The following is a 284,671-nucleotide window of genomic DNA, read 5'->3' as shown; positions in this document are numbered from 1 at the left end:
GCCCACCCGCCCCCCTCCCCCCCCCCCCCCCCCCCCCCCGTGGGGCTTTCGCTGGGCCGACGGGGAGCCGGTCTGTGGATCAGACACCCTGCGGCGGCCGGGCCACAGGGAGGGGCGGGTGCCCACCGTCCCAGCGTGGGGGCCTCCCGTCCCCCCGCGTGAGGAGCGGGGCTCCGCACACGGCCCTCTGGCACCTCCCGCAGGAGCCTGGCTGCGTCCCTGTGTTGGGCACATATCTGTCAAGAAGATTAGTTTCAATTTGCCATGAATGTTTTCAAACTCCTTCCTTATACATGAAAGTGTCACCACCTCATCTCAGCCTCTGCCAAGTTGAATGGCAAGTGTGTAAGAGTGAGTTTTCTGTTTTCTGGGAAAATAAATAAATAACACTCACTTTACATAATCCCTTGGCCCACGCCAGCGAGCTGGTTCCTTGCAGGGAGATCCCCTGGTGCACACGGGTCCTCCTGGCTGCGGCGTGTGCGTTCTAGTCTGAATCGTCCTTCAAGAAATCCAGGCCGAAGCAAAGACCTAACGTTTTGACTGAAATTTTATATTACATTCACAGAAGCTGGGCTCACAGGACAGGCTTGGATCAATGCTTCGTCACTTTATAAAAAGTAAATCCCATCAAAACCTGTCCTTCCAGAGGGCAGAGAATAAAGGGACAAGAGCCTGCAAGTCCTACCCACCAAGCACACTGGCTGCGTGCGTGGCAGGGCGCCTAGGGTCTCACGTGTGTGCCGCACGCCTTCCCGACAGAATGGGAGACTTTCGAGAGCCGGGGACACCGCCACGCTTCCCAGATTCGCTCTGGGACAGAGCTGAGCGTGGCCACGCTTCTCCGGTGCGCTCAGGCCCGTCCCTGACTCTACAGCTGCTTCTTTAGCAAGCAACCTTTAAACCATCGAAGAAGCTCTCTCCTTCGCCGCCCTGCTCCTGTGCCCAGCCATCCTCACCCCTGGAACATGCTGGAACCGGGCTTGAGCGGTTCTTGCCTGGTTTACTCACTCCCCAAGCTTCCTCTGGATGCACGGCCTCCAAACTGGATCTGCTGGCTTGCGGCCACCGTGGCCTCCCCATCCACTCTCGGTACCCTGCTTTCTGGCCTCCCGCTGCACGGCACTCGGCCCCATGTACACGTGAAGCCCTTTTAAGATGCATCCAGGAGTGGCAGCCGTGGAGAATCAGCCTTCAGACAAGCCCTGGAAGACCAGAAAACAGGGCTTGATTCCACATTGTTGCTGGACTGACGAGTTTTGTTACTGTTGTTAGTGATGGCTTGTGCTTTTTGGGACATGGCCGCGTCAAAGCTTTGAAACTCATGCATCATAAGAAATCACTGACAGGGCGCCTGGGTGGCTCTGTGGGTTGAGCGTCCGACTTCGGCTCAGGTCATGATCTCATGGTCCGTGAGCTCAAGCCCCGTGTTGGCTTCTGTGCTGACAGCTCAGAGCCCGGAGCCTGCTTCGGATTCTGTCTCCCTCACTCTCTGCCCCTCCCCTGCTCACACGGTCGGTCTCTCTCTCTCTCTCTCTCTCTCTCTCTCTCTCTCTCTCAAAAATAAATAAATAAATAAACGTTAACAAAATTCTAGAATATTGTTTAAATTTCCTTTGGAAGACAACAGAGAGAGCCATACCCCATGCTGAAATATGCTTCTAGGGGCACCTGCATGGCTCAGTCCAACTTCGGCTCAGGTCATGATCTCGCAGTCGGTGAGTGCGAGTGCTGACAGCTCGGAGCCTGGAGCCTGCTTCCGATTCTGTGTCTCCCTTGTTCTCTGCCCCTCCCCGGCTCACGCTCTGTCTCTGTCTTTTGAAAATAAGTAAACATTAAACAAAAAAAAATTAAAAAAAAAAACACGGATTAGTTTAAACAACCACGAATCTGGAGTGTGAGCAGACCCCATGCTGGAAGACCCCGCGTTACGCAGTCACCCTGTGGAACCCCTCACCCACCCGGAGTCACCACTGACCAGGGAGGCAATCCCTATGGCAGGCGGCTCAGGGGAAAGAAAGCACGCCCCAAGTTAATAGCTCTCGATTCCACAGTTCTTGATCACCTCCCCCAGCTTCGAGGTGATATACTTATTTCCAGCTTCACTGCAGAGGAGACAAATAAATAACCCACGTGTCTGTGTTGTAGACCATTTAAAGACACCTCCGTGACACACATACCATCAAACACTGGATACTGGGTGTGATGCTAGAGATTTATGAGTCCAGACCCAGTGCTCAGTCTCCCCGCGTCCTTACTCAATTCCCAGGAGATCGACATCATTTAAAAGCCTGAAGATTGCTTCCTTTTAATGGCACATGCCCACTCTACGTTGGAGGTAGAAATGTTTTTCCACTCTTGATTCCCAGTCAGCACAAAGCCATAATGTGATCCTGCAGAATTGAGAGGTTGACAAACAAGGTCAGGACACAAAGGTGTTTCAGAGACTGCGGCATCCCCTTGGCCCCCCGCCCCTCCCTCCACGGTTGCCAAGGAGACCAGGGCTCAGGCCCGTCCATCTTACCAGCAGGCATCTGTGGACTCAAATTTCCTTGTTTTCTTGCTTATTTTTTATTTGATTTTTAAAAAGGGCTTAAAAAGTGTGCATCATGTCAACTTAAAATTACCGACTTGATTTTTACATCGCCTACTTACCAACATACCAACCTCTGCCTACCCACCCATACATGCCTGCTTTGTTCAAGAAAGAATTTAAGATGCCATACTGAACATCACTTTATTCATCTAAATAAATATGTGTATGTTATATGCATAGATTCTGTTTCAAACTCAGAGGAAAAATGTAAACTTTCAATACTGGCACAATTGCACTAGCTCTGAGTTTTTTCTGTTACAGTATTTTCTTAAATTAACCCAAGACGCCGATGAACTCCAGGTGTGCAAGAAAACGGCATGTCTTTATGGAGAATGGGGTTTGCATGATACGTGCCACAGGCTGCAGCCATACATAATTACATGTCAAAATAAGATTCAAAACCTTGGTTTCAAAAGCTGCTTATGGGAACTTTATCTTGCAATAGATCCAAGGTATTTTAAAAATGGGATCATCTTCATTGAAGCTGGAAAAGTATTTAATAAAATTCAGCAGTAAAAACTTTAATAAAATAGAATTAGATGTTTTCTTAACATGTTAAGATACATCTATCTAAACCCAAAAGACAATAGCAAGTGAAAACCAAGTAATAAGAAAATTTAGTAAGATATCAGAGTATAAAATTAATATCAAGAAACCAACAACTTTATAAGATACAATGGAAAAAATACCCCTATTTAATAAGCCAAGGAAGATAAAGTATCAGGAATAAATTTAACAAAGTTAAGATCTACATGAGAAACATTTTATTTGAACAAGTGGAGAGGAAGACTCGATATCACAGAATGTCACTCTTCCCCCACTAATTTTATAAATCAGCGTATTAATAAACATGCAATTAATGAAAAAATAAAGATGCAACAAGGTTTTTCTGGATCTTTGTGGGTTTGTTTGTTTGTTTGTTTGTTTTTTGGTTTTGGTTTGTTTTTTTGCAGAGAGAAGAGTGGACAATCTTATCCTAATGTTTAAATAGAAAAAAAAACCAACAAGAATAAGCGGGAAAATCCTAAAAGAAAGGGTTAAGAAAAATACATAGCCCTACTACCTCTTAAATCATATAATAGTCTTAATAATTAAAACATTGCTGTGCTGGCTCACAACAGACATACAGAACAACATAAAACCATAGAAAGTATAGGTAAATGCAAAACTACGTGAGAAATTAGCATAAAGCACACATGACATTTCAGATTAGTGTTGAAAAACATGACTGATGAATGGCATTAGGGACGACTGAGTCGCTATCCAGCAAATAAATAAAAGATAAAAGCCACCCCCATATCTCATATTACACATCAAATTCCAAAAACATCAAATACTTAAATGTTAAAAAATAAAATCGTAAAAGTAATCATTGAAATTATGGCAAATATCTTTATCACTTTGCAGCAAGGGAAGACTCTGCTAATTTAAGCCAAAAAGCCAAATGCAGTAAAAGAAAGATTTATAAATTCAACCACATAAAAACAAAACTTCTGCATGAAAAACTTGCCATCGGAAGTCAAGATGGACAAAAAAAAAAAATATATATATATATATATGTATATATATATATATATATATGTCATCTCCTATCACAATCTATATCCTTAATATATAAAGAGCTCCTAGAAACCAATATGAAAGACAAAGATTAGCAACCCAACAGATAAATGGGAAATTACTTTAACTAAACAGTCCAGTGAAAACACAGGAAGATGCTCAACCTTATGAATAATAGAAAACCTATTCAGTTGGCAAAATACTCAGTTACTTAGACTGTGGAAGTAGAGGTGCTTTCATACATTAAGAGGGTAAATTTTATAAACCATATGGACAATAGTTTGGAAACAGCTATAAAATTTCAAAGAAGTCATATATCCTTTGAGTTATTTTTCTAGTAGGAACTGATTCTAACGATATGTGCAAAATGACATATATCCAAGGCTTTTAGTCCAGCATTATTTAACGAAAGATTCGCAACAACTTAAGTACACACCAACAGGAAACATCCACACAATGGAATACCATGCAGCTTTTAAAAATGGAGACGTTCTCCATGTACTAATATGGCAGATGCTCCAACATATACTGTTAAGCAAAAAAGCAAAGTGTAGAACAGTAAGTATGCTACTGCTTGTATAAAAAAGCACAGGGAGAGTGGAAGTGAGCATACATATTCATCCTTGTTTGTACCTGCATTAGGAAACTAGGTGTACATAATAATCACAACTCATATCCTCAACATATAAAGAGCTCCAATCCAAGAAATCAGTAAGAAAGATTTTTTTAAGTTTTTGTTTATGTTGAGACAGAGCAGGGGAGGGGCAGAGAGAGAGAGAGAAAGAGATTCCCAAGCAAGCTCTGAGCAGTCAGTGCAGAGCCCAACACAGGGCTCAGTCTAACAAACTGAGAGACCATGACCTGGGGTAAAATCAAGACGGACACTTAACCGACTGAGTGACCCAGGCGCCCCAATAAGAAAGAATTTTTTACACAGGAGAATGTAGAGAAACTGGGCAGAGGGGAACAGAGATGAAAAGCAGACATTACACTGAATACATTTTCATGTTTTTTATTTCTAAACCATGTGAATTATTACCCATTCAAAAATTTAAATTTAACAAATAGATTTTAGGGGGTAAACTTATCTTTTTTATTTAAAGAACACTTTTATGTTTGAGCTTCACATAATGTATATTACTATTTCCCAACTGGACAGACTGCCACCGACCTCATGGACCAATTATTTTAGCATGATAGACAACAAAAAATTTAACTTAAATGTTATATGGTTTGTGTTTACTCACAAGTTCAGTCAACACTAATATCTTTTCCTACAATATGATTTTCTGTTTTGTCTTTTGGTCTCTACGAAATATGGACTCTGCAAAACCCCTTGATCAGCTAGCTCCCTGGAACTGTGTTTGGTCACATCCTGCAGAACCAGAACAACTCTGTCACCAGTCCCCACAGCACCACAGGCCAGCTTCTGCGTGGGACAGGTGGAGTCAGGCATTTCCGGTTACTGGAATCACAGCCACGTGGTTCGCTGGGATGTATAGTCAGAGAGGAGACCCCTGGGCGTGTCGAAACCCGGCGTCTGAGGAAATCGACCCTCCAGCCCCGGGAAGGGTTGGGACTCTGCAGACTTCGGTGGGGGGCACCGTCTCTCTCCTGCCACTGTTCCTCTCTGTCCTGTATCCCAGCGGCGCTGTTTCACCCCAGACATCTGCAGTCTGCCAGTCCTTTCCCGGAACTAGTCAGTGGCCAGCCAGGGAAAAGACGGGAACCATCGATCAGACGCAGGGGAGTCTGGAAATTTGTGACGTTCCCGTGGAGGCTGAGGCTCCAAGTCCCGCGTTGCTGACAAGGCCACAGCCCAGTGGCCTGCCCACGCACAGCCTGTGTCCCCCTGGCATTCGAGTTCCTCTACCCTCTTGTTGACCTGCAGGCCTCGGCCCAGTTCAGGGGCCCTGCTGACCACCCGGCCTGCCCACCTTGTCTCTTGGCCCGGGCTCGGCCCCTGGCCCACTCGGTCGCTCTGTGACTTGGGTAGGTGCCGATCCCCGTGAAGAGCGGCCACCGCCTCGCTGGGTGATCTCGAGGTTGATGATGACCGTGGATATAAAGGCAGGCGGCGTCTAGAGGGGTCAGTGTCCCCACAGTCACACCCCTTGGGCTCTGTTTCTGTCTCACCCACCTCTACCCTGGGCAGGCCCCGCGGACCCCTGTCCTTTCTTGTGAGGTGTGCTCGGCCGGGCCCTGGGCTGACGGCCACCGGCCCTGTCTCTGCTCCTGCGCCCGCTGGCTCTGCCACGCGGGGTTCTGGAGGCCACAGCAAAGGAGTCCCGTGGCCGAGCCACCGCGTGTTCTGGAAGAGGTGATGGGGGGGGGATTGGGATCTGGGCGATGTGGCAGAAACCATGAGATCGGGCAGGAGCGCCCCAGGACTAGCTGAGCCGCTGGAGGACAGCATTTCTCCGAGGTGCTGGGCTCGCGGTCTGGGGCTCTCAGCCGCGGGGTGTCTCGGGATTGCTCATTAGGCACAGGCAGAAGGCAGGGGGAATGCCGTCGGGATTCGTGCCAAGCAGAACCTGGCACACGGGGGCCCTCGGCAGCAAGACGTGTGTGCAGAACCACGGGCGGGGGAGGGATGCAGGGGCGCGGCTGGACGTTCCGACGCCATCTGGACGCGTCCCCACCATTTGTCTGCCGGCTGGATGTCGCACCTCCTGGGTCCCTGTGGGGCATCTGCAGCCATCGCACCTTCTTGTTGTGTGTTCCTGATCTGCGCAAACACAAGGCAAACGGGCCCCCTGCTGACTCATCAGGTGCCTGACCATTCCCAGGCCACACTCGGCGGGCGTTACAAGGTACTCAGGGCTGACCCGCTACCCGCCTCCCCGGGAGAGAACAGGAGCCTGGAGCTGCCCGCTCCTCCCTCCTCCCAGAGGTGTGAACGCAGGGCTGGGCCGGACCTGGTGTGCTCCCTAACTGCACCCCTCCCCTCACCCCAGCTGCCAGCCCCACTCAGACCCCTTCTCAGCCTCGGAAGCCACTCTCCGGTTCTGTAATTTAACGGTCTCACGGACCGATCCTCAAATCCCTGCTTCCTGCTGCGCTCAGCCACATCCTCCCCACTGCTGTCCTCCGCCGTGCCTGCCCGTGCCCGCTCAGGGCAGGCTGACACTTTCCCGAGGCCCAGGGCCGCCCCCGGCTCTCCTGGCCCCGACCCGCCCTCCTCAGCGCCCGGCCTCCGGGCCGAGCACCACGGGGCCACGCGTGCTCCCTCCGCTCACCCTCCGCCACCGCCGGGTCCTCCAGGCTGCTCACACGGCCACCCAGGCGCCAAAAACACGAGGCTTCCCGGGCCTCACCCCCGGTCACATCTCCAGGGCATCGCTCTCTTCCCCCGACTCCCTCCCGCCCCAGCTAGGTCCTTCTCCTGCTTTCGGTCCGCTTTTCTGGTTCTCGCCAGCGTCCTGCCCTCCTCTCCCTCCTCACACCACAGACCCCACGTCCAAGCAGACGAGGCTACGACCCCGAGACCCACTCACAGTTGGCTCCACGAACAGAGAGAAGAGGAAGCCAAGAGGGCCCTGGTGACCCCGATCTCCGCCCGCGCCTCCCTGCTGCCCGGACAGACTGAGGACGACGAGCTGAGCCTCCGGGCGCCCACGGCACGGCACCGCTCTCCGTCCCCGGCCCTCCGCCACCGGACCTCTCTCCCGCTGCCCTCGGCCCCCCTCTGCGCTAGGCCGGGGGTCACATCTCAAATGCCGGAGGGTCCTTGAGCCTCCCCGCAGCACGTCTCCCCCACAGTGACTGACTGGGTCTATTTTTATGTAACTTGCATCCAAGCCACAGAATCTGAATAATCGGCTGCCAAAGGGAAGGGAAAGAAAGAACCTGGAATCCAATCCAACCCAGTCCCTAGAAAGAACCGAGAAGCAGGAACTCAGGCCCTCGAGGCACTGAAACCAAGGGGAGGCCGAGATTTCTCAGCCACCTTAGGTCTCCCAAGGTGGGTAGTGAGGGCGGGAGGACAGCTCCGGGCCTGGGGCTGGCGGGCTGGAGCAGAGTCGGCCTTCTGCCTGTAGGGCCTCACCTCTCAGACCCTCCCCTCCTCACCTCTGAGACCCTCCTCCCTCTCAGACCCTCCCCTCCTCACCTCTCAGACCCTCCTCCCCTCTCAGACCCTCCCCTCCTCCCCTCTGAGACCCTCCCCTCCTCCCCTCTGAGACCCTCCTCCCTCTCAGACCCTCCCCTCCTCACCTCTCAGACCCTGCTCTCACCTCTCAGACCCTCCCCTCCTCACCCCCTCAGGGTTGCCGTGGGGATCTGTTTCTGGACGATGTGCATCAGGATGACCATCTGCAAAGGTCCCACGGAGGGATCCAGAGGCCGTTTGCAGGGAGCCACAGGAGGGGCACACGGCCACCCGCTGGGATGTGCTGTGGGGGGGTGGGGGGGCGAACGTGGCCCAGGGCGGCCTCCCTGACAGGAGAGGCCGCCTGGAAAGGGCCAGCTACCGTTCTCCTTTCCCCTCACACGCTCTCTGAGCCTTAGTTGCCTCGCTCTGAACTGGAGTTAATAACACCATCTGGCTCGGGGCTCCGCACAGACGTGAGCCGTTAATGATGGCCACGCACTGTGTGTGGAAGCGAACGGCTCGCTCGGCTGGGCGGTATTTGATATCTATGGTGACGGGCTGTGCCTGTGGGCTTCACAAACTGAATTTATGACTGGATTTTGAAGCTAACGTTAAACGCTCTTCCTTTAAGGCAACTAAATGATGTGTCAGAAGAGCTTCCTGCCTTCACGCAGGGACTTGCGCAGATGAACTTAAGATCTGATCTTAGATCCTCCGTAAATCCTCCCGAAGTCATTCGTGTTGCCCCTTCCCACGACCCCAGGGCACCCGGCGGGAGGAGGCTGGTCCGGGTCTTCTAGAAAGCAGCCCGCAGGCCATAGCCGCTCAGACGGCCGGAGCCCTGGCAGCCGCGTGGGCAGCTTGCGGTAACAGCCAGGTGGGAACTGGTGTCTACACTGACAATAACCAGTTGTCAGAAGACACTCCCCACGGCACACCCACACCCGCACGCCCTCCCCAGTGGGAAATCCAGCCCGCCCTCAAACAAAGAGCTCCCCCTGCCCCAGACGGCGCCCGCAGTCCCTCTGGACCACCGCCCTCTCTCCCACGCGGGAAGGGCCGCGCTGCCGTCCTCGCCCCTCATAAGTGGACGAATCAGTCAGTGAACCCATGGTGAGCCCCGCACTGACCAGGCGTGGGTCCTGCGGGCCCTGTCCCCCATTCCGGCCCAGTGGCTGGCATGACGCCTTCCCCCCGTGTGTGAGCAGCGCTGGGGACAGAGGCACACGTCCCCCCGTGTGTGAGCAGTGACAGAGGGACGTGTCCCCAGTGTGTGAGCAGTGACAGAGGCATACATCCGATATGTGAGCAGTGACGGGGGGACACGTCCCCCTGAGTGTGAGCAGTGACAGAGGCACACGTCCCCCTGGGTGTGAGCAGTGACAGAGGGACGTGTCCCCCCGTGTGTGAGCAGTGACAGAGGGACACATCCAATGTGTGAGCAGTGACGGGGGGACACGTCCCCCCATGTGTGAGCAGTGACAGAGGGACACATCCGATGTGTGAGCAGTGACGGGGGGACACGTCCTCCTGGATGTGAGCAGTGACAGAGGCACACGTCCCCCGTGTGTGAGCAGTGACAGAGGGACGTGTCCCCCCATGTGTGAGCAGTGACAGAGGGACACATCTGATGTGTGAGCAGTGACAGGGGGACACGTCCCCCTGGATGTGAGCAGTGACAGAGGCACACGTTCCCCCATGTGTGAGCAGTGACAGGGGACACACCCCCCTGTGTGTGAGCAGTGACAGAGGCACACATCCGATGTGTGAGCAGTGATGGGGGGACGTGTCCCCCCCGTGTGTGAGCAGTGACAGAGGCACACGTCCCCTTGTGTGTGAGCAGTGACAGAGGCACACGTCCCCCATGTGTGAGCAGTGACAGGGGGACACGTCCCCCCGTGTGTGAGCAGTGACAGAGGGACATGTCCCCCTGTGTGTGAGCAGTGACAGAGGGACACATCCGATGTGTGAGCAGTGTTGGGGGGACGTGTCCCCCCGTGTGTGAGCAGTGACAGAGAGACGTGTCCCCCCCGTGTGTGAGCAGTGACAGAGGCACACATCCGATGTGTGAGCAGTGTTGGGGGGACGTGTCCCCCCGTGTGAGCAGTGACAGAGGCACACGTTCCCCCGTGTGTGAGCAGTGACAGAGGCACACGTCCCCGTGTGTGAGCAGTGTTGGGGGGACATGTCCCCCCGTGTGTGAGCAGTGACAGAGGCACACGTCCCCCCATGTGTGAGCAGTGACAGAGGCACATGTCTGATGTGTGAGCAGTGTTGGGGGGACGTGTCCCCCCGTGTGTGAGCAGTGACAGAGGCACACGTCCCCCATGTGTGAGCAGTGACGGGGGGACACGTCCCCCCATGTGTGAGCAGTGACAGAGGCACACATCCCCCTGCCCCCCCCCATGTGTGAGCAGTCCTGGGGGCGGGGGGACACATGTCACCTGACCCAAGGTCACAGAGGCTCACCTCCAGGGTGGCCATCATCAGCTACAGCAAGGAGGTGTCAGTGCGAAGTTCCTTTGCTAAACGGCGCCACCACGCGTGTCCTGGAGAAAATGCACACGCCCTGTGTCACTATGGCCTCCTCACGCTGCTCTGGGAAACCCCAAGTCTGTTCCCAGGAGCGGCTTGCCAATCAAATCTCTAAAACGCAAAACAAATGTCACCAAGACATGACCAACCATGTTTGCGCAGACAGCCCCCTCTGGATAGGATCTTGGGCACCAGGGCCCCTGCCCTGAGCCTGGAGCGGGCAGCACACTGTGAGCAGTCGGGGGAGGGGGCCGCCTGCTCTGAGCTGGGGGGGGAGGGGGAGGGGATGCCCCTGCCCTGAAGCAGTGGTGGGGCTGGTTGGGGCGGGGGGGGGGGGGAGGGGGGGCTGCCTGTCCTGAACTGTGCAGGCATCCCGTGAGCAGTGGTGGGGAGACGCCCCTGCCGTGATACAGCGGGGGATGGAGTGCCTCTGCCCTGAGCCAGGGGGGCTGTCTTGAACGGTGGGGACATCCCCATGCGGGGTGGGGGAGACGATGAACCGAGGTGGGGGCACCCCGTGAGGGGGGACGGAGGGAGGGGAGAGGACGCTCCTGCCGTGAGCCAAGGTAGGGAAGGAGAGGATGCCCCTGCGGTTAGCACGTGGCGGCGGGTGGGCGGGGGGGGGCCCTGCCGTCAGCCCAGGGGACAGACAGGCCTCTCTGTGCACAGGCCACGAGTCACTCCAAGTCACAGCCCAAAGGGTATTCCTCGGGTCGACCCCAAGTCACTGCTCACCTCTAACCTGAGGCAGAGGACCCGTTGACCTGACACAGCAGCTGGGGAAGGCGAGCCACGCTGAGGGTATTGGGTACGTGCCGTGGGTCAAGTCCCCCGCTGCAGGGCAGAAGTCCACGTGAGGACGGGGACTCTGGCTGGCAAGCTGGCTGCGTGGCGGCACCCTTCAGCAAGTCAAAGCGAGAGGGCGTCTGCCCCTTGCTGGTGAGGTCTACATGACTTCGGCTGGGATGGGACCAGCACAGAGACAGGTGACATCCGTGGCTGAGTCTGCAGGAAGGCAGTGGCGCCTCGGTGTAGGTGAGTGTGCACCGGAGGGTCAGCAGGGCCTCCCGGAGGCAGGAAGACAGCCCCGGCCACTGCGCCCATCACCTGCCCCCCCAAAGTCCCCACGCTACTCTGTACAGGAGGCACACACTGGGTCTCAGGGCTCCCGGGACCTTGTGGAGGACATCCTCACGGAGGCTGGCTTTTTGCTGCATATTCCCAAGGGGAGACACTTGTCCCACCGCTGAGCTCGGACCATGCAAGCTGAGTGTCCGGGGCTGGCTGCGCCACTCTTGAGGCCCGGCACAAAATGAATCTCCAGGTGCTCCGCTGGAAAGCTGTTCTTTCCTCCACAGTTTCCGTTAGGGCCTGGGTCGCGTCCCCAAAGTGCGTATGTTGAAGTCTGAACTCCCAGACCTCGGAACGTGCCTGTATGTGGAAGTAGGGCTTTTAACAAGGTGATTACGTTAAGACGAGGTCTTCATGTTGAAGACGAGATCGACACCTACAGCCAGTGGCTCTCGGTAAGCAGATGGCCCTCCACAGTGTGTGGGCGCCCCGGCCACCAGCTAAAGGCCTGAACAGCTGCGACAGAGCTTCCGCACAGGGGAAAGCCTTCTCCCCGTGGCTGGAACACGAGGTCTTGCTCCAGTGTCCAGCCTGCCCTGCAGACTCCAGCCTTGCCAGCCTCCAAACCCAGTGAGCCCATCTCCAATTTCTCACCAGAGGCCAGACCCACACAGGGTTCTGTTGGTCCCGTTTCTCTGGAGAACCCTGCCTGATGCTCCCCGTGCCAAGGCCTGGGGCTCAATAACGTCCACATGCTCCCTCTCACCACAGAAGGTGCCCTGCTTGCGGGTTCTGGGGATGAAGACACGGAGGTCTTGGTGAGGTTGGTGGCAGCCCCCGGCCTCCTGCAGCCGCAGGAATGAAGAAGGCCTGTTCTAGCTTCCTCATCTGTGTCTCTACAAACACTAGTTTTTTTTTCCTTTCTCTCTCTTCGTATTTGAAGCAAATGCTGGTTCAGACTGCAAGCGTGGCTCCCCAGAGCCGTCAGCGCCCTCCCCTGCCCAGCCCGTCACAGGAAACGTGCCTGCCTTGATCCGCTTATGCAGGCTGTGCCTTTCCAGGAGCCCTTCCATTTCTTCAAGGTCGTCCAATTTGTTCACAGCAGTCTCCTACGACCCCCTGCAGTTCAGTGGTGGCAGCTGTAATGTCTCCTCTTCCATTCAGGATTTATTTGGGTCCTCCCTCCTTCCTTGGTAAGTCTAGCTAAAGTTGTGTCAATTTTGTTTAGATTTTCAAAAAAAAAAAAAAAAAACCCACTTTTGTTTCTATGTCATCTCAGTCTCCATTTATCTGATTTACCCTTCATTCTGCTAAGTTTAGATTTAGTCTGTTCTTGTTCTTATCTGGTTTCTTGGGATGTAAAGTGAGGTTGTTTCTGGGAGATCTTGTTTCATAATGTAGGCATTTATCACTATAAACTTCCCTTCGGAACTGCTTTTACAAGTTGGGGTATGATGTGTTTCTGTGTTAGTTTGTCTCAAGATTTTGAGACAACTTTTTGATTCCCTTTTTGAGGTCTTCTTTATCGATGGTTCAGGAGTGTATCAATTTCCACAGATTTTTTTAGTTTTCCAGTTTCCCTCCTGTTGTTGATCTTTAGTTCCACAACATTCCGATTGGAAAAGGGACTTGATGTGATCTCACTCTTCTTAAATGTGTTGACACTTGCTCTGATGCCCATATGTGCTCTGCTGGAGAGCGCCACATGGACACTCGACAAGGATGTGCGTTCTGCTGTTGTTGGACAAAATGTTCCCTGTTAGGTCGATTTGGTCTGTTACTCAGTTTCCTTATTGATTTTGTCTGGATGACGTACCCACTGCTGAAGTGGCACTAAAGTCTCCTGACACCATTGTATTGCTTTTCTTCCTTTCGTTCTCTTAATATTTGCTTTATGTATTTAGACGTTCCAATGTTGGGTGCGTATGTATTCACAGTGATCAAACCCTCTTGATGAATTGCCCCCTTTATCACTATGTGATGATCTTCTCTGACCCCTGTGACAGATTTTATCTGAAAGTCTATCTTGTCTGATGAGTCCAGCCACCCCGGCCCTGCTCTGGTTCCACGTGCAGGAAAACCTCACTCCATTCCCTCACTTTCAGCCTGTGCGTGTCCTTAAAGCTAACGCGAGTCTCTTGTAGGCAACATATTGTTGGATCTTGGTGTCTGCTTTTTTTTTTTATCCAGTCGGTCATTCTGTGTCTTCTGGTTAGAAAATTTAACCCACTTCCGTTAAAAGTAACTAATGGTAGGTAAGGACTCACTATTGCCATTTTGTTCATTGTTTTCTGATGGTTCTGCACTACTTTCACTCCTTTCTTCCCTTCTCAGTCTTCCTTTGTGACTTGTTGGGCTTTTTTGTGGTAGCCTATTTTGATTCCTTTTTCTGTAACTTTTGTGTGTCTACTAGAGAGGATTTCTTTGTGGTAACCCTAAGACTTACCTAAAGTGGCTGATAGTTACAACAGTCTTTCAAGCTGATAATAACCTCATTCAATCATACACACGCTCTACACTTTCATCCCCATCAGATGCTACTGATGTCACATTTGACATCTTGTAAATCGTGTGTCCATTAACAAATTATTGTAGCTAGTTATTTTTATTATTTTGCCTTTTAACTTTTATACCAAAGCTACGTGACTTATGCCCCAACGTTACCTATTACAGGAATCTGAATTCACTACGTATTTACCACTACCACTGAGTTTTAGAAGTTGTGGCTTTACCAGTTTCCAGTTGAAGAACTCCCTTCAGTATTTCTTGTAAGGTAGGGCCAGTGATAATGGACCCCTTCAGCTTTCGTCTGTCTGGGTAGATCCTTATTTATTCTTCATTTCCAAGCAGAGCATTCTTGGTTCGCGGTTTTTACTTTCAGCACTTTGGGACAAGGACCTACTTCGGAATCTGCGGTTGGGTCTGCTGACGGCGGCCTGTTACCAGGTGTGCAGACCAGTGTGGTTCCCACGCAGTCCCTGGGCCGGCAGGACTGGCCCCAGATAGCAGCTGAGACGGGCTGGCGCCAAGCGGCAGGGCTAATCCGGGCCCACGGCCAGGACTGAGGTCTGCGGGATCGCCTCTGGGGGCACACACAGGTATGCTTCCTGTTGGGTCCCTGGGCAGGTGGGTCCACTCCCAGACCACAGCTGAGAGGGGCTTCAGGCTCCACAGTCCGACGGAGCTCAGTGGGCCTGCCTCCGGGGACACAGAGGAGCAGTGACACACCCACCTTGTGCCCACTCTGAGTCTCACCGAACCCCCGCACATCACGGGTCCACTGGCATATTTTGTTCATGTGGCATCAAGAACACTGTTACGTGGACGAGGCAGCAAGGGATGGCAGACAGGTACCTCCTCTGTTCACACAGAGCCCACGGTCCACCAGACTTCACTTACAAAATTCAAGTTCAAAGATAAAGAAGCGTCAGAAGATGACACCACAGAGCAGCAAGCCCAGTCAGTCCTCTTGAGCACAGGGTCCCTCCCATGTGACCATGCGGTCTCACTGCCATGAGGCCAGCCCCGTGTGTCCTTTGTCACACAGCCTTATCAGAGGCCACCCACGAAGGAACTAAGGACACAACTCCCCAGAGGTCCCATCTCCCCACCAGGGGTGGCCTGAAACCTCCTCTCCGATCCTCCAGACAGCCTTCCACACACAAGCCTCTTAGCGAGATCAGCAACACTCTCTTAGGGCTCCGGATTCTCGCTCTCTCCATTTTGTCCCACACAGACTCTTTGGCCCCTCAGCTTTGCCATGCAGAGTATGTGCCCAGGGGTTTTCAGCTGGAACTGTTTTCCAAAATAGTTCCTTCCCCTCATTGCCAGAAGCAGATATCCAAAGAAAACTTCCTTAACTAACAGAATATATCTACAAGAAATCACTAAGGGACACATGGCTCAGTGATGGAACATTAGAAGGAACAAGAAGTTGTTCCTTACTTTCCATGGTGCCAACTCCTGTTCTCACTTGCAGAAACGCCCGTGCACAAGGAAGTGACCTGGGAGATACGTTCCCACATGTGGTGGCAACGTGGAGAGCCTGGGACACCATGCAAAGGAACCAAGATATTTTGCACAGAAGGTATTTATTAGAGGAAGAACGTGACCTGACCAGTGGCTGGGGAACATAGTTCTCTGGCCCAGAGAATGGGCTGGAGAAGTGAGAGAAGCTAGGGTCTCGAGCGAGCCGTCAGATGGTAAGGACAGGCAGGGGCGGTACCAGAGGTGGCAGGATGGAGGGGAAATTGTGAGGTGAATGCAGGCACGTGCTCCTGACGTTTCTAGCACTGATGTTGGGATCCTGCTGGTGACTTTGGTCAAGACGGAGCACACTCAGGAAGGACTCAGGGAGGAGGAGGCTACATGAAGGAACGCGGTCGTGGGTGCTGGTGCTAAGCGGTCCAGGAGGCAGAAGATTGCCTTAAGGTCAGGGCTTGAGATAGTTGGGAGTCATCGGTATAAAAGTGGGGAAAATAACTTGCAATTTAGAACAAAATCCTATCACACCTTTTTGTGCCTCCTGAGTGCTGGGCCATTCATCTGGGAGAGAACTCTTGGGTTTAGAAAAGCAATCTGGTTGGACATCTTGTTTGAGAAAAGTAAGACTCCCCCTTGTAATAGCTTTATGGGAGGTAAGAGCAGAGAAAAATTAATTTCTTGGTAATATGAAGTGAGAGAGACTGAATCCCCTTGGACAGCTCTAGATAGAGGAGGTGAGAACCCAAACAAGTGGGAGAAAATGGGGATGTAAGGAGCACTAGGGAAACAGGGGGTCGGGGTCCCTGGGACAGACAGACACGGTCAATGAGGAACCCCAATGACGGGCTGTTTTGGGGGAGACTGAGGACTGATACTCAAGTGGAAGCGGCTTCCTTTTCTGTATGACTGCGGGGGCTTCCACAGAAGGTGGCCCCACAGCCAGCCCTTTGCTGGGGTGCTTGATGGGCACGGGGGGGGGGGGCAGACCTGGGGCAGCCACCAGCACATGCAACCCCTCCTTGACCCAGTGTCAGCGTCTTCTTTCTTTCACACTTTTTATTTCCAGTCCGCATGAATCTGCTGAAAGCCTCAGTTTTCCCAAACCAACCCAAGTGCCACCTCGTGGAGCACCCCAAGTCCGCCCCGGGGGGAATGCGCGCTTCATCCACGCACACCATCTATTTCAACAAACGCTCACTCCACTTGCTCTCGCTCTGACATCACTTCCGCCACTGACTCACCCGGAGAGGAACGTGCTCATTTACAGCCTTTGGTGCCGCTAGCCCCTCACAACAGGGACAGAATCTGTGTTCGTGCAAACTTCAGCCATCTGGTTTTGTGAACAACATTTCTAACTGCAAACCCACAAATCGGCATTGTTGGTATTAGTGTTGTGAACTCGAACTTGGTTAACGGGAAGGATGACTCTGCCTTGGGTGTGCTGACAACAACCAAATTTCTGTGCCTGCACAACAAAGGCCATACACTTGGCAAAACCCAAAGAGCGGGACGAACCTGATGTGCAGGGGCTCATTCTGCTGCTAAGAAACTGACCTCTTCCTGCTGCTTTCCAGAAAACATCCAGGAACGTGTCCTCCGAGTGGTCTGCCCAGGTCCTCACACCTGAACAGTGGACAGGCACACGGCCAGGGTCTAGGTACCAGTCTGGGAGGAAGAGAGGTCGTGTGGGCGTCCAGGACACTTCCGGTTGGAGAGGGGGGTGCCCCCACACGTGTGGGCAGAGCACAAGGCTGGGGAAGCTCGCAGGGGCCGTGGGAGCAGGCGCCCGGACGGATCACACACAGAGCCGCTCTAGTGGGTGCACAAGGTAGGGTCTGGTGGCCTCCAACCCCAAGTTCCAGAGAGCCCCCGGCCGCAGGAACGTCCTCCCACAGTGCCTGAGGCTGGCCGCTCCTGAGGCTGCTGCCAGGAACCCTCACAGATCGTCACCTCTGCCTCTTCCTGCTCCCACACAGGTAAGTGCGTCAACCCCAGCAGGCACAGTGAAAAGTACACAAAGTTCCACCCAAAAAAAAAACTGTTGAATTTTCCCAGATTGTATCGGCAGAGTACTGGGGAGCACACGCGGGGATCAGTAACGCCTAGGTGCTGGGTGATAAAGAGACAATACTGACCCAGGCACAAGGCCCTGAGTTCTAGACTTCACGACGGCCGCACCAAACACACGCACTTGGCCTAGCTTCCCTGACGCACTTCAGAGGAAGAGGCCCCAAAGCTCAGGGAGGCAGGAATATTTGAGTTTTGTTGGTTGTTAATGAGGGGACTACATTGCCAAGAGCATCTACAAGCAGCGTCCAGACACTGAGAAAACACACTGGCAAGGGGACCCTGGCATCCCGGGCAGGTCCGCAGCACTGTCCCCTTCAGGCGAGGACGACAGAAGAACTGCCACAATCTGCATTACTCAGTTTTATCGGGAAGGACCTAGAGCGCCAGGTCCTGGAAGGACTGAAAAATAAGAGTGTGCATGGGCGCGGTTCTGGCCACGGCGGTTCCGGCCATGGCCGCGGGGTCCCAGCACTAAGCTGGCGATCAGACCCGCAGAGACCTGTGGTGGCAGCCAGCTCACCATGGGGCTCCACGGGCAGGAACATGTGGGCAGTCCTGACGTCACCCTCGGTCTGGTGGACGGAGATGCCACTAAGGTCATGCAACAGAGAACCCCTCCCCCCCCCCCCCACACACACACACACCCAGCAAATTCCCAGGACTGAGCCAGTTCGCAGGCCCAGAACCTCTTTCTCAGAGGGATGGCTGGGTCCCCTGGCCCTCAAGGTCTAGTGGAAAAGGGAAGCTTACAGCATGGCCTCTTACCTCCAAGATGGTGAAACCAAAAGCCATATTGCTTTGATGGGAATTTCTAAGGTGATCCCCATGTGACCTGTGCCCGTCTGGCCTACGAGAAGGCAGCCAGATGTCGGTGAGCGGGCACGGGTTGAGCGGCCAGCTCGGCTGCAGACGCTGCCCCGGATGTGGCTTCTTCAGATCAATACGGCCCGGCCTCTGGCCTGCAGCCTGCCGCGGCCCCTCCCTGTCCGCCTGCTACCAAACCTACCGGCAGCAGGCCAGACAGCACACCTCCACAGGCTTGTGTGCGGGCTGGGCCACCTCCCCGGTTCTTCAGCACATGCCGGAGCCCAAGGCTGTCCCGCAGGCCAGTCCACCCGTGGATAATGTGTGCACCCAGGAAATGAGAGATACTCCAGATGTCTGGATGAAAGACATGAAGGCCAAAGGGTGGGGCACAAACCCACAAGAACGCAGGGGGTCACAGTCCGGAAGGTTCCAGGGACCCAGGGATCAGGGAATGTTCCAGTATATCCTGCAAAGGGAAGAGCTGTTTCTGTGTCTTACACCCACTGCCACTGGAATGAAGCAAGTTACCAGAGAGCCTCTTTTGGGTTCTGGGAGTAACACTTGGCCTTGCTGTTCTGACATTAAATGAACCTATAAAACCGCCAGCTTCGCAGGAGGTCCAGAATAAGAAAATGCTCCACAACAGGTTGATGTGAAAGCTGCTGTCCCCCTCAGACCGTGGTGCCGACAGGATCCCGCAGCAGGACGGACCGCGGTGATCATTCTGCAGTTCTTCTGGAGCCCAAGACAGACTAAGACTGCACTTCGCCATGGAGCCGGTCAGAGCGTAGCTGACCCTTTGTATCATTAGGCTGGGCAGCTGCTGGGGCACTTCAGCACTAGACAGAAGTCTCTCTCTCTCTCTCTCACACACACACACACACACACACACACACACGGGCTCGAGCATGTCCCGAGGGCACAGGCTGCACACGCAAATGGTTCAGATCCCAAAGCACCTACCCTGCTACACCGGCCCTTCGTCGGGTACCCACGGTCTCCCAGAGTTTCCACCGATCAGACGCCCGATGTGAGAAGGTCCTACTTGATTTCTGTACAAGACCACTGACACCAACTAAAGACGAAAGTTGTAGCATCACAGCCTCAAGGGTGACCCCAAGGGAGGATCGCCAGGTGTCCCGTGGCAAAGCGCAGCCTTAGGCGTTATCTGCAGAACAACTACCACGGTTCTGTCCCAGAACGCTAGGGGCCCGTGCCTGGGAGGGGGCCCTACCAGGGCAGGCACCACACGCAGTTGTCCACGTTCCCTGGACACAGCGGAGCCAGGAGGATGGAGCTACAGGAAAACAGGCAACGAGAAAGCACTTGGCTAGACGGTCAGTGACGGAGTAAGACTGGAAAATCAGTGGCAAGTGGTGTCTAAGCTCTGGACAGGGACCGCGAAGAGGGAAGTGCTTAGGCCTCCTGAGAAGAGCTGCGGGCAGAGGCCGTACCCCACACGGGTGCCCACCACCGGCACCCGGGGACGCAGTGGCCTGTCCCTGGACGTGACTGCTCTCGGTCAGCGGGCTCACAAAGCCTCCCTCACTGCCGTCGTTCTGACAGCACTGCTTCCGAGAAGCCCAGCAAGGAGGCCCATGGACCACACCCGCCGCGCACTCCGAAGTGGCCAGCTGGAGGATGTGGCGGGGGACAGACGCACCTACACTGGCTGGCAGCCGTGCCTCGTGGGGCTGCTGTCCCCCCAGATGGGCCTCATGCCCCGAACTGCCACTCGGCTTACAGCGCGTCTCACTGCCAGCACACAGGTGGCGGAAGCACGAGCGATGGGAACGGTTCCTCTCCTTACAGTCCCTGAGCCACTAGCCTGTCTCGTAATTCTGGACTGTGCCGGCTGGAAGGTTCCTGAGAAGCTTCCACAGAGGGACACGGGTGCCCCACTGGCCTGCAGGCTGAGAGGCCGCCCGTCTCCCCGGATGCCTCGTGTCAATAAACAAAAAGGCCAAGAGGGGTTGACCGTGACGGTGTGGGCGACTGCTCCTCACTCGCTTAGGGACAGGCGTGCTGCCAGACAGGGGAGCAGGGACAAGTGTGTCTGGAATCGAGGGGTCATCTGGGGAACCTCCGAGTATTCCCACGTCCAGGGATCAGAGCTGGTGGGAAACTAGTTGGCAAAACCGGAAAGACTTGAGAGAAACCCTTCGGGAAAGCAGCCGGGGCCACCCTACCAGGTAAGTGGCTAAGGGCAGAGGAACACGGAATGTGCTGGAGAAAAGGGGATTTTTAATACCAACTTCTGCAGATCACCAGGTGCACAGGCCCCACCTATTCCTTCGCAGGTTTGGTAAGTATATGGGTTCTCTTGTCTGCCCTTTTCCGGTCCAGCTCCAACATCAGCAGGGTTAAGAGTGGTTACTCCTACAAATCGTCACTTAGAATCTGGCCAAGGGAGGTTGTGACCACCTGCCAAAGAACACGTCCCAGGAACAGAAACGGGGACTTGTGGGATTCGGGGTCTACACTTGCAAACAGCAAGGATGCTTTACAGGGGCAGAAGCTCGGTGCTCTGCCTTCACCCAGGAGTTTAGTTTAAAAAAGGTGTGGCGGGTACGGAGTTGGCAAAGGGATGGACGGAATGTGCCAGAATGTTTGTCATCCCACAGCACCATCCCTCGACACTGTTCTCCGACAGCAAAGAAGCCAGAAACGCACGTGCTGGATGTCCTTCCTTGGAGGGCTGTGGGTTAGAACCTGCCGGCCAGGTTTGCAAAGCAGAGAGGAGGCCACAGTTCACCGTACGTGGCCCAGCGCACATGCAGACCTGGGGTCCGGACAGCCTCACGGGGGCCCTGACGGCTGCTGGCTTTGCGGCTGCCACCTGAGACAGACGGTCAGACAGCTGCAGCGGCACAGGGAGCCCTGGAGAAGCGCAGACCGTGGCTCTCTGGGCTGGACTGAGGTGGCTGCACCCTGTCCCTCACCCCTCCGGCTCTCCCTGCTCCTGCATGGGACTCTCCTTACCCTGACACGTGCCCGGGCTCCTGCTCTCCCAGCCACGTGCTGCCCGGCGCCCACGTCTGCCTGGCGTACCTCCCAGGAGCTGTTCCTCCTGACCCTTCCCATGGGACCTGGATCGTCCAACCTCACTCCCAGCTCCGGGGATGAGGCCAGACTGGCCCAAGCTCGCTCTCTGTGTCCCGGTGGTTGCTCAGGACTGGACACCTACACAGCTTGGCCAGTGAGTACAGACGGTGGCAGGGTCCCGGCCACAGTGACAGTTTTCAAGAGTTCTCTGGGTGACATGGGGTGAAAAGCACCCCTGCCCCTGGACGCTGTGTCATGGCGGGGGGGGGGGGGGGCACCAAACTGCCGTGGCCACTTGATTTCGGGATGGGACCCAGCCTGAGGTTCACACCGACTCAGGAACAGCAAATCAGAAAACCGCAGAGAAACGGAATTGGATCCCTGATCAAACAGACCCTGGAAACCACCCTACCTTTGGATTTTCAATTTCCATGCAGGTAAATAAAGCCTGTGCGGACCGGGTTTCTGGATGTCGCCCAAAGCATCTTGACCTGTAAGTGCTTTCACAGAACCCCTTTACTTGTGGATTTCCTGGCTAAATGTATTAACATCTGTTTCTTCTCACTGAAAGTCCAAATTTTCAACAGAGCTGTACGCGTAAGAACGATCGCTTCATTCCACTTGTTCCTCTCTTGGCTGGTGTAAACCACCAGGTTCTCCGTGTACTGCAAGATCGACTTTAAGAACCTGTTTTAATAAAAAGAAATGAACTCCTTTATTCTATCATAGAATGCCCCAATGATTTAAATGCACTCTCTTCCTTTTGGGATCCAAACTATTGGCCTTAATTTCTGTCTGCAAACTCGAGAGAGAGAAGTACATGCAGAACGGAAACAGGAGCACAGGAGTCAGAGGGAGATGCCAAGACGCCTCCCGATTGGAGAGGGGGCTGGACTCCCGCGAGTTTTACACACCCGGGGGCCTTTTCAAACTTACTCTCAGCTCCAGTGAAATGGTTTTAGGAGACAGAACTGAGTTCCAGAAAGGGTGTTAGAGTCCACATGGATTAAACGCCACGTGATAAACACACACGCACGTAACGGGGAACAGGCGAGCCCCGGGGCCCCGCGTGCGGGCTGCTCTCAGTCCTGGGCTCCTGTGCACCCGGTGCCTGCCCTCGCGACGAGCCCTATAGCTGCACCGCCTCGTGGGACACCTTCTGCCGTGGCAGCACTGCTGACGTGCGTTCACCAAACCGTCCACATCCCTCCTCCCGACTGAGAGGAATCAGTCACGCTTGTATTTTCCAAGTTCTCTCCAGTCTGCCAAGTAGTCTAAGATGTTCTCCAGAGTCTAACTCCAAGTATTTTCAAACTTGGAAGTTAAAAGAATAATGCACTAAAAATCCACAGATGCTTCGTCTAGAGAGTGGTTCTCAGTTGGGGAGGACACCGTATCTGGGGATGTCTACACCACTTATGGCTATCCCGGGGCGCCGCTCCCACCCTGCGTATCCACACAGCCACCGCAGAGGACCCCCCAGCCCAGAGCATCAGCAGTGCTAAAGCCACCAGTCATTAACATTCTGCAAGTTCGCTGCCCTTATTCCCACTTGGGTTCCATGATTCTTTAAGAAAACGTCGGTCATGTTTTCATGATTTTTTTTTTTTTTTATTTTTTAAGTTTAGTTATTTACTCTGAAAGAGACAGAGAGGCAGAACAAGCAGAGGAGAGGCAGACAGAGAGGAGAACAGAAGATCCGAAGCAGGCTCCACGCTGACAGCAGAGCGCCCGACGTGGGGCTCGAACTCACGAACCGTGAGATCATGACCTGGGCCGCGGTCGCACGCTCAACCGAGCCACCCAGGCACCCCTCATATCCGTCGTAAACACGAGGTACGTGTTACCTCCAAACTAGCAGCAATACCCGTCCCTGGGTGGTGTCGCTACACAGAGTGAGGAATTCTGAAAGCACTCACAAGTGCGTCACATAAATTTTCTGAAGTGAGCCTACACGGTGTTAGTTTGAAACGTTCACAAACTTGCCCCAAAGTCCACAGAGAAAAATGGCGGAGAGCCAACCAAGACTGGGGGGTTTCAAAAAAAATTTATCAAGGAAAATAACCAATAGAAGTGAAAATTGCTGACAATTACCAACACATAGTTTCATTTCTCATAGGCAGGACATACTTACTTTAGATACTGTTGATATTCGCAAGTATTTTTTCCACGAACCACATGAATGTTGACCAATTCCAGCGCAATCAGCAGTAAAATCAGGTAAAGCACAGGAGACAGAAGCTTAATACTAAAAACAGACAACAGTTAAAATTTGACAAACGAAAGTATTTTTCACTTTCATGAATGCAAACCCTTTTTCAATATTTTTTTCTTTTCAAGGGAACTGAAATGCAAACTTCTCAAGAGGAGGCTGCCTCTGTGGCAGTTTCCCCGTGTGCCCCCCCCCACCCCTTTGCTGCCGCCACCTGCCCGCCCCGCCCCCCCCTCAGGAGCAGCCTCTCAGGAGGCTGGTCCCCAGCAGGACGGTGCCCAGCTGCCCAGGAGCAGGACTTGCTAGCAGGCTCCACACCCCGTGCTTCCACCGGCCCTGAGTCTCTGTGCCACCAGCCAGCATCTTACTTCTAGTCTGATGTTTGGCAAAGGACTCTCACAAGAATAAATACGCCTATGGCTGTAACGTGAAGACATGTGCAACGTCTCCAGGACTCAAAGATACTACAATCAAAGTAAGATACTATCTCGCCCGTGAGACTGGAAGAGCATTTTCTCAAATACACCACTTGGGGAAGGATGTACATATAACAGCCACCTTACGGACTGCTGCTAAGAGTGTAACTGCGTGTTACCTTTCAGAAGCAGCCGGGGAACACCTGTTAAAAGTGTTCGAGACACAGACGCCACTCAACCCAAAGCTCTAGTAATCTGTCCAAAATTGTAATTTCCTAAGGATGGAACACTTCCTGAAATACACACAGGTGAAGACACCAGAAGGCAGACGCACCCAGGTTGACCTGCTGTTAATATTTAAAATCCGAATATTCTTTCGGGTCGGTAACACCCATATTCTCATATGCCCAAATTGCAATAGTGTTTAAAATCACATGTGCCGGAACTTTCTGAAAAAGCATCAGAACCGCATCCCGAGAGAACTCCTGCCCAACAGGGACCCGGGACGGCGAGCCACACACCTACTCAGCATGTGCAGATACGTCTGTCTCTGCCGGGAGCGCAGCCTCCGTTCCACCCACTGCTGCTGTCTGAGCTCCGCGGAGGCAGCGACCTGGCTGGACACGCGGGCACAGTGTGCTGTGATGTTTCGGAGGACAGTGAGCACTTCCAGAACGGTTCTGGGACAGAACAGAGTTGGCACGGGGGTGCCGCAGAGTTCACGGATCACCTGGGGCCACCTGGGGATTAGAGCGTGAGTTCTCATGGGGCACGTGCGCCGCCCGGGCTCCCTGGAAGGTCAGCTTCCGGAGAGCGTGGCCAGTCGTGCACTGTGCCTAGGCCAACATGACACATGGCAGGCGACACACATGCTGGACTGGGGGGGGACGGGGCACAGGGCCGGCTCGTCAGGCACAGCGCACGCGCACAAGCCCGTCGAGGCTCATCTCCCCGCTCCCCTGGCGGCACAACCACCGTGGGATCTGATGCCGCCACAAGCTCGCCCAGTTGGAGACACACACAACGGCGGAGTCTGTGACCACGATTCAACAACTCCCAGACGCTTACTTCTCAGCAGGAAGGCTGTCCAAGCCCCTAGCGACACGGTGATCCTCAGGCAGGTGGTGACACAGCTCAGACATGATTTCTGTAAGTAAAGAGTTGCAGGCATCGGTCTCAGAATGACCTTCTAATCTGAAAGACAGAATATTTAAAGATACAGGACGACGATTAAATGCCAATCGGTGCCCATGCGCGATGATTATTTCAGTGGTTCACTGAGCAAAGCACTTCATCTGCAACTTAGTTTCCCCAGACATCAAAGAAAACAGGCTCCGTCGAGGCAGTGGTACGAGCACAGGACGACTGCTCACAAAAGGGACAGGTCACCCATGCGTCCTCCAGGAGAACCTGGGACCTGCTACATCCTGACTCCAAGCGACCTCTCCACCCCCGGCTCTCTCCTCAGCTTCAGACCCCGCTTCTCACCACCAAGTCTCGCTAGTGGACACCACCCTCCTCCCTCACCGCCCGGCCCGGCCCCCTCCCCCCACCCCCGTGCAGAGACCGAGGCTCACTCTGACCCGCCCCGCACTCGGTCGTTCCCCCTCCCCCCACGTCACCCCCCCCCCAGCACTCGGTCATCGTCCCCTCCACCCACCCCCGCACTCGGTGATCCCCCGAGCACACACACCCCACCTCCCCACCCCCTCCCCGCACTCGGCCAGCACACCTCTCGAGGCTGGCGTTCGCCGGGGCCCCAGGATGGAACTCACCTGGCAGCCTCCTCGGCTTCTGTGGGCAAAGACAGGAGGGGCCAAGCCCCGAGGCTCTTCTCACAGCTCAGCACCTGCAAGGAAAATACCCTATTGCCCTTAAAGCTTTTATAGAACGGCCTGGAAAACACGTTTGCAAACTGCTACAGACGTAGCAACCAACAGCGTTCCGGAAGATGCATGTTGGTAAAACTGTTACAGATCTTACATTTTAAAACTAGATGGCAGGGCTTGGCTATTCAATAGAATCAGATAAGGGAAGGCCGGTGAAGTCAACAGGGGATTGGAAGGTAGTTAACACCTGGACTAGCTGTAAAACTTATCCCCAAGTCTTTTGGCGCCTCTCGTTTGAGAGCCGAGGTCGACAATTCTCCTCCATCGCCGAGTCAGGACTCGCTGTAGTGGGTGGCCTTCACCCAGACAACACAGCAGAAGTTAGGCTGTGTGACTCTGGACGACAGGTCACAGAGGGCTGGGCCTCTCCTGGGGAAGCCAGCAATCGGGAAGCCCTGCACCAACTTCTCATCCCCTCACACGGAACACCGAGCCAGCGGAGCCCAGACTTCTGATGCATGAAAGTGGGAGCATGTTAAACACTGCTGTTGACACCACTGAATGTGGGTAATTTATGCGGCAATAATAAGCAAGCAATGACCCTACAAGGGACAGGATACAAGACTGCCTAATGAAAAATGGATAAACAACGGACAGCAGGAATAAGAGGCTGCAGGAAAGGGTGATCATCTGAAACACCCACTGTGGGGCACGGAGGGGCCACGGAAGCAGCAGCCAAGGAGCAAGGGGGCCTCGTGGGGCTGGAGATTCAGCCGCGGAGGTCCACGGACAAAGCCTGCCTTCCTGAGGCCTCTCCTCCTTCCGGGACCTCCCTCCCTCCTGTCTCTGCGTGTGGAGTCCTGCAGGCAGCTTCTGGTGGCCTCCCTGCCAGCGACTCTTGTTGGGAAGCTCAGAGCCACGACGGGCAGGCTAAGTGGGCGGTGCGGCTATGTCAGCCCGATGTCTCGCTGCCAAACTAGAACCCACCGGACCCAGCTATTCGGGCTGAATTCTCTCACATGGCCCCAGCATGGTAGAACACCCCTCACGTCGACTGCCAACAACCCCTCGGAAGTGACACTATTTTTCTTGGGACGTCATAAATCGGTGGACAGAGTTCCCTCCAGCTGCCACTGCAAATCTCTCTCTAAACCCCTTACGTGCGGATTTTATAGCTTCCGTTGAGAGGCCAATCTCACCGATGAATTTCTAAGTTAGCAACTGTCACGATCATGATGTTCTCGGAGGCGACCCCGTTCTTGCCCCTCGTGCCACATTCCTATCCCCCTACGTGTGCCTGAAGTAAAGTGCCGAAGCCAGTTTCCACACTGGAACTTCCTGGCAGAACCGCTCTCAGGTTTGTGCTTTGCTTGCTTTAATTTAGGAGCGGACAAAAGCTGGTCTTATGTGGTTAAAGGAACATGGCCATTCTTCGCCACCGACGGACAAAGAGCGTCAGTGGTCCTGAGTCAAAGGCAATAATAATGACAAGAGCCCACCAGGGCCCCACGATGATCCAACCACCACGCATCAGGTACTAAAAACACCTGAAGAAACAAACGCTCCAATGACTTAAACTGCCGGAAGCGGAACAGGAGGTTCAGAGGACGGAGCCACCTGGGGCCCACAAAGGCTCCGCTGCAGGGGCCCGCGCGTGCGCCCCTCCCGGAGGCCTGCGCGCGACTCACCTGTTTTCTCAGCTGAGACACCGGGTGGACGTGAGCACGGTAGTTTTCGGCGAGACCGACCAGTGACCTTATCGCCGCCTTTTCCTGGTTCAGAGAAAACAGACCGCGGTTAGGATGACGTCTGGTCAGGCCTGTACTTTTCTTCTACCGAATGCTAATCACACGGGAGTCCCAATTTCCCATTACCTTCCTTCACAGAATCCCACTCAGCTGTAACAGAGCAAGGCTCTTCATTAAAACAGGTTCGAGGCAGCAAACCATAACCAACACGATTTTTTTAAATGAAGCCAATTAACAATGATAAATAACAAAGGCCATGTCTGCCCTTTGTTCACGATCAAGGACGCTAGAAATAAGTGAGAAAGAAGAAAACGATTCCAGACAAACAACTGGGAACGTAAGAACTTCTCGTAAGAAACCAGAATGAGAATCTAGACATTAAAAATCAGTACAACCAAAAGTTATATCACTATGAATACTTAATTACTAAACACATAAACATTGAAGAAAATAGTAAAATGACATTATTTACGGCTGACGTAACCGTGTAACCTGAAACTCCAAGCTGGCTGGCTAAAAACCATCAGAAACAAGTCAGTGAATCGCCTGCTGACTAATTTAACACACCAATAATCAATGAACAGCTTCCCCGCACAGAAGCTCTAACTACCCAGAATTCTCAACGGCACAAAGCAGGTCGCCAAGTAGCCAGACGTAAGTTACGTGAAGAAATACGCTGACCCTGTCATTCGCTCAAAGACCCAAGTCCTACACGCAGCTGATGGAGTTCTGGGCCACGTGCACAAGACCCACGGACAGCCACGATTCCCACGTGGAAAGATCAGTGATGAGCCACAGAGGCCCTGGGGCCCGGCAGTTGCCAGAGCACACGGCTTCTCCTCAGAGGGGACGCGGCAGCGGGAGGGCGGTGGACGCGAGGAGGGGGCGTGTGGAGGATCGCTCTGGCAGCCGTGCAGACAAGAGAACAGAGGGGCCATCGCGGGGAGGGCAGGTGGAGGGTAGGCGGGGGGTGGGGGAGCAGCTCAGCCCAGCAGGTGCACACGGTGCAGGGAGAAACGCGTCAGGACATACACTAGGGTGGAGGACGGAACACGGCGTGCGGTCATGCAGAGAGAGGACTCTGGCCTTGGGATGGCACTGCCACTCGGGGGAGGCTCGGGGAGGGGAGGCTGAGAACGTGGAGACACCGCGTTGGGGAATAATGTTCACTATTATAAAAAAACATCAAATATCCCTACGTTAACCCATCATCTCATTCCTGTTTGTTGCCTGGTTAGTCTTAGGCTTTGTGTTTATTGTGTAATTACACAAGTTTGGCTGCAATACTAAGTAGAGAGGAGGCAGGGAAACTCTACAAGGTAAGACAGATGGGAAAGTAACCCTACAGATGCTCAGCTCCATCACGAAGGTCAGTACAGATACACCCCGAGCACCCAAGACCAAGGCCACTGCACACAGCACAGAGATGCCGTCTCCTAAATGCTGCTGGGCCACCTTGGAAGTGACTTGTCAAAGAAAAAGGGCCAAGAAAACAAAAAACAAAAATAAGTAAATCTAGATTCTCTCACTCCCAGATGAAGTAAGTTCCAGCTGGATCAAAAGACCTACATGGGGGGGGGGGGGGGCTGTAAAGTTACTAGGGAAATGCGTAAATATGTTTATAATTTTGGAAAGCAAAGGATTTTTTAAGAATAATTCCAAATGCATAAGCCAAAATGAAAAAAACCTCAAAACTGAAGTAGGCAGCAACAGGCACACTGGAGAAGGCGCACACGGCTAATAAACCAGTGGGGAGAAGCACAAAGTGGAAAAAAACATTAACAGTTCACAAAAGAACTACACACTTCCAACAGCCACAAGAAAAGATAGCCAAGTCACCCCCAAAATACAAGAAGATAAAAACAAAGTCTCGCCAGTACCTTCTGCTTCAGAACTTCACTTTCATAAAGTCACTTACACAAGTGTCCAAATGAACAGTCTCCTTCAGACATTATAATTAGGAGCGTTCCCCACGAGGGAAAATTAGAATTCAGCCGTCAGTGAAGGACGACTTACGTAAATAAGGGCATACTGATACAAATGGAATGTCAAGTCGCAGATAAAAATAAGGTAACACACTGTTCGTGAAAATGCTAGCTACGGAACAGAACGTGTCTGCACAACGAGCCACGCTGCTGTGCTCGTGGAAAGACACAGACAGCACGTGCTAACAGTGGTCCCCTCAGGAGAAGGTCTGCCTCAGTGCCTTCTCACGTCAGTCTTTCCATCTTGGTGGAACTTTTCAGACAATTTTTACAGTAACTGTTACATGTATGATTTGAAACAGGATTAAAATAAGAATAACCCAAATTGTTTTAAAATAAGAATTATAGTTTATTGATAGATGCAAATATTCTGCCCCATCGATTTGAGTCGTTTGTAAAATTTTCTGATTTAGTTAATCCCATTTACACTTGTCTGGTTTGTAGTATCTGTGAAGCATACATTTTTTTTTAACGTGCATCCAAGTTAGTTAGCATACAGTGCAATAATGATTTCGGGAGTAAATCCCAGTGATTCATCCCCTATGTGTAACACCCCGTGCTCATCCCAAGTGCCCTCCTTAATGCCCATCCCCCATCTAGCCCATCCCCCCCACCCACTCCCAGCAATCCTGTTTGTTCCCTATATTTAAGAGTCTCTTCTGTTTTGTCCCCCTTCCTGTTTTTATATTATTTTTGTTTCCCTTTCCTCGTGTTCGTCTGTTCTGTGTCTTAAAGCCCTCATGAGTGAAGTCGTATGATATTTGTCTTTCTCTGACTGATTTCGCTTAGCATAATACCCTCCGGTTCCATCCACGTAGTTGCAAATGGCTAGACTTCATTCTTTTTGGTGGCTGAGTAATTTTCCATTGTACATACACACTCCACATTTATCCGTTGAAAATACGTTTTTAAGAACTAGGTTAAATTACTTTAGATGACATGATGCTCACCTACTTGTTGCGGCAAACGCATGCGCAACTGTAATCAGGTCACAAGTGTCGGTTCTGCTGGAGGCATACTGTAACTCAGACGCGTTTCCACAAAAGATGATTAAGGCCGAATGACGTGTGAGAACAAAGTACTCTTTCACAGCCGAGTAACCGCGAATCTCCCGGTTTTCTCCCTGTACGTTACCTTAAGCACTGACAACAGGCCTTCGTCGACGAATCGGAGTAAAAGCACAGTGGAAAATGCAAGCAATTGGTTCGCCGCTTCTTTTGGAAATTCGGGGAAGTTGATCTCCCCGTGGCTCAGATGGTCTCTTACACGAGGACCCTCCTGATGGTTCAGGAAATCCCAAAGAAACTCCTTCGGGAAAATGAACAGAAGAGACTTTGTCGGCTTTCTCAACCAAGGGAAGGAAAGCGCCGAGGCCCTGGACGGACCATCCTGACGGTCACGGAGCAGCAGCGCTGGCTTGCAGAGACAAGAAAACCGAGCTTCCAGACCGGAGTCCTCGCTAGTGGTGCCCAGGTACGTGCGGGCCTCCGGCTGGGGGCCCCCAGGCCTCTAACTCTGCCCGCGGCCCGGCTGCCTGGCCATAGCGACAAGAGGCCAGCTCCAGCGCCGTAGGCCCTCCCCCCCACCCCGCGTCTCACTCCTGTCGGCCCTGAGCCAAGGGGCTGAGGCGTCCACACCTGGAAGCGAATTTGCCTTCCACAGAGCAAGCACCACTGTCCCCCCGTGAATACAGCCCCCACTGCCCCCCTGCCTGGGGCCGCTCCCTCCCAGCACCCTCTCTCCCATCATGGCCTCCTCCTCCATGAAGCCTGATTAAGACAGCAGCTTCTTTCTCAATAGCACCGGCGGGGGCGGGGACACAGAAAGACAAAAAACTGCCAGTGGACGGAAGAGTCACAAAGATTGAGGATGGAAACAAATGGCGGATAAACTAGCTCAATCATCCTAATGTCCTGACGGCAGAAATGACGCCCCGAGAGCACACAGAGTCTCACTAATGTCCCACAGGGACTAGAATCCAGGCTGCAAAACTCTCAGTTAAAGGAACAAATACAGGGGCGCCCAGTGGCTCAGTCGGTTAAGCGTCCGACTTCAGCTCAGATCAGGATCTCACAGTTCGTGGGTTCGAGCCCCACGCTGGGCTCTGCGCTGGCAGCAGAGTGGGTCCTCTGTCTCCCACTCTCTCTGCCTCTCCCTTGCTTGCACTCTCTCTTTCTCAAACATAAACAAACATTTTTTAAGTTAAAAAAAGGAATAAAAAATTCTACTTACAGTCCAAAGTAGCTACTATAGTATCTTCATAAAGAAAAAAAAAAAAAAAAGAAATTGGTAACAGGAAATGGCTCTACATAATTCTCTGTCCTCTTCCAACATGCACACTCGCACACTCACTAGTCACACCTGACTTCTGCCGCTGTTCACAAGGCAAACCTGGCTCCCCCAGCAGCCCACACCACACAACAGACCCAAATATACTTTGGAAAGCGGGTCTTAGATAACCAGCCAGAAGCCAGGCCCCGGAGCTGCAGTCACAGCCTAGCAAGTGTCTGTGACACGTGTCAAGTTGACACAGCGCGGGAGTGGCTCAGAAGCACTTTGGGGAGCACGTCACAGGTCAAAATTAACTTCACTTTGGAGAAGTGCTAATCACACCCATAAATATAAGAATATTGGATCAGAAAAGGCCTAGAATTTTACCATTGCAGGCTCTCCAAGGAAAAGAGGAAGTTGATTGAGTTTACCATCATTCAAGTGCTTTGCCAATATCTAAAAGACCAAAAATAAATATATGGATTAATTAGTACACACACACACACACAGTACCTTCAGCATCCAAGGAGATGTATCGTTGGTACGACATGCTACGTAAGCACAAAGCAAGTTAAATGTAACAAGGACAGTCTTAAAAACATGGCAGCCACCCGTTAAAGAAAGCTTTTCTTAACCAGTATAATGACTTTAGGAATAGATATGAATGTATATATATCTTAACTGTGTGAGTACATGCGTGTTTACGTGTATTTATATGCATATGTGTGATAACATATATATGTGATGCATGTATTTATACATGTGTGTACATCTATGTGTATTTGTATGTATGGGTACATGTGTATGTGTTTTGTACGTACATGTGTTGATATGTATTTACATGTACATGCGTATGTCTACATGTGTGTTTATGTATTTGTGTATATATGAGCACATGTGTTTGCATTTATCTGTATATGTTCATACAGATCTATGTACATACGTATATGCACGTGTGTACCTGTGTTTATAAATGTGTCTGTGTGTATGTGTATACTTCTATGTGTGTGTGTGTTTATGTATATTTATGTGTGTTCACGTTGCATTCATATGCATAAGTGTGCGTACATGTGGATGTGTACAGAAGCATCCATCAGAATTACTTCAAAGGCCACTTCTTAATTCACCAGACTTTGGAACCCAGCCACCCAATCCGCTCCTATATAGGACCTAATCCTATACAGATAGGACTACACTATCTATTTCAATCTTCACAGTATCAAATGCATCATATATTTAAACCACAGCAAATTATTTACCTAATGGAATAAAGTTTGCAGGTAAACTGGCACACAGTTTAATCCCACCCACCCATTCACTTAAGGAATCTAAGAGTTCTCTTAAAGGCGAAGTAATCTGAACACTCAAATCTCTCCACACTCTCCCTTTGTTTCCTCCTGTAGGCTAACTCTGAATCATACTTCTAGCTAGATAACAATCATTTGCTACCCACACAAAACCCTCTATACTATAAAGTGATAAAAGGTATTTTCAATGGTAATTTTTACTATTCCAGATTTTCACATTCAGAATCACACATCCAAGTCACAGAATAAATGCCTAAGTGTATATTGTACACACACAGAGGTAGTTCACTTATATTTCATTTGCAAAATAAGCAAGTGTCAATCTTAAATCTAAAGTGTAACCTCCAGGGGCACCTGGGTGACTCAGTCGGTTGAGCGACTGACTTGGCTCAGGTCATGATCTCGTGGTTTGTGCATTCAAGCCCCGCGTCGGGCTCTGTGCTTACAACAGCTCAGAGTCTGAAGCCTGCTTTGCATTCTGGGTCTCCCTCTCTATCTCTCTCTCTGCCCCTCCCCTGCTCACGTTCTCTCTTTCAAAAATAAACATAATAAATAAACAAGTAAATCAATAAATGAATAAATAAGTAAATAAATAAAACCTCCAAATAATTACAGAATATAATATTAATATCTCTTGACATTTTCCAATATGTGTCCTTCTATAACTCGAGAAACAAGGTTAATGATACTGGATCTCAAAATCAGTCTGGAAGACTATACTTAACTCTATAATAAGGGTGATGTGGCTTTTTTTTTTTGGCATATATGACTACCAACATTTTCCTGTGTAACAGACAATAATGTTTTATTTGTTTCAAGATATCCTGTAAGTTTACTTACTTCATCGAAGGTGGTATAAAGAGCTGTTGACTTGAGAAAAGGAAAGAAAAGAAATAATTAAAGCAAAATGTGAGTACAGTAACGTTATTCAAAGCAGGAAAAAAATTCCAGTACATGGCCACAAACACGAAAACTTCTTCCAAAAATTATCTGGCAACGCTCTGGGTAGAATGTCCTATGCAACGTAACAGCACGAAAGGCTGTCCTGTATGACGTAACAGCTTGAGAGGCACGACGTAACAGCTTGAGAGGCACGGGGCCACGTGAAGACACCACTCCCACAGCACTCTGGGTCAGAAACCTCCCGTCGCCTCACAAAGCACGACTCACACACACGATCTCGGCCGGTGGCTCGTCTTCGCGGGCAGGAGAGCACAACTCAACGTGCCCTCCAACGAGCAGCCGTGTTTTGCGTGCTTCCTGGTGTAACCACTACTGTTTACACGCACAGGCTCCGGAGCCGCTGCCCCAACACATAAGCCCAGCTTCCACCCTCCCCGGAAGGGAAGCCCAGGGCACCTCCACACGTGGGCTTCTCTGCAAATCGGGACATGAGCAACTCCTGTCTCAAAAGGCTGCTGGGGAATTCGGGAAGATTTTACACACGCTGTGATGCAATCGGTATCTTGTGGGAACCAGCTCTCAAGAAAAGTGTCTCATCTCTTAACGCTTATTAATGTATTTCCAATCTAACATTATGAAATTACCTCCGACGTTTATGATATAGAGGATTACGAAGTCTGTATCCTTCACTCCCAAACCTATACCACTGACCCTAAAATTTCTCTAAGCGCTCTTCTAAACATCCGACTGCCTACTCAAGACCCCCCAACCACTTCCTCATAAAAGCTGAACTGCTCATTTATCCCCATAAACTGCACACATTAACTTCTACCTTGTTTTACAGAATTGGTACAAATGGCTTACCTGTCACCCCTAAACACGTAAGCTTCTTAGAAGACACAAAGTCTCACTCATTTTCTTCCTATCTGCCACCACTCTCAGAGACCTTATGCTATAAGTATTCAGTAAATAATAGCGTGTGCACAGCACTTTATGGCTTTATAGAGTCTTTTCACGTGTGCATTGCCTTATGAACAAACTGATGCTATGTTTATTCTGAACAAGAGCCTGGGCGACAATTTAAGATATTCTTTGATCAATTACTTCCTCCATGGAAACAGTCTTCTTTTTATTTGTGTGGTCAAATAACAATAGCCGGACGTGTTTAAACCGCATAGCGGTGAGCACACTGCCATGAAGAAAGCCCAGCGGTGCTCAAGTGAGAGCTCTGACAAACGGGGGTTCTAGCTCTTTCTTCCAGAAGGCAGATGCCCCACAACAGTGCCCGGCACTGCCCTGGGCAGAGCCAACGTGAAAGGCACCGGGCATGGGCACCAGGAGCACAAATGTGAACCTTCCGCTCCTGAGGAACCTGCACCAGAAACTGTACACAAATGCACAGAAGGCAAAGCAGAACAGCCTCGAGATAAAACAGAAACAGGACGCAGAGGAGCGAAGCTGGAGAGTCTGCGTGGATGAGGCTCTGGGGGTCACTGATGCGGCCTGAAGTGGTCAGGCAGGGGACAGTGGGCACAGCCCTAGGAGAGACACACATGTTCCGGAACCGGGGAGAGGCCTCGATTAAGCCGGAAGAACTGGGACAGGAGACAAGCCACGGGAACGCTGGGCCGCACGGAGGCCCCAGCACGCCACACAGGAGGACGACACTCGCTGCAGGCACCGGGGTGCCGCTAACAAGTTTTATGCAGATGAGACCATAAAAGACAGAAGAATATTCATCAGTGTGTAAAACAACTTGCGGTAGGGTGAGAGAAGGATCAGAGTCGTAAAGAGCACTGGGAGGGGAGCCAGACGAGGCCTCAGCACTGGAAAGGAGGGACCCAGGAGGAATCAGGGGCAGGACAGACGGGCAGGGCTGGGAACTGAGTGGCCGGGGTGGTGCGGAAGGCCACTGCGAAGTGACCAAGCGAAGGAGGACAACAGGGAATACCAGAGAACAAATCTGTGGGAGAGAAAACAAGCTTTTCAGAAGTATGGTAGTTTGAGACGCTGGGGAAAACCCCTACAAAAGCGTTTGGTGAACACGTGTACACCTGACCCGGGAAGTAGGGCAGAGCGCTTCCTTGGGGGGCACTGCGGCCCATGCTAGAAACTTCCGTCCTGGCACTGCTCTGGCTACATCCACAATGCTGTGTATGCTGGCTTTCATTTTCATTAGATCCAAAGTATTCTCTAATCGTTCTTCCCGCAGAGGTAAGGCAGCTGAAGACGTGGCAGTAAGATCTCCCAGGGGGCAAATGCGGGAGCACTACGCTGAGAACAGAATTTTGACAGATGTTTCTAGAAAGGGGCAAAATGGAGGAAGCTGAGCTGGTCAAAGAAAGAAGAGGCCAGGTCCAGCGGCCCCTGCCGCTGGCCCCCAATACAGACCCCTCCTTTCCTCTACCCTCCGCATCCTCTGACGGTCAACGGGGCATGTGGCCACCCAGAAACCTCTCCAAGCCACCGCCCAGAGGAAGCGGTGTCCTTGAACGGCCACGCTGTAGGCCACGGACCACCTCATGGGGTTACAATGGTACACCAATAATAACGGCTATGGGGACAAGGTAAGTGGTTTCTACTTCTCTGACACCGAGTTTAAAATACTTGGGAATACTACTATCAAAAACGATCACAGATAATCCTAAGTCCTCTAAAATCGTTATAACAGGAAGCCACAAAAAATGGCACTCAAGCCTTCCAAAGAGAATTCTTAGCTAAAAAATTCGTTTCATGGTGAACAAAAAGAAGAGATTCAAAACGTCAACAAGTCCAGAAAACGGGCAAAACAGCAGCAACCACCCCCATGGATCACCGAAGCACAGGTACCTCAGCCGTCAGAAGTCTCTGTGGACACTTGTTAACGACAGCAAACACTCTCCTGAGTCCCATCTCCAGCTGCGGCAGTAACAGCACGGCACAGTCAGCAAACCTGCAGACAGAAGTAACCAAGCAAATCCCGGAGCTTTAAAAGCAAACACGGGCGCCAACCCCAAGTGACGCCGCTTTATTCCAGAGGTCACCCTCGTGTGCTCAAAGCCTGGAGGGCAGAGGACACGCTAAAGCGAGCAATAAAACCGAAACGCAGTCTCATTTGCCTGGTGATTTTAAACTCATTTCCGCTGTTTTTGTGTATCAGAGGAAACACGTTTAGAAGCTTCAGGAGAATGACATGTCATCACGGGTCGGCCTGATTCTTCCCATCACTGGTAAGAAACACTCAAGTACCAGGATTTCAGGGGTTCTCGGGGTACAAGTACCAGGATTTTGGGGGGTTCTCGGGGTACATATGAACACACAATGACAGAACCGGAGGGAAGCAGAGGTCATGCCTCCGGAGCGCTTCTGCCCCGCCTTCAGGAAACAGCCTGGCTTCTCCCCTCCCTTGTCTCCAGCAGGGGACCCACAAGAGGCCCTCCCAGAGTGAGAACTCCGTCGACTCTGAACAAGAACTGTCTTTGTCGACTGTTCCAAAAGGACAACACGAGGCGTTTAACACCCAATCACAGCTACCTTTTCGCTCACTGTGAGAGGATATCTTGTGCTCGACCCTCCTGGAGGAAGCCCCACCTCTCTTCCATTCCAGCAGCAGAAAACATGGACAGTAAAGGGTTTTAAGAGGGACCAGCCTCCTGACTATCAAGAACCTCTGAGTCCGCACCCTCAGTTAGTTACCTGTGTTTCTCGAACCTGATTAACGCCTCTTCCCAGTACGGCAACATGATTTTTAATATAAAAGTGGATTTCTTCATCACTTCTTCTAACACTGGAAGTACCTCAGAAGTCATATCTGCAAAATAACAAACATGTATTTTTACATGTTTATTTAGAGAGACCTGGAAAGAGAACATGCACACAGGAGGGGCAGAAGGAGAGACGGAGGGAGAGAGGGAGAGGCGGAGAGGGGGAGTGGGGGAGTGGGGGAGTGGGGGAGTGGGGGAGAGGGGGAGAGGGGGAGAGGGGGAGAGGGAACCCCTAGCAGGCTCCACACTGTCAGCACAGAGCCCAACAGGAGGCCCGATCCCAAGACCGTGAGATCCCGACTTAAGCCAAGATAGAGCCAGTCGTTTGACCGACTGAGCCACCCAGGCCCTAAGAGAAAAGTATTTTTAAGTACTGTCACACTCATCAACTGAAGAGACACAGAACCAGACCGTGGAAGGATGCCCATGACCGACCTGTCCGGGCTGATAAAGCAGGCCTGGGGCAGCGGCACACGCCGTCCAAGAGTGAGACCGGCAGACTGGAGCCCGGCTGTGGGTGGCCGCGGACACCCTGGGGCAAGGGCACAGGGACAAGGGTCCCCTTGGCGTTTCAGGCTACGACGACTTTTGAGCAGAAGAGTTCAGGGCGGACCAGCTGACCACGCTTGACCGAGAAAAGTGAAATACATTTTCGGAAGACAGAAGAACAGGAGTGGACTATGCATGACGAGGACACGTAGGCTCGTCCTTGGGAACAAATGTGCCCTCTGGTGGGATGCTGATGGGGGGGAGGGGGTGTCTGCACCTCCCCATCTATTTTGTTCTAAACTCAAAACCGTTCCACAACTAAAGTCTCAAGAAGTACACGCGATCGGCAGTCAGCAGAGGACCCAGCAGTCCACGGCACCAAAGGCGCGGACCGGACCCCCGGACCCAGGACTGCAGAGATCGGGGCTGCGCCCCGTGACGCGCGTCAGAGACCCCGCTGCCACACCCCTACAGCCCCGGGGAGGGGGGAGGAACGGGCTTGGAGCAAACACATGTTTAACTGTGCTTTCCAGGTTTTGTGTCCCCTGCCCCCATTAATTTGGTAAACGGCTCTGCCACAGAAAAAAGAAGACGGAGGAGGCCATCTATGCTGTTGGCCTTTTTGGCATAATGAGCACGCGCACACAGGCACAAGAGCTAAAAGGAGAAGGGAATGCACGTTTCAAAACGGTCCTGAGCCACCTGTGCATCAACACGCCCGGAGGATAAACTCATAATTGACTCACGCAGCCACGACTCTCACAGCCTCCCCACCACAACCCATGGAAAGAGGGAAGGTTTCTTGTTTGTTTTTGAATTAGACATCCATTTCATGGTTCCATTGGCACATTTTTTTTTTTTTTAGTGTTTATTTATTCATTTACTTATTTTGAGAGAGACAGAGAACGAGCAGGGGAGGGGCAGAGAGAGAAGGGAGAGAATCCCAAGCAGGTTCCGCACTGTCAGCGCGGAGCTAATGCAGGGCTCCGTCGCTAACTGTGATTCATGACCTGAGCTGAAATCAAGAGTCGGATCCCGACTGAGTCCCCAGGTACCCAGGGAAGGTTTTACGTAGCAAATTTAAGAGGTTCTTCATGCAACTTTTGAAGGCATCTCGCCTCTGGAGCATAACAGTCCACCTACAGGGTTCAAGTCCCAGTGCTACTTAATGACCTTATACATATCTGTACGAAGAAGACACATCCAGGACAAATGGGGAGCGTAGTACTTGCCTGGGAAAACGGCCAAATCCTCAAGGTCTGGAAGAGCTCTGAAAGGTCGGTGCACCAATGCGAATTTAGTTTGTCGCAAGTAACTCTTTAGCAGCTGACCCAAGCCCGCTGTCAACAGCGTCATCATCGAACAGTATCTAGTGTGCAACACCATAGCATGTTAGAAAATGAACCGCCATCCACATAAAGAGCTCTACTGTCAAAGAACAAGCTTAAAATTAAGAAAGCAAGCCATCATTAAATCGCAGGGAGGTCCCCCTCGCGGGAGGGATTAACCTAATGCAATGGCGGGAGGCGGGGTGGGGGGGGGAGCTAAAGCCTGGCAGACTCGGGAGCCACCCTCCAGGAGGCCGAGCACCCCACCGCTTCCGTCAGGCCCACCCTCAGAACTGCCCTTGGGGTGGATGGCAGCGGAGTCCCAACCCCGTCACCACCCCAGGTGTTCATCCGCCCCGTTTTATCTTCAAATTCCCGCTTCAAAACTCTCATCTTTTCCAAAATACACTCACGGGAAATTCAAGACAAACAAACTCTTAGTGCACTAAAGGAGCGAGAAAATGACTTCATCAGCAACGTACTTCGGAGGGACTTCGTGAGGGGACGCAAACCCATGCCACAGGATGTTACGCAGATTGAGCCCGCGTGGAGATCCAAGGAAGACTTTCAGTACATCCATCTGACCAGGTTAGGAACAGCAGATTACTGAATGGTTGCATAACTACTGGACAAACCAATATAACATACAGTGGGAAGAGGTTTGCTTTCTTCTTGAGAACAGACCCAGGGCTTTGGCTAAACAGAAGTAGCAGTAACAGTAGTAACACGCAAACATTTACTGGGCGTGTAAGACATCAGACACATTTTGTGCGTATTTATTGCTCATTCACACTCCCAACAACCTCTGGGAAGGCACGACTGTTATTCCCACTCTGCAAATGAGAAGTACAGCATAGAGAGGTGAAACCAAGGCCTCGGGGAACCCAGAACTATAAAGGGGGATGGGATCTGTCCCAGGCTCCGCAGCTTTCCTACTGGACATCGAGCCTGCCTCCTATCTAGACCAAATAAAACCACCCGGTGAACAGAAACCTCACAGAAAGTAGCGTGTGTTCGCGCGGTAAACTCCAGGAAGCAGACCCCGTGAGGGGGCCAGACGACTGAGGCTCCCATCCCAGGCCTCCCCGACTTCACTGTCTGACCTGAAGCCTCACCTGCCTCTGTCCCTCCGCGCATACGGTCAAGATGCCCCTGACGGGGTTCCTGCTCATCAGAATGCAAGAGCCACACACGTCTGTGGGCTGCCTCTGGGCTTGGAACGCCACGCTTGGGAACAGAGTCAGGAAAAAGGGAAGATATGCAGACACTCAACTCAAAAGCGGGCCACGCGAGAAAGAAGAGTGAGCATCCAGAAGACTCGGGAAAGGACTGAAAGCCTCCTGGCGGAGGAGGAAACAGACCCACCGTCACGTTCTCTCAAAGGCAGGGTGAGCCGGAGAGTTATAAAGAGGGGTTCGCCCGCAAACTGGCTCTTCCGTGCAACTCCAGACACCTCCTGCTCACATTGGTCCTTACTCCTTTAATATTCGTATCTAATATCGGTAATCACGATGATATGCATTTCACTACATTCGTTTTTAACTTAATACTGACTTTAGTGAATTGTTCACACCACCTGGGCCATCAGAAACACACAAGCCAACGAGCCGGTGGACCCTCAAGGCGCTGGGCGTGGCTGCAGGCAGGAAAGGCCACCGGCACCCAGGCAGACAAGGACACAGCCCCAGACCATGGGATCTGTTTCAGAACTCAGTGTAACAACAAGACTTTTATACTTTTCTTTACCTCACATTCTCCACTAAAGAAAATGATCTTTCAGCGACAAGGAACCACTGTAAAGTGGGAGAGCTTTACTGAAAAGATTTCTTACCCCCAAAATAATGTATTAGAGCTTGTAACATGTTACAGGATCACTTTAAACACCTTCCAGGCTTGGCGGGCTCCACTTTCTGCGGGACGCTACCCTGCCTCTCCCCTTCACCCTGACCCTGCCTCATCAGTTGCCTAACGGTTACTCATTAGTCTTAAACGACTTGGGTCACATGGCCTGCAGAAGATTCTGAAAAAGTAAATAGCTCTGCATGTTTTTCAGTTGGCACCTAATTTTTTTTCACCCTGAAGTCTGAGCAGTTGCAAAGGGTCCAAATTCCCACACATTAAAAATACTGAGATTTTAGGATAAGAGTATATCACTCTTTAAATGGTTACAATTGTATTCTAGAATAAGTTACTGTAATTCTTAATATAAAATGAATGAAAGCAATAGAGTTCCAGCTGTCCACCTGGTGGCCCCACGGCTCACGACACCAGAGGCACCACACTGCAGGTTGTCAGCCCGAGGACAATACCGCCCAGCTCAGCAACTATGGCTCATCGACCAGAGGCTATTCTACCGCACTGAGACTCAGGCTGAGAGAGAGGTGGAAAAGTGGCCGGAAAAGTGGCAATTTTGAAAGGGGCGGTGGGAAAGGAACGTACGATTTAATCATTGACGTAATTTTTTCCTAATGCAGCATCAATTTTTAAGGCACAAAACTGTAGCTAACACGAACTGTTTTGTGTTGTGCCTACTCTCCCAGTTTTAGAAGAACAAACTTACCGCAGACTGCCCAAAGACCTGAGCAAGCTCCTTAGATGCAAGCAGATCTCTTAAAAGAAAAGGACATTCCTTCCCATTCAGTAAAAATACCTAAAAATCAAACAAGGATTGTATTACAGTCCCACTAGGAGACAAAAAATGTGAAGAAAAAACTCACCCAAAAGTCACTGATTGTGCAAATGAGGGGAGAAAAGCACTGAAGACATCAATGTTTGATTCCATAATCATTCAAAAAGAAAAGTATTAAAACTCTGTGTCATGGGGCACCTGGGGCTCAGTCGGTTAGGCATCCGACCTCAGCTCAGGTCACGGTCTCAAGGTTTGTGAGTTCGAGCCCCACGTGGGGCTCTGTGTTGACAGCCTGGAGCCTAGAGCCTGCTTTGGATTCTGCGTCTCCCTCTGTCTGCCCCTCCCCCAGTCATGTTCGTGCTCACTCTCTCTCTCTCTCTCTCTCTCACTCTCAAAATAAATAAATAAACATCTGTGTTAAATGATTACATTTAATAGAAAACCAGTAATTAAAGTCAAGAAATCTAAATACAGCTGTAAAAGTTTTATGTTCATTCAGATACTTTACTAAACCAACAAAGAAAGACTTCTCACACTTACATCACCCAAAGCCCGTTCTAGACACGCTGTCAGTTTCATTAAGCTAAGAGAAATAGCAGGAGACTGAAGGCTTTCCAAAGCATCAAGTATTTCAGGAAATAACTGTTGAGAGTAGGACGTGCATTAGAATTAGTGCTCAACAAGAAATATTACTCAAAGTAACAATGGTATTAATGAAATTCAAACTTCTAAAGGTTTCACCTGGTATATTTTTATGACTTTTTTGGTATAGGTACACATTTTCTACATATACAGTTGAACCCTGAACACGGGGTTTGAACTCCACAGGTCCACTTAGATGTGGATTTTTTTTTTCCATAAATATAGTACAGTATTGTAAGTGTGTTTTTTTCTTCATGATTTTCTTGGTAACTTTTCTCTAACTTACTTTGTTGTAAGAATACAGTATATAAATCATAAAACATACAAAACATGTGGTAATTGACTGCTTATGTTACCAGCAAGGCTTCTGGTCAAGAGTAGGCTGTTAGTAGTTAAGTTTTGAGGGAGTCAAAAGTTACATGCAGATTTTCAACTGGACAGGGGGTGACCACCCCTACGCCCGTGGTGTTCAAGACTCAACTACAATAATATCTAAAAGATCAAAAAAATGTTTAATACGTTAGAAGTTTTTCAAAAGTTTTTTCTTCAATGTTTATCGAAAGCAATAAATCTGTCACAAAAAGTCAAATATCTTGACCTAAACCTTACTTCCTATTTTGATTAGTTCTTAAAAAAAACCCAAAAACAAAACGTGTCCCTTAAGAGCCAAGAAAAGGGGAGAAGCAGTGACCCATCTACTCCACATCAGAAAACTCTAAGTATTTTAGAACTAGACCTTGTAGACCTACTGCTCTGTTGTGGACATTTCATGTGCCAGCTGGAATGGCTGGTTTGAACCAACCAAGAAACCAACCCAAACTGCGTGGCCCCAAACTACCCCTCCCCTCTTTGATTCAGCCTCAACAAACCAAGCATCCCCACCCCATTTCCTTGTCCCACTGTCTCAACACCACCTTACTGTCTGTCCACAAGGTCTTTTGTTCTGGAGCGGTCCATTCTCGTCTGTCCCAGGACCAGCACCCATGTGCCTAACTACCTCCCCAGCCCCAACACGGATAATGCATCCAAAAACTTCCTTTGTTCACAGGATGTGCTTCTCAGCTCAGGCCAAGTTTTCCCTTTTCACAGGTGGAGGCTAGAGGATGAGGGGACCCCTTTAAAGTTAGCAGGTAATGAGGGCCTCTAAGTAGACTCTGTGAAGTCTTCTATTTCTAACGACTGTTTGTAAGCCAAACCTCTGGAAAAGCTGTCCACTGCAGCCACGGTGTATAACAGATTTCAAACTGCTCCTTGGTCAGAGATAACAAATGTGAGTGGACGGCCTCACACACAGGGCCCAGCAGCCTCACACTTCCTGGGTAATCCAGACTCTGGGCTTCAAGGAGAAGGAAACAAGTGTTAGTATCACAGCTTCACATTCTGTGATGAAAATGCCTAAATTATCGGGGCGCCTGGGTGGCTCCGTTGGTTAAGTGTCCGACTCTTGATTTCAGCTCAGGCCACGATCTCACAATACAGGCGTTCGAGCCCCACCTCGGGCTCAATGCTCATGGCGTGGAACCTACTTGGGATTCTCTCTCCCCCCTCTCTCTGCCCCTACTCTTTTCTCTCTCAAAACAAATAAATAACCTTAAAAAATTAAAAAAGAAAATGCCTAAATCATCAAAGAAAAAACGTTTTTATTATGAAGTTTCCACAAAATCAACAACCAGTTTATAATTAAACTTACAATAAAGATACTCAGTTGTTGCTGGAAATAAGTTACATAGCACTTATCTGATAATAAAAGAAAAATACACTGTCAGTAGGGTTTAGGGAAATTTTACAGGCAAGACACATTCAATGGAACAGTACGGACAGATGCCTGGGGCACAGAGAACATACAGACCTGATTCTGTATAAATCACGCAGTCTGTGATTGTCTTCCAGCATACTTCACCCCTCTGAGTTACAATGCTATTGATATCACAAGTTTCTCTGACTTCAAACCCAAATTTACAGATCATATCATAGACTGAGGGAGAAAGACAAGTGGCAATAGGATCTTCTAATAGCATCTGAAATACAAAGAAGACACTATTTAACAAGTAAAAATGGAGTATCAATTATATATTCAAGTCACGAGGAAATCCTATTCTCTATCCAGGTATAGCTACTGTTAACATACTTTCTGGCTATGGTGAGAGCTGTATCATTAAACATGATTAAATATTTTTTTAATGTTTATTTATTCTTTCAGAGAGAGAGAGCGAGCGAGCACACGCACGTGAGCAAGGGAGGGGCAGAAAGAGAGGGAGACACAGAATCCGAAGCAGGCTCCAGGCTCGGAGCTGTCAGCGCAGAGCCCGACGTGTGGTTCGAAGTCACAGACCATGCCATCATGACCTGAGCCTGAGCTGAAGCCAAAGCTGAAGCCGGACACTTAACCAACCGAGCCACCCAAGCACCCCAAAATGTGATAAAATATTAATTAAAGATAGTTTACATACATGTTTTCAAATAAATGTTGAAGGTTTGAAATTATTAATAATATTTAAGACATGAGTTTACAAAGCTCAGCACATCTGCCTTCCTATACTATCTCACAGCTATCAAAATGAGCAATTTTTTTCAATGGGGAATGGAAAGGCAGAAAATCAAGCATAATGAACTAAATCACAAGTAAAAAGCTTGCCTCTGACTCTTTATATGGTGTAAAAAGCAGCAAACCACACTGGTTTTCCATGAGGGAGCAAATAAAATCAAAATCCTCAGCATTATCCCCACATTACACTAACATCATTCTATAAACCTGCAAAGGAGTCACACTCTGCGGCTAAAATTATTCTGGGGTCTTTATTTGATGCATCAAGTTAAGGGGTGTCTGTCCTAACATCGGGGATTAAGCCCTGGCACTCCCTAGACTGGACGCCGGCCCCTATCCAGTGTCGCCCGTTCGCCCCACCTGCTCCCCAGTTTCACCTCCCACTCTCAGCCCCACCTGTCAACCCATCTTCCACAGGCCCTAGCAATTCGGGTATCGCCCAAGAAACGTGCACCAAATAACCAGTGATGCCATGACCCTACACACCACACTCTACTCAGCCAATGAGGGATGACAGGCACCGCAAGACAGGACCAAGAGGGGACCTGCTCCCACAGCCTGGGCCTTCCTGTCCACTTTCTGTTCCTTTGAGCTTCTCCGAGGCAGTGGCAGCGCCTCCTGCTCCAGCAGCTGGATCCGGTCTGAGGTTCTCCCGGCGCCTGTGGGCCCAGCTGCATCACCGTTCCCCCAGCAGACCACCACCACCTGTCCAGTATCTGCTCGTCAAAGGTCCGCTTCCCAGAATTGCCAGACCCTCCAAGTAGCTGAGAGGCACCCCCTCTTCCTTAGAGATCCAAGCTTCACTAGGTGGGACCTTCCTCCCAGCTCCCAAGTTTTAAAATTCCAACACTTCCCTTAGTTCTCAGAGTGCAACAGGTAGTGACTGCTTCCCGTGGTTACCACCTCCACAATTCTTTTAGAGATCTCTCTTTATTCTTTTTATAACAATTCTATACCTTGTTAACTCTTTATTAAATACTCTTAGTTCAAAAACTAGTGTGGTTTGTCACCTAAATGATACGGAAATAAAACCCTAAAGAATTACTTTCGTATGAAAAAGGACTCCTTGCATTTTTAAAAAGCATTTGAAATCTAAAGGAATGAGCTATAAAGTTCTGGAGTGACAAGTAGCAGACAAATATTTTGCACAAGAGCCCATCTACTCCACCGCTGCAGGCCCTGGATGGCAACAGAAGTCTTAAGAAATATCTTCTCTTCTGGCTGTAGTCACCCGATCAACGTACCTGCCCCAGACTGTCGTATCCTACAGCACCAAGGTCAGGTCTTCTACGAGTCGTACCCCCAGGACACAGCATGGCCCCTGGGCACCGCAAACGTACACAAACAGTTAACTGAACGAGGGCTCATCCTACGTGGAGTCTACCTGGGCTCATCTTCAAGTTCCTACAACCTTCAGCTTTTGGGAATAACAATATCCTACCCCCTACCAAGACACAATTATAGAAGTTGGCTTTTATGTTAACTTTCAAGCACATACTCTCTTGTACAATTAAGGACCTCACGTTAATTAAGAAACAAAAATCCCACTTCAAATCAAAGAAATATTACATACTGCCATATTTTGTCACTTGTGACAATTAAATACATTTTCCTGTATATTACAGTTACAAACAAGCCTGTCCTCCCATTAGAAGCCAGAAACCCTGCATGTGTGCGTGTGCGTGCACCCATACCATTACTCTTGGAAACATCAGTGTCTTGTCCAGAGCAAGTATGGGGTAGCGCAAATGGCCTATGCTCAGGGGCTAGAAAGACTTAAATTTGGATTCCTCCTTACTCGTCCCTCTTGCCTTGAAAACGTTAGTATTCTGGGCCTCCGTTCTAACTGTAAATGGTGCAGGGTATTATCATCTTCCGCGCTGCAGTAATTAGAGATAATACTTGAAAAGTGTCTAGCACATTGTACTCAAAAAGTAGCTATCGCTAAAAGTGATGATAGATGTTTTATATTTCACTGCAGGAGGGCAGAAAACAAAACCCTGTGGGGCAACCCCATACAATCCGTGCTACAGCCATTGAGACCTTTGTGATTTATTTAATGTCACCAAAACGGCCTAAAAACGTGGAATTTCAATTTCAAGTATCCACTGCAAGGGTAATTACTACACAGCGCTTCCCATATTACTTCGTGCACTACACAAACCTCCTTTAGGGCATGGAGACCAGTCTGAACACACACAAGTTATGGGCGTGTGCTGCTTGCACGACCCTGGCTCCAGGCATCCATAAAATGGTGGCTGTTGCTGACTCGGAGCCTGTGAGTCCCCGCGCGCGAGAATACTACATTATTTCTTACACTATCTACTCGCGAATTTCAGCCTGGGACCTGCAAGGTGCGCCCCTGGAACAACTGGGGGTCGAGGCGGCGCTCAGAAGAACGAGGGCAAGGGGTGCGTCTTCGGGGTCAGAGTCGGGTGCCCATCTTCTGTCTGGTCGCGGACGAGGGGCGGGCAAGGCCGACCTGCTTCCGCGGCGGCGCGCGCGCAGACCCGCCGGAGCCCCGGGGACGCCGGCCGAGGGCGCGCCCCGCCACGGCCCACTCAGCCAGATGGGTACCGCCGACGCTGTACCTCCTCCTGCCCGCACCGCGGCGGGCACAGGGCACGCCCACAGCGCGCTCGGGGGCGCACCTGCACCTCACCTCTCCCCGCCCCGCTCCTCCTCCAGGACTTCCGGCTCCTGTCGGCCGGCGCCGCCAGATGACGCTTGCCTCTCCCCGCCCCTCCCTCCCGGCCGCACTTCCGGCTGGCGCGACGCAAGCGCGCGACTTGAGCTCTCGCGGGACGCGGCCTAGGCGCTTGGGTAGGGCGGAGGCGGGTCGCTGGGTGTGGTGGCGAGCGGGCGGCATGGAGAAAGGCGGTCACGGCGGGAAATCGGCGGCCGTCCCGGCCCCTCACTTGCAGCCGCCGCCGCAGCCTCGGAAGGAGAGGAGGCCCAGCATGTTCGAGAAGGAGGCAGTGAGTGCGGGGACGGCGGGGCTGCGCCGACCCCCGCTGGGGCTCGGAGTGCGGTGGCCGGCGGCGCGGCGCGGCTGTCGGGAGCGGCCGTCTCCCTCCACGCTCCGCTGGACGCCTGATGCCGGGGTGATTAGTGCCACGCTCAGACCAGGGCCGTTGTCCGGCCGGGCACGTGTGTGTGCTCGCGGCCTGGAAGGAAGGAAACGTGGCGCGTGTGCCAAGCACACGACGAGATGTTTTGAGTTTTAAGAAACACCAGCGGGCTCAGTATTTGAGGGACATACGGGAGGAAAAAAAGTTAAATTGAAAATATTCTGCCCATTAATTTCTAGTCTGGAATTAATGGAAGATGCCATTCAAGTGTATTGGTGGAATAACACCGGGATTTCTGGAAGACCGTAGTCCGAATACCATCACTGTAATCGAGACTCCCATCTTGTATTGAGACCTAAAGTGAAAAGAACATTTACAGTACAAAACTGTAATGACCGAGCCGAGACTGGAACCTATGCCCTGGGACTGCTGGTCTACTTGTCTAACGGTTTCTTCTACTTCGTCGGAGCCGAAATGGACAGGATGCAGGAGAGACGTGATTGCAAAGATTCTTCCTTAGTGAAGGGATAAGATGATAGAAGGAAAACCGAATCAGAAGACCCATGTTATATATAAGGAAGAAATGGTAGAGGTGTGAGTTTTCACGTTAGAATCTGTCATTTTCAAACCACACACGCATGCTGTATCCCCAAGGGGATCGTTGCAGTTGGAAGCCACTGTGAAGGATGCAGTGTAGTTGTACCCCTTGAGTATATTGTGGGGGGAAAGAAGGCAGTTACTCTAGAGAAGCATTCTCTTAATAGAAAAGAACAAAATGCAGATTTTGTTTTGGGGAGGTGTAGGGAGCTAATAATACCTCTTTTTTCCAACTGACATGTAACACAGGCTGCAAATAAAACAGATTTCTGATGAAGGACTACTACTTGCAGCCAACATGGAATTACTCCTACCAGAAACTACTGATAATAGCACAAGATGTATGAAACAGTGGTTTTACCATTGATGGGATGTAAAACAAGACAGGATCCTGATCTCTGGGGGGGAGAAACAGGAACAGTGAACCCCAAGATTACCCCTGACTGCTTGATGAGAGATTGCAGCCCACACCTGTGGAGAAGTCTTGCTTAGCTGAAAAGGATTTGGGAGCCAGGGTAGATAAAGCTGGTATGAGTGCAGAGCAGAGTATTGAAGAGGAATGAGCTGTACAAACAGCCCCAAGGATCTGCAAAGGATTTTCCTCAAGTCTTCAGCTTAGTGCATCAGTGCATCTGGTAAGGAAGCCACCAAAGGGAGCAGAAAAAAAATCCTTGCACTCCCACAAAATCATTTGTTTTCCCCCCAGTAAGTGTGGAAAACCACAGGGCATTGGTTAGAGTGCCGAGAAGTGTATTGTCTCAGTACTGGGGGAAGAAATAGCACTAGACTCCCAAGATTTTTCTAGGCTGGTCTATCAGAGCTCAAAAGCAAACCTCCAGAGAATTAAACTGTTTCTGTTACTACATGCTAGAAAAAAGCTCAAGAGAACTCAAAGGAATGCAGAAGTACACACCAAAAATGAGGGTGAAATTTACAGGATCTTGTGTCCAATACAATATTTGCAGACTCTCAAAGAAACAGGAAAATACAACCTAAAGTGAGAGGAAACAGTAAGAGCACTCAGAAATGACAAACGGCAAAGACAGAGTTAATATAAAAGATCTCTAGTTACTGTGAAAAAATTACTGTGTTAGTTTTTGTCAAATTAAAACAGTTATATAATATTCATGTTATAAAACAGTTAATGCATTCTGTATGTGCAAAAATGTACAGAAAAAATTGACTATGTGAAATCCAAATGAAACCCTACAGTTGAAAAATAACAATGTCAGAGATGTAGAATACACTGAATGGAAATAGATTGGACACTGCAGAAGAGAGGATTGGTGAACCTAAAGACAGCAATAGAAAGAAGGCCTGAAGAAAATATATTAGGAGACAGAATGAGCTGTGGGGAAATTTCTGATACAAAATATATATATATAGAATATCAGAAATTGACAAACAATGAAAACTATAAACCCACAAATCCAAGAAACTCCGTGAACTTCAAGCACAAGAAACATGGAAGAAAATTATGCTGAGACATGTAGTAGTCAAACTGCTTAAAATCAATGATTTTAAGCAATGGAGAAAATCAGAAAACTAAGTACTGAAGAATGATGAAATGAAAATAGGTTTTTCACCAGAAACAATGCAAGCCAGAACACTGAAGCATCTTTCATTACTTTAAAGTATCTTTAAAGTTGAAAGAACCATCAACCTTGAATTCTATACCCAGTGAAAATATTTTTCAAAAACAGAGGCAAAATAATGGGTTTTTCAGATATATGAAAATGAAAATTCACCAACAGACCTATGCTATCTGATATGTGAAAGGAAATCCTTCAGGCAAAAGGAATATGATAAGAGATGTAAATATCTAGATGAAAGAATAGAAAACATTGAGAGTGGTAAATATGTAGGTAAATATATTTTTTTTCAGTATTACTGTGGGGAGCCTGGGTGGTTCAGTTGGCCAAGAGTCAGACTTTGGCTCAGGCTGTGATCTCACAGTTCATGAATCTGAGTCCCATGTCAGACTCTGCTGTCAGCACAGAGCCCACTTCAGATCCTCTGTCCTCCTCTCTGCCGCTCCCCTGCTTGCATGTGCTCATGCACTCTCTCTCTCTCCAAAAATAAAGTTTTTTTAAAAAAGATTATTGGCTGATTAAATCCAGAATAACATATTTTGGGGCTTGTGCCCCCAAAACATTTTATTTATAGAAGTGAAATACATGACAATTCTAGCACAAAGACCAGAGAGTTGGCAGGAGGGGGCATATTCCATTGTAGGACTCTTGCTGTATGTGAAGTGGCATAATATGACTTGAAAGTAGACTGATAGGGGCACCTGGGTGGCTCAGTCGGTTGGGCGTCCAACTTCGGCTCAGGTCATGATCTCACGGTCCGTGAGTTCGAGCCCTGCGTTGGGCTCTGTGCTGACAGCTCAGAGCCTGGAGCCTGCTTCAGATTCTGTGTCTCCCTCTCTCTCTGACCCTCCCCCGTTCATGTTCTGTCTCTCTCTGTCTCAAAAATAAACATTAAAAAAAAAATTAAAAAAAAAAAAAGAAAGTAGACTGATAAAGATACATACTATCAAGCCTAAAACTACCACTGGGAAACAATAAAGTTACTAGGCCAACAGATAACAGGTGAATCATGAAAGATACTTAAAGGAAAGCCTAAAAAATAAAAAGAACAGGGGCACCTGGCTAGCTCAGTTGGTAGAGCATGTGACTCTTGATCTTGAGGTTGTAAGTTTGAGCCCCATGTTGGGTGTAGAGATTACTTAAAATCTTTACAAAAATAAAAGCAAAGCAAGGATTAAACATAACCATGATAATTACATTAAGTGTAAATGTTATAAATACCCCAATTAGAATTCAGATTACTTATGAAATCTGAGTACAAGATTGTACTCAGTACAAAATACAAGATGAAACTATATATTGTCTACAAGAAACACTAAAGAAAGGATGGGAAAAGATATACCATGTGAAGACTAATAGAATACTGGAGTACATATATTAGTATCAAACAAAATACATTTCTAACAATATTATAAGAGATAAAGGGAATCATTTCATAATGTTGAAAAGTCAATTCATCAGAAAGGCCTAACAGTCTTAAGGTTTTTTTGCACCTAAAGTCAAAGCTTTGAAATACAGGAAACAAGAATTTCATGTATCCTTACAGAAATTGACATCCATAATTACAGATGGAAATTTCAATATAAGTATCTCTATCAATAATTGATGGAACAAATAGACAAAAACTAGTAAAGATATAAAAGAATATAAAGGAACAATAATAACTTGTATTAGTGCACTTTAATCACATACTCCATGCAACCTCAGCTGAGTAAATGTTCTTTAGAAGTGCACATGAGGGGCACCTGGTTAGCTCAGTGAGCTCAGCAACCGACTTCAGCTCAGGTCATGACCTCATGGTTCCTGAGTTTGAACCCCACATGGGGCTCCACACCGGGAGTGTGGAGTCTGCTTGGGGTTCTTCCTCTCTCCTCTCTCTGCCCCTTTTCCACTCAAACTTTCTCTCAAAATAAATAAACTTAAAAGGTGTGCATGAAACATCACTAAGAATATCTCCTGGGACAGGAAACAAGTCCCAATAACTTTAAAAGGATTCAGGTAACACAAAGTATTTTGACCAAGATACCAAAGTATCTTTGACCATAATGGAATAAATCAGAAATCGTTAACAGAAAGGTATATTGAAAAATGTAAATTGTCTGAAAATTAAATGACACACATCTGAATAACCCAGGGTAAAAGAAAACGAAAGAAGATATTTTCAACTGAGTGAAAATACAACATTTCAAAAACTGTAGGGTGTACCTATAGCAGTACTTGGGGAAATTTGTAGCCCTAAATACCTATATTAGAAAACTTTCAAGTCTAAACTCAAAGTAAACAAAAGTCAGGAGGTAATAAAAAGTGAAAGTCAATGAAATAGCAAACTAAAAACAAGAAGATTAGTGAAACCAAAAATATTTTGGAAAGATCAATAAACTTGATAAACCTCCAGCCTAAAAGTTGACAAACAACAGCCTATAGGACAAATCTAGCTTGCTACCTATTTTTGTACAGCCTATGAGCTAAGAATGGCTTGTATGTTTTTAAAAGGTAATTTTAAAAGGATAGATGGAGACGGGGGATGCAGAGGAGGAAAGGGGACAGTTGGAAGAAGAGAAACAGTGGCAACTACCACAGCTGGCCCGCAATGCATAAATATTCACTAGCTGGCGAGAGAGAGAAAGTTTGCCAACCCTTGCTGAAGCCAGACTAATCAGGAAAAGAAAATAAAAAGACCAATTCTCAATACCAGGAATGAAAAAGAAGAATCACTACAGACCCGATAAACATTTTAAAAAGATCATAAATACCAAAAACATCTATGATCCTAATTTCAACAACTTGGATAAAATGCACAAATTCCTTGGAAAACACAAATATGAGTTGAACCGTGTTCCCCTAGGATTCATATGTTAAAGCCCTAATCCCCAGTACCTCAGGATGTGAGGGTATATGGAGACGGGGCCTTTAAAGAGCTAACTAAGTTAAATTGAGACTGTTAGGGTATGCCCTAATCCAGTCTCACTTGTGTCCTTTTGAGAAAAGGAGATTAGGGCACAGATACATAGGGCAAAGCATGCACAACAGAATAACTGTGTGAGGAGGCAGCAAGACAGCAGCCATCTGCAAGAGAGAGGCCTTAGGAGAAACCAATCCTGCTGGCAATTTGATCTTGCATTTCCAGCCTCCAGAATTGTGCGCCAATAAATTTCTGTTGTTTAAGCTACCTGGTCTGTGGTATTTTGTTATGGCAGGTCTAGCAAACTGATACATAGACAAACTACTGCTCACTCTAGAAATAATAGATACCCTGAATGGTCCCTGTAGCTATTAAAGAAAGTGACTATGTTGTTTAAAACCTTTCCATAAAGAAAACTCCAGGCCCACATGGCTTTTATGGTGAGTTTTGCCAAATATTCTAGTGTTCTGGACAAATGAAGAGAAGGGAATTCTTCCCAATTCATCCTATGAGGCCAGCATTTACCTTGCTGTCAAAACCAGAATAATAACAAGAAAACAAACCAATATTCCTCATGAACATAGATGCAAAAATTCTTAACAAAACTCTGGCAAATTAAATACAACAACATAGAAGAAAGACAAAATATATATCTTGTACCTAATACAGGAGCCCCTAAGTACATAAAGCAAATACTAACAGACATAAAGGGAGAAATAGCAATACAATAGCATTAGGAGACTTTAGCACCCCACTTACATCAATGGGTAGATTATTCAGACAAAAAGTAAGAAAACATCAGCCTTAAATGACATATTAGACCAGATGGACTTAACAGATATGTACAGAACATTCCATCCAGAAACAGAATACACATTCTTCTCAAGTACATATGGAACATTCTCCAGGACCTATCACATGTTAGGCCATAAAATAAGTCTTCATAAATTTAAGGAGACTAAAATATGAAGCATTGTTACCAACCACAATGGTATGGAACTAGAAGTCAATTATAAGAAGAAAACAAAAACTCACAATACGTGAGGATTAAAAATATTCTAGGGAACAACGAATGTGTCAATGTAAAAATCAAAAAAGTTTAAAAATTCCATGTGACAAATGAAAATGGAAATACAACATACCAAAATTTATAGACTGCAACAAAAGCATTTCCAAGAGGGAGTTTCATAACAAATGCCTATATCAAAAAACAAAGATCTCAAATAAGCAATCTAGCTTTATACTTCAAGGACTGGAAAAAGACCCAAAGTTAGTAGAAATGAGGAAATATTTGAGCAGAAGTAAATGGAGACTAAAAGGACAACAGAAAAGATCAGTGAAATTAAGAAGTTGTTCTTTGAAAAGATAAAATTGACAAACGTTTATCTAGATTCACCAAGAAATAAAGGGAGAGGGCTCAAAATCAGAATGAAAGAGGAGACATTTCAACTGTTACCACAGAAATACAAAGGATCATAAGAGATTACTAGCAGTATTACTACCAGATATGCCAACAACTTGACAACCCAGGAAAAAATGGATAAATTCCTAAAATTGAAAAATCCAAACAGAGCAATTACTAGTAAGGAGATTGAATCAGTAAACCAAAGCCTCCCAACAAACAAAAGTCCAGGGCCAGATGGCTTCACTAATGAATTCTAAACATTCAAAGAAGAATGAATAGCAATATCCTCAAATTCTTCAAAAGAATAAAAGAGGAGGAACACATCCAAACTAATTTCATGAGACCACATTACCCTGATACCAAAACTATACAAGGATACCACAGAAGACTACAGGCCAATAAACATGATGAATGTTAGATGCAAAAATCCTCAACAAAATATTAGCAAACTAAATTTTACAATATATTAAAAGGATCATACACCATGATCAAGTGGGATTTGTTCCAGAGATGCAAAGGTGGTTCAAAACCTCCAACGGTACAAGATAGTGCGTTAGCAAAATGAAGGATAAAAATCTTAACATCTCAATAGATAACAGTAAAAGCAGTGAGTAAAACTCAATCTCCACTTATCATAAAAACACTCAACAAAGTGGTTATGGAGGGAACATACCTCATCATAACAAAGGTCATATCTGACAATCTCACAGTGAACATGATGCTCAATGGTGAAAACCTAAAAGCTTTTCCTCTAAGTCCAGGAATAAAATAAGGACACCCACTCTCACCACTTTTCTTCAACATTGTATTGGAAATCCTAGCCAGAGAAATTAGGAGAAAGAAGGAAAAGGCAACCAAATTAGGAAAGGAAAAAGTAAAACTGTCACTATTTGTGTATGACATATTATAAACCCTAAAGACTCCCTCAAACAACTGTTATAACTAATAAACAAATTTAGTAAAATTGCAGGATACAAAATCAATGTACAAAAAATCGATTGCATTTCTATACACAAACTATCAGAAAGAAATTAAGAACACAATCCCATTTCACAACTGCATAAAAGACAATAAAATATCTAGGGCTAGATTTAACCAAGGAGGTGAAAGTCCTCTACAGTGAAAACTATAGGACACTGATGAAAGGAATTGAAGAAGACACAAATAAATGGAAAGATATTCAATGCTCATGAGTTGAAAGAATTAATATTAAATTGTACATACTACCCAAAGCAATCTACAGATTCAGTGCAATCCCTAATAAAATTCCAATGGCATTTTTCATAGAATAAGTAATCCCAAATTTTATATGGAATCACAAAAAACCTTAAATATCCAAAGCAATATGGAGAAAGAAGAACAAAGCTGGAAGCATCTCACTTTCTGATTTCAAACTGTGTTATGAAGCTATAACAATCAAAACAGTATGGCACTGGCGTAAACAGACACATAAGCCAATAGAACGGAATAGAGTCCAGAAATAAACACACACATTTATGGTGAATTAATTTATAACAAAGGAGGGGCACCTGGGTGGCTCAGTCAGTTAAGTGTCTGACTTCGGCTCAGGCCATGATCTCACAGTTTGTGGGTTCGAGCCCCGCATCAAGCTCTGTGCTGACAGCTAAGAGGCCTGCTTCGGATTCTGTGTCTCCCTCTCTCTCTGCCCCTCCCCCATTCACACTCTGTCTCTCAAAAATAAATAAACATTAAAAAAGTAATAATTATAACAAAGGAGCCAAGAATATATAATGGGGAAAGGACAGTCTTTTCAATAGTTGGTGTTGGGATAACTGGACCACTATCCTACATGTACACAAAAATAAACTCAAAATAGATTAAGGCCTGAAACCATAAAACTACAAAAAGAAAACATAGGCAGTAAACTCCTTGACATCAGTCTTGGTGATGATTTTTTGATCTAACTCCGAAAGCAAAAACAACAAAGCAAAAATAAAAAGGTGGGGCTACAGCAAACTAAAAAGTTTATGCACAGCAAAGGAAATCAAGAAAATGAAAAAGCAACCTACTGAATGGGAGAGATTATTTGCAAATCATATATCTGATAAGGTTTAGTATCCAAAATATATAAAGAATTCATTAAACTGAACAGCAAATAAATCTAGCAATTGAATTAAAAAATGGCCAGAAGATCTGCATAGGTATTGTCCAAAGAAGACATCTAGATGGCCAACAAGTACATGAAACAATGCTCAAAATCCCTAATTATCAGGAAAATGCACATCACAAGCACAGTGAGATGTTACCTCACCCCTTAGATTGACTATTGTCAAAAAGACAAGAGATAACAAGTGTTGGCAAGGATGTGGAGAAAAGGGTTCCAACAAGGGTTGGCAAGGATGTGGAGAAAAGAAGAGGGCTCTCTTGCACTGTTGGTAAGAATGTAAATTGGTACTGCCACTATGCAAAACAGTGTTGAGTTTCCTCAAAAAATTAAAAGTAGAACTACCATACAATTCAGCAATTCCATTTCTGGGTATTTGTCCAAAGAAAATGAAAACACTAATTTTAAAAGATATATGTATTCCTATATTTATTGCAGCATTATTTACAATAGTCAACATATAAAAACAACCTAAATATATATATCAGCCATAAAAAAAGAATGAGATCTTGCCATTTGCAATAATGCGTGTGGACGTTGAGAGCATTAGGCTAAGTGAAATAAGTCAGACAAATACTGAATGATCTCACTATATGTGAAATCTAAAAATAAAAATGGGTGAAGGGCGTCAAAGGTACAAACATCCTATAAAAGATGATGATGATGATGATGATAATGATGATAATGATGATGGTATATTAAGTTTAAGTGAGGTTTTTTCCAGGAATTCAAGGTTGGTTAAATATTCAAAAATCATATAACCATATTAACAAACTATTAATGATGAAAAATAGGCCGGCAAATGGTAACCTTTCTACTCAAATCAGCTGACCCAAGTAGTCACGGCACAGCTGGACAATGACATATGTCTAAGATGATGGCCTATCTCTACGAAATATATGTGGTGGTGAGACAGGTGATATGTACTTGTTATAATCAGATGTGAAGAGAAGAGCTGGAAGACTACACTAAACTGAAAAAGAAAAGGTTCTTTCTCTCGCCAACTGCCCAGTCAGATAAACCCCCTCAGAGGGGCGCAGAAAGGGAAGTGTTGCTCCAGTGCCAGTTTCAGCCACATATAGAAGCATCAGTGGTAGAGAATAAATACTCTCTCACAATACTTGTAGGATTGTGATTTTTAATATATACATTTTAAACTATTGGCCTCTGCAGTAAGATATGAAAAGGAGGAGGGAGGATAGAAATATGTAGACCTGTATTATATATTTAGAAAAATCTAGAAGTAATAAACATTAAAATAAATAAAAGGTTAATAGCTGGGTGCAGCAGTAATTCTACATTAAAACAATTCCTAAAACCATAAAATGTGTTTTTAAATCACCTTAAAGGCTCGTCAAAAGAACACCAAAATAATAAATGCTTCAGAATAAATTGAAAGATTTGTGTTAACATAAAAAAAATTCGGGAAATAAAAATTCTTTTTTTAAAAAAGTTAATTTATTTTGAGAGACAGGAAGAGAGAGAGCAAGATCAGGGGAGGGGCAGAAAGAGAGGGAGAAAGAGAGAACCCCAGGCAGGTTCCATGCTGTCAGCACAGAGCCCCACGTTGGGCTTAATCTCACGAACTGTGAGATCATGACTTGAGCAGAAACCAAGTCAGGAGCTTAACCGACTGAGCCCCTCGGGTGCCCAGGAAATACAGATTCTTACACAAATGTCAAAGCAAACCATGTGCCTGGTTAGAAAAGTGATTATAAATCTATGGAGTTGTTTGGTTAACATTATTTGTTAAAAACATTGTAAAGTGTAAAGTTATTACCTTCATCCAGGCCCTGATCTCCCTGTAATCCACTCACCACACCACCAGAATGACCTTTTAAAACTGTAATTTAGAACATATCACTTGCTCACTTAAGTTTTTCCAGCGGCTTCTCACTGTTCTGAGAATAAGATCCAAAGCCCTTACCACATTCTATTCAGTGCTGCACAACTTACTCCTTGGTTGCCTTCCTAGCTTCGTTGTGTCACCACTCTGCCTCGTTCAGAACACTTGAGATACACCGAGCACAAACCTGCTCTTAGAGCACACTAAGTTTTTGCCTTGAAGCCTCTGCCCTTTCTATTTCCTGTTCTTTTGGGGCTGAGGGGCCTTCTCTGATCATTCAGTCTAAATAGACCTTCACAGGAGTTTCTACCAAGTCATGGGATTTTATAGCAATTGCCACTATTTAAGTTAGCTTGTTTTCCTAAATACTTTTTTTAAATTATTTTTTATTTATTATTATTTATTTTTTTTTAATGTTTATTTATTTTTGAGACAGAGAGAGACAGAGCATGAATGGGGGAATCAGAGGATCAGAGAGAGAGGGAGACACAGAATCCGAAGCAGCTCCAGGCTCTGAGCTGTCAGCACAGAGCCTGACGCGGGGCTCGAATTCACAGACCATGAGATCTTGACCTGAGCTGAAGTCGGAAGCTCAACCGACTGAGCCACCCAGGCGCCCCTCCTAAATACTTCTTAGTTGTCGATCAGCCCTCCTCTCCACTAGCCGGATAACTCCATAAATGCAGATGCCTTGACTATGAATTAACACAAGCAGAACAATTAATTCCTAGCTATTTCAATAAGGCTCACCCCTGTAACTTCAGAGCCTTGGACATTTCTCTGGACCATATTAGGCACCAAATAAATATTTCTTTAAGGAGTGCTGAATGTCACAGAATGAATGTTGAAAAAGCATAGAATAACGTATGTACCAAATCAGTACATTCTTTTCAACTTAAGATTTATGTAATGTTATGTTATGTAAATATGCAAATGACTTATGTAAATAATAGTATTAATTAGTCAAAGATGACTAAATAAAATTAAAATAATTAAAATTATAAGGAGACAATAAAGGATAATATTTTCATAACTTCGGGGTAGAAAACTTGAGTTTTCTTTACATGACTGTCTCCTAGCCACCCAGTTGCCCTCTCTGCAGCCTGTCTTCTTTCCAGGTCTTTGTATCTTCCATGGATATTTTAAATATATGTATGCAAATTTGTGTTCGTATGTGTTTGTGTTTATAGATAAATAGAGGGATGACAGCTAGCTAGCTAGATTCTTTTTTCTCTCTCCCTTTTACCAAATCGATAGCCAGGAGTGAATTAGTAAATGTACGATTTAACAACCTCTTAATCACGGAAGTCAGAATGGATTTCCAAAGTCTGTGTCAGCTTTGTCCCATTGCACTAGGGTTCTTAAATCTAAAATTTCATTTTACAATTTAAGAAATAATCTTTCTCTCTTCTTCTCCCCCCCCCCCCCCTCTTTTCAGTATGCGCAAATTTTGAGAGAAAGACTGAGAGAATCATTTCATGATGTTCAGTATGTAGAGCCTCCATTTGATGATTCAATTGCTGATTTAGGTAAAGAATGGAAGAGTGCCCTGGCAAAATTAAAGTTTGCTAATTCATATAGAATGGAGCCATTGAAAAAATTCCAAGCTCATTCCGTGGAAACTAAAGTCCAGCAGATATTAAAGGTAGGTTGATGAGTACATATGATAGCAATATCTAAGCTTCGGAGGTTTGATAAACTGTGTTAAGCTTTATGACCGTATATTTACCCTCACTGACTTTTTGTAGCATTTATCTCTGAAAATATGAAAGTACTTTGTATTCATACTCAAGAATCTTCACATCGATGCTATGAGCTAGATTTAAAGGAAATATTCTTTTGTTATTTCATTCAACTCCTAATTATCCATAAATTATTTATCCCTTACATTCCACGTTTGCCCGTATTTGGAGGAATGAGTTAAATAAAACACACTGTGTATGTGTGGAAAGTTGGTTCCTGTGTACTAACACGTCTAAGGACAGGCAGCCGCCAATGATGCATAGGTTTTCTTCTTTAAACTTGCTGGAATCTAAAGTTCTTTTAAGACAGTTGTTTGAAACTCAGGCACTTGTTCCCAGACTAGTCCAAAATAGCTGCTTCAATGTAACGAACTGAATACTGTATTACTAACATGAAGACCAATGTTATTTATACTAGTATTGGTATCTGAAGGCTCCATTGTTCAGATGAAGATAATTCCTTCATCACTTTTCTTAACCTCCAGTTTACAAGGTACATTCCTTCAGTAACAACTGATGTGAGCTAGCTGTTGGGAAGAAAGCATCTAATTTATTTTGTATAAATATTTAGTACTCCTTTAATCATAGCAAAATTAATTCTTTAAGTGAAGTAACTTTTATTGATACAGAAGAATATTTAGGAGGCCTACTCTAACCTCCCTCCACTACTATAGACAGGTACATTTCTAACCTAAACTAATAACTGTCGGATGATATTTGGCAATGATATTATGGCTCATGGCTTCGGGAAATAGAGAAATTCAACTCAATTTGATACATTAAAATAATTATTGATTACCTTCTTCTCCTATCTAATTAACAGCAAGCATTTGTGACATGAAAGTATACATTATCACGTGTCCCTTGCTTGGCCTTAGTACATAGACTAAGTTCAGACTTACTAATTTCAAATTGTATTTACATAGGATAATTTGCAGAATTGCACTGAGCATGATGGGGCCTAAAACAGCTGATTGGATATGTAGGTGGATGACTAGGGGTCATAAAGAGGCCAGGGATTTTCCCTTGGGTTCATGGAAAATTCAACCTAGTTCTACATGCAGAAATAATAGTGTTTCCTGATGGAGCTTGCAGGCATCTTCCTATAGCAAGCACTCATTACAGCCATTGCTTGTTAAATAACAGCATCTGGGGAGGCGAAGCCTGAGGTCTGTTGGGCAGATTCAGAAGAGAGAATGGATGTTGCGAAGCGTTTGAAAGATGGAGCCACAGCCAAATGCCTAAGGGAAATGAATGCTTCTACACCCAGTTTTAGGTCCAGCAGCATTCTAGAAGGGACTCAAAACTCTTTGTTTTTACTTGCCTATACAACTAGCTGGTAGGAGTTCGTCTGTTATGGCGGGACCCAGAACTGTGGTTAATTCATTGGTCTGAATCAGTCGGTCAAAGTCAGTCAAAGACGCCTGCAGTCTGCTCACTAGGTGGTCCAGTCTGCTTCCGGTTTGTAGGAACGCCTCGCGCTTCATGGCTCACATCTGTCTCCCCAGCTGTGATTAATCCACAGCAGACATGGCCAGAAGCTTTCCATCTCCTCAGTGCTCGCCGGGAGTCCACAGAGAAGCCATGGGGAAAGGGTTGGAGAGGTGGCTTCGATTCAGGAAGACTGCGAAGGACAGGATCACAGAGAACAGGCCGTGGAGGATGGAGATCACAGCAAATGGGCCACGGAGGATGGGATCACAGGGTACAGGCTCTGGTCCAGGAAACCCAAGCCTTAGGAAAACTAAAGTCTGAATTTTCACAAACATGTAAATTATAGAAAGATTTCCTTTGTCTACCCTAAGAATTCCCAGAAGCATTCTTTTAAAATTCCCCTGTGTCTCCCTGCTGTCTGATGGGGTGATCCAGTGAAGGAAAACTTACAGCCCGAGGGTTGGTGATGGAGAGCAATTGAATGTAATTAAAAACCAAAATAAATTTTATTCAACATTGTTATTGAAATAAACTGGTAAGCACAACATTCATTTCATATCATTTGGTTAGGAATGCATGTATTTTTTTTAAAGTTATATGTATTTTTTAGATACATGTTTTCTTGAATTTTTATGTAGAAGATATTTGGTTTGAAGATTAAAATATTTTTTCTATTTTTTTGAAGGAAAGTCTTAAAGATGTCCAATATGATGATAAAGTCTTCTCTCATTTGTCACTTGAATTAGCAGACCGCATATTGTCAGCAGTGAAAGAATTTGGGTACCACCGTTACAAGTTCATTATAAAAGTATTATTTATTCAAAAGACCGGTCAGGCAATAAATGTAAGTACTATAGTGATCCAGCATCTATCAGTTAGAGCTCTAAGGTCTCCTCAGTGGTGATGTGATAATTACCGTGATGCCTGTCTCCAAGGCACTTTAAGACCCCGAGGTGCCTCTCTAAGAAGGATAATTGTGTTAACTATGTCTTCCTTCACTGCATATTATTTGAAAAGTACTAACCCAGAAATGGCAATTTTCTACTGATAATTTACAAAATTGTATGGCTATCCTGTTCCTTGATCATTCCCAATTTGACCATTTAATGTCATTTGATAATTAGCCAGTAAGTTTATTTTGAGCACTAATGGGTGTGAGGTACTGAGAAAAAGACAGAGAATGAGACATGGTCCATGATTATGATTCTCCGGGAGTTTTCACTGCACTCAAGGAAAGAAAGCAATGCAGATGGGAGTTTAAGAAATGGAATAGTGTACGGGGCGCCTGGGGGGCTCAGTCGTTTGAGCGTCCGACTTCGGCTCAGGTCATGATCTCTTGGTTCGTGGGTTCAAGCTCCAGGTCGGGCCCTGTGCCGACGGCTCGGAGCCCGGAGCCCGCTTTGGATTCTGTGTCTCCTTCTCTCTCTGCCCCTCCCCCACTTGTGCTCTGTCTCTCTCTGTCTCTCAAAAATAAATAAATGTAAAAAAAATGTTAAAAAATTAAAAAAAGGAAATGAAAGAGTGTGGACGGGGGAGCACATAGGTGCCAGCGTCCAGCTGGCCTAGGTATGAACACTGGCAGCGACAGTCACAGCCCGTGATTGAAGAGCCTGGGCTCTTCATCTATAAAATGGGGGTGATACACCTGCTGGCTGGAGCTGTTACACGAGACGGGCCATGTTACGGTCCTCAACCCGGTCTCCAGCGCAGAGCCCTCGGTAATCAGCAAGGCTGTTGTGCTCAGTTACGAGTGCAAACACACACCTCTAGGCCACGTGAGAGTGAATGTGTGGCAGCTGGGCATATGACGTGCACCGCGGGCTGGGGGGAAGTGTATCCGGAAGCAGGGCAGGGGGCTTCTGGCCACGCAAGAGTCAGCAAGACAGACGTGGTCCTGGCTCCCGCCGAGAAGAGAACGCCACCACGTACTCCTAGATGGTGATAGGTGCTCCCGAGAGAAAATTAAGGTAGGACACTTTGATAGAATGGCAGAGCGGCCGCCGGGGTTGTCTGGAGACGGGGAAGTCCCCCTAAAATCTGAATGACAAGAGAAAACCGGCTGTGCCAGAGACCCGGAAGAAGAACTTGCAAGCGGAGAAAATGTGAGTGTGAAGACGCTAAGGCAGGGGGACCTCCGTGTGCTTGGTTAATAACCTGTGTGCTCGCGGTACGTTTCGGTGGTGGGGTCCGGTGTGACGTGTATCAGCACCACACAACACACCGCCCCCCAGGTTTAGCCTAACACGGCAGCTGTTTGTTTGCTCGTCATTCTGCGGAGCAGCCCCGCTGCCGTACCGGGTTTTCCTGCTGGTCTCCCCGACGCCCTGGCAGCTCCCTGGCGACTCTGCTGGTCTCCCGACACCCTGCCCCCGGTCCCTTTGCTGGGCCGTGGGTACAAGCTCATCCTCGCGTCTGCCGGCCGGCGCTGGCTATTGGTTGGAGCACCTGGGATCTCCTGCACGGGAGCCACCGTCGTCCAGTGGACTGGGCGGGTTTCCTTACGTGGACGTCTCCTCACAGGGCTCTGAGAAGGCTGGAGCAGAAGACCTCTGGAGACTGGGCTGCCAAGTCACCCATCACATTCTTTTGCTCGGGGCAGGTCCCAAGGCGCACTCGTACTCAAGGGGTGGGGAAATAGACTCACCCTCTGGGAGAAGACACAAAAGGTTTGTGGCCGTTTAGAGCCGCCATGGAAAAGCAGGCTGTAGTCAAATTGTGTGTGGCTTTGTAAGCGAAGCAAAGGATTTAGAATTGTCTCCAGCAGCCAGCTGGTGTAAGCAACGCCATTTCTTTATTTCAAAACAAGGTTCTGACAGACTTTCACTGGAAGATCTTGTAAGGATGGAAAGGAACATTCTGTATCACGGGCTATGACACAGCAGAGAAGTAGTGTATGCAGAAGTCTTAGACCCGGTTTTCAGGGGCTCCCGCTCTTGCCCCGGACACTCAGACGCTCGCTGCTGAGGTCGAGTCTCTGTGTCAGATAGGACTGGCTCCAGGAAGAAGAGGGGGCCCAGGAAGCATCACTATGAAGTCTTCAGGAAAGGGGAGATTGGACACACTACTTTTTAAATATCACTTTCTAAGATACTTACGCATCTTAAAAAAATATATCAAACTTGTATAGACTTAAAAATCGTTTCTTAACGTGTTCAGTCTAAGGTTGGTCTTTTGCAATTGGTCTGTCCCAGGTTGCCAGCAGATGGATCTGGGATGTGGCATGGGACAGCTGGGTTGCTGCGAAACATGAAACGGAAACGTACGTGGCCTTGGCCCTGGTGTTTGCTCTTTATTGTGAGTAGGGAGTGTTTACTCCTCAACTTTGCAGAGACACAGGACATCTGTAGATCTGTGAACCTCACAGTAGACGTTGATTCCCTGCACTTTGGCCTCCAGTTGAAGCTTCATTGTATCATTTTAACAGCAAACAAGTAAAAGCTGGATTGTTTTTACCTTTATAATTTACTAGTTATCATATTTATTAATGCTCTGTTACCCCCAAAGTAGGAAAGTATGAGTGAGTGACACATAGAGATAGATAGATATGAATATATAAGTGCTTAGAGTGGATTCTAAGATAGGGAAATTATCATTCTTGTTAGATTTAAGACAATCAGAATTTGCTAGAGGAAATTATGACACAACTTAGTAAAGCGTCAATTAAATGTTAAAATCGATTTTGGAAAACTTCTAAAGGCAGATGTACTTTTGAATGGTATTTTAATATGTTGTGTGCGTTCTTTTGAAAGGAATTACCGAGTTTGAAAGAAAGACACTTTCTATAATGTAATTATATACTTTCTAATAACGTAGTTAGCACATCCCTAGCCAATCAAAATGCTTAAAATGTGTGGGTGTTCTATTTGTTAGTCTGTTAATTAAGCACTTTTTAGATGCGGGAAGTGAAACACCTAACCCAATTGTTTATTTTAAAAAGAGAGAGAGAGAGAGGCACCAGGGTGGCTCAGTTGGTTGAGCACTTGACTCCTAATTTTGGCTCAGGTCATGATCTCAACGGTCCGTGAGTTCGAGCCCCGCGTCAGGCTCTGGGCTGATGGCTCGGAGCCTGGAGCCTGTTTCCGATTCTGTGTCTCCCTCTCTCTCTGCCCCTCCCCTGTTCATGCTCTGTCTCTCTCTGTCCCAAAAATAAATAAACGTTGAAAAAACAAATTTTTTAAAAAAAAAAAAAGAGAGAGAGAGAGGCACCAGGGTGGCTCAGTTGGTTGAGCACTTGACTGTCAATTTTGGCTCAGGTCATGATCTCACAGTCAGGAGACTGAGCCCCATGTCGGGCTCCGCACTGAGCGTGGAGCCTGCTTGGGATTCTCCCTCTCTCCCCCTCTGCCCCTCCTCTGGTTCTCTCTCTCTCTCTGTCTAAAAGATGAAAATTTTCTTTTCCAGGCACTGGACCAGGGATCCAGTTTCTTCTTTCTCCTCTCCCCCTAGACTTTTCTGTACATTTGTTTAACTGGGTATAATTTTTTTTTTAATTTTTTTTAACGTTTATTTATTTTTCAGACAGAGAGAGACACAGCATGAACGGGAGGGTCAGAGAGAGAGGGAAACACAGAATCGGAAGCAGGCTCCAGGCTCTGAGCCATCAGCCCAGAGCTTGACGCGGGGCTCGAACTCGCGAGATCGTGACCTGAGCTGAAGTCGGACGCTTAACCGACTGAGCCACCCAGGCACCTGTTTAACTGGGTATAATTTAATCATGTTCTTATCTATGACCAGATGAGTCAAATTCACTCCTCGGGACGGGGGCTGTATCCGCCTTTGCTGAAGCACCCAGCTACATGAAAAGAGTGGATACAACTATAAATCAGGGCTCGTCCAGCAGGAAGCAGGGGTGGGCTTGGAGCAGGCAACCGATAATGTCTGTGATCATACGAGTTTACGAGTGATAACCAGAACATGAAAAACGGTGTCAAACTTAACGGATGGTGAAAATACCCAGTAGTTAGTTTGAATAATCCAAAGGCTGGAAGATAGAAAGGTAGAGGAGAGTTTTCTTTTCACTTATGATGACCCAGGACTAAGAGTTCCATGCTACGCAGCATAAACATGATAGTTGTCACCCAAAGAATCTTCAGGACAGGAGTTCTGAGTTGTGAACCTTGGACACAGAAGAAGTTAGTAATAAGAAGCCTATGTAACCGCTCATGTTATGCAATGTACCTTCCTGATGAACTTGCAGGATAAATTCATTGTAAAATAAACTGCCTCATCACACTGTTTGTAAAATGAGGATTATAGCTTCCTCCTAAGGTCAGTGTGTGAATTAAGTGAGGTAATAAATAACCAAGAGCCTATGCCCAGCACTTGACAGCTCTGGAGACCATTACCTGCTTTCGCCATCTGGTTTGACATCTCAGAATCACCTGCAGCTTTTCTCATTCTCTTCCCTTCTCCCAACCCCCGTACGTATTCAATCGTTAAATTCCACCGACTCTAATTTTTTGAAGTGACTCAGAGTCAGCGCCGTGGCTCGTCCGGGCCCCCACTTCTCCCGCATCTATCCCAGCGCCCCTTTCTTCCCACGCACTCACTTGTCAGAGGTTCTGTTCCACCACACCCCGCGTCCACCGTGTCCCGGCACCGTGTGAGGTGCGGGGTGTGGAGCAGGGCCCTCACCAGACCCCATGGCACGGGCGGCCTGTGAGAAATGAGTGTGCCTCCGGGAAAGCAGCGGGCGTCCCCCAGGGCGGACCCGGGAGCACACGCTTCGCCTCACGCACGAGACTGGTGATGTCGCCATCTGGATGTCACCCCCTGGGCCAGGTCCCCTCAGTTCCCTGAGGTTTAGTGGAGTCCGGGTGCCTGTAAACCTCTCTGACCCCGGAGTGCTCCTCACTGCTGCCCCCACTTGACCTCCCCTGTCATCAGGCTGCCTCACACGCCCTCCTGTCTCTCGCCCTCCTGTCTTTTCCGTTAGAGCCTCCCTCCCACCACAAAGACCTCTTCCCATCTCTCCTCCCCCAAGCCGGATGGAGGCCTCTAGCCACCTCTGCGTGAGCCGGCAGAAGGGGGCAGTCACCCTGGGGCCGCTGGACCGTCCCGCCACATAGTGAGGACCGTAACTTCTGAACCAGTTTCCCACTGTCCTTAGCGAGCCCTAAGGATGAGTCGCAAGAGATGTGACGCGGACGTTTGCTTCAGCCACGAGAGAGATCTGCACCTCACTGATCTGACTTCCTGCCTCTCCAAGCTTCTCACGGCGGGCTAGCGACCTCCCTTTGCGCCTTCACAGAACATCATCCTCTCCTCCAGATGTATTTTGAGTTCCTTTTGCTTAACAAGGCCTGGCTTGTCCCCACGGAAGAGGCCCTGTGCTGTGGAAGGGAGATATATGCAAAGCAACCTCCAAGACTGAAGGAGCCATCAGACCCAAAGGAAAAGGCCATGCCCGGCTTGACAAGAAGTGGTTTGTGGTTCCGTACAGATGGAAGCCTGTCTCTGGGGGGCAGGGGACAAGGAGATCTCCACGACCCTACCTTCCTTGAGACCTGCTTTTCTAGCCCTGGGGGCTGTGTGGACGTGGGGGACCAGCCAGGGGGAGATGGTTGAGAATCTGTGTGTCTCCTAGTCCCCCCCACCCCCAGCCCCGCCCCAGACCCGAGCAGGCAGGTGGGCCCGAGAGTGTGTCCAAGAGTGTGCCAAAGGGTGTGGTTGAACAGGGGGAAGAGCCTGGTCGGGCAGGGAGGGGGGGCTGCGTTCCAGAAGGCCGCAGGTGGCAAAGCGGTCCTCATGGCTGGTGGGGCTCGTCCAAGATGACGTCAGTCTGACTCACACTCCCCACCCCAGTCCCTCAGCGAAAGCTGCCGGGAGGTACCGCGAGCGGCCCCTCTGACCTTGAACCACTCCAGCTCCTGGCAAAGTGTGCCGTGTGGGTTCACAACTCTTCACGTGTGTGCACCGCTACTGCCCACGGCCCCTGGCTTGCTCCTTCTCGTTAGCTACTTGGAGACGTGAGCCAAGGGACCCCAATCCCCATCTCCACTCGACTCCTGCTGCCCGTTCTTTGTGACTTCGATATCACGCAGATAACTGTCCACTAAGGCAGTCCTCACTGGGGCATGTTCTAGTATGCACAAATTTTAATCGCCACAGTTTAGTTAAACAGCACCGGTCCCCCAATAACGGGGGTCAGATTTCAGTTACCACGCTATGTTGCTATGTTAACTGCGTGACTGCATCGGCTACAAACTTCACAGCCAGTTGTCAGGCCACAGGTCGCTGTGTTAATGACTGACCTGCATCATCAACCTCCCTGCAAAGCCTGTCGGTGACTTGTCACCGCACTTCAGTTATCCAGCGGCTCAGGTCACAACACAGCAACAAAGCAGGTTCTCGCATTGCCTCCTTATCTCCCGGTGACAGACCCACATGATGTTTTACAACAATGAGCTGTCAAAGGAAAACTGTTTTACGTTAAAATTTCATTTTATACAATTTACCAAAAAAGTTGAAAGTGTTAAAGAAATAAGAAATGAGGATGTTGAAAACAAAATTGGATGTGATTAGGAAATTTGAAATTGACAAGAGCAAAGTGAGCTACGATGAAATCTAAGCCCGCACGAGGTCCTTTAGGAACCACAGGGAGAAAGCCTGGTGAGTGAAGAAACATGGTAACGTTGGAACCACATCCTTTAGTTTAAATTGCTTGAGGAACAGAAAGACCTTCTTCTACTCTGGATGGAGGACCAATAACAACAATGATAATGATAATGATAGTAATAAATCCTAATCAGTTTGGCCAGCATTCAGGTCAAGTGTTGATGGTAGTCGCCATGTTGAAAGAAAACTGTGACTACACAGAGAGACTGGTAGACAAGCTCTTACCGCAGTAAAGTCCGGTTTCATCATCTTGGAAGTGCACAAGACTCGATTAGCGCTGAGCTCGCTGGTTAAGCTGCGGGCCCAGGCCAGGGCACTGCTGGGAAGCCTGCACCCAGATTCCACGGGTCAGGTAGGGCAGGTGGTCCAGACAAAGGATGCAAATATCTCAAGGAGGTGACATTGGTAAACGACTTCACATTAAAGACACTTAGAGATACTATACAACATTGAAAATGCAAAACAAAACGTTGGGAGGAGCAGGGAAACTTATCAAGGCTCAGAAAAGGGAAGTGATATTATGAGAAGGCAAGCACCATTCAAACCAGTCTTGGTAAAGTCTTTACACAGAAATTAATGACTAATTCCCAGTGTTTCTCATTTTAAAATACAGGGTACTAAATAAATATTAGTTTTACAATTAATAAAATTCTCTATATGTTTACAGGTGGCAGTAAGGGAGTTTTAAATGTTTCACCAAGAGTTTTTTTAAGTCATCAGACAATTGTGGTTTTTCTCTTTGATTATTACGATCACTTTGCACGGTTTCAGTTTCTGTGCTCGTTTTTATGGTCCTGTGCTCTCATGAAAACTAGGATGTCTGTTTTCTGGCTTCTTAATTCCTTGACCCACTCACCGAGTGGCCTTTTCCTGCCGCCCACCTCGGTCACCTACTCCTTGGTTCATCCTGCAGACTTTGTCATTATCAGTGATGTGGGAAAACAAAGGCAGAAAGAAATGTAGACAAAATTAAATTTCCTCATAACCTGCAGCCCATTGACAGATTCTCGAGGCAGGCAGAGTAAAACGTTCCTCCAGGAACAACCTACGTCTTAATGTTAATGCTTTGCTAGAGGGAAAAACAACCTTAGCCGGACCACAGCTAGGCCTCTGGTATCTCAGGTGTCCTCTTTAGCATATGAAAGTCCTTCTGGAGGCCTCCCTTTGATTTCCCTCCCCCAACTCCAAGGTGTGTAACCAGTCACTCCTCAGGACCCCCACGCAGCTCTTTCGGCCCACAAGTCCTGTCCCTGTGCTTTAATAAAATCACCCTGTTGCACCAAAAACATCTCAAGAGTTCTTTCTTGGTCATTGGCTCTGAACCCCCGCCATCCCTCCAAACCTCACCAATCAATATCAGTATGACCTCTGGAACCTCACGTTCTAGCTGGCTATTCTCGCAGTCAGTTCCTGTCCTTAGAGCTCAGCACCTATAGACCCTTACTGAAATCTGTACACCGTTTACTAGCCCATCGTTACAATCACTCGCTCACAAACACAAGTTCCTTTGCCCCTCTTACTCATCTGGTAAAACCCTCGTGAACGAAAAGCATATCCACTTTGGACTAGCCTGAATTCAAGCAGCCACATTTGCCAGAGAACATGGAAAAACCAGACCGACTGGTTTCACTCCTGAGTTCTCCAACCACGAAATTCCGGGGGGCGAATCACTTGGCCTCCTAGGAACTTGGCCTCCTTGCTCTCCGCACCTTTCCCCCTACTTCCTATATTCCTCTCCTCTCCTCACTCTCAGGTGACGGCTTCACCTCGTATTTCATTCGGGAAAGGAAAAGTATCAGAGGTTCTTTACCACCCAGTCTCAGAAACCATGTACGTCTGCAGCCACATTCCGTTTTCTAAGTTGTCACAATGTATGCATTGAGCGTCTTGCTGTCAGGGGCTTACCCGCACCTGTACTGGCTTCTGGCCTTCCCAGAGCTGCCTCCCAGCCTCCCTCCTTCCCTTGCTCTCTGGCCCCGCGACTCCTCCCCTGCTCCTCCTCCTCCTCAGTGTGCAAACTCGCTCAGGTCCCACCTTGAAGACAACACCCCAGCTCCCCAGCTGCCTCCTTTCTCCAGTACTTGTTATGGCCCAACTTCTCATACTAGTCACCTGCTCCCTCCTCAAGGGGCTTCCCACTAGTTTCTGAAGCTGCCGCTCCTTTGAGACACCTCAAAATAATTAAGTGTGCTAACTCCCCCCAGATTGCTAAACGCACTGGACATTTTTCTCTCATCTTATACAACCTCTCATTTGACATAGTTGACCAGTCCTTCTTTTCGAAACACGCTATCCTCTCAATTTATAATACCTGTCACTTAGTTTCCTGCTCCTTTTTTTTTTTTTAATTTTTTTTTTTTTTTTACATTTATTTTTGAGAAACAGTGAGACAAAGCATGAACGGGGGAGGGGCAGAGAGAGTAGGAGACACAAAATCTGAAGCAGGCTTCAGGCTCTGAGCAAGCGGTCAGCACAGAGCCTGATGCGGGGCTCGAACCCACGAACTGTGAGATCATGACCTGAGCCGAAGTCGGACACTCAACCGATTGAGCCACCCAGGTGCCCCTCCTGCTCCTTTTTTTTTTGTTAATGTTTATTTATTTATTTTGAGAGAGAGAGAGAGAGAGAGAGAGAGAGAGAGTGTGTGTGTGTGTGTGTGTGTGTGTAGCAAGTGGGGGAGGGGCAGAGAGAGGGAGAGAGTCCCAGGGGCTGGGTCCCACGACCCGGAGATCAGAGATCGTGACCTGAGCCGAAATCAAGAGTCAAGGGCTTAACCCACTGAGCCACCCAGGCGCCCCTCTGCTCCTTTTCTGCCTTTTTTAAGCCTAGTACATATTAAGATAGTATTTGGTGAGCAAATGAATAATTCTTTATATTTCTATCACCTAACGTAATTCTTAGTTCATAGTTGCTTTCTGTAAAATATTTGTGAAATAATTGAGTGGACATTATTGTTTTAATCCTACAAATGAGGAAACGGAGGGTCAGAGAGACTAAAAATTTACCCATTATTGATGGCTGTGTGGCCATTAAGTGACACAGTTGGTATTGAAACCAAAAACCTCACTTGTACCCCAATGTCTATAGTGGCACTCTCAACAATAGCCAAAGAAAGAGCCTAAATGTCCATCAACTGACGAATGCATAAAGAAATTGTGGTTTATATACACAATGGAATACTACGTGGCAATGAAAACGAATTAAATATGGCCCTTTGTAGCAACATGGATGCAACCGGAGAGTGTTATGCTAAGTGAAATAAGCCATACAGAGAAAGACAGATACCGTATGTTTTCACTCTTACGTGGATCCTGAGAAACTTAACAGAAACCCATGGGGGAGGGGAAGGAAAAAAAAGGGAGGTTAGAGTGGGAGAGAGCCAAAGCGTAAGAGACTCTTAAAAACTGAGAAGTGGGGCGCCTGGGTGGCTCAGTCGGTTAAGCGTCTGACTTCAGCTCAGGTCATGATCTCATGGTGCGTGAGTTCGAGCCCCGCGTCGGGCTCTGTGCTGACAGCTCAGATTCCCGTTTCAGATTCTGTGTCTCCCTCTCTCTCTGCCCCTCCCCCGTTCATGCTCTGTCTCTCTCTGTCTCAAAAATAAATAAACATTTAAAAAAAAATTTAAAAAAAACCTGAGAACTGAGGGTTGATGGGGGGTGGGAGGGAGGGGAGGGTGGGTGATGGGTATGGAGGAGGGCACCTTTTGGGATGAGCACTGGGTATTGTATGGAAACCAATTTGACAATAAATTTCATATATTGGAAAAAAAAAAAAAAAGAAACCAAAATCCTCATCCTAACTCCTAATCTTTGTTTTTACCATGGCATCATACCGGCGCCCTGTGTATTTCACTCCTGGAATTTGCCTTTACATACCCCATTCTCAAGCCACATTGGAATGGTTGATGTTCCTAAATATGCTTCCTATTTCCCTCCCCCCCCTCCCCCGTCAGTCTTTTTCAGGCTTGAAACCCTGTTTCCATTTCCAGTTGTGTATTTCCCTGTAATTGCCCTACCAGTCTCTTAAGATACTTTTCAAATTCTGTGTCAACCTTAAAATCTTAACTTTTGTACTTGCAAGTAAATTATCTGCTGCCTAAACTGCCTTTAATAATATTTATATATTTGTATAATATTTGGCATTGAAACTGCCCACGGACAGGGACTGTAATCCACGGAGTGCACCTTAATACTCTGCCTTACCTTTCATGCTGAAAGGCTGAATCCGTATTTAAAAAAAATTTTTTTTAACATTTATTCATTTTTGAGAATGAGAGAGACCGAGCATGAGTGGGGGAGGGGCAGAGAGAGAGGGAGGCACAGAATCTGAAGCAGGCTCCAGGCCCCTTCGGAGCTGTCAGCACAGGGCCCGAACTCATGGACTGCGAGATCATGACCTGAGCTGAAGTTGGATGCTTAACTGACTGAGCCACCCAGGCGCCCCTGAATCAGTATTTTTTGGCTTGGAATGAAGAGTTTTAAATTTGTGTCTGATCTAGAGACAGAATACCCAAGGGAAAAGAGTAGACTTGAATAACTGAATGTATAGATATATACATTCAGTTATATTCTGAATATATATATGTATATATGTGGCTATATATATTTATTGAATTCTATAAGGAGAATCTGAGTGAGGGCCTTGATCAGTTAAGAGAATTTGGGAGAAGTTGATTGTCTTTCCCAGTGGACTCAGGCAGGCTGTTTCCTTCAGGGGGGTAGGGAAATAGGAAGCTCGTCTGACTGAGGTTGTGAGTGAAAGCAAGGTTTAGCTTAGGAGCCATTTGTGAATCTTTAGCTATTGGTGCCATGTCTTTTCTGATGGGAATGGAAATCAGGAGTGGGTGGGCTGGAGGAGCCATGGGCTAGAAGGAGTGCAAACTTTTGCAAACATAATGAATGAAAGGGAAGCCACATGGTACTCTAAATCCTAGAACCTTTGTCTGTTACCTTGAAAAATCATCCACACTCTCTGCTAATACCGTCTGCTAAGAGGTCAACTTTTCACAAATTTCCGGAACTCTTGTGGTCACAGCTGCCTGCCATGTTCTTTTAAGGTTCAGTTCCAAACGTGTGTGTGAGAAATCCTCGAGGTGACGAGGTGAAGTCTAACAACTAGAATTAATAATAAATTCAGTTCCCATCATGTCGGTGCCTTCTGCGGACGGGCCTCCCACTGTACCCTGCATGCCCTTTGCAAAAACGCTGAAGACCCAGGCCTTCTCCTCACTGTACACAGGAGACAGGGGGACGTGATCGGCCATGTGCAGCGAGCAAGGCTGGGCTGGGAAAGGTCGGGAGGGTCCACAGCCTTTTGGGGGCAGCTGACCAGCCTTAGGGAGCCCCCAAGGCAGCCTTCCAGGCACAGCTTTCCGTGCGTGCCCGGCCCACCTGCCTGTCTGCCTGCCTGCCTAGGGTCTCAGCTGCAGGCTGCTGCACAGAGCACATTCCAACCCAAAATTACACGCACGCAAGTTGAATTTCAGGCACTCTTACACTGTAGGATTTCGACAGGCCCTCGGGTGGCTGCGCGTAAACTTTTCAAAGGAGAGCCGCCCAGGGTGTCATTGGAACGCACGCGCTCCAGGGCAGGTGGCTCAGGAGCTGCGGAGAGCGCGAGGCCGCCGGCAGAGAACAAAGGCAGAGGCGGGCAGGGGCGGTGGCGGAGGACGCAGAGCCAGGAAATGGGCGAGGGCTCCCACAGCCCCCCGAGACACAGCCCACCGGGGCGGTGTCGGGACGAGGGGAGCCCGGGGGGAAGGGGGCGGGGCGCTCGGGATTGAGGGGGAGGGGCGGCCCCCCTGGAGAGAAGGTCCCTCGGGAGAGAGGAGTAGGAGGACGGGGAGCCCCGCGCGGGGAAGGGTGCGGAGGCCGCGGAGGATCCCTTGGGGGGAGGGGAGGGGAGGGGCCCCGGAGGGTCCTTCGGGCGAGGAGGGGGGAGGGGCGGCGGGGACCCCTGTGGGGAGGGGGCGGAGGCCGCGGCGGGTCCCTTGGGGTGGCCGGGGTGGGGGTGGGGTGGGGAGAAGGGGAGGCGGAGACCCCTGAGGGAGGGGGCGGAGGCAGCGTTGGGACCCCCGGGGTGAGCCTTGGGGGAGCGGCGGCGAGGACCCCTGGGGGTTGGGGGCGGAGGGACCCTCGGGCGAGGAGGGGGGAGGGGCGGCGGGGACCCCTCCTCCAGGGGGAGGGGGCGAAGGATTCCCCCCACCCCTCCCCCCCCACCCCGGGAGAGGCGGGGCGGCGGCGGGGACCCCCGGGCGGGGCGGCGCGGGCGCGGTGGGAGGAGAGGGGCTGACGTGTGGCGGGGCCGGGCCGGGCCGGGGGCCGCGGGGAGGGGGCGGCAGCGAGCGCGCCAAGCGGCGGCGGGCCGGGGCGGGGCTGGGGGCTGAGGGGACGGCGGGAGGTGGGGCCGCGGAGCGCGCCGGGCTGCGGCGGGCCGGGCGGTGGGGTGGCGGCGGCGCGGCGGCGGCGGCCGGAGGATCGCGCGGGGCCGCGGCGAGCGGCGGGGCGGGAGCGGCGGAGGGCCGGGGGCCGAGGGGGGCCGCGGCGGGCGGCGGGCGGGGAGCCGGCGGCGGAAGGGCGCGGCGCGCGGGGCCCGGGAGCGCCGGCGCGGCGGGGACGGCCGAGGCCGGCGGCCGGGGCGCCGCGGCGGAGCGGGCCGGCGCGGCGAGCGGCCGGCGGGGCTGAGGCGCGCGGGCCGCCGGCGGCCTCCTTCCGCCCCCTCGGCCGCGGCGGCCCGGCGGCGCGCTGGCGGCGGCCATGGCGGTGGCGGCGGCGCTGGCGGGCCGCGGGGCGCGCGGCGGCAGGGGCCGGCCCCCGGGCGGCGGCGGGCGGGCGGAGGGGGCGGGGCCCGGGCGGCGGGCGGCCCGCGCGGCGGCGGCGGCGGCGGCGGCGGCGGCGGCGGCCGGGACGAGGCGGCGGCGGCGGCGGAGGCGGCGGCGCGGGGCGCTAGGGCTGATGGCGGCGGCGGCCGGCCCCGGGACGGCGCTGTCCCCGCGGCCGTGCGACAGCGACCCGGCCACCCCCGGAGCGCCGTCCCCGAAGGTGAGGAGCGGCGCCGGGCGGGGCGGGGCGGGGACGGGCCGGGGGCGGGGGGGGGGGGGGGAGCCGAGGCGGGCGGCGGGGCCGGGCCGCGCGTTTCCCGCCCGGACGAGCCGCAGGCCGTGGCGCACTCCCCCACCCCCCACCCCCGAGGCCGCCCGGCTGCCCGGTCGGTCCCCGAGGCGGCGGGGGGAGGCCTGGCCCGCGGGTGCCGGGTTCGGAGAGCGCCTCGCGGAAGCGGCCCCGGGGCTGCGGCCGGTCCGGCCTCGTGCGGGGACTCGGGCCCGGTGGAGCCCCCGGGCGCCCCCGCCAGCACCCCCTGGAGTCCGCTAAGTCGCAGGAACTGAGTGGCGGCCGGAGCGCGGCTCCGCCGGCGAACTTAGTTTTTACCGTCCTTGGGGACGCAGCCCCGCCGATGGCTTGTGCGGAACCGCCGGGGTGGGGGGTGGGGGGCGGCGGCTGCGGCCCGGGGGCGGTCGGGGGCGCCGGGGGTCCCCCGGTCCTTCGTGCACCTGCGCGGGCGGGGGCCGCGGCGTCAGAGCACCGTCCGGGAAGCCGTGCCTTCAGCTCTGCGTTTTTAACTTTTCTGGACTGTTTCAACTTTTTAAGCAAGAGGAGTATACTTAAATCGACATACAAGTGCTCAAAATGCCCAGAAGCGAGTAAAACGGCCAAAGAAAACAAAACAACCAAAAACCAAAAAAGCGGCAACAAAACCCCCCTTGAATCAATTTGCCTAGAGGGAGTTATGCCTGAAATGTTGACTCTGAACTGTCTTAATCGTGATGCTTACTGTTAAATGTTATTTTTTTTGGGTACATTTATTTTCTGCTCTCCATCTCTTACCTGGTTGCCTTTCTTAATAGGAATGTACCAGGGCTCTGTAATTGAATGGTGCTTATACGGAAACCCAAACGGACAATGTAGCGTATGTTTATCTGTTTGGGAAAGAATCTGAGTAAATTCCTAGTGGCTGGAGCCGTCTGAGGCTAAGGATCATCACGGTGATATGAACTAACTTTATAGGGCACTCAGTATCTGCTAGGCCTTGATCTAAGCGCTGCCCAGTGTTCAGCTCATTTAACCCTTCCCTTAGGCAAGCCCTGCAGGCTCAGTGATGGTCTCAGAACTGGAGCGCTGGCAGACAGCCCCTGGGCTGGTGAAGGGTAGTGCCCTGTGAGCGCCCCCGTCCAGCTGTGGCATGGCCAGCGACTTTTATAGTTGTCTTCTACTTTTTACAGTTGTCTTTTATATAGCAAGAGGACCATGGTATTGAACAGAATTTTGTCTTACAAATCTATGTTTCGTTGATTACTTTTTTTAAAAGGTATTTTTGTAAGCGTGACAATCATCAAGCTTTAGCTAATATGTGAGTAAGTCAGTTTCCTGACATTTGACGCATCACTCCTTTTTGAGTGGATGGTGCAACTTGGTCTTGATGTTACTGTCTCCTCACGGACAATGTCGCCTAAACATGTTGAAGCCTCCCGTTGGCTGGGGTGTGTACTGTGTGCTGCTGTATAGACGAATGACTCTTATTAGGGCACGTTTTTGCCAAATGTTTGCAATGTAAGAAAAAAATGAACAGGATCGGTAACTTGTCCTTAGTCCTCGTATGCCCTTTTCCCATGGGAATAGAAATATGTAAGAGAGCCCGTTAGCATAGGCCGATCAACCAGCCATACGTTGAGTTAAACACTAAATGATCCACACGTTTGTTTCTTTTCCCCCTACCTGGGATAGGACGCTTTGCTTTAATTTAAGTGTTGTAGTAATTTTACATGTTTGTTTAAACCACAGGGCGTTGTAAAAGGTCGGTTTAGATTTACAGGTTAATTGAGAATTTTCTTATTTTGATTATTGCAGATCACTTTTTAGTTGTTTTTTTGTTTTTTCCAGGTCTCGCCAAGCCAGAATCTTGGCCCCTTTTAATTGCAGTAGAAAGTTAACATTTGTGTAGTAGGTTGTCCTTAAAAAGCCTTTAAGTTGAGCCTTTGAGCAGGTCTGGGATGAGACGTAATCCTGTGTTCCTTATTTTTTATTGTTTCTTATGTTTTGAATGTTTTAAATGTATAGGATGATAATGAAGATAATTCAAACGATGGGACCCAACCATCCAAGAGGAGGCGAATGGGCTCTGGAGATAGCTCTAGGAGCTGTGAGACTCCAAGTCAGGATCTCGGGTACTGTCGTTTCATTGCTCAGTAGCAGTCCTGTGGTGTTTCTCTCTCTGCACCCTCTCCCTCCTCCCTCCTCCCTCCTCCCTCCTCCCCGCCCAGGCCAGGGCAGACACTACCGATGCTTTTGCTACTCCGTGCAATTAAATGTTTTTATTGTGATAAAATACACATAAAATTCGCCATCTTAACTATTTTGATGACATTCACAAGGTCGTAGAGCTGTCACCACCAGCTTTGCCTAAAATGTTTTCACTGCTGCCAACGGAAACTTCGTAATCATCAAGGAATAAAAGTTGCCATTTTTCTCTTTCCCCAGCCCCTGGCAACCGTTGTTCGACTGTCTTAATGAATTTGCCTATGTTAGGGGTACCTCGTATAATATTTAGGGAATCCTACAGTGTTTGTCCTGTTGTGTCTGGCTTGTTTCAGTTAGCATCGTTTCTTGAAAGTTCCTCCGTGTTGCGTGTGTGTTAGGACTTCCTTTCTCTCTAAGCCTGTGTCGTATTCCACTGTGTGGACCGTGCATTTCGTTCACACTTTCCTCTACTGATGAGGTAGGGTTGTTTTCCGCTTTTGGCTGTTGTGAATAACGCTGCTGTGAATGTGGGGGTATGAGTACCTGTCCAGAGTCCCTGTTTTAAAGTAATTTTTTTGTAACGTTTATTTATTTTTGAGAGCGAGAAAGGGTGTGAGCGTGAGTGGGGGAGGGGCAGAGAGAGAGAGGGAGACACAAACCAAAACAGGCTCCAGGCTCTGAGGTGTCAGCACAGAGCCCAACGCGGGGCTCGAACCCATGAACCGTGAGATCGTGACTTGAGCCGAAGTCAGACGCTCAACCGACTGAGCCATCCAGGTGCTCACGGTCCCTGTGTTCAGTTCCTTTGGGTATATCCCGTGGAGAAAAATAGCTGGTTCATACTGTAATTCTGTTTTTAGCTTTTGAGGACCCCCCCAAACTGATTTCCGCAGCAGACTCCCCATTCTCTGTTCCTACTAGCAGTGCACACAGTTGCAGTTTGCTCACGTCCTTCCCGATTTGTTTTTCCCAGTTCTTGTGATTGTGGCCGTCCTAAGAGATACGAGCTGGCACCTCACTGTGGTTTTGGTTTGAATTTCCATAAGGACTAGTGATGTTGACCATCTTGTCATGTGCTTTTGTGTAAATCTTTTGGGGAGATGTCTACTTAAGTGTTTTCGCCCTTTTTAAGTTGGGTTGTTTGTTTTTTTGTTGTTGAGTTGCAGTGTTTTAGGCATTCTGGACGTTCATCCCTTGTGAGGTACGGGACTCGCAGATACTTTCTTCTATTCCATAGTTTGCCTTTTCACTCCATTGGTAGTGTCCTTTGATGCGCACAATTTTTAATTTTGCTGAAGTCCAAATGATTACTTTTCTTTTGTTGCTCATGACTTTGGTGTCAGATCTACGATCCATCGCCAGATCTGAGATCATGAAGAGCGACTCCTGTGTTTTCTTCTAAGAGTTTTCTAGTTTTGGTTCTTGTACTGAGGTCGTTGACCTATTTTTGAATGTGGTAGGAGGTAAGGGTCCAATTTCATGCTTTTGCATTTGGATGTCCAGTTTCCCAGCACTAGTTTTGAAGAAACCTCTTGTTTTTGTTTGCCACTTTTAATTGGGTTCATAAAACCGTCCCATTCTTGCCTCTATTGTCCGTTGATGAGATTTAGAGGTTGCGTTGGCCAGGTCCAGAAACCTGTAGTCAGCTCTTCAGGATTGGGGTCGATGGGCAATACACTGGCACCATCAGACTAGGTCTGTTCTCTTTCTGTTCTCTTCTGGATTTGTGGAGTCTTTGAGAACAAACGACTGGTCTGTAGTTCAGTTCATTGAGTAACGGGTTTTGGAGTGTTGCTTTCTTCGCTGTTTGTGACTCACTGAATAGCAGATGGGAAAAAGGTTGATGACTTGTACCTTGGGTGGACGAAAGAGTGGGCATTGGGTGTGAAGCCTGAGACTGAGAATTCAGAATGGGTATCACCACCGTGTTGTGGCCGTGTAGATCTCTTACGCTACAGAATTCCTTTACTCCTCCTGGTTGTGAGTGGCGTACGAAGTGTCTGGTGTTCCGTGTTTAGTGGCGCACGTGGTTGCTTCCTTTCCCTCTGCCTGTTTTGTATTCTTGGGACACACGTGAGACCTGGGAGCTGGTTTGTATCGCAGAGTCAGAAGACGGAGTGAGCACTTAAATAATTAAAGTAGTTGTACAAAGTTCTTAAAAATAAACATTCTCAAAAATAGATCCCCCCAAAATAGAAATGATTAAAATTTAATAAAAGCCACATTTAAGGCATAATGCGTATTTCTGTGCTTAGCTTTAGCTACTATCCAGCAGAAAATTTGATAGAGTACAAATGGCCACCTGATGAAACAGGAGAATACTATATGCTTCAAGAGCAAGTCAGTGAATATTTGGGTGTGACCTCCTTTAAGCGGAAATATCCAGGTATTAAGTCTTAGTTTATGTAACAGATTAAGTCTAACTTTTAACTAATCGGGATTCTTTCGGATAGGTTGTCAATTTCCGAATACTTGAGTATGGATCATTTGTAACGCACTTTATGTTCTGCTGGCTGCTTTTCATTTGCTGCTGTCACCCAACATCTCTCTCTACTCCCAGTTGACTCTCCTGCCTTATAAACTGACTTAAAAGCGAAATGAGGAAGGTGAATTTCCTGGGGAATGTTGTAGAAAAAGTCATTGTATAGCCATAAGCACCAGGGCTCTGGTCCTTGACCCTTGCTCCCTGACCTTCGCCACAGAGGCAGCTGCACGGGCTGGGTCTGCATTTGAGAAAGGCTGTCTGTGTCAACTAAGTTAGTCTTGCTGTGGGTTAACTTTTATTTCTTAAATTCGTAAGATTGCATGGTCTCTAATAATCTTCGGAAAAGATAACACGCAGTACTTTTAAATCTGTGAAGAGTTTAACTTTTGAAACTTTTTAAGAAGTTTTTTAAGTTTTTAAAAGTTTTACGTATGCATAATGTCACAAATGTAAAAGACTTTTTAATAGTCTTCCGTTTTTGTTTTTTTTTTTTGGAGATTTAGAGCGACGAGATCTGTCTCACAAAGAGAAGCTCTACCTGAGAGAGCTGAATGTCATCACAGAAACTCAGTGCACTCTAGGTAACGCTCTGCATGCGAAGGTTGAGAGCGTGCGTTCACGACGTGGTACTGGATGGGCATCGATCCCCTTTCTTAAAGGATTTTACAAAATTAATAAAATTAGATTGAAGTAATTAAGTGCTAGATTGTTTACTTTTAGTTTTTGTGAAAATAAAGGAAAATGACATTTTAAAGCAATATCATTTTCTATTAGCTTTCACGGAAGCGTCAGAGCATGTGTTACGTGGAAAGTTTTACAGTAGTTTTTAAAAGTGTTGGTCTTTATCTCTTAAAAGGCACATTTTGCTCAGTTTTTAGTTCTGTATCATCTCCATGCTTGCTTTGCAGTTTTTCTTACATAAACATAGTAGTGCAATGTGGGTACTTTTTAACACAAAACCGTGGGTGTTTGTCACAGGGATTGGTTTAATCTGATACTATGAGTCTTGAAAATTACGTGTATGGCTTGTGTGTGTGCTGATGCTTCTGTTGAAATTGTAATGGACTTGTATAGTGTTTCTAGTGTATTGATTTGAAGACCAAGAATTGGGATACATTGAAAAACTTTTTTTTTCTTCTAATATCATTACTTAGTTAAGGATATTGGATTAGGAATAATCCTTGGGGCGCCTGGGTGGCTCAGTTAGTTAATAAGCGTCCATGACTTCGGCTCAGGTCATGATCCCATGGCTTGTGGGTTCGAGTCCTTTGTCAGGCTCTGTGCTGACAGCTCAGAGCCTGGAGCCCGCCTCAGATTCTGTGTCTGTCTGTCTGTCTGTCTCTCTCTTCTCTCTGCCTCTCCCTTGCTCACTCTCTCTCTCAAAATAAACATTAAAAAAAAAAATCCTTAATCTTGAATTGTCTATGGTTAGTGTGCATCATTATTTAGCAATTGTTTTTATTTCTTATTTTTTTATTTAAAAAAAATTTTTTTTTAATGTTTTATTTATTTTTGAGACAGGGAGAGACAGAGCATGAACAGGGGAGGGTCAGAGAGAGGGAGACACAGAATCTGAAACAGGCTCCAGGCTCTGAGCTGTCAGCACAGAGCCCGACACGGGGCTCAAACTCACAGACTGAGGTCATGACCTGAGCCGAAGTCGGCTGCTTAACCGACTGAGCCACCCAGGCGCCCCTTAGCAACTGTTTTTAATAAAGAGATACATGTTTTTAGTACTTTGATCTTAAAAAAGTTTTTGGTTGAAAAATTGATATATTTTCCTTGGACTCTTTGAAAAAAATTTTTTTTAATGTTTATTTTTGAGAGAGAGACAGAGCGTGAGCAGGGGAGGGGCAGAGAGAGGGAGGCACAGAATACGAAGCAGTTCCAGGCTCTGAGCTGTCAGCACACAACCCAACGTGGGGCTTGAACTCATGAACTGCAAGATCGTGACCTGACCCAAAGTCAGACGCTTAACTGACTGAGCCACCCAGGCGCCCCTCCTTTGCATCTTTGATGAGCTTTTATTTATTTTATTTTTTTCAATTTAAGTTTATTTATTTATTTTTGAGAGAAAGAGAGTAAGCAGAGGAGGGGGCAGACAGAGAGGGAGAGAGAGAGAATTCCAAGTAGGCTCCACACTGTCAGCACAGAGCCTGAGGTGGGGCTCGAACTCACAAACCTTGAGATCGTGAACTGAAATCAAGAGTTGGACACTTAACTGACTGGGCCACCCAGGCGCCCCCATGAGCTTTTTAAAAATTGTTTGACTTTATATTATGAATATTGTTTTACTATTTTTGAATATATTACAGTATTTTCCTTGGACTATTGGAAAACCTTTAAGGAGTAGTTTGAAGGAAAAGCAAATTTTGAAAAGTGGTTTTGTTCACTTAACCTTCAAAGCGCTTTTCTACTATCCTTTTTTTGTCTACGATAGGTCTAACAGCATTGCGCAGTGATGAAGTGATTGATTTAATGATAAAAGAGTATCCAGCCAAACATGCTGAGTATTCTGTTATTTTACAAGAAAAAGAACGTCAGCGAATTACAGATCATTATAAAGAGTATTCTGTAAGTATTGAGTGACTGCCATCTTTTAGTCGGTTTAGGGAGAACGACATTTTGTAAGGTCGTATGTGATTTCTGAATGTAATATTTTTATTTCAGCAAATGCAACAACAGAATACTCAGAAAGTTGAAGCCAGCAAAGTGCCCGAGTACATCAAGAAAGCTGCCAAAAAAGCAGCCGAGTTTAACAGCAACTTGAACCGGGAGCGCATGGAAGAGAGAAGAGCGTATTTTGACTTGCAGACACACGTAGGATTGCTTACATTCATTAGTTCCTGAACCTCACTTATTGCTTGTTATGGTAGAGTGCTTAGTACCTCCTTTATTATTGTTATTTTTTGTACCGGCAGTTGTGTCCTTTTCTGCCCCAGAACTTAAGATAGAATTTTTAACGATGTGCCAGTGACGCTCTGTTCGCACGCGCGCGTGTGTGCTGGGGGGAGGGACCTTTTGCTTCGTGGCTGACCTGCCGAACGAGACTAATAGGTATATATCATACTTGTTTGTCCCAAGGGTCATCGTAAGGCATTTCTGCGTTTATTGACTTAACTCTCACAGTTGCCCCGTGAGGTTGAAACTAGTCATTTTCTCATTTCATGGACGAGGACGTTGAGCTGCAGGGGTTTTAGAAGTTGCCCGGGCCCCCTTGTTCTTTGGGGGTGAGAAACACACCGCCTTTCCCCAGACACGATGGCCATGGTGAAGAGCCAGATAAAACTCACCTGTACGGCTAGTAACACCACCTGCCCTTGGCTTCTAGTTCTTAGTGTCTCCGATATTTTAGCTTTTGGGGGGAGGAGCGCAGTGGAGCACAAGAGGGATTTGTTTCCTAAAGCCTTGTTTCCTGGCGTGGAATCAGTTTTGTATTTCTCTTCATGTTACCCTAGGTTATCCAGGTGCCTCAAGGGAAGTACAAAGTGTTACCAACAGAGCGAACCAAGGTCAGTTCTTACCCAGTGGCCCTCATCCCGGGACAGTTCCAGGAATATTACAAAAGGTATTCGTTGGTTTTATCAGCATTTCTATTGGGTGTCGGTGAGGGACATCAGAGTCCTGTGTACTTGCCTCCAGAAAGTTTCTGCTCTGTAAGTCCCGCCCTAACATGCTGTGTGAGGTCTGTCCCTGCTGTCTCCTGTGGCTCTGCGGTGAAGGACACCCTTCGACTGGAATTTGAACGTCTGCTCCTGAAGCCGCCACTGCCCGTCTCCTGCCCACCTCCTGTGTCTCCGTGGACAGGTGCCAGAGCGTCCACAGTGCGCTTCGTGGCCCCGTGGCACCCGTGTCACTGAAAGCTTGCTGGGAATACAGACTCCCAGGCCTGCTGACTGTTGGCCCCGTTTTTACGGCCGCCCGCTGGACAGCACCGGCTCAGTCTGCAGAGCGTGTGGAGCGCGGAGCGCGGCCGCCCTGGCCTGGGCGCTGCTTCCACTCCGCGGAGCAAGAACGTCACTTCTCTCTTTCCCAGGCTGGGGGGCACTGAGAGCGAGGCTAACACAGGACCATCTTGTTTGAGAATCTCAGCTTTTACTTCAGCTTTAAACCTTATGCTGTTTAGGATAGAGATCGTTCTTTATAGGGTTTAAAATGGACGATAGGATCATACTATTTGAAAGTCCAATTTAAATCATAGGTTAGCGGATTTTAGTTTTTTTATTTTGGGGTCAGCAAATTATTATCTTTTGTTTACTTAAAAAATTTTTTTTAATGTTTATTTTTGAGAGACAGCATGAGTGGGGGAGGGGCAGAGAGAGAGAGGGAGACACAGAATCCCAAGCAGGCTCCAGGCTCTGAGCTGTTGGCAGAGCCTGACGCGGGGCTCGAACCCACAAAGTACGAGGTCATGACCTGAGCTGAAGTCGGACGCTTAACCGACTGAGCCCCCGGACACCTCTGTGCCTGCTTCTTAACGCAGGTTTCCAGTGCGGACAGGGTGCGAAGCGGCGGAGGGAGGGCCGCGGATGGGAGCGGCGACAATAAGTCAGCTGCTGCGGGCGCCACCTGACTCTGGGCGAGGGGTTGTGATGTCTAGTTTTGGACAGGATAGATGATGACACTTGTTAGAATACATGCTTCATAAGTTTTTAAGTAACTTGCTGCTCAAAATTTTGTTCCTTAAATCCAAGTGTTTTGTCTGCCTGTGGCGGACCCACAGATCGCGAGGACTTAGGGAGCTGGGAAGGAGGGGGCGTCAGGCGGCCTGGGGTTTGTGCGGGGTTCCGCCTTCCTCTGCTGATATTTTTATTTTTCTCCTTTTTGGGGTTGAGGATAAAGGACGGAGACATTCTCTTTTGACAGAAAGAATCAAAGGCATATTTTATGCTCTTAGCCTGATGAAAAAATGTTTGGGCTTTTTATGTATTACTCTCCAAAATGAAAACTCATTTATTACATGTGTAATCATTTTCCAAAAGTATTTGTGGTTAACTGAGAAAATTAGGGCCATCTTTGTGGCTTGCAGATTTGTTTGTTCACGTTCCTAATAAAAGGGAACTGAAACCCATCTCTCTGAACCTCAGGTACTCAGCAGACGAGCTGCGGTATCTGCCGTTAAACACGGCCCTCTACGAGCCCCCGCTGGACCCTGAGCTGCCGGCCCTGGATAGCGACGGTGACTCGGACGACGCCGAGGACAGTCGAGGCGACGAGAAGCGGAAACATAAAGGCACTTCGGTAGGAACATCTCTCTGTACGAGGAGGCGTCTCCTTTAAGTGCGTGCTGACCGCTTTCCCGGAGCACGTCACCCTCTGTTTCAAGGTCGGCGGCGTGTAATTCCCCGAAAGCTGCCATTAGGAAAATGACTCTGTGCCTAGACACAGACTGTGTGCCTTTGTAAGTGTTGTTAAAGTCGCCCCTTTGTAGTTCTCACAGGCAGGTCAGGGAAGGGTACAGACCTTACTGTGCGATTCTGTATTCGGCTGTCTTGGTTTGGGGAGCACGTTCGCTTGTGTGCCTGTTGCGTAATTAATCATCGTAGGCTTCCTACGGGAAGTGTTCAGAGCACCGATCCGTTACCGGGCAAGGTGGCGGTGTCCGTGGGAGCGAAGGAGAGCAGACGCTGTGACGGCAGAGGATTCTGGTTTGACTCGGCCCGTGTGTCAGGCGGCTCGCCACTCTCAGCCTTCACGGTGTCCCACCTGAGTCTGGGAGCGGGCCACCTTCTGGGGGCGGGCGTGTTTGTCACCAGCAACTTCTGAAACATTTAATGATGCGTGTCGCATAAGATCAGATGCCGTTCTAGTATTAAAGTGACGATACCGCTTTTGTCCTGTCATTTTGGGAAAAGGGGCGCTGTGGTGTGGCCAGGACATGTTGGAGGTGACTTTCCTTCATTCTGCTTGTAGGAGTATAAATGAGTCCAACATTTCAGGAGAGCATATCATGGTATCTACCAAGATTTTTAATTTCCTCAGAATTTGACCTAGCAAATACACTAACAGTTTATCTGAAGGACAAAATTTAAGTAGGAAAAAAATGTCCATTGGAGTGTTAACGGTAGTTTTATAATGAAAATTAAGAATAAACCTCATGTCGGGGTGCCTGGGTGGCTGAGTCGGTTAAGCGTCCAACTTCAGCCCAGGTCACAATCTCACGGTCCGTGAGTTCGAGCCCCGCGTCGGGCTCTGGGCTGATGGCTCAGAACCTGGAGCCTGCTTCCGATTCTGTGTCTCCCTCTCTCTCTGACCGTCCCCCATTCATGCTCTGTCTCTGTCTCAAAAGTAAAATAAACGTTTAAAAAAAAAAAATTAAAAAAAAAAAGAATAAACCTCATGTCAACAGTGGGTGATATATTTACACGATAGTAATGAAGTTCAGAGAAGATTTAGTGATGTAATAGAATGCACACAATACTTAATTGAAAAACGTGTATACACAGTGTAATCCAGTTTTGTGTTTTATTTATTTTTATTTTTTTAAATGTTTATTTTAGAGAGAGTGCTTGTGTGTGCATGCACAGGCAGGGGAGGGGCAGACGGAGGGGGACAGAGGATCCAAAGCAGTCTCTGCGCCGACAGCAGAGCCCCATATGGGGCTTAAACTTGCAACCCTTGAGATCGTGACCTGAGCTGAAGTCAGTCGCTTAACCGACTGAGCCCCCCCAGGGGCCCCTCAAGTTTTGTGTTTTTTGTGTTTTTTTTAAATGAGGGGATATGTGTAGGTGGGGTGTGTGTGTGAGTGTGTGAATCTGGTATCTGTGTGTGTGCAGACACACCTAGAAAAATTAAAAGGAGATGCAGTCATGTTCCCAGGAGTTGTCTCAGAATGCTTACCGGAGTGGTTATGGATAACCCAATTTTTTCATTTATAATTTTCATAATTTATATGAAAGTAACATTTTTATTTTAACTAGAAAATTTTAAGTCAACAAATGAAGCATTAGATGGTCATATACCAAGCTTTTAAACTTTGAACACCTAAAACGTATCCGATGCTGTCGTGAAGGCTCAGTGATCGCTGCACTGGCCTACGAGCGCGTACTTGAAGAACTTCTTAAGTGACGTTTATTACTCGGTAAAAATATCCTCGCTTATTTAAGACAGTTTATTCCTTAAATAGTTTTTTCTACGAAACAAGTAGGCTCCCTTGTGATATGGCAAAATGGTGTAGCGCCGGCTGGAGTAGATCACTGCTGGTGTTGATTAAGGCGGGACACAAAGTTGGTTAAGGTACAGTCAGCTTTCTGCTGTCATGTGTAAGACAGATAAGTGATTTTTAACATGACCTGTTTAGTCTCTACTGGGAAAAGTTTTCTTATAATTATCTTTTTATTTTTAAATTGATGGAACTTTGAAACCTTTTTTTTCTTTTTGAATGTTTGCTGTAGTTTTCAGAATTCGCACTCAAATCTGTGTGAATTCCAAGGAATCTTTGTCTTTGCCTTTGACCTCCAGGACAGTTCCTCCGGCAACGTGTCTGAAGGAGAAGGCCTTCCCGACGGCCAGGAGGAGCCTCTCCCGGGAAGACAGAGATCCAAGGACAAAGCTGCTACTCCAAGAAAAGATGCTTCCAAACGTTCTGTACTGTCCAAGTCAGTCCCTGGGTACAAGGTAGAAGAAAAAAGCCCCTGACTCCGCTTCCTTCCTGAGCAGCCTCTCTCCCCGAGATAGGTTAACTCTGACTCCGAGCGGTGGAGGCCTGCCTGCTGCGTCCACTGCTGTCCTGTGCTGTGTGCCCTCTGTCAGCTTCCTCCTGTTGTGCTTTATTTTCCTGGTGGCTTTTCTGTCACTTCTGCCTATGGTTTAGCTTCTGTTTTCTGTATATGTACAATTTATAAGAAAATCTTTTTTTGTCTTTTGAACAATAACCAGGCAAGTATGGATTTTAAAAAAATTACTTCCTAGCAGAACTTTATACTTTGTTTCTTTGGGGTAAAGATCATAATTATCTGGCATTTGAAATATCCTAGTATTTCGTATAGCTGAGCATGCTAAGCTGTAAAGTCTGGGTGGATAGACTCTTAGAATAAGCTGCCTCTCCTGGAGAAAGATCTGGGTTTAATTTAAGATTACTTGATCCATTTGCCAAATTCAACGAACTCTGTGATAGAAAACAGGAAAACCTGTAATTTACATTGTGGTGATTTTTAGCCTGACCTTGGCAAATAGTCTCTATGCTTCTATGACAAGGATTGAAATGTTATTTAGTGACGTGATCTGGCTTCTGTCTGTATATACTTGTTAACTTCCGGTCTGGCTGTTCTCAGAGGAAGGTATTATGCTATCAGCAATATTATTTTTGTGATTCCTCCTGCTGTCTGTCCCTTCCCCTCCAGAGGCTTAGGTGAGAGGTGAGTGGCCTTATCCCTAGATGGGGGGTTAGGAATGTCCTAAAAAGACTGGAATTAGCCGCACAGTTTTATGTTCTGGGTGGTAATAGTAAAAGTGACCATTCATAGGGTCTGGAATGTGTCAGAATATGCTTTCCATTGTGGTTACGAAAGTGTTTTGAAGGAACGTTTTCCAGTAAGGTGATTGGGTAGTTTTACCGAGTGGGATTGTTAAACAATTGTCGTGTGTCAGATTGGGGTCGCGGTGGATGATCTGGAAGAACAGGGGCGAGCGAGCTGCCAGCCGGCTTCCCTTCCTCAGCCAGAACCTTCTCATGGTTCACTTCCCTTTCTTTTCCTGAAGTGAAAAAAGCAAGTTAACAAATGAGTGTATTCAATCCACATTTAATTAGAAAATGCCTTTATGTGATGATCAATTTTGAAACACACACGTTTTTCCGGCCGATGGCGAGCAAATCCCAAGCTTCATTCGCATCAGATGGCTTGGGGGGGCTGCGGCCGTGTGGTTTTTATACTTGTTTTTACGTATACGGCTTACCTAATTTTTTAAACTAAAGACGTAAATTAATGCTTAATAATCAAAAGCAAATGAACTCCAAAGATTAAATCTTGGAAAGTTAGCCTGGTGTGTGCGTGCTGGTCTGCAAATGGGAGCGGCCGCGCAGAGCACCCTGTCTGCGTTTCGGAGCCCTTTCAGAGTGAGCCTGAATTCATCATGGGTTCAGAGTGCAGAGTGTCGAAGCAGATGTTTAATAGGGGCTGAAAATGAAGAATTATTCCACAGTATCACTGATTTAATATGCAAGAAATCATATAGATTAACTTACATTGATATGACTCAAGGGAGTGTAATCGGCAAAATACACATTTTATGACTTCTGTGAACATTTTTAGTAGTTTAAAGTGTTTCAGGTATTTCAGAGTTTAGAACAACCAGTATCTAGACTTCATACATTAATATGAACATGTTTATTAAAAGTAACCTCTCTATGAAAAATATATTAATAAGCCAAGATGTGCCTAAACATTAGGGTACTTCAAGCTGAAGCTCATATATGCGAATGTGCTGGAGTTAAGGAAAATGATGGCGTAGCTGATGTCTTGCTTAATAAGATTCACTAGTGCTTGCCCTTAATTTGTAGGACAGTATTATTTGGGTTACATTAACCTGAAATTAAAGCATATTGTTAGGAGTCAGGCCTGGGTTGCGAGTATATAATTAAAATCTATACTATGTTTCTGCTGCCGTGAAAGTCTCGCTTATCTTTGGTTATTTTTCAAGCAGGAAAGTAAGGGTATCGTGAGCCTTGTATTTGAGATGCTGAGAGCTGTTCGGATGAGTATTTTAATTTTCTTATCAGCAGTGACACTTTGATGTTGCGGTTTCTAGAACTGTCTCTGTCAGACAGGGGGTTCTGTTCCACCCGTCTTCGCAGGAGTTCTGCACACTGTTCCCTTCCTACTCCATCACAGGAGTCTCCTTCAGACACTGGCTTCCCAGCTGGTGGAACTGGGTGTGAGCAGTGTGGCTGGCTTCTCAGAGAGCTGAGTGCTTGAGCGAACAGAGGATTGCCATAGAAAATGCTGCCGGGCTAGCTAGCTCGCTTGCTCTCTCTCTCTCTGTCTCTGTTTCTCTGTCTGTCTCCTCCCCTGTCACTCCCTCTTTTCATCAAGATGAAGACTATTGGGTAAGAAAAATTCTAAGCGACTTAACGAAATACTATGATTTCAAGCTTAGAAGTAAACCTAGAATTTTCTTGGTGTCCCTTTTTATCATAGGTGTTTAATGTATGTTTTAATGGCTGTAGAACTTGAATTGCTCTAGAATGTGAATGACTAGCCTTGTGTTTTCCTCATTTTTGACTTTTGTAAGGGATCTCCCATGAGGAGTTCTCCTTTTAGAGTTTGATACTGTGTAGTTACTTCCCTGACTTCAGTGAAAGATAATCCAGTACGTGGTATGCCAGTGTCTAACTTCAACTACACGTATTAAAGAAGTAGATCTTTCACATTCAGTGCAGGCGGCATAACCAAAGGAGGTGGTTATTTGGCTGTGCTGAGAGGTAGCTTTCTGCTGTATATTACGGCAGTTCCAGATTTGGTCGTCACTGAATCGGAACTTGGGTCCTAGAAGTGCACTTGTAGCTATTTTTTATTTACTGTAGGAAACACAGTGAGAACCTTATTCTTAGAATGTAGCAGCAACAATGGAAGGGGACTGCTTTGTAAGATGCGCACGGTTGAGCACGTGACACTGCCCTTGTGTTGGGGAGCAGGGTATAGAGATACACATACAGGAGATGTAGAATAGTTAACGGTAAAGTTTTATATGTATGTTTTAACTCCCATGATATTTATTATTTTGTAGAGACGTTTGTGATTGTTTAGAGTTATTGTTTTTATTATATTTATGTATAAGGTTGACTTTTTTTTAAATAAATAAGCCAAAAATTATTTTTGAACGCCTCTGTCATCTTTTGCAAAAGAAAGACAATTAAAAAAAAATAAACTTAAAGAATTAAGAACAAATTGTTTAGGCCTTACAGGTTTTGAAGGTGGCAGTGAGACATTTCAAAGCTGGAATACTATATACAAAGTTAGAGTTTCCTTTAGGCTCCTCTTTGGTTTAATAACTTAGGAGAGGGAAATAGAAGATGCATTTGGCTGGGTTGGGATAAAACAGAAATACAGCAATTTGGTAACTTCCCCCCGGTTCCCGTAGACACATGGTCCTAGCCCATCCATCTTGGCCTCCGCTCGCTCTCCTTTTCTGCCACAGTTACTTACGCATTCATGTAGCATGAGTGAACATCATCTTATTATGGTCAAAACTGGGATGTTTGAATGTTCTCCCTCCCCCGGTAATTGTAGGTGCTGTGAATCTTTTCTTCTTTGTCCTTTTCCATGTGTCGCTAAGTGTGTTTTAAAACCCAAATATACCTTCGTTGGATGGAGCAAATTTTTAATCTGAAAAAAAGAATGGTACTCAAAATATGAGGGTGTCTGTAATTTTTTAAGTTATTACTTTTTTTGCTTGCTTGAAAACTTTTCTCTTTTGTTTTGTATCTCATACGAATGCTTTCCCCTAAGTATAAACTCTTTTATTATTAGATATGCAAAGGGAATAATCACAGCTATTTCCCCGAAACATTTGTGCACGTGACAACGTATGGATGAGACATCTTCCAATTAAAAATATTAAAACATTGATTTTATAACTTAGGTTTTATAGATCTATTTTTACAACTTGGGAAATAATCAGTTTTTAAACAAAATCAGTATATAAGCTGCTTAAGACTGAGTCTTCTGTTTTATAAGAAGCCTTACTTACGTGTAAAGGTCATTTGGTACCTGAATTTCTTCTTCCAATTAATAGTGCAGTTTGACATTGCATTTAGTTTTTTCCCCTTCCAGCTCATTATGCAGATCTTACTGTGCATGTAGGGAATGTAGAATGCTACACTTAATCCGGACGTAGATCATGCTGTTGACAAAATTTTAAAACGAAACCTAAGGCTTTAGTCAGTAGGCCGTTGTATTTTGAAAACCGACTCTCTCAAGTTAGGTCTTTCTAAAAGATTGTTAACAAGTTACTAAAAGTAAAGATAAGGCAGTGACAATTCCTTATGAACCCATAGTGAGTACTTCTGGCATGAATTTATAGCCCTCTTCTACCCTTCCAGCCAAAGGTCATTCCAAATGCTCTATGTGGAATTTGTCTGAAGGGTAAGGAGTCCAACAAGAAAGGGAAGGCTGAATCACTTATACACTGCTCCCAGTGTGATAATAGTGGTAAGTATTGACATGTCTTCTTAACATTTTAACCATCCTATTTGTTGCTTCAGAAACCAGGATTTTTAGTTGTCAGACCTGAATCAAATCTCCAAGTATAGAGGGTAACTTGTAACGCATAGAAAAGAAGCCCATGGGTTTTCATCTCTTTGGTGATTGGACACTGTAGCCATTCTTGAGAAATCCCGATGCAAACTAGCATTTTATTGTGCCATGTTAAGTTCAAAACTCTTTTGTGAAATACTAATACTGGTTTTGGTTTAGGCCACCCTTCTTGCCTGGATATGACCATGGAGCTTGTTTCTATGATTAAGACCTACCCTTGGCAGTGTATGGAGTGTAAAACTTGCATTGTATGTGGACAACCCCACCATGAAGAAGAAATGATGTTCTGTGATGTGTGTGACAGAGGTTATCATACTTTTTGTGTGGGCCTTGGTGCTATTCCATCAGGTAAAGATTACAAAAAGGAGTGAAGGGACTGTCCCGTCATTTTTTTAAAGGCTGCATAAACACCGTAAAGATCCTTGTATTGCCAAGAAGTTACCAAAGCCGTGATTCTCCACATAGTGTCCACGTGCCTTTCATCCCTAGGTACCCCGGCTAAAGGACAAATGGGTGTCAGGGGGCCTTGTCCAAGTTTTGGAATAGGGCTCAATGTATAGAATGAACTCAAGTCTTTCTAGTGAGAGCTAAAGCAAGAGCATCCGTTTGTTTCAAAACCTTGATTTTATTTTTATGTCCTCTATTCAGAAACTTAACAAAAATGACTGCTATGCCTTTATAAATAGTAAACCAGATTTCTAGAAAATGAGGCAGCATGACAATTCCAGATAACTTTGGAACAGAGCTGAAGAATAAATCACAGTAATTGGACTAAAATGTTACATACGATTGTGTAAATTTAGAACTGACTTGCATAGTTAACACTGTATAATACTTTATGAAACACACGCCTAGAACGGTTTCCTGGGAGTCGTTAAGAAGCGGGTGACTTAAAGTTCGGTAGTAAATCAGATGGAGTAAGTGCCTAGGTGGGGTTCACCGCTGTGCGGTCAGATGCTTGAGAAGTTTAAAGTGCTGTGTCTGGTGCACCAGGACTTGAGAGGATGTTTGCACATGCAGCTGCCACTGAGCAGCAGAGAAAAAGGCTGAAGATAAGCCCAAGTCAGTAACGGGGTTTATACAGGATATGTACTTTTGAACTTCTAAAGGATGACAGTGTTTGGGTTTCAGAAAGGATTGTGGTAGTTTTTTAAAGGTCCAGATCATTGTATGGTATTGATCTCCGCCCCTGCCCCACCCCAACTTGCACTGAATTTTACATGGCATTGATTACACTGGTTGTCCTAAGGGAAGTTTCCATTTTTCTCCTTAAATTAAGTAACTTACAGGTGCCTCTCACGTCACACATCCACAAAAAAATATCACTAGTGATAGCTAAGGAAGGAGAGCCAAATAGGTTTACAATTCAGTCCTAAAAAATTAAATTTCATACTAAACTAACAATTTTTCTCCTAGGTCGCTGGATTTGTGACTGTTGTCAGCGAGCCCCCCCAACACCCAGGAAAGTGGGCAGAAGGGGGAAAAACAGCAAAGAGGGATAAAATAGTTTTTGACCCCAATATTGTAATACGGATTTAAATGAACTACTTGGTGCCAATTTATTTACATTCTTGATTTTATGCCAATAAAAGATTTCTGAAATTCATGATGTGCTTAAAATGTTAAGTTGACTTATTTGTTATAAGCTACTATTCCTCTTAAAACCAATTTCAGGTAGAGAAATAGTTCATTTTTCTTTCTTTCTTTTTTTTTTTTTTAAGTCTCTTAGGGCTTTGGCTCTCTCCAGAAATTCAGTGGAAATATATGCAACTTAATTGAAGTACTTAACTTTATTTGTCTTTGGCCTGAAACTTTATTTGCATGAAGTTTTCCTAATCTGTATTGTTTCTGGCCAGTGATGGGTAGCATAACAAAATTACTTAATAATGGACGAATTTTAATTGCTAAGATAGCTGCAGGTGATCAATGCAAATGACCTTAACCGGCAGGGGGCAGGGGGGCAGGGGCACACCTGGGATCCACCTGGGGCGCAGGCGTGGAGCTTTAGGCCACACCCCGGCGAAGAGATAGGAAGCGGTACATTTCGGACCTGTTCAAGGTTTGCACCTCACCTAGAACCGCTAACTGGAGTGAAGGTGCAGCTGCCAACCTGTCCATCTGAGCCGCGCGGCGGCAGGAAAGGTGCTGCATTTTGCCTAAACCTCCTAGTCCCCTGACAAACCGATCAAACCGGAGTTTAAACATTTTATTGTGCGTATTCCTCTTACAGGAACTTTGAGGACTGAAAAAGCAACATCGTTCTTGCCGCTTTCCCTACTTTCGGGGTAAATGAGGTAACGAAATCCTATGGCTTTGTTTGGAACGTGACCTCCCGGCGGATAAACGGAGCCGGGTTCGGAGGCCCGCAGTCCCCGGCACGTCTTATCAGGGTGTCTTCCGAGCACGTCCGAGGGATCAGAAGAGAATCTCAAGTACCAGTTTCAAAACACTAATTAAAACGGTCCAGAGCACGGACTCCTCCTCCGGGGGCGCGTCCTCGGGCGCGGACGCTGGCCGCTGGCTTGGGCCCGTCCCGTCGGCGTAGGCCGCCTCCCCGAACGGGGACTGCTCCACCGCCCGGTCGTAATACACTTTCATCTCGAACTCGCTCTCGTGGTGGGACGGGTGACCGTACACCCCGATGCCCACGGGCCGCCGGAAGTGCGCGGGGATGGACACCGCGTCCGGGCCGCACGTCACCGACTGCAGGTCGTAGTCGTCGAAGCTCGGGTGCAGCGTGCTGTCAGACACGTATAGGTCCGCGTCCCCCCTCACGCTCCGCATCTGGAGGACGATCTTCCCCTCGTGGTTCAACCTCAGGTAGCTGTAGTTCCCCGCGCCTATGTGCCCCTGCACCACGTGCAGGAGGAGCCACTCCTCGGGAACCTCCTCCTCGTCCGGGGGGCTCCCCGACCACGCGAGCTGCGAGGCCAGCAGGAGCAGCAGAGCGCGCCGCCAGGCGGCTGCCATGCCCGACGCCGGGGGCCGTCACCTGCTAGTCCGCGGACGTCCTGCAGGACCAGAGGGGACACTCAGCGCGCCCGCGCCGCCCGGCGCCAGGCCGCCGCTGGGGGCCCGGGGAGGGGGAAGAAGGGGGGAGGGGGAAGAAGGGGGGAGGGGGAAGAGGGAAGGGAGGAGGGAGGCGGGGTGGAGGAGAGGGAGAGGAGGTGAGAAGGGAGGCGCGCGGGAGGGTGGAGGAGGGGAGGGACACAGGGGGCGCGGGGCGGATCGGGGGGAGACGACTCCGCCAGGGGCGGGAAGGGGGGGGGGGCCCGCGGGCGGCGGCGGGGTGGCGGGCCGGCCTCCGGGCCCTGGACTCACCGCCGCTCCCCGCCGGGTGCCGCGTCCGAAGCATCGGGCCCAGCGCCGGGCCGCCGCGCCGGAGCAGCCGGAAGTGGGGCGGCACCCGGAAGTGAGGCGTGCCCGGAAGCGAAGGTCCTTTGGGCTCTCGCGGGAATGACGAGAGTCTCGTGGCCTCTGAGCCGTGGCGGCTGGTAACCAGGGCGACGGCGGGTGGGGCGGGCCGCCGGCTCCCAGCTCTCTAGGTGCTCGCCGTGCCGGAGCATCCGCTTCGCGGGCCGTGCGGGGTCCGAGCCGCCCCCAGGTGAGAGCCCGGTGCGCCCGAAGAGACCCTTGTCGGGGCACCTGTTACCCGTCCTGTGCTCGCCGCGACCGAGCGTCCGCCTCGCGGGCTGTGCGCGGGGTCCGGCCGGGCCCCAGGCGAGAGACCCTTGCGCAGCGCTTGCTATCTGTTCTCCGTTCCTCGTAAGAACATGGTACTTTTTCAAATTCTCCTAAAAGAGACTTCAAAATGTAGTTGTGTTTATTTTCAGGATACTTTGTTAATTTGGAACCTGAGATTAAGGGCAACCTATTGGTCATTTTCGGCTCAGGTCATGTCCTGGTTCATGGGTTCGAGCTCCGTGTCGGCTCTGTGCTGACAGCTCGGAGCCTGGAGCCTGCCTCAGCTTCTGTGTCTCCCTCTCCCTCTCTCTACGCCTCCCCCACTCATGCTCTGTCTGTCTCTGTCTCTCTCAAAAATAAACATTACAAAAAATTTAAATAACAAAAGGAAAGGAGTTTTATCATTTTAAAAAATTTATTCACTTAGAGAAAGCCTGCGTGCGCACGCATGCAGAAGTGGGAGAGGGAAGGGGGGGGTGTGTGTGTAGAGAATCCCAAGCAGGCTCCACGCTGTCAGCACAGAGCCTGATGCGGGCTGGCAATCAAGAACCCTGAGATCATGACCTGAGTTGAGGTCAAGAGTCTGATGCTTAACCAAGTGAGCCACCCGGGCGCCCTGGAAATGAAAACCAGTGTGGTAGCGACAGTCAGGAGTCAGCGATTTGTGCTCACCTAACAAGTGATGGAGGCACAAAAGTGCGCACTGCGCGGTTTGAGAATTGACAGTCTACAGAATCAGCTTCTCCAGTCTGGCTAACAGAAAGAGGGCATAGTCTTTTTTTCTTTTTTTTTTTTTTGATTTTTTTAATGTTTATTTTTGAGAGAGAGAGGAGACAGAGAGAGAGAACATGAGCAGGGGAGGGGCAGAGAGAGAAGGAGACACAGAATCCGAAGCAGACTCCGTGCTCCGAGCTGTCAGCCCAGAGCCCGACGTGGGGCTCGAACTCACCAGTCGCGAGATCATGACCTGAGCTGAAGTCGGCCACTCAACCGACTGAGCCACTAGACGCCCCCATTTTTGTTTTTAATTAAAGCAGCTGTATAGAAAGAGTACTATTATCTTTAAATCGTATTTTAGGGGCTCGTGGCTGGCCCGGTTGAGCGGCTGACTCTTGGTTTGGGCTTGGGCGGTGATCTCCTGGTTTGTGAGTGTGAGCCCTGAGCTGGGCTCTGCATTGGCGCCCAGAGTCTGCTTGTGATTCTCTCTCTCCCCGCCCCCCTCTGCCCCTCCCCCCACTCGCACCCACTCTCTCTGGATAAATAAACTTAAAAACATTTAGGGAAGGACTGATGGACGCAGAAAAGAGTGTGCATGATCTGGCGCCCTTCCCACACCTTTGTCATCAGCCGCTGCTCCGTATTTCAGTAGTTGTAGCCTCAGGCTAGCTGGAGGTCGAACCCCCCTCCTGTTCTGGCTCGGTTGCAGAGTCATCAAGGATACTTTGTCATTTTCTCCGACCAGCTTACCATGAGTCTTTCTGAGGTGGCGAGCACTTTAACGGCCTTTAAGTGCTTGACCTGTGCCCACCGATGTCCCCAGCTTTTTTGGCTTTCAAGACTCCCATTAGCTATTAGCCTTTACTTACTACGAAATGTTATTCACCTGAGGTCTGGTGCTGGACCCAGGCCAGCTTAAACTGGGCCCAGGTTTTTAGGTTGGACCCAGTCTGGTACCACCAGCAGTTCCCAGTGTGGGATCCAGGCAGAGTCAGGAGAGAATTTGGGGAGGGATTCCGACCAAGTGGGGAACCGTGGAAATGGAATTAGGTGAGGAGCTCAGCACGGAGAGAGCAGAGCTCAGAACCCGCAGGAGCGCACCCACGGCCCTCGGGAGCCGGGACAGGCACTCACTGTGGCCGCAGGGTACCACGCCTGTGCGTGTCCTCGTCCCGCCGCTGTCAGAGAGCGCTCCAGACCCAACACGGCTGCCACGTCCGGCACCTAACAGACTCGGCTGAGTAGATTGAAAGACCAGACTGGCTGTTTCATGGTGCTTGAGTCGGGCAGCATCCCATCTTGCAATGGAGAGGAGCTCTGCTGAGCTGGGGGGAAGGGAGGGTGGAAAAGGAAATTATTAGAGAATGCGTTGTTTCCGGCAAGGTCGCCTTCCTCAGGGGAGTGGACGGGGTCTGTGGGGCACATCAAATCTGGTCACTAGAGCTGACCAGGTAATTCTGAGCTGAGTGGTAAGCAGTTACGTTCCTGGGGACGGAGACTGCAGTTAGATTAGGTGTTAAGTCTTGGTCTGCTGATAGGGTTTAGCACACTGACTACATTTAGGTCCTGCTGTCTCCTTTTTAACAATTCAAATATTTATTGAATACCTAACACGTACGAGGTGCTAGGACACGTTTTTTCCCTTTCCCAGAGCTAGACGTTAATCGGTTATATACTCTTACGTGTGTGTGTATATATATATATACACTTGACCTTTGAACAGCGTGGGGGTTAGGGATGCCCACCCCCCATGCAGTTGAAAATCTGTGTATAACTTTTGACTCCCTGAAAACTTTACTAATAGCCTGCTGTTGAGTAGAAGCCTTACCCACAACATAAACAGTTGACACACATTTTGTATGTAGTCTGAACTACGTACCATATTCTTACAACGAAGTCATTAGAGAAAAGAAAATGTTATTAAGGAAATGATAAGGAAAATACGTTTACAGTGCTGTACTGTGTTTGCTGAAAAAAAAATCTGTGTATAAGTGGACCCGTGCAGTTCACACCCGTGTTGTTGAGGGAGGAGCAAATCCGAGGAACGAACGGAGTCACGAGGGGACGATGAACGGCGCTGGGGCGGGCCCAGGAGTTTGCTCTCCCTCTTCAGAAAGAGGGGCAGCTGTGGGCAGCGGCTGAGCTGCCGTTGTCATCATACCCCTGGTTTGGTCATCCCTTGATTGTGGCCCAGAGGGAGCTCCTTAGGGAACTAAATTCCCCTCAGGCTGCCTAGGGACGCGGCATGGGAACAGGTAAGGATGCCTGGCCTGGGAACAGGTGAGTCTCAAGGAGAGGGCGCTGGCTTCCTGTAACCCAGCAGCTGGCACCCTACGGGTAATCGAGCCCAAACAGGGAAGGCGGTGCCCCACATGCAATGCATGTTTATTGCAGGAAATTGCAGGAAAATGCCAGGCTGCCCACGTGGCAGCAGTGCAGGTAGAGACCTCCGTCCGGGCTGGGAATTGGTGCTGAGTGAGAGCAGGCGGTCACCCCGCCGGTGTGGGCCGCGTGCTGTCAGCATCACAGAGCCCTGTGGCCCTGTCGTCATCGCTACCTGCCTGTTTCCCACAGGCGGCCACTCTCCTCCCTAACGTGTGCGTTGAGCTCTTCCAGCCGACTAGCTAAGACCGACCAGTCGCTCTCGCGTCGCGGGACGCTGTGCGGTCACCTAGGGTGCGCATGGGTGCCATCGGGGTGGAGCGGACCGCTGCCGCGAGCGCGCCCCCTTGATCAGGCGCTCTGTGGCGCGGAGGCCCGAGTGCCACCCCGAGGACTCTGCTCTGTGGCCCCTGTTTCTCAGTGCGCGCGCCCAGCAGAGAGAGAGCCGGCCCGGGTCCGTTTTTCTGCGTGGTTCTTCAGCCGACACTCCTCCTCCTGAGGGTTTGGAAGTTTGTCAATACCGTGTCCCTCTCGTAGTCTTTTTGATTTTAGCCATTCTGACGGGTGTACGGTTTTCATTTTTTATTTCGACTGGCATTTCTCTGGCGATTAGCGAGGATGAGCATCTTTTCCGGTTAATTGGCCATTTGGAGATCTTTCATCCAGTGGCTGTTGCACGTTTTTCTACTGGCTTGTCTGGCTGAGGATCTGCACAAGTCCTTTGTAGGTTCTGGATACGCTTAGCTTGAAGAGTTGCTCATCGTTCGTTCCTACTTCGCGGCTTGTCTTTTCGCTCACTGGTGTCTTCTGAAGAATGTAAGTTTTGTGTTTGTGGATTTTATTATTATATTTATTATTGTGGATATATCGTATAGGAGTTCATCCTTCTTGAACATCTGAATGTTAATAGGGACTTAAATGCACGTGCTTTTTTTTTTCTCAGTATCTATTCCTCTTCTGACAGGGGCACTTGAGCCCGCTTCGGTGGCCGCTCTTCCCTGTCCTGGCCGCAGGGGTCACGGTCCGTGCCCCCTCAGGCCGACCGGTCAGCATAGTTTCATCCCTCTGATCACATGATAAAGTCAAGGCCAAGAAGTGGCCCAGACTGGCCCAGACTCACACAGCGTGTACGGGGTTGGATGGGAGAGATGGCCGCTCTTCCCAGTGCACCAGAGCGTGGGAGGGCGGCCGTGGGGGCCGCTGGCCACCGTGTTGCCGGCAAGTGGCAGCAGAAGGTGGAAACTGGAGCCCACACACACACACACACACACACACACACACACGCACAGCTGCAGGCTGAGAGGCCAGGCCGGGCTGGCTCGGGCTGTTGCGTGGAGTCCTGCACAGACCTTCCAGTTAAAGGTCTGTCCCTCCAGAGAGTTCTCTTTCTTCCGGTTGGATTAGGCTGAGCTTTCTGCGGTTTACGCTGAAAAGGCTCTCGCCGATGTGCAGAGTGAACTGTCTTAATGTCATCTTTTTAAATGTCAACACTGTGTTCCGCTGAATGTAAGGACTGTCATTGCATTTTATATTATAATCAATGCTACTTTGGGAAATGTACGATGATTTACTTGTTCTAAATTTATGGAATGGAAATTTTTGAATCAAAGAATATGTACCTTTTAAAACATTTTGATACACGTTGCCGAATGGCCAAAGCTTATGTCCATTTATTGTCTTACCAGCAGTGAATGAGAAAAAGTCTGCATTGATGATATTTTATATTGGGCACTGGCATGAATCCTTTTGTGAACTTATTGTTCCTGTTTAGTTTTTTGAATTACAAAAGTACTTTTATTTATTTATTTTTCCATCGTGATACATGTACTCTTTAATCTCCATCCCCTGTCTCCCCCATCCCACCATCCACCTGCCCTCTGGTAACCACCCATTCGTTCTCTATAGTTAATAGTCTGTTTCTTGCTTTGTCTCTCTTTCTCTCTTTTTTTCCTCTGCTTGTTTGTTTTGTTTCTTAAATTTCACACACAAGTGAAATCATATGGTATTTGTCTTTCTCTGACTTATTTTGCTTAGCATAATACACTCTGGTTCCATCTACATCATTGCAAATGGCAAGATTTTATTCTTTTATGGCGGAGTAATACTCCATTGTGTATATATACACCACATCTTTATCAGTTTATCAATTGATGGAGACTTGGGCTCCTTCCATAATTTGGCTATCCCTTTGAATTAGTGTTTTTATATTCTTTGGGTAAATACCTAGTACCCAGTTTGCATTCCCACCAACAGCGCAAGAGGGTTCCTCTTTCTCTGCATCCTCATCAACACCTGTTGTTTATTGTGCTGTTGAGTTTAGCTATTTTGACAGGTGTGAGGTGGTATCTCATTGTGGTTTTGACTTGTGTTTCCCTGGTAATGAGTGATGTTGAGCATCTTTTCATGAGACTGTTAGCCATCTGGATGCCTTCTTTGGAGAGATACCTCTTCATGTCTTCTGCCCATTTTTTAAAGTGAATTGTTTGTTGTTTTGGGTATTGAGTTTGTCAATTCTTTATATGTTTTGGATAGATGCTAACCCTTTATCAGATATGCCGTTTGCAAATATCTTCTCCTATTCCATAGGCTGTCTTGCAGTTTTGTGATTGTTTTCTTCACTGGGCAGAAGCCTTTTATTTTGATATAGTCCCAGTAGCCTATCGTTGCTTTATTCCCCTTGCCTCCAGAGATGTGTCTAGAAAGAAGTTGCTACAGTTGATGTCAAGGAGGTTATTGCCTGTGTTCTCTAGAATTTTTATGGTTTCAGGTCTCATATTTAGGTATTTAATCCACTTTCAGTATAGTGTAAGAAGGTGGTCCAGTTTCATTATTTTTCACATGGCTGTCCAGTTTTCCCGATACCATTTGTTAAAGAGGTTGTCCTTTTTCCATTGGATAGTCTTTCCTGCTCTATCAAAGATGAGTTGACCATACAGTTTTGGGTCCATTTCTGGGTTTTCTATTCTGTTCTATTGATCTATGTATCTGTTTTTGTGCCAGTACCATACTGTCCTGATTACTATGGCTTTGTGATGTAACGTGGAAGTCCAGAATGGTGATGCCTCCAGTTTTGGTTTTCTTTTTCAAGATTGTTTTGGCTATTTGGAGTCTTTTGTGTTTACATACAAATTTTAGGGTTGTTTGTTCTAATTCTGTGAAAAATGCTGTTTGATATTTTGATAGGGATTGCATAAATGTATAGATTACTTGGGTAGTATAGACATTTTAACAATGTTTGCTCTTTCAGTCCGTGAGCATGGAATGTCTTTCCATTTCTTTGTGTCATCTTGAATTTCTTTCTTCAGTGTTTTATTTATAGTTTTCAGAGTACAGGTCTTTCACCTCTTCAGTTAAGTTTATTCCTAGATATCCTAATTGTTTTTGGTGCAATTATAAGTGGAATTGTTTCCTTAATTTCTCTTTCTCCTGCTTTCATGTAGAGGAATGCAACAGATCTTGTACATTAGTTTTGTGTCCTGTGACTTTAATGAATTCATTTATCTGTCCTACTAGTTTCTTGGGGGAGACTTTAGGGTTTTCTGTATATAGTATCATGTCTTCTGCAAATAGTAAGAGTTTTACTTCTTCCTTACCAGTTTGGATGCCTTTTATTTCTTTTTCTTGTCTGATTGCTGTGGCCACAACTTCTAGTACTATGTTGAATAACAGTGATGAGAGTGGGCATCCTTATCTTATTCCTGACCTTAGGGGAACAGTTGTCAGTTTTCCCCTGCTGAGTATAATGTTTGCTGTAAGGTTTTCATATGATGCCTTTTATTGCTCCTCTGTAGTTTGTATTCTTTTTCTATTGAGGTTTTATTTCTTTATAATAGCTCTCAAATATTAAGGATGTTAATTCTTTCCTTTTATTTTTACAGATTTATCACTAGTTTTTTGTTTTTGAATTTTTGATAGTATTTTATAATGGGCAATCTGTCTGAAATTTAATTGTTTTTGTTATTATTTCCCAAATGGTTATGTAGTTGTCCCTGAACAAATAAAATGATTTGTTTCATGTAGCCGAAGGTAACATTCTTTCATCCTTTATTCCAGTTAAGCTCCAGTTCCATCCAGGGGTTCCTGCCTCAGCAGGGATTTCCAGCAGCCTGTGGGTGGAAAGTTAGGATGGCCGGCAGCCCAAGGCCAAGGGGACTGCAGCTCTGTCCAAGGAAAGACCAGCAGGAGCACACGCATCGCTAGTGACTCTCAAGGCAGCACAGATAGAATGAGTGGGTTCCGGGGTGGCTGATCCCTTCTGAGAGGCTGTCTGGGGGCTGCTCCAAGCCCGGTCACCAGCAGGTGGAGTGGGCGTCGTTACAGACGCCAAGCCATTTAGAGCAGCAGTGAATGGCTGAGCCGGTATCTCCCCTGCAAATCTGTTTGACCGTGAACCCACGCTGCTCCCTGCACAGATTGCCGCTGCTGCTTTCTTAGGTCAGTGGAGCTGTGAAGTCACCTGTGGCCCCTGCTCTGTGTGTGCCATGGCAGAGGTGCCACCAATGAGGAGTCAGAAATGTGAGTTCCCACTGTGGCAATGCCACTAATGAGTTTCAACTAACCCTTACTAACCCTCTGATTTTTTCACCTGTAAGATGGGAAAAAACATTTAACAATTTTAAAGTTCTATTGTAAGTGTCAAATGATATCACATATTTATTGATATACCCAAATCTGCATGTTAATATGTAGAAAAATGATTTTTAAACTGTACATTGGTGTACAGATGCTATGATTTGCTATAATGGTGCTGAATGTTACAGGGATTACAGAAGAGATCAAGACAGTTCTTGGTTTATAAAAGTTTATGTTGAAGAAATAAGACGAGATTTAATCACAGTCTTATTTGGTAGACTCTTTGGTAGAATGGGTAGATTCTTTTCTGTTAAAAAAAATTTTTTTTTTAATGTTTATTTATTTTTGAGAGAGACAGAGACAGAATGTGAGTGGGTTAGGGGCAGAGAGAGAGAGAGAGAGAGAGAGAGAGAGAGAGAGACACAGAATCCCAAGCAGGCCCTAGGCTCCGAGCCGTCAGCACAGAGCCTGACGTGGGGCTCGAACCCACAGACCGCGAGATCATGACCTGAGCCGAAGTTGGACGCACAATCAACTGAGCCCCCCAGGGGCCCCTCTTTTTTGTTTTTTAAAAAATTTTATGTCTTTAATTCTCATGAAAACGTAAATATTTTACTCGAAGTAGTGCTTCTTTCTCTTAAAAGTTTTTTTTTATTCAAGTGTAACTGACATACGTTGCCAAATTAGTTTCGGGTGTGCAATAGAGTGATTCGGCACTTCTGTACTTTTCTCAGTGCTCGTCCCAAGTCTGCCTGTCACACGTCGGCCACCCACCTCCCCTCTGGTGACCAGTGGTTTGTTCTCCGTATTTAGGAGTCTGTTTTTTTGGTCTGTTTTTTCCTTTGTTTTATTTCTCAAATTCCGCATATGAGTGAGATCATACGGTATTTGTCTTTCCCACACTGACTTATCTTACTTAGTATTGTGCTCTCTGGGTCCACCCATGTCATTGCACATGGCAAGATCTCATTCTTTTTTTAATGGCTGAGTAATATTCCTGTGTGTGTGTGTGTGTGTGTGTGTGTGTGTGTGTCTGTCTGTCTCCCACATCTTCTTTATCCAGTCAGTGGGTGAATTCTTAAGATTTTGAAACATTTGTAATGTTTAATATATTCTTTCATCTGTTTCTTAAGATTTCTTTATGCTTTGGGGAAGCAGTGGAAGGAGCTACATGGTAATTTCACTTCATCCACTTGGGACACTTTCTTTCATCACCAACTATATGCCGGCCACTGTGCTAGGGACTGGGTACTTCAAAATGATAAAACCCAAAAAGCAAATTGTGGTAACTTTGAAACATTTTGCTATTTTTTTTATATGAAACTGCCTGCTGTGTCTTGGCAATTGCAAGAATAATAAATAAAGTTTATGAATTGGGGAAGAATGTGCATTAATATATTCAAAATGTTTTTATTTTTTCCAAATACTGCACAATTTTCAAGCCTTTAAAAATCACCTCTTATTTGTTATAAGAAAGAATGTTCGTTATATGGGAGATCGTGGAGTGTGAGTCCTCTGACTGTACTTTGAGAACTTTATCACTTATACTTCCCCCGTAGCCTGGTATCTTGGCCTTATACATGATAGAATAAGGGTTTCTAGTCAGGTCCTGGAAACACCGGTGCATCTGAGCCAGCGTCACACAGCAGGAGGATTGCCGCCCAGGGGCCTGACCCCAGCCCTGCATTCTGCCTCTGCAGGGGTGACCTGGGTCAGGGTTGTGAAACGGTTAAATAGATCCAAGGTGGGCGGTAGGAGATATAGATTCACATTGCACTTTACCACCAATTTGCTTGGAAAATTTGGAAAATGATTTAGTATCTCAGTTATCGATAACAGTAATCAGTCTCAGTGGTAACTTTCTGAATACTCCTCAGTGCTAGCGCTGGGCTCACGCGTCGCAGACCACGCCATCCCAGACCGTCTCTGTGAGGCATAGCTCTGTCCATCTCCGGCGGTGGAAGCAGATTCCGCAAGGCTGAGCGAGGTCTGTCGAGTAGGAAGAGGGGGACTTGCATCAAGGTCTGTTTAATCTGGAAGCCCCTGGGAGGAGGGAGCTGTTGTGTGTACAGAACCTTCAGGACTTTGAGTAATCCCTTCTTTTTCCTGGGGGTGTGGTGTAGGAGGTGAGTAAGCAGCTGTGGCATACTGTGTGTGTGATCACACTCATCATGGTGAGTAAACAGACTGTCGTCTGTGTAACACACCAATACCTTCATTGTCTTCTGCGTCCCTGCGTTTTCAGATTGAGGATGGAAGAGCCACAGGGGTTTTTCTCCACTGGTGACGGCTGCGTCGGTGACACGGTCACAGAAAGGTGCCTGGTCGAATCTAAGGAGCCCGTGTCCCATGTTCAGCTTGCTTGTGGCCTGTGGTTCTGCGCTTTCCCTTTAGATGGGAATGAACTTTGCGTGTGGAGCACCAAGGACCCTTCTTACCAGGTACCTAAAAAGTTTTGTGTGTTGTTTGGTGAGTCCAGGGACTTGAAGAGCCTCGCGGTCACCTGTCCGTCCCTCTGATGCTGTTTGGGTGATGCTACCTTCCGCAGACTCAGCCACCAGCCAGGGGAGGAGAATGTCAACAAAACAAAACCCTGCGTTCGTTTTTGAGTTTTAGAAAATACACTGCCTGGAATCACTTTATTAAAGACGTTTTTTCTTTAATAAGAATATAAGCAAGAAGAGGTTCATCTTAATCAAGATAAGGTGAATTTTTCTAGATTTTAGATATAGCATATTTAAGGAAGTTTGTTGCGTTTATTGCAGAATATTTCACATCAAACTGACAGCTTTAAAGACATGAGTTTTCGTTCAAAGATTACTCCGTGACTAGTGTAATTATCTCAGTGCTCCTAAAAGCCAGTTTCGTTGTACAAAATGCAAAAGTGAATTCTGTCAGCATTTTTGGCATCGGGATAATCCTCATCTTCATTTTGGGCTTCCGGAGTCGGAGGCCGATGATTACCGCACATGCCTCAGTGCTGTGTCTGCCTGAGAAGCCCCTCTAACTTGCCATCTTACTGGCCCTCACTTTACTACGAGAAGTCGTTCATCATCGTTGAAGAGGAATCGATAGTTTGATTTTTTCCTATTGAGTTACGAGAGGTTTTTCTGTGTTTCTTCACCACAACTTATGCTGATGAATTGGGCCTACATTCTGATGTCCAGCTTGATGTTTCTCACTTTTTCAGTGGGGTGTGGAAGACTCAGAAAAACGTGTCCCGGATATTACGTGCCATCGTTGCGATTGTAACAAGGCGAACACCACTGGGTAGCTACCATCCAGGCCTCCTCTCAGCCAGTGCTCCCTTCTCTCCTCCCTCAACTCCTGGGGCCACATGCTGGTTTTGCTCCTGTTGGAACTCTGTGTGAGTGGGGTCGTGCATCATGCTGGACTCCTTGATTCACTGTTAGGTTCGTGGGACCCGTCCACGTTTTCATCACTGCGTAGTATTCCGCTGCATGGATAGACCACACTTAATCCTTTCCCTTATTGGTGGAGATCTGTTTCGTTTCCATGTTTCAACTGCTACAAGCATGTTTGTATATGTTTTTTGGTACACTCGTGTGTACAGTTGCTGAGGCGCATTGAATGTGTATATTTAGTTTAGTAGATAATGCCGAGATTCCCAGAGTGTTGTACCAACCTGCACTCCGTCAAAGGGTGTGTAAGAGTTCTAGTGGATTCACATCCTCGCCTGTACTTGGTCTTTTTACTTTTAGGCCTTTTGGTGAGGGTCAGGGTACTTATTTGTAATTTGCAATTCTTTGATGTTAAAGTATTGGCCATTTGGACTTTCTCTCTTGTGACATGTGTTCAGTTTCATGCTATTTTTCTGGTGGATTATCTGTCATTTTCCTATTGACCTGAAGGATTGCTTTATGTATTCTAAATAAAAACTTCACATTAGTTTGCATTTTGTAGAGTTTTATGCCAGTGGAATCAGACAGTGCATACTCTTTGTGTCTGGCATCTTTCACTTAGAGTGACTATTTTGGAAGTTACCTGCTTCGTTGCATGTATCAGTGGTTCATCCGTTTTCAGTATTGAGAACATTTCCCTTGTGTGAATGTACTATAATTTATTATTCATTCTCCTGGTGGTGGGCATTTAGGATATTGTCAGTTTTGAGTATTACAGATAAAATGCTGTGAATATTTGCCCATCTCTGTTTGTAAATGTCAGGTCACATTGCTTGATCATGTTCTTTGCATCTTCTACTCATGACCTCTGGTTCTGTCACTTACTAAGAGAGGCGTATTGGAGTCTGTGGCTAGACGTAACTTGTCTGTTTTCCTTCCGTCAATTTTGCTCCGTGTATTTTGGAGCTCTGTCATTAAGCACATGTATGTTTAGTATCTTTATAGTCTCTTGGTGAATTGACACTCTTAATGTTATGAAGTGACATTTCTTCATCCCTGGTAATATTTCTTGTTCTGAAAATTTGGCTACACTTTTTCTTTTTAGGGGCTACTTTTTACCTTTTTTTTTTTTTTTTTTAAGGACTTTATTATTTTTTCAAAAGCAGTTTTATTTATTTATTTATTTATTTATTTATTTTTTTCAACGTTTATTTATTTTTGGGACAGAGAGAGACAGAGCATGAACGGGGGAGGGGCAGAGAGAGAGGGAGACACAGAATCGGAAACAGGCTCCAGGCTCTGAGCCATCAGCCCAGAGCCTGACGCGGGGCTCGAACTCACGGACCGCGAGATCGTGACCTGGCTGAAGTCGGACGCTTAACCGACTGCGCCACCCAGGCGCCCCATCAAAAGCAGTTTTAGATTGACAGCAAAATTGAGGGGATGGTACAGAGATTTCCTATATGCCCCCTGTGTCAACCCCACCAAACACACAACCTCCCCCACTATCAGCACCCTGCACCAGAGTCCTGCATTTGTTGCAACTGATGAACCTACATTGACACATCATCATCACCCAGAGTCCACCATTTACCTTAGGGGTCAGTCTTGGTGTTGTACATTCTATAGATTTGGGCAGATATATAATGATGTCTGTCCACCGTTTAATATCTGTCTTCTTCTCTTGGTGTTGTCTTTGATGGAGCAGAAATTTTTAATTTTAATGAAGTCCAGCCTGTCAGTTCTTTCTTTCATGGATCATGCCTTTGGTGGCTTATCTGAAAAGTCATCACCAATTTAAGTCATCTAGATTTTCTCCCGTGTTATTTTTTAGGAGTTTACAGTTTTCTCTATTGTATTGCCTTTTTTCCTTAGTCAGAATTCAGTTGACTGTATTTCTGGCTCTCTCTTCTCTGCCATTGATCTATTTTTCCTTTCTTGTGCCAATACCACTGCTCTTGATTAGAGTAGCTTCATAGTAAGTCTCACAGTCAGATACTGTCAGTCCTCCAATTCTGTTGTTCTTCTTCATTATCATGAGACTATCCTGGTTCTTTGCCTCTATGTAAACTTGAAAATCAGTTTGTTGATTTTGATTGGGTTGCATTAAATCTGTAGATCAAGTTGGGAAGAACTGACATGTTGATAATATTGAGTCTTTCTTTTCTTTTTTAATTTTTTTTTCAACGTTTTTATTTATTTTTGGGACAGAGAGAGACAGAGCATGAATGGGGGAGGGGCAGAGAGAGAGGGAGACACAGAATCGGAAACAGGCTCCGGGCTCCGAGCCATCAGCCCAGAGCCCGACGCGGGGCTCGAACTCACGGACCGCGAGATCGTGACCTGGCTGAAGTCGGATGCTTAACCGACTGCGCCACCCAGGCGCCCCAATATTGAGTCTTTCTATCCATGAACATGGAATATCTCTCCATTCATTTACTTTTTTGATTTCTGTCAACAGAGTTTTATTTTTTCTCATAGAGAACTTACACAGTTTTGCTAGATTTGTCCCTCAGCATTTCATTTGTTTGGGTGCTAATGTAAATGGTATTGTGTTTTTAATTTCAAATTCTACTTATTTATTGCTGGTATATAGGAAACCAGTGGAATTTTGTGTATTAACTTTGTATCCTACAAGCTTGCTATAATTCTTAGTTTCAGTTTTTTGGGTTTTTTTTTTTTTTTCCAGTTCTTTGGATTTTCTACATAGGTGAGCATATCATCCATGAACAAAGTTTTATTTCTTTTTTCTCGGTCACTATACCTTTAAACTTCCTTTTATATTGTTATTGCATTAGCTAAGACCCCCAGTATAATGTTGAAAAGGAGTGGTGAAGGGGACCTACTTGTCTTGTTTCTAATCTTGGTGGGGAAGCTTATAGTTTCTCACCATTTAATACATTAGCTTTTGTTATGTTGTGGATACTCTGTATCAAGTTGAGGAAGTTCCCGTCTATTCCTACTATACTGATAGTTTTTATGATAAATTGCTATTGGATTTTGTCAAATGCTTTTTCTACGTTTTTGATATTTTCATGTGATTTTTTTTCTTTAGCCTGTTGATGTGATGGATTAATTATTTTCAAATGTTGAACCAGCCTTGCATATTTGGAATAAATTTCCAAATCTCACTTGGTCATGGTATATAATTTTTTATACATTATTTGGTTTGATTTGCTAATATTTTGAATATTTGTTGAGTTCTGGATCTATGTTCATGAAATATATTGATTTTTAATTTTCTTTTCTTGTGATGTCTTTGTCTGGTTTTGGAATTAGGGTAATGCTGGCCTGATAGAATGAGTAAGGAAGTATTTACTCTGTTTCCTCTGAAAATAGTGTTTTCTGTTTTCTTTCTTCAGTCTCCTGAAAGAGATTTTGGAGAATTAGTAAAATTTCTTCCTTAAATATTGGGTAGAATTCACCAGTGGATCCATCTTGGTCTGGTGCTTTCTGTTTTGGAAGGTTATTAACTACTGATTGTTTATATCTCTATTTAACCTTTTGAACATATGGAATAGAATTAGGACTGGTTTGATGTCCTTATCTAGCAATTCTGCAATCTGGATTGGTTCTGGTTTTGTTTCAAGGCCATCTGGATGATTTGTCAGTAGGTGTTTTCCATGGGTATGTATTTCTCTTGGTTTTTGACTGAATAATCTTGACTCCTTGAGTACCTGATTATTTTTGATTGACTGCTAGACAGTCAGTATTAAAAAAAATGCACAGCTGGTTTGAGGCTCTGGATGACCTTAACTTCTTGCAGAGATAATTTATGTTTGCTTCTGATAGCTGGCTGGGTGAGGAGGGCACTGGCAATTTCCGGTCACTCTAAGCCAGTCAGGGATTATGAGAATTTGGAGGTGGGCTTGTGAGCACTCTTCTATGGCCCGTTCACCTCTCCTCCTTGGACCTGGTCCTTTGGGTCACTACTCTAGCCCTGGGCGTTTGGCAACATGCCCTTCCCTCCCACTGCAGTGGGCTGTATTCTTTTTTTAAAGCAGTGTTTTAAAATGTGGTGTTTTAGGGGCGCCTGGGTGGCTCAGTCGGTTAAGGGGCCGACTTTGGCTTAGGTCATGATCTCGCGGTCCGTGAGTTCGAGCCCCGCGTCGGGCTCTGTGCTGACAGCTCAGAGCCTGGAGCCTGTTTCAGATTCTGTGTCTCCCTCTCTCTGACCCTTCCCCGCTCATGCTCTGTCTCTCTCTGTCTCAAAAATAAATAAACATTAAAAAAAATTTTTTAAATGTGGTGTTTTAAGAAAAAAAAATGCATGGAGTCCTCACCTTAAGGCTGTCAACTTTATTCTCAGAGGTACTTTGCAGGCAGTGGAATTCTTTGCCCTTATCCCAATAAGATAATTCTGTTTGTACCTGAAAATGATGCATTTAATTACGCCCCGTTTGTGCTTCTAGTCCCGTGAGTATCTCAGCTTTCAATGGCCTCTACCGGAATTGTCAGAAGGCTGCGTTTTGGTAGAAGTCTTCACGGGTGAATGGCCTCCCGTGCTGGATCCCTTCTCTCAGTTTCCTTCTTCTCTGGTCTTAATTCTTTGTTGCTTTCATTGCTCTCTGGTGCCTTATCTTGCTCATCTAGATTTTTTTTTTTTGCAAATTTTGCCAGTTTTTCTTGTCGTTCTCATCAGGAGGTTGGTACAGATGAACTGGCCTGCCATGAGCAGGTCCTCCTGTTTGCGCGATGGCCCTCACGTCAAAGCACCTACTGTGTGCTGGCTGTCAGCTCGAAAGGAGCTCCCTTAGCACAGCCCAGACAACCTCTGATCTTTCCTGATTCCGCGCTGTCTTCCTTATGCCCCCATTCCCCTAGGGATTCAGCCCGAACACTGATTACCTTTGCTCTTGTCCCTCTTCTATCTCGCGATGCCCGTTGGTCACAGAGCCTTTGGTTCATTGTCTGCCCCCGTCTCCATCCCTGTCACCCTAGTTCAGGCCTTTGCTGTGCTGTCTTCGGAGTGTTTGGTCTCACTGTGTCCCCAGTATCGTCCCTCTTCCACCCTTGCAGCAGTGTTACAAGTCTGGTCACAGATTCCTCTGCTTGCACGTTTCTGCCGGCTTCCGGTTTCCTCATGCTTGGTCAGAGCTGTGAACACGCTCGTCACAGTGTCGCGCTTGCCCAGGCTTTCTGTGGCCCCATCACCTTCCTCGCTTGTACCAGCAGCCTCGTAAATGTGCCTCGTCTCCCAGCGGCCGGAACGCTCCCCTCCTCTTGCGGATCCTTCTCATTTCCTCAGTGTCCAGCACAGCAGGACCTCTGTGGCACACTGCAGGGACGCGACACACATTTGCTTAATTCATGACTGATGAGGAAATGGAAGAGTGAGGTGACTTGTATCATTTTACTAGTGCGCGTGATCCACGATGTTGAGTGACGGTAAGATGGTTCACCTGACCGTAATTTAATAGTACATTAACGGGAATTTTAATAAGTGAATATATGAAAGAAACATATTTGAAAAATTCAAGCCATTTGGTTTCTTAGGTTTGAGGTTATGCCATTATGTTCCTTTATTCTTTAAGTGTTCTCTGTAGTTGATGATATTTCTCTTCTTGTTAACTTTGTTAGCCTCTAATCCTAAGAGGGCACCGTCAGCCGATCACTGCTGTGACATTTGGAAATACAGTGAGTCCACTTCTCATCTGTTCCGCATCACAGGATTCTGTTATGTTGTGGAGTCTGGATGAGTGCAGACAGAAAGTGCTTCTAGGTAAATGAACCCTTAAAATACATTTAAAAAAGTGTAAAAGGGAACGACTCACCCTTAAATAGACTTGGTAACATACAGGGGCTTGGGAGCATTTTTGACTCCTTTACCCTTGAAACTGAGTGTCCAAGCTGGATGTTCTGTGTGGGAAGCTTACCAGGCATTCACACGTGCTGACTTTTGCCGTGTGTGGATCTGATATGATAGGCTCATTAGTTTTACTCTTACGTATTTCCTTATTTTGATATCTGTGGTTTTTTTGGACCTCTGAAAACAGGTAGGCAACTGAAGTGTTCTTTCCTTACAGAGACCGTGAGGGGAGGGAAACACATTTCAAATAGGCGAGTAACTGGTTGTTGGTTGTGGGGAGCGCAGCAGAGAAAGGCAAGGTGTCGACAGAGGACGTGGGCAGGACACGTCCACGTGGTGTCATCTCTGGGGAGGTGGCTTTTGAGCTGGGGGATGAGGAGGAGCTGGACGCAAGCGAGGGCCGGTGCCGGACGGTGGCCCCGTGCCACGTGGGAGCGGCGTTGCCGGCAGAGCCGGCCGTGTGCGCACGGGCCCTCTGTGCGCGGAACCTGACCTGTCTGAAGAGCTGAGAGGGAGCCCGCGGGGTGGGAGCATGGGGACATTAGAGCTTGAGCAAACAAAGTTGAGAAGTTAGGTGAGGACCACGGTGAGGAGTGTGAACGTTATGTGATTAGTGACACTGAGAATCCGTAGGACTACTCCAAATAGGTGTCAGGGGACCTTAGGCGACCGTGTACATGATAGTAGTATATGTCCGTGTGTATAAAACGCAGTTAATAGAATGGAAGACCTCACTTCATTTAACTTGTAGCCTGAGCGCAGTATCAGTGTATCACCACAGCACACACACACGTACTTCTGTGATACACACGCATGTGGTACAGACGTAGCCACACACACATACACATAAATAGTATATACACATGCTCATACATATGCAGTACACAAACATACGTAGTGCACGCAAGCACAGTGCATGCATGAATGTACATACGCATGGCACACCCACATAGAGCACGCACACGTATATAAACGTGGCATGCACATGCACGGTACACATCGTACACAAAGCACATACACGTATAACATACACACATGCACATGTAACATACATGCATGTGCAAATAGTGCATACACACCTGCACATATACACACGTAGTATTTGTACGCACATATAGCACGAATATACACACCCACACATATGTGCACATATTCAATATTTATGTAGTACCCACACACGTACATACATATATGGCAATGCACATGTAAACCTACACACATACACCTACACAGATAGTGCACACATACATATGCATGCACACACATAGTACATAATGCATGCATATGTGTAGATACAATAGTACATACACGCAGGGATGTGCATACAGGCATGCATGTATACGTATAGTGCACGTATATACACTTATACGTATACATGCACACAGAGTATCTGCAGACATACACAGATACACACATAGTGCATATACATTCATACACGCAGTGCATGCTACACACTACATGCATACATGAGCACATATGCATATGTGCATGCACACGCATATACGCAGTACATAGACCTGCATACACATACGTAGATGGACACATGTGCATATAGTACACACATAGAGCACACGCACACACATGTACGTATGTATACAGCACACACAGGTATACATGTACACATAACGTACACGTGTGCACAGCACACACATAAGTATATGACCCATGTACATTTGTGTATATGCATACACGTACACACGTGCATACCACACATGTGAATATAGTAATAGCAACACACATGTGCCTATGTGTATAGCATGTGCACACACACGTGCGTCAGCATACAACACGCACACATGTACCTGTGTGTATAGCACACACACGTGTAGTAAGCACACACCACACATGTACCCGTGTGTGCAGCACATGCTCACACATGCATGTAAGCATACAGCACACACATGTACCTGTGTATGTAAGCACACAGCACACACACACACGTACATGTGTATCTACCATGTGCATACATGTACGTAAGTATACACATGTGTACCTGTGTGTATAGCACATACACGCACGTACATAAACACAGAGCACTCACGTACATGTACATGTTGTATAGCACGTGCACACACATGAATGTGTGTACACAGGGCACGCACACACATCTGTGCAGTGAACCCCATGTTAGTGATTTGTTCCCCGTATGGGTCTTTGTCAATAAGTAGCCTTCCATGTTGGAAGGGCTGTGTCCCAAGGTTTATTTTTAAGTTGCCCTTCAGAACTCCTGTACGTTTTGACACACGTGGTCCACTGCATGGACAGGGGGTCGAAGCTGGGCCCTGAGGCACAGCATTCACGCTCACACGGAGCTCAGTCTGGTGGGTGTGCCAGGGCTGCTCTTGTGTCTTCAGCTGTGGCAGTGGGACCGGAACGGGCTCGTTCTGCCCTCACTGCAGGGATGGGGGTGCGGTTCTCAGAAGCCGCAGGCCGCTGCCTGTGCCCCCGTGGCCTGGGCCGGGTGCAACGCAGCCGGGCTTGGTTTCTGCGCCCGTGGAGAAGGCAGGCTCACTTACAGTACCTTCGCGTCCAAGAGCGATTTGTGTTTGCACTTGGACTTGGGAAATGGCACGTGGCCTGGGACCTTGGAGTGCTCCATCATTGGTCACTTGTCCTCAGTCTCCTTTGCTGGCTCGTTGTCACTCTCCCACCTCTTAACGTTGGCACAGGGGCTTTTCCTGTTGCCCCTCAAAAATCACTCCCTTGATGACAGCCAGGCTCTGACAGCTGCCACCTGTGCTCTCGCCGAGCGAGGCCTCGATCCCGACTGCGGCCTCGGGTGTGAACTGCCCTGGACGCGCCCACGTGCACAGCTGATAGCTCTGAAGCTTACCTGTCCTGACCACCTTTCCCACACCTGCCTCCCATAGCCTTCCCTGCGGCTGCTCCGGTCAGAAGTCATGGCATTGTGTCCTGTCTTCCTTCCTCGCCTCCACGTCCTCCCAACCCACGGCTTCCGTCTGCTCTCCCTTCAGAACACATGCGAAGCGTGGATGCTTCTCACACCTGCCTTCACCGTACCCCGCAGATTCGCTCACTGGCGCGTTGTGCTGGCGCCTCCCGCTCCCCCCGTTCTGTCCCAGTCCTGTCCCAGGGCTCTGCTCTCAACTCCACAGCCAGGGCTCCCTGCGAAATTGGAGTCTGAGTGCATCCCACCGCTGCCCAAAGCTCTCCAGGGCCTTGCTGACAAAGCTACACGACCCCTACCTCTACCCCCAGCTTCAGGGAACAGTCCAGGCATAGTGGCCTGCCCCCAGGGCCATCTCAGGATCCCTGCTGATTCTGCCACGTCCAATTCTCCGGTGCCGAGAGCCCTTCTGACCACCACCCTGGACCCCAGTCCCCTTTTGTGCTTTGCTTTTTCTTACAGTGTTCACTTCCTTCTAGCACTGTGTGTAATTCATTGACATATTTTGGTTATTGGTGTCTAAGTGCCCCCACCTCCTACCCCAGAGTAAGCTTTCCACGAAGGCGGGACTTGGTTTTGTTTGTTGGTCTATCCCGAGTGCCTGTAGAGATGCCAGGGGTAGCATCGGTGCCTGCTAAATACTCGTGGAGCGGACCCATGGGATTAGCCTGGCCAGACTAGAACTCCCACGTGGTGTGTGCACGGCTCCCTTTCTGTAGGCTCGGGGTCTTGCTGTTGACATGACCTTGCTGGACAGCAGGCAGCCTCAGTCCCACGGCCCAGCCCTGGTGGTGCTGAGTCCTCACTGCCCGGTGCTGGCTTGGTCGAGGGGCCCTGCTTGAAGCTGAGGGCTGGCTTGTGTCGTTGCCTTGGCCCCACAGGCCTGCCCGGAGACGTCCTCGTGGTGTGGGCAGGTCTCGGAGGCTCGGATGGGCGCCCTGTGCCTTTGCCTGTCTGGAGCGAGCCCGGGCAGCTCGCGCGGCCAGGCCTGGAGCAGGTGTGGTCACGGGGGGAGGGACGAACCGGGACCGTGGGCCATTCTGTGTGACCCCCACACGTTTGCACTTGCAGCCTTCGCAGAGACCTGTTATCTGCAAAGGCACAGAGTCATCTTCCGATGGACGGTTCTTGCGTTCCGCATACTTCCAGAAGAACTGTTTGCACTTGATGGTTTTAGTACCGTCGAGGAGCTAACGTCGCGTCAGAGTCCTTGTCACTCCGCATCACGTAGAGAGAGAGGGCTGCGTGGTCGGTGATTCCCTGTGGCTCGTGGGCCACTCTGACGGCCTGACACTAACAGTGAAACTCCCTCTAGGGCTGACTCCTCGAGGGCTCGTCCTGGGCACTCTTCTGGGGAAGGCGCTGTATTTGAGGCTGAGCCCGGATGACCGAGCAGCTGCGGTGTGTGCCGGGAATAAAATCTTTATGCTGGATACCGAGGTGGGTGCCGCATCTGCCGGCGGGGCCTCCTTGGGGCCCTGCCCGCCTCTCATCGACAGTATTTTCATGTGGGCGTATTTTCGTCAGGGGGTTAGGGAAAGCGAGGGAAAACACGTCTTTGTCCTGCGCTGGGAAAAAGCCCCCTGAACCAGCTACTGCTGTTTCAGGCCAGTTAGGAAACCTGTGCACGGAATCCGGCTATCGGGGTGCTGAGTGAGGGCGCTCAGTCCGATATCGTTTCTCTCATTTGCCCCTCCTCTGCGGACCTCTCCGAGCCCTCACAGAGTGCCGCTTTCGTTGATCTCTTTTACAAAACTTGCTTTCTTCGGGAGCTGGATGTCTCTCACTTATCTCTTCACTGGGATGGGTGTAAGGGACTGTGTCTCCCCTTCCTCTTGGTGACTTCAAGTCTCGCATCTGATTCTGAAATGGGAGCCCTGGAGGGTCAGCCAGGTGTAAGAGAGCAGGGGTGGGGCGGGAGGGGGGGTGTTGAAGGAGGCCTCTTGTTTCCTCAGGGTTACGTCTGCCAGAGACTTTGGGGACAGATCATCCAAGGCCTGGTGTTGTGTCTTGGCTGCTATTTGCCAAATGAGTGCAGTTAACAAAGCTCTTAGCCTACGAAGAGTGTTTTTGCCACACCCACTTAAAAAACGCTAGGTTATGGAGAACGTTAGGCATGAAATCTTGCTCGAGGATTAGCTGATGGCAGGCTTTCTGTGTGCTAGGCAGTTTGGGGCCCAGAGTGTCCATTTCTGCGTTCAAGTGATTTTTGGCCAAATTGTGAAATTGAGGCTCACACAAAGGGCTAGTGTTGTCGGTGAAGTCACAGGTGAGGGGACGTGTCCTAGGGTTCAGAATGGCTTTGGGGGTTGTTCGGCGATGCAGGGCTCACCGCCCTTGTGGGACGAGCCAGGAGGGCAGAGAGCCCTGTCCGTCCCGGAAGCAGAGATGCAGGACCGGAGTCAGGTGTCAACCCTGTGGGCGAGCAGGGAGGTGGCGCCTGTTGGCTCCACCGGCCAGCCCACGCTGCCCTCTCCCTTCCTTAGCGGCCTGTACGAGGTGAGTGCGGGCTGCCCACGAACCTGGGGTGTGGTAGCACCGTTCCCCGAGCACTAGGGAGGGCCCAGTTTGTGAGACTTGCTCCGAGAGACTTTAAATGAGTGTGAGCACTTAAACTAACGTAAGCCACGACCATAAGTACTGAGAGGAAACGGGGTATTCTTTAGGACAGTGTCGTGTTACGGAAGTTGGAGGCAGCAGAAATGTGTATGTCCTCACGTCCAATCTGGAAGTGAGCCTGTTCTTGTGCACATCGCCACCTCGCCTTTTGTTTTGGCCCGTCTGGTGACGAGAGGCAGAAGTGGCCGTGCCGCACAGGGGTCTCTGGTCGCTCTGGGAACGTCTTCTCGGTGTAAGTGCTTACTTGTTGGTCAAGTCGCTGTGTGGATACGGCTGCGTACGTATTCCCCGCATGTGTGTGCGGGGACATGATCTTGTCTGACCGGATGCTGTAGGGGTTGAAGAGCAGTCCTGACCCCAGGTGCCCGGAGTCCCAGGTGAACAGCACCAGCACCTCTCGGCCGCGCTATGTGATTCCGGCTTGTGACGCTGTCTTCTGGGGCTGCCTGGTTGTAACAGGCTTCAGGGACTTAGGAGGAAGGCTAGCTTGGTAGTAGATGAACACGCTGTCCTGTGTTATCTCAAGACGCCGTCCCCACCCCTGCAGGGCTGTTCTGGGAAGTCCTGGCACTGGAGGGTGGCTTCAGGGCAGCACACGGTGTAGATGGGAAGGTGCGAGAGCCCGGCCTTCCTGCTGCCTGGCTCTGTTCTGGATCGGCCTCAGTTAGCCTTGTCTCTAAACTTGCCGTGCACATGGCCCCGGGAGGCCTCTGCTTCCTTCCCTCTCAGCTCAGCCATCTGAGTTTGAACTTGTAGGTTTATATACAAGTACTTTTCACATTTGGAAAAGGGAATTGCGTAGACTTTAACAGAAACCGTTTTCTGTGAGATGTATGTAACTTCTTAACAAGAGTTGCCAGAACATTCAGTTACTGATCTTCCTTCACAAACTCTCCCAGAGCCGGTCTACACTAGCTGTGCTGGAGGGTCACCGGGGCCCCGTGACTGCAGCTGAGTTCTGTCCATGGCAAACACATATCATCATTTCAGTGTCTGAAGACAGAAGCTTTAAGGTAAGGGCATGGGCACCGGGATACTTCAGATGCTTTCTAGAAGGACTTTCTGGTTTGTGGTCCCTGCACATACGCTCTTGTGTCGGCCAGGAGTGTCCCAACGTCCCCAGCTGGGCTTGGGTTACCTGCGGGCCCCTCCTCCTCAAGTCCAGGGCCTTCGGGAGCTAGAACATCAAATTTACTTCCATGTTACTTCCTAAGGGCCCAGAGCAGAAGAAGCATCTTCCGGTAGCAGAGGATTCAGTCAGAACTAAACTGAGGTTGAGAAGGAAAGAACTTAAAAAAATTTTTTTTAACGTTTTATTTATTTTTGAGACAGAGACAGAGCATGGACAGGGGAGGGGCAGAGAGAGAGGGAGACACAGAATCCGAAACGGGCTCCAGGCTCCGAGCTGTCAGCACAGAGCCCGACGCGGGGCTCGAACTCACGAACCGCGAGATCATGACCTGAGCTGAAGTCGGACGCCCAACTGACTGAGCCACACAGGCGCCCCGAGAAGGAAAGAACTTAAAATGCCAGCTAAGCTCCCATCAGGCTCCAAGCCAGCCGGTATTAGGTCTGTTATCTTATTGACCAAGTGAGGACTTCTCCATGGTGACTGGAAGAAAAGTTGAGGGTAATTTAGGCACATCTGCAGAGTGACAGAGGAGAGAGACGGAAAATACTTCTGTTGTCTTCTGGAAGTTTCTGCCCCGTAGAATTGGCCTCACGGGTGCTGTTTCCCGTGCTGTGAGCAGGCCGCCTGGGCTCAGCCCCAGTCCTTCCAGCTGCTGGTGATAGATGAGCGGTGCTGTGCCTCACTTTTCCCGTCTTTAAGATGGACTTTTCCTGTCTTTAAGATGTCTCACGGGGGCTCGGAGAATGGGAGCTGATGTTTGGAGAGCACTGGAGGGTGCCCGAAAAAATAAACATGTACTTTTAGTCAGGGTATCAATTACTGTGGCCTTCACACCTCTTCTTGGCAACGTCTCCAGCCTCGTCTTGGGTCTTCCCAAACCCACAGATTGTTATTTCTGGAAATGCTAGCTTTCCCCCCTGTGATTCTGACACCTTTTATGGTGTTGCTACAGTTTTATTGTTTATGTGCCTGTTTTATTACTATTTTCTCCTTTAGGTAACCGTTCACGTGAATTAATTTGTAATTGAGCAGAAGCATTAGTCCACGCTGTGTCAAATGGCAGAATTGTACCCCCTCTAAAAACCAAGTGTCTTTCCAAAGGTCTGGGACCATCACGCGGGATCACCACTGTACAGCTCAGCAGTGCTAACAGGTGACTGGACCTGCGGACGGATGTTCTGTCGGTGGGCCGCGTGCCGCTCTGTAGGCTGGACGCACCCCATCCAGGGTCTCCGTGCCCCTCACGAGCGGCTGTGTCGCACCCGTCTGCACAGCGTAAGGATTCACTTCACAGGCACATTTCCTGAAGTTTTTAACTTAAAATTGAGCATGTGTGTGCTTTCTGGAAGCGCCATCCAGTGAGGCCTCTGCAGGAGGCATCTGCCCCACGGGCTGAGCGTGTGGTCGGGCAGAGTTTGCACGGTCCTGCGCTGCAGGCCACCCTGTGCCCTCCTCACACTGTCTGTGCACCGGTGAGTCCCCAGCATGCGTCGGCAGGTCCCTGCAGAGCGTGCCGTCCTGGCCTGCGGTGCCCTCTGCCTCCCTCTGCCTCCAGGGCTGCTGTCCCAGCACCCTGAGCGTCTCCTACTTCACATGGGGGCGGGGGCAGAGAACTAACAGAAGACGGTCCCTTTCTTGGGATGAGTCCCGTGAAAACACAGCTTAACCAACGTGCAGGTGCCTTGTGATCTGGTGCAGTTTCTGCTATATTTCCCAAAGGATTCAGCATTCTTCCCGGTGCCACTCATCTGTGTGTGGAACAGAATGTTTTAACAACTTGAATACGTTTGTCAATCACAGGGACAAAGCACATCTCTTAGAATTATGTTGGAATTCTTTTCCTGAAATTAATTATGTGGAATTATTTGTCAAGAAAATAATTACAAACTTGATTTTGCATATCATTTATAGTTTATGTAGGGCATACAATGGTTAAAAATTTTTTTTTAACATTTATTTATTTTTGAGAGAGACACCGAGCACGAGTGGGGGAGGGGCCGAGAGAGAGGGAGACACAGAATCCGAAGCAACTCCAGGCTCCGAGCGGTCAGCCCAGAGCCCGACGTGGGGCTCGAACTCACGGACCGCGAGATCGTGACCTGAGCCGAAGTCGGACACTTAACCGACTGAGCCATCCAGAGGCCCCGGGCATACAATGGTTTTAAATGTCCCATTTATTTTAATTCTCCTTCTGAATTCTTGACAATTTAGATTCAGAATAAGTTTTAAATTAAATGACACATGCTAGGCAACAATTTAAACAGTAGGAATCATTTAATTGCTGTTTTCCTGACTAGACCCACGAGTTTATTCCTGTTGCGAGTTTAATGCCATTTGGGCACTAGTGCTGTTGATGGTGTGGGTGTGGGGCTGCCTGGCATCGGTCGTGCGGGAGAGCTTTGAACGGACCGGTCCGTTGGCTCCGACCTGGACTGGAAGCTTCTCCCCACCCCCGCCACGTCCCCCCCCCCCCCCGCCCGCCCTTTTTCTGGTGGGCGGTGTCGCTACTTCCCTCACACACGTTCTCAGAACGTGTCTGCACTTGAGGTTTTTATTTGCTGGTGAAGAAGTTATTTCAGGATAGTTCAGACTTGACTAAAAATATGTGTAAGTAAAACCTGGATAGCTTTCAGTTTAAATATTTACAGCTCAATTTTTACGTATTCCCACTGTAGCCTCCCCGCTCCTGAGTCTCCTCGTGGATGAAAAGAGCCAGCAGTTGGTGGTGGGATGTGCAGACGGGCAGGTGAGGGGACCGCAGGCTGGAATCTCAGTTCCAAACGTGACGGTGACCGCACGAGCGTCTGCAGAGAGGTCTCTGCTCCGACGCTCGCGTGTGTTCTTTCTGGTTTGAAGACACCGTTGACCCCAGCAGCCGAGCTGTTCCTTCTGGGGTCGCGGCATCCGTGTGGGGCTCACTCGCACGCACCCACAGCCTGTGAAGAGCCAGCTTTATGGAGCTTGAAAAATTGGAAGATACTTGATTTTTTTCAGAATTTAGTTTCTCAGGTGAGCCATTCAGGTGTGCTTCCCCAAGTATGGATTCTGTTCTCTTCTTACACAGTTGCTGTGGAGAAAATTTGGGCAGGATACTGTATTAGGAAATAACCAAACACCCCCATTCAGGCACTTCCGGTCAGCACACGTGTGGGGCTCCCCTCGCCAGGCAGTCCTCCACCACTCTGGCTGGACGGCCTGCAGTTTAACTCCGTTCTGACACTGTCTAGGTGGAGACCCACAGGTTAAGGGCTCAGGCCGTGAGACTCCACCCCCCTTCAGATGCCAGTCACAGGTGGTAGGTCCCCGGCTACTCGAAGTTTCTGCCCAAACTGCCTGCAAATTGGAGGTTCCCATGCCCCCGCTTGGGGTTTGACTAATTTGCTAGAGAGCCTTGCGGAACTCGGGAAGCGTTTATTTACGGGTTCACCCGTCTATTAAAGGGTGTGATGGAGAACACAGACAGCAGCCAGATGGGGGGGGTGTAGATGGCGAGGGGGGGAGGGTCCCGCGTGTAGAGCTGGGGGTGGGGTCAGCCTCCCAGTGTGGACGCGGTCACCAGCCTGGAAGCTGGGTGTAACGGAGGCCTCGTCAAGTAGGTGCGATTGATTAACTCGTTGCCCGCTGGTGATTGAACCCAACCCAACCTCCAGGTCAGGGGCTGGACAGAAAGCTGCCAGCCTCTCATCACCTGTGGCTCCCCTGGCCACCTGCCCCCACCCTTGAGGCTTTCCAACAGGCACTTCGTTCACACAACAAAAGACACCTTTGTCCTTCTCTTCACTTGGGAAATTCCGAGGGTTTTAAAGGAGCTCTGTGTCAGGAACAGGAAATCCACATACATGGATTTCTTAGTTATAAGTCACAGTATCACGGGTGTATTTTTGGAAACGAGGAAATTTTATCTTTCTTTTTTAAAAAAAAATTTTTTTTTTTAATGTTTGTTTATTTTTGAGACAGAGAGAGACAGAGCATGAACAGGGGAGGGTCAGAGAGAGAGGGAGACACAGAATCTGAAACAGGCTCCGGGCTCCAAGCTGTCAGCACAGAGCCCGATGCGGGGCACGAACCCACGGACCGCGAGATCATGACCTGGGCCGAAGTCGGAAGCTCAACCGACTGAGCCACCCAGGTGCCCCTATCTTTCTTTTTGACAAAGGTGACTGCTGTCACCCGTGTCTTTTGGCCGGGTGACACGTGGGTGTATTCGCACCTGTGTGTCCGTGCCCTTGGGCTCCGAGAGACTGGCGTGGACCGTGGGGGTCAGAGCACATCGCCCTCCTGGGCGGAGTGTTGTGAGTCAGAGGGGGCGTCTGCACCCAAGTCGGGGGGCCGAAGAAGCACCCGGAGGCTCCGCTGTGGAGGGAAGGGAGGGGTCCAAGCCGCCTCTGAGGCCACGTGCAGTGTGTCTCCCTCTCCTGACCCGTCTTTCTCCTTGGGCTCGAGCCACGCCCACCTGTGATGACGGGCTTCCGTGTGTGTGTGCGCGCGCGCGCGTGTGTGTGTGTGTGTGTGTGTGCGCGCCTGCTCTGCTTTCTCAGCTCTGGGTGTTCAGTTTGGTTGAAAGACATCATTATCGTTGTGTGACCCGAGTTGACCTAAAGAAGAAGAGAGAGACTTTCTCCAGGAGGGTCGAGTCCAGGTTGTGCAGCCTGCCAGGTAATGCCACTCAGACCCCCGCCCCCCCACCCTGCCCCATGGGGTTCCCGCCCTGGTGCTCTCCAAGCTGATCAGCCTGAGGGTCCTGGGTTAGGGGAGGGGGCCGGAGAGGGGGCGGGGACAAGTGGAGCGTCTGACCTCAGAGCTCCACCAGCACCAGGCGGATCTTGTGAGGGAGGATGGGGTGGGCCAGTCACCCCATCCTGTGTGCAGGGCACTGCGGTCCGGTGACCAGGAGAGCGTGTGTTCCCCGGCCCAAGGCAGCGGCTTCCTGGCTGCTGTGGGTTGTCATGGTGCTGAGGGGTCCAGGGTGGACAGAGCTACCTTCCAGAGCTGTTCCATGCCGAGCTGACTGAGCAGACTGGTGCCCTGCGTGTCCCCATCCCCCACCCTCACCCGGCCTCCCCTGCGTGCCCACACCCCTCCCCCCCTCCCCCACTGCGTGACCCCATCACCTCCTGGGCCTCCCCTGTACTCCCCTGTCCCTCATCCCCTCCCCCCCAGGACGCCCCTGTGCGTCCCCATCCCCTTGGGCTGGCCCAGTCCCTTTGCTCTGCACTATTCTCCCTCTGCCCACAGTTGGTTCTTTTTTTTTTTTTTTTTTTTTTTCAACGTTTTTTATTTATTTTTGGGACAGAGAGAGACAGAGCATGAATGGGGGAGGGGCAGAGAGAAAGGGAGACACAGAATCGGAAACAGGCTCCAGGCTCCGAGCCATCAGCCCAGAGCCCGACGCGGGGCTCGAACTCACGGACCGCGAGATCGTGACCTGGCTGAAGTCGGAAGCTTAACCGACTGCGCCACCCAGGCGCCCCACCACAGTTGGTTCTGATGGGGGAAACAAAGGCAGAAAGACGTGATAAAGTTGAATTTCCTTATACCCTGAAGCCCACTGACAAGATATTTGAGGCCGGCAGAGGAAAATGTTTCTCCGGGAACTCCCTTTGTCTTCATGTTAGTGCTTTGCTAGAGGGAAGAACCACCTTAGCCTGGCAATAGCCAGGCCTCCAGGATCTTAAGTGGCTACTTTAGCAGACGAAAGTCCTTCTGGGGACTCCCCTAGTCTTTACCTCCCCCAGCTCCCAAGTGCATAACCTGTCACTCCTCGGGACCCCAGTGCAGCCCTTCCTGCCCTCGGGTCCCGTCCCCGTGCGTGCTTTAATAAAACCGTCCTGTTGCACGGAAGACGTCTCAAGAATTCTTTCTTGGCTGTTGGCCCTGGACCCCCACCCCCACTCCAAACCTCATCAGCCCCTGCCTGGCCACACCTCCCTTCCTCACCCTCTGCTCTCGTACCTACCACAGTGTCACAACGGGAGTGGATGGTCTGTTGGGAGAGCTGTGGACTTCCCTCCTCAGTCCAGCCTGGGACTCCTGTGGGGCACGGGCAGTGCACTGACTCTCCTGTCACAGCGAGTTCGGCTTTTCCCTGCTGCCCCCAAGTCTCTCACCATTCGTCCTGCTCTTTGGTGTAGCTTGTGTCTCCCCTCCCCTCCCCCGGCCTTCCCGAAGGTCAGAAATGACCTTTATTCAGTGTACCTGCTTTCTTCCTAATGCTTTAAATCTTGGTTTTCGTGACCTCTTGTGCGAAGGCCCATTTATTAGCAGGTAAACCTGATCCTGCCTTAAGAACAGGGTTAAACTCTAGGTGTGCCTGACACTCCACGTTCCTTCTTTCCAGGCCTCACGTATGGGGTCTGCTCTGTATTTGTAACCTTGTTCTTTACCTCGTGTAAGTCTGAGGGCTTTCCTTGACTCGTGACCTGATCACTCTAGCCCACGTGTATTTCCATCAACATCCCGTGGTGCCAACTGTTTGCCTTTAACTCGACTGACCATTTTAATCTCAGCTCAGATTATCAATAGTTCTGTTCCTAGAGAATCGGCGTCCCTGTGCACACGGCCTGGAGAAAGGAGAGGACATGGAAGGAAGCCTGCCTGTCCTGGGCCTGGCTCCCTGTGGCCTTTCGCTCCTGCTCAGTTCTGAGTGTGGATGGTGAGTATGATGAACTTGGCCAGTGCCATGTGAAGAAAACTTTACCAAATTAGGTTCATTTTTGAAGAATGATTAAACTAAAACCAAATTATTTTTGTCTGTTAGAATAATAATAACTGTGAAGTGTTTTTAGGACTGCATGCTTCGAGTCTTAAAGTTGGTAAACTTGGTCAATTATTTCTAAGTCTATTTAATAAAAGAAATATTAATTTTAATTTCACTCACCAAAATCCAGGCAGATCTTAAAAAAAATATTTTTAATGTTTATTCATTTTGGGGAGACAGAGTGGGGGAGGGCAGCGAGAGAGGGAGACACAGAATCTGAAGCGGGCTCCAGGCTCTGAGCTGTCAGCACAGAGCCCGACGCAGGGCTCAAACCTACGAAGCGTGGGATCATGACCTGGGCCAAAGTCGGACGCCCAACCGACTGAGCCCCCTAAGCGTCCTTAGGTAGATCTTGAGTGCATAATAAGGTAAAGGAGGATATAATCGTGACTCCCTCTAAACTTCCCCCATCTGTCTGTATATCAGACACTTAAGAATGTATCATGATGGCTTTTACTGAGTGTGGAAAGGTCTAGGGACGACGGGGCCTCTGGTCTCCCTGGACAAGGGGGTTGCTCCCCTGGACGGGGAGCTGGCCGTGCTGTAGGGCCAAGTGTCCGCACAGGTGCCAGGCTGGGTGGGAACACACATCTGGCCTGTGCTTTGGTCAGGGCCAGGCCTTCCGCCCCTGGGGTGCACATGGGGTGGCAGGGACCCACCTGCCTGGCTGCCTTCTGGACGGCCGCAGGTGTGTGCGGGCCTGAGAATGAGCCCAGAGTGAGAAAGAGACAGTCCTAGAGCCGTGTGAGGCTCCAGGGGACCGAGTGGCAGGCAGGAGAGAGGGCGTGGAGAGTCCTTCAGAGTCCAAGTCTGGCATAGCCAGAGGAGGCCTATTGGCCCTTTGTTAACATTGACCCTGTTTGCACATCGATGGAAGAGGAGGCAGAGCTGTGGTCGGTATCTTCTGAGCTCTGCCACCGTGGTCTGTTCCCTGTTAGCGGGGCTCCTCATCTCCAGACACCACCCGGCAGGACGCAGGTGCCACGTGGCCGCCTCGAAGGGATGGACGTGGCACCGGCTGCCACCTTGAGCTCGGAAGAAGTGATAGCCTTGCAGGTGACAGTCGAGTTGCGGTCAGGTCGTGGCCGTCTCGTCCTCACTGGACAGTGGGTTTCCAGGAAACCCGAGACCGTTGAACACCAGCCTGATCGAGTGCTGTTCTGGGTCATAAATGCCGAGAGCCGGCTGCCTGCTCAGTGGCAGCTGTGGGACGGAAGCCTGAGGGGTGAGACCGCCACGTCATTCTCTCTTTTTCTTTGAAAATTAGCCTGCCTTCTGAGAGTGCCCCGTGCCTGTGGGTTGGCAGCTCCTCTGGCTTACTCATACTTAACTTGGTGAACTTCGAATTGGAAGGCGTTTTACGTTACAAGGGTAAGGTGAAAGTTCAGGTCACCTTTGATCTAAATTTCATGTAACTTCTATTAATGTCTTCCTCTGCCACGGGAGGGTGACACCTTCAGCGTAGAAAGTCTGGTCACCAGAACGTGCAGATGAGGCGTGTTCGCCATGCGTCAGGCCACGGGCAGCTTCTGGGTCCCAAGGCCATGCTGTTAGCTCACTCCGACCTCTGGGTGGGTCTCCCTTCCCTTGGTCCTCGGTGCCCCTGTCTTCTGTGCGCAGGGCTCCGAGGGACACTTCTCCTCAGGGCTGCCGCGCCTGTCCCGAGCTTATACCAAGGGCTTTTGAGTCCACACTGTCCATATTTCCTGCTGACGACTTGACACCTGTGACTGGACAGCCCCCCAGCTTGTCCGACTCCACGGTCTGGACTGACCTGGGGCGGCTCCCGTCTGTTCTCAGATTCTGCGACCTCCACGCCGGGAGTTGCCCTGCCAGTAACGTGGGCGTGATTCCTGACTCCGTCCCTCCTCCCTCCCCGAGCTTGCCCCCCTCAGGAGCCTCCTGCAGGCACAGCCCATGTCACCTGTAAGAGCAGTCTCCCTACTTTCTCCTTTAAGGCCCCTGTGTTTTGGGGACAGAGTCCGAGTTCTTAGCCTGGCCCAGCCCAGCCTCTCTCCTCGTTGGAGGTCACTGCCCGTTTCGACCGTCACTTACTTGCAGACTTTGCTTGAACCCTCCAAACCTCTGCTGACCTGAGTGCCTTCTTCTCCTCCCCCTGCTTGCCCTTGAAGGTTCACCGGAGCTCCTCTTAGATCTGGGTGTGTGTGTGTGTGCCCCTGGAATTGTGTTACCGGGGCTCGCCCTAGCTGCCCTATGCCTTCTCCGCCGGATTGAGCTGCCCCAGGGCAAGGGCTCTCGGGAGCGCACAGGCCCACGTGCGGTGGGCGTGCAGGCACGTGGGGTTCGTTCCCCCGTAAACATTGCTGGTTTGTCTCTCTTTGCTGGAAATTAAGATTTCAGGAGCCTCAGCATTCAGGTTGCCGGATCGTGCGCAATGATGAGCAAGGCTGGCGAGCAAGGTGAGCCCTGAAACGTGCCGTCCTCAGACCCTGCCGAGTGCATCGGTACGCGTCCTTTCCTCCACGTGGTGGAGTGTGACCTCGCGTGTGACGTCTGGCACGCGATAACTGCCCACGTGACAGGAGCAGCCTTACCCTGTGTGGTTAGGGTCACGGGTGTGTGCTCACTGTTGACCGTGTGACAACTGTCCCGTGCAGGCCATCTGCTTACTGACGTCCGTGTTTGGCGGTCAGATCGCCGTGCTGGAAATCCGTCTCGCGGCTCTGGTGCGGTCTCGGCAAGGTCTCGGCGCCGGAAGGAGCCTGTCGGTGCTGCCTCGGTAGGGTCTTCTCCGGTAGGATTTCCGCATGCGGCTTTCCCCGCTCAGGAGCTTACGTTCCTGTCGATTCTAAGAATTAAAAGTAAAGTTTGGGGGCGCCTGGGTGGCGCAGTCGGTTAAGCGTCCGACTTCAGCCAGGTCACGATCTCGCGGTCCGTGAGTTCGAGCCCCGCGTCAGGCTCTGGGCGGATGGCTCAGAGCCTGGAGCCTGTTTCCGATTCTGTGTCTCCCTCTCTCTCTGCCCCTCCCCCGTTCATGCTCTGTCTCTCTCTGTCCCAAAAATAAATAAACGTTGAAAAAAAAAAAAAAATTAAAAATAAAAAAAAAAAAAAAAAAAAAAAAAAAAAGTAAAGTTTGGTGAACTCCCAACTCTCCTGACCTGTTCGAAAGAAATTCTTGCTCATGGCATTGCTTCTGTCTTGTTTAAAAGTAAATGATTCATACTTAATTTTCAATGTAAAAGTATTTTATTTCAGGATAGGATGTAAATTATAAAAGAGCCATTTTGTTAAAAATAGTAAAGATTATTTCTTAGAAGAAGAGGAATAAGCTTGATCGTTTCCAAAGATCGCACATCCGTATCTACGTGAGTTAATCCCTTGTGATGTCCTGACAACGTGCATTTTGTGAGTTTGTTCTCCTGGCGATTTGTCTGCCTAGTGGCTGTGTCCTGTCCACGTCTCCGCTGCACTTCAGAATTGCTGAGGAGCACAGGACCCCACCGGCGCCTCAGCGACGGTCCGGTTAGTACCCCCTGCTCTGGGACGTGGCGCAATGACCTGCTCTGTGGATTCATGTTTGTCCGCGTGAAAATTCAGCATTTCCTCTGTCCGTCGCTGCTTCGTTTCTCTGCCTCTCATGTATTTTTTACATGCTCTTTGTGGTAGGGAATGTGCTAGATATTTTGTTTTCCTGAATCGGGTATCATTCATAGGAATTCAAAAACAAGTGCTCTAGGGGCGCCTGGGGGGCTCAGTCGGTTAAGCGTCTGACTTGGGCTCGGGTCATGATCTCACGGTTCGTGAGTTCGAGCCCCACGTTGGGCTCTGTGCTGACAGCTCGGAGCCTGGAGCCTGCTTCGGATTCTGTCTCCCTCTCTCTCTGCCCCTCCCCTGTTCATGCTCTGTCTCTCTCTCTCTGTCAAAAATAAATAAAAACACTAAAAAAAAAAAAAAAAAAAAAATTAAAAAAACCAAATGCTCTACCGGCCAGAACATACATGTGGATGCCCAATTATTGATCACGGGGCTGATTTTTTTCTTGTCTCTCTTTGCTGAAGATTGTAAAGCCATTGCCAAGCATCACATCGTTTTACCCCTGCAGACTTGAGTATGCGTTTCTAAAACACAGACGTGTGCTTAGTGGCCGTGATGCCATTATCAAAACCAACAGCGATTCTTTCGTGTCCTTTATTAATTAGCCAGCCCAGATAAGTTATTCCTGATTGTCTCAAAAATCTTTCTCATTGTATTATTATAAGCAGAAAACAAATCCGCATGTTGCTTTTTACAAAGAAATAATTTTAAAGTTCTGTTTTAAGATGCCAGACTTCATTACATTTTCCATTTATTTTCATTGTTGAGAATCACTGACAGCGATTCTTTTTTCCCTTTCGTTGACCAACCCGGAGTCCTAATCAGTATGGTTAAGCCTCTTGTTGACCTAATTACAAACCAACAGAGGTGCTCAGTCTGCTTGTATCTCCATCTTTGATGAGGGACCCCAGCTCCTGGAGGGGGCACGACTGCAGGTGCAGGTGCCCTCCTGCTAGGTCGTCCAGGCTCTGGCTCTGGAAGGGCGGGGGGCTGTGCCGTCATCACACCCGTGTCCCGCCGCCCCCTCCCTTGTCCACGAGACCTTCTGAAGGCCTCCACTCTTCTTAACTGTGTTGCTCTGTGGCTCCCCCAGCCCCACCCAGCCGAGTCCCTCTGGGGAAGGCGTGCATGGACTGTCACCCTCATACCTCCCCTCCCGCGTGGTCACTGCAGGCCGGGTCCCCTCCTTCGGGATCTGGGATCCCCTCTGCTGGGTTTCTGAGCCGCGGCCTCCCGTTCTTCCGGCTCTGTTCCTCCCTCAGTCCGAATACCCAGCCCTGTGTCGCTTCGGGAGTAGAAGTCCGTCCATCCTTCAATGGTGGCCTCCTCAGAGAAGTTTAAATTCCTATGTAGTTATGTTAGTGAAAACCGAAAGTCTTTACTAGGCATATGTTACGGCTTTATACTTAATTGGTGTGGTAAAAGTTGTTTTTCATATTCTTTTTAAAAACATGTTCTGTTCATTTATTTCTTCTTTCTTATATTTTTTATTGTGGTAGAATATCTATAATGTAAAATTTAACATTTTAACCATTAACAAATTTTTAAAAATATTTTATTTATTTTTTTGAGAGAGACAGAGCGTGAGCAGGAGAGGGACAGAGAGAGAGGGAGACAGAATCTGAAGCAGGCTCCAGGCTCTGAGCTGTCAGCACAGAATCCGATGCGGGGCTCAAACCCAAGAGCCGTGAGATCTTGACCTGAGCTGAAGTCTCACAATTAACCGACTGAGCCACCCAGGTGCCCCACATTTTAACCATTTTTAAGTGTACAGCTCATTGGCATTAAGTGCCTTCATATTGTTGCATGATGTAAAGTCTTTTAAAATAATTTTATTAATACCAAAAGTTATGTATATGTTTTTATTAAAATTACTTGGAAAAAAGTTGTGACAGATATTAATTAAATTGCTAATTAGTTGGAATATTAGGTTGCTTAGATAATATTCCGAAATTCTAAATACATTTTTACTCAAAGAAAATTACTTAGACTGGATGAACTCTATGTTAAGTGGCCACTGATGCTCTGTTTTTTACCTCTAAGTGTGGCCAGTTATTTTCATCACCACACATGTGACTTGGCATGTCAAAGGCATAATCTTATGGCTCCTCTGTATGGAACTCTGTTTTGAAATGAGACACATAATTTCCTCTTTCTTTTATTACCTCACTCATGTCTTTAGATTTTATTCTTGTTTTATTTAGAGTACCCTTAAAAATGTTTTTTTTTTTTTTTTCATTTTTTGCTAGTATGGATCATCTTATTCGGATGAGTCTATATGATATACCATGCTTCACAGCTAAGTGATGCATAGAACAAAACCTTTGATAAGAACAGTCGTGTAGACAGTAAGGCTTATTACGGAGATTATAATTTCTCTGTAACCAGGGACGGGTGCAATTTCAGACAGTTGATTTTTATGACAGTTTTATGTCTTGTTTAAAAAGTATTCATATGGAGAGTTAATGCAGATGACCGATTTATAGTTGTGCTAGAATCTAAAAATTTGCATCCCTCTAGTTGCAAGAAGCATAGTAGAAATAAACACATGCGATGAACTGATATATTTTAATACTTAAAGCATTTATTAAAGTAATATGCCCTTCCATAAATATGAACTTTATTCTAGTACTTTCAAGACCTTTTCATAACCAAGTACCCAAATGCATCTGTTATTTTATTATCTGATTTGGCAAATATTTTCCGTTTGCTTTGTTTTTCTCGGAGGTTTTTTCTCCTTCACTTGACACTGAGGTGGAGAGAGGTTTTCTGGGTCCCCCCTGGGAGCAGTTGTATTTCCAGGCCTTCCCCGAGGTGCCTCGTTCCCCGGGTGGGGCTCTGCCTTCGGCGAGCCGGATGCTTTTTGGGTTCCTGGTCACGTGGGTGTCATTTTAGTGATTTGCTCACTCGCTTCACTTGGTTTTTGATGGGAATATGGTCCAGGTTATCAGGCTTGAAATAGTGCCAGATACAGAACTGAGTTTCTTTGTTAAAAAACAAAACAAAACAAAACTATTTTCAAAATAATGCAATACTGTGCAAGTATCCGTTTTTTCTAAAGCTACTTTATACTGTTGTACAGAGTATTCATATTGGATACCAAGTATTAAATGTTTGTAAAAATCAATAATTCTCGCAGAATTTTATTTTGCCTGAAAGGATTTGAGATTTGTAAATATTTGTGTTAAGTTCATGCAGCGTCAGAGTTTTTATCAGTTGGCAGTGCTGCGGAAAACTTAGTAGGATAAGAAATTTCGTTGCCACTGAGGTGCACAGGTGTAGTCATGGTTAAGTGCTTTATCTTTCTTACTGCTCTATCATGTGGTAAACGAGTACCTGAGAGAAATGTGAGCTGATTTAAGATCATTGCTGTTCTTGTTTGTAGAAAAGATCTATTTGTCACAGCTTTATAGAGCGAGTTACTCCACGATGGCTGGTTTCTAGTGTGCCACGGACGGGATTTCACATAGACGGGTTCTGTGTGTGGCCTGTTTTATTACGTGAGCTGATGTGTTAGTCTACATGGTGTTTGGAACATGTGCTGTTGAGCACATACTGCAATTCAGTATCATTTGAGGAATGAGAAAACGTTTTTTGTTGTTTTCTTATACTTGTAATACCCTTGATTTAACCTTCTTTGCTGGTATCGGTTGGTTTGGCATTGCGTGTGAAACCTCTTCGGTTTATAGTGAATGGCCTCCTTCCATGCATGTGAACTTTTGTGTTCTCAAGGAACTTTTTTCTTGGCATGTTACACATTTGCTACTTTTTTTCTATAATTTATTTATTTTTTATAATTTAAGTCCAAATTAGCACATGGTGCAACAGTGATTTCAGGAGTAGATTCCTTAAGCCCCTTCCCCATTTAGCCCACCCCTCCATCACACAACCCCTCCAGCACCCCTCTGTTCTCCATATTTTAGAGTCTCTTATGTTTTGCCTCCCTCTCTGTGTTTGTCTTATTTTTGCTTCCCTTCCCTTATGTTCGTTCATCTGTTTTGTATCTTAAAGTCCTCATATGAGTGAAGTCATATGATTTTTGTCTTTCTGTGATTACTTTCGCTTAGCATAATACCCTCTAGTTCCATCCACATTGCTGCAAATGGCAAGATTTCATCCTCTCTCATCACCAAGTAATACTCCATCGTATATATAAACTACATCTTCCTTATCCATTCATCCATTGATGGACATTTGGGCTCTTTCCATACTTTGGCTATTGTTGATACTGCTGCTGTAAACACGGGGGTGCACGTGTTCCTTCGAAACAGCACACCTGTATCCCTTGGATAAATACCTAGTAGTGCAGTTGCTGGGTTGTAGGGTAGTTCTATTTTTAGTTTTTTGAGGAACCTCCACACTGTTTTCCAGAGCGGCTGCACCAGCTGGCATTCCCACCAACAATGCAAAAGAGATCCTCTTTCTCTGCATCCTCGCCAGCATCTGTTGTTGCCTGAGTTGCTAATGTTAGCCATTCTGACAGGTGGTATCTCATGGTGGTTTTGATTTGTGTTTCCCTGATGATGAGTGCCGTTGAGCATTTTTTCATGTGTCGTTTGGCCATCCGGATGTCTTCTTTGGAGAAGTGTCTCTTCATGTCTTTTGCCCATTTCTTCACTGGATTATTTGTTTTCTGGGTGTGGCGTTTGATAAGTTGTTTATAGATTTTAGATACTAACCCTTTACCTGATTAGTCGCTTGCAAATATCTTCTCCCATTCTGTCGGTTGCCTTTTAGTTTTGCTGATTGTTTCCTTAATTTTGATGAGGTCCAATAGTTCATTTCTGCTTTTGTTTCCCTTGCCTCTGGAGACGTGTTGAGTAAGAAGTTCCTGCAGCCAAGATCAGAGAGGTTTCTGTCTGCTTTCTCCTCAAGGATTTTGATGGCTTCCTGTCTTACATTTAGGTCTTTCATCCATTTTGAGTTTATTTTTGTGTCTGGTGTAAGAAAATGGTCCAGGTTCATTCTTCTGCATGTCGCTGTCCGGTTTTCCCAACCCCGTTTGTTGAAGAGACTGTCTTTATTCCATTGGATATTCTTTCCTGCTTTGTCAAAGATTAGTTGGCCTTACATTTGTGGGTCCATTTCTGGTCTATTCTGTGCCATTGATCCGAGTGTCTGTTTTTGTGCCAGTAACATCTACTTTTTAAACACGTTTCACACGGCGGTACGGAGCACCGTTCAGGACCAGCCTCTGGTTTTCCACGGCAAAGTGAGGTCATCTGGGTATGCGACCGCCCCGCAGTGAGTAACTAGGCCTGGAGAGGCGGGAAAGATGTGTGTGGAGGGCCACCCCCGGGTGCAGGGCAGGGACACGTGGACAGCAGTCAACACGAGGCCGCAGCAACCCCTCCTGTGTGCTCGCCATGTGCTCGCCTCTCGGGCGCCCTTTGGTCCTGATTGACGGCAGCGATGGTGCCTGGTGACCTTGTCAGGTGCCAGGACAGGGGTGGACCTGCCTGGGAGAGGGGGACGCAGGGACGGAGACCTGGCCGTCGGGGCTTTCTGGGAGCATTGGATGCAGTGTATTCAGACCTGGTTTGGTGGGTTGGGGAGGGAGGGAGTCAATGATGACGAAATTGGGAACAACGTGGTATCTGGGGAGTTTCAAGTACAGTAGAGCCTTGAAATCCCCTTGTCCTTCTGGAATGCTGCATTTCTTGGAAGCGGACTTTGCTTTTCTGTGTGAAATGCACGTCGGCCTCTGACGTCTTCTCACCCCAAATCTTGATCTGTTCCGTGCTCTTCACATACTGAGCGGAACGGCCCTGGGGGCCCCACTTGGAACGCAGGTCAGGGCTTTGGGAGGCTCTCTGGGGTCACCCGTCCCCTGACCCGCTTATGCCATGCTCTCCTTCCCCCTCGCCCCTGGCCTCCGCGTCCATCCCTCTGCCTCAGGGCTCTCCATCGGCCCTTTCTTCCCCCTCATGCGCTTCCCTGAGGCTCACATGGGTGCTGCTTATGGGGCAGCCAGTCTTGCTTCTATCCAGGCTGCCTGGACACCATGCCCACCTCTGCCGTGATTCCCTCTCAGCCCTTGCCTGCTTTATTCTCTCTGGCACGACTGGCTAACATGACTTCGTGCTTTACTTATTATTTATTCTTTAAACCTCTGGTCCTGGTACAGCACTTGGCACTCAGACCCTCTCACAAAGTACTGATGGATGACGGATGGACGGATGGATGGATGGATGGATGGATGATAGATGGGTGGGTGGATGATGGATGGATGGGTAGGTGGATGGATGGATGGATTCTGGATCCTTGCCTCAACAAAATTGCACACTAGTTCATACACCATGCCTGTGGGTACCAGCTGTAGTGTGATCTGCTGTGTTCAGTGTGGACTTCTGGGGTCCCTTATATTAAGGCACGTCTTGAGTTTTCTTTCCTGTGTGGGTGCCCAGGGGGAGGAAGAGGCCAGACCACGAACAGCCCTGAGCACCAACCTGGGAGTTTGAACTTTACGGGAAAAGTACAGCATGATGTTACAGTATTTTAAATGTCAAGGATCACCTTGTCAGGATATGCGGCACGGTGACCTGTCAGAGGCAGTGGGAGGGGCAGATGGAAGGAGGCGAGCCCAGCCCTGACAGTGTCCGCCTCCCTCCTGGCGTGCTTCCTGTGCTCCGGCAGCATTCTGGCTCCTTCTCACATGTTCCCTGCTGGTCCCCGCTCAGTGGTCTCTTACCCTTTGTTCTCTTTTCTCCCATCCTCAAGTGACTGGCATCCTCCCTCCTCCGGGCCCCAGGGGACTTTCAGATCCTGCGGCAGTGCAGAGCCTCTGGCAGTGGCCCGGGGCCAGGCCACCCCCTCCTGCCCCTTGGTCTGATGGCTCCGGGCACGGCCCGAAGCCGAGCCTGCTACTGACACTGCAAGGCTTGGATGCGGGTGCGGGATGGGGGTGTGGCTGTCCCTCGTCTGTCCCCGGAGCTCAGCACCATGTGCCCCAGCATCTCTGGGAGCTTGTTTCTTCATCTTAAAAACCATCTTGGAAACAGGTGCCTGTTCAGCCACCGCCAGCATTTAATCTAATTCTGTTCAAGAGAGAATTCAGTGTGACTTGCCAGGAATTTCTCTTCTGTCTCTGAGTAGGTTTGCAAAATAATGTTCACAAGTGAAGTTTCGTTTCTGTCATGATTATGTAAATTTATTCTCCAAAAGGAAACAATATCATAAGAATCATGTTTTGTATTCACTTTAAGGGGATTCTGACTTTGGGAGCAGTTTTTTGATTTATACATCTTTCACACACACCTCACAAAATGGGACCAATAGATAATTTGCGGTGTGATCTTTACACAGAAATGGTTATCTTAGTGTTTTTCTAGTAGTCAAAATTTATAAGTGAGTAGCTCAGTATTATCCAGAATTTTTATGTCCAGATATATTTTCAGCAGTGCAATAGCCAGTGTAGATATATAATTGAAACAATAGCTGTTACAATTAGAGTAAGTGAGTGTTCGCTTTATCACTAGTTGGGACACTGAAAGCGTTTATATGTTTATATGTTCTGTATGTTTTGCTGCAAAATACAGGTCTCTTAAGAAGCTTGGAGCTGTCATCTTTGAGATGACGTAAGAGTTTTCTTTCCACAGCGTCACTATGTTTTCACCCAAGACCAACACCAGGAATAACGGTGACAGCCCTTCACGCCGCAGGAGCAGTCACAGGTGGTGCGTCACGAACTTGCCTTTCAAAGTAGACGTAGCATACTTTGGGGAGGCCCTTTGAATACTGTCAGTGAATTTGTTTCAAACAGGTGTCCAACCTTGGGAGTACCAGATGTGTACATGGCCCACGTATACACCGCGTGTGCACGTTATTCGTATATGTATGTCCTTTTACTCAGATTCAGTTCTTCCGTATTCATTTTTCAGACAGGCTGCTATTTTTACCGTCTTGACAACTTGGCAATATTTTTTTCTTTCTTTAAATCCAAGTTAGTTAACATATAGTGTGATAATGGTTTCAGGGGTAGAACCCAGTGATTCACCACCTACACACGACACCCAGTGCGCATCCCGGCAAGTGCCCTCCTCAATGCCCGTCACCCACCTACACCATCTCCCCCCACCTCCCCTCCAGCGACCCTCAGTCTTCAGAGTCTCTCTTGCGGTTTGCCTCCCTCTCTGTATTTATCTTATTTTTCCTTCCCTTCCCCTATGTTCATCTGTTTTGTTTCTTAAATTCCACACGTGAGTGAAATCATATGGTATTTGTCTCTCTCTGACGGACTCATTTTGCTGAACACGATACCCTCTAGTTCCATCCATGTTTGCTGCAAATGGCAACACTTCCTTCTTTTTGATCGCTGAGTCATAACTCATCGTGTGTATACAATCCGCTTCTTTATCCATTTGTCAGTCAGTGGACATTTGGGCTCTTTCCATACTTAGGCTATTGTTGATAGCGCTGCTATAAACGTTGGGGTGCCTGCGCCCCTCAAAACAGCATCCCTGTATTCCTTGGATAAATACCTAGTAGTGCAATTGCTGGGGCATAGGGTAGTTCTATTTTTAGTTTTTTGAGGAACCTCCATACTGTTTTCCAGAGTGGCTGCACCAGTTTGCATTCCCACCAGCAGTGCAAGAGATCCTCTTTCTCCGCATCCTCACCAACCTCTGTTGTTGCCCGAGTTGCTAATGTTAGCCTAGTTAGACAGGTGTCAGGTGGTATCTCCTGGTGGTTACGATTTGTATTTCCCTGATGATGAGTGATGTGGAGCATCTTTTCATGTGTCGCTTGGCCATCTGGATGTCTTCTTTGGAGAAGTGTCTATTCATGTCTCTTGCCCATTTCTTCACTGGATTATTTGTTTTTTGGGTGTTGGGTTTGATTTGTTTATCGTCTTGTGGATACTAACCCTTTACCAAATATGTCATTTGCAAATATCTCCTCCCATTCCATCAGTTGCCTTTTAGTTTTGTTGAGAGATTCCTTCTCTGTGCAGAAGCTTTTTATCTCGATGAGGTCCCAATAGTTCATTTTTGCTTTTGTTTCCCTTGCCTCTAGAGGCAATAGTTAATTTTTGTTAAAATACTGTTTTAAGAAAGTGTTGTAGCCAGCGATGGATCATTCTTGATAAGTCTCTTGCTTAATAATTGGACAGAAAAATTTGATCAGTTTATGGGCTCCAGGCGAATATTGAATGGCCGGCGATGAGCTCACTGACATGGATGCGCTTCTTGTGGGACGCACTGCTGCCCACGATGTGCGGACCGTGGCCAACCTGCCGATCCCCAGGCCCCACGTGCCTAGATGGGAAGGTGTTTGGGGGACCTCTAGGACCTAGATTCCCTCATTTGGATGGAGACTATGGCTGGTGGTATCAAATTATCACCCACTCCAGTCTACAGCCCGTCTACACCCACACGGGGATGGAGACTATGGACGACGGGAGTGAAGTGTCACTGACTCCAGTCTGCAGCCCGTCTGTACTTGAGCAGTCACTTGCCAGATGCTGGTTTTGCCCACGTGTTGTGACGTTTTTCTTAAGCCCCATTGCTCTTCCTGCCCGTCTGTGCTGCTCCTGTATCAGTGGGTCAGCGACGGTGGGGATGTGCCCGCAGCAGGTGCCCTCGGACCCTGGGACAGCTGTCTGTGGTTGAGTATAGAATGCAGCAAGAAAGAGCCCTGCTCAACTCTGATCTTTCTGGTGGCTTTTTCCTATGAGAGCCCAGCTCTCCAGACAGAGTCAGCTGTCTCTGCTGCAATTCCAGCCCCAGGGGCATTGCATTGAGGGGTTTCCGGAGACCCCAAACAACGTCCTGGGCACAGGCAAGTGTTTCTTAGGGAGAGGCTCCTCTGAACACCCACCAAATTTCCCTTTGAAGGGACGGTGCTGCCTGGCTGGGGGCGGGCCTGCAAGCCCGTCTTCCCAGCTTTTACTGCATTAGAGACATGAGTAAATGTGTCTAACTTGTCTTCCGTAACTTTCAGCTTTTACAACAACCTGTCTTCAGATCATAGCTACTTTCCTTTCTGCCCTGTGCAGTGTGCCTGGAACTTTCCACGTCCCCCTAACCTGTGGCAGTGCTGCCTGACAGGTGGTTTTGTGCTCTGTTTACACTGGATTCTGGGACTGCGGTGGGAAGGACGTGGAGGCCACGTGGGTGCCAGTGAGGGGCCTGGGCTCCTGTGCCCTGGCCAGTCCCCAGGCCTCTGGGCCAGCTGCTGCTCAGAGGCTACCAGGCCAGCTGCTGAAAATGAACAACGGGGGGACTTTGCCTAAAGATCTGAATGCCTTCCGTGGGCCGTGCTGCCTTGCCCCCAGGCCCTGCGGGTTCCACGCCACCCAGCCTGCCCCTGCACAGGGCCCTGGCCGTCGGTCCTTTTCCCCAAGTCCATGGTCTCTCACAGACTTCAGGTGTGATTATTTTCTGGGCAGGTAGAAGCCATTTGCAGATTATCTGAGTAATTAGTGGATAGTCACCCACACGGAATCTGAAACTGGGAAGTGAAGTGTGTTTTCTCTTGCTAAGATGCTCTCATCTGGTCATCCCAGGGTCCCCTTCAGTTATGTGAAACAGGAGAAATCCTTGACATTTTGTACTTAAAATATGTGCATTATTTCATGGCTTTGAATGTGTTTCTGTACGTTCAAAGTCGGTAGAATAAAATCGCACATCTGGATAGGTGAACCCTTTCTAGTTTATTTTTTTATTTCTAACCTCACTTGATTTTCATTTTCTCTCATGTTCCTTCAAGTAAGGAGTACCCTCTGGAGAGTTCTCCACCAACCAGACTCCACAAGCAGCGTGTGCTTGCCCACGGGCCAGCCGCCGCGCTCTGTGTCCAGTTCTCGGGTACGCCGAGTCCAGGGGCCGCCATCACCGCGTGTGCGAGGGTCTCTTCCCTGCCGCTGCTTCACTGGAAACGGAGTTCAAAGTCTTGGTTACTTGAAGTTGTCTGGCGTGCCGGGGTCTGGACGAAAGCCAGCGGCACCTGGAATGGGGGCGGTGGCCCTTGTGCCGGCCGCTGATGGGGTGCAGGAGCCTTGGGTAGGGGCTCTGCCCGCTCCCTCTGCCGGCTCCTCTTGGGGGGCAGGGGCGGATGACCTCGGGGTCCCACGTCAGCTCCCTCCCTCCCTCCCCGATGGAGCCTCTCCGAGCCCGCGGGTGCTTGTCTCTCAGGCACAGGCACAGGCAGCGCCCCTTCCAGACTGATCCTCCAGACCCTCAGCGTTTTTCCTGAGCAGGTTTGCAGAAGTGGGGAGCCGCTCTCGCCCGGGCGGCTCTCCTCTTCGAGGCCTTTTTTCAGAAGCACATGTCGTTTCCGGATTTACGTGGAGTCAGTCAGGGTGGGGAGAAGGCTTGTGTCTGGGGGTCAGGACCTGCCCCACCCGTCTCCACGAGTGTCCCACCAGCCGTGCCCCTCAGGACTTTAAGCGCATTCATTCCCACAGCTTATCGTTACTTACAGCTGTTTTTATATAATTCCAGCCAAAGCATATTTTGAATAATTTTGGGAAATTAGGTAACGTACTCTCAGTGGTCAAGTATCTTTGTGATATTCAACGGGCTTGCTTGTGATTATATGATTCTATGAGATGATTAGAAATAAGGTAGGAGCCTCGGGTTTGAAAATTACAGGTGGGGGGGGGGTTCTGTAGTTTAGTTCTGTACTGTTTTAGGGATCTGTTTAAATAAGACTGCTTAGCTGAATAACGTGTGTCTGAAAAAATCTGTTGATGGGAGGCAGGGCGCCCTGGGGATTAGGGTACTTTGGGTTCAGGTCCCAGCGCTGACTCTTGACTAGCCCTGCAGCCTGGGTGTGCCGCCTCAGCTCCTGCCTCTCGGGCTCTCTGAAGGAAGCCGGGGGGACGTCAACTGGTGGGCCCTCAAAGGGTGCTGGTGGCTGTTGAGCAGATGCTGTTTGCTGTAGATTCTCTCACTACCTGGGAAACCCAGCCTCAAGCCAGCTACCAGTTCTGTTCCCCTGTTTTGAGTGCGCCTCCGGTGAGCTGTGACTTTATAGGCATTTCTCTTACTCTTTTTATGCAGGAGATGGGCGGTGGCTGGCCTGTGGCTTAGCCAACCACTTGTCGCTGGTCTTCCATGCTGATCTTACTGGGACACCTGCTGTCTTCTCAGGTACAGTGTGTGGGCTCCTTTGGTCCTGGGTGTCGGTTGCCACGTGCCCTTCCAATCCCTTCAAGATCAGAACAGAATAGAGCTGAGGCCCTTGTGGAGGTTTAGCAAACTGGATCGGCCCCACCACGCTGGGGGGAGGGTGTGGCCGGGGCGGCCGGGGCAGCGGACACTTCTGGCACAGGTGCCCCGAGGTCAGGGAACAAAGCTTTTGCAAAGGTCCAGGGGAGGGGGTACAGTCAGATCTCGCAGACGTGTGACCAAAGCACATTTGGAAGGTCAGGAGGGCTTGTATACAGACATTTTTATAAACATAACGAGGCGAGTAGACTCGAAGTGAGGGCAGTGGTGTGGGAAGTCTCAGTGTTTTAGTTTCCTGATAGGTTCCTGGTCCTGGAGCTCTGAGTGACCCCCCCCCACGCTTGCTTGGGCTCCTGGAGCCGCTCGCTTTAAGACTCACACTCAGTACATGTTTTAGCAACAACAAAAACCCAAAAAGCGAATGCTGTCAGTCCAGGTGTTTCTGTGATATAGGTGGATGGGGTGCAGGCGTGGGGGGGGCACAGGTGTGATGCAGGTGTGATGGGGCAGTGGGGTGCAGGTGTGGTGGTGGGGGGGCGGGGCGTGCAGGCAGGAGTACGGGGGGGCGCAGGTGTGGTGGGGGGACGGGGGGTGCAGGCGGGGAGCAGAGGGGCACAGGTATGGTGCAGGTGTGGTGGTGCAGGTGTGGTGGGGCCGAGGGGGTGCAGGCAGGGGTATGGGGGACACAGGTGTGGTGCAGGTGTGGTGGGGGGATGGGGGCAGTGGCAGGGGGCAGGGCAGCACAGGTATGGTGCAGGTGTGGTGGCGGGGGTGGGGGCAAGGCGCAGGTGTGTGTGGGGGGCACAGGCGCATGCTCCCCAGCATCCTGCGGACTCAGGCTACCTCATCTTGGCAGCAAGGAGTAGGGGGCCCCTGTGGAAGGTGCTCATCATCCCCTGCGCGTCCTGTGGCTGCTTCCTGGCTCAAAACCGTCATCCTGAATGTTCTCGTTAAGGCACCTTCCGTGTTCTGGTCTTTGTGTTGCTCAACAATTGTTATAAGTAGCAATTATGTTGGACGTGGACATTTCTCTGTATTTTATTGCAGGAATAGGGCTTGTGGCTGAGTTAAGATAATGCAGTAGATTTTTTTTTTTTTAATATTTATTTTTGAGACAGGGAGAGATAGCATGAACAGGGGAGGGTCAGAGAGAGAGGGAGACACAGAATCTGAAACCGGCTCCAGGCTCTGAGCTGTCGGCACAGAGCCCGACGCGGGGCTCGAACTCACGGACCGCGAGATCGTGACCTGGGCCGAAGTCGGACGCTTCACCGACTGCGCCACCCGGGCGCCCCAATGCAGTAGATATCTGAACTCGCCTATTTGTGTTTTGGGGAAGAGTCATTCTTACCCACCTGTTCTTACCCTACCTGTTCTAGGACATCGTTCCACCTTATGCAGCTGGTTTCATAGTCCTGTAATTCAGCTTTGACAGTTGGGTGCTTTTTCAACACTTACTGTGGGAAGCAGGAAAATGGGCGCTTTCATCGCCATCGTCGTCGAAGACAGAGACAGGAATCTGGCTACTTTGTTGTGGGTAGAATCGGACGCTGAATTAGAATTCCCTTTGCAGCACTTGGAGTGGATTCTCAGAGGGCACAGCGGGGTGTGCCTCCTGGTCTGAAAGCCAGTGTTCATGATGGCGCTCATTTAATAAGGGTGCCCACGTTTGTGCTGTAGAATTTAGGACACTTTCTGTCCCACCTTGTGCAGCACCAGCCTTGGAACTTCTGCCCCTCGTCAGCAAGTGCTGGGCACAGAGCAGACGGGGTGGGGGGGGGGGGACGTGCCTGAGGCTGAGGGGTGTTAACAGTGAGCGTCTGGGGCCAGCCACTTTAGGAGATTAGGTTTAATTAAGACTTCATTAAATGTTACAGAATTGCATAAAAACGTGTTCTTAAAAAAGGTGGAATGAGGTTTAGAACCTCTCGCCTCCTGGTGTGAAGTTCTCTGTCCACTGGAGCTCAAGCCACGCCATTGGCGTCCACGTTCCTTTTCTGTGGTGTGGGGGTCACACACCCCGGGTGTGGCCATGGCCCCAGGAAAGGAGAGGACTCAAATGTGTTTTGTGCCCTGTTCATTCGATTTCTGAGACTTATGTCCCCAGCACGCACAACACGGGCATCTGCCATCCAGGTCCGCGTGGTCCAGCGAGAGGGCCGTGTGTGCAGCACAGAACTGAGCACAGGTCAGCCTGGGTCCTTCACGGGCACACTGAGCAGCTGGAGCTGGGGTCCCAGCGCCAGGCCTTGAGGTCACAGCTGCTTGTGTGCAGGGTGGAGCTCGGAGGAGAAGGTGCCATGGGGGTTCTGGTTGTTCTCATTCGGAGTCAGAGAGGTCTGTCCCTCCCCTCTGAGCTGACGCCCTGGGTGGGCTCCTAAGGGCCGCAGCGACACTGGAGGACCAGCGGAGGGCGTCCCTTTAGTGTCTGCATCAGGAGTGCTTCTGCCTTCTCTGGTGACTCAGTTGGCCTTGTCTGGGTGCCCAGGCTTGGAACAGCAGTTGGCGGTGGGAGGGGTGGGAGGGACGCAAGGACAGGAGGAGGATGTCCCCATGCTGCAGTGGGTTATCACTTAATTGGGAAGAATGACACCCAGCGAGATGCAACCTGCGGCTTCGGCCTCATTCCCTGGGGGAGGCGGTGGGGGAGGGGGAGGGGCCCTGAGACACTTCAGTGAACCCTCCCGGGCGCCCTCTCCGGTGGCGGTTACAAGCCTCCTTCCCCTGGAGGCCCCAGCCTTGCTCCGCGGCCCAGCAGCGGTGATGATGCCCCTTACGGGGCCTCAGTCCTTCTGCTGAAACTCCCACAAGCCCCCACCAGGGGGCAGCAGCGCCACTGCAGGTGAAATTCTGGTTGGACGGGCCGGTTTCAGAACTGCAGTCCCTGCTCTTTATAAACCTTTCCTGCTTCCCCATCTTTCTCCTGTTGCTTTTCCGGCGAGTGTGATGTGATCCTGCAGTTCATGGTCTCATCTTTGGTGGTCTGGCCGCAGCAGGAACGTCTGCACGGTGCCTGGGGCTCCATCTGCGTTCAGGCAGGTGGGCACCGCGGCAGAGCCAGGTCCCGGATGCGGTGCTCGCCTGGGGTCCCTCCCCACAGTCCTGGCTGGATGTGGGGATGTGGTGCCTGCGCAGGAAGGCAGCCTTGTGTGGCGCGGGGGCCACTGGGCCTGCCACATGGGTCCAGCCTCCCCGGTACTGCCCACCCTCTCCGTTCCCACTTCTGAAAGCCCACGGTTTTCATTTCTGAAACTGCACACGCCCCATGACTGCCTTGTCCCTGCCTTTCCTTGGGCTCCTCCCCCTGTCAGAGAAGCAGGTGGCCGCAGGGTCAGACTGGCTTTAAGATACCTCCCCGGGGTGACGACCTTTCTAAGTGGTCACCCATGGCCTTGCTCTGTGGCCCAGCAGCGGTGGTGACTCCCCCTTACAGGGCCTTAGGCCTTCTGCTGAAACTCCCACAAGCCCCCACTAGGGGGCAGCAGGTGAGCAGCAGCCCGAAGGGAGGAGCAGGGCCGGCGGCCGGGGTGGGGTCCAGGGACCGAGTCCATCCTCTGTGGTCAGCTCAGAGCTGGGGCGCACGGTCGGCCTATCCCACTGACCACGTGTGTGATTGGGGGAGACACCCCGTGGGTGCCCCAGCCCTGCACCGGGGTGCATGTCTGTCAAGGGGAAGGTGCCGCAGAGACCTCCCGATGCATGTAAACGCAGAGGTCTGGCCTTCCCGTTGCCCCACATGAGGATGGGGCCACCAGAGCGCGCGTCTTGGCTGTTTGCCGCCTCCGCGGCGGTGGTGGTGACACAAGTCAAGGGGTCACAGTGGCCCAAAGAACAGACTGCACTTGTCATTTTAGAACTTGTCTCTAGGGGTTTTGGTAAGAAGTGGGAAGCAGGTAACTGCTGTTTCTTGACCACTTTTCTTTCTTTTCAACTGTGTGTGTGGCTCCTCTCTGTGCAGCACATTTGACAAACTGTTGGGGGACGGCCTGTCTACCGACTGGCGGCCAGCAAGGGCCTAACAAATACTCACACTGTACCTGACTGTGGGCAGTAAATCCTCATAACCGTTCTCTTCAGTATTGAAAGACCAACAGTTCCTTGAGATGTGTTATCGTGAAGTCCATGGATTTTTTTTCTTTTTTTTAACATTTTTTTAACGTTTATTTATTTTTGAGAGAGAGAGAGAGACAGAGCATGAGTGGGGGGGGGGGGCAGAGAGAGGGGGAGACAGAGTGGGAAGCAGGCTCCAGGCTCTGAGCTGTCAGCACAGAGCCAGACACGGGGCTCGAACTCGCGAGCTGTGAGATCATGACCTGAGCCGAAGTTGGACGCTTAACTGACTGAGCCTCCCAGGCACCCCTGGAGTCCACAGATTTCTATACATTTTATAAGTTTCTGCATTTTGTTTCTTCTTTAAAGACACAAATGCACACATAATTTGGGGCTTTATGTTTCAAGTATGATTTCTGAAATCGCTCCATCAATAGCCATGTCAAGTCTTTAAAGGAGGCAGAAGTCACCTTCTCCATCTTTGGTTTCACTGGTGTCACCGTGGCTTGGGAAGCCCTCTGGCCTGGCTGGTGGTTCCCAGAAGCTGCACTCGGCTGTGCCGCATGAAGGTTCCAGGCGCCCCCTCTGTCTCCCTCCCATTAGGTCATGATGGGGCAGTGAGCACCGTGTGCTGGAGTCATGACGGCCGGTGGCTGCTGTCCACTTCCCTGGACGGGATGCTGAGGGTGTGGTCGCTGCATAGGGCGGAGCTCGTGCTGTGTGTGGTAAGGGACTTCACAGTGACCACGCGGTGTCACAGGCTCACAGCGCCTTCTCGGGGCCCCAGGTTCTTGCCCTAACTGGGAGGCTGAGGCCAGGGTAAGCCGGAGATGCATCAGAACCGACAGCGGCTGATGATGAAGTGTCTTCTTAAATGTGTGCGTATGTGTATTTACCCACACACCTGACGTGCACACACACAGCTGCGTGTGAGCATTTTAATGTGCTTGGAGGTGACCGTCTGGAGACAGTGGGTGAGGCACGAAGGGAAGGTGGGATCATCTCACGGCCAGGATGGGAAAGGGGGGTAGTCAGAAGAGGAGCCCACAAACTGCAAATTGTCAGAGATGTGGCTCTCTTATTCCCGTGAGTCTTGTTGTCAAGGGGGGTCGAGCCCTAGGAGAATGAGCCGGGAGGGGAGGCGCGTCAGACCTGGGGCCCTGAGTCGAGCAGTTTGGCAGCAGGTTCAAGGGGACGCACTTGCTTGAGGGCCGTGACACTGCTGTCTCGGACGTTCTGAGATACAGGCTGAGAGCAGAGCCCTCAGGCTCCTCGTGGTGAGAATTTTGTCTCTACTAAAATCCTTGCTACTCCACGTGTTCACTGCCAAGTGTCAGTCTTCCTTTAAAGTCTAAGTGGCCAGAATTCCAAATACGTACTACTTGGAACATCTTTTAGGAGTAGTCAGGGAGAGGGAACAAAATTGTAAACCGGTTCTAACACAATCTGTCTGTACATTTAAGGTAGATGTTTGGGGTTAACACGAAGACTGTCCTGTTTCGAGCAGTGGAGTTTCTTGCTAACGTCTGTTGTGTTGGCAGTAACTACCGATCTGCGTTATAGGGCAGAGACCTGTTCCCGAAGCCCATCCAGTCCGCCCAGTTTTACTACCTGGACGCTTTTATATTGTGTTCTCCTGGCCCTGAACTTCAGCTCCTGAAGTGTCACATTGACACGAGCAAGGATGAGATAAGAAGGTACGTAGCCTCCTCTTTTACATTTGCTCTCTGTAGTGGGGGGCGCTGTGTTTCAGGGCTGACGTTATGAAACAAGAGTGTTTCCATTTGAATGTTATGTACAGGGTAGTCACAGCCTGGCCAGCTGCTGCCAGGAGCCGGGTGAGCGGTCTCTCCCTGCCCGGGGCCGCGGTGCGGGGCTTCGGAAGGTGGCGTTCCCGCCTCGATGGACGTTGTGTGGGACGATTACTGCTGTGTTTATGGTGAAGTTAAAGATGAAACGTTTCCTACACACGCACACACACACGTGCTGAATATACTAAATGCCTGTTTAGCTACACCTCCCTTTGGCAAATATTAACACTTTTTTTGTTTGTTTCCAAAGTTTTTAAAGAAATGAAAAATTACAGGGATAAATAGAGGGCTGCCTTTCCAGGCCTTTCCTGCCCCTCTTTCCTCTGCCCCCTTTTTTGTTTTTTTTTCTTAGCAGGGCGAGGGTAGCTGCCATCAGCCCAGTACAAAACTACCGGTACCATTGACCGTATTTCCTTGTGCCGCACTTCCGTCCCTGACCTTGACCTCCCCTCTGCCAGCCTCCAGTTCTGTACGTATGAATCTGTTTGTGTTTCGTCGTTGCTTGTTTTTAGATTCCACTTGTAAGTGCGGTCATACGGGGTCCGTTTTTCTCGGACCTACTTCACTGAGCACAGTACCCTCTGGGCCCATCCTTGCTGCAGATTCAAGACCTCAATCTTTCTTGTGTCTGAGTAATATCCTATTTGTGTGTGTGTGTCTCTGTAGGTCTCTCCCTCTGTGTGTGTGTGTCTCTCCCTGTGTGTGTGTCTTGTATGTGTGTCTGTCTATCTCACTGTGTGTGTGTGTGTGTGTGTGTGTGTGTTGTGTGTGTGCGCACGCACCGCGTCCTCTCCGTCCATCAGTCAGTGGACACTGGGGCTTCTCCCGTGCTGTGGCTGTTGTGACTTCCCTCTTGCTGAGACCCTGGTGTGTTTGCTTCCCATCCGTGGTTCTAGGTTTGCTGTATCTCTAGGTTTCCACGCGGTTTTATTGAGTCTTTAAACGCAGCACGCCTTTCATAATAATCAAAATTACGCCTGTGAGACTCAGCCGCGCTCACGAACGGAACTTTGGTCTGTTTGCGCACCGTCGTGAGATTTTATACGGTAGGAACGTGCCGCACGTCCTCCCCCATCCTCTGGTTGACCGATACCTGCTTCTTCCGACTTGTCATTCTCACCGGTGCCTTAGGGACGGATTGCGGGGTGCCTGCCTGGAAGTGGGGCTGTGGGGGCGCGTAGGGTGTCTTCAGACCCGCCTTCTGGGTGCCCGGCAGCAAGCTGTGTGCGGCACACACGGTGAGGGCAGGCCGTGTTGTCCTCCGGAGGCTGTCCGTCCTGCCCTCCTTCCTGTAACTCAATGCCTGATGATGGCTTTCCTGGCACGTCCCGAGCCACCCGGAGGTGGGAGGTCCACGGGGTGGAGGACCCCCCCGAGAACCGCCCAGTGCCCTCAGTGTGTGCTGGTTGCCTTCTGTCGCTTCTCGCTTTATGCCGTGAAGGTGGCTGCCGTAGCTCCAGGCATCACGTTCATATTTCTTATGTGGCAAGATGAAGGGGGAGACTTTGCTGAAGCCTGCAGGCTGCAGGCCCCTGGGCGCGTGGCAGGGACTGTCAGAATCTGTAAACGAGGTTCCCTTACACAGCACATGTGGGAAGTTGCCCCTGCATCGGCTCACCTGTGCTCTTGCTTTGGAGCATGTGGGTTTGAATGAGCTAGTGTGAGCTCGGGGTCTGGCTTGCGAGTCACTGTGGGATCTGTTTCATCCCCGTTGTGCCCATTGGGAGACCCATGGGTAAGTTTTCAGCTTAGCGGCCTTACTGGATAGCTTTTTAATTGTGGATGGAGGGATCCACATAGCACACGTCCCCAGCTCTCAGCCGGAAGATCGGCCTACTTCTAGGTCAGGCCGGGACACGGGTGCCGAGGCCAGGATGGGTGTGGGTCAGGTGCGATGGATCCATGAGGCCGCTCCTGCGGCTGGACAGACGGCACAGAGTGCCCTGGGCTTCCAGTAGCGTTACCCCTGCGGCCTTCCCCACGCACACTCTGCCTGGCACACACACTCACCCTCAGCCCGTCCCCGGAGACCCCCTGCGGGCCACCCGGCCTCACTGCCCAGGGGCCCCAGCCTGCGGTGCTGGGTTGACGACAGGGCGGGCTGCCGGCCCCTCCCCCAGCCGTGTGCAGTGTTGAAAGGAGGAAGCCGCGACACAGGGAAGTCCCCGTCGGAAGTAGGAAGGCGGGGGACGGGTGAGTCGCGTGTCAAGTGACGTCCGTCGGGACCCAGCAGAGGTCCTGCCTGCCCCGGGTGGATTTCCCGGGAGGACCTCCCTCGTCTGTACGTCCGGCTTCGGGCCCCCCGTCCGTTGCGGGTGCTCATGCTCCATGTGTCCTCTGGGCTGCGGTGCGGCACCGCGCGCCGGCTGGTCTGAGTGACGTGCTCTCCGCCGGTGAGAGTCTGGGGCGAGCTACGAGGATCCGGAGGCTTGCTGGCTGTCGCGAGCCCAGCGTTTCCGTGTCGTCTTGGTCTTGATGATACAGGTCCCGGGAAAGAGGTACTGGGCCGGCTTCCAGTGGCCAGAGCCAGGGTGTGCAGGCGATTCCTCCTTGCACACCCTGGCCTGGCACGCGCTTATGTGGCCCGAGCCTCCGGTGGGTGGTGGTGTGCAGCCAGGGGAAGCCTCCCCCTGCTCTGTCTGGGGAGGGGCCCCCGTGGCAGCTGCTGGAGAAGCGCCTGTCCCGAGGCCTGTCGCTCAGGCTGCAGCGTCTTCCCCACGTGTCCCAGCGTCAGCTGGAGGTGGTGACTCTGAAACGGCCGGGGCTTTGCATGATGGGACTCTGAACCTTGCACAGGCTGCAGGCGTGAGCGCCTCTCAGCAGGACTGTCTGTTGTTCCGGAAGGCTGCGGGCCGGCCCCTCGGTGCACACTTGTTCTTGTCTGGGAGCAGAGACGGAAATGCCGTGCGCCCAGCGGCACGTCCCCCCGCCCCCCTGCCCTTCCTCTCCCTCTGAGCCTGAGGGGGTGTGTGGCCCGCGATGCCACGGGAATGCGGTGCCCAAACGGGGAGTCCCCATGCACCCCCACTCCCCGTGAACACACCCTCTGTTCTTTCTGAACAGCGTCGCCTGGCCTGTGCTGTCCACAGACGGAGCAGCCGCTCTCTGTCCCGTTAACCACCTGCTGTGCGGTCCAGCGATGGTTTTCAGTGGGGATGCACAGTAATTTATGGTATCTGTGTGCTGGCACTGAGCCTTACTGCCGACCTCCTGTGACTCCACTCCATTTGTCCCTCGAGCCCCACAGCCCTGTCCCCAGGACCTGTTCTCTGGGTGCCCGTCTCTGTGCCCACCCTGATGTCATGGCCCCAGGCCCCCCGCCCAGCCTTTACTTCTCTCCAGGAAGGAGCAGGCTGACGGCCTGTTTCACCCTCCACGTCAGCCGCCACCCCATATCTCCCTCCACCCTCCCCACCCCTTTGCCCATCACCCACCTGAACCTGCTTGTGGCAGTTCTTACCCAACTGGGCCGACCCGCCGTCTCCCCTGGGCCCTCCTGGGCCATCCCACCGTCTCCCCAGGGCCAGCCATGCCCTCCCTGGGTTAGGGCCGCATCCTGAGATTGCCAGCGGGTTCCTTTCCTGTACAGAATTATTGTTAGGAATTGTCGAGGCTGTGTGTGTGTGTGTGTGTGTGTGTGTTTTAATGTTTATTTATTTTTGAGACAGAGAGAGACAGAGCATGAGTGGGGGAGGGGCAGAGAGAGAGGGAGACACAGACTCCGAAGCAGGCTCCAGGCTCCGAGCTGTCAGCACAGAGCCCGACGCGGGGCTTGAACTCACGGTCACGTGAGATCATGACCTGAGCCTAAGCCAGACACTCAACCGACTGAGCCACCCAGGCACCCCGAGGCTGTGTGTTTATTAAGCCACTGTTAGCTGCTTATGTTACCCTTTAGAAGATATTAAGAACATATGTGTAAATGGAAACACAGATAATTCATAACTGGCTGGATGTCTCCTTAAGTATATGTAATTATTTTAGAATTAGGAGAAAAGTTTGCTTTTTTGTAGACAGGAATGAATTATTTGGGGCTTTATATAATGATATTTTTTCATGAAGTTTTCCTAAATGAAAAGTTAGGGTTTCCTAAAGGAAAATTAAGGTAGCTGATTTATTCCTTTGATGTTATGAAATATAATTATTAAGTGGTATGAAAACTTTCTTCATTTTCAATTTTTTAAGCAGTTTATATATTTATTTTGAGAGGGAAAGAGAGGGCACAAGCAGGGGAGGGGCAGAGAGAGAAGGAGAGAGAGAATCCCAAGCAGGCTCCGCACTGTCAGCACGGAGCCCGATGCGGGGCTCGAACCCACAAACGTGAGATCATGAGCTGACTGAAATGGAGAGTTGGACGCTTGACCGACTGAGCCCCCCAGGCGCCCTGGATTCAGTTTTTAAAGGTGGGACGCTTCACGGTAGTGGAGGGGAACCTAAAGATCGACCGCGTTTATTTTCTTTCAGGTACAAACAAAGGAGCAGGTGCAGGCCCGTTTTCAGGCTCCCCACAGCTGGCCCAACAGAGATCACCAGCCTGTCCGCCGTGAACGACTTTTATTCCTGTATCCTGCCTCCGCTTTTGGTGTGTTCACATCCTGAGCGCCATCCTCCCGACAGGCGTCTGCTGAGGGTCCCGGCTCCAGCCCGAGGCTCCGGGGGCCCATGGCTTCTGCACTGACTGTGTGTGTAGTGGTTCGTCGGCGTGGCGAAAGGGGCTTCAGAGGAAAATTAGCAGCGGAATAATACGCAGTAGTTTGGCACTTTTTAAAAATGAACCGGTACACCTGCTGTAGACACCCTTTGATTACTTGGGGTTTGCCCCATCTCTGCGGAGGCAGGCGAGAGTTACAGCATTAACTGTCGAATATGAAATTGAGGCCGAAAGTTTATTTTATTTTTTATTGTTTATTCACTTTTGAGAGACAGAGTATGAGTGGGGGAGGGGCAGAGAGAGAGGGAGACACAGAATCCAAAGCAGCTCCAGGCTCTGAGCCGTCAGCACAGAGCCCGACGCGGGGCTCGAACTCACAAACCGCTAGATCGTGACCTGAGCTGAAGTCGTTGCTTAACCGACTGAGCCACCCAGGAACTCCTGTGTTTTGAGTTTTTATAGCTAGCATCATCCCTTTTAATTAAAAAGCATTGATTTTGATTTATTTAGAAGGAGAGCTCTGACCTTTAGGAATTCTTAGAAAATTTTCATTTATTCAAAGGTCTAAGTTACATTCTTCTGAATGTAATGGGCGGTGGGGGGGGGGGAGATGGGGAAGGGGGGCCAGGGCTGTGACCACGTCTCTGTGGAGCTTCCGAAAGTCACAGCCAGTCACCCGCTGTGTCTCCTGGTGTCTCCAGAGGTGGTACCAGAACGAATAGGCCTGTTCACTCCCCGAGGTGGGTTATTGAGAGGAGTTCCCTAACTGTCACGCAGACCTGGTGCTCACCGCGGGCTGGGACAAGACCGTGGAGGTGTTCGACCTCAATGCGGGCCGCAGTGCAGCCGTGATAGCGGAAGCCCATTCACGGCCTGTGCATCAAATCTGTCAGAATAAGGTGAGTTTTGACGGTATGCGTCGTGTGCCGAGTGTTGTGTTCACAGTATTTAACGGGTACAAAGTTTGGTGCAGTTTTGTACCAGTTTGCTGCGAAACTCAATGCTCGTTTTTAATCATTACATTTTCCGAGCCTTGACGTTTGACCTTAGAAGATATTTTACTATCATGTTGAACGTGAATTTTTGTACTTCTGTCTTTATTTTATGGGCCCATTTTTCAACTTTACTGTAATACATTACCTCTTAAAACTTGATGGAGAGTTTGGGTGTTTCAGGCACTCACAGGGTTGAGTGATGGTCACATAGGTCCTGCAGCGACGTGAAGCAGCCTTCAGGGGCCAGTAGTTTCTCTTTTTAGGACGCAGCTACTCTGTGTTAGAGACGTAGCTTAGAACTACCTACAGCTGAGGGCTGCAGACCTGAGATTGGAGGAGGTGCCGTGTTGATGAATTCATTGTCTCATAGTTTAGTTTAAAAGACACTTTGCTACCCAAAAGTACATCTAAGAGATTTATGAGAAAAACTTTTGTTTTTAAGACTCATCTACAATTTTGATTTTTGATATATTTTGAATGAAGTTCCAAATGAAGGGTTTAATTTATAATGCCTTCTGAAATATGCATTATGATTTCAAGAGTATTATTGCTTCAAAAAATTTTTTTTTAGTGTTAGCATTTATTTTTGAGAGAGAGAGAGAGAGAGCAAGTGCACAAGCCGGGGAGGGGCAGAGAGAGAGGGAGACATAGAATCCGAAGCAGGCACCAGGCTCTGGGCCGTCAGCACAGAATCTGACACGGGGCTCGAACCCACAAACCGTGAGATCACGACCTGAGCCGAAGTCGGATGCCTAACTGACTGAACCACCCAGGCGTCTTAAGAGTGTTATTGTCTTTAAGTGAAGTCTTACTGGATTGGTTAAAAAGTCTTTGTTATCTATAATTTCAACACACTATTCCAGGTTTCCTTTAAATTTCTGTTTAATGGGGCAGGTGTGGTCTGATACTCTGCAAAGTTTTGTAGCTGGTTTGCCTGGGAAAGGGCACCAATTCTGGAGCGCGGACTTGCACCCTCCTGAGGCAGACGCTGTCCTTCTGGATGAACGGGTGCGGGAGCTGTTGGGTCCAGAGTCAGACTTTGTCCACGTGTAGGCAGACCTGTGGCTCCTGTGGGTGGTCCCCGAGAGCTGTCAGTCTTCATGGCTCCGTAGGTGTGGCCGAGGGGTGTCAGTGAGCCTGGGTCAAAGTCAGAGCGTTGGGATGGGGACAGGGAGATGCCAGGGGAGGGCAGCAGACCTGAGAGATGTGACATTGTCGCTTGCTCCCATTTTGTGGGCATCCTTGGTCTTGCGGGGAGGCCCTTTGAAGGCTCAGACGGGCATCTCATCTCCAAGGTCTTCGCAACACTGTGCCCTTGGAGGTTAATCATTTTGTACATTTCGCATTTTGGCAGGAGAAGGTTTTTCCCATTTGCGGACACCATGGGTGGAAAACACCAGCCTGAAGAAAGGTGTTGAGGAGAGGAGTAGTGTTTATGTACTTCTTCCTGTGTTTGTACAGACTCTTAGGTAAAAACAGAACAAAGACATTTTAAACCCTGGGCGGTAGGTCTCCCAGACGAATGAAGCAATTCTTTTGAAGAATTTTGTAACATTTTATGAGGTTACTAAAATAGCAGACTTTAAAAACATACGGCATGTGAGTCATAGCAGCTCTGTGTGGGACGATATCCCGTGTCTTCTGGGAAGGCTGCGAGGGAAGGGGGTCAGCTCGTTAATGGCAGGAGTGGGCAGGACCACCTTGTCATTGTGGATCTTCTGTTGCTAATTTCACAGTAAGATCTGTCAAGATTGGGTTTAAGATTGATTATTAAACCTTACGAATTTCTGGACCTTTAAATGAATTTGATAATTGAGCCACATTTAAAATGATTGGTAACCTAATATCTGTCTTATTTTTTAGGCATTATGATATATTTATTTTTATTTTATTTTTTTTAATGTTCATTTTTGAGAGAGAGAGAGACGGAGTACGAGTGGGAGAGGGGCAGAGAGAGAGAGGGAGGGAGGGAGACAGAGAATCGGAAGCAGGATCCAGGCTCTGAGCTGTCAGCACAGAGCCCGATGTGGGGCTCGAACCCACGAATTGTGAGATCATGACCTGAGCCGAAGTCAGATGCTTATCCAACTGAGCCACTCAGACGCCCCAATGATTTCTTTTAAATTCGGGTGCAACTCAGGTGTTGATAGGCGACGTTTTGATGTCAAACTTTGGAGGATAATTGTGACTTGTTGAAGTTGTTGAGTGGAACTTTCCGGCAAAGGCCTTGGACTTTCAGTGCAGACGGTCACCTTTGTGGCACCCAGAAAATCCTCTTGCTTAGAATCTGCTCACTCAGGACTTGCCAATTTGAATCACAGCTGTTAACCAGCAGAAGCAGTTCCTTATTTAGGAAATGACACCCAAATGCAGGGGGCAGTGGGCTTCCTAAACAGACCCACCAGCACATAGGTTTTGGGGTTAAGTTTTGACAAATGGCCTTGAAAAATGTTTAAGGTATTATTCTCTAAATGCAATCTATAAAATTTATCTAGATATAAAAATTTCCAACATTCATGTCTCTCTCTTGAAATGTTATAAAGTTAGATATTTGGTCAGTTTTTCTAGAATTTCTGTGGGTCCTCAGTTAATACAATAGGTGAGAATTGACTAATTTTACCCAATATTTCCATTCTTGAGTTAGAATGTTTCAGTAAGATAAATGTGAATTTCATGTGTGATGTTCTTTTATGTTGTAATTGTTGCATTTCAAATATTTCTCACCATTTCTCACACTTGTTACTTTTTGTCTCTGATATGAATTAATAGAAAAAGATTTTTTCACTTAATTTTTGAGCTTATTCCACATGATTCTTTATTTTTTTATTTTTTTATTTTTTTCAACGTTTATTTGTTTTTGGGACAGAGAGAGACAGAGCATGAACGGGGGAGGGGCAGAGAGAGAGGGAGACACAGAATCGGAAACAGGCTCCAGGCTCTGAGCCATCAGCCCAGAGCCTGACGCGGGGCTCGAACTCACGGACCGCGAGATCGTGACCTGGCTGAAGTCGGACGCTTAACCGACTGCGCCACCCAGGCGCCCCTCCACATGATTCTTTATTAGAGGGAGTCGTTTCAGAGCCAGTCACCTCACCACCAGCACCGTCACCGCCGTCGTCACTGATGGCGTTTTGGGGTGATGGGGGGTTCGTAGCCGATGGCCAGGAAAGAGAGACAGGCCCCGCCGTCACCACTGTCATCATCACTATCACAGTATCATTTTTTGCTTATGGAAAGTGGTTTGTGAACATTTCCCTTGTGAGGCTCTATTTTCTTTTTCTTTTACTTGTTCTGTTCTTTATTTCTTTCTGGGGCTTATCACAGAGCCATGAAGACTTCACCTACATGAAACTTGTGTATCAGAGCTCAGTCTGATATTTTTTTTTTCCATCTGGCTCCAAATTTGTTTTTAAATGGTTTCAGCTGATTAAATTGGAAGTGCAAGATACAATTTTGGGCTTTTAAATACTTTTTACTTATAAAAAATAAAGCCCTAGCTTTAAAATAACGGTAAAGACAGTTTTTTTTAAACTTAACCGATTTTTCTCATAGGAGATGAAAGATGTGACTGCAGTGATGGGGGCAGGTTTTGTGTCCCTGGAGACTGAGAAGGCTGCGTTTGCCTGGGACTGTGTGGTGTCTCATGTTGTCAGGTAGAAGTCGATTCTATGAGGGGTTTGAGGCTACAGAGAATAGAGAGGTTGCCCGCGTCCATGCAGTTGTGAGTCTGGGCTGAAAGCCGGGCTCCTGTAGACGGACTCCTGCACGCGAGCCGTGGACGTGGGCCGATGTGCAGTGTCCCTGCGAGTGTGCCCTGTGCTGTGTGTCGCGGAGGCCGCGCGTGAGGGAGTGACTTCCGGGAGAATCTGTACGCAGACTCCGCTGCTCTCCTGCGTCATCCCATCTGGTGGCCTCAGGTGTTGGCGTGGACCTCCGGTCTCAGGCTGGGCCCAGGCCCTTTCGTTGTTCCGTAGGCGGCTTCTGTGGGACGCCTTGAGGCCCCGTGACTTTTGGCTCTGTAGGGGGCACTCGCCAGGACAGGAGGCAAATCCCAGACGTTTCCCTGTTGCGCACGTAGAGGTGCGCATGCCGTAGCTGGTGTGTGCTGAGCTGCCCCACGTCCGCACGTCACGTTCTTAGCAGGCGTGAACTCAGCCTTTCCGGGACCCTGACTCCTAGGCGTGGAAACAGAGACCCGCAGCCCAGTTCCAGAGACGCACCGGCACCGAGTGTGCCCCCGGCAGGCCGTCTGGCCGCAGAGCTCGTGGCGCAAAGCCCCGCGGGAGGCCGTTGTCTGGGAGCCTTCCTGCTGGCTTCTCTGCATCCAGGCTCGGGGCTCCCCCCACCCCGATGAGGAGCCTCATGAGCACAGTGGTGATGCTGTCACTCCACACGTGCAGCACTTACCACTGCGGGGTCTTGGGGGGTGGCCGAGACCAGACGCCCCGGCACCTGCCTCTTTGTCCCCAGCACGCCTGTGGCCTGGACTGTATGAGGGCTTGCATGCACGCACGTGTATGTGTAGGTGTGTGAGCACCTGTGTGTCTGTGTCCGTGTGTCTGTATGTGTGCGTGTGTGTACGTGTCTGTCTTAACCTATTAACTCATTCATTTAATGTTTATTTGTTAATTTTTGAGGGGGGGAGGGAGGGGCAGAGAGAGAGGGAGACAGAATCCCAAGCGGACTCCACACTGCCAGCACAGAGCCTGATGCGGAGCTTGATCTCGCGAACCCTGGGATCGCGACCTGAGCCCAAATCAAGAGTCAGATGCTCAACTGACGGAGCCACCCAGGCGCCCTCAACTAATTCACGTAAACGTGTCTCTGAGCAAGTCTGCACCTGGCCTGTGCTGAGCGCTGGGACATGTGCGTGAAGGGGAGAGCGGTGGCCTCACACTTGAGGACTTTGTATCCTTACAAAAGAAGTGGGTTCACACGACGTCGGACACCCTGTGCCAAGCCTCCTCTGGGGCTCCTCTCTGAGAAGGTGATGTGGGCAGCGGGCACGTGAGGTGGGTGAGGGGCCAGGTATGCATCGGGAGGGCAGCGTTCAGGGAACGGGCACCACTCATGCTCCAGCCCATGTGGTGGTGAAGCCAAGAGTGGGCGTCGGGCTGCAGAACCTCTGACTGGGGGCAGGCTTGTTGGCCCTGGTAAGAATCTGGGTTTATTTATGTATTTTAATTTTTTTTTTAACTTTCTATAATTTATTTATTTTTTATAATTCACATCCAAGTTGCACATTGTGCAACATGATTTCAGGAGTAGATTCCTTAGGCCCCTTACCCGTTTAGCCCATACCCCCTCCTCGACCCCTCCAGCAACCCTCTGTTTTCTGTATTTAAGAGTCTCTTGTGTTTTGTCCCCCTCCCTGTTTTTATATTATTTTTGCTTCCCTTCCCTTATGTTCATCTGTTCGGATCTTAAAGTCCTCATGTGAGTGAAGTCATATGATACTTGTCTTTCTCTGACTAATTTCACTTAGCATAATACCCTCCAGTTCCATCCATGTAGTTGCAAATGGCAAGATTTCATTTTTTGTTTTGATTGCTGAGTAATACTCCACTGTATATATGAACCACGTCTTCTTTATCCATTCATCCATCAATGGACATTTGGGCTCTCTCCATACTTTGGCTATCGTTGATAGTGCTGCTATAAACACTGGGGTGCATATGCCCCTTCAAAACGGCACACCTGTATCCCGTGGATAAATGCCTAGTAGTGCCATTGCTGGGTTGTAGGGTAGTTCTATTTTTAATTTTTTGAGGCACCTCCACACTGTTTTCCAGAGTGGCTGCACCAGCTTGCATTCCCACCAGCACTGCAAGAGATCCTCTTTTTCCACATCCTCACCAACATTTGTTGTTGCCTGAATTGTTAATGTTAGCCATTCTGACAGGGGTAAGTTGGTATCTCATGGTGGTTTTGATTTGTATTTTCCTAATGATGAGTGATGTTGAGCATTTTTTGTGTTGGTTAGCCATCTGGATATCTTCTTTGGAGAAGTGTCTATTCATGTCTGTTGCCCATTTCTTCACTGGATTATTTGTTTTTTGGGCGTTGAGTTTGGTTAAGTTCTCTATAGATTTTGGGTACTAACCCTTTATCTGATATGTTGTTTGCAAGTATCTTCTCCCCTTCTGTTGGTTGCCTTTTAATTTTGTTGATTGTTCCCTTCAGCGTGCAGAAGCTTTTTCTCTTGATGAGGTCCCAATAGTTCATTTTTGCTTTTGTTTCCCTTGCCTCCAGACATGTGTTGAGTAAGAAGTTGCTATGCCCGAGGTGAAAGAGGTTTTTGCCTGCTTTCTTCTCTAGGATTTTGATGGCTTCCTGTCTTACGTTTAGGTCTTTCATCCATGTTGAGTTTATTTTTGTGTCTGGTGTAAGAAAGTGGTCCAGGTTCATTCTTCTGCATGTCGCTGTCCAGTTTTCCCAGTACCATTTGCTGAAGAGACTGTCTTTATTCCGTTGGATACTCTTTCCTGCTTTTGTCGAAGATTAGTTGGCCATACGTGTGTGGGTCCATTTCTGGGTTCTCTATTCTGTTTCACTGCTCTGAGTGTCTGTTCTTGTGCCAGTACCATACTGTCTTGATGATTACAGCTTTGTAATACAGCTTGGAGTCCAGAATTGTGATGCCTCCAGCTTTGGTTTTCTTTTTCAAGATTGCTTTGGCTATTTGGGGTCTTTTCTGGTTCCATAGACATTTTAGGATTGTTTGTTCTAGCTCTGTGAAGAATGCCAGTGTTTTTTTGATAGGGATTGCCTTGAATATGTAGAGTGCTTTGGGGAATATTGAGATTTTAACAATATTTGTTCTTCCTATCTAGGAGCATGGAATCTTTTTCCATTTTTTTGTGTCTTCTTCAATTTCATTCATAAGCTTTCTATAGTTTTCAGTGTATAGATTTTTCACCTCTTTGGTTAGATTTATTCCTAGATATTTTATGGTTTTTGGTGCAGTTGTAAATGGGATCGATTCCTTGATTTCTCTTTCTGTTGCCTCATTGATGGTGTATGGGAGTGCAACCGATTTCTGTACGTTGATTTTATATCCTGCACCTTTGCTGAATTCGTGGATCAGTTCTAGCAGTTTTTTGGTGGAATCTTGGGTTTTCCATAGAGAGTGTCATGTCATCTATGAAGAGTGAAAGTTTGACCTCCTCCTGGCTGATTTGGATGCCTTTTATTTCTTTGTGTTGTCTGATTGTTGAGGCACAGACTTCCAATACCATGCTGAACAATAGTGGCGAGAGTGGACATCCCTGTTGTGTTCCTGACCTTAGGGGGAAAGCTCTCAGTTTTTCCCCATTGAGGATGATATTAGTGGCGGGGCCTCCGGCTGCGCTCTTTGGCTGGCTCAGCGCTCCCACGTGCGGCCGCCGCTCCCACGGTGGGCTCGGGGGTGGGACCCGGAGAGGCCGGCTACGGCGGTCCTGGTGGGACACGGTGGCCTCCCGCTGGCAGCGCTCCGTGGCTCAGCCTGGCTTCAGGGAGTGGGCTCAGGCTGGCGGCCGTGTCCTGATGGACTCCCGGGTCTCCGTGACAGTGTCTGCGTTTAGGTGGCACCCAGAAGGAGGGCTAGGAATCTTCGCCCCAGAGACATCCGGGAAGACCGTGTGGCCGCCGGCAGCCGGCGCGAAACCTTGTGAAGATCCGGCTTCCCTGCCCCTTGGGTGACAGCGTGACCATTCCGTGTGTTCCTCTCTCATCAAGGCCTCTTTTTGTTACGAGTTACGGTGCACGTGCTTTAGGAAACTGCTGTCAAGTTTCTTCCCCGTTGAGTAGCAGCGTGTGCAGTGACCGAGTGTTCCCCAAACTGACATGGTCTTTCAGTGACTGTGATATTTTGGGGACCATTGTGGTGTGCTCTTGGATGAGAGGTGGGAGGGAAAATAGTCCTGAGGTTTCCAGTGGGAACACAACTGGTTTTACTTCCTGAGAATAACCTTCTGAATGGTGTGTGATGGGAGGGGAGTGGAATGTAAGGCTCCAGAGGCTCCCAGTGTTTTAGTAGCTTGTTTTCTTAAACTTGTGTTGAATTTTTGTTCAGTTACACCACATACATCAAAGTGTTCCAACTAGCTGCAGCCATATGGGAGCTGCTACCCAGGAATTGTCACGGAACAAGTCCCAATTTAGGAGAAGCACAAATGCTAAGTGGCCCAAATGTCGTATTTCCAGGAAAGTGTAAAATAGATCTTTGCTAATTTCTTTTAAGCTTAGGACCCGCAGAGCTACATGCGTCACACATCAGTAATGCCCTTTTGCAAGCATCCCAGTGCACGGTCCCAAGAATTGCCCCTGCGGTCGCTGGACAAGTTTATCACATTAACAAGAGTACCATATGCATCAAAAAGCGAGGGCCACAGTTTCCTCTCTTTAAATTGTGTTATATCATTGAGTAGCTTATTTTTACAATGAAAACACATACATCTTTTATGGCTTATTGATCACTTTAAAAATCACAGCTAGTGCTTTTTTTTCATATATATATTAAACACTTGGCTATTACTTTTGTTTCTGTGCCTGCATTAGATATATGCATTTTTGTGATGTAAATACATAACGCTAGACAGCTAATTTGAATTGGAAAATTAAATATGTAAAGCTTTAACTAGTTTTCTAACGAAAACATATTATCACACAGAAAACTTTAGTTTCTCAGAAATAATGGTCACTAGGGGTGCCTGGGTGGCTCAGTCGGTTAAGTAGCTGACTTCAGCTCAGGTCATGATCTTGTGGCCCTTGAGTTCGAGCCCCGTGTCGGGTTCTGTGCTGTCGTGACAGCTCAGAGCCTGGAGCCTGCTTTGGATTCTGTGTCTCCCTCTTTCTCTGCCCCTCTTCTGTTCACGCTCTCTCTCTGTCTCTCTCTCAAAAAATAAATAAACGTTGAAAAAAATTAAGAAGTAATGGTCACTAAAATCCATATAATTGCCTTAAAATATATTGCTTTATCTTTAGATCTTGTAGTTTTATTTTTTTTAAAGAAATGAAATGGTTATGGATAGACAGTTCTGCTCTTTCTGTCTCCTCCTTTGATAACCACAACTGAATTTGGTGTGGATCTTTCGCAAGTATGTGTTCAGAAATATGTCCTGTGTTGTGTGGTACATTGTTCTCTTACATACTAGCAGCAAAGTACCTATTTCTGCTGCCTGATTTTAATTCCCATTATAGGTATGAATTTCATCCATTTCTGTGAATTTATGGTGTACACATTTAAGCCTACAAATTTCCCCTCAATACTGCGTAAGCTGCAGTTTTCAGGTTTTAGCATGTGGTATTTATTATTTAGCAGTAAATATTTTCTAATGTCCATTATGATTTTTTTAACCTAGGCTTTATTTAGATGTGCTTTTAGATTTCCACATATATAAGCTTGTTTTCAGGAATCTTCTTGTTACTGATTTCTAATTTTATGGCATTGTATTCAGAGCACACACTCTATGTAACAGAGTCTCTTCTGTCTGGTAAGATTTTTGTACTTACTAAGAATCTGACTCTCTGGTTGGTTTTTTTTTTTTTTTTTAATTTTTTTTTTTTTCGACGTTTATTTATTTTTGGGACAGAGAGAGACAGAGCATGAACGGGGGAGGGGCAGAGAGAGAGGGAGACACAGAATCGGAAACAGGCTCCAGGCTCTGAGCCATCAGCCCAGAGCCTGACGCGGGGCTCGAACTCACGGACCGCGAGATCGTGACCTGGCTGAAGTCGGACACTTAACCGACTGCGCCACCCAGGCGCCCCGTTTTTTTCTTTTCTTTTTTTTTTTTTTTTAATTTTTTTTTTTTCAACGTTTATTTATTTTTGGGACAGAGAGAGACAGAGCATGAACGGGGGAGGGGCAGAGAGAGAGGGAGTCTGGTTGGTTTTTATAGGTGTGTGTGTGTGGAACGAATAAGCTCTTGGAACATGTTTGCATAGATATCTATTGGCCCAACATTATTAAGTATATTCAAATTATTCAAGATTTACTAATTTTTTTGTACTCTTGGTTTTTTTTTAAGTAGAGAAATGTAGTTAAGATCTTTGTCTCTCTGACTGTAATCATGTCACTTTCTTCTTATAATTCTATTAATTTTAGCCTTATGTATTTACAGGCTATATTATTGGGTATATTTACGTCAGACTTCTTATATTTTATAGTATTTATAAACTGTTTTTAATTAGGTCTTATTTGCCTTACATCTATTTCTTCTAGTACTTATGCAATCCATCTTGCCTTCTTTTATTTAATACATGCTGTTTTTCTCCTACCTTTCACATTCAGCCTTTAAAAATAATATGTTTTAAGTGTTTTTCTTGAAGTCCAACTAAGAATTTTTTTGTTTACTTGTTTCGTCTGTTTGCGATTACTGTGATTGCTCATACATTTGATCTTATTTTGTGCATTGTCTTCTACGTTAAAGAAAAAAAAAACCTTCTGCACTGTCTGTTTATCATGAATTTTCTTTGCTTCTTCATTTCTTCTTCCTTAGCCTCTATTGGACTGATTGAAAACATTTTTAACTCTCCTTTTATCCCTGTGAAAGCTTTCAGTTTTTTACTGGTTGGCTTCAGGAAACTAGCAATGTTGTAAGGTACTTTAAATATACAATCATCTGCCCGTCTGCCTTTCTGTGAAACTACGTCTGTGTTTTATTCTTCTCATACTCAGTGCCTTGCAAAGTGCCCACTGTTTAGTAGATGATCCCTGAATGTTGCTGGATGTCTGTTGAATTGTCGGGATGTTATGAGTGACCTTGTGCCGGCTCGTGGACTGCTAATCCACATTGAGATCAGGAGCTGGATGGCCGTGAGCGGATTCCTGATTCCTCTGTCTCGTGTTTGTCACCTGAAGTGGTATAAAATAGTTTACGTCTCACAAGTTTGTTAAGAGGATGAAATGTTCAGTGTTTAGAATGCTGTCTGGTACAGAGCTAAGACTCTCTCCCTCTACGTATTAGTTTATTATTGTTATGGATTTATGTAAACCTTCATTTCCTGTTTGTAACTGAAGAATAACTTCTACATATGTAAAGATAAAAGCTTTCAGATATATTTCATTAAATTTTTCTTAATCGTTTGGATATTCTTGACATGGAAGGGAGAGGGAAATTGTTATGAACCATAATATATTTAATGTTTGAGGCTAAAAATTGTTCTGTAGATGGAGTGCGCTCCATTCCACGAGACGTCGTAAGTCGCTAGAGCGTGAGGAGGGGTGACGATCAGATCAGAGGCGGGTCCTCAGAGGGACCCTGCCCAGTGACCTGGGCTGGATTTCACACAAGTCCGTGCACGGACAGCTGCATGGGGGTCTTAGGATTTTATGGTCGGCAGATTAACAACTGACTCCAAACCTCGAATTCCTTAGCAAGGGCATCTTTCAGGTGATTTACTGAAGATGGATTATGTTCTGCACTTTAAAAATAAATTTTGGTGTATTAATGTTATAGTCTTTGGATCTTTTATTGTACCTCTATAACTTTCAGTGGCATTTTGCATTTGGAAATCATACACCAATAATTCCCAAGGTCAAAATGTACCATTAGTAATTATCCAGAAGGAAGTTCTTGGAGCCCAATTCTGAAATTGTTATAAATAAGAAAAGAAGCTTTGTGTTAATTTCTTACTTCGGATCAGTGTAATGTTTATTAATTCAGCCTTTAAAGAACGCATCTTGTTTCTTCCCCTTACAATCACAGGGATCATCATTCACGACCCAACAATATCAGGTTTATAACCTTTTTGCCACCACAGCCATTGGCGATGGGATAAAGCTGTGGGACTTGAGAACCCTGAGGTGAGGCCTTGCAGCTGCGGTATGTGAAAGACGCTTCTTTTAAAGCTCCTGAGGCCCTTTGCCTCAGTATCTGTAAACTCAGTTTGATCTCTTTTTCCCAAATGCGACAAGGTTGTGGTGAATCTGTTCACACTGACCAGTCTAAGAAAAGTCTGATTTCTACACGGAACAGGCCACCTAAGTTTGGAATGTTAAAATAAGAGGTGCTGGTATCTGCTCTGCGGCGCGTGTGACATGTGGCCTCTGAGGGTCAGAGATGCACGGGGAAGTCATCAGATGCTCATAAAGCACAGCATATACATGCATGTTCCTGTTCTCTAAAAATATACGTATTTGACCGTTGTATTATGGAGCATAATAGCTAAATATATAGTGTGTATAACAAAACGTGGCAAGTATTTGTGTGTGTATATGCACACCTGTGGATTCACAAGGACAGAATTAACAGTCTTCGCTCTCCTCTGTAATCGCTAAAAACAATGCAAAAGCCCCTCCGACACGTGGAGGGGACGTTCTGCGAGGCCATCTTGGGCAGGCACTGAAGTTCTGGACCAGGGGCTCTGTGTGACACCGCAGTGCCGCCTGGAGCCCAGCCCCGTGCAGGTGACAAAGGCTTTCTCAGGGCTGCCTGGCGACCCCAGAAAGTGCTGGGAACTAAAACCAGCATTAGTTCCCTGACCCATGTTACAGTAAACAGTTGTGAGTCACACTTCGTGAATAGTTGGTGTGGCCCTTAATCAGCCTTGATAGAATGTTGCGCCTCCCAGAAGTCTTTGAGTCACTGATGCAAATGATTTATGACTTTAAAACGTTTTTATATTTTAAAGACCTAGAATAGCCTGCTTGTCGCACAAGAATTCTCACGCACAAGCGTGCTCTCTCACTGCCGATTTGTGCATTGTTGTGTAGATGAGCCACAAGTCAGTGTCTTTTTCCTCATTTGTGTTAAAATTTAAAAAATCATTTTTTTTCCTGGTATTTCTTCTCTTTCCTGTAGATGTGAGCGCCGTTTTGAAGGACATCCGAACCACGGATACCCACGTGGAATTGCTTTTAGCCCTTGTGGACGCTACATGGCTTCTGGTGCCGAGGACAGACACGTATGTACTGCTATGGTGTGTTTGTTGGTCTTTGGTCGTGAGATCCACTCATTCTTGTGGAAACCGTGTAATGTTGTTGCACATTAGGATAAAAATTGATTTTAAAAAGCTTAATTATCGGCCAGTGTTTGAGACTTTAATAGTATTTTTTTAGGTTTATTTATTTATTTTGAGAGAGGGAAGAGAGAGCACAAGGGAGGGGCAGAGAGAGAGAGGGAGAGAGAGAATCCCAAGCAGGCTCTGTGCTTGAACTCACGTCCCGTGAGATCGTGACCTGAATCGAGATCAAGTCGGACGCTTAACCCATTGAGCCACCTGGTGCCCCATAAGTAACAGTATTTTAATAACAATAATGTAGGAGGTTTGAAAGGTCATCGTGGTATTTTTGGTGAAGCATGATTATTTTACACTCCATTCATTCATTAATTTATTTCTTTATTCATTTATCAATCATTGTACAAATTGCCTTCCACGTGAAAGGCATCGCTATGTGTGTATTTTCTGTGACTCACCAGATAACGCTAATAAATAAAATACCAGATCAAAGTATTTAACCGGGAGTACTCCTTCCGCTATCTTAGGAAACGAGGTACTTATTTCATTTTTATTTTCTCTCACCTCCCAAAGAAGTGTCTTTGTTTGCAGGGCTTAGGAGGGAAACACGCTCCAGGGAAGGGGAATTCCGGAACGGGCCCCGGTGTAGTTAGCATTTGGCAGCGTCCAGGCTGCCGTCTTCTGTGCTTATTGGCCCCCGCCCCCGGGTTGTGAGGACGGTTCCCCTGGTCTCTCCGTCGCCCCCGTTGGGCCCCAGCGACTAGCCCTGAACTACTGAGCTCTAGGTCTGCCCCACCACCTTGCCCAGCTCTTCGTCAACACGAATTTCCTAACTGCCAGCGACTTCCTTTGGGCGTGACTTGTTCTGTGTGTAGTCTGGAATGTGGCATTAGGGACGCAGTATTGAGGGTGTCGTCTGTCAGGTTATACTTAAGGATTTGGTCGTTGGTGGTACTGGATGTGAGAGACGGACGTGTTCCCCTCGGTCAGCCAGGGTGTCAGCCTGTCGTCTGCGGTGGTGTCGCACCCGTGAGACTCACCGTGCCATGTCGTCTGCGGCCAGCGGCTGCACGGTGACCCAGGGCATCTCCCTGAGCAGCTCGCGGGTCGCCCTCGCCTCGGGTGCCCTCCAGGTAGAGCCGCAGGTCACTCGTGGTCCACACGCCCCTGTGGATGTGGCTGTAGTCCTCCCCACGTCCCCAGAGGGCAGCGTTGGGGAGATGAACACCCGTGTTCTCCAACTCACCTGGCGTGTGTTTTACTGTGCAAAAGTGGCAAAGTCCAAGTTTACGTGTGGAACAGCTCAGCAGGACACACGCCTCCTCCCGCTGATTAGTAATGGGTCATTGATGGATAGAGAGGTCATGTAGCTTCTTCAGCGGACAGGGTCACGGCTGTTGGGGATCACTGTTCGATCTGCGAGAGCATGTGGATCAGAAAGATGCCCTTTCCCTGGGCTTTGCCGCCGGGTTTGCCGATCAGGAGCGGGAGGGGCTCTGAACTCCTGAGCGAACTGCTGCAGCCAGTGGGCAGCTGCAGGTGCTGAAACAAAGTTCCGATGGAGGTGTTTTCTGCTTTCAGCTTTTTCTGCTGGAGAACCCTCTTTTTTCTCAAGCTCTTCCTGTAGCTTTTAATGTTCTTCACAGTCACATCTTTCCAGTCACTTCTCAGTGGCTCAGAAAGTGGTTGACCACGTGACTGTCTGAGAACTGATAGCCAGTTGTGACACTCAGAATGTTTCTGTTGGTTTTCACCCTCATCCGGTAAAAATTGTGATGCTCATTTGTCACGTGGACCCACTGACTCCTTTCAAAGTTACTTGTCAGCACTGACTTCTCAGGATCAGTGACCCGTTTCACTTTTCCTGCCACAATCCATAGGTACTTATGGAGCCAACAGGAATGTGCGATTTCTCTCCACTTCGGTTAATCCTGCCCCAGGTTCTTACCTGGTGTCAGATTGTTTCCGGTCACCTCCCTCTGTGGGTACACAGTGTGGAGGAGCACCGAGCAATGTGGAGCAGAGTGCCTGGGCCGCACCCTAGCTGGCCCCCAGCCCCAGCCCGCCCCCCAGCCCGCAGATGCCTTTTCAATATACAGATTTAAGTAATCTGTGAGAAATCTACAATTTTAATGTTCTGTTCAATTATTGTCTGAAAAAATTTTCTTCAGGGACTCCAATTATATGTAGGTTGAATCTCTTTTGCCTGATGTTTGTATCTTTCATCTTGAATGTTTTAATGATTTTCTTTACTCAGTTATGGATGTATTTATTTTTCTCCCTTATATCCTCTTTTTCCCTTATTGTGCTTTCTGGAGTATCAACTTTCTACTACATTCATTCAAATTTGACCTTCATTTCTGAAAATTTTTTTCTAATGCTTTCCTAACACTTACCAGTTTTCATGTAACATAGTCCTGTGTCTAGTAATTTTATTTCTGAGCTCTTCTGTTTCTACTTTAGCAGTTCTGTTACTGTTTATGTGTTTTCTTTTTTTTTTAAATGTTTATTTAGAGGGTGGGAGAACTTAAGTGGGAGAGGAGCAGAGAGAGAGGAGACAGAATTCCAAGTAGGCTCTGTGCTATCAACTTGACACGGGGCACGAACCCACGAACCATGAGATCGTGACCTGAGCTGAAATCAAGAGTCAGTTTTTCGACTGAGCCACCCAGGTATCCCAAATTTATGTGTTTTCTTGATTTCTGTCAGTTTATTTTCAAATACATTGTTAGTTTTCATCTGCATAGAAAACACATTTTTCTGTGTAGTCTCTTGTCTGTGAGAATTTCTTTGGTTCGTGCTCATCTTTTGTAGAAAGGACTGTCATATCCAGAGTTTGTATCATACATGCAATAGAAAACGGGACATCTGGGAGAAATAGAGACAAAGTTTCGACAGGCAATTTGGAGCATATTTTGAAGATTCTTGTATGCCACTAAAGATACTTGGTCTGTATTCTCCATGACATTGGAGCACTAGTAGAATATTTTAAGCAGAAAAGCATCATGATCAGCAATAATTTGTAGCCATTAAAATCAGTTTTTTAAAGTCTTCCATTATAATTGAGGATTTTTTTCTTCCTTCTTAAGGTTATATTACTTTTGCTTTTTCTATTTTGCAAGTACGTTATTAGGTGCATACAGATTTAGAATTGTGATATTTTCTATATAGATTGGCGTTGTTATCATTATTAAAGTCCCTCATCTCTAGTAATGCTTTAAGCCTTAATGTCTACTTGAGACTTACATATTCTCATATCACCTTCATTTCCCATCTTTCTATTTTCAGTGTTTCTGTGACTTTATACTCTTAATTTCAATTATTATATTTTCTAGCTGCACTCAGAAATATGGTGAATAAAAAAATGGTGGTCAAAAATTTCAAGAAAATTCAATGTGTATCTCGAAATCTGGGATGGTATGCTTCCAGTGTTGTTTTTGGTTTTCAGAATTGCTTTGAGCAATCTACACATTCAATACAATTCCTTTACAGAATTAGAACAAATAATCCTAAAATTTATACGGAACCACAGAAGACCTTGAATAGCTGGTTTTTTTAGTGGCAGAGGAAACATCCAAACATGAAATAAAATCATAAAATGAAAGCTCTCTTTGTTTATAAGTACAGCTGACCATTTGAAAACATGGGGGGGTTAGGGGTACCGACCTGCACAGTCAAAAATTCATATATAACTCTTTTTTTAATGTTCATTTGTTTTGGAGAGAGCGTGCATGGGGGAGGGGCAGAGAGAGAGAGGTAGAAGATCTAAAGCCGGCTCTGCCCTGACAGCAGAGAGCCTGATGTGGGGCTTGAACTCTTGAACTGTGAGATCATGACCTGAGCTGAAGTTGACCCTTAACTGACTGAGCCACCCAGGCGCCCCCAAAAATTCACATACAACTTTTGCTTCTCCCCAAACTTAATTATCAGTAACCTACTGTTGAGCAGAAGACTTAACATGACACGAACAGTTGCTTAACACATATTTTCTGTGTTATATGTGTTGTGTAATGTATTTTTTTAATGTGTTTTTTTTTTTTTTTTAATTTTTTTTTTCAACGTTTATTTATTTTTGGGACAGAGAGAGACACAGAGCATGAACGGGGGAGGGGCAGAGAGAGAGGGAGACACAGAATCAGAAACAGGCTCCAGGCTCCGAGCCATCAGCCCAGAGCCCGACGCGGGGCTCGAACTCACGGACCGCGAGATCGTGACCTGGCTGAAGTCGGATGCTTAACCGACTGCGCCACCCAGGCGCCCCTTAATGTGTTTTTATAATAAAGTCAGCTAGAGAAAAGTCACTAAGAAGATCATAAGAGAAAATAGATTTGCAATATTGTAGTTATCAAACCAGTCTGTGTATAAGTGGACCCGCACAGTTTAAACCTATGTTCAAGGATCAACTGTATAATTAAAAATAAAACAATTGGACAGAACTGAGATCAATATATTGATTATATTAGTGAGTTCAAGTAAAATAAATTCAAGTTTTAAAAGAAAGACACTCAGGGGCGCCTGGGTGGCTCAGTCGGTTGAGCGCCAGACTTTGGCCCAGGTCATGATCTCATGGTTCGTGGGTTCGAGCCCTGCATCAGTCTCTGTGCTGACAGCTCAGCGCCTGGAACCTCCTTCAGATTCTGTGTCTCCCTCTCTCTCTGTCCCTTCTCAGCTCACACTCTCTCTCAAAAATAAATAAATGTTAAAAAAAAAAATTAAAAAAAAAATAAAGACACTTAGATTGGATCTTATAGATAAGAAGAAAAATCTGAGTTTATGCTGAATACAGGAAATGTTCTAAGCCAAGCGATTCAGAAAGTATATATATAAAAAAAAGATGAGCAAATGTGTATCAGGCAAGAGAAAATAAAAGTAAAGAAGATTATATGGTCTTGATATTACATATGTCATAATTTAACCCCCCAAAATTAATGAGGCAAAGATACTTTATAATGCCAAAGGATAAAACTCCCAATGAAAATATAACACAATGTCTGTTCATCAATGAAAATAAGCAGAAGAGTAAATTCATAAAGCAGACATATAAGAAATGAAACAATAAATAGCCAGACACCAATAATGAGGACTTTATCATATCCATCTTAGTCGTCAACAGATCGAAGCACTTCCACAAGCACTGGAATGTTACAGAAAACCTATACCACTTAATCAATAATGCATCATCTTATAGACATGCGTGGATGTAGTCGCACGCCAACAAGGAATGGTACTTTCTTTCCACTGCACATCAAATGTGGGAACATTAACCATACATGAAACCATAGAGAAAAGCACAACAAATTAAAATGAGAACAAAAATGTCATTCTCTCACCACAGTGCAGTCAACCCATAAGTTGGTAATGGGATACAAAGAAAAGTTCCTTCTGTATGGATACAGAATTTCTATTAATGAACTCGTGGTTTAATAACGTAAAGAAAAATGGAATTGTAGGATTTCTTAAAAATAATGATATTTATAACATGATGTGTCAGTGTCTCTGGGATGCAACTAAACAAATGCGTGGAGCAGGTTTTAAGAAAGGGAACAATAATGAACTAAATATCCATCTAGAAAGCAAGAGAAGGAACCACAAAATAAATGAGCAAGGAATTGATAGAGATAAAAGCAGACAGAAGAGAGAAAAAATGAAAGTGTTTATTTTTTAAAAACATGAACTACAAAATAACCTTTAACCCAAATTTCTGAGAAAGAGACAAAGCTTAATATATAATTAATAAGAAATGAAGAGGAAAAAGGAAAAGAAACATGGAATAGGGGAACTTTTCAAAACCAAGAAACTGCTTTTCATAGTTTATACAAATAAATATGAAAGCTATATAGAAATGGATAAGTTGCAGGAAATATATTAAAAATTTCCCAAAAAGACAAGTAAATTAATGGGTTAGTTTTTATAGAAGAAATTTTTAAAAAAATTCCAAGAGCTTTTCTACAAAAAATACTAGACCCAGATGATTTCTTAAGGGACTTTACCAAACTTTTTAAAATCCAGTGGTCTCAGATAACTCTAAGATATAAGAAAAGCATCCAGATTATTTTTTTGAAATGAATACAACTTAATGATAACTCAATAAAATTTCAGAAAACTATGTTTTACTTGTAAATATAAATTTAAAAAATCTTGAGTAAGAATAAGCAGAATCTGACCACAAAGTCACAATAACTTATCTATGCTCCTGGAAATCAAGGATGGCCCAATAATCAAGGAAGCCATTAACTAATGTAATGAGATTGTGCTGTCCTCTCCATATAAACAGAAAAGCCATTTTAACACAGTTCCCCATTCATTTCATGTAAAACACCCCTTACAAGATAAATGTATAAATACTTCTTTCAAATGATAAAATACTCATCCCTGCCCAAATGAGACAACAGTAGAAGCAGCCTCTGATCAGGAACAAAGTAAGAACGCCCATTGATTCCATTACTATTTTATAATGTTGGGAGTATTTACCTATAAAATTAGGCAAGATAATGAGAGACATTATAGTTGAAAAGGAACAGTTAAAACTGTCTAGATTCATAGATGATAAGATTGTATATCTGAAAAACCCAAGAGAATTTATTTAAAAAATTTTTTTAATGTTGATTCATTTTTTTTAATATGAAATTTATTGTCAAATTGGTTTCCATACAACACCCAGTGCTCATCCCAACAGGTGCCCTCCTTAGTGCCCATCATCCCCCCTCCCCACCCCCCCCCCTTAAACCCTCAGTTTATTCTCAGCTTTTAAGAGTCTCTTATGGTTTGCCTCCCTCCCTCTCTGTAACTTTTTCCCCCCATCCCCTCCCCCATGGTCTTCTGTTAAGTTTCTCAGGATCCACATAGGAGTGAAAACATATGGAATCTGTCCTTCTCTGTATGACTTATTTCACTTAGCATAACATTCTCCAGTTCCATCCACGTTGCTACAAAAGGCCATATTTCATTCTTTCTCATTGCCACATAGTACTCCATTGTGTATATACCCACAATTTCTTTATCCGTTCGTCAGTTGATGGACATTTAGGCTCTTTTCATAATTTGGCTATTGTTGAAAATGCTGCTATAAACATTGGGGTACAAGTGCCCCTATACATCAGCACTCCTGTATCCCTTGGGTGAATTCCTAGCAGTGCTCTTTCTGGGTCATAGGGTAGGTCCATTTGTAATTTTTTGAGGAACCTCCACACTCTTTTCCAGAGCGGCTGTACCAGTTTACATTCCCACCAATAGTGCAAGAGGGTTCCGTTTCTCCACATCCTCTCCAGCATCTATAGTCTTTTGATTTGTTCATTTTGGCCACTCTGACTGGCGTGAGGTGATATCTGAGTGTGGTTTTGATTTGTATTTCCCTGATGAGGAGTGACGTTGAGCATCTTTTCACGTGCCTGTTGGCCATCTGGATGTCTTCTTTAGAGAAGTGTCTATTCATGTTTTCTGCCCATTTCTTCACTGGATTATTTGTTTTTCGGGTGTGGAGTTTGGTGAGCTCTTTATAGATTTTGGATACTAGTCCTTTGTCCTATATGTCATTTGCAAATATCTTTTCCCATTCCGTTGGTTGCCTTTTAGTTAGTTTTGTTGATTGTTTCCTTTGCAGTGCAGAAGCTTTTTACTTTTATGAGGTCCCAGAAGTTCATTTTTGCTTTTAATTCCCTACCTTTGGGGATGTGTCAAGTAAGAAATTGCTGTGGCTGAGGTCAGAGAGGTTTTTCATTTTTGAAAGAGAGAGAGAGACAGAGACAGAGAGAGGGGAGGGGCAGAGAGAGAGGGAGACACAGAATCCAAAGTAGGCTCTAGGCTCTGAGCCGACAGCACAGAGCCCAACATGGGGCTCGAACTCACAAACCACAAGATCATGACCTGAGCTGAAGTTGGATACTTAACCGACTGAGGCATCCAGGTGCCCCTGGAAAACCCAAGAGAATTAATGGTCGTTATAAACAATAAAATAATTCAAGAAATAGTGGGACTTAAATTAATATATGGAATTTAATGTTTTTTACATATAAAAACAAAAACCTGTGAGATGATATATAAGAAAGAGAATGCATTTAGAAGAGCCTTAAGAAGGATAAAATGTTCAGGCATAAACTTAACAAGAACCCCGCAAAACCTCTATGAAGAAAACTTTATTTTTTTCCAGAAATGTAATCTTGAAAAATGCAATGTCTTAACTTTTCTTGAATGGGAAGATTCTGTCTCATAAAGAAGTCAGTTCTTTGTAGGTAATTTGCAAGCTTAACACTTCCGCAACAAAAATTTCAATAGGTTTTAGGGGCACCTGGGTGGCTCAGTCAGTTGAGCGTCTGACTTCAGCTCAGGTCATGATCTCACAGTCTGTGAGTTTGAGCCCCGCATCGGGCTCTGTGCTGACAGCTCGGAGCCTGGAGCCTGCTGCCGATTCTGTGTCTCCCTCTATTTCCCTGCCTCTCCCTCGCTCAGTCTGCCTCTCTCTCTCTCAAAATTAAATAAAAACATTAAAAAATTTTAAAAAATTCAACAGGTGTTTCTGTAGGTAGACAATCACATTGTAAAATTATTTCAAAGAACAAACAAGTAACAATGGTGAAGACACCCTGGAAAAAAAAAAGAGCATTATAATGGGGCGGGGGGAAACCTTGCTTTAGCAGTTATTCAAACATGTTAGAAAGTCTCTAATTAAAGCAGTGTGGGATTGGTGCACAAATATGAAAACAGGCACATGTTAACTAGCATCAGCCACTGAAAATGTTCAGAAGCACTGACATTCCAGCATTGCCCTTCATGACCTGTGGCCGCCTCTACCTGCTGTCCCCACTGATGGGAACCAGAGTTCTCTGATGAATAGCTCCTTTCAGGTCTGTGGCAAAAAGTTCACAGATGAGCCAGGGACACCTTGTGCTGAAAATGAAGGAAGGAATTGAGGAGCTATGGGGTCATATAATGTGGCTGCGGGAAGCAACATTAAAAGCTATTGACCAAAGAAGGCGTAATGGAGCATCGAAAGAATAATGACTGTAATTGGCTTGAAAACATTATATATCTAAAAATCTCACGATTTTAAATAACAATCCAAAAATGAGATAACTAAAAGCAAGACAAAAACAAACATAAACAAAGCCTTATTTTTCCCCATTTGGAGGTACCTAGGGTACCTTACAGAATCATGTCTTTTTAAGGGAAATAATTCAGCTTTTGTCTTGCCTTTCCTGTTTGGACTATATTTCAAGTTAACCCGATACCCTATTTGAAGAAGAAAAGTTATTTTTGAGAGAAGAATTCCAGACAAGTGGGATGAATGGTAGAATTAGAAAATCACCCTCTTGTGGTCTCAAACAATTGATTTTGGCGAATGTCATCATTAGTGAAACTATCACGTAGAGATTGGTGGTTCCCAGGCAGCCTGACTAGACATTTCTCCAAAGAAGACGCACTGGTGGCCGGCAGGTACAGGAAGTGGTTCTCAGTATCACTCATCGCCGGGAAAATGCAGATCAAAACCAGTGAGATACCATCTCACACCTGTCAGGATGGCCGTCGTCAAAAGACCAGGAGGGAAGGACCAGCGAGCGTGTGGAGAAATTGGAACCCTCGTGCACTGGTGGTGGAATATCAGCCAGTGCAGCCGCCATGAGAACAGTGTGGAGGTTCCTTGGAAAATTAAAAATAGAATTTCCATAGGATAAGGTAATTCCACTCCTGGGAATTTGTCCAACAGAATTGAAATCATGACCTCAAAGAGAGATTTGGTCTCCCACGTCACTGCAACATTAGTCACTGTAGCTACTATGGTTCAAGCCACCTAAATGTTTATGGATGGATGAGTAAATCTACACGATGGGATGTCATTCAGCCTTAAAAAAAGAAGGAAGTCCTGTCATTTGCAATGACATAGATGAGCCAGAGGACGTTATAGTAGGTGAGATAAGCCGATCACAGAAAGAAGGACAAATACGCCTAACTGCACTTAGATGAAGAATCTGAAACAGTCACACTCATGGAAGCAGCGGGTAGGGTGGCGGCTGCCAGCAGGGAGGGCAGCTGGGACACGTTGGCCAGAGGGCACAGAATTTCAGTTGTGCAGGACGAAGTGGTCTAGAGCCCTGCTGGAGAACATTGTGCTTGTGTAAGTGTGCCGTATTGTGCGCTTACACATGTGTTAGGTGGACCTCGTTACAGTCTCCGAGGGACGTCATGTCACAAGCCAAACCTCCCGACCAACATTAGCGTCACTCACTGTGCAACAGTTTAGATACTGTACATTCCTCCTGCCATTTGGAAGTGCACACCCGTTAATATCCACCGTAAAGTATTCTTGTGGAAAAAAGGTAGAGCCTGAACCGAATTGAGTATGCATAATTTCTGGCTCAGGGCCCATCCACAGGATGCTGGAGCAAGTCGAAAGATGTCACACACAGGCAGGCCGACGAGTTCTGGCTGGAATGTTCTTCTGGACTCGGACCCCATTTCGTCAACAAGTCTGTGGCATAGAAGACAGCCAGGGAGAGAAAGCGTTGCTCCAAACAGCGGTGCTGGAAAGACGTGACAGCAACGCACAGATCTGCTCTGGGTCCTGCTTACCCAAAACAACTGTGACCAGTGTGACTGGCCAGGACTTCCTTTATTTTAGGTCAGCGTAAAGTGCCAGTGTAGGTGTGTGTGCAATGTCCGTATTTTTAGAGATACTTACAAAGTACGTGGGACGTTATGTTAGCAGTTGGCTAAAAATACTTCCTACTTATTCAGCCACAAAAACTGAAAGGGAAAAAGCAAAGAACAAAGGTATGGCAGTTGAAGCAAGTAGAGCAAAGTCTTAACGATGTTGTGTTTGGTTCTGTACGAATGGGCTGGTTGTGCAATCCACCGTGCTTTGGTATATATTTGAAACTTTTCGTAATAAAAAGCCAAGCACAGACTTTGGAGATAGAACTAGACACAGAGGACCGGGGTTTTCCATTGTGAGAGCCCCCCTGGTGGAAGGAGGCTGTCAGGTTCTAGAGAGGTGGACTCTGAGGCCCCGTCTCTGACCCTCGGAGTCTCCCCTGTAGCAGTGCACCGTGGTGTCCGCCGTGCGGGTAAACAGACGAGCCTCCTAGCTGCACTCCTGGACACCTGCTTGAATCTTACGACGTGGACAGCTGTGGCTGGACTGCGATGGCTCCCTTCACATGCTGCCAACGCCGAGGGTTGACGTAAGCAGCTCATTTGCCAGATCCCCCCGCCCCGATGTTTCACTATAAGATCACATTTTCAAAGAATGAACTACCAGATACTAAGATGACTGGCCATGTAATTGGTCATAGGGCCAAGGACGCTGAGAGAGACTGGCTTGTTATTAGAGACGAAGTCGATGAAGGTTTGCTCAGGATTGTTGAAGCGGCTGCGGCCGCCAGCCAAAGTGTATGAGTCTGTCAGGTGACCAGCGGTCCATCCGTGGCGGCCAGGGACCCCTCGCGGGACTCCTCGAGGGGAAGGGGCAGGGCCAGGGCGGAGCTCATCACGGCGTCTGCCGGACCTTGATGGAGGTTGCCGAGAGAAGGGGGTCGTGATTCTACCTCCAAACCTGAGGGACAGCCCCGCCATCAACATCCAGTGTTTGTTCACCTGGTGGTGGCCACAGAGCTCCACGTGCCCGAATCAGGGGCTTTTGGACAGTCTTGGTTTCTGCAGGAGGTGGGCGATGTTTCTGTCTTGATGGGATTTTAAGTAGGGCTCTATATTAAATCTTGAACACTTTGGCCTTCTTAGAAAACTTCACAAGTTTTTTGTGAACTAAAAATTCAGTGATCTAAGACAATATGCACAGTCCTGAGAAACATCCTTTCTGGAAATACTTTAAAAAACAAAGTGAATGTCTGTGATGTGATCGTTGATTCCCCCGGGGACGATATCAACACCATTAAGCTTCAGACACAGAGTGAACTTCTGTGTGCGATCCTTTTGTCCGTTTCTTCTGTGGAGAAAATCCAGGCAAAGGGAAATGAAGGACACGTGGTAGGAATAGCGTGAGACAGAAAAACGAAAGCAGCTAACCTTCAAGGATGCGGTTCAGCAGAATTACAAAACATTCATAATGAACTGGTCTAGTTGTGTTTGCAAAACATCATCTTTTTCACTGGTACATTCAGTCCCGGACGGTTTTTGTGAAACATCTTGAACAGCGAAGCGTCTTCCCTGCTCCTGGGTGGGCTGGGCCACACCCTCATCCTTTGTGAGAAGACGCTGCCCGTTCTCAGGGCTCATTAGTTTCAGAGTAAGACTGACTTTGTAGGGTTTTATTTTACGTTTCGTCTTTCTGAGTACGTTTTAGCCACGGCTTATTTCCCTTTGATGGGGACAGGTGGCTTCATGAATCGAGTAACTAGTATTACATCTAATCAAAACACTGTGTTCCGCACACAGGTTGCAGGCCATTCCTGTGTTTTCAGCATCAGACAGGTGCATCTTGTCCGTTTGGGCCGATTGTTGCTGCCGTTTGAAAGGGCAGGTTGTGACGAATGTGAACCTAATAAAATATGTCTGATATTTGTGGCTGCAGACTGTCGTTCTCATGGTTCCGGTTTGCCATGGCCAGAAAGATTCATTTCATTCAAGAACCTTCTGGTTCTTCTGGGAGAAAAGGTAGGTTTCATTTAAAAGCATTTGCATACAGGAAAGGAGAGGCAGTTTCTTAAATAACCGTTACTGATTCTTCTCTCGCGGCCTCACGGCGTCATTTATGGGTGTTGTGAGATGTCACGCAAATGCCAGGCGGCATGCAAGGCGGTGTCCCGTATGTGGCGACAAACCTCAGTGTTACGGTCCCCAGAGTGGGGTCCCTGGGCCCGCAGCAGCAGCCTCCTTTGGGAAGTGTTGGGAGCACACACGTCAGTGGCTGCTTTTCAAATAAGCACGTTTCCAATAAGAACAGCAGAAAAAAAACCAACAAAAACATGCTTTAAATATTTCCGCTTCAAGATGTATACAATATCTGTTTGTAGACTTTATTTCAGGAGCTGCTGTTCAGCCCATGACAGAATCGTTTGGAAGTTGTAAATTTGAAGGGCTCGTCTGTCCATTGAAATAGACTTTTTGTGGAAGAAGGAATCACGTAGATGTCTTGCTTTTTCTGTGACGTGGCATTTCTTTTTTATTACCAGTACAGTCCACAAACCACTTGTTTGCACATTTTGTTACCTAAAAATTAGAATGGGTCTCTCCTCTCTTATATCACATCGGGATGGGGTCCCGATACCATATTTGTGTCCCTAAAATGAAGTATTTGATGGCCTCTCTCTCTCTCTCTCTGTAAATATGCATGCATCTGTCCAGCTCTCTCTATACATATCTTTTATACGCATATGGTAATACCATCAGACAGTATTGTATGTTTTTATTTAAAATTTTAAGAACAGCTGTACTATAGAAAAAATTCCAAGTATTTGAATTGCTCGATTCCAAGCTAATTTAGTAGGAAGCAAGGTGTGCACATGTTTTTGTCTCAAATTTATGGAAAAGGACATAAACATCACTTTTTCACTCCGCTTGGGACTTGCAGGCAGGGCTGAACTGTGGAGGCATCAGGGGCTGTGGGTCCACTGAGACAATAAAGGTCCGAGAGGCAAGGAGGAGAGAGGCTGAGTCACCGAGTCGGATCTCCGGCTCAGGCGGCGCTGGCCTGTCAGGTGACCGGCTGCTGCGGAGTCACCAGGCTGTGGGGTGCGCTTCTGCTGTGCACGACTCACGTGGACCGTTGGCCCTTTCGTCATGGAGCCCCGTCTGTCTGTCTGTCTTGCAGGCGTACGTGTATGAAATGGGCTCGAGCACATTTTCTCACAGACTGGCCGGACACACGGACACCGTCGCTGGCGTGGCCTTCAGCCCGTCAGCCCCCCAGGTACGGCCTGCTCGTGTGGGCGGGGCGCGTCTACTCCGGACGCGGCTTCCGGCGTGTTTCCTGTGTTGGCCTGTGTTTGGTGAAACCCTGGAACGCTGAAGGTGACACGGCAGTGTTCGTCACGTGCAGGGAGACAGACGTGGGAACCAGACCTTTGCTGGGGGAGAAAGGGAAGGCGCAGGGCGTGTTCTTCCGCGTGGCGGCCTGTGTCATCCCGTTCGCCTGCTGGGAGCCGAGCTGCGGGGAACGCGGGCGGGCCGAGTCCCAGGGCAGGTGAGAAAACGGTTTTGGAATTTCTCATAAAAAGAATTGGGAGCAGGAGGAGGACCACAGCATTTAAAGAGATCGGCCTAACTAGGAGGAGACATGAAAACAAAATTACATCAGCCTCACGTCAATCACACGGAAAGAGTGTGTGGTCTTGTATTAAATTGTGGAGGGGTTTGTATGTGAAGACTGGTAACGCTTGGTAACGTGAGCGTACGGGGATGTGGATTCAGAGAATCACGTCGGCGTGCGATTTCGTGGGTCCGGCTGGTGTGTGCGTGCGTGCGTGTGTGTGTGTGTGTGTGTGTGTGTGTGAACGAAGGTGGACCGCCCCCGCCCTCCCCGCGGCACACTGCTGCCTTCAGGGGCAACCTAGACTCTCGGGCACGTCTGGCTCCTGGTGACACTGAATGTCGAGGACCGGACGCGCGAGGCCGGTCACGTCACTGACCACAGAGCCCCCACCCCGTGCCGCTGAGGTCCTCGCGCGCCTCGTCCCAGCGGTAACCCTGATGTGGCCGGTGGCCCCCTGCCGCAGGCGCTCCGGTTGGAACGTTTTCTGCTCATGTGGTCATGATTCGCTCACCCCCTACGTAATCAGGCCACGCTGCAGATACCGTCGGTCCTGGCCTTTCTGGTGGGTAATCCGTGCTGTCGTTACCCATTCTGAATCTCTCCGGTGTGTTTTTCGAAGTCGTTGGATTCCTTTCTGAATCCTTTGACGTTGCGCTGGTGAGACGGCCGGGCGGCCGGGAGGGAAGAGAGCAGAAGACAGAAGCAGGGTTAGAGGCGCGTGGGGCGGGGCGGGCTGGCGTCGGCACCTGTCCACGGGGGGATGCCGGCTGCTTTGAGAATTCGGTATTGGCCCGGAAATGCCTTTTGGCATAACTGAGTGAGGAGCTGCTCCGAGTACCTGCAGAGTTTCAGTTGGACGATGTTGCGTGGGGTCGTATCGTCGTGGGGATGGTTCCGGTGCGCAGAAGCGGCAGGTGTGACCTAGGAGAACGGGATTTCAAAATGTTCCCCGCTGTTCGCGTCCTTACCGGTCCGAATACGAGCGCTTTCATTACCTTTGTTAAGTTCGCTACGAAGACACAGTAGCTCATCATTTTAACTCGCCTTCCTTTGGACACTGTGAGGGTTGTGTGTTGTTCCATATGCTGTTAATTAGTTGAGGGTTTTCTTTCATTTCTAAATGGCTTGTTTATATCCTTCATGTCTTGATCTGTGGGCCCAACGTTTTGCTTCCTGACTGATCCAGCTTTTAATTTAAAATTGCCATATTGCCCTCTGTATTTACAGTGTGTTTTGTAGATTCGGTTTTGCTTTTTACTTTGTTGTTTTCTCTTTCAGGTACGGAACCTGGATTTGTTCTAATTATTCTAGGCCAGAAAATTTTTTCTCTTCAAAGATTTATCTTTCTGATGGAATTACAGTAGGATCTTTAACTTATTATTGTCAGATTTAAGTTCCTGCCTGACTGTGCCAATATCTGGGTCATTTCTGAGTCTAGTTCTGTTGGTCGCTGTGTCTCCTGACAGTTGGTTTGCTTACCTTTCTTTCTGATGTGTTGTCATTTTTTAAGGAATTCTGACTGTTGACTGTGGAAGGACGCCTGGATGAACAGGTCTCTTTTTCTGCCAGGCTGTTAGTTTGGTAGCGTTAGGAGCTGAGCAAGTGCCATTCGCTTTAATTATTAAAACAACGATTATAGTGAGGTCAGTAGGATTAATCAGTGTGGATCATCACACAAATAAAAGTACACAGAAAATACTGTTACTTTTAGGAACTTTAAAATACCTGGTATTCTTCCCAAGTCACCTTTTGTCAAACCTTTCAGAAAATTTTATTTCCTAAGCATATGAGGAAGAAATTTAAATCTGCATGTTTCAAATAGGTCACCTAACTTTAAGTTCTGCTGAGGAAAAATAACCTAAGTGTATCTGGGAAGGGGTTATTTTCCTTGGTTTTTAAATTGACTAAAAGTTTGTGATTGTTTTATCAGTTTGGATTCGTAAGTTCAGAAGTAAGATTACGCTACATCCCTGTAAATCCCCATCTGCGAATAACCTGCCCCTGCGGCTGGTGTGAAGTGACCTTTGCTGAGGGAGGTGAGGGGCGAGCCGTGGGGACCCTGCTCCTGGTGAAAGTATTCTATCTCATGAAGAGCGGTTTCCCAACTTTTTTTTTGTGAACAGCATAGTTTTAATGACTTTAATGTAAATCTATTTCTACTGGCCTCTGCACATAAATTTACAATACCTGTATCTCGGTGGACAAAGATGTTACTGGAAAGACACATCGGATACAGTGTCATTTCAGGGCCTTGAGCACAGCTGCTCACGTATGCTGCCACGGTGATGTTTATGGTCACTTCCATCTAAAAGAAGGGAGACGTTACTTGGAAGACGTTACTTTTTATACGCGGCGTTGTTTCAGTGAGTTAAGCGTTGGCTAATCCCGTATGTGTCTGCACATAACTTTAACACTTGTGTCTTTTTTGTTGATTTCATAACTTTAAGATGAACAAAAGGGATTAGTTGAGAGTGAGTCAAAATATGTTCCATAAGGACAATTTTAAGATTTACTAAACGTATTTCTGGACAAGGAAGTATCAAATATGCACCATGGGCCTTCTTGTGTCCTCACTCAAGACACCACAAAGTGGTTGAGAGGTCGCACTGTCTCTGACCTATGCTTTCTCTCTGCATGTTCGGTGGTCTAGAGCCCTCATCTGGGGTGATATCTCTGCTCTCCTCTTCCGTTTTAGTTCCTGTGTTTGCCCTTGTTCAGTTTTCGACTATCCGGTCAGACTCCTGGCGAAGGCTTTGCTCCTCCCCAGATTCTCTATGAATGGTGCCTGTGGCTTCTTTGTGGTCTTGACTTTGATCACGAAGCCAGAAGGAACCTCAAGAGATACACTGGATCCATGCAGGTGCATCATGGCCCCAACAGACTGGAAAAGTGGATGCGAAGTAAATAGCACTTAATCAGGTGGTGGAGCCGAAGGAGACCACAAGCAATCAGGTGTGAGCGAAAGACACCCAATGGAATGACGTCACACGTTTTCTCAGAGACCTGGGAAGACGGTGACCTGTCTGCGGAGGGCTGAGTGCAAGCAAAATCCAACCAAGATGAGGAAGAAATGAGCTGCTGGCAAACGAGGCAGAAGAAGTAGGAAAAGATATTATTACCTGGACCTCAGAGTCACAAACCCCTGTCAAAGGGACTCCCGGCTCCCCTGGAACGGTAACCCCACTGGTGTCTCCAGTGGTTGGAATTCGTATGGAGATGAGGTGTTTCAAGCTCACGGCGTTAATAGTTTTCCATGAACTTAGGAATATATCTGAGAATAATTAATGTTTTAGGTGTTTGTAGTGTTTTAAGGTTTTGATATATTAAAATATCTGATTCCAATTTGAAATATGAATCGATTTAGATTTGTAACTTTTTAGTGAAGAAAAATGAGAAAATTTTTCTCTTTGTCAGCAGCATTTGAACTTTTTATTTATTACTTCTTTATTTTTTAAAGTTCATTTATTTTATTTTGAGAGAGAGAGAGAGAAAGAGCACAAGAGGGGGAGGGGCAGAGAGGGAGGGAGACGGAATCCCAAGCGGGCTCCGTGTGGTCAGCACAGAGCCTGATGCGGGGCTTGATCTCGTGAACCGTGAGATCATGATCTGGGCTGAAATCAAAGAGTTGGATGCTTAACTGACAGCCACCCAGCCCGGTGTCCTGATGATTCTAAACCATGAGGCTGAGCAGGGGTGGGGGGGGGGGGGGTCTCCTCCCACTGCTCCGCCCTTGCGTGCGGCCCGGCTCCAAGGGGAGCTCGTGAGGACCCAGACTCGCTTCTCAATCTGACTGCTTTAGTCGGTGGTTATTGGGAAATGGGTCTCAGCCCCACTCAGGGCTCCTCCCACGGTTCTGGTTCAACCCGGAAAACTCCATAAGGAGACACATTTAGAGAGAACCCGAGGACATCTCCGGTGATGGTTAATTGAATGGCACACACTTGTGCAGCTGTTCCTGCAGGCACAGACATGGGTGGTGGTGTTACCAAATTCAGCTCCCGTACGTTCTGAATTCTCCAAACGGAAACCCAACTGTCCTTTTTAGAAACCGTTTCTCCAATTTGGCTTCTTAGATAGGAATTTATAGAGAGGAAAGATAAGTGAAGAAGGTTTTAGGGTCAGGACCAGATGGTACACCTAAAATAGTGATGTTCACCAACTTGCGTATGTGGGAGGAACCTGCTTATTAGGTTGATCTGATAGTCACAGTGAAAGTGAGTGGTTGGTTATTATTGTCTCTGCTTCCCGTGGGGGAAAGTCCGCTAGGAGACATTGCCCGGGATGTGCACTGCAACACCTTGTGCTAAGTTACGTGCCGCGTCTAGTAAAAGTCGGGGCCGGGCGCTGGACTCCAGGGATCATGCTGTTTCCTTGACTCACGTTTATCTGAGCAGAGGCTCGAGGCTGAGACGCACAGGTTCCTCTCGGCCTCGCGGTCGGTGCGGTGGCTGATGGAGGAGTGCTACCGCCGCCTGCCGTCCTCTCACCGCCAGCTGCTCAGGAACCTCCCTTTTCCCCGCAGACCTGACCCGTTACCAGCACTCAGCCGTGGGAGGGACGGTCTCTTCCATTTTGCTTTCAAGATGCTTTTGCAGATTGACACAAAGAGGTCTAATTTCGATTTAACTTGAGAGAATATTGAATTTCAGGTGAGTTCAATAATCAGAAAGCCTGGTTTTTTTGCGCAGTTTAGAAATGCTCATTTTTCCTGTTGGTTTTGATGTAGAGAAGAATGAGAACCTGGGCGCCGAGTTATTCCTTCCCGTGGCCTTTAAGGAAAGTCTGCAGTGGTAGGAGGTTTGCTGTGACCAACGGAAGTGACAAGTTTAACTTAATTTTTCTCGCAGGACGTGTCCTAGGCCTGCCTGTACCTCACAGGTGACAGTGGAAGGTGGGGTGCCATGTGCTCCCCTCCAGCCCCACTCTGGGCGCACCCCCACGCCCCCATTTAGCTCAGGACATCTTCCAGCTTCTCCTTTGACTTCCTTGCTGGTCTGCGGGTTCTCTGCGCGTGCTTCTCTGTTTCCAGGTATGTGGGGACTTGCCCCCCATCTTTCTTTATTGGTTTCCACTTTAACAACATGTGGTCAGAGAACATACGTGGTGTGGCCTGAAGCCACCGAACTTGGTTTCACGGTCTGTGTCTGCTGTTGGGGGAAGATTGTGCTGCGGACATCCGCCTGGCCAGGGGACTGCCGTGTGTGTTTCACGTCCTGTGTCCTTGCCGACTGTGTCTTCATCAGCTGGTAAGACTGGTGTGCATGCCTCTGTCTAGAACTTCTTACTCCCTCTGATGCCCACAGATGTTGTTTAGGGTGTTTTGAAGCTCCTTTGTTAGGATTATGTTCTCTTGGTGAACGGACCCCTTCACTTTCAGGAAATGGTCTCTTTCTTTACTTGCTTTGAAATACACTTTGGGGTGAAGATAGCCGCTCCAGTTCTCTTTTGATTAGTGTTAGGATAGTATTTTCTCTATTCTTTTTTTCTAACCTGTGTGGGTCCCTTATTTGAAGTGCAATTTTTTCTTTTTTTTTTTTTTTATAATTTATTTTTTAGTTTACATCCACGTTAGTTAGTTAGTTGTTAGTTAGCAACAATGATTTCAGGAGTAGATTCCTTAATGCTCCTCCCCCATTTAGCCCATCCCCCCCCCACAATCCCTCTGGCACCCTCTGTTCTCTATATTTAAGAGCTCTCTTCTGTTTTGTCCCCCTCCCTGTTTTTATATTATTTTTGCTTCCCTTCCCTTATGTTCATCTATTTTGTATCTTAAAGTCATATCTTCATATCTTCACTCATATGAGTGAAGTCATATGATATTTGTCTCTCTCTTACTAATTTCACTTAGCACAATACCCTCCAATTTCATCCATGTAGCTGCAAATGGCAACATTTCATTCTTTTTGATTGCCGAGTAATACTCCACTGTATACAGATACCACATCTTCTTTATCCATTCATCAGCCAATGGACATTTGGGTTCTTTCATACTTTGGCTATTGTCGATAGTGCTGCTATAAACATTGGGGTGCATATGTCCCTTCGAGTCAGCACTCCTGTATCTTTTGGATAAATACCTAGTAGTGCAGTTGCTTGGTCATAGCATAGTTCTATTTTTAATTTTTTGAGGACCCTCCACACTGTTTTCCAGAGTGGCTGTACCAACTTGCATCGCCACCAACAATGCAAAAGAGAACCTCTTTCTCCGCGTCCTCGCCAACATCTGTTGTTGCCTGAATTGTTGTTAGCCATTCTGACAGGTGTGAGGTGGTATCTCATTGTGGGTTTGATTTGTATTTTCCTGATGATGAGTGATGTTGAGTGTTTTTTCATGTGTTGTTTGGCCATCTAGATGTCTTCTTTGGAGAAGTGTCTATTCATGTCTGTTGCCCATTTCTTCACTGGATTATTTGTTTTTTGGGCATTGAGTTCTCTATAGATTTTGGGTACTAACCCTTTATCTGATATGTTGTTTGCAAATATCTTCTCCCATTGCATCGGTTGCCTTTTAGTTTTGTTGATTGTTCCCTTCAGCGTGCAGAAGCTTTTTATCTTGATGAGGTCCCAATAGTTCATGTTTGCTTTTGTTTCCCTTGCCTCCAGACATGTGTTGAGTAAGAAGTTGCTATGGCCAGGAGAAAGAGGTTTTTGCCTGCTTTCTCCTTGAGGATTTTGATGGCTTCCTGTCTTACATTTACGTCTTTCATCCATTTTGAGTTTATTTTTGTGTCTGGTGTAAGAAGATGGTCAGGTTCATTCTTCTGCATGTTGCTGTCCAGTTTTCCCAGCACCACTTGCTGAAGAGACTGTCTTTATTCCATTGGATATTCTTTCCTGCTTTGTCAAAGATTAGTTGCCCATACGTTTGTGGGTCCATTTCTGGGTTCTCTATTCTATTCCATTGATCTGAGTGTCTGTTCTTGGGCCAGTACCATACTGTCTTGATGATTACAACTTTGTAGTATAGCTTGAGGTCTGGGATTGTGATGCCTCCTGCTTTGGTTTTCTTTTTCAAGATTGCTTTGGCTATTTGGGGTCTTTTCTGGTTCCATAGACATTTTAGGATTGCTTGTTCTAGCTCTGCAAAGAATGCCGGTGTTATTTTGATAAGGATTGCTGAGGTGCATTTCTTATAGGTGGTATTTAGATTGTTTTACTCTCTTAACCAATTTGACTCTCTCTGCCTTTTAATCAGTGTTTAGACTAGTCCATTTGATAAGATTATTGATAAGATCATGTTTAAGCCTCTCATCTTGCTTTACCTTTTTTATATTTGCCCATTTGATACTCAGTTCCTTTTCCCTGCCTCCTTTTGGTTCAGTTAGATACTTTTGTACAGCTACTTCTTCACTTTTTCTGGCTTTTGTAACTCCTTGTTTTGTTCATTTGAGATTGCTGTGCCACTTATATACAGTAAAACTGTGGTTTGCGAGCTTAATTCGTTCCAGAAACATGCTTGTGATGCAAAGCAATTGCATATCAAAGCGAATTTCCCCATAAGAAATGATGGAAACTCAGATGATTTGTTCCACAACCCAAAAATATTTGGATAAAAATGATTATACTGTAATATAATACAAAAGAATAAGAAAATACAAAATATAAAGAAAAACGAATTAACCTGCACTTCCCTTTGAAAACCTTTGTGGCTGGTGCGAGGAAGACAAGAGAGAGGAGGGTTACTGTGTAGGACGACTCTCACTATCACTCACGGAATCACTGCCGTCTGTTGGCTCAACGGAATCTTTTTCTTTTCCCACAACTTTAACAAGGAACCTACCGGGTGACGTTTGCTTTTGCCTCCTTTTGAGGATTTCGCAGAAATGTGACATTGCATCGTCGTTAAACAGATCCATCACTCTCACTGCTACAGCCGTATTCGGGTGGTGCTTTTCTACAATATTTTGCACCGTTTCCCACATTTTACACATCTCCCTAACCTCATTTGAAGTGAGGGACTCCCCCGCCCTTTCCTCCTCCTCCTCTGCAGACGAGACGCAGACGTAGACGTCTTGTAAACTCTTGCAATTTCGGCCGCTCGCGTACCTCGTTCGTACTTCTCGGTGATTTCCGTCTCAACTTCCACAGTAAGCATCTCCTTCCTACCGCCTTTCTTTTCCACGTTTTTCTGCACGGGGGCCACTGTATACACTCACACGGATGTTGACTCAGTACAGTATGAATAAACTCTTGTCATCTACGGTATTTAACGTAAGCGGCAGTAAGGCAGCAGAGGAAAGGGTCTGTGTCTGCGGGAAGCCTGACGCAGAATGAGGCAAAGTGCTCCTAAGCTCACTCTTGTCCGGAAAAGCAAAGGACTCTTCACAGGTGCCTCGAAGTGACAAAAAACACACTAGTGCCAGTTGCGGGCGCCTTCCCACGTTCCGAAAAATCACCGATTTCTGCCAGACCCGGTGGCCTGAGACCGAGCATCCGGGTGTGGGGGACGATCACCCACTGTCCCACAGCGAGAGAAGAGACAGAAGCACCATCAGCTCAGCTGTGATCATGTGATGTTTGGCGTCAGGTACGACTCATATTGCAAGACATCGCTCGTTTATCAGGTTAGATTTATCAGGAACGTTTGCTTGTCTTGTGGAACGCTCGCGGAAGTGTCACTCGCAAGCTGAGGTTTTAGCACGTATCTTTCATTGGGACCGTGGGCCTCCACTGTCACCTGCTGCCACCGCAGTGTGGGAACCTTATGACAGACAGTAAGCGTCTGTTTCTCCCGTCTAGGTCTTCATGCTATCCGTGTGGCACATTTTACTTTCCAACATCATAGACTCCACGTGTTACTATTAATTTTGTTTCCGCAGTTAGTTATCTCCTGAAGAGATTTAAATGATAACGATGAATCCTGTATATTTGACACGTGATTCCACAGGAAACGTTTTGAGCCTTGATTTTATCTGTAAAATTAGGTGGTTGAATTTTACGATCTCTGTGATTGTCAAATCGCTGTCTTCTCCACTGAGAGGATCGGGACGATGTGGGATCTGTGTGCGCGTGTGGTAGTTTTTGGATCTTGGTAGACATGGTCTTTATTTTGTGTTGTATAAAGCGTGCGTTTGTGGAACATGCGCACAGATGTGACACAGTACAGCGTGAAGCAGACTTCGTGACCCTGTGTGCACCGGACGGGTGCCGGAGGGCCCAGGGTGCGCTGGCCAAGGCCGTGTGCGCAGCCAGGGTCCAGCCCGCCTTTTTCTGGATTCAAACCGGGTGTCAAGTCCAGTTTTCCTTTTGTCTCTGGAGCCAGCGCGCTTTGCCGCCAGGTTGCGCGCCAGCCTCCGTGCAGATGGCTGGAGTGGATTTTACTTAGAATTTTCTTTCTTGGCCACGCACCCAAGTCTAATTTCTACCAGGAGCCAAAAAAAAAAAAAAAGGTTTGAGTTCAGTGTAAGCATTTACTTGTACTTGACAGGTATTTACTCTGTGACAGTCAGCATTCCACGTGCTTTATTTAATCACATCCTTAGGAAGCGGACACTTAATCATTCATGGAGCAGGCGGGTAAGGAAACTGCAGCACAGAGAAGCTGGCCTGTGTGAGCTCAGTGGTGAGCGGTAGGATTTGGGCTCCAACAAACGGACTTTAGCTCCTCGGTGCGCCCGGCACGGCGCCCCCACGGCACTGTGTGAGCACAGGCACGGGAGCCACGGTGCCACCAAGGGAGGGCCGGGAAGGGGCCCCGGAGGGAGGCGGGACCAGAGTGCGTGGGACCTTCGTGGGCAGAAGTGAGAGCGGAGCCTATGTCCTCCTCTGCAGGGAGGCCCCGGGCACGAGGAATGTTTTTCACTCTGGATTTGTGCACCAGAAGTGACTTCTAAATCAAGATTTCAAAACAGTTGCTTATTTTTATTCTATGGAAGGCAATATGTATTCTATTTTTATTAATGTGGGAATAACACTTTTTTTTTTTAGCCATTGAGTGCTTTCAAATTTGTTTTCATATACAACGTTCTAGTTCTGAAACATATATCATTCTCAGATGTTTCCTGACCATCTCATCAAGCCCACATCCTGAAAGCTAATTTCATTCTGAAGAACCTAACAGTCCAAGTACCTTCCTTTCAGAAAACGTTCTGCAGATTCTAGCAAAGTCAACAGCCAAGCCATAAATTTAAATGTAACACAGCCTAGAGGAATAGGAAGCCTGCTTTTGTCACATTGCTTATTTTCATATTCAAGTAATTTTCTAGAAAAGCCAAAATATTGTACCAGAAACCGATCCTTCGCGGCAATGCAGGCTTAACCTATGGGAGGAATAAATCAAGAAGAGGAAGCACAAATGTATATAAGGCGTTGGTTTCAAGTTCTGGCTGCTCCCCGGAGTTGTTGGGGGGAAGGGAAGGAGGCGGAGCCACGAGGCGGTCGGCCTGTCGGGGCTCCCCCGGCACAGGGAGGGCGCCTTGGAGTCCGCGTGCTTCACAAATGATGGGCAGAGCGCACCATCCGTGGCAGCATTGACTCCAGGACTCGAGTCGAGGGAGGGCGACTTCCCTCTCGCCAGCGGTGGTCCGGAGGAACAGCCTGCGCGGCTGTGGATTTATGGCTCACATGCTCTGGACGAATACTGCATCCATTTCCACTTGTGCTGGGAAATTGTGGTAAGCAAAATGAGTTTACCTAAAGGTCTAGTAAGTGCTTCTGGAAATCAAGACGTTTTGGCCCCGTCCTAGACCTTCTGTTTCCGCAGATGCGTGGAAGATGCTAGAAGCGTGAACTTCCACAAGATCATCTGAGGTTCGGAGTTTGGGGACGGGCGGGCCTCAGGTCACGCCGGGAGAGATTCTGCATTAAGTTACTGGGAGCTGGTGTCCTGGCCACCCTTCTGAGACCGCTCAGCCTGCAGACATTCGTCTCCTGGGTTGTAGCCTCTGGCTTCCACCCATTTTGCCCAGAAGACCCACGTGTGTCATTCAGTAGCAAGGATTCGGCTGGGACCCAAGGCTTATTTCTGAGTACAGCGGTGCACCTGCCTGCCTCCTGCCCAGCCAGGGACAGACAGCACCCGCGTCCCAGGGTGAACAGCAGTGAGAAAATTCCAAGTTCAGATGTGCTCAAAAATCGCTAGTTACCCTGCCTTAAATGCGGGACTCTTCAGTTGAGTCCTACTCATTTATAGGAGATGGTAAAGTCAAGAGGAAAATTGAATTTAGAGCACTTTCTTTTTTTTATTTTTTTTTATATTTAAAAAAAATTTTTTTTTTCAACGTTTATTTATTTTTGGGACAGAGAGAGACAGAGCATGAACGGGGGAGGGGCAGAGAGAGAGGGAGACACAGAATCGGAAACAGGCTCCAGGCTCTGAGCCATCAGCCCAGAGCCCGACGCGGGGCTCGAACTCCCGGACCGTGAGATCGTGACCTGGCTGAAGTCGGACGCTCAACCGACTGCGCCACCCAGGCGCCCCAATTTAGAGCACTTTCTAATGAAATGAAGGTCACACTTGCTTGAACCCAGAATGTCTCCAATTATGTGGGGAATATGATGACGTGATTTACACAACACCCTCTTACTTTTTACAAATTGTAAGAATATCTTGAAGTGAACAGGGTCTTACAGACATCAGGGCTCCTGGGAACAGTGAAAGAGGCATCTGTCAGATTTTACACGGTCAGTGCATATTCAAGTCTAAAATATCGTGCAGTATAGAACATGGCAATGAAAACAGTCTCCGTTTTATTACTAATCCTCATCCTGACCATTTTTTTTTAAGTATGTGAAGGGGAAGGCAAGATAGAGAAAGCAATTTTCTATACTTCGGTATTTTTTTATAAATAATTTTTTGTTGGGTGCCTGGGGGGCTCAGTCAGTTGAGCATCCGGCTTCAGCTCAGGTTATGATCTCAGGTTCGTGAGTTCGAGCCCCGTGTCTGGCTCTGTGCTGACAGCTGGAAGCCTGGAGCCTGCTTCAGATTCTGTGTCTCCCTCTCTCTGCCCCTCCCCCGCTTGTATTCTGTCTCTCTCAAAAATAAATAAGTATTTAAAAAAATGAAAAAAATAATTTATTCTCAAGTTAGCTAACATACGGTGTATACAGTGTAGTCTTGGCTTCGGGAGTAGATTCCCATGATTCATCACTTACATGCAACACCCAGTGCTCATCCTAACAAGTGCCTTCCTCAATGTCCATCACCCATTTCCGTGCCACCCAACCCCTGCTCCCTTATCGACCCTCAGATTGTTCCCTTTATTTAAGAGTCTCTTATGGTTTGCCTCCTTCTTTGTTTGTAACTATTTTGTCCCCTTCCCATCCCCCATGGTCTTCTGTTAAGTTTCTCAAATTCCACGTATGAGTGAAAACATATGATATCTGTCTTTCTCTGACTGACTGATTTCACTCAGCCTAATACCCTCCAGTTCCATCCATGCTGCTGCAAATGGCCAGATTGCATTCTTTCTCATTGCCAAGTAGTATTCCATTGTATATATAAACCACATCTTCTTTATCCATTCATCCATCGATGGACATTTGGGCTCTTTCCATGCTTAGGCTATTGTTGAAAGTGCTGCTATAAACATTGGGGTGCATGTTCCCCTTTGAGACAGCACACCTGTATCGCTTGGGTGAATTCCTAGTAGCACTGTTGCTGGGTCGTAGGGTAGATCTATTTTTAATTTTTGAGAAACCTCCACACTGTTTCCCAGAGCGGCTGCACCAGTGTGCATTCCCACCAGCAGTGCAAGAGGGTTCCCGTTTCTCCACATCCTCGCCAGCAGCTATAGCCCCCTGATTTGTTCACTTCAGCCACTCTGACCGGTGCGAGGTGGTATCTCAGTGTGGCTTTGAGTTGTATTTCCCTGATGAGGAGTGGCGTTGAGCATCTTTTCATGTGTCGGTTGGTCACCTGGATGTCTTCTTTGGGAGACATTACTTTCATATTTTTAATCAAAACTAAAATATTTTTTGAATAAGAATTAAAAAGGAAAGATTGAAGGTGAACGCAGTCAGTGTTGACGGTTTATCTACAATTGTGTTAAATAAGCATGTGCTCTGAGTCATGTTGGACGGCTGACTCTGTTCCTCCCACAGAGGTACTGTGGTCACACTCACTGAGATCCAGACTGCGGGTCTGTGAGTGTGGACAGGTGCACGCTTGTGTGACCCACGCTGCCTGCAGATGCAGGACTTCCCTTCACTGGGACCTTCCACATGCCTTTCCCAGTCAGTCCCCGCGTCCACACCTGTGAGCAAAGAGCGTCCCGGGGTCAGTCGTTTCCAGAACTCCATGGCCACGGGACCTTTGTCTGTGCCATTACGTGTTGCAGCAGCCACTCCTTTATGTGATGGAGAGCTTTTCTGTTGTGTCAGCCAAGGAGCCTCTGGTGTATCAGTTTGGCGATCGTGAATAAAGCCACTTCTGGAAAGGTCTGGTGGTGATGCGTTCCTGGTTCTCCTGAGCAAGCAGATGGGGGCAGGGCTGCTGGACCAGTGGGGGGATGGAGGGTGGGAGTGGGGCGGCCACGTGCTCAGCCTCAGTACCCGCTCGTGAGCTTTCCAGAGTGGGCGCCGTTCACATTCTTGCCTACTCTGCGGCAGCCTTGTTTTGTGAGTCTATTTAATTTTAGCTATTGTGGTATTTTTTTTAATTAAAATTTTTTGAAACGTTTATTTTCAAGAGACAGAGCACAAGCAGGTGACGGGCAGAGAGAGAGAGAGAGAGAGAGAGAGAGAGAGAGGGAGAGGGAGACACAGAATCTGAGGCAGGCTCCAGGCTCCAAGCTGTCAGCACAGAGCCTGACGCGAGGCTCGAAGTCACGAGCCGTGAGATCATGACCTGAGCCGAAGTCGGATGCTTAACCGACTGAGCCACCCAGGCGCCCCTATTGTGGCATTTTTATTGTGGTTTTAATTTGTATTTTTTTAATAATGAGTGATATTGAACACTACATCATGTGATTATGCCCTTATTTTTAATTGTTTGTTATTACTATTAACAAGTTGTAGAACTTTAAAAACAATGTATTCCAGATACTATCATAGATCAGGTGTACGTGTTGCAAATATTTCCCCAAGTCTGTGGCATGTCTATTTGTGTTATAATATCCTTTAATGACATAAATGCTGAATTTTTACGAAGTGTAACTTTTATTTTGTGGTTGGTGCTTTCTGGCCTGTCTGAAAAATCTTGCCAACTCAAAGCCCGCAGTGATTTTCTGTGTGTTTTCTTCCGGGAAGTTTTTGTTTGTGTTTAGACCTCTGGCCCATTGTGTTTGCTCCCGTTTGTCCCCTAACGGTAGGCGGACCGTCGAACAACGCGGGGTGGGCTGTGCGGCTCCACCTGGACGCGGTCCCCCGGAGCTAGAGCACAGCCCCGTGCTCCTGCTGCCTCTTGGCCAGCTGACCTCACTGTGAATACTTAATATGCAACACGCGTGGCACACAGAATGTGTGTTAACTGACTAGCGGTCAGGCTTCTGGTCCGTGGCGGGCTATTAGCGGTTATGTTTTCGAGGAGCCAAAATTACGCGTGGACTTTCGACCAGCAGGGGCCGGCGCCCCGAACCCCCACGCCGTTCACGGGTCCGCTGTATCAGCAAAAACGTACTGTGCTGAAACACCATACGTCTGTTCTCACGGTTTCTGTGGGTCAGGAGTCTGGGTGTGGCTCACTGGGTTCTCAGCTCAGGGTCTCCCGGCCATGACCGAGGTGTTGCCCAGGGCCCTTGTTCAGCCAAGGGTCTCCTGGGACGGATCTCCTTCCATGCTCGTCGCGTCGTTGGCAGGTTGGGTCCATGTGGTTGTAGGACCAAGAGCCTCAGCTTCTTGCTGGCTACAGACCGGAAGTGGCCATCGGCTGTTAACGGGCCCCTGTTGGCGACCCTTCCTCACGGCTCCCCCCACGACGGTGCCGCAGTCTCGGGTGTAACTGTGCACAGGCTCCGTGCACAGGGCCCCCCACCCTCGGGGAGGGGTCACGCGGGGCAAGAACACCACGTGTCTGGCCTGCACAGCCACCGTGCATTGACGTAGTTTGGGGCACGGAGAAAAGTCTAGTCAAGGTTCTTTTTTTCCCGTGAATATCTGTTTGCTCCAGTAATACGTGCTAAAAATACTTTTTGCACTGAATTTCATTAGTGCCTTCGTTGAAAATCCGCTGACTCTCAGAGTGTGGGTGAAGTCTCCTGTTGAATACTTAATCTTTTACAACTTGAAGAGATGGTTTAGCTTCATTAACTGGGTTTATTCTCCCGAAGGTATGCGTGTCACTGTAATCGTCTGGTGAAGAACCTTATTCTCTCTCCAAGCACCACCCCCGAAGTGTTTTACAGTCTTCCTGTGATCCCATTGTGAAATTGAAGGCTCATTGATTTGTTCTGGAAAATCACCCTGTCTAATCACCGGATTATATTGGAATCAACCTCACGCATCTAGTATGGTCACAGTTTTCTTCTTCTACGTCACAGTTTATATTTTTTCCTCTAGGTTTCTAGGTTTTAGGAAAATGTAAGTGATAATTGTTTTCCTCCTCCCCACTGCCCAGTGGATTTGGTCCAAACGCCTCAGCTCGGCCAGTCAGGTCCATCCGGCTTCGCCGAGCCTGCTCCCACCCCGCCATCCAGGCCTGTGCCCCGGGGCTCCGTGCCCAGCCCGGTGGGGTCCCCGCTCTTCTGTGGACACCATCTCCGGAATGCGTTCTCACCGCCGCTGTCGGCCTTCGGACCCCGTTCAAATGCCGTCCTCTGTGACTTTCCGTGAAGTCGAGCCGGCGTCTGACCCTCAGGTGTGAACCGCCAGCTACAGACCTGTGTGCAGCGTGCAGGGCACTGTGCCCTCAGCCTTCCGGTTCAGATGTCGGCTTCTCCACTAGAATTTGAGTCCCTCAGGGAGGGTGGCGTTGTCTTCAGTCTGATCGCCGGAACAGAACAGACGGGTGCTCGCTGAATTCGGGTAAAGTAAGTCCATCTGTTTTCTGGTGTCTCATGGCAGCACAGTTATTTCTAACATCTTTACTCATTTCCATGTTGCCTAGAAATTACAGTATTGTTCATCTGAGGGCATTTATCTCACGGATGCAAAAACGCACATCACACAGAACTCTAGAAAATTAACCTCTGAAAGCAGTCTGCTTTGCAACCCTTCAAAATAGTAAATCATTAGAAACACAGAGTGTTTTATGTTTAAAACTTAGGCTATAATACAACCTGGGAGGGTTTCATCATGTACCCACTTGGGAAGTATGACTGACCCAGCAGAGGCTGGCCGTGTGGCCACCACCGTGGCGGAAACAGGGACCGGTGACAAAGGAGCTGTGCACGAACGGCATTCATTTTGCGGCTCCAAGAACTTGAGATGTGGGATCCTCTGACATTGACGTTTTCCAAGGATCCACGCTGCTCCGATACTTCCCGTTGGTTGTACCCCCGCTGCATCCCACACTGTTTTCGTGTTTAAAATGGCACGTTCCCAGTAACGATTTGAACCAAGATGCTTGAGTCGCAAGTAGGGCCGTTAAGGAAAGCACGTTGCCGGCAGGTTACGCCTCTTTTTCGCATTTCCTTGGTCAGAGGAATTGCTGGTGTTCGCGGCACACCTCTTATCCTCGCACAGACCGTCAGGTTTCCTTGAGCCGCACACGTCCACGTCCGTCTGCCCGTCTGTCCTGCCGAGCCGCGAAGCTCTTCCAGACCTTGGGGTTGAAGCCGTAAGCCTCAGATGCGTGGACTTCGCTGTCCAGCTTCCGTGGTCACCTCAAGCGGGAAGAGCGTTCCTCTCGGCGACGGCTTCCCTCCTCAGATAATCACGGCCCGTTTGTTCCTCTCTTTGTTGATGTTCAGTCTGAGCTGAACTAGAACGGCAGCATCTTGGAAGGGACACGAGGGGCTGGTTTTTCTGTTCCTGGACCCGAAGTGTGGCGTGGCTCGTGGCACTTTTCCTGCTGCGTGTCCCCTAACCCGCCCCTGTGCTTGCGACCCAGGCACCCCTCCCAGCTCTGTCCCACGTGGCTTCCGGGTTTGCCGGAAGACGAGATGCCAGGACCGTGTGCCTCCGGGGCCCACAGGCTGCCACACCGGCCGTGGGGAGCCGTGATGCCAGTGCAGGTGCTGAGGCTCCAGTTGTGGCCGTGGCTACGGAGAGCTCAGTATGGACAGAGGCTCGGATCACTCAGTGTCTCAGGAGCCTGACTGCCTTCGGTTCAAGCGGGCAAACCATTCACCAGGAGGGGCGCCAGTTACCTGCCATCAAAGATATTTGTGTGTTGAATATCGACGATTCTTTACCACAAGTGGGAGCACAGTAGAGTCTACAGAACTTAAAATTCTACTCAAGTAGAACAACAGGGGAACTTGAGGCGCTCTGCGATAATCTCCGCCTGCCAGTTGTTTTAAAACGTGCTCAGATGACGCGGGTGTGCTTCCTTGGAGTTTCCAGGATGAGCACGTCAGACACAGAAGGGGGCCGTGTGCACGCTCAGTGATGGTTAGTCACGCGCGTTCATTCGGCAGTGTCTTTGCACAGACGCACATCCGCGTGGAGGAGCTGGCGGGCTGTTGGCATTGAATCTGTTAAATGGTGAAGCTCTAAAGAGTCCATGGTGCTTTAAGTTTAAATCCATTTTCACATTCAGAAAACGAAATAAACACAGGATAAATTATAGAAAATTAAAGCAGAATCACAAAGTAATTTCATTAAAACATAAGAATTGGAGACATCTGGACAAGCTATGCAGAGTGGTCCCCAACTCTCCTTTCTCCCAACACCTGAGCACAGAGTCACAGAGTTGTTACTGGGGCTGCGGTGAGTATTCAGACCAGCAAGGCTGTCTGTCCCCAGGACTCAGACACAGTTAGATCTCGTCAGAGGGGGTCTTCTAGTCAGCTCTTGTCCATATGCCTTAGTATCACTGTTAAGGAAAGAGCCATGAAATGAAAAATAAAGTCCCTCCTCCCAATGGAAGGAAAGAAAGAAAAGGAAGGAAGTAGGGAGGGAGGAAGGAAGGAAGGAAGGAAGGGAGAGAGGGAAGGAAGGAGGGAGGGGGGAGGGAGGAAGGAGGGAGAAAGGGAAGGAAGGAGGGAGGGAGGAAGGAAGGAGGGAGGGAAGGAAGGTGGGAGGGAAGGAAGGTGGGAGGGAAGGAGGGAGGGAGGGAAGGAGGGAGGGAAGGAAGGTAGGGAAGGAAGGAAGGAAGAAAAAGGAAGGAAAGAAATGCAGCCACTGCAGTGAACCCAGACACCCAACTTTAGACTACTTTTCCTAAAACCGGGATGGGAAAAGTGAACAAAAGCGGGGCCTCTGCATTTAGATGTCACTTCAACCAGGGGACACTTCTGGCCCCTGTTCACGTGTTACCAGAGGGAATCACATTTGCCAGGTGCATTCTTCTCTGGCCACTCGGACGCTGACTGGAGCCTGTGTCCACAGGTCGCTAGGGGTGGTTCGCGCCACGGTGGGAGGGGGGTGTCGAGGACACGTCCTCCGTGGCACGCACCCCGTCACGCTCTGCGTGCTTCTGTGGCCCTGTGGGGCTTCCACTGGCTGCTGTGCTCTTGCCAACCCACCGTTTGGGTTGAGGCAACCCCAGAGCAGAGAGATGTGCAGGCCTGGAGCAGCTACCCCGCAGAGGCAGTGGGTCCACACGAAGGCGGGACTGTTGCCGGAAACGTCACTCGCGGTTGCGGCCAGATGCTCGTCTGCAAGCGGTCGTTCACGTTCAAGAGTCTCTCTTCAATTTCTTCTCGAGGATTGCTCTGAAATTAACTCCCGGTGCACAGGCTGGACTTGTGAACGAGGCGGCTGTAAGCTGAAGCTCGGACTGGGCTCACCGTCCTGTGACGGGTCCCCCGTGGGACCCGCCTGAGGTCAGTGCACCGAGGTCATCAGGCCGCCTCAGTCCTGGGCGCCATTTTGGATCATGGTGCACTGGAGGTGCTTTCTTGCAGTTTTTAAGCAGTCACCACGACAACAGTGTTTATTCCTGACCAAAACACAGGCTTCTGCTCGCCTCTGGAGCTCAGGTCTCCACTGAGGTGACAGGTTGAGTTTGCAAAACTGCCTCGTAGGCTGGAAATGGTGCTCGGATTACACCTGGAAAGGTGGTCCTTGTGCCTCGGGTGTGCCACGTGACTCCATGGTGCTGTGTGTGCCTACGGTTCACCTCAGGCTAGAACCAAGCTTGGTTCACCTCAGGCTAGAGCCAAGCCACAGCCAGCGACAGGCCACAAGCCTTGATGTTCTAAATAACATCTAAGTACCGATTTTAGCCTGACAGTTGTACGTTACAAACGGCTACTTCAGCCACTTCTGCAATAGATGAACAATTCTGTGTATTTTTTGAAAGTTTATTTTGAGTGAGAGAGTGCGAGAGCGAGCGAGAGCACGTTCATGAGCGAGAAAGGGGCTCATGAGAGAGCCCCTTTGAGAGAGAGGGAGGGAGCGAATCCCAAGCAGGATCCACGCTGTCAGGGCAGAGCCTGATGCAGAGGGCTCGCTCTCGAGGACCATGAGATCGTGAGCTGAGCCGAAATCCCGAGGTGGACACTTAGGCCACTGAGCCACCCAGGTGCCCCTGTCCTGTGTATTTTAAATTCCAATAACTGGTTGGTAGTTGCACGGAAAGTAGCAGTTAACACAAATAGAGTGATGAGCGTTTTCTTTACTGCCTGTCAAACCGAACGACTCTTCTCCCCCGGCTGCCTAGAGGTTGGCCACACGATCTGTCTGCTGTGTACCCTGGGCTAACCCTTAGGGCGTCAGCACTGATGGAAAGCTGTGCTGCCTCACACGGAAAAGACCCTGACCTCGCGTCACAAGAGTCTGTTCGGCATTCGTGGTCTTACGTCACCTTCCAGTTTGGATGGGACACTGTGCACGTGCCGATTCAGGGTGAAGAATTCAGAAATTTTAGGGAAACACTCAGTGCCAACTCCGACCGCGTTGGAGCTCGAGAGAAACAGCTGTCGACAGTCACTCAGGGCTACTCATCTGCTCCCCTTGACCTGGAAGAAACAGCCCAGAACTGGGGCGTCACCCCACCCGTCCCGGGACAGACCAAAGGGACGCCCCGAAGTCTCTGCGGTGAAGACCATGCGGGGTGCGGGGCGAGCGAGGTGGGGGTTTTCCCACGAGATTTCTTTCCGAATATTGTCCTCGGGTCCAGGCCGCTCGTGCCCCCTGGACCCACAGAAGCTCTGCTCCAGGGCTCACGCGGGGGCACAAGGGCAGAGCCCTAACCCACATGTGCAAGTTGCACGGTGCTGTGTGTGTGGGGGGGGGGGAGGGGGAGCTGTGGCCCAGAGAAGGGGCAGCAGCAGGTGCAAGCGGGGGAGGGGCGGCACTGCCCGCCCCTGCCCCTGCAGGTGTCTGTCGCCGAAGCTGAAGCTGGGTGGCTGGCCCTGCCTCCCAGTAAGGGCTCCTGGATGGCGAGGAGGAAGTGGCCTGGGAGAGCTGTCTTGTCGGCTCCCGCCAGGTGGGTGACACCGCAGCGCTGTCGCTGGTCCCTCCGGGGATGGGGCCGTGGACACCGCTGGCAGGGGTCCAGAGTGCCGCCCACGTGAGCCTCGCCCCGCCCCAGGTGTCCACCCAGCACGGGAGGCCGGGTTGTAGGCCAGGCTGCCAGGAACAAATGGCAGGTATTTGTTGAGAAGAGAGCGCTTTAAGCTGGGCTGATGGAGGGCGCTGGCTGCCGTCCCAGTCCCTCTGCAGAGGGAGGTGGGTCCTTTCCTCACCTTACCCTAGACGTGTGTCGCCTGTGACTGTCGGGAATGCGTGCACGCACCACAGACCCTCCCCGTTAGGGTCACCCTCCACGGGAGCCTTGTTGCGGTCCCCGAACCACGTGCACGGACACGTCTCCCAGAGCCCGCCCTCAGTGTTGGATGTGCTGGGTTGGGACAAATGTGCTGTGACGTGTGCCACCATTACAGGATCAGACAGTGTCACCGGTGTCACCACCCGGTGGGTCTGGGGACCCCGCCTCCTCATCCCGCCCTCGCCCTCTCTTTCCAGGGGCCGGTGGCTCTTTCCTGTCGGCGTGGAGTGACACTGTAGCGTCTGTGTAGGAGCTTTGCTTCACCCGTGTCTACACTTTAGATCTGCCTTCCTGGTCGCCCTGTCCGAGAGCCTGAGCAGAAGTGTGGGAAGAGGCCTGGCCTGGAAGGAAGTTACCGGTGCCTGCCTGTTGAGGATGGCTTTTTTTTTTTAATTTTTAATTTTTTTTATGTTTATTCATTTTTGAAAGAGACAGAGCACAAGCAGGGGTGGGGCGGAGAGAGAGGGGGACACAGTATCCGAAGCAGGCTTCAGGCTCCAAGCTGTTAGCACAGAGCCCGAGGCAGGGCTCGAACTCATGAACCGTGAGACCATGACCCCAGCCGAAGCTGGATGCTCAACCTACTGAGCCACCCAAGCACCCTGAGGATGGCTTTTGACAGACAGTCGCTGTCGGACTCAACATGTCTTAAGCATGAATCGTGTTGAGTTTTATCAAATGTTTTTTATGTTTATAGAGAATATAATTTTTTTTTTCACGTTTGTTTATTTTTGAGAGAGAGAGCGTGCGTGTGTGCAAGGGAGGGGCAGAGAGATGGGGACAGGATCTGGAGCAGGCTCTGTGTTGTCAGTGTCCCCATGGGGGGCTCGAACCCACAAACCGTGAGATCATGACCTGAGCTGGAGTTGGACGCCCAACCGACTGAGCCACCCAGGTGCCCCTTCTTTTTAGAATTTGTAACTTGATGAACAGCATTTAGTGATTTTTCTGTGTAGAACCCCCTCTTATTCTTCCAGAAAACTCAGATTGGACACGATGTATCGTCCTTCAACAGTAGCTAGGTTACCAGCTGCAGTGACTCCTGTCACTTTACTGTCTTTGTCAAGATTGTCTTCCTTGTCATAGAGCATATGCCCTGCCATATAAATTTTAGAATAAGCTGTGTCTGCACAAGTCCTTGTTGAGGTTTTCACAGGGATTGTATTCAACCCGTACGCACATAAAGTTGGGGATAATCGACATTTTTACTCTGATGAGTCTAACAATCCATGAACATGGTTTGTCCTTCCACTTACGTTGATCTCCCCTGTCAGTATACTGTAACGTTCAGCTTACAGACACTGCAGATACTTCTAAAAGTTATACTGGGTGTATCATTTCTAGAGTAACTATAAACGATACTGCTTTTAACATTGTTTTCCACATGGCCATTATCAGTATATGAGGTGAGATTGAATTTTGTGTGACGTGACTTCGGTGGGTTCACTTATGAGCTCTGGGAGTTACTTCTGGCTGTTGTTTGTTTTTTGTAGAGTCGCTGGATTTTCTGTGTAGACGATCATGGCATCTGCAAATAGGGACAGTGTTGCTTCCTCCCTGCAAGCGCATGTGTTTTCTGTCTCACTCTTGCCTGACTGCAATTGCCAGAGCTTCCAACGCCGTGTTGAGCAGGAGCAGACATCCCTCAGCGCCCCAGTCGGGGGGAGCATTCTGTCCTTCACATTAACGTGGTGTCAGCTCCGGTGTTTGGTAGATGCTCTTTACCAGGCTCTCCTAAATTGCGAGAGCTTTTATCATCAGTGCGTGTTGGCTTTTGCCAAATGCTTTTCCAGTATCAACTGGCATCATGCGATTTTTTTTTAGCTTGTCGATATGGTGAATTGTGGTATTTTGACATCGCATAATGTAATGTATCAAGATGTGAAGGTCTGCATAACCAAGTGAACTGTATTTTTCACACGATTAATGCATGATGTTAACAAAAGCATGCGGTGGTAAAGACCCTTTCACTCACAGTGGAAGATAGACCAGTAGATTTTAATGGGTCAGAATACATTCACCGATACAGTTTCAGATTCCACAATTCACATGGCCTTTAAGAAACATGCACTCATCATATTTTGGAGATTATTTGCAATTATCTAAAAGGACTGTTAAGAGTAGTTCTTCCTTTCCAAATAGTCTTTAACCAAAATGACGTATCGCAACAAACTGAGCGCAGTGGCAGGCCTGAGAACCCAGAGATCATGCCATGCATCTTGCTAAGTTTATTTTTGTTTTGGAAAACATAGTTATTTTTCATAAAAGAGGTTACTTGTGTAAAAATATAATGGAGTTATCATTGCTAGGAGAATTAAAGTATAAATGTATTTTTAAATTCTCAGTTTTAATTTATTGGTAGATACAACCTATATAAACAAGAGGTCCTTGTGGTTCTCAATAATAAATGTTAAGAGTACGAAGGGGTATTAAGACCAAAAAGTTTAGGGACTGATGTTTTATGATAGGATTGTGCTGGCTTTAAATAATTTCTTAGATTGATTTTGGTAAGAAGTTTTTTGGGCATTTGTGCATTTGCTAAGATTTGAAATGTATTGGCATGAATTTGTTTATTGTATTCTCTTACCACTTTATGTTACTTGATTTTTATTGTTATTTTAAAATTCTGATATTGTTTGAAACTTACATGAAAATTGCAAGAATGGGGGGGGGGGGCGCCCAGGTGGCTCAGTCAGTTAAGCATCTGACTCTTGGTTTCAGCCCAGGTCACCATCTCAAGGTTCTAGTTCGTGAGTTCGAGCCCTGCGTTGGGCTCTGTGCAGACAGTGCGGAGCCTGCTTGGGATCCTCTCTCTCTGCTCCTCCTCTGCTCTCTCTAAATAACTATATAAAACTTCAAAAAAATTGCAAGATTAACACATGAATGTTCTATGTAGTTTTACCCAGGTTAAAGAATAATTTTATTTTATACCATTTTTAATTGACTTGTTATTTGTCTATCCTTCCTCATTAATCTCTGCCTGTACCTGTTAAGCGCTTGAGGTTTGGCTAGATGATCTATAAATCTAAAATACACAGATGATCTATAAATCTAAAATACACATCAGATTTTAAAGACTTGGTACAAATGATACAAATTTTCTCATTAATTTTATATTATGTACTGAAATAATATTTTGTATGAGTTAGATATCAAAATTAAAACATTTGTTTTATTTTTTAATGTGGCTTCTAGAACATTTTAAATCCTACGTATGGCTTGCATAGTATTTCTTTGGATTGCATATATACAAACTTGTTTTTCAAAACCATCAGAGTACCTTGGAGAAATCTTCCCCCTTTAAGCCTGAACACGGTAGGATGCCCTTCCTAAGAGCTGTGACACCCTCTTACGTACGCAGAACATGTTATAAAAGTCAGGGAATGTAACACTGACGTGATGCTGTTCTCCGCTTATCTAGTCCACGGCTCACTTCTAGGTCACGTTTACAAATCCTTTATAACGTGTCCCATCCCAGGATGATGCATTTCATGGAATTACTATGCCTTCCCAGCCTCTTCCAACTTGGAACAGTTTCTCAGGCTTTGTCTTTCTTGACCTTGATTGTTTTGAAAACCAGAGGTCAGTTTCTTCTCTACGATTGGTTGCTACCTTTGTCACGCACAAGTGGTGTGTCCTTGTATCAGTAGCATCTTGATACTGTTTTGTCCCAGTTACCTGGTGGACTTTCGTAAGTCCGCTGAGATACTGTAAATCAGGCTTCTCTTTTGTAAAGTCAGTATTTCCCCTTTCGTGATAACTAAGCAGTTTGGGGGTGGATATTTAAAAACGATATAAATATCCTCTTTATTATTAAACTTTTGCCCACTGATTTCATGAGCTTTGGCATTTTTGTGTGATTGATCTTTAAAGAAGACGACAGACTGAGGATTGCCACTGCACGCAGGGTTTTCAGTGTGTGGAGCTGGACTGTGTTCACAGGCATGTGTGCATGAGCCAGAAACGGGGGAGCCCTTGATGGAATGGCAGGGTCCCTTAGGGGAGCTAAGCCAACCGGATTTGGGGACAGAGGAGAAAAAGGGGTGGGAAGCTCTTTGTAAGGATGATATCCCCGTTTGGTTCTAAGAGTGGTGCAAAGGGTCAGAACCTTGGCTTCTAGAGGCAGGATAGCTGTCCTCAGGTCTTCAAAGAATTCTTTGGTGGATGAGCCCACTGCCTCCTTGACCTGCGGCCTCTGCCTCACTGAGTCAGGTCCTGTGTTGGAAGTCTCAGAAAGACTGATTTTAGCTCAATGTAACAGGGAGCTTTATACCAGTTTCAGTGGTTTAGAGGAGTATATTCTGTTGTCAAGGAGTTTCCACCCCAGGCAGGACTGGAGAGTGACCTGTGTGTGGATTCACTGTCCCCCCGGGACCTGCGTGGCCACCAGAGTCTGGCCACCCTGCCTCACAACCTCAAGTATTTTGTTATGGAAAAGTTTAAGCACACGCTCCGCATATAACGGGTCCCATGTGCCCATCAGCAGCCGAGGCTCATGTCTTCTCTCGTTCCCTTTCCCCCACCCCCAACACGCACCGAAGTATTCGGAAGGAAATCCTGGTACCGTGTACTTCTGGCTGTAAGTATTTCCGTACACGGTGGTGTCTTCAAAGTAAGGACTCTTGGCCACGTGCTCCACACGCTCCTCAACGTAGTTTTGCCGGTACCTCCTTCTGGCTTCCCCCAAGCTCCCACCCTCTTCCTTCCCGTCCTCGCTCCCCCTCCTCCCACTCCCCTGCCTCGGCCTCCTTGCCGCTTCCCTCCCTCCTACCTCCTCCCTGCCACCTCCAACCACCTCTCCTCCAGGCCTCCCCAGCTCTCCCCTCCCCCACCCCCACCTGCTCTCCGGCCCCCTCTCCGCCTCCTGGGTGTCAGATAGGCTCTACCCACATTCCCTCTCTCCCCAGGCTCCCACCTCCCCCCCTCTGGCCCCCTCCCCGCCTCCACCAGCTTCTCCTTCCCCCCCTCTCCAGCCCCTGCCCCCTCCGGTCCCCTCCCTGTCCCTGCCAGCCATTCAGTCCCTCCCCTCCCTCCCTCCCCCTCCAGCCTCTCCTCCCTCCCCCCTGTCCCACAGGCTCCATCCACAGGGCTCTCTATTTCATACCAGGCTTTCCAATTCTGGGACTTTGGCACTTGCCATACTCCCTGACTAGAATGATCTTTCAGAAACTTCCTTATGAACGGCTTCTTGTCTTTCAGATCGTGGTTCATAGATCGTAACTTCACAGAGAACTCCAGCCCCCCATCCCTATCTCTGTAGTGTCCCCATATTCTCTCTGTCATGGCACAGAGTTCTCTAAATGCGCCCTGTGTGGTGCCCCTTGGTCGTGCTCCTCACTGCTCCTCCGGTGGAGTAGACGTGAGGGCAGGGGCTGTGCCCCAATGCTGGGCGGAAGGTGACCTGTTTCTGTCCCAACTACTGGGACACCAGGGGCGCTCCAGGGGAAGGGAAGAAGGCAGGTGATGACCAGCCTCCCGGGAAACAGATCCGGGATTTCCTGGACCACGTGATGCTATTAGCAGGATGTCTTCCGGTTTGCATGTGACACACGTCTGCGACCTATGGGCCCGGGAGTCGTGGCTTCGTCCGGAGTGCCACCCTCACAACGTGACCGCTGGCCACGGTGCGACCGAAGCCGTGTCTGACTCCGAGACCCCGGGGAGGCACCTGCAGGGCTGCCGGGGCGTGTCTGGCCTCCGCCTGTTCTCCGGGGCCTCTGCGTGGCCCTGGTCTCAGCAGGGCCGGTACCCCCGGGGCCTGGGAAGAGCTCCCGTTCCCGCGGGCCCGATTTACTTCCTGTGCGATCAGTCTGTGAGCTGAGCTGCCTCAGCCCCAGAGCCTGCGGCCACGCTCGGCCCAGACACTTGATGGCGCTGGTTGCAGAGATGAACGCTGTCATGCATTTTGGGGCGGGTTAGCCGGAATGAAAGACCCTGCTTTTTATGCCACTTTGTCTTCATGCTGAAGCAATGCAGGTCAGACTAGGCCAGTTTCATCGCTTCCATACTTTGGTGGGATACTCAGAAAGCTAGAATGACACCGAGACTTAGAGTGACAATGACTAGAACCACGTTCGTAACGATAATGACACAATTTGCAAATCCGCAGTGGCTGTGCATGCCAGCAGCCGGCCCACGTGGGGTCGGGGAGGAGGACAGAGAGTGTGTGCGCTGACACTCCCAGCAGAGGTGGCTGATATAAGGCTTGCGACTATGTTTCCGGAAGCTTCCTCCAAAGAGAATCTCAAAAGGAGAAAGTGTTCCAGTCAGAAACAAGTGCAGCGTCCACTGTTGTTGGGCCCGAGCACAGCACCTCCCCTCCGCCGGGACTGTGAGTAAGGCGCCTCCCCTCCGCCATCATCTGACTCCTTTGGGGCCTGTTTTAGCTACTGGCACAGAAGGATGCTTTCGTATTTTCCAGAGATGGTGTCTCGCGGGCACACCGTGGCCTCTGTGACGCGAGCCCGACTCTTGGATGTGCTTATGTGTCCTGATCTCCATAAGTGGAAGGGGGTGAGGGGCGCAGGGCTTGCCGGAGACAGTCTGGGCTGTGGGCCAGCGCGGCCGGTGGGAGTACACAGGCGCAGACTCGTGTATTCATCAACAGTGTAGACGCGAATGTGCGGGAGGCCGTGGGACCCTCTGAACCTCCCCTTTGACCTCCCTTCTTGTCCCTTCCTCCCTTGCCCAGTTGTGCCTCGTGCCAGGTGTGGGTGGTCTTCGATCAGGCAGGCAGCCCGCCCTCCGCTCATCCACCGCATCTTAAAGCCAGAGCGCGGTTGTCTAAGCTGTTTAAGTACATCTGGTCCACACTTACCATGCCTCATTTCCTGGGATAAGTGAACTACTGGAAAATGTCTCACTGCTTTTTAATTTTGCCTTTGCTTTTCCATGATTTATGTCCGGCTATAAAAGAAAGAAAGGGAAAGGAATTTCTAAATATGAGTCTTTTTTTTCTCCCTTTTGCTAACTTTAAGAAATGGAAATACTTCAAGGTATTCTTGCATGGCTCCGATGCCTTTCAGTTGTCGGACCCAAGAGAAGCTAATAACAAGTCTCTGAGTTCCATAATTTTTTTTATGTTTATTTATATTAGAGAGAGGGAGGGGCAGAGAAAGAGGGAGACAGGATCCAAAGCAGGCTCCAGGCTCTGAGCGCTCAGCAGAGGGCCCGACATGGGGCTCGAACCCACGGGCCGCGAGATCATGACCTGAGCTGAAGTCGGACGCTTAACCGATTGAGGCACGCAGGCGCCCCAGTAAGTCTTTGAGTTTTAAAATAAATGGTGAAGGAGGAAGATGGTCACCAGGCAGCGTTACCTTACGGCTGGCGTGCCAGGAGACCTGTGTTCACTCTTCCCTTCTGAACGGTTTTATCCGCTGGCCCTCATTGCCCTTTGGCACCGATGGGAATGTAGGAGCACGCCGTACTGCCGGGTGACAAATCGATGACTAAGTATCAGTCACAGGTGGGGCCCTGAAATCACTTGATTCTATCTGTAGCCTAAAGAAAATGGGACTTACTGAACATTAGAGAGCCAGTTCTTAGCAGGACAAGTATCAGGAAGTCCCCAGGGTCCTGTCAGTCCTGTTCGCCCACCAAACTATGGTGGTCTTTCTGGACGATTTAGAATCTTACCTCTGAATGGTTACATAAGTCATCTTATAAAATTATACTTTAAATGGTTCACAGAAAAATTCAAAAGACATTTATGGAAATCTTTCATACGAAAATAGCCTTATAGATGAGTAGAAACTGCAAATAGAGGCGACCCACGAACCACACAGGTTTGAACCGTGCCGGTGCACTTGGACGTGGATTCTTTCAATAAATACAGTACATACCGTAAAGGTATTTCTCGTATGATTTTCTCGGTAACGTTTTCTTTTCTCTAGCGTATTTTATTGTAAGAATACAGTATGTAATGCATATACAAAATATGTTTTTATGGACCATTTATGTTACTGGTAAGGCTTGCGGTCAACGTTAGATTGTTGTGCTTAGGTTTTTGGGGGGTCACAAGTTATATGTGTATATTTGACTAGGCAGAGGTCATCACCCCTCACCTCCCATATTACAAGGTCTGCTGTAATTTCAAGTTTTACCTGGCTGAGAAATGTGGGTACCCAGCTGTTGGAATCGGCGAAGTTACCAAGTAGGGAGCTGACCAAGGAAAAAGAGAGGAGGCTCCAGGTACTGAAAGCAGAAGTACGGACACGCTGCTGACCTCGCTGACGAGCTGTGGGCAGGAGGAGGTGAGGAGGGTAGGTAGCCTGAGTCAATGGAAGAATTCAGAGAAAGGTGCAAATTATTGACAGCGACTTAAGAATAAATAGGAAAATTTAAGAGATTTATAACAACTAAAGAGTTCAGAAGAACGATTAAACAAATAACTTCCCACAAAGGAAATAGGCCACACAAAGGACGAGATGAGTTCACCAGTGACTCCTACCAAACATCTAAGGAAGAATTAATTAATGACACTTCACAAACTTTTCCAAGAGATTAGAGGGGACACCAGAACTTCCTCAATGAGGCCAGTATCACCCTGATTACAGATTTAACAAAATCAGAAGAGAAAACTAGCACCAGTGTTTCTCATGAATGTAGCTGCAAAAATCCTCAATAACTAGCGAATCAAATGCCTCCATATGTAGAAGTGAGCTTTATCCCAGGAACGCAAGGTCGGGTTAACAAATGAGAACAAATTAACACAATACATCCGATCAACAAATAAAACAAAGCATGCGGTCGTCTCACAGACACAGAAAAATCATTCGACAAAATGATGGCCCGTTTATGAATGATTCAAACAGCAGTGACCACACAACTTCCCCAGCCTGATAAAGTCCATCTACAAAGACCCACAGCTAAATCTTTCTTGATTGACGGACGGAGGAAGAAGGGCAGGATGTCCACTCTTCACTGTCATCTGTGGTTGTGCCGGCGGCTGTGGGTGGGACCGCGGGCAGGAAATGTGTGCATGTGGGCGCTGACATCTTGGGGATCACTCCCTGTCGGGGGTCCACAGGTGCTCCCCGAGGCCGTCGTTCCCCCAAGCACTGGGGGGTGGGGAGCCTGGGCCTGGCGTGTGGCGGCTCTCTGAGAACGGGGGACTGTTTCCTGTCCCCGTGGTGCCACTGCGTGCGGTGCCCAGACGTGGAGTCTCGCCCTGTGCCAACTGCCTCTGAGTTTCCTGTGTGGGCACGGGGACGTGTTTCCTTTTAAAGGCAGGCCTTGGCTCCAGTTGGCCACGTCTCTCAGGGCTCTTGCTCAGGAGAGGGAAGGAGTCCCACTGGTCCCTGTTTCGTCCCCTCTGTCCCGCCCACGCAGGCACATCTCTGTAGTTGGCTCGTGGGCGTGGGAGACAAGACTCCTCTAGTGTCTGCCACTGGCCCCTCGGCCTCACCTCCTCTCCTCCGGTCACTCGCTGGCCCCGCCGTGCTGTGACCTTCCCACAAGCCACGTCCTCGCACACAGCTGGCCCATTTCTTCCTTCTGGAAGACATGCTGTCCCCTGTCCCCCCGGTAATCTGCCCCTCCATACCCCGCCTGCCCAGGCTTGTGCCCCTCAGGCCGTGCTCCCTCCCGGGCGCTGAGCCTCCCCCAGCCCCTCTGTAAACCTTACTTTACTTCCCTGCTCCCACTCTGCACTGTCCTGCCCCACGAACCCTACCCCCACCCCGTCTAGCGCGTTGCCCTGCGGGGGCTCAGAGGTACCCGTCGGAGCGATGTCGGCAGCTCGATGGCTGCATCGTGATGCAGGTCCAGCGATAACCCCTCTTGGGCATAACCTCATCCTGAGCATTTACTTCTCCGTCCGTGTGACTGTCCCGGGGGCCCCGGTGAGGCATTGCGGGGAGCCCGAGCCTGACATTCTCATTTCAGGTAACGCACGGTGAAAAGGACGTATGTTACCCGCCCACCCTGACAGACGTGCGTTTGTCATATGAGAATTGGAAAATGCACGTAAAGCTGTTGAGTTTCGTGTGACCCAAGCTGACGAACTTTCGAAGGTAGGCTCCGTGGCAGAGTGAGCGGGGAGCGAACGGCCCTCTTCTGCCCTTTGACGCCGAAGTGCCCTGTGGGCGCATGCGTGGACCCCACGACCTGAGGGCAGAAGTACGGCCCGCGTGCGGGGCGCCCGGCCGACGGCCCCCCTCTTCTGCCCGCAGATGCACGGCCCGCGCGGTGGGCGGCCGTCTGACCGTCCAGAGGTGCTCGATGGCACGCCGGTGTGACAGACGGCCACGGTGGGAGCCAGGTGGGATTGGCTGCCGCGGGAACGGGCCACAAGCGTGCCGCCACGGGAGCACGGTGACGGCGGAGAAACGCTAAGCACAAAGCCGCAGAGCTCACCTTGTGTTTCTGCCGCGGCGTGATGGCGGCAGGAAGGTCCGATTCTGTTCGCGTCCACGTGGGGAGAGAGCGCGTGTGGAGACAACCGCTGTGGAATCCAGGACTGCGAATGCGGCGAGGCGGCATGGCGGACGCGAGTCAGGGCTGAGCGTTCACACTGACGTCCTTTACTGGTCGGAGGCGAAGATCCGCACAGACGAGCTCCGCGAGTAGACAGGCTGAAGGTCGAATATTGCTTTTGAGTCCAGAAAACACAGACGTCGCTGTTACTTTGGAAACCGTGGTGCGTGGTGTTACGTTTGCACGTGTTTTACAGAAAAGCAGTTCCCTAGCGGTGGAATTCAGACGTGCGGCTCAGGACAACTTTAGAACTCAACCTCTTGGTACTTGCTGTCCTGTTCTCGTTTAAGTCACAGCGTGGCGCGGTCGTGTGCGTTGTCCGCGAGGGGCGGCGGGGAGGCAGGGCCCCGGGAGCTCCGACCTGCTGCCAGGACCGGGCCCGTGACCCGGCCGCAAACACCCTCAGCCCGGCACCCACTGCCCATGAGTGCGCACACGAAACCCTAGGAGCAGAGCCGAGCGTGTGCCATGGTTTTGCACAGTGGAGGCCGTGCGCTCCCGTCCTGCGGCTGCACGTGTGGGACGGCGGAGGGGCTGGCGGTAGCAGTCAGGGGTAGACGTGTCTGTGAATTTGCACATGGGTGGAGTGGGAAGACAGAGGCAGTGTCTGACTTTGGCCCCGCGGGCTCACCGCGGCCTCCCATACGGCAGGCTGTGCGTGAGGTTTCTGGGGCGGGAGCCGTGGCGCAGGACCCGTCGGTGTGACAGACGCAGCTGCTCGTAGCTTTGGCCGCGGGGGACGGCGCCTGTCGTGACTGGCGGGTGTGGGCCTCCTCTCTGGCTGCTGCGGGCATCTGTTCCCGGTGGTCTGGCAAGGCTCTCGGCTCTGCAAACACTCACGGCCGTGGCCTCCAGCCTCGAGCACGGTGCGGTCACAGTGCAGGAATGTGACAGTTGGACTGTAATTTGAGTCCTGCTCAGTTTCTTTGAAAACGACTTAGAAGCCCAACTTGAAAAACTTATCTTTAAATAAGTTGCAGCATTTCAGTGTCCTCAGCACATAGGATTCCCGTGACACATGGCTCTGTTCTGACGGGTGACTGCGCAGTGCTCGTGAGGTTCGTGAGTTATGAAAACGTGGCAACTGTGGCTTTCCACACACAGAAGTAGCATTTGAGGGAACAGCTGTGTCATAGCAGGGAGCAGACCTCGCGGGGGGCGGCTGTCTAACGGCACCCTGGCCGGGGCCCCCCTCTCTCCGGGGTTCACGGAAGGACAGCCGGGGCTGGAGCACAGGCCACCTCGCGGCTCTGGGTCCCTCAGTCTTTTTACCGCCAGGGGGAGAATAGTCTGTTTTGGGCAGGATCCTGAGAATATGCAGTCATTTTATGGGAAATTTGAGGTGCAGATACACAAACAATACATTGGTGTCATTTTTAATTTTTTTAGCTTCAGAGATGGTTTTATGTATTTGTTTATTATTTTAGAGAGAAAGAGATCGCACGTGTGAGCAGGGGAGGGGCAGAGAGAGAGGAGAGACAGAATCCCAAGCAGCCTCCGCACTCAGCACGGAGCTCGACGCCGGGCTCCGTCCCGCGACCCTGGGATCGTGACCTGAGCCGAGATCAAGAGTTGGACGCTCAACTGACAGAGTCCCCTGGGCGCCCCTGTTTCTAATGCTTTCTGTACTTTCTCACATTTAAAAAGCATATCGTTCTGGAAAATGGAAAATACACATGAACGAGGGGAAGCAAAAACCACCACAGCAACTCTTATTAACTGTCCCAAACTCAACTGCAACTGCTGTTACCGTGGTAACATGTAAACTTTCGGGTTGTCTTCTCCCGGATCTGTGTGGATGCGTGGATGCCTATACACTGACACAAGACGAGATCCTATGCAAACACAGTACTGGTTTTCACCAAATTAGCCTGGAGAGTTGCATCTCGCTCTACCTTATGGGCGTGCCACAATTTAACTAATCGTGTGTTGTTGCGTTCAGGTAGCTCCTAACTTGTTTGGATGTACGCACATTGCTGTGATGAACATCCCGGTAAATGAGTTTCTCATGATTGTGTGATTACTTCCCCATAATAACTTTTGTAAGCGTAACTGCCGAGTCAGCGTCCTCACTTTTTAACAGCTTTTGCTGAGTTTTCTCCAAAAACTTGGGGCCAACTTGTGTATCTTCTAATAGAGCGTGAGGAAAGGAAATGGTTTACGTCAAACAATAACAATTATTATTTAGACGGCGTTTGTCAGCACAGGTCACAGACCTGGGCCCACACAGTCAAGGGCAGGAAGGGAATTAGCCCGGGGCTTCAGGGCTTGTGGACAGCGCCCCTCACTTCCTGCGTCCACACTCACGAGGGGGCTTCTCGGGAGCAGAAACTGTTTGGGTGTTAGCGCAGAAAGGAGCCCTGCGTGGTCGGGCAGTTATATTTCTTTTTTTGTGCATTATCTAGTGATGTTTTAAATGTTTTTCATTGAAATACCCCCTCTTTCTCCTTGAGATACTAACCCCTTGCCATATGTCAGCACTCATTTTTCTCAGTTTGTGGTATTAAAAATTCTAAGATCTGTTTTTGTTTCAACTTTTTAATGTTTTTATTTGTTTTTGAGAGAGAGAGAAACCGAGCACGAGCAGGGGAGGGGCAGAGAGAGAGGGAGACACAGAATCCGAAGCGGGCTCCAGGCTCCGAGCCGTCAGCACAGAGCCCGACGCGGGGCTCGAACTCACGAACCGTGAGGTCATGACCCGAGCCGAAGTCAGACGCTCAACCGACTGAGCCACCCAGGCACCCCCTGTCTTTGTTTTTAGACTTAGGAGAATTTTCCCCTGAGATGACATATTCATTGATATTTCCTAATTTTTTTTCTTGTTTGTTTACATGTATGGTACTAGGTAAGTCTATTACCGATTTATTTTTCTCCCAAAGGATTAGCCAGGCACCCAAATTACTTTTTTCCTCACTAATTTGAAATGCCAAACCTTTCATATGATATTCTGGTCTCTGTTACTGCACGTTATTTTCTGTTCCAACACCGTCCCGACACAGTTCACCACCTTTGATAATGTAGCCTTATAATAACTACTCCTCAATATCCCTTTTAAAAAGCTTTGCTTAGTTCTTCTTTTAAAAATAATTTCATAGGGGCGGGCCCCTGGGTGGCTCAGTCCGTTAAGTGACTGACTCTTGAATTTGGCTCAGGTCGTGACCTCACGGTTTGTGACTTCAAGTCCCACATCTGGCTCCATGCTATCTGCTTGGTACACTCTTTGTCTCTCTTTCTCTCTCTCTCTCTCTCTCTGTCTCTCCCCCGCTTATACACACACATTCTCTCTCTCAAAATAAATAAACTTAAAAGAGAATAATAAATTTATAATGCAAAATGTCAAGTGCATCTAAGAGTGGGAAGAATGCCTTGATGACCCTGGTGTTTCCATCCCCACCTCACACAGTTAGCAGCCCCCAGCCAGTCTGTTCACCTCTTCCGGCCTTTCCTCACAATTTTTTTTTTGAGGCAAATCCCAGATGGCATTTCATCTGTAAATATTTCAGTGTGTATCTTCATTGGCTGTTTTTATTGATACATAATTTACATGACTTAAAATTTACCACTTTTCTCTGTGCGGTTCAGCTGGCCTGAGCGTATGTATATATTGTGTAACCACTACCAGCGTCCGTCCGTTCCAGCATAGCTCCATCACCCTGGGAAGAAACCTGTACGTATTAGCAGCTGGTCCCAATTCCCACAGCCCCAGATCCCTGGCCACCACCGGCCTTCCTCCCGTCTCCTGGGTTTGCCTTTCCTGACTGTGTCACGTGAGTGGAGTCCTACAACACGTGTCCTTTTGTGTCTGCTGTATCCGTGCAGTAGACGTCTCTACACCTCATTCCTTCTCATGGCTGAAAACGATTCAGTTTGGATAGCCCACATCTTGCTTATGGACCTTTGGGGTGTTTCCACTTTGCGGCTGTAGTGGATAACGTGGCTGTGAAGATTCAGGCACATGTTTTTGTGTAAACGTATCTTGTCCATCCTCTTGTGTATGGACCTGGGAGTGGAGTTTCTGGGTTGTGTGGTAATTCTGTTTTTAACCATTGGAACAGATGCCAAACTTTTATATATGGTGGCTGCATTATTATTATTTTTAAATGTGTATTTATTTTGAGAGAAAGAGAGAGAATGAGTAAGTGGGAGAAGGGCAGAGAGAGGGAGAGAGAGAGCGGGGGAGGGGCAGAGAGAGAGGGAGAGAGAGGGAGAGGGAGAGGGAGAATCCCAGGCAGAGCCTGACCCAGGGCTTGATCTCACCAACTGTGAGACCACGACCTGAACCGAAATCAAGAGTCGGACATTTAAGTGACTGAGCCACCCAGGCGCCCCGGCTACATTATTTTAGATTCCCGCTAGCAATGTGTAAGGGTCTTGATTTCTCCACCTCTTTGCCAGCACTTATTTTTGATTTTTTTTATTATAGCGTTTCTAGTGGGTGTGAAATGGTATCTTGTGGTTTTGATGTGCGTTTCCCCTGATGATTCATTAATGTTGAATGTCTTTACATGTGCTTGTTTGCCATCTCTGTCTACATCTTCTTTGGAGAAAACCTTTTCTTTGGAGAAATTCTACTCAAATCTTTTCGAGAAATTCTGTTGAAATCTTTTGTCCATTTTTAATTGGGTGGTTTGACATTTACTATTTAGTTTTCATAGTTCTTTATATTTTCTGGTTATCAGATCCTCATCAGATGTAAACCTGGAAACTATTTTCTCTCATCCTGTGGACTGCCTTTTCACTTTTCTTTATAACATCCCCCCAACATGTGAAGTTATTAAATTTTCCGCGTAACGTGAAGTAAGGGTCCAAATCTACCCCCCCTTCTTTTGGGGGCTTGTACATATGTGGTTATTTCATACGATTGGTTGAAAGGTTCTTCTCCTTTATTGAATAGTCTTGGAACCCTTGTTAGAAATCAATTGACCATGGATTATAGGTGTATTTCTGGGCTCTCAACTCTATCCTGTGCCTCTTTATGTCCGTCCCTAGGCCACTGCCAATGCTCTCTTGTTTACTGTAGCTTTGTAGTCAGTGTGGAAAGTGGGAAGTGTGTCTTCCAACTTTGTTTTTTTTTCCAATATTGTTTTGGCTATTCAGAGTCTCTTGCAGTTCCATATGAGTTTTAGGATCAGATTGCCGTTTTGAACATACAAAACATTTTGATAGGGATTACATTGAATTCTCTAACTGAATTTGGGGAGTATTGCCATTATAACAATATTGTTTCCCATTTATGATTATGGGATGTCTTTCTGTTTATGGAGATCTTATTTAATTTCTTACAACAATGTTTCATAGTTTTCACTGTAATGGTCACACATATATTTTGTTATATTAACTCCTGGGTATTTTATTCTTTTTGATGCTGATATAAATTGGTTCCTTGATTTGAGAATGTTCACTGGTAATATATAGACATGTAACTAATTTTTGTATACTGATCTTGTATTCCACAACCTAGTTGAATTAGTTTATTAGCTGTAGTAATTATTTTTAATCAATTTTTTTAACTTTTATTGTATAAGATCACGTCATATGCAAATAGAGATAGTTTTACTTCTTCCTTTCCATTCTAGATGGCTTTTATTTCCTTTTATTGTCTCATTGCTCTGGCTGGAACCTCCAGTACAATGTTGTATGGAAGTTCTGAAAGCAGACATCCTTGTCGTGTTCCAGATCTTAGGGGGAAAGTTGTCAGTCTTTCACCATTCAGTCTGTCCTTCATATTTACCTATTTAGTTACTCTTGCTGGTGTTCCTGTGGGCTTGTTGTTACCTGGTGTCTGTCCATTCAGCCTGAAGGGCTCCCTCCAGCATTGGTTGCAGGGAAGGTATGCTAGCGACACACTCTCTTAATGTTTATCTGGGGATAGCTTACTTTCTCCTGTATTTTCAAAGGATAGATATGCTGGGTATAGGATGATTGACTGAAAGATTTTTTGTTTCTTTCAGCACTTTGCATATGGCACCCTGCTGCCTTTTGGACTCCATGATTTCCAGTGAGAAATCAAATGTTAATCTTATTTATGATCAGGTGTACATGATGAATTGCTTCTGTCTTGCAGCTCTCAAGACTGTCTTTTTGTCTTTGAAAATGTTCTTTATAATGTATCCAGGTATTCTGTGAGTTTATTTTATTTGGAGTCTGTTGAGTTCCTGGATGTGTCGATTAATGGTTCTCATCAAATTTGGAAAATATTCAGGTATTACTTCTTCAAATGTTCTTACTACTCCTTTCTCTGCATGCTTTCTTTCTGGGACCATCATTGTGTTGTGTTGTACATTTGTGTGTTTTGGTACATTAGATGGTGTCCCACAAGCTCTGCTCCTTTTTCTTCATTCTTTTTCCTTCTAGTCTTCAGATTGGATGCTCAGCTGACCTGTGTTAAAGTTCTCTGGTTCTTCCTTCTGTTCATCTGAGTCTGCTGGTGAGCCCCTTTACTGAATTTTTCATTTCAGTTATTGTGCTTTCCAATTTTGGAATTTCTATTTGGTTCCTCTTCCCAATTCCTAACTCTGTTGATATATTTAAAACCATTTTTTAATGTTTATTTATTTTTGAGAGAGAAAGAGAGACAAACAGAGAGAGAGAGGGAGAGCGCGAGTGGGGTAGGGGTAGAGAGAGAGGGAGACACAGAATCTGGAGCAGGCCCCAGGCTCTGAGCTGTCAGCACAGAGCCCGACACGGGGCTCAAACTCATGAGCAGTGAGATCCTGACTTGAGCTGAAGTTGGACACTTAACTGACTGAGCCACCCAGACGCCCTTAACTCTGTTGATATTTTAAATTTGGTGAGACATCATTCTCAGACTTTCTGTTAGTTCTTTCGGCATGGTTTCCTTTTTGCCTCTTGAACATATTTAAAGTAGCTGATCAGAGTCTGTCTGGAAAATCCAGTGTCTGGGCCATAGTTTCCTGTTTGCTTCCATGCCTTATACTTTTTTGTTGTTGTTGAAAACTTATTATTTGAACATTATAAAGCAATCCCTCTGTAGAAATCAGATTCTCTCCCATTCCCAGAGTGCTTTGTAATTACTGCTTATAGTTGTTTTCATTCACGTTTTTTTACTGACTTTTCTGAACTAATTCTGTACATTCTGTATGTATTACTTGTCATTTGTGGCCATTTAAGTCTATATCCAGTCAACTTAGCTGTGAACCAATGAGAAGACAGAGATTTTGATTTCCTTATATGCCAAAGACCAAGTAATTTCCCTGTCTTTGAATAGGAGTTGTGTGTGTGTGTGTGTGTGTGTGTGTGTGTGTGTGTGTGTGTTGAACACTCAGCCAAGCAGTATACGACACTTTCTCTCAGGGTCATCCAGAAGCAAGAACTTAGTGCCTTCCCTCCCAGGTCTTTCCTGAGCATGTGGATGGCCCTAAGCATGCATGTGGACTTTTAGATCTCCAGGAACACAGCGGAACTTTTCACGCTCTTATGGCTGCCTTCCCTTCCGAAGTTTCTGCTTTGACTGTTGTTTCCCCAAATGTTATCTATCACCCAGCCAGCAGCAGACTAAAGCATTAGCCTGTGACTGGTGTAGACAAATGCTTTAGCCCTGACTGGGTCTGAGTTGCATAAGACGGGACGAGCCTTCTGGGAGACATCATCAGATAAGTCAAAGTAAACGATCAAAATTGTTGTGAATGAGATCCATTCTGCTCCAGCCTGTGTAGGCAGTACAGGTAGTTATTTTCGTGGCTGCTGCTGAGCCAGGGAGCCAGAGTGGACAGGAGTGTGGCAGCACCTAGAGCCTTGGGATTCCTGCCGGGAATGGACCGGTGTCCGGAGCTCTTGTGTTGAGTAAATGCTCTAACGGTTGCCGCGAACCTTTGGCCAGATCTCAGATGTGTGAAGAAAAGCTAATCCTGAGAGTCATGCCAGTGTCTTACTGCCTTTATGGAAGCACACAAAGTGGAGTTTCTTATTTTTCTGCTGTTTTGCCTTTAGCTATTCTTACAATTTCCTTCTCCAGCTGAATATTAGAGTTACTTATTTATACTTAGATTTTGATTAGGATTATATTCAATTTGGGGATCAATTTTCAGTGAATTGAGATCTTTATAATTTGAATATTTCATCCAGGACCATGATATGCTTTTCTGCTTATTGCTGTTATGTGTTTCTTTATGAGCTATTTCAAGAATATAGAGTTCCTTCGCAATTTTAAGTTTTTGCCTCCTTATTTTACTTCTGTTTTTCTAAAAAATTTATAATAGGTAAGTATATAATAAATACGTCTACTTGTTTGTACTTCCAATACTAACATCTTTTTTCTGTTGTTGTCCTAAGAATGTATTGTCTGTATGAAAGAAAGCTGTTCATTTGCAAATAATTCTTTCCTTGAATACTTTTATTCACATGACATCCTTAAGTTTTTTCTTAAGTAAACAGTCACACAAATAGGGATAATTTTGACACCTCATTTTCGAATTTATGCTTCTTATTTTCTTTTGTTCCAGAATTTCATCAGATAGCATTTCCAAACTTTGCTCTATCCGTGTGGTCACGGCAAGCATCCCTGTTTAATTCTGATCTGTTTTGGATGTAGTTTTTAAAAGTATAAAACAATAAAATTTCTAGCAATGGAGAAGTTTCAGTAACTGTAGATATGGTGTATATGAGTTTACTAGAAATGATTATAGGATGTAAACATTAAGCATGCTTCTTGCTGTTGGCTTGAACTTTTCTTCATCATTTACAAGAAGAATCGTGTTTTGCTGAGAGATTTATGTATTCTTATCATTATTCTTTCTGCATTTTCTTTTGTTATTGTGAGATAAAACACAGGAAGGACACGTATATCAAACGAGTGCATACAACTCCGTGATTTGTCATTGAATCTTGTACTAACATCGTTTGTATCCATTTCCCCCAAAGCTACTTGTGTTCTAGCCCTTATGATCATCATCTCCTTGGTTTTATTTTAACTTTGAAACCCTACATCCCTATAACGTATTCCTCCCTGTTGAACTTTTTATACATGGCACACAGTGTATTTTCCCTTGTTTTGATCTTTATGATTAATGCTATCTTGCACATTCTCACATGTCAACACACTTCAGTCGTTTGTATAGCTACGACAGGAACGATGGGTCATAGGTGTGGGTGTGGTCAACCGTAGCAAATAAAGCCAGGGTTCCAGAAAGGCTGTACCAAGTTAAAGACCCGTCATCCACGAACGAGTTTCAGGAGCTGCTTATACCCAACACTTGGCGTTTTAATTTCATTCTTTATGATGTACATGCAGTGGGATTGCTTGTGGCTTAAATGAACATTTTCTGGTTAATATGGTTGAGTGCTTTTGAAGATGTGTATTTTTTATTAGGGTATGATCTCTTATTTATTTACTTTTTTTGAAGATCAGCTTTTTGTTGAACAGGTCACAGAAGAGGCTTAGTTCATTTACAAATAACATCGTCGGACTCCTCTGTTTCTTTGCTTTCACCTCGTTTTCCTCCGCTGGGGCAGCCATGGTGGAGGGCCAGGGCCTCCCTCTGGGGCAGCACCAGCTGCTGGGGCCCCTGTCCAGCGGCCCCTACACCGTGGGTGAGGCTCCCTACGCTGACGGTGGTCAGGGTCTTTGCAAGCAAGCCCGGCCGGAAAGACCGGACGTTTATACCCGCTGCTCTGAGAGGGGCATTGTTTTTAACCTGGTGCAGGGTGAGGGCCAGGTCGACCAGGTGAGCTCTGAGAGGGAGGCTGAGGGTGGACGAGGGTCGCGTGGGTGCCGCCGGGTGCAGGAAGGGCCTGCTCCGGCACGGCCTTGGCATCCTCGGAAGGACCGAGCACGTCAGTGGCAGCTGAGGAAAAGTAGGGTGTGATCACGTATGAAGTGTCTGTGGTGTGCCACCCATTTTATTTTGTCTGTTGATCTTTATGTTGTTGATTTGTAAGAAGTTTTTACAAATTCTGTTAGTTTTACGCGTTGACCGCGTCCTCCCCAAATTGTTGACGTGGCTCACTACTCTAGTTTTGGCGTGAATTGAGAAGATGTATGTATATATGGACGGATGGACACAGTCCAGTTGATTAATTCATTTTATGCCCGTGTCTTCGGGTCCTGTTTAAGAAGTGGTTTGTCTTGGGGCGCCTGGGTGGCTCAGCCGGTTGGGCGTCCGACTTCGGCTCAGGTCGTGATCTTACGGTTCCTGAGTTCGAGCCCCGTGTCGGGCTCTGTGCTGACAGCTCAGAGCCTGGGGCCTGCTTCGGAGTCTGTGTCTCCCTCTCTCTCTCTGCCCCTCCTCAGCTCGTGCTCTGTCTCTCTCTCTCTCTCTCTCTCTCAAAAGTAAATAAACATTAAAAAAAAAGTCGTTTGTCTTGCAAAGCATGGGGACTGTCTCCTTGATTACCTGCAGAACCCTTATTGTGGTGCCTTTCACATGGGGCTTTCAGTCGGAAGTTATCTGGTGAAGGGGGTGAAGGAGGTGCCAAGGTCACAGTTGTTTTTCTCATCTGGCTGAGTCCTGCCGGCGCATCCAGGGAGACCACCTGCCCTCCCCGCCCCTCAGCGCCTGTACCTCTCGGCCCCTCTGGCGGGCAGAGGGGCTGCTGGGACCTGTTGCTTTTCACAGGAATTCTAAATAATATTGTTTCCGTGAAAGATACCTTACGGGGATTGGACTGGAATGAAATGGAATCCATAGATCGGTGGGACGATGTCTCCACAATCTTGATTCTTCTGGTCTGTGAACCGGCGTTCTTTTCTCTTTATTTCGGTTTTGTCTTGGCGCTTTACGATTTTCTGTGTAGGATGTCTTGTGACACCTTTCGTTAACTTTCTTTTAGCTACCTGAAATTTCAGATGCTATTTAAAATGGTGCCTTTTTAAAAATGTTCAATGTTTTTGTTCATATATAGAAATAGAATTTTTAACATTCCACATTCAGCAATCTTGCTAAACTCTGTTGTTAGGAAAATATTTTAGTATAGTCTCTTCTACATAATCATATAACCTATGACTAATGAGAATTTTAGTTCTCATACATATAATTTGTAAATGATGATGGCTTTTTTCTTACTTTAAAATCCTTTCACTTTTTGTCTTTCTTTTCTTCTTTCCTGTGGTGGCTAAATCTTCCAGCACCGTGTTAAATGGAGGTGGTGGGATCTCGTTCCCAATCTCATGGGGAATGTTTTCAATATCTCACCATTAGGTTTTTATGTTTGCTGTAGATTCTTTTTAGTATCATCACTTTTTATAATTAGTCTTTGTCACATAAAGAAATTGCCTTTATTTCTTCTAGTTTTTTAAGCTTAACACTATCTCTGCAGCTATCGAAATGATATTTTTTCCCCTGTTAATTTGGTAGGTTAGAATGATGTTTTTAAAAACGTTAAACCAACTTTATTTTTAGGATAAATCCAAATTGGTCTTAATATATTACCCTTTTAATATATGGAGGGATTTATTTTGCATGTAAATAATTTATCTTCATGATTGAGTGGGCTTATGTGTGTATATATATTATCTTTAATCATTATATATTTTTTTTACATTCTTGCAAAATAATTTCACTTACAAAGTATGGACGAGCCAGAGGAAAATTTTTTTTGGTTAAAATTAACATTTATCTATGTATTGCTTTTTACATTTGATCCTCAAACTTTATTCATCTTATTTTTTATTCTAAGTTTTTAAAATTTTAAGATACTGTGTTAGTTTCAGGTATACAATACAGTGATCCAACAATTCTCTACATTTCTCAGTGCCTTTCACAAGTGTGCCCTTAATCCCCGTCACCTATTTCACACATCCCTCCCCCACCCACAAACACCAGTTTGTCCTCTGTGTTTAAGAGTCTGCTTTTTTGTCTCTTTTCTTTGTTTTTTCTCTTGTTTTGTTTCTTAAATTCCACATGTGAGTGGAATCATATAGTATTTGTCTTTCTCTGACTGACTTATTTCCCTTAGCGTAATAGTCTCTAGCTCCTTCCATATTGTTGCAAATGGCAGGATCTGACGTTTTTCATGGCTGAGTAATATTCATTGTGTACGTACACCACATCTTCTTTATCCATTCACCAGTCAATGGACACTTAGGATGTTTCCATATCTTGGCATGTTGGCTATTGTAAATAATGTTGTGACAAACGTAGAAGTGCATATATTTTTTTGAACTAGTGTTTTCATTTTCTTTGGTAGTGAAATTACTGGATCATATGATAATTCTATTTTAAATTTGTTGAACAACCTCCATATTATTTTCCACAGTGGCCGTACCAATTTACATTCCCACCAACGGTTTATGAGGGTTGCTTTTTCTCCACGTTCTCACCAACACCTGTTACTTCTTGTGTTTTTCTATCAGCCGTTCTAACAGGTGTGAGGTGGTGTCTCATTGTGGTTTTGATTTGTATTTCCCCAATGACTGGTGATGTTGAACATCTTTTCATGTGTCTGTTGGCTGTCTGTATGTCTTCTTTGGGGAAATGTCTATTCAGGTCCTTTGCCCATTTTTAAATTGGATTATTGTTATTATTTTTTTAATGTTGAGTTGTATAAGTTCTTTATATATTTTGGATACTAACCCCCTATCAGATATATCATTTACAAATGTCTTCTCCTCCATGGGTTATCTTTTTGTTTTGTTGATGGTTTTCTTCACTGTGCAAAAGCTTTTTGTTTTGGTGTAATCCCAGTAGATTATTTTTGCTTTTGTTTCCTTTGCCTCAGGGCACTTATCTAGAAAAATGTTGCTACAGACGATGTCAAATAAATTACTGCCTGTGTTTTCTTCTAGGAGTTTTATGGTTTCTGGTCCCACATTTAGGTCTTTAATCCATTTTGAGTTTATTTTTGTGTGTGGTGTAAGAAAGTTATCCAGTTCCATTCTTTTGCACATAGCTGTTCAGTTTTCCCGATACCATTTGTTGAAGACAGTCTTTTTCCCATTGCATAGTCTTTCCTCCTTTGTCGAAGATTAAATGACCATAAATTGTGGGTTTATTTCTGAATTTTTTTATTATGGTCCATTGATTTATGTGTCTCTTTTTGTGCCAGTATCATACTGTTTTGATTACTCTAGCCTTGTACCGTATCTCGAAATCTGGGATTGTGATACCTCCAGATTTTTTTCTTTTGCGGGATTGCTTTGGCTCTTTGAGGTCTCTTGTGGTTCCATACAAATTTCAGGATTGTTCTTTCTAGTTCTGTAAAAATGCTGTTGGTATTTTGATGGGGATTGCATTGAATCTGTAGACTGCTTTGTGCCATATGGACATTTTAACACTATTAATTCTTCCAATTCATGAGCATGGTGTATCTTTTCATTTGCTTACATATTTTTCAGTTTCTTTCATCAACGTTTTATTGTTTTTGGAGTATAAGTCTTTCACCTCCTTGGTTAAGTTCATTTCTGAGTTTTTGATTATTTATGATGCAATCATCAATAAAATCATTTTCTTAATTTCTCTTTCTGCTACTTCATTGTCAGTATGTACAAATACAACAGATTTATGTATATTAATTTTGCATCCTGTGACTTTACTGAATTCATTTATCAGTTCTAGTAGTTTTCTGGTGGAATCTTTGTAGTTTTCTACATACAGTATCATGTCATCTGCAAATAGTTCTAGTTTTATTTCTTCCTTACCAATTTGAATGCATTTTATTTCTCTTCCTTTTTTTAAAAAAGTTTATTTATTTATTTTGAGAGAGAGAGCAAGTGGGAGAAGGGTCGATCAGAGAGGGAGAGAGAGAGAATCCCAAGCAGGCTCTGCACTGACACTGACAGTGCAGAGCCTGCTATGGGGCTCGAATTCATTAACCAGGAGGTCATGACCTAAGCTGAAATCAAGAATTGGACACTTAACCAACTGGGCCACCCAGGCGCCCCTGCATTTTCTTTCTTTTTCTTGTCTGATTGCTGTGGCTGGGACTTCCAGTGCTCTGTTGGATACAAGTGGGGAGAACAGGCATCCTTGTCTTGTTCCTTATCTTAGAGGAAAAGCTCTCAGTCTTTCACCTTTGAGTGTATTGTTAGCAGTGGGTTTTTATATATGACCTTTATTATGTTGAGTTTCCCTCTAAACCTTTGTTGAGGGTTTTTATCATGAGTGGATGTTGTAGTTTGTCAAATGCTTTTTCTGCATCTATTGAGATGATCGTTTGGTCTTATCCTTTTTTTCCCTTACAAAAGTCTTGTTAGGTTTTTATTATCAAGATGTTGATTTTATTATTTTCTGTCTTTATTCATCCTGAAATAAAGTGAGTCTTCTCGAGACCTTGAATTTTCGACAAACTGTGGAGATTGTCGACTGACAGTCACTTTTCCGTTTAATATATGTCAGGGAGCTCTGGGGTAACAGGAGCCACTGGGAAATGCAGTGTCTGATAAGGGCTTCACTCTATAAGCTTACTTTTTCCTGCCTTGCACTCTCTGCCACTTCAATTCTGAGAGGGGAGGACGAAGATCATGTGCAGCTTCTTTGTTGCCGTGTCTGTATCTACTGGCCTAGGACTTGGCAGATAGCAGGCCCTCGAGATGTAGTAAGTAGTTCCACGGGTGAACGACTGACTACAATATCTAGCATATTTGCTGTTAGAGATTATTCTTCAGAACCTTGTCTATAAGTAATATACTGCTTAAAGTATTCTAGTCCTAGATTATCCTACGTAGGCCCGGTTGTGCTTTGGAAGTTGTTGTCTCTGAATGTATGCAAATATATCAAAGTGGATAAATTCTGAGTCAGGGGACAAGCACCGGGGTTCTGAATGTAAGATCTTAAAATATGGCTACAGATTCTTTGGTGCTGCTTTTATTGTGAGGCGAGTGTGTGTCGTCCCCTCTTGAATCTGGGTATTCTTACGACTGTTTTGTCGGTTGAGTATGACAGAAAGGCTACCGTATGACTTCCAAGGACAAGTCATAGAAGCCCATGCAGCTTCTACTTGGTGTCCTAGATTGCTCACTCTTGGACCCTGAGCCACCCCATAAGAAGCCCTACTGTGTTGAGGCCACCGTGGTGGAGAGAGGTCATGCAGGGACTCCTGGAGCGGTCCCAGGTGAGCCCAGTAGGTGACAGTCATGAGTACAACACAGAGCAGAAAAGTTACCCAACCGGACCTGCCAGTAACTGACCCACACATGGTGAAATATAAGAAAATGGTTATTATTTTAAACAACTAAGCTTTGGGATAGCTTGTAAGCACTAATAAATAATTGTTACATCTTTTTGTGATTTTTAAAAATGTTTATTTATTTTGAGAGAGAAGAGAGCAGAGTGGGGGAAGGGCAGAGAGAGGGGGAGACAGAGAATCCCAAGCAGGCTCCATGCTGTCAGCGCACAGCCCAACGCAGGGCTTGAACCTATGGACCGCAAGATCATGACCTGAGCCGAAACCAAGAGTTGGTCACTTAACCGACTGAGTCACCCAGGTGTCCTGTAATTTTTCATGTTTTTATTTTATGAAGTATATTTTCTTTATCTACCTCCATTTCTTGTAGAGTCAGTAGTGATTTCACCCACACTTTGGCATCACTGTTTCTTGGCTTTTACATCATCTCTTTTCTGTCTCTTTATAGATTTTGCCTTAAAAGGAAGAGACTGCATCGGGCCTACCAGACAGGCACTATTTTTTCATACTCTTTCTTGAAACATTTAACATGACCTTCTATTAAGGTGGCTGAAGCCATTATCTCTAATATCTAAAGAAGCAAAATTAGACAAATGGTTTTATTCCAGTGTTGAAACGCTCATGTTGGCAGTCTTGAAAGAAGCTTCAGATAACATAATTAAAACGTAACTTGCATGTAGTCTAGAAAGCCAGTGTGATTGCATGATAGACTCTTACTGGCTGTTATTAAACGTTCCCTTGCTTTATTAATTTTAGCTCCCTCTAGAATAAAGTCGCTAAATGGAAGAACATAATGTGATGTTACTTTTGGGCTCCATGATTATACTTCATTTTGTAGACTTGATTTCAAATTTTAATTTAATTTTTTGGTCATTTTGGTATCAAATTATGGGTAGGTTTTGAAATGTTTGACTTTTTGACTTTCTGCCCTTCGTGCATTAAAATAACCTGGACAGTATAGTTAAGGAAAAAGAAAGCTCTCACTACAGTGCAGACTAGTCACTTCCAACCGCGGGTGGGGTGGGAGCCCCTTGGATGAAGCCGGTGAGTCCCGCCCTCGCCCTGAGGTCTCCTGGGACTGGATCTGCAGTTCGAGCCCGGGGTTATTTCTGCTCAGATGTGTGTGGGACACAGCTGTCACTCCTGGGTGACTTCGGACAGCATGGCACATGTCTACAATTGTCATTCGGGCGCCGGTTGTCGTCAGAGGTTACTTGACTGCAGGGTAAGTTCTGCGTGAGTGTTGTTTGGCCTTGTAGTTTTAGGTTGGATTCACTGGCGCAGAGTGTCAAGCTGAGTCTACGATCGTTCCGGGTTTAGTGCAAATGGTGGAAGGCAGTTCTCACCTGGAAAACTCGAGTGTCCACCTTGACCTGCGCAGTTGTGGTAAAACCTCACCACGGCCGCACGGTCAGCTTCAGACAAAGCCTCACAGACCTCTTCCGCCTCCTGGTGCCTGCTGAGAGCACAGTAGGTGACCCTGAGCTTACGAAATTTTTTTTTTAATGTTTATTTGTTTTTGAGAGAGAGAGAGGAGAGAGAGAGCACGAGCAGGGGAGGGCCAGAGAGAGAGGGAGACACAGAATCGGAAGCAGCTCCAGGCTCCCAGCTGTCAGCACAGAGCTGGATGCGGGGCCTGAACCCATGTACCGTGAGATCATAACCTGAGCCAAAGTCAAACGCTTAACCAACGGAGCCACCCAGGTGCCCGTAGGTAACCCTAAGCTTTAAACACGTCACAGCTTCGCAAGAGCTGTAAATGGCACACCTCAGCCTTCTCCTCCTCCGCCTGTACTTACTTTCACACTGCCAGGCACACCACGTCTTAGAAGATTCCACTTCAGGTTAGGCCAAATCCATGTTTTCTCAGCTTTTCAAATATTTCTGGCTGCAGTTCTGCTCAGGCTGGTCACAGAGACTGTGTCTTCAGTCCTTTTGACCACTGTACTGACTTCTTTCTTTTTCTTTTTTTTTTTTTTTTTTTTATTTATTTTTGGGACAGAGAGAGACAGAGCATGAACGGGGGAGGGGCAGAGAGAGAGGGAGACACAGAATCGGAAACAGGCTCCAGGCTCCGAGCCATCAGCCCAGAGCCTGACGCGGGGCTCGAACTCACGGACCGCGAGATCGTGACCTGGCTGAAGTCGGTCGCTTAACCGACTGCGCCACCCAGGCGCCCCCCTCTTTTTCTTTTTTGAAAGAGCGAGTGAGTGGGGGAGGGACAGAGAGAGAGGGAGGGAGAATCTTAAGCAGGTTCCACACTCAGCACGGAGCCTAGCATGGGGCTCGATCCCACGACCCTGGGATCGTGACCTGAGCTGAAATCAAGAGTCGGAGGCTCCACTGGCTGAGCCCCCCAGGCGCTCCCAGACTCCCGACGTCTTAAATCAGCAACACCGAGCAATGTTCTCAGTGACGTTTATTGACGCATGAACGCTCAAGGAAACGCTCTCGAGATAACTTGCCTTGTTTCTAACGAACAGTGGAGGTTGCTGTCATTGCCCTCAATCCCGAACGCGTCTCCCAGGGGGAAAGCTGCCAGGGCCACCTACCCGTCTCAGACGAGCCACCTGGGAGTCCGTTTCTCTGGCTGCTGCAGTGAACTGTGATTCAACCAGGTCACGGTTTGTCAGTGGCTTTCCTTATTTGGCTAACAAATGAAATCACTTATAAATCACTTATAAAATCACTTTGCAGCCTGGCTGTTGTTTTTAAAAGAAATCATGCCGTGTTCAGACATTCTGTTTTAAAGTTTCTTGTTCTTCCGACCAAGCCGTCTGTGAGTCGCGACGGAGGCTCCATCTGGTGTGTGCGTGGTTGTGGCGTCCTTCAGGCTCGGCCGTGTGTTGGCGTAATCCACACACTGTGCACCGCAGAGCACCTATCAGAGGCCACTTTTCTCCCGCTTCGATGTGATGTATGCTCTGGAAACAAATGTCACGGCGTCGCAGTGCGTGGGGCACTTGTGACGCTGCCCTCTTGTGACTGCGGTGCCCTGAGCACCGACATGAAGCTACCAGAGGCCACATCTGGTCCCTGTCACGGCCAGCAGCTGGTGACCACACTTAGCAGGTGGGTGTGACTGTGCCAGTGTGTCTTTGTTCATGGACGTGGGAACTTGAACTTCATACCATGTTCATGTGTCACAAACTCTTTCTGAACAGGTTTCAACCGTTTAGACACGTAGAAGCCGTTCTTAGCTCACTGGACGTAGAGAAGCAGTCAGTGAGCCGGTCTGTGCTGACTCGTGGAGGAGAGTCACAGGGAAGGTGGATGGGGTTTGCTCGCCACAGAGGGGAGGGTACAGTTGGGGGAGGCTGGGCGGGGTTAGGGTGGAGCACGCGCCCCCACCCCCGGCAGCTTGCACGACGACCCCGTCCACGCCCGGAGCTGCCCTGCTGTCCCCCAAACGCACCTACACACCTTCAGCCTCCTTGCTCCTCCCCTTCTATCTCGTAACAACTCTGGTCACAGAAGGACAGGAAGGGGAAAAAATGCTGCTTTGCGAAGTCACATGTCTGCTTTTGTGCTCGTCTTAATCCTAACCGAGTCTGCTGTGGAAAAAAGGTCAGAGACCCAAAGTACGATTTGGAAAATCAAATCTAAAGCAGAAAGCATAGTGTTTCAGAACTCAAACAATTTTAAGTTTTTACAAATGCTAAATTGTTTAGTGTTCAGTCAGTTGTTCTTGTCTATCGTCAGGACATCTGCGGTGTCATTTGAAATCACTCTGATCTGTACGGAGATGCACTGAATTCAGGGTTAAGACAGGAAGATATTTTAAAGTCCATGTGCCTCAGTAAGTAATAAAGACACACACTTTCAGTTTAGCAAAGTCACGGGTGGACTGCTGATCAGACCTGATGCACGATACGGAAATGGTGCGGGGGCCGCCCGTGCGTGGTGTGGTCTGCGTGGCCCGGCTTGCGTTGCACACGACACAACACCTGCTCTGTGCTATTCACCTTCGTCCCGTGAAACCTGTTAACACAGGCGGTGGGGGTTTGGTGCAGAAGCACCAGTTTCGAAGCTGGTGACGGTAGCCGTGCAGCTGACGCGTGACAACTGTATCCTGCCTGTTCTATCTGTGACGGCTGTAGTTCTGCCCCATTACTGTGCTTCTGTAAATTTACCGGATTCTCCTGCTTTCTTCCATTCTTGGAATCAGTGCATTTCCCTCGTCATTCAGCCGGATTTGTTCTTCAACTTGGCACAATGTGTTGCTTTCTTTGGACTTCCAGATAGTGTCGTGGGAGAGGCAGGATTTAGATTATAAACCCAGACATTCGGGAGAGTTCTTCACCAGGGTAGGCTCCACCAGGACGCTTGACTTGTTTGGATTGCTTCGAGTTCTGTTAGCAAACGGATTAGAACTAATGGTTGCTCAGTACTTGTTACGTGAGGCAGAGTATTAACGGCAGACGAGTCTTACATGTGTCCTGATTACCATCTCCCTGGAACCCTCAGATGACTGTAATGTGTGCCATCTGCCTTCAGAGGGAAGACACGACTGAAATGGAGGGTGGGGAGAAATTGGTGCTTGGAATCCCTCCAGCTGGAGCTTGTACAGTTGCAGCCTTCCAGTTCTTAGACGAAATGCTGCACGTTTGCAGAGAAATTCCAATTCCACTGGAAACAGGAAAAGGTTGCAGAAATTCAGATGTGCCCTGTAGAGGTCGTTTTTGGAAGTTTGTGAGTTTACCAGCTTGGAAGATGTTAGCAGATAGGTTTTGATAAGCACAGCAGCTCACGGGGTGTTTGGAAGCAGTGTGGAAAAGTGGAGTGTTCTTGAGTGCGCTCCCTCGACCAGCAGCATCAGCGTCACTTGGGAACTTGTTAGAGATGCAGGTTCTTGGGCCCTCCACCCTGTCCTACTGTCTAGAGAAGTCTGGGGGGTAAGGCACAGCGACCCACGCATGTGTATTTGTTTAAGTAGGCTTCATGCCTAGCACGGAGCCCCGTGTGGGGCTTGAACTCCCAACTCTGAGATCGAGACCTGGGCTGAGGTCAAGAGATGGACGCTTAACCAACTGAGTAACCCAGGTGCCCCCGCCGGCAGTCCGTATTTCAATCAGTCTTCCAGAGGATTCTGGTCACAAGAAAATCTGAGGACCTCTGGCAAAATGGTTAAGGGAATTGGAAGCCTCTCCCACATCAGTGTCCTTTGAAACTCCGGGGAGCGTTTAAGACACAGGCTCTAACTGGGTCGGTCGGGGTGGTCCAGAAACTGCATTTCTGATAAACACACAAGTGCCGGGGCTGCACCCGGGTTAACGACTCAACCCACCTGCGAACAGAAAGGGTCACCGCTGCACCCGTACCAACGGGGAGACTGGGGGGCGTGCCCTCCTGTGGGAGAGCTCGATGGACACAGGCTTCTACCGTCATTTTTGCGGGGGGTCGAGACTGGTGGCTTAGCACGGGTGGGAACGGGCGAGGCAGGAGACACTCACGACGGCCGCTTTTCCTGTCTGTCTCTGTCTCTCTCCCTGAATTGATGTCGGTGCTGCTGATGAGCAGGTGATTTTTAACTGGCTGCACTTACAGAGCCTCAGGAATACTCTACAGGGACTTAGCCGGTGGTAGTAGGCTGGTCCACGTTGGCGCGTTCTGCGGGGGCAGGCTGCTGTCGTGTGGAATGCCGTGTGACACTTAGGAATCCACGGGCGGAATGATGACCGCGCGAGGCTGTGGTCCGTGGCGGGTCTCGCGAATGGGTCTTTGGCAGATCACACAGGAAGATGAGGTTTCACTTCTTCCGTAGAAACAGCTCTGCTGCCTGCAGTGATTGATTTTCGTCAGAGCCCTCAAATGACGCAGCCCGTGTGACCAGACCGTGTCGTTTCAGAAAGAGGGCTGCTGTGTTTCCCAACATCATCATGGGTGTTCTGCTCCGCGGCAGAGTTTAGGAGTCTTGTGGTAAACAGGTGAATTCCGTTGTTTAGATTTCTACCGTTAACGTTGTACTGCCCCTGCTTTACCACGACTGTCCGCCCGCCCGCCCCGGTCCCCTCGGTAAGCCATCTGATTTCAGATGCATTTCACCTCAGGACACTTCCCCTAAAACCTCTGCAGTTAGCATACTTTTCACCTGGTACCACTTGGTGGCCCAGAATTTTGTCCCCACCGTTAGCAAACCTTCCTTTTAGTGCAGAGGAGCTCGGTGCTGTGCCAGGGACGGAATTAACAATAGGCTGTTTGGTCTTTAATATGGTGGCTTTTTGGCTGCAGTCTCGTGCAGGTGCCCAGCTAGATCGACAGAGGTGTAGACGAACGGGGAAAGGTGTGTTAATGACCACACTTTGATTGAAAATTAGTTCTCCCACTTCATGTGGCTGTGGGAATGCGGGCAGGCCCAGGAAGTCACAGCACAGATGGAAAATGTGACGAGCCACACGCACTGAAAAGTCCCCCAGACATGCAGCTAACACAGGTATGCTCGCGTGGTGTTTTCCAGTCCCTTCCAAAGAAGGGAGCCTGTGATGAACGAGTAGATGACAGGCTGTGACGTCTGGGGACGCTCTTGGAAGCCAGAAGGTGTCCTGTTCCCTGGCTTCGCAGAAACGTTTACACAGGGCACGGGTGCGGGCCTTCTGGTGACCTGGGTGTCAGCACACGTAAACGGCGGTAACTCTGGGCCCTCGGAAGGTCCCGGCAGGGACCTCCGCTCCCGCGGCACCAGGTGGCTGTGACCCCGCGGTTGCCAAGCCCACACCCTTGCCGAATTGCGGGAGCAGGCGCCGCGCCTGTCCACACCCGTGCTTCCTCTGGCGGATTCGAGGCCGGAGCCTTGCTGTCCCAGGATGCGAGCTGCAGGGGTGCGGCCCGGCCTCTGTGAAGGCACAGCACCTGGCGTGGCCTCGGGCCGGGGGCCTTGCCTGGACGGAGCAGCGGGGGGACTTTCCTCCGCACTCGCCCACGAGGAGGACCTCAGCAAGCGAGGGGGGTCCTGTCCCCAGCTGCCTGCCTCTGCCCTCCAGCCTTCTGGCGCAGGGACGGCAGGGCGTGGCTCATTTCGCTCGGAGGAGAGAGGCTTCCCTGGATGTCGTGGACAACGAGAGGCATGGGGGCGCTGCCCCCTGGGCCTTGGTGGGGTTTTCTCCTCCACCCCCAGCTCGCGAGGGCCACCCCAGAGGACCCGCCGTTCGTCCCCAGAGGCTGTCTGGCAGGAGTGTGCTGCCGAGTGGGGCTGCTGTGACCCCAGGTCAGACGAGGCCGGCCCTGGTGGCCCTGAGGCGGGAGCTCAAGCCGGGACGTGGCGTCCCCGTGGCCGCGCTGGGCGGGACCCACCTGCAGCAGCATGCACGCCTCGGGTGCCGTCCTGCCGAGCACACACCGCGCACCACAGTTTGCCGAGAACTGCGTATGGCACGCAGGCCACGTGGGGATTACAGGAAACAAAACTCCCCGTTTTCCAGGTCTGGCAGGGGTGGTGTCCACTTCCCCCACGGATGCGACGCTGCTCTTGGCTTAGAGTTTTGCGCTGAGGAGAACTCCAGCCTCCTCTCCGACAGAGGCCCCGTCCATCGGGCAGGAAGCCGGGGCTCGCGGGGGACGGGGCCTGGGGACCAAACGGGGCCAGTGCGCGTGCTGGGACCGGAGCCTCTGGGGTCGTGCAGCTGCCTGCGGTCGGGGCCGTGTCCCCTGAGCCCCCGGGATCAGAGCAGCCTTGTGAGCCGGGCTCCAGCATCTCCGGGGGAACAGGGGGCCTGACTGGGCTGGCGTCTTCCTCGGGCGCCCTGGCCCCAAAAGCTCAGTGCTCACGGCTTTCTCAGACGTGTCCTTGTCTCATTGCGGTTTCCTGATCCTGCGGGAACGGGCTGTCATAGGTGGGGAGTGTCATGGCCTGGGTGTGGTGTGTGTTACACATGAGTCCACGATCCAACAGCCGTCTTTGGATTTCTTCCTGGACATCATTCCAAGACGTTTCTGGCATATCCACCCCATTCAGCACAGGCCACCATCGGGCACCCGGGAAGCAGCTGGGACCACGTGTGACTGACTCTGCCCTGGGCGCCTTCTCCCACTCCTGCCTGGGCCCCCACGCTGCGCCCTACGGGCTCCCTGCCTTGTGCCGACGCGGACTGGCTCCCTTCCCCGGCCCCTGGTGCGTACTGAAACTTGGCTCCAGGTGTCACGGTAAAGGGACACGCTGGGCAGACCATGCAGGGGGTGTCGTCATGGTGTCTCTGAGGGCTGCATGGAGGAGGGGGCACACTGCCCCTCACCATGAGGCTTAGTGGGATTCGAGTGTAAGTTACTCTGCAACCCAAGGTGTTCATGTTCCCATGTGACTTGCGTGTGTGTGTGTGTGTGTGTGTGTGTGTGTGTGTGTGTGTGTAGCACTTAGGCATATGCAGCATTACCACACGTGTATCCGCAGCATAGTCAAGATCCAGAACATTCTGTCACCACGAGGATCCCTCCTGAGTCCGTTTTGTATCCACACCCATCCCCCCACCCGTTCCCTTACTCCTGGAAGCCGGCAATCTCTTCTTTCTACCATATTGTCAAGAATGTTACTCTGTGACCTTTCACGATCGGCTGCTTCCCGTGGGACGGTCCTCTGAAGGTTCGCTGTGTTACCCCTGGCAGGACGTGGGCGGGCCCCAGCCTGGAGCTGTTACAGGTGCCGTGGGGCTCCAGGGCACACGGATTCCCATTTCTCCGGGAACGGTGCCCCCGCGGCGGCTGCTGGGCACCGCGGGCTACGTGCGTGCCCACGAGGAGCTGCCAGCCTGTTTCCCAGGACGCGTCACTTGGTGTTCCCGCCAGCCAGGGATGAGCGACCTCTGTCCTTCACCATTGGCTGCTGGGGCTGCCCTTGCTGCACGGAACGGACCGCCGGGCGCATTCGTGTGCCTCCGTTTCAGGGTCTGTACTGTCCCCGCGGGCCGTGTGCCGGCTGTGCGCCCCACCGCGGCGTCCTGGGTACCGTGTGCGTGGGGCCTTCTGCCCACGGTGTTTCTCCATCCCGCGGTGTTTCAACTATCCGGCTATTCTGTGGACTTGTCTGTCAAGTTTCTTCCAAAAACGCTGAAGATCGGAGCATTGTCAGAATTGTATTCAACTTGCATTGTTTTTCTATCACTTTTCATACCATTACATAGTCTGTAGTTCTTACCACAGTCATGATTTTTAGAGCGAGCGAGCGAGCGAGCGTCTAATTTAATGCTTGTACAACTTCTGCCTCCACGTGATGCACAGCGTGAATACTTACAGGCACACAGTGCTGTGTCACTGGAGCATTTTAATAAACGCTCCTGTGCCTGTTTCAGGGTGCACGGATACCCGAGCTTCGGTACCCAGAGGGAAACTGGTCTCCGGTCGACAGGCTGCCAGATGCCGGGAGTCCCCTAGCTGCCGGCTCTCCAGGTTTGCGCTGGGCAAACTGCCTGGCCTGAATCCGGGAGCCCCGCGAGCGGCCACTGCACCACCAGGCACCCCTTTCTGCTCAGAGAGGTGTCTCCGTGGAGGGAACACCTGTGTTGCAGCAGATAGAAGGATCCAGGGAATGGGGCGCCTGGGTGGCTCGGTCCGTTGAACATCTGACTCTTGATTTCAGCTCAGGTCGTGGTCCCACAGTTCAGGGATTCGAGCCCTGCGTTGGGCTCTGCACTGACAGTGGGGAGCCTGCTTGGGATTCTCTCTCTCCCTCTCTCTCTCTCTCTCTCTCTCTCAAAAAAAAATCAAATGGAAAAAAGATAAAAAAAAAAAAGGATCCCGGGAAGCACATGTTTGATGATTTATGTGCGTGTCATCAGTTTGGCTTACTCTCCGGGCTGGAATTTTAGTCCCTGTGACTAAACCCTGTCATTCTTCACTTGATTACAACTGACATTTCCTGAGAACTCACACTTGATGGCACTTTTGCACACTCTCCCGGTTAACTCCGTGATGGCACAACGGGAAAGGCACTATTTTCACCATCCGTCAAGAGGGGAGCCTGAGATCCCTGAAGGTGAAATGTCTTGCCCAAGATACCGCATGGAGCCACGACTCAGCTACAGCTCAGTTTTCTGTTTCACATTCCAAGTACGATACGGCAAGTCCCTGGTGGCAACATGCCTCGCCGTGTGGACTAGCCTAGTGCCGGTCCTCTCCGGGCGCGATTTGGGACGCGTAGTGAGAATAAAATTTAGCGGATCATTTCTGTATTTGGATTAGCTGATTAAAAATGAAAAAGAAAACTAGGCGCCACGGTTCCTTTCCCCATTTATACAATACACAAGAAAGGTTGGCACGTTTATTTGCACCTAAGTGTAACTAACAGTTGAAAGTAGCGGGATCCCAGGAGGTGAGAGCCTCTCCCCTGCAGCCCGCTATCGCTGGAGGGTGTTTGTTTCAGGAGGGAACTTCCTCTTCTGTATCAAGTGGGGAAAGACTGAGCCATCTTTCCCTACGTTAGCAGCATCGCTGTATGTGCTCATTATTTCTCAAAAACTCTCCGGGGCTCACATACATAGACATACACACATCCTGTATGACATACTACATATAGTATTCTAAAAACCATATTAAACGTATGGCCTTTGAGTTAACAGCCTAATATATGAAAAAATGTCACTGTAATAGTATCTCTTCTCTGTGTGCAGAAAAATGTAGGATTTTAGCATACTACAACCAGCAATATTGTTAGCTGTGTGGTACCTTTGAGAGAGTTTATTTTATTAAAAATTTTTTTAATGCGGCGCGCCTGTGTGGCTCAGAGGGCTAAGCGTCCGACTTCGGCTCAGGCCATGATGTCACAGCTCGTGGGTTCGGGCCCCGCGTCGGGCTCTGTGCTGACCGCTCAGAGCCTGGAGCCTGCTTTGGCTTCTGTGTCTCCCTCTCTGTCTGCCCCTCCCCTGCTCGTGCTCTGTCTCTATCTCTCATAAATAAATGTTAAATTAAAAAAAAAATTTTAATGTTTACTTTTGAGAGAGAGACAGAGCACGAGCAGGGGAGGGGCAGACAGAGAGGGAGACACAGAAGCCAAAGCAGGCTCCAGGCTCTGAGCGGTCAGCACAGAGCCCGACGCGGGGCCCGAACCCACGAGCTGTGACATCATGACCTGAGCCGAAGTCGGACGCTTAGCCCTCTGAGCCACACAGGCACCCCTCTTTAGGATATTTGAGTAATATTGGTCTTTAGTTTGATTACCTACTGTTGTACAACAAGTCAAAGGCAGGAGGCAAAGAAGTTACTTGGTTTGTGACGCAGGACACGGTAAGCAGTGGTTTGCAGGAAAACAGTTTGCAGGGGGAGAGTCCTGTGAGGGACCGCAGGACACGGGCTTCTGGAGCCTTCTCTCCCTTTGCTGTGGCTGGCGGTCCGTTCTCTGTGCCTGCGCTGCTAGCCTGTGCGTGCCCTCCTTCACCCCGCGGACTTGGCTGGAGAGGGCGGGTGTCGTCAGTGGTTTCAGACACAGCCCGTGTCTCGTTGGTCCTCGCTGGAGTTTCTCTCCCACGTTAGTTCTTGCTCTCGTCCTGTTTCTTCGAGCCACACCCACTTCTCCGGCTTGTTGACCTGACTGTGTGACCTATTTATTTTCAGGCTTCTGTTTTCTCTTCATATTTACATTTACAGCTAAAACTTCCTCTCAGAGTACCCACTTAGTTTCAGCCCACGGGTTTGACACGAAGCACTTTGGTTTTAATTTAACTATTTGAAATTTCCATTATGGTTTCCTTTTTACTCAGCCTTTCCCCCCCAAAAACACGTGACTTCTAATCAATTATTTCCAAAGATTATTTTGCCTACGATCTAGGCCCCGGGGCTAGTGACCTACTTCCTGGCTAATTTTCATGAAATTTCCCATGTGTCTGAAAAAGATACATAATTGTAGCTTTGTTGTTACAGGATTCTTCTACTTAATATCTGTTCTATCACAGCTGTTGGGTCAAACTTGTCCATGTTGTTTATGACCTCACTATTGTATTTCTGCTTTGATCTGTACATTTATAATCGAGATGAGGGAAAGTCTGCCCCCGATTCATGCTTTCGTCCGTTTTCCTCCTAATGCTTCTTGCTCTAGGCATCTCGATACCATGTGATAGGAACTTTGTGTTTGTTGATCACCCGGGATTTGGTTTGTGCTATTTTGCATTTATATTCTTTCCTACTTACGGTTTTGGAGTTAATTTTCTTCTGTCTTATGTTACTAACAGTGCTAAGCCTACTTTACTTAACATTTACATGGTCCACCTTTCCCCAACTATTTACTTTCAGTCTTTCCAGCTGAATTTCATAATTCAGTGTATAGTTTGCTGTCTTTCAACTGGAAAATCTAGCACATTCACCATTTTTGACTCCTGATATATTTAGACTTACTTTTACAAGTGAATTTTGCTGGTTATTGTCCTCATACTTTGATTCTTTGATTCAACCTCTGCAAGGTTGACTTTTAGCATTTTTACCGGTGTTGGCTGCAAACTAAAGATTATACTTCTATTTTATTTTAACTATTACTCTTAATATTGTAACTTCTATACTTAGCTATAAAATTTAATTTTAAAAAATCTGAAGTTAATTCTGTATCTGTTTCTTTGTGGACAAGAATAAGACCTTAACAGGCGTATGTAGCGTGGGAAGCATTGTTGTCCACAGCTTGTCGTGATTGTTGGGAGGTCTGGGTCAATTTCTGTGTCACTGTGTTTCTCTTGGTTTCCGGTAGGTTCTTTCCTCTCGCCAAAATATATTTTTTCCTGGTATCTTTTTCCATTAAGGTATTGAAAGTAAGTGATGACATCTCTTGGTATTTGTATATCTGAAAATATCTCCTCTTGCTCTCACACCTAAATGAGATTTAGCTTCGAATAAATGTCTAGACTGACATGTTATTAATACTCTGAAAATATTATTTTATTGCCTTCTGATACCTAACATTGCTGATGAGAAATTTGGTATCTGTTTCCTCTTCAAACATCGTTTCTCCAGAATTGCTTTTATTATTGTGTTTCGGATTCTATTCAATATATTTTTTAAACTCTCAAAGTATCAATCATGGATCTTAACTGATCTTTCACATTTTTAAACCGGTTTATCTCTCAGCGGAATTTTCTGTTTCTGTGAACCAGGCTTCCTTCAAGCGATTTTTGTCCAAGCTGACATTGTTCTGCCATTTTTAAAATTCCCAGTATGTCCTTTCACATTTACTGCAATTTGTAAAATAATTCCTTATTTTTGTTTGGTTGTCCATTCGTCTCCTGGGGACTATAAACATAATTATTTTACATTATTTCTCGGGCCCTGTTATTTGGTCTACCTTCTTCACATTCAATGTAAATATGCGTTTTACAGTTTTAACCTACAGATTTATTTTTAGTGGAGAATAATGTCCAGCTTTCTCTTTCTCCACTTCTCTCTCCCCGGACTTGGATTTTGCTACTGCTTTTTTCCAGATTCGCTGGGGCCTCAGCACAGGTCCCAGGGCAGCCGCCGTTCGATGCGGGGCCTGTGGGGGGCGCTCTCGTCCTGCCGCGAGCCAGGAGGCCCAAGGCAGAGCCTGAGCTTCTGTCTCATTTCTGCTCACGGAGAAATTGTCTTGTTTTGAGCCTGGCTAGGCCAGTTTTTTTTTTCCTCTTGTTATATTTTATATATAATTTCTATATGCTTGAAGTAAAGGGGATGCCTTGAAGCATGAATTAAAAACTTGATCTTAACTAGAAGTTGCATTTTGGAAAATGAATAATGTAACTGTAAAGGGGTTAGGAATTTCGATTTCACATTTCGAGTATAGTTCGTAAACTTAAAACATAATTTTAAAGTCACCCCACTTTCCACCCTACCCCGCAATAGGCACCCGCTAGAGTCATTGCCGTGAATTTCATTTCACTTAGTCTAAGAAAGCCTGTTAAAAAGTTTTGGTGCTTTCCCTTTCTGGAAATGATCGGGTTCTCCCATCGGTCAGCCCCGCCTCAGGTGTGGCCACTTGCCGACTGCTCATTTCCCAGGAGGCTCTGAAGTTTTCTTATCCTGCCCAGTGATCTTCTTCTCCTTTGACAGAAATCCCTGGGTCCTGTAGCAGTGGGAAGATTTTCTACTTGATGCAGTATGTGTGATTATCTCCGCACAATATTTTCTGTGCAGTGCTGACCTGTGTGTGCACGCACGTGGGCGGTGACAGGTGGGTAGTTTGAAACAGCCCATAACGTGCATCCGCTGTTTGGCGGGTCAGGTCCTAAACTTGAGCCTGTCATCGGCTCAGATGGGGTTTCTGGGGGTTCAGGGTCACCACGTTTCCTTGTCTGGAGAGTTCCGGTCACGACAGCACTGCTCAGTTCTTCGCAAGTACAGGAGAGACAGAGATGCTGTGCTGCTCATGTGTGTAGTCATTCGAGGCTCACACAGGCCATCCAAACTGGAGCTGAGAATGCCAAGGAAACCCCCCACCAGCTTCTTGTCTGGTTTTCCGCCTGTGTCCCTGAGGCATACAAGGCATCGCTTCGCATGCAGAGAGCAGGCAGGGGGAGGGAAGTTGGCCAGCGGTGGCCTCCTTCTGTGGTAGGTGAGGACTGACCGGCAAAGTGTCACCTTCTGGCCCAGGAACAGACTTTACCAGGTTGGCAGATTGTTTCCTTCCAAACACAGAAGCGGGCATCCTGGGAGTCCGGGCGCCACCCCAGGTCCCCACGATCCGACCCTTGGAGCGCTTGCCACGCCCCAGGTCCCCACGACCCGACCCTCGGAGCGGTTATTTGAGAGAGAATCTGCGTGGTTAGGAGTGGAGCTCATCTTGCAGAGTCCCCAGGCTTCCCGGAGACAAAGCCCCGCGTTCTGTAAGCCTCACCTGGGGCCTGTCTGCGCGGAGAGTGGCCAGGTCCGGGGCTGGCCACAGTGCCAGCTCCCCCTGCTTCCACGGGAGCCCCAGAACAGGGCTTCAATCCGTTCTGGTCAGAACACGGGAGTCTCCGCGTCAGGAACGACACAATTGCTTCGACTCCGTTCTTGCCAGGACACCTGGGCGTCGGCCGTCGGGTGAGGCACTAAATCTGCCGCTGTCCGTCTGCAGTTCACGCCCCGCGCCTCTGCCCTCAGCGTGTCCTGAAAGCGGTGCGGTTGGGCTGTTCCAGGATTAACACCTCCTTGGGCTACTGGTTCCCACGGACTCACCTGGGAGGCTCCAGCCAGGACGGAGCTCTGTGTCTGGTCAGCTCTGCCCCGGGCCCGCCTCCCCGCCTGCACACGGGTGCAGAAACACCGCAAGGCAGAATTACTTGGGTAAGTCCAAGGAGAGGCCGGAAGGCTACGCAAAACCCTGCGACATGCCGGACCTCGGCGAGTTTCAACCAAGTGGAGATGTTTATCCTGGATTAGAGACGTTTGAGAAGTAATGAAATTATGGAACTCGAGTGTTTGGACAGCTCCATCTCGGCTGCACAGCGGGCCCTCCTGCCCATCCCGGAAACTCTGAGTTATCGATCAGGAGGGTCTGCCTGGCTGCCAGCGGCCGGTCCTTCACGGAGCCTGAGTCGTCGCGACGGCGGGCTCGGGCCGAGGCGCCGTGTTCCTATCAGAGCGGCCGGGCAAGAACTGAGGCGGCGTGTGACGCGGCGTTTTCTCTTCTGAAATCCGTCAGACGGATGAAGTGGGGCAACGGGCTGTGTTCTCCAGTGGTTTCTGCCCCGAAGGCTCATGGAACTCACACTTTCAGATGCCGCCTGGTTTGAGGCTTTTAATCCAAAGTAAATCTTTGCGCTTACTGCCTCTGTCAAGGCCGATACCTGTGTGAGGTACGGTCCCGGTTTCTGCGCGGAGGACGTGCCGCGTGTTCGGCGAAGGACTTCAACACGGGGCCTGCTGCGAGCAGGACGTCGGTGCCCACCCACGTCTGCTCCTTTCGGCTCTGCGACTTTTCACGCACCAGATTAGCAACGTAAAAGACAGACGCTAGATTTTCCTCTAAGATTGCCTTCACCTCTGAAAGCCTATGGCTCACCTGGAAGCGGGTACGGGGACTACAGGAAGGGTTTAGTCAGGGGGTGCGGCCAGCGACACGGGCGTGAAAATGCTTCATACCCGGGGTCTTCAAGTGTCACGACATTAGTCTTCCTTAGGCTTCAGGACCAGATCGCGCTGTGAAAGATGAGCACAGGGAGGGAAATCAAGGGCGGATGCAAAGTGACTCCATATCGACCGCATGGCTTGTACGCGATGCGTCGTTTGCGCCATGAAGTGGCCGTGTTGTTGTATGTGTCACGCGTGTGCACACGTCAGTCCGTGTGCCGAAGCACGATCGTGTTGTTGTCTGCACTTGGCAGATGGTAAAACCGAGGTGCAGACAGAGCAGATGATTCAGCTGAGGTTACGTGACTAGTAACCGGTCCGCCGGCGTGGGCCTCCGCCCTGTCTGCGCTGCGATCACAGCGGGACTGTTGGTCTTACCACTTTGACTTCCTCCTGGCTTCCGAGTCTCGTTTACGAAGCTAAGGGGAAGAGGGGGCTGGAGAGCTCGCCTTTCCATTATTTGCCGGCCACCAAACAGACGAAATTCGGAAATGTCACAGGACGAGGGGGTTAGTCCTGGGTTGAGCGAGATCTACACCAGCACACTGTGCCGCGCACGTCAAGAAAGGCAGTTTGAGCCGGCCGCGCACCAGTGGTTCCCACGTTGCCGTGGGCTGACTTTGCTGCCTGGTCGCATTCGAGGAAGTTGGGGAAGAATGGCAGTGTGGGTTATCATCTTCAAATCTTGCTTCAGGAGACACTGGAGAGTCTCATTTCTACATTCCTTCGTCTGCTGGAGGACGCTGAACAGTAGTTTCTTTGTGAAGGAATTTCAGACCTTTCCCCCCACCACAGAGATCTCCCCAAGCACACAAAAAGGTAAATCCTGGCACCTTTCACGCATAGAGACAAACAGTGGCTGTGCCAGAGTCTGGCGTGGCTTTTCCACGCACAAGCACGTGTTCTCAGGGGCAGGAATCCAAGTCTGTCACGAGTAAATGATGAATTCCTCTCTTCATTCCAGTGGCACGTCTGGGTTTTGTCTCCCTTCACGACTGTTCTGTTAGGTGAAGTGTCCGTGAAGACGGACGGCCGTCTCCAGGAGTTACGAAAGTGGATTCCCCATAGTCCGTGGTTCCTCTCTTGGCGTTCCTGTGGTGTCCTCGTTGCCTCCAGCGGCAGGGACGGAGACTGGGCCCCTCTCATGGGTGCGCCTCCCTCTGCTCCCCGGGGGCCGGCCAGCCTCCCACCGGGAAGCCCGGAGGAATGGGTCAGACCACAGGCGGGCTTCAGGGCTGATGTCCAGCACAGCCACGTTTGGTGGCCTCACCTTGCATTTCAACCTGGAGCTCCTCCTCTCTAAGAAGTGCTTCTTTCTCCTCTCCTTCAGCTCTACGTGGAGCTCACATGCAGAATCTGGAGTTATACGTGGCTCTTCCCATGTTCTCCCCACCGTGGAGGGGACGTATGCCGGCTTGTCCTAGAGGAGGGTGGTATTTACACTATAGAAATGATAGCGCTTCCCATGTGCCGGCAGAGTTCTAGACTCGTTCTCGGGCCCTTGAAGTGGACGCTGTGATTATCCCCATCTTAGGATGAAGACACCAAGGCACCTGAGGTTGCACGAGGTGGTGTGAGTGCAGCCTGGCCAAGCCGTTCTGAGCTCTCTGTCTTCTATTACTGATGGGGAAAGTAGGAAGGTTCCAGAGAGGCTTGAGTTTGGGGAAAAGTGGCTACTTTCAAACCTGTTGTTTAGACAACAAAATCTTGTAGGCAGAGCTGTGTGATCTGCCCCGCCTGCTGCACGCTTGGGAGGTGGTCCTCGGTGAGCAAGAAAAGGTCCCAGTGCTTGGGGAAACGTGGAGAAAAAGGAGTCTAGACATTTGGAAACATGCCTCCGAGTGGAGGAAGTCAGGACACGTGGAGCCTGCGTGAGGTTTGAGGATGACGAGCAAACATGAAGCGATTTAGCAACATGTGTTGTTAGAGCTGGATTTCACTTAGGTGTGCACCAAGCACGAGCGCCCAGGTGTGCACCGAGCACGAGCACCCAAGGTGTGCACCGAGCACGAGCACGCAGGTGTGCACCGAGCACAAGCGCCCAGGTGTGCACCGAGCACGAGCGCCCAAGTTGTGCACCAAGCACGAGCACCCAGGTGTGCACCGAGCACGAGCGCCCAGGTGTGCACCGAGCACGAGCACCCAGGTGTGCACCGAGCATGAGCACGCAGGTGTGCACCGAGCACGAGCGCCCAGGTGTGCACCGAGCACGAGCGGGAGACTGGAGTTACAACCCAGAATCTTGTCTGCTTCCTCCTGCATTATTCAGTTACGGAAACCAAATTTTTCTCACCTCTGGCCATTAATCATTTGTCAGGATTTCTCTATTGTATGAACATAAGATGTGTGATGTTAAAAAGTAGTCTTTTATGTGTTGCGTGCAAACACCCAGAGCTTTATAAAATCTAGCTGATGACGTAGCACTCTTAGTTCTTCAGGTGAAGTATTTCTGCAGAGGCGAATCTCGCCTGAGATACGAACATGGTTACTTCTAGCTTTCACATGGCTGACGACACAAAGGCTTATTGTTTTATACCCATAGGTATTTGGATGTCATTTATTTTCAACAATCTTCGGCAGCTCCTGTTATCTACTTCACTTAGTCCTATATGGTGGCATTTATTATATTTTTACATTAAGGTTTGATGATAAGTCGTTTATACAGAGTAGAGTTCATCTGATGGGGTTTGAAATTAAATAAGAGGTGACAGATGGATATACGGCCATACGACCTGCACCACAGTCAAGCTGGAGGTGTCCCTCCAGGTCCCTCCAGGTCCCTCCAGGGTCCCTCCAGGGTCAGGACGGAGACCCTCCCCCCCACCCAGGTACTGTGAGTCCCTTCGTACTCAACTTTTTCTTCCGACCCCAGCCGCTGATTTGATTTCTGTTCCTTATGTCTTTTCAGGAAGTCACACACAGTACTTTGAATAATAAATACACCACGTGTTTGCATGTTTATCCTTTCATGCAGGGTGGTGGTCGCGAGCCTTTTTATACGGCTGCATGTCTGACTGGTGTGTCCCATCGTACATTTCACACTGGTTTATACCAGTTTGGAAGGTTTGGGTTTTCCAGCTTTTGTGTGGATTATGAGTAAAGCTACAGAAACGTTCGTGAACAGTTCTTTGTGCCAACGTATGTTTTTAGTTTTCTGGATAAATAACTTACATATGGACTTTCTGGGTTGTATGTGAAGTGTATGCTCTATTTTATAAGAAACTGCCAAGATGTTTTCCACGTGGCCGTCTAATTTTGCCTTCCATCAGCACTGAATGTGTAAGAATCCCCCTGGTTTCGCAGTGAGAGTAGGGTATTTTTTTGTTCTAACACCCGCTAAACACAATGCAATGTGATTATATGCCAGATTCGGTTATAGACAAATCTGTGTGGATCCAAAATAGAACCTGGCCAACTGGATTTAACTGTGCACTTAAAAATGCATCTTGATTAAGTAGGATTTATCTCCAAATACAAGATTGGTTCGACATTGGAAAATCTAGTGACTTAATCACCACTTTGATACAGAGGAAATATTTTGTAGTCTCTCAGTAGATGCCGAAAAAGCATTTAAATTCGTTACTGTTTAGGATTAAAAGAAAGTCTGCCAAAGTAGGAATAGAAAGGAGATTCTTAATCTGGTAAAGGTTATATGCTAATATTTATAGAAAATCTTATACCTAGAGATTTTACATTCATTCTCTTTAAAACCAGGCATATGACAAGGAGAACTACTTTCACAACTCTGTTAACATAATATTGGATATTCTGAATGATAAAGAAAGAGAAACAAATGAGAGTAAAAAGCCTTGGAGGAGGAGAGACAAAACTCTCATTGTTTGCAGATGATTTGATTCATTTAACTGGAAAATCTAATAGAATCATTAAACTCTTAGAACTGGTGTCATTCACCAAGGTTGCCACATGTAATATCTAGTTACAACAATCAAATTATCAGTAATAACTAACTGAAATTAAAATAAAAATAAGATTTCCTTTATAATAACAACAAATAACACTTTAGGAGCTTAACTGAGAAAAACAATGGAGAAAACTTTAAAATGCTAATAAACTGTGTAGAAGTTCTGAATAATATTCCATATCCTTTCATAGTTTAAGTTATAACTTAATATAAGAATGCCAGTTCTTTACTAATTTATAAATTTATTACAAATCTTTTTTAAAAAAAATTTTAATGTTTATTTTTATTTTTGAGACAGAGAGAGAGCATGAGTGGGGGTGAGGCAGAGAGAGAGGGAGACACAGAATCTGAAGCAGGCTCCAGGCTCCGAGCTGTCAGCACAGAGCCTGACGTGGGGCTCGAACTCACGAACCGTGAGATCACGCCCTGAGCCGAAGTTGGACTCTCACCTGACCGAGCCACCCCGGCGGCCCCCCTTCCGCAATTTTTACATTTATTTATTTTTGACAGAGAGAGACAGAGCACAAGTGGGGGAGGGGCAGAGAGAGAGAGGGAGACGCAGAATCCGAAGCAGGCTCCAGGCTCCAAGCTGTCAGCACAGAGCCCGATGCGGGGCTCGAACCCACAGACCGTGAGATCATGACCTGAGCCGAAGCCGGACGCCCAACCGACTAAGCCACCTAGGTGCCCCTTTATTGCAAGTCTTAATCGAAATTCCAGCAGGATTCAATAAACTTATCCCAAAAAACATTTATTGGAGAAAAAAGATCCATAAAAGGCTAAGTCAACTTTATATTTTCTTTATCAGATAATAAGCAATATGAGACCATAGAAATAATGTATCATTGATTCAAGAGCTGAAATAAAGCCAAAAGAACATAATAGAGAATTCAGAGATAGACCCATGTATATTTGAGGACTTAATACATAGTAATATGGCACCATGAAACAATGGAGAGAAGATGGATTATTTGGTACAGTGTTTAGGGAAAATAGGTCTTTATAGTGAAAAAAAACCTATTTTTATTTAAACGTGCATACACCTAATGATTTCAATATCCAGATGTGAAAAGTAAAACTATAACTAAATAGAGGAAACTGTAGAATAGCTTTGTGATGTATGCTTGGGAAAGATTTCACAAAACTTAAAAAACTTGGAAGTATAAAACATGAGACAAAAAATTTGATGACTTCTGTTTTCCTGAAACTTAAAAATTTGTTTTTAATGAAGGACACCTGAGAAAGTTAATGGCCAATAACTGGCAGTAATATTTAAAATTGAAAAATGAGTAATACGTATAAAACGGATCTTAATTCCTGACACGCCTCAGAGTCACTGGGAGCCTGTGTTTTGGTGTCACCTTTGTGCCTCACCTGCCTTCTCTGTGAGTGGGGATGGCTGCCCGTATTTATGTAAGCCCACTCCATGTGATAGAGATTCGGGATGAGGCCACCAGTTGAGAAAGATTGTTGTGGGTACTGTCCTGGAGACTTAATGTAAACGTAGTTGTGGGTTTATTATTTTTTATCTTTCCTAGACCTCATTTTGTTCCCTCAGTGACTATTTGACTTTTCCTTAATTCTGGATAATTCTGGCCGTTATCCCTTCAAATATTTTCTCTTGTCCAGTCTCATTGTTCTTGCCTTTCAGAACTCATTTTATTTTATTTTTATTCTTATTTTCTTACTCTTATTCTTATTTTTTGAGAGAGAGGTGGGGCGGGGGGAGAGAGAACCTTAAGCAGGCTCCATACCCAGCGTGGAGCCTGATGCAGGGCTCCGTTCCATGACCCTGAGATCATGACCTGAGCCAAAATCAAGAGTCGATAAGCCACCCGGGCGTCCTTGGAACTTCTTTTAAGTGAATATTTGGACTTAGTCTGCCATCTGAAGTCTCCTTCATGTTTCCCATCCTCTCAACTCTATGAGCCGCATTCTGTGTGGTTTCTTCACACCTGTCTTCCAGTTCACAAGCCCACTGTTCGGCTGTCTCTAATCAGGTCTTAACCCACCAACCGGAAGTTTATGTTCTGTTGCCCTGCTCTTATTTCCAGCTTCACTTTGGTTGTCTTCAGTCTTCCGGTTCTTTCTTATAACAGCTTATTCTTCGATTGTGTTCCTAGCCATTTTAAACACACTGATTTGAAGACACATGTGATGGCTCTGTCGTCTGCAGTGTTGAGTACCCCTTCCTGCTGGCATTGTGTCCACTAACTCTCATTCATGGGAAAACCTCCAGAGACCCTTTAGCAGAGCTTACCTTGAGGGTCCTGCAAGGCTTTAGTGGAGGAGTGGCCTGGGGGTTCTGAGGTTTGCTCTGCTGGGTGCTCCAGGAATATTAGTAGCTGAGACCACTTTTTTTTTTGGTTAGTTTCTTGATATGGATTTCCTTTTATCACGTGGCACAAGCTAAAACTGCAAACTCCCTGTTAGGCAGCCCTCTGTCATGGATTTTGGAGGTGATTTCCTCACCTCAGGCTGAGACATCTCATCTCCCTGCTGTCTGGATGCCCTTTCTTGTCCATGCTTCACTCAGGTCTAAACACGTGAATCTTCTGGCTTCGTGCGGGGTTTTTGGCCCAACTCCCTTTATCGTGAGACCCCGAGTCCTCCCCTTCTGTGTCCATATGGTGATTAAAGCCTGAGATCCCCCTCCAGCACACACACACTTTGCTGTAACAGAGACTGATTTCCTTGGGCAGAAAGTGATGTCATAAACTTGTCCCTCTGGCTGTCATTTCCTTTTCCAGGCTTGTCGCTATTTTCCTGCAGCTCAGCCAAGAGCCAATTCTCAGGCTCTCCAAGCCTCAGAATGCTGGTCCCTTCAGTAGTCACCACCCTCGACTTTGCAAGAGCTATGGTGAGGTCAGTGCCCCTGCAGCAGTGGGATGCATGCATTCACTCTCATGGGACGTCCCGATTTTATTGAAGGAAAGGACTCGTCCCTGTCCCTCATAGTTTATCTTTCTGTCTCACTGCCTTTCTCAGACTTTCCACCCACGTGGTTGTCACGGGAGCAGCAAAGACTCAACACCTGCCCCTGCGTAGGCCACATTTTGAAGCTGGAACTCAGAGAAAGAAGTGGCCGAAGCTGAAGGCCAGTAGCATAAGTGAGATAAGACTTCTGTTGCCATCTGTCCACAGCTGTGGCTTTTCCTGACTCCAAAATCCATTTTTGTTGTTAAGCACCTTTAGACATTCCAATAACCATATAATAAAATGCCTTTCTACTCAACTCGTCCAAGCTGGCTTTCTGTCCCTCACCACCAAGAAAGTGAGTCACACGGCTCTCCAGGCAGAGCAGTGGGGAGAATCTCCCTGTCCCCCTTCTCGGTTCAGCATGGCCACGTGGCTCCAGAGGGACTCGTCTCGCATCCCGTGTGTTTAGACAAACCTCTCTCACTCGCGTGCCATCTTCCTGCCGTAGTGCTTTCCGTGCAGCCCCAGCCCCACAGGGCACCCAGACCACAGGGACCCACTGATGGAGACAGCCGGGGACACACTGCTTGTGTTCTGTTTACACGGACGAAGGCCTGACCTTCAGAGGTGGAATTCCTCGCCAAATTCAAACGAAACTCACAGGACTCAGAGCTACTGTGTTTATCCCCCGGACACTGTTGCTTTTCGTAATGGTTCAAAAGTTTGGATATAGAAGTGACTCGGCCATCTGAAAGTTATTTTTCTGTTGTTTGAAGATCTGTTCTAAGAAAGGGTTATTAATGTTGTAAGATGTCATTAGTATGAGATTTGTAGCAGTGTTTTGCAGGCTGAGGTATTTAGAACAGATAAACCTCATTTTTTTGTTTTTGGTCCCAGATGTGTGTGGTTCATCATCATCTCTGATACAGTTCAAGGAAAGAGAAATTTTAAAATAAATTTAACACATGTCCGTGAGTGTAAGATTATTTGGGGACTTGTGAGTAAGTGAAGTTTTGCTCCAGTGTGAAATCTGACTTTCTTTTAACCATTTCTTTGAAATAAGAACTAAGTTCTCCTTCCAAAACAATAAACATTCTCAGGCCACAGTCTGAACTGTAAGCATCAGTCTGTTTCTCTTGGGTTATGTAAGTTGTATACTCGGTCTGAAAACTGCAGAGTTTTGTATCTGTCCTTTCTCTGTTTGGTCCCACACCGACGCCAACGTGGTGACCTCTGAGTGCGCCCAGGCGCCTGGTTCTGGCAGGTGCTCTACATGCAAGAACCGATACGGCCCTTCTGACGCCTGGGTCTGTCGTGTCACCTGGCGTTCATCCCAAACAGAGGTCGAGAGAGGGCACTTGCCCCATACTGGATGACAGATGTATGGCAGGACCAAGGTCTGACTTCATAGCACACATATGTCCGGGTTCATAGCACACGGAAACTCCGGAGAGGATTTAACGTTTTAACCAAGTAATGAAAGTCTGGATGCCTCCGCACTACCTCCGATGGCCCCACCAGTGTCCTATCGGGCAGGATATCTCGACTGATTCCAGTCTTCTAATCGGTGTCAGTGGAGACCTGCACCACACGGGGCACTGCCTGTGGGCTGCGAGCGCCCAGAAATCGTGCTTATTGTTATTTCTGCGTTTCTGACGTTTGATTCACTTAATCATTCATGGAAGCGAACGTCGGTCAGTGTCAACGAAGAGAAAACGTCCTCCCAGGGAGCTGTTGCCAGGCTGATGGCTCATCGCCTAGGAGATTACCGGGACGTCTTGAACCCAACAATTCCAAGAAGAAAACTGATGGTTTTAGTGAAGCTGAGGTGATCTGGGGATGCGTTTCCTGAGGGGGATGAGGTGCCGACCTTCGGGGCGCCTGCAGGCGCATCACAGTGTGTGCGAGCCAAGCCCTCGGGTCGTGAAGGGGGTGGAGGAGACACAGGACCGGAGCCAGAGTGGGTCACGGAGACCACCGAGCAGACATGGTGTCTGTGACGGGCGTCAGTCTCGGCAGACGCACTCAGATGTGTGTCTGTGCCCTGCGCCCCTGCTTGTGGACGGAGCAAGTGTGACTCCCCACTATCCCAAACCCTCACCGGGGTTCTTGTCCCCCTCCACTCCCCAGAGGTAGAAGGCCAAGCCCCAGTGCGTCTTGTTGGGGGGGGGGGACTGTTGTGAGGTGCGTCGTGTTAGGAGGGGGGACTGTCGTGAGGTGCGTCGTGTTGTGGGGGGAGACTATCGTGAGGTGTGTCGTGTTAAGAAAGGGAGACTGTTGTGAGGTGCGTTGTGTCGGGGGGAGACTGTCGTGAGGTGTGTCGTGTTATCAGGGGGGACTGTCGTGAGGTGCATTTTTTTGGGGGGGACTGTCGTGAGGTGCGTCATGTTGTGGGGGGGAGACTGTCGTGAGGTGCGTCGTGTTGGAGGGGGAGACTGTCGTGAGGTGCGTCATGTTAGGAGGGGGGACTGTCGTGAGGTGCGTCATGTTAGGAGGGTGGGACTGTCGTGAGGTGTGTCGTGTTAAGAGGGGGAGACTGTCGTGAGGTGCGTCATGTTAGGAAGGGGGACTGTCCTGAGGTGCGTCGTGTTGGGGGGGGGACTGTCCTGAGGTGCGTCGTGTTTGGGGGGGAGACTGTCGTGAGGTGGAGCCCTCAGGAACCGGCTCAGTGCCCCCCCAACAGCCCCAGAGTGGGCCGTGGCCCCTTCCCCCAGGTGGGGGCCACACCGGAAGTCTGCAACCTGGAGCCCCTAGGACCCGCCGTGCCTGCTGACCTGGGTCTCCTGGGCTCCTGACCGTGGTCGTTTGTCCCCTGGCCTGAGCTAAGACAGGCTCCCGGGTGTTGGGGCGTTTCTGGAGCACACCCGATGAGCCAGAAGACAGGCCCTCGTCGGTGGCCCCCCCGGGCCGTGTCTGCGCAGACCTCGGTGGGCTGGGCCTGCTGTGCAGTGTCTCGGGCCCAGGGCCAGGGCCCGGGGCGGCGGGAGCTCCACGGCCCATCTGCCCCCTGCGCCGCACGGGGTCTGCTGCCTCGTGGCTTGTGCTCCGGGCGGGGCCCCCGTGGCCGTCTGGGTGCCTGGCACCTGCTTCTGCAGGGAAGGATTCTGGGCGAAGGTGGGTTCCTGGACCTCTGTGAGGACCCATGGAGTTGGAGGGCTTGCACCTGTTCCCCTCTCTTCCTCCCAGCCCGGGAGTTTCTAGATCTGCGGGGACAGAAGCAGCAAAGTCTCCTCTTGACTCTATTAATGGATGTTTTACCTATTCTGAGGCAGAGGCTTTTAAAAACCAAAGGTCACAAAAGTACACGCTGCTCCCCTGCACATCATCTTGTTCTTGGCGCGGCCGGTGGGCTCAGCCCGGCTGTGGCCCGACCGAGGGCGCTGTCCCAAAATATCGGCAAAGATACCGAAAGTACAGTGGTTCAAGTATCCAAGTTGTGTCGAATTCCCGTACCGTAACAGCAGAAACAACCCAGCGTGGGAAGGTAGGAAAGATCAGTTGTGGAAGGCTCTGGGAGCACGCCCGAGAGACGGGGAAGGAGAGAGACAGGCTCGAGGATGTTTCCACGCCCCCAGAGAGGCACAGATCCGCACCCGAGACCGAAGCGCCCGACCCCGCGGATGTGGTTTAGATTCTGGACCGTAACACCGAAGGGGTCGCGCAGCGACTTGGTGGGGCTGAATTGGCAGATGTTTGCAAGGTGGGCTCGGGGCCGAGTCCACGCGGCTCCGGGAGGAGCCCAGGACCTCAGCTAGTGTGGTGGCCGGCGGGACGCAGCGGGAAGGTGGCGCTGAGGTACCACGGGGCGAGGGCTCTGGTGCCGATTGTGTCGTTTGAAGGAAGAGAAGATTCGTAGGTGGGGGTTGCGTGCCTTCTCTGGGCAAGAGCGTGAGTTGATTGGAGTTGAAGTCCCACCGGATGGCCACTCGGCGATTTGTGCAATGCGTCGAAATGCAGAATTTCCGCGTGGCCGCTTACAAATATCACACGGCACACCTGCGTTGGGTCCATGTGGAAATGACAGGTGAGGTCGTGGTGCACCTGGCCGGGTCCTGCTGTTTAAATGACCCTGCGTGGAGCCGTTCACGAGCCAAGAAGCCTATGTGTCGGCTGCTCTCGGTCCTGCCTCTGGAGCCCGGTTCTAAGGACAGTCTTCAAACCGTGGGTTTGTAACCACTTCCTTGGCCTTAGAATGAAAGTCTCTGTTTTTATTTGTTTGTTAATCAGCCCCCACCCCGTTGTGTATCTCTAATGATAAAATCCACTGCCGTTTGGCGGGAAAGAGACCACTGGGGGTCTGTGAGGTAAGCCGAGCCAGTGCTGGTGGACCCAGGACGCTAAGAGCCACCGGGAGCTTGCAGGGGTGACCGTTGGCTGTGGACAGCCACGTGCACCCCACGTAGCCCCTCACGGCCCAGAATGAAGAGCGGGACTTGGGGCAACAGACCCAGCTCCGTGCCTTAGACCAGACTCTGTAGTGAGCCAAGTTCAGACTTCGCCAGAACCCCAGGGAAGATGAGGTCCGTGGCCGGGGGGGCCCGAGCCCCACGTGGGAGCTGCCGTGTGCTCACCACCTGGTCTCAGGCCACTCGCGGGGTCGGTGCCCGGCACCCATTTCCCCACTCGAGCCCAGAGGCAGGCGGAGGTGGACGGAGAGTGGCCACGGGGGGCGGAGCGTCTGTATCGCTGAGAGCAGAGTGGGAAGGCGCGGCTTGTGTCTGTGCCGTGGACGGCAGGGCCGCCCCCCTCGCCCGGGCACACGGTCGGGCCCTGACCCCCAGTGTGGCTCCAGTTGCAGGGAGGGCTCTCAGGAGGCAAAGCTGGGGGCGGCCTAGGGGCGGGTTCCTCGTCCGATAGGACCGGCGGCCTGACACAGAGGGAGAGGAACCAGCACCTGCAAGGAGGAAAGGCCGCGTGAGGACGGGGGAGGGTGGCCGCCCACAGCCGGCCGAGGGGCTCCCGCTCACACCGGGTCGCACGCCTTCCGGCCTCCGGGGTTGTGAGCCAACAGGCGTCTGCGGAGCCGTGTCCCAACAGCTGGAGACCTGGCGGGAGGGCACCGCCTGGATTTGCTCCCCAGGACGCGGACCCCACCTCACTGCATTAACGGGGCAGAAGGAGGGCATCTGCCCCTCCCCCCCGCCACCGAGCCAGCCGCCCTCCGCCCCCGCCCTGGGCTGTGGCTCGCCGCCCGGCCCGCAGGAGTGGCCAAGAGCTGGCGGGCACGTCTGGAGGCCGCCCTGTCCTCTCCTGACGCTCCTCTCGAGCATCAGAGCAGCAGTGACGTGCGGTTCGCACCCGTCGAGTAGAATACAGCACCAGCTGCACGTGGAGATTTTACTGTTTTTGACGCACTCGGTTCTGTGGTCTAGAAAATGGAAAATGAGGCAAACGCCTGCAGAAAGTGCCCTTGCTTCCTACCTTACAGGACCCTCAGCTAATGAAAGTGACTGAACCACATTTCGTCTTCAATTGCAGCTTGCCACCACCACCCTGGACGGCAAACTGCAGCTGTTTGTGGCTGAATAACTCACCGTGGGCCGGTGCGCCGCGGGCGCGAGGGGGACGTGGCCAAGGCTGCTGGATCCCGAGCCGCTGCCGCCCCGCGTCCCTCATGCTGGCAAGGTCTCCTGCCCCGCGGGACGGTCCCCCTTCCCGGAGACGGAGTTGGCCTCCAGCACTCGTGCGCAGAACGTGGTGAAGTTACAACAGAACGTCCTTCGATAAAAAGTAACCCAGTGTTTGTGTCCTCCCGGACTTTGTGGGGTGGGGGCGGGGGGTCCACGCTGGCACGGTGGGCTCACGGCCTCCTGACGGCCTGCCCTGCTGCTGCCTGGGGAACGGGGCCTCTGCACACAGCCTGGCTTCTTGGCCCTTCCTCCCAGTTGAGCCAGGGCCCCGTTGGCATACGAGGACCTGCTCAAGACCTTGCCTTCAGTTCCGTCGGATGAATTCCCAGAGGTGCGCTTGCTGGGTAACACGGCAGTGCTGTTGTCGATGTTTGAGGAAGCTCCACACTGAGGAAACCACAGCACCGTCCCTCCAGCGGGCACAGGAGCGTCTGCTTGTCGTTAACACCCCACTGCTTTGTATAACTTTCGTAGCAACCATTATTTGTCTTACATATTGTTTGCATTTTTATATGAATTTTCTCCAAATTAAGTCCTGATTCCAGTTTTCTATGACTTGGAGAAAAAGAAACTTAAAATTATTGGATGTCGGTAATAAGAGCCAAACAATATTTTAGAGAAAAACTAATATGTTAAAAAAAACCCAAACATTACCAAGCTTTACTAGGGAAAATGCAGGACAGAATCAGCTTGTAAAAGCCATTGCTGAGGTGAGAGCCGTCCCGAGTGGCTGGCCCGGTGGCCGCCAGAGGCAGGGACGAGAGGGAGAGTGGACAACAGAGACCTGGGGCCGCCTCCGCCCCGGCCCGGCCCGCGATGGGCGGCGGGTGTTGGTGCCATGGGAGCTGACTTGCTGAAGGGATGTGTTGTGTTGTGTTCTTTATCGGCATTAACAGCAGTTGTGTCTTCTCAAGCAGCAAGCAGGTGCACTAACGTGAGATTGTTTGGTCCTTCCTCCTCCATCGGAGAGCACTGCTAAAATAACATAGTATGTAGAGCTTCTCACTGAGGGGCGCCTGGGGGGCTCAGTCAGGTGAGCGTCCCACTTCGGCTCAGGTCGTGACCTCACGTTCGTGGATTCAAGCCCCACGTTGGGCTCTGTGCTGATAGTTTGGAGCCTGGAGCCCGCTTCGGATTCTGAGTCTCCCTCTCTCTCTACCCCTCCCCCACTCGCGCTCTGTCTCTCGCCTTCAAAAATAAACATTAAAAAAATTTTAAAAATAAATAAAATAACTCACTTTTAACTTGATTTCACTTCATTACCCAATTTTTACGAGAACGCTGAGTTTGGTAGGAATTGTCACTAGATTCGTTTTCTTAACATTGGACAAAAGCTACATCAGAAGGAGGTAGTCATGGAATTTCATCTTGGAAAACCCATTTGAAGGCATTCTGTTCACACACGAAGTTCATAGACTGAATTAGGCCAACGGGAACTGGCCAACCCCAGGGCGTGTGGGAGAACAGTGTCGCCGACTCTCTGAGGTGTCGCCAGGACAGAGGTTCTGACGGTTTTACACCTGAGCCCACAGGTGGACGCAGGTGATGGAGGGCGTCCTTGCCCGGAGAAAGGGGGCCCCATGATGCTTCTGAGGACACCTGGCTGGGAGAAAGGGCCAGGGCGGAGGCGGAGGTGGGGTCCGGAAGCATTTTATAGTTTGTGAAGGTAGCTTAACCTGTCCATCTCCCCCGATGCCGCCGGGCTGTTCGAGGTGGCACCCACCATTTTACAGGAAGGAAGGACTGAGACCCTCAGCACGGCTGCTGGGGTGGCCCGTTGGGTGTGCCGTCTGTGGGGGGTGCAGGAGTGAGCGGAGGCAGAGTGGCGGTGGGCGGGAGCTGGTGGGCCAGCTCGGGGGGCAGGGGAGGGGCGCTGGCCTCTGGAGGGGGGGCGGCGTCCTGACCTCCAATGGGAAAGCGTCCCGCCTGCTCTGGTTTCAGTAAGTAGGCCGCTGTGAAGATTCCCTTGTGGGATTTGGATGACACAGTGATTCCTATTATGTGGTGTGTGTCATGGGGTTTACACGCTCTTGGCACACCCATGTTTTTGTAGACAAGAAAGCAGGAATGTGATCGCGGGCTGCCCAAGCTGGGTGCGGAGGGGTGGTCTAAACAAATTCTGGAATAAACAGATTCTGCTCATTTTTGACATTCTCTGAGGTGTTCTTTTCAGATGGGGACTTTGCTTTTCATTAGCTGAAGCAGCACTGACTTCGTGTTTCAGACCTTGGGGGAAGGCGCCGGGTGCTTTGCAGTAAAGGTGCTGTTACTTGTGTTTTATCAGCTTCTCCATCTGATAGCCAATCATTTGCAAAATCTGGGATTGGACCTGGAGACCCATCAGCCTGGAAGAAGGGCTCCAAGCGGGGAATGGACGACTCAGCGTTTGGAAGGATGTCTTTTCCAGGTACCTAGCAGCTCCCTGGTGTTGACCTTATTAGGTTAAGCTGTGTAAAATTACCAGCACGCAGCTGGTTTTGATCTGTGAGAAGGGCAACTTCATATGATCCAGCCAAATATGTGTTTCAAAGGAAGGATTGAACACACACGCCAACCCTACCTCCCGCCCCCTTCCTCCCTGCCTTCTTCCTGTCTTCTTTCTGACAACAGTTTGGTTAGTGCTGACTTTGTTTCAGGCCCTAATTCAAAATGACCTGTCAACTTGTTTCTTCCCTATGTTCCCAGCCCAGCGTAATTTTGGCTGCTGTTAGTAGCTTCACGGGGACTTCTGAGCACCTGGGGCCGCTGACCCAGGGCGTCTGGGGTCCGGGTTTGTTGGGTGAGTGAAACTCACACTCCCTGGGTGAGTGACTGACTGCTCTGCCACTGGGCCCTGGGTGTGGCCCTCGGGCCAGGAGAACCTCTCCTGCTCGCTGGGAGCCTGTTGGCGTCACATGCACACTTCAGCTGAGGGTTTCAACAGAGGATTAATTGATGGAGCTTAGGCATAGGATAGGAGGACCAAGGTCCCAGAGGAACAAGAATGGAATGGAAGTAAAGCAAGCAACACTAGAGAGAAGTAATGAGTTTGAGTAGGAACCAAGGTGGCTGTGCAACTGTGAGGTTGACGGTGAGAAAATCGAGGCCACAGAGGGAAGGTGGCCCTCACAGGCAGGGCAGGGTGGTGGGATGGCGGCGTGCCCTGGCATGGGCGGACGTGAGGGTGGGCCCTCCACAGGGCATGTGCCCGGGAGTCAGGGCAGGGAGCCCGGTGCCCATGGACCGAGGTGCACAGCATGCGGGACCCTTCTGTCCAGATCAGCATCAGTGCAGGCTATGGGGTTCTGCAGGAAGACATTTCATTCCACTGTTGGCACTGACGTTGACATCGTCACAGGAGGAAACAGCTCTTCTGTTCACTTTCTGGTCGGGTGTGGTGGGTGGAGTCCATGCTGACCCACGTGGAATCCGGGAGCCTGCCGGTTTCGTGGCTCTGGCACGTCCGCCGCTGACACCCTTGATGTCAACACGCGGCTCTCTACCTGCAGACGTTAAGGGCCGTTGTCACCTGTCATTTGAATAGCAGTGGCACCTGCTTACAGGCAGAAGCTCCGAGTTGAATCGTGGGTATGAAGATTACAGTGACGCGGCTGGATGAGGAGGGGAGGATGCAAATTGTCTTTTCCTTCTGCAATGCAAGATTCCGCCAAGACAGTCTCCACGTTTAAGCCTCGGCTCTCCTGGGCAGTAATGCCGCCCTTATCTGACACCGTGCTTGTCCGTGGCCTCTGCTGTTCAGCCCTTGTTGCCATGTGTTCTCGAGTGGGCCTCTCGGTGCCCTCCTGAAAACGCCTCCTTTGACCCAGACCTCAAGGCACCTTCTGGTCCTGCATCCTGTTCCCGTCCCCCACAGCAGCCTTTCCATATGTGACCCTCTTCACAGAATGCCCAGCAGCCGCCTGTCCCCCAGAAAGCACCGTGTGTCCATGGCTCAAGTATTTACCAGGCATCGAGAAAACAGTAAACTTTCCTCCAAAACCCTGAAACTTTGCTTTCAGACCTGCGCCGGAAGTGCCCTGGCACGCTGAGTCACATTCCAGTGGTAGCGGATCAGCCCGGGGTGGCTCAGATGCATTACAAGTAGATGAGAAAATATGAAAACAAAAGGCTTCCTAAGTGAAACCATACTGGTTTTTCTTCCACTGTGAAATAAATAAAATAATGTTTTTCTTTCATAGATATGGAATGAATCCATGCTGTTTGCTGTGGTTGTTTTTTTTTTAATTTTTTAAATGTTTATTTTTGAGAGAGAGACACACACGAGCATGAGCATGAGAGAGACAGAGAGAGAGAGAGAGAGAGAGAGAGAGAGAGAGGAAGGGAGGGAGGGAGGGAGACACGGAATCTAAAGCAGGCTTCAGACTCCGAGCTGTCAGCACAGAGCCCAACACAGGGCTTGAACCCACAAACTGTGAGATCATGACCTGAGCCAAAGTCAGATGCCCAAATGACTGCGTCACCCAGAGACAGCATTAGGAAAGTTAGCAAGCCCCAGGACAGTAGGAACACTGATAATACAACCTGTTCACTATGTCAGGCAGAGGCTTGTGTCTACATAACACCAGAACCACTATAGTTGCTAATAAAAAGACAAACAACCAAAAATGGGCAAGACTCATGAACAGGCACTTTGTGAAAGAAGATGCATGATGGCAATTTGAAAGGAAACTCGCTCAACAGCATTCATCCCTGGGGAGGCTCAAAGTAGACTAACAGTGGGGCCCTTCTGCACACTGACGAGACTGCCAGAAACTTGAAGGGACTGACTGGGTGTTGGCAGGGGCTCTATTCCCCTGGAGTGTGCAGGTTCTGCCAATGGAACACCAGATGGTTCAGTTTGGAAACATGTTTGGCAGTTTCTCAAAAAGCTGTATATACATACATCGACCCTGGGTCTCAAATTCCACTCCAAGATGGAGGTGGAGTTGTGTGAGAATGTGTTAGAATGTTCACAGAGGCTTTATTCTTGGTGCTCAGACCCAAACTAGCCCAAAGCCCCCCATCATGGGAGCGGACAGACTGGTACATGCACGCAGCAGACTTCTGATAAATGCAGGGGCAGGATGGGTCTCAAGCAGTGATGCAGAGTAAAGGAAGCCACATAGAATACAATGCACAGTCTCTGACTCAGGTTATAGGATGTTCTGGAACAACTGAACCCTACAGCAGTAAAGATCAGATAGTGGTAGGGGCCAGTCTGGACAGCATCACAGGCCAGTTTCTGGGGAGATGGGCAAGTCTGTCATCACATGTGGGTTTCCTGAGTGTATGAGTTTGCAAACTAAACATGTGGTATGTAAAGGACACCTCAAGAAAACATTCTTTAAAATACACAGAGAAGGTTGTATGCATATTTCCAGTAATGGTTGGGTGATGGCATGTGACAGAGCAATGTTTTAGCTGTAGAGCTGGGGATCTAAAGTCCACACTACTGGGGCGCCTGGGTGGCGCAGTTGGTTAAGCGTCCGACTTCAGCCAGGTCACGATCTCGCGGTCTGTGAGTTCGAGCCCCACGTCAGGCTCTGGGCTGATGGCTCAGAGCCTGGAGCCTGTTTCCGATTCTGTGTCTCCCTCTCTCTGTGCCCCTCCCCCGTTCATGCTCTGTCTCTCTCTGTCCCCCAAAAAAATAAATAAACGTTGAAAAAAAAATTTTTTTAAAGTCCACACTACTTTGTTCCAGCACCTCTTCAACCACGTGTGCCCAGCACCTGCTGTGTTCCAGTCCCGCTCTGGGCCCATGGGAAACAGATGGCCTTCCTGTAAGCAATGGTGGGCTTTCTTCCCCAGGCTAGCCTCCCTCTGCTAGGCTCATTCATACAGAGCAACTTCTATGGCTTTGTCCCTATGGGGTCTTTGTAATGATTTTTTTTTTAAGTTTAGAGAGACAGTGAGAGAGCACACGAGCACGAGCTGGGGCGAGGAGCAGAGAGAGAGAATCCCAAGCAGGTTCTGCACTGTCAGTACAGAGCCCGACTTGGAGCTTGATCCAAAGACCCTGGGATCATGACCTGAGCCCAAATCAAGACTGAACCACCCAGGTGCCCTTATAATGATGTTTTAATTACATGAAGGCCCACCACTCAAACTCCAGAAAGGGTCAGAGGCCAAGGCTTTAATTCCACCAGGTATACATGGAAAATAATATATCTTGATGAGTGAGAATTCTGGACGAGAGGTAAGAGAAGTAAATGCAATAAAACACTTATGCAAAGGGGAAATTTTAAATATTGAGTGATGAGAGAGCATAGGGCAAGCTGACAGGCCTCAAACACCGGCCCCCCCCCCCAACCCCAGGTAGGATATTTATGACACCCCTCAGGCCCTCCCGGCTGCCCAAGAACAAAGGAAAGGGGAAAAACAAATGGTTAACTGATAAAGATCACAGTCCTGCGGGACCTGAGTCTCCCATCAGTTCACAAATATCTTAGTAAATTACAAGAAAAAGGCAATCTTATCAATAGTCTAACCTCCAGAAGCCTATAGACCCAGTTTCCTGGAGCCCCAACATCACCCTTCCCCCCTCAGTGAGAAGGGGCACAAAGGCAGAAGGAAATGGCAGAACTGCTTACTTCTAACCACAGCCCACTGACACATACTTGAGGCCCGCAGACAGTAACATTCCTCCAGGAACTCCCGGTGTCTTCGCTAATGCGTCACTAGGGGGAAACACAACCATAGTTGGACAATAGCCAGGCCTCCAGCATCCTGTGTCTTCTTCAGCATGAGAATCCCACTGGAAACTTCCCCTTGGATTTACCTCCCCCCAAGTCCATAAGCAGTCTCTCCTCGTGGTCCCTGGGCAGCTCTTCCTGCCCACGGGTCCTGTCCCCGTGCTTTGATAAAATCACCTTTTTGTACCAAAGGTGTCTTCGAGCATTCTTTCTTGGCTGTGGGCTCCAGACCCCCCTCATCACCCCAAGACTTCATCCCTGAGTACTTCTCCATCCCGTGTTCGAACACCGTTTCTGCTTCTAAGTGACGGTGCTGCCTTCCCTTCCTTCTTCCCGTTCCCAGACACTACTGCAGACACGGCACACGGGCTCTCGTCCTTGAGCTTAGTGTGTTCACAAAGCCGTGCTGCACAGACACGTGCACACGTCTCCCCTCCGCCCCAGGAGGCCTGTCGGGTGGAATGTGTGCCTTTCTGCCGCCTTGTTCTCGGAGACCCTGCTCTTCCGCCCGCACGTGAAACCTTACTTCCCTCCCCGCGCTGTCCTGCCGTGCGACGTCTTCGGCCCTGACACCGAGGGGCTGGTCGAGTGCCGTCCCGGCACGAGGCAGTGGGCACGAGGCAGTGGGGCTGTCTTGCACCCACGGGCGGCGCCACAGCATCGCGGTGCGTGTGTGGAGTCAGGTGGCTCGGAGGCCCTCGGCTCCCATCTCGCCTACCTGCTCATCTTCTCCCTCATGCGACGTCCTACCTGCTGCACGTGTCAGGGAAAAAAACCATCATTGCTGCGTATTTTTCCTTTGCAACCGATTCAAATGCTGTGAGGTTTCTCAGGATTTTCCTGGGGTTTGAGCCAAATCCTTGTATCTATTTTCCCTCATCTGTGCAGAACAGTGAAGCTGGACGCCTAACCTGTGTCACGTAGCCTATGTTGCACAGGACACGCTTCGCCCGGACCGCGTGAAACCAGAGCGTGAGGGAAGCCGTGTCGGCCTCCAAAACGGTTCGAGCTGCAGGCAAATTATGTGACTGTCCCAGAACATACTGCTTATGTTTTAATTCTCATCATCTCAAGCTGGTGATAGTTTCCGTGCTGGTTGTGAACCATAAGGAAACAGAAGAGGTAAAGAAATCTTGGAAAAGAGGTGTGCACTCGCTGGGATTTTTCTGGAAAACAAACTGCCCACACCTGCTGGCTTCAGGCTCACGGGCAGGGCAGAGCCTGTGACCCTCACCGTGGACGTGCGGCCCCCGGCGTCAGCGTTTCCCAAGGCGGAGGGTGAACGTGCACGTGGCCAGGGGCACTCTGTAAGCCACCTCCGCCTCTGCCACCACCGAGTCTATTCGTGTTCCAAAGTAAACCCATGACCACACTCAGATCACGAACAGGGTGGAGTGGGGTGGTCGCCTCTTCGAGGGGGCAGCAGAGTCGCGTGGCAGAGGGCCCGGGATCCGTTAGAGCCCGGGAGCGTGGCACGGGAGCCGGGGCACATCCCCGCATCCTAGAGCGCTGTCTCGGGCTGCGCGGCTCCAGCGCCTTCCTCGTCCGCCACCCACTTCCGAGCCTGGTTCCGGGCCTGGTGGCGAGCCTTCCCTTCGGCGCCTGCTCCGCCCCGGGTCGCTGGGGGCCGCATCCCAGAACGGACGCTCGTCTGTAGGGTTCCCACTGCCCGGGTGTGTCGCGGCAGGTCCAGGGCCGGCCCCCCGGGCCCCCCTCCTGCAGCAGACCCCAATCTTGGCGGGCGGTTTCCATGGCCGGTGTTGCCTCCAGCTGTCACACTCTGGCTTCTCCGCAGTCGGCGGCCGCCTGTCGGCTCCTGCAGGACGCTTCCGAAATCCCAGTGTCTGCGGCCAGGTTTCTCACAGCCTCGTGGGAGTTGTGAAGTGGCCTTTTATGGGGTCCTTATGTTAAAATATATGCCTCAGAAGCCCGACTTAGGAGGAAGAATTTTTGAGCAAAAGCGCCCAGCAGGTGTGGTGGTGCCTCACAGAGGTTGCGTCTTCTGGATGGTTCCTCTCACACTTTTGCAGGCAGGACGATGCCGCCACCCAGGGCGTGAGGCCCGCGGACTCCCTCCCTCCAGCGGGTGCCTCTGCGCTCTCAGTGAGGCCTGTGCTCCGCTCCTGCCCCCCCCGAGCCGGTTTGGGGAAATATTCCTGTTGCGTCTGTGCAGTAAGAACCTTCCCCCTTGACACCTGGTACGTCCCCTGCACTTGCCCCCTGGCTGTGCTCGTCGGAGGGGATCATGATGTTGGCGAGTATTCGAATGCTACAAGTTTGATATCTGTTCCTAAAAAACCACTGAATTCTCGGCGGTTAGAGTGGTAGCTGGTCCCATCTGTGTGGCTCTGTGTGCTCTGAGTCTGAGTCACAGAGATGATGATGAGTCGGGTGGCTAGACGCTGCTCACACCTTCCTCCTGCACCTGGTGCCTCCTCGTCCTCCTGTGGGGACACCTCGGGCCACGGTTTTCTTCTCCGCAGCAAAATTGACTTTAAATGTGCACGTAAAATACTCAGCTTTGCCTTTGATTTAACTTTCTCTTGCTTCCTTACTATAATGGAGTAGTAACACACTTATTAATTGCATTATTTTCTGCTGTTAGATGTTCCGTCCCTCTCCATCATCCATTTACATAAACTGGCCGCCTAGTTATTCTTGACACAATTTCATAATGAGTATTGTTTTATTAAGAGGTTTTTAAATACTGTTTATGTCTGATAACAAAAGAGTAAATTGGTTTATTAAAGGGATGGTAAGCTTTTAAACGATTAGAAAGTCAATTTAGCAACAGATTTTGATTACGTGATTATAAATAATACATATTTGTGACTTTTCAGGTTTTAAATACCAATTAAGTGAAAGCTAATATTTTTGTAGTTATTAATTTGCTTACAGTGTGGTGAATTTTACAAATTTTAATGTATTTTGTTTCCGACTACAGGATGCAAATGACTTTTTTTTTAAATTATTTTTTTAACGTTTATTTTGAGAGAGAGACAGAGTGCGAGCCGGGGGAGGGGCAGAGAGAGAGGGAGACACAGAACCCGAAGCAGCTCTGGCAGCTCAGAACCCGACGCGGGGCTCGAACTCACGAACCGTGAGATCACGACCTGAGCTGAAGTGAGATGCTCAACCGAGGGAGCCCCCCAGGCGCCCCAAAATCTGGCAAGATTTTTATCGGAAGTGTTGTTCAAACTCGGTATCCGGTGGCGTCCCTAACGCTGTTTTACTTTCCTCTCTCGGTTACACAGTAGGAAGGCGGAGGGTGGGCCTTCTTTCCCCTTCCCCCGTGGATGCCCCACGTGCTCTCGTCCGCCGCAGAGCCCACGCAGATGCTTCCCCGCGGGCAATGGCGCGCACCTTGGGGGGGTCCTGGTGCGGCACAAGCCAGACCGTCTCTCGGCCTCCGTGGCACGCAGGGCCCTCCTCCGCCAGGGTCCCCACCACCATCCCTGAGGGGTGTGCTCTCCTCCCACGCGGGAGCCCCCGCTGCCTCTGGTGCCGAGGCCCCGGCCCCAGGCCTGCACCGGCTCAGGCGTCCCCGCCATCCCCCCCCCCCGCAGCCCGAACTCCCCGGAAAGCCAGGCTGCGGCCCCGACCGGCTGTGCCCTCGGCTCCTGCCGCGAGGCCGCCCCCCGGCTCGCCTCTTCAGACTGTGGCCCGCGCACGGACCCCGTCTCAGGTGGGGTCCTGCCCCGCGGCCTCCCCTCCGTCCCGCCGCGACCCCGACGCGCAAGGCCTCTGGGGCTCATGGGCTCACGGAAGTGAAACTGTCCGTTGGCCGCCACCTGCTACTGGTGGCTCCCGCGGGGCCCCGGGGGCGGGAGTGCCCGCAGCTGCGCGTGCGGCTGGGGGTGGGCCGCGGCCGCCAGGCCTCCACCGGGGGCGGGTGCAGGCTCCGGCGCGGGCCGGGTGACGAGAGCCCCTGGTCGCTACTCACTGCGTCCGCCCCGTGGCTGCGCTGGAGCCGGTGGGCAGGCCCCGTGGTGGCGATGAGTCTCGTTTTTACACTTCCGCTCGCAGCGACGGCAGCGCCTCGTGTTTGCGCAGCGCTTCTGGGGCACGGGCAGCATCTACGACCTGTCCACGTGCCAACTCCGTCTGTGCTCCCAGCGGTGTCACAGCCCGGGGGCCTCACCGGGCCCATCTAACGGCCACGGACGCTGAGGCTGAGGAGGGGGCTTGCGGCCCGGCTCGCCGCCACCGCCCGGCTGCGGGGGGGGGGGGTCTCCCGCGGGCCTCCGTGGGCGTTTCTGGCAGGAGACGGGGAGCCCACGGGCCCACTTCGGTCCCTGAGCTTTTCCACGTGCTGGGGGAGGCGCACAGCTGCAGGCCATGTGAGCGAGAGCCCAGGGCAGCTCCTCGGGGTGGCCTGCTTTTCCGTGGTGATTCGGTGCTTCTAGTCACCGCGGCTCTCCCGCGGCCTGACGGGAAGGTGGCCTGAGCCCCTTCACCCGCACCTGCGACCGCATCCTCCCCTCCCCCGAGCCCCGAGGCAGAGACGGCCTGTCTCCACCCTGCTGCGGGCTCCTCCCTGGGAGACAGGACAGGAGGCCAGCTGAGGAAGGCCGGGGCCCCTGGGCAGCCCTGGGGTGGCCTGAACCCAGGACAAGGGGGACGCCGGCTGTGTGCGCCCGGCCCGGCCCGGCCCGCACAGTCCCGCTGCCTGGGAAGCTGCGGGTCTGCACCGGGAGCTCCGGGCAGCAGCGCGGCTCCGGCCTGTGCGCCCTGCACCTGCTGCCCCGGCTGCCACTGGGGGGTCCTAGGTTTGCCCAGAAGCCTGTTCACTAAAGTAGAGTAATAGAACCACGCTTAGCACCGGGACGGGCCGTTGCTATCAACGCTGGTGTTCCGAGGAGTGACGAGAAGGTGGATAATCTCCCAGGCGGCCACCAGCCTGTGAGGGGGGACCCCGCAGAGCAGGGGTGCGGGCGCACGTGCCCTCGCGTCCATTCTGCGGATGACGGGCGGGGTTCCGGGGTGTGGGGCCTGCACGAAAACACTTCATTGAAAATAGAAGATCCTGAGGAAATAAGAGAGAAACACACGTTGTTTCACCCACAAAACGGACGGAAAACAAAGGCCGGGAGGAAGTTTCCCGTCGTCCGCGGTCCCGGGGCCCTTTGGGCAGAAAGCGGGGGCACGCGTGGGTGGGGCCGTTGCTTCCACGATGTCGGCGGCTGCTGGGGGCGCCACCACCCTCCCGGGGAGCACGTCGTGGACAGGAGGAGGGGAGCCGTGTGTGCCGTGGACGCGGGTGTGGCCGACAGGTGGGGGCCCCTCGGGGGCACAGCCGAGCTCCTGGGTTCCAGCCTGACTCTCCTGGAACCCGGCAGTGATGGCGACGGTCAGGTGGAGTGTTGGTGCTGTTCCCCTGTTGCGACCACGAGTGAGCCCGGCCGGAGAGGCGCGTGGGGACGGAGCCCCCCTGGCGGCGTGTCCGCGGCCGCGTGCGGCGCAGCCGCTGTGCGTCCGAGTCGCGGGGTCCAGGGGACGTTCCGGGGGGGCCCACGTGCCAGGTGGGGGCGGCATTCACAAGTCTGTTGAACAGCGGTCGCTGTGGGCACAGCTCTGCGCTCCGGGGCCCTGCCGGGGTGTCAGTGGGGTCCTCGGGCCGACTGAACCTGCCTCCTCCCCCTCTTGTGGGGTCACAGGCCCCCGAGGGCCCTCGATCGCCTTCCAGCCGGCATTCAACAGCCCGTGGGGCTCCAGGCACCGGCAGTGGACACACGGGTGGGAACAGGAAGCCAGGGCAGGTGCCTCTGGCCGTGAGTCCCCAGAACGCCGAGCCATAGTAGACTCCCTCCGTCACGCCACACGGCGGATTCCCGGCAGCCCTGCCCCCAGGCGTGTCCGGCCCAGCCACGCGGCCCTGCCCCTCGCCCGCCCCCCCCCCCCCCCCCCCCCCCCCCCCCCCGGGCAGGGACATCTCATGAGCCCCTCACAGCGCTCGCTGGCCCCACCGCCCCTACAGCAGCGCCGGGCGGGGTGCGTGCTCCCCTCCTCTCCCACAGGGGCGCCGAGCTCCCCGCTGAGCCTCCACGAAGCAGCTGTGGCCCCGTGGCTGCACGTGGGCCACGGACGTGTTAGAAGAAATGAACGCTCCTGGGCTGGCTTCAGGGCCCCACACACAACTCCATGTTCTTCCCTTCTGCAGCTGGGGTCATGGGACCCTGGAGACAGGAGGGACCCTGGTCCCTGACACTTGGCCGGGAGCAAGGCCCTCATCCAGAGAACTGGTGTGACCATAGCGTGCAGGGCAAGCGTCTGGCAGAGCTGCTCTGAAGCTACTTGGGAGGCAGACCCCTGCCAAGTAGCCCGACTCCAGGGCGGTGTCTCCGGACCCGCGGTGTCCCCACGGGCAGCTAGCCAGTGCCATCTCCGGACTGACTGGCGAGAAGTGCGGATGTCCGAGCTTGGAAATGGGGGGGGCGGGGGGTTGGGTTGCAGTATCTGTGTTTCAGCAAGCCCTCTGGTGATCCCGCTGGAGCCGATGCTCCAGAACTCCTGCTCAGGAGGTTAGCGGGTCGGTATACTTGAGTTTTGTGCTTTCACAGAGCATGAGAGAGAGGATCCCAGGAAGGAATTTGCCAAATAGAAACGACAGAGAATAGAAACAGCCCAGTCACGTGAGCCTTGAAGTGTGAGGAAAACCCACTGCTTCTAGATTCCAAACGATCAGAAACAAAACTCAAAATGGCTTCGAATGACCCAGAAAGACTTCTCAGTGGGGGGAAAGACTCAGGTTTGCTGTGGAGATAAGGCCACCACGTGCGGTGTGCTGCCTTTGCACAGATGTGGGGTGGGGGGCCACGCACGACAAGGCAGGGCACGTCCTCATGCTGGAGGAGACCCCGGGCGGTGACCCGGAGCAGCCACCGGCCACGTCGGCCGCAAGCAAGACCGGAGGCCTCGCAGTCTTCGAGGCAGCCTGTTGCCAAACGATCCAGAAGCCGGGACTGCCTTTGGCCACTGAAGCCCAGAAGCTACCCCTGGTGCCACAGACTCGCGCCAGCGGGCAGAGGGCTGAGGAGGGCCCTCGGGAGAGAGGCCCCTGGGGCCGGGAGCGGTGGGCGGGAGGTGTGTCTGTCGGATGGGGCACCAGGGGCCGGTCAAGGCGCTTGGCCCACGCCCCCTGTGGGCAGGATTTCATCATCTGGGCGAGTGGCACTGTGTGTGGTCTTCCCTCCGGGGCGAGAGTTCCGTGGCGGGAAGCCCGTGCCTGCTCTGTTCCCCTCGGATGGCGCACGTGTCCCTCCCCGCCCGGCCGGTTCGGAAGGCCCAAGGGTGATGAGTGCCCGTCCTCTGCTGGGAAGGGACGGAAGCCTGGCTGGGTGCCTAGAGGCAGAAGGGACGGGGCTTGTCTGCCAGGTGGCGGGACCCGGAAGGGGCTGAGCAAGAGGAAGCCCAGGAGACGCCCCAGATCAGCTCTGGGCTCCTGGTCCCGAGGGATCCACACAGCGGCTTCTCCGCCCACCCTGTCCCTGGAAGTGCGGGGCTGAGGAAGCCTGAGCAAGGAGGCGTCCAGCCAGGGGATCTTGGTGGGGCCTCACGGAGTCCGGCCCTCCCTCGTGGGTGCTGGCGGGGGACCGGTGAGCCCACAGGCGCCGTGGGGAGACCAGGTGGGCTCGGCGTTCGGGACCCAGGGCAACGGTGGTGACGCCGCAGCGGAGGGCAGGTGTGCCTGTCAGAGGAGGAAAGCGGGGAGCGCGGCTGGCCAGATCTCATCCCGGGGACTCATAGACCAGGACAAGGATTGCCCTGAACCGGCGAGCGCAGGTGGGGGCGGGGGCCCAAGAGCCCAGCTGACTTAGATGGACGCGGTCTCTGTGTCCACGGCTGCTTCCACTGCGCGGAGTGGTCGCTTTCCCCAGCGCGCAAGGTGGGCCTGCTGGTGTCGGTTTTCAGGTGAACCGGGGCCCCAGGTGCTGAGAGATGCGATCCGAGTCAGGCTCAGGTCGCGGGCGGTCCTCGCGGCAATATGCTCCTCACTTTGAGGAAGTCAAGGCCCTGGACACGGAACCCTTCCCGCTCGCTCCATCGTGCAGCCGAGGGTCCTGGGAAAGGGACATGGCGAGGACCCGGGGAGCAGACTCGGGTGCGGCGAAGATTGGTCTGGGGATGACGCTGGTGGGGGGGGGGGCGGGGGTGTGTGTAGATGTGCGAGCCCGCACGGTGTGTGAATGTGCACGGGTGTGTGAGCCGCACGGGTGTGTGACCCCGCACGGGTGTGTGAGCCGCACGGGTGTGTGACCCCGCACGGGTGTGTGACCCCGCACGGGTGTGTGAGCCGCACGGGTGTGTGACCCCGCACGGGTGTGTGACCCTGCACGGGTGTGTGAGCCGCACGGGTGTGTGACCCCGCACGGGTGTGTGAGCCGCACGGGTGTGTGACCGCGCACGGGTGTGTGAGCCGCACGGGTGTGTGACCCCGCACGGGTGTGTGAGCCGCACGGGTGTGTGAGCCGCACGGGTGGGCAAGCTGCATGGCTGTGGGAGACTGGGGTTGACTCTCCTTCTGAGGAACGAAGGGACTCACTTCCTCTGCTTTGCTGTCCACGCGCTTTCCTGTGACAGCTGGGTGCCAAGCGGAGCCCACGCGCTTGCCTGACGCCCGCGGGGGACGAACGAACCTGGCGCTGTGCTGGAGGACCCGCCCCCCCCCCCCCCCGTTCCCTCCCCCGTCAGAGGAATTTCATTCTTGGCTCAAGACCTTGGCCCCAGAGGCCCACAGGCCTCCGCCCCTCCGTGTTGCTGCTCCCCATGCGACCCCTGGGTGAACGCGGCGGGACTCCGGTTTCTGGGCCTGGCCCAGGGTGGGTGACTGCCCAGCCCGGGCCTGTGGTGCAGGAGGGAGGGGGCGGGGAGAGTCCAGACCCCGTCCCCACCCCCCAGGGCCGCTCACATCCTGTCCCTACCTGCTTGTCGGGCTCCAACCAGCCAGCGTGGCTTTCCAAGCTTGTTCAGATCCCAAAGCCTCCCCTGTCCCAGGAAACCCTTTACCCGTCGGGCCGTCTGTCACCTTCTCTGTCCTTGCGCGTGGCCAGCTGTGCTCCAGGCAGCGTCCCGCGCTCCGTGGGACCCCAGCCGGACGGCCCCCCGGCTGCTCGGAGCTCCTTCCTGCTGCCAGAACCCTGGCTCCCTTGGGGGGGGAGGGGCGTGTGCACGCGACTGCGAGGTTCGTGTCACCGTGCGGGGCCCCGCGGTGGAGCAGCTGGGCAGACGGCGCGCGGTGGGCGCTCTGGCTGCCGCACGCAGTGTGTGTCCTGGGGCTCAGGAGGGCGCCCTGCCCCCCGGTGGTGCCACTGTGTCACGGGTTCGGTAGCTGTCAATCTTCTCTCTCGCCTGGGCCCTCCGTGCCCGCCGACCGTTCAGACGCGTAGGTTCCGCAGCTACAGGACTCAGCTCAACTCGCCACGGACTGATGCGCCTCTGCCGTCCGAGGCCGCGGGTGCGGTGGGTCCGGCAGAAGCAGGCTGGTGTCAGCCCTGCACCGCACTCACCTCCCACGCCAGCTGCACTCCAGCCCCGCGAGCCTGCGAGACGCTTTCCCGACACCCCCTCAGTCTCTTGGGCGAGCACCTCGGGCCTCCTTCCGGCCTCGCACACCCGCAGCCGGGTGAATGCAGGATTGTGGAGGATCGCCACACGGGTGCCCCCTGCCACGGGGGCCTCATCTGGTGCCAACAACCCACCGCACCGACTAGGGAGGACAAGTCTGCGCGGCTCGGTGAGGACTCCCGACGTGGGTCCCCCACGGCCCGGAGAAGGGACCCCCGGCCGAGTGTCTGGGAGACGCCTCACCCTCCCACCTCGCGGCTCGGTGACGCGTGCCGGCCTGTCAAGAACACGTCACACAGCACGGAGGCTGTTGTGTTTTCTATACGGTTCCCTGACATTTAGGCCACTAATTACCCTTTCCCTCGAAACCTCTGTTAGTCTCTTCACGGGGAGTTCTGGCTTGGGCTTTGGAAAGCACGCGTATGTTAAGGAAAGGTGATGGGAAGGAAGGGTTCAGACCTGGGTTAAGGTTCCAGATCCCAGACACACCTGTAAACCTTCTCGAGCGGCTGGACCTTTGTTTCCTGGCTGGTTAGCGTTTGGTCCAGCCCTTAGAGCCCACTCAGAAGACATCAGCGGGGACAAAGGCTGGCGCGGGAGGGAGGCCTTGTCTGCCAGCTCTCTGTCGGAAGGGCTGGGCTTTCCACTCTAGAGGTTAATAAAAACATAAAATAAAAATAAAAATTGCTACGCTTTCTGAATGACTTTATGTTTTTCCCCTGAGACTTTCCTGAGACGATGATTCAGTCTCCTGTTTTGTAGCTGCAGAGATTTAAAGCGGGAGTTAGACCTTCGGTGTTTGAGAAAACGTCTAGGTCACTTCCCTTGGGTGCTCGCACCGGGCTGGGTCCTCAGCACCCCGAAGGCCGCAAGCCGACCGTAAGCGGGTGGCAGTGAGCTCTTGGCTCCGTGCCCCTGGCCCCAGTTTATCAGAAGATGTGGGCTTTGCTGGAGCCTTCGGGCCCATTTGCCTGGAAATGGGCTTTTGTTTCTCTGCCTTGGTCCAGAGGAAGGAGACCAAGTTGGCTGGGTGCCTCCTGACCTTTCCTTGGCCGAGGTCCTCCTGACCTTTCGTGACCTTTCCTCGGCCACCCCCCGGGGGAGGGGGTGGTGGGAGGCAGACGGAGTGAGCTCAGCTCTGTGGGATTCCGAGTCCGCAGATGCCGGGACACCAGACATAACTCTGGTTTGTCAGAACACGCTAATGCGCCTCTGGATTTAGGAGAAGAACCCAAAACCTTTGCTTACGAGACAGCTTCCAGAACAGCCGAAGGGATCTTCAAAGCGAGCCGGAAGACGCAGGGTCTTTGGAGCAGGGTGGCTGAAGGGTGTGGGATGGACAACATTCCGTGGCCCAGACTTCCAGAAATCGGCCCCACACCCAGAGGTCCTGTGTTTTCTGAGTGACCTCGGAGTGTGGAACTCGGAGGAATCGTGTCCACTGCCTGGGCTGACGTTGAGCAGAGACAGCATGCGCGAGATGACCAGGAAGGAAATACACAGGCCGCCTCTGAAGCCAGTCGGCACCCAGACACGGGGAGACCCCGTGGGACCCCATCCAGAGTGAGGAAGGACTGAGCCACGACCCTGGGCTGGTGCTGGCCGTGCGCGATAAGTACTGAGGAGAGTTCACGGTCAGAAACGGGAGAATGAAATGGCTGGAAACGCGCAGGGTGGCGTGCTGAGGGAGGGCCAGCCGGTGCAGGTGCGGTGGCGGACAGGAGGTGGCGGGAGTGTGGCTCCGTCGTGGGCACGGCGAGCCGGCCCTGGCCGCGCCTGGCTGTCTATGCAGGAAGCGGCCGTGGGGCTGTGGAGGGCACAGAGTTTTTCGAGCACCCCGGCTCCGCGCACGGATGGGGACACACAGACCCGCGAAGGGAGAATGGGATGTACTTCCAGGGGCGCCCATGAGGGGTGCGCATTCCGCCCCGCAAGACGTGAAGCTTTGGGAGGGTGTAACGCACCGGGCGCCAAGAGATGAGGGCAAAAGCCTGGAGCAGACGCGGGCCCCGCTGGCCCGCCTCTGAGCACCTGCTCGTCCGCGGTGCACCTGTCTGCTGGAGCCCCGGGGGGGGGGGGCAGGGAGCTCTCAGCGTGTTCTGTCACCGAGGTGGCGCATGGCGAGGGCGAGTAGGGTACAGGGTGAGGTCACGTGCCTGCGAGCACGAGACGAGCGCCCATTCCCACGCCCCCCTGCGTTGCCATCCCCCCCGAGACCCTCAGAGAGGATTCCTCATGATGAGCGAAGTGGACGCTCTGACCCAGTCCTGTTCTGTGCCAGGGTCACCGCGGCCCCTTTGAGCCAAACCTACCCCACGGGGCTCCTGCGGGGGCTCTGCCCTCCAGCCCTCAGGTGTCACGGCCAGCTTCCCGGCTGCGTGCGCCCCTGCCGCCTGCTCCTGGAGCAGCCGCACGACGCTCCTTTCCCTGGAAGGTCGTCGTCGACATTCCCTCCCACCTTCAGGGAACGTCCTGGCCCCGGAGAAACGCTGCCGTTCTTCCATCGGAGAAGGACAGTGTGGCCCTTGGACCCTGTCCCCTGGGCGTTGAGCACAGTCGTGCAAGAGGCCGGGGGAATGGGGCAGACACGTGCACTGCTCACAGCCGGCCGTGTGCCCGTCACCTGCGCGCAGACTTCCTGGGCTCCTGTGTCACGGGGACAGATGCAGACTCAGTCGCCCTGGGCCTCACGCCCGCAGGGCAGGGTGGATTCTGGGGTCAGGAGCAGCGTTTCTTCCCTGGATTTCGCCTGAAAGATCGCCCTCGCTGCCCAGACGCTTCTTTGAGCTCTAAGCCAGGTCTCCCAAGACAAAGTCAGTGATCAGAGTGGCTGATTTGCATACTGACAGAAAGTAAGACTAGAGCCAAAATGGTTTCATTGGGTTCGCTCGGCAGCTTCTTAAAAAAGTCCACTCGAAGGAGCCCAACCCGGTCTGCGTGAGTCCAGAGAGCGTCGCTGGGATTGAGGAGACCCTGCCATTCGCCCTGACGCCAGATTTCGACGCACGAATTGTCCCTTCAAGACACCCTCTCTCCCTCGGCAGCCCTTCCGCCCCGGCCCTCCTCCCCCTCCACCCCTGCCCACGTCCCCCTCCGCCTCTGCCCACATCCCCCTCCGCCCCTGCCCTCTTCCCCCTCCGCCCCTGCCCATGGCAGCCCCTCTGCCCCGGCCCTCAACCCCTTCCACCCCTGCCCACGTCCCCTGCCACCCCTGCCCACGTGCCCCACGGCAGCCCCTCCGCCCCTGCCCTCGTCCCCCTCCACCCCCACCTTCAGGTTTCAAGTCAGTCAATCGCTTTGTTCTCCTACGTTCAGAAGACGGCCTGTGTGAGTTTGCTGAGCGCCTGAGACACCCCCACCCCCACCAGGGTCCCGGCACACGTGGCTCCCACCCCACGTCCTTCCCGCCTCCCAGGTCCGTCTGCCTGTCTGTTCCTCCGGGCCAGCCTCAGGTTTATCACAGACAGAGACCTCTCCTCACCTGTTAACTTCTCTCTCTGTCTGCACACTCTGGGGAGGGCAGGCCCCGTCCTTTGGTCCTCACAGACGCCCCTCGCGTGTCCGGTGCCCGCCTGTCTGTCTCGGAGCTGGCAGTCCACGTGAACAGAGCTCGCAGGGCTGCGTCCTCGCCGCGAGACGCATGTCACTTGTACTTCGCGGTGTTTGGAGAAAGACAAACAGGACACGGAGGTGGGGGTCCGGGGCGGTGTCTGTTCAGGGCGATGCGAGTGGCTTCACCGACAGGATGGAGGTTTGGGGACAGCGGAGAAACGACGGCTGTGCGCTTTGGGTGGCTGCGGGCTCCCCCGACGGGAAGCAGGATGCGGCGATCCTGAGGCAGCTTCACGAGGAGACAGCGGGGAGGCTCCCGCCTGAGCGGAGTGCGGAGGGTGGAGGGGGCTGACCCCAGAGGCCACCTGTCTGCAGGGGTGGGGCGTCCTCGCGACGAGGCCCCAGGAGGCCGCTGCGCGGACTTGAAGGCCGCTGGCGCACGGAGGGTGGTGGACGTGAGGGAGTGACTGGGCTTCCAAAGCCTTGCCCTGGTGCCAGGGGGTCAGTCGGTGAGAAGTCAGAAGGCGCACGCTCTAAGGCCGCCCTCGCTCTGGACTCCGGCCCAAGGTCTGGCCTCAGGTTCAGAAATCCGCTGAAGAACCACGGGCCACGTGGAAACTGATCTAGAGACGGCCACAGCTAATCGCAGGGGGAAACACAGAGGAAACCCAGCCGAGGGTCGGGGTGGGGGGGCGAGCCGGGGGGAGTCCGGGAGTAGGACCGCGGTGGGGCCTCCAGTGCCCTCTCCTGAGGCCCCTGGGCTCTGCCGGCATCCTTCCGCCCCTGGTGGTCAACCAGTCAGCCGCGCTCAGTTTTTCCTGGGGCTCCGTTACGTGGGCGTGATTGACCGTCCGTGCGGCTGAGGCGCACAGGCCCGCGGCCCCATCACCCTATTACCGCCTGGCCAGCCCATGGCCCAAACACAGACCACGTCCTCGGACCCGAGGACCCAGGCCGGACCTCTCCCGGCAGGTTACGTTCTTTTCTGCGCGTCTGGCCACTGTGTGGACCGGAGACCATTAACCCTCAGGGAAGGCTGTCCGCTCTGACCTGAAGAGATCTCAGCCAGAGCAGGGGTTATGCAGCATGAATACCGGCCGGACTTCCTCGGGGAAAGGTGAATTCTTCCAGGCTGATAACACGTCCGTGTTCTCTGACTGGAGAACCGTGGTTACGAGGGAACGGCCAGCGGGAGGAGTGGTGGCTTGTCTTCCCCATCCCGCAGGTAGGACGGCTCACAGCCCAGCGATTCTGGCGAGTGAAGCACACTGTGACCCGGATGTAATGCAGGACAGACTAAATATTTCCGGTTGGGACTCTGCAGGAGACGGAAGAATCAGGAAAGACCCCGCGCTTCGGAGGAAACACACACACCGTCTGTGGATCCCCTCAGCCGAGCGCCAACCGCTCTGGGCTTCCTGGTCCCGCCAAAGCCTTGCCCACTCGCTGTGCAGGGAGAGCGGCTCAGGGCCCAGCCTGGCCCTGCCTCCTGTGTGACCGTCGAGGTTATTTAGCCTTTGGGACCTCGGTCACGTCCCTGTTTGGAGGCTTCGGAACAGGGCCATCTTGCCAGGGGTGACTCCTCTCCGGGCTGATGAATCCCCGCCCCAGTGGACGCCCTGTGCCTTTACGACTGCTCTGTTTCTTGGACTTCCAAGTTTTGCAAATTGCAAGTATGTTTGGGAAGTGGTGCAATTTGTTTCTTGACTGCTGATTGTCAGCGCCAGAGCAATTCAAAAATGCGCATAAACTTTAGAAACCCAGGGTCAGTACAGTGGACATTTCTTGGTGTTGTTCTCCTAACACGTGAAGATTTAGCATATCCGGGACTTTCTTCTGTCATTTCTGATGATCATGTTCTTACATATTCTGAGCATGAAACTGTCCCACACTATTTGGTACTTCCTACACAGCTGCCACATTTTCTCTAGTAAATTATTTCACAGGCGTCGTCACGTGGAGTAATGGGCCGTGTTCTCTTCCAACAACCTGGACCTCAGGCCTGGAACGGTGTTCTGTGCTAAGAGAACAAAAGTGTTAGTCCTATTAATCCTTGGAATAATAACAAGAACGATGCCTAATATTTATTTTTATTTTCCCCGGATCTTTTACAGATGGCGGCAAGAAAAATACATGTGGTCCTTGGAAGCAGAGCCCAAAGTCCGTGTGATCATATTCGAGCCGGTAACAGGAAACGAGAAAATCATTTCCTACATACAACACCGTTCAGTATTTCTCATGCAAAAATCACTTGAATTGCCTGCTTTGTGTCCTACTTCATCATAGTCGGAGTTAGATAATACACAGTTGTACTCCGTTACAGGATTTGGGGGTTCTCTTTCAGGACCTTTCATCAAAGTTACATCTGCATCTAATAATGTATTTGTACGTGTACATGCAATTTTTATTACCCTTTCCAGGGAGGAGAAATTTTGAGGCTTAAGTTACATCTGTAATGCTTTTCTCAAAAATAAAACCCCAAAGCAATATTACAAAATGACATTCAGTAGAGGTGTGTGGAGTGGTGGGTACATGGGTGTTTGTTGTATTTAATCTTGGTGGATTTATAGTTATTAGATTATTTCAAGGGTGGCTTCTGGTTTAAGTCTGTTTGTGGGTTGGGGGGTTTTCTGTATCTTCTTATCTTTGATCGTGAACAATAAAACGATCTTTGTGTCACCCTAACTAGTGGGCGTGCTTTTGGATACAGAAGATTCACCTGAAAATGACTGAAGAAAACATAAAGGCTGTTCCTTCACGTGATGAGAACCAGAAGTAGTGGCTCGTGCGGGTCGTGGAGGGGCCACGCTGGAAAGAGGGCGCTGGGGAAATGCCTGGGCCTCTCAAGACTTAGAAGAGGGTCAAGGAGAGAATGAAATCTTTTTCAGACGAAGATAACATATGTCAGAGCTTCTACTATTTTCTCACCGGTGTCAAGCATTCGAGAAAAAGCACCAGGCCAGAGCAACCAAGGAGGCACGATGACTGAAAGTCAAATAAGGGAAACAGACCTCTAGGTGACCTCAGCTGGGGACAGTGGAATACATCAAAGCAGTGTGCTCAAGGAAGCAGAAGAAAATGTAGCCAATTCAATCCGGTCCCTGCAATCTATAAAGAATCAAAAGGACATTCTAGAATTAAAAACCAGGTTGGCTGACATTTAATACTCAGCAGGTGGATGTAACAGCAGGTCACGTGTAAAACAAAGAGAAGAGAGCAGAAATCTCAAAGGACAGGTGGGCGTCTGTGACGCTGTGATGTGGGAGACAAACTGAGTTCTAGAACCAGAGGAGACAGAATGAGGTAGTAGCCAAGCTAGAAGCAAGAAACACTGGCTGAGATTTTTCCTAAATCAAAATGAATGGCATCAAGCCATAGATTGAGCCTACAACCCTCGAGTAGGGTGGGCAGAAGGGAAGGTCACTAGTCACTTCACAGGAAGACCACCGAAAACCAAAGATGGAGAGAAAATCTTAAAAGCAGACAGAAAAGAAAATGACTCGGATCATCCTCAAAGGAACTATGACAAGAATGACCAGGAACCACGACAAACACAAGAACTGGGAGGTGTCTTCGAGGTACACGGAGGAGACAAGTGCCCATGTAGAATTCTACAGCTCATAAAGATGTCCTTCAGGGACAGAGACGCTTTAGAAGAGTAAAAACTGGTAGGATTTGTCACCAGCAGATCTGCGTGAAGGAATCACAAAAGGAGTTTCTCAGGAAGAGGAAAAGAGAGGGGAAAGTGACCCGTAGGAGAAATAACACACCAGAAAGGTTACACACGTTGGTAAATCGGAAGGAGTGTCCAAAATGAAAGGGGCATCATTCAGAGTTTAAAATATGCGCGGAGCTAAAGTGTTGGAGACAGGTGCACGGAGGGTACAGGGGGAGGAGGTGGGGGACGGGGTGAGGTGCCGGAAGGTCTGTGGAACCTGAGACGCACGTGGAGGCAGTGCCCGGGGCCTGCGGAACCACTGAAAAAAAGCCATGTCTGTGGCCATGTGACCTATAACTGTAACCTAATGGATGGCAAATAGAAGGACTAAAAAATCGGATTCATTCGAAAGATGAAGGAAATGAAGAAGGAAGTATCCTATATACTCTGAGTTCGTACTCAGATTAAAAGTTGGAAATTCTCAGATTCATAAGAAGGCAAAATCTGTTTGCTCTTCCAAGAGACGCATTGTAAAAATAAGGATGCAGAGCGTTTGAAAGTGAAGAGGTGGAAGGAGGTTGTGTCATTTCACTTGGTACAGTGTCCTCAGGGTCCATCCGTGTTGCAAACGACAGCAGTCCCTTATTTTTAAGGCTGAATAATATTCTATTGAATGTATTTACCACGTCGTCTCCATCCACGGGTCTTGTGAATAATGCTGCCGCGAACCAAGAGTGTGGATGTCTTTTCAAGACCCGGATTTCAGTACCTCTGGGTAAATAAATATGAAGTGGGGTTTGGGGATCATACGGTAGTTTTATCTTTAACTTTTTGAGGAGCCACCATACTGTATTCTACAGCGACTGCACCAGTTTTGCCTTCCCACCAGCAGTGTAAGAGGGTCCCTCTTCTCCACATCCTCGCTGACACTTGTCGCTTATTTTTTAAAATAACAACCATCTTACTTGGTGTGAAGTTATATTTCACTGTGGGTTGATTTCCATCTCCCTGAAGATTAGTGACGTTGGACCCCCTTTCATATGCCTGTTGGCATTCTGTATGTCCTTTTTAGGAGAAATATCCATTCAATCTTTTGCTCATTTTGTAAGGTTTGTTTTTTTGTTTTGTTTTGTTTTTGCTATTGCATTGTGGGAATTTCCCCTGTAGTTTAGGTATTAAACCTTACCAGGTACATGGTTTGCAAATATTTTCTCCATGAAAAGGTTGCCTTTTCATTTGGTTGATGTTGTCCTCTGCCGTGCAGCTTTCTGGTGTGATGTGGTCCATTTGTTTACTTTTGCTTCTGTTGCCTGTGCCTTTGGTTCATATCCAAGAAATTATCGCCAAGACCCGTCAAGAAGTCTTTCCCTCATGTTTTCTCTTAGGCATTTTATGGTTTCAGGTCTTACATTCAAGTATTTCATGTATTTTGAGTCAATTTTTTGTATGGTAATAAAAGGTCTGATTTCTTCCTTCTGGGTTTGGATGTCCAGTTTTCATAGCGCTGTAGACTGACAAGGTGTCTGCTTCCCATGATGTGTTGCTGGTGCCTTTGCTGGACATTAGCCGACCGCATAGGCACAAGTTTTTTGGTGTTTCTGTTCTGATCTGCCAGCCTGTGTGCCTGTTTACAAAACACCACACTGTTTTGGTTACTATAGTTTTGTACAAGTTTTGAAGTTGGGAATTTTAATTTTCAAAGTTGCTTTGGCTTTTTGTGTTTTTTTTTGTTTTTGGTGGTTGTTTTTTTTTTTTGGTGGTTTCACTTGAATTTTAAGATTGTTCTATCTTTGCAAGTCTTCTTTCCTTGGCTAGTCAAGCTGAGCGCTTACCAGTTTTGTTTATCTTTTCAAAAAAACAATTTATTTTTTCTTTTGCTTTTCTATCATGTATTTCATTTATTTCTGCTGTAGTCTTCATTATTCCCTTCCTTCTGCTGACTTAAGTCTTAGTTCTTCTGTTTCTAGTTCATTGAGGTATAAAGGGAGGTTATTTATTCAAGAATTTTCTTTTTTTTACATTTATTCATTTTTCAGAGAGAGAGAGAGAGAGAGAGAACACAATTGAGGGAGGGTCAGAGAGAGAGGGAGACACAGAATCCAAAGCAGGCTCCAGGCTCTGAGCTGTCAGCACAGAGCCCAGTGCGGGGCTCAAACTCATGAGCTGTGAAATCATGACCTGAGCTGAAGTCTGATGCTCAACCAACTGAACCACGCAGGCGCCCTGATTTTTCTTCTTTTTTTGATGAGCATTTATCATTATAAACTCTGCTCTTAGCATTGCTTTTGCTGCACCCTGTAAGTTTGGTGTGTTGTGAGTTCATTTTTGCTTGTTTCAAGATATTTTCTAATTTTCCTTTCGATTTCTTCTTTGATTCAATGGTTCTTCAGGAACATGTTGTTTAATTTCAATGTGTTTGTGAGTTTCCCAACTTCCCTTGAGTGTTATCCCTTGTGTTTAGACAAAATACTTGGGATGATTTAACCTTGTTTGGTTTAGTAAGACTTGTTTTGTGAGCTAGCGTGGGATGCATCCTGGAAAATATTCCAGGCGCACTTGAGAAGGGTGTGGGAGCTGCTGCAGGGTGGATTTTCTGCGTCTGTCTGTGGCTGGTCTGTGTCCATCTGTGTCCATTTGTGTCTGTCTGTGGTTGGTCTGCGTCCATCTGCGTCCATTTGTGGCCATCTGTGGCTGGACTGAGTCCATCTGCGTCCATTTGTGGCCATCTGTGGCTGGACTGCATCCATCTGCGTCCATTTGTGGCCATCGGTGGCTGGACTGCGTCTGTCTGCGTCCATTTGTGTCCATCTGCAGCTGGTCTGCATCCGTCTGCGTCCATTTGTGTCCATCTGCAGCTGGTCTGCATCCGTCTGCGTCCTTTTGTGGCCATCTGCGGCTGGACTGCATCCATCTGCGTCCATTTTTGGCCATCTACAGCTGGACTGCGTCTGTCTGCGTCCATTTGTGGCCATCTGCGGCTGGACTGCATCCATCTGCGTCCATTTGTGTCCATCTGCGGCTGGACTGCATCTGTCTGCGGCTGGACTGCATCCATCTGCGTCCATTTGTGTCCATTGGTGGCTGGACTGCATCCGTCTGTGTCCATTTGTGGCCATCTTCAGCTGGTCTGCGTCCGTCTGCGTCCATTTGTGGCCATCTGTGGCTGGACTGCATCCGTCTGCGTCCATTTGTGGCCATCTACGGCTGGACTGCGTCTGTCTGTGTCCATTTGTGGCCATCTGTGGCTGGACTGCGTCTGTCTGCGTCCATTTGTGGCCATCTATGGCTGGACTGCGTCTGTCTGCGTCCATTTGTGGCCATCTACGGTTGGTCTGCGTCTGTCTGCGTCCATTTGTGGCCATCTGTGGCTGGACTGCGTCCATTTGTGGCCATCTGCGGCTGGTCTGCGTCCGTCTGCATCCATTTGTTTCCATCTGTGGCTGCACTGCATCCATCTCTGTCCATTTGTGGCCGTCTGTGGCTGACCTGCATCCATCTCTGTCCATTTGTGGCCGTCTGTGGCTGACCCGCAGGGTTGCTCACTGCGCTGCTTCGGGGGTAGAACTGAGGAAGAGCCGGCATGCCTCTCTGGCTGCCTCCACCAAGACTGCAAGGTGCACAATCTTGGAAAACCATGGCTCTCAGCGTGTTTCCCTTAGGCACACAATGAGCTGACATGCTTTGTGCAGGAATCCGCCGGGTAGTGCTGGAAAGTCTGAGTGCAGATACCTCAGATGTACTTCATGAGAGAACCCCCCCCCGCAATTTATATAGAAGGGTTATGTTTGATGAAGCGAAGAGAATAAACACCAAGAATGTATTTTATATCTTTGTTAATAATTAATAATTAGACTATATTTACTGAAATGTGAGTTTGATGTTCCTCATACCACTGATAAACAACTTAGTTAAGACACTGTCTAGAAATTCTGAGTGGTATGTATTTGTTTTAAAAATATTAAA

At 49.1% G+C, this 284,671-nt stretch overlaps 5 protein-coding genes, 3 long non-coding RNA genes and 1 pseudogene across 19 annotated transcripts; 4 read left to right on the top strand and 5 right to left on the bottom strand.

Moving 5' to 3' along the window:
- Positions 1 to 5,152: 5,152 nt before the first annotated feature.
- Positions 5,153 to 48,526, bottom strand: ERMARD (ER membrane associated RNA degradation). Of its 11 annotated transcripts, none has more exons than XM_086708340.1 (19): positions 48,126 to 48,524; positions 47,053 to 47,129; positions 45,113 to 45,281; positions 44,460 to 44,599; positions 43,162 to 43,263; positions 42,553 to 42,642; positions 40,475 to 40,572; positions 39,897 to 40,033; positions 38,108 to 38,222; positions 37,262 to 37,364; positions 34,370 to 34,399; positions 32,610 to 32,678; positions 31,086 to 31,259; positions 27,907 to 27,990; positions 26,165 to 26,238; positions 25,458 to 25,583; positions 24,911 to 25,069; positions 23,896 to 24,009; positions 5,153 to 6,884 (listed from the first exon to the last, which is right to left on the bottom strand). In XM_086708340.1, exons 2-19 carry the CDS (start codon positions 47,122 to 47,124, stop codon positions 6,299 to 6,301), a joined length of 2,442 nt encoding a protein of 813 aa, XP_086564466.1. In that variant the 5' UTR covers positions 47,125 to 47,129; positions 48,126 to 48,524; the 3' UTR covers positions 5,153 to 6,298. The 11 variants fall into 11 exon arrangements, with proteins under 11 accessions (XP_086564466.1, XP_086564464.1, XP_086564465.1 ...); XM_086708338.1 differs by having other exon boundaries at positions 24,911 to 25,129; positions 48,126 to 48,523; XM_086708339.1 differs by lacking the exon at positions 48,126 to 48,524 and adding an exon at positions 47,973 to 48,109 and having other exon boundaries at positions 24,911 to 25,129.
- Positions 48,527 to 48,588: 62 nt separating this feature from the next.
- On the top strand, positions 48,589 to 65,983 carry DYNLT2 (dynein light chain Tctex-type 2). The gene is made up of 4 exons (XM_025912878.2): positions 48,589 to 48,786; positions 60,785 to 60,991; positions 63,208 to 63,366; positions 65,714 to 65,983. The coding sequence occupies exons 1-4, from the start codon at positions 48,676 to 48,678 to the stop codon at positions 65,822 to 65,824; spliced, it is 588 nt and encodes a 195-aa protein (XP_025768663.1). The 5' UTR covers positions 48,589 to 48,675; the 3' UTR covers positions 65,825 to 65,983.
- A 3,614-nt stretch (positions 65,984 to 69,597) lies between these two features.
- Positions 69,598 to 72,494, bottom strand: LOC147581387 (uncharacterized). The gene is made up of 2 exons (XR_015251738.1): positions 70,365 to 72,494; positions 69,598 to 69,929 (listed from the first exon to the last, which is right to left on the bottom strand). It is a non-coding gene; the product is annotated as an uncharacterized LOC147581387 (long non-coding RNA).
- Positions 72,495 to 74,082: 1,588 nt separating this feature from the next.
- On the bottom strand, positions 74,083 to 76,061 carry LOC147581386 (uncharacterized). The gene is made up of 2 exons (XR_015250900.1): positions 75,635 to 76,061; positions 74,083 to 75,253 (listed from the first exon to the last, which is right to left on the bottom strand). It is a non-coding gene; the product is annotated as an uncharacterized LOC147581386 (long non-coding RNA).
- An 833-nt stretch (positions 76,062 to 76,894) lies between these two features.
- On the top strand, positions 76,895 to 95,777 carry PHF10 (PHD finger protein 10). Of its 2 annotated transcripts, none has more exons than XM_086708333.1 (12): positions 76,895 to 77,179; positions 79,253 to 79,359; positions 81,688 to 81,818; positions 82,415 to 82,498; positions 84,358 to 84,491; positions 84,588 to 84,737; positions 85,376 to 85,485; positions 87,005 to 87,158; positions 89,379 to 89,534; positions 93,958 to 94,066; positions 94,331 to 94,519; positions 95,588 to 95,777. In XM_086708333.1, the coding sequence occupies exons 1-12, from the start codon at positions 76,895 to 76,897 to the stop codon at positions 95,671 to 95,673; spliced, it is 1,695 nt and encodes a 564-aa protein (XP_086564459.1). In that variant the 3' UTR covers positions 95,674 to 95,777. The 2 variants fall into 2 exon arrangements, with proteins under 2 accessions (XP_086564459.1, XP_086564460.1); XM_086708334.1 differs by having other exon boundaries at positions 77,025 to 77,179; positions 82,421 to 82,498.
- A 586-nt stretch (positions 95,778 to 96,363) lies between these two features.
- On the bottom strand, positions 96,364 to 97,591 carry CB2H6orf120 (chromosome B2 C6orf120 homolog). The gene is made up of 2 exons (XM_086708336.1): positions 97,493 to 97,591; positions 96,364 to 97,182 (listed from the first exon to the last, which is right to left on the bottom strand). Exon 2 carries the CDS (start codon positions 97,139 to 97,141, stop codon positions 96,587 to 96,589), a length of 555 nt encoding a protein of 184 aa, XP_086564462.1. The 5' UTR covers positions 97,142 to 97,182; positions 97,493 to 97,591; the 3' UTR covers positions 96,364 to 96,586.
- Positions 97,592 to 107,760: 10,169 nt separating this feature from the next.
- WDR27 (WD repeat domain 27) lies at positions 107,761 to 261,453 on the top strand. Its single transcript, XM_086708337.1, is given in 27 exon segments — positions 107,761 to 107,967; positions 114,469 to 114,610; positions 118,921 to 119,045; positions 121,124 to 121,237; positions 122,458 to 122,509; positions 124,032 to 124,102; positions 125,895 to 126,012; positions 127,891 to 128,008; positions 129,381 to 129,484; positions 130,468 to 130,547; positions 130,732 to 130,853; positions 131,514 to 131,596; positions 136,834 to 136,912; positions 139,267 to 139,344; positions 142,379 to 142,476; positions 143,674 to 143,763; positions 148,495 to 148,616; positions 149,455 to 149,588; positions 154,167 to 154,264; positions 155,131 to 155,252; positions 167,042 to 167,139; positions 168,137 to 168,239; positions 182,053 to 182,151; positions 182,281 to 182,424; positions 257,112 to 258,929; positions 259,548 to 259,670; positions 260,752 to 261,453. Coding segments are annotated over 25 exon segments (2,634 nt in total). The 5' UTR covers positions 107,761 to 107,778; the 3' UTR covers positions 257,163 to 258,929; positions 259,548 to 259,670; positions 260,752 to 261,453.
- LOC147581385 (polyglutamylase complex subunit TTLL1 pseudogene) lies at positions 168,854 to 182,023 on the bottom strand (annotated as a pseudogene).
- LOC147581384 (uncharacterized) lies at positions 243,453 to 252,603 on the top strand. Its single transcript, XR_015251737.1, has 2 exons — positions 243,453 to 251,579; positions 251,703 to 252,603. It is a non-coding gene; the product is annotated as an uncharacterized LOC147581384 (long non-coding RNA).
- Positions 261,454 to 284,671: the final 23,218 nt, after the last annotated feature.

The sequence above is a fragment of the Puma concolor genome, chromosome B2 (assembly GCF_028749965.1).
Source record: "Puma concolor isolate L17-30 chromosome B2, mPumCon1.1.hap2, whole genome shotgun sequence".
Taxonomy (NCBI): Eukaryota; Metazoa; Chordata; class Mammalia; order Carnivora; family Felidae; genus Puma; species Puma concolor.
The sequence above is the reverse complement of the archived record's forward strand: the minus strand, read 5'-3'. Positions and strand labels throughout refer to the sequence as shown.

Excerpts from the sequence above, each read along its gene's own strand:
- ERMARD (XM_086708338.1), bottom strand. The coding sequence starts at position 47,124 with ATGCTGTGTCCTGGGGGTACGACTCGTAGAAGACCTGACCTTGGTGCT. Across the intron at positions 43,264-44,459 it reads AGTGGACAGCTTTTCCAGAG|TTATTTCCTGAAATACTTGA; the intron begins GTTTGGCTTACA and ends TACTCTCAACAG. Across the intron at positions 31,260-32,609 it reads TCCTTGGAGAGCCTGCAATG|GAGTTTCTTTGGGATTTCCT; the intron begins GTAAAATTCTAG and ends ATTTTCCCGAAG.
- DYNLT2 (XM_025912878.2), top strand. The coding sequence starts at position 48,676 with ATGGAGAAAGGCGGTCACGGCGGGAAATCGGCGGCCGTCCCGGCCCCT. Across the intron at positions 48,787-60,784 it reads GCATGTTCGAGAAGGAGGCA|TATGCGCAAATTTTGAGAGA; the intron begins GTGAGTGCGGGG and ends CCCTCTTTTCAG. Across the intron at positions 63,367-65,713 it reads AGACCGGTCAGGCAATAAAT|GTTGCCAGCAGATGGATCTG; the intron begins GTAAGTACTATA and ends GGTCTGTCCCAG.
- PHF10 (XM_086708333.1), top strand. The coding sequence starts at position 76,895 with ATGGCGGTGGCGGCGGCGCTGGCGGGCCGCGGGGCGCGCGGCGGCAGG. Across the intron at positions 81,819-82,414 it reads CTTTAAGCGGAAATATCCAG|ATTTAGAGCGACGAGATCTG; the intron begins GTATTAAGTCTT and ends TTTTTTTTGGAG. Across the intron at positions 84,492-84,587 it reads ATCATTATAAAGAGTATTCT|CAAATGCAACAACAGAATAC; the intron begins GTAAGTATTGAG and ends TTTTTATTTCAG.
- CB2H6orf120 (XM_086708336.1), bottom strand. The coding sequence starts at position 97,141 with ATGGCAGCCGCCTGGCGGCGCGCTCTGCTGCTCCTGCTGGCCTCGCAG.